Source organism: Schistocerca americana, chromosome X (assembly GCF_021461395.2).
Source record: "Schistocerca americana isolate TAMUIC-IGC-003095 chromosome X, iqSchAmer2.1, whole genome shotgun sequence".
Classification (NCBI taxonomy): domain Eukaryota; kingdom Metazoa; phylum Arthropoda; class Insecta; order Orthoptera; family Acrididae; genus Schistocerca; species Schistocerca americana.
In genome coordinates this window covers 814,808,628-815,096,985 of record NC_060130.1, presented here as the reverse complement: position 1 = coordinate 815,096,985, position 288,358 = coordinate 814,808,628, and the positions used below count along the sequence as shown (strand labels likewise).

The window sequence follows — 288,358 nt, the reverse complement described above, 5'->3', positions numbered from 1 at the left end:
TCCCCCCACTCCAGTACACCTCCTGCTGTATGCCGATGACACCACCTTCCTTGCCCTCATACCTACCCTTCAATGGTCCCAACACCTTCTTCAGAATCACCTTGACCTTTTTCCCACATGGTGTAACCAGTGGCTCCTGAAAATCAATCCTTTCAAGACCCAGGCAATCATTGTAGGTCATACCACTCGCTCCTTCCGGGTCCTTGATTTCTCCCTCACCATCTGCATCTGTCCTGTCTGCCTCTCCCCCACACTCACCTACCTTGGCCTCACCATTGACAGTCACCTCACCTGGATCCCTCATGTTGGCTCTATCCAATCCAAAGCCTACAACTGCCTCCGACTCCTCAAACTCCTCTCTGGCCGGACATGGGGGTTGAACCCCTCTACCATCCTCTACACCTACAAATCCATAATCTATACTATCCTCTGTTACGCCAGTCCCACCTGGATATCCACCCCCCCCCCCTCCCCCCAAGTTCTATAAGTCCGTCCTAATCCATGAGCATCATGCACTCTGCCTCGCCTTCCATATTCGCCTCCTGTCCCCCATGCGGATCCCCTAGGAACTGATTCCTGTCCCCCATCTGCTCCTTTTCCTTGACCATATCCATGTCCTCTACATCTCCCGCCACCTTGATCCCCCTCATCTCCTGGTTGCTCCTCTCCTCTCCAACCCCGCCATCTGCTGCACCTTCACCATTGTGTCCCCCCTACCCTCCACCTCTACACCCTTCATCTCCTTCCCCAAGGTGGCTTCCATCGCCTCCCTCTCCTGGATGATGCCCTCTCTCCCTCCATTTATCCCTTCTATCAACTCTGATCCTCACCTCCCCCTCCCCTCCTCTGTCCTTTTCCCGGGCTCCCTCTCCCCCCCCCCCCCTTCCGTCCTGTTTTTTCCCCACCTACCCTCTCTCTGCCTCCCTTGTCTCCCCAAGTCCGTTTTGCTCTCCCCTCCACTGCCTTTCCCATTGTTTCTTGCGTCCGCCCAGCCCCCCCTTTTTCTATGTCCTCTTCCTCTATTAGCTTCCCCCTTTTTACCTTTCCTCTCCTCCCCCCTTTTTCCCCCTCATCGGTCCAGGTCCTCCCCCCAATCTGCAACTGTGTCTCCTGTACAGTGCTGTTTTAAGAGAGTGTCCAGTGTAGTGCGTCCCCTGTCAGTGTTGTGAACACCCACCATACTGTCGCTAATTGTGGTTTTTTTTTCATCACGTGCGAGCAGAAACCAGACTGTCGCATTGTTTTTTAATTGTGCCTGTCTATTTACTATGTGTTTTAATCAACATTTCCGACCATTTTGTTTTTATATTTTCTTTGTACCTTTTTCTCCATGTTCCAATTTTTAACAGTCACAGTTTTATCATCTGCTTTTGTTTTGTTTTTGATATCTCCTAATGCTGTTTTTTAACTTTTCTGTAGGCTGCAGAGCAGTATATTGTGATGCTGCCAGCCTGCCCCCTCTTTGGGGGGTGGGGGAGGGATAATCGAAATCCAATAAAGAAGAAAAAAAAAGTGGTAACTCATACAATGATTGAAATATCACTGGCAATAAGATAGGTGCTCAAGAGTCCATCACAAAATATGTAAAACCAGTTCTAAAACCAAACACCATTTACATCAAGCAACCATTTTTTTGAATAAAAATGGCTCAGTTTAGGTGCGAAAAATTGGCAAGAGCATCAGATTTCATAAATTAAATATTTTTTAAAAGTTAATACACGTAAGGAGATATAAAACCATTTATAAAACCAAGAGTTAAAATTGTGAAATAAATAGACGTCACCGGGTTCCCGGGTTTGATTCCCGGCGGGGTCAGGGATTTTCTCTGCCTCGTGATGACTGGGTGTTGTGTGACGTCCTTAGGTTAGTTAGGTTTAAGTAGTTCTAAGTTTTAGGGGACTGATGACCATAGATGTTAAGTCCCATAGTGCTCAGAGCCATCTGAATCAAATAGACGTCACTCGATGTAAGGTGACATAAATAATCATCAGGAAGAAAATAACACAACATACTGCATTATGTATTTGTTTATTTATTGTTATTTTAATACCTTTACAATATAGGTAGGCCGGCAGCAGCCTATGTATGCCGCTCTTCAGCCACAGTGAACACATACAGGAAACAGAAAGACAGAAAAACAAACAAACATGGGGACAAAAACAGGAGACAGACATAGTATAATAAATGAAGCCGTTCACGGGCGCACTGTTTGAATAAAAAATGTTCATCACTAAACACAATGGGGAAGAACAAGCTTACACACGTGAACAGAGGAGCACAAAAGGAGAAACACTGAAGCACTGGCACAAAGACACTCATGAGCACTGGCGACGATCTCCGGTGCATGAAGATGCACTGTTCACACACAAAGCTGGGGACCTACCAAAGGGAAGAGGTGCAGGTAGGAGGGAGAGGGGGTGGGGTGGTGGTGATGCCAGTAGGAGTGGAGAAGGGTGGGGGAGGGGAGAGGGTAGGGGGGTTGAAGAAGCCCGGGGGGAGAGTAGGGAGGGAGGAAGAGAGGAGGGAGATAAGGGAGAGTGGGTGCCCTAAAGGAAAAACACAGGGGGAGGAAGGGGAGGATCAAAGTTGGTAGGAGGTGTAGATGGAGGGAAGCAGGGCATCATCAGGAAGGGGGTGTTGGCAGAAGCCACCTTGGGCAAGGGTATGGAGTGGGGAGAGATGGAGAGCGGGAGTACAGGTGCAGCAGTGCACGAGGGTGGGAAAGGATGGGAGAAACAAGCAGGTAAGGGGGATCAAGTTTGTGGGAGGTGTAAAGGATTCATATCCATTCATGGAAAAGGAGGAGGTGTGAGAATGGAATTAAGTCATACAGGATCCGGGTGGGGGAGGGGAGGCGGATGCGATAGGCAAGGCAGAGCCCATGGCGTTCCAGGATTTGAAGGGATTTGTAGGAGGTAGGATGGGTGGCGATCCAGGCGGTATGGGCATAGTAGAGGATAGGGTGGTGAGGGATTTATATGTGTGAAGGACGATGGAGGGGTTCAGACCTAATGTGCAGCCAGAAAGGAGCTTGAGGAGGTGAAGTCAGGAGCAGGCCTTGACTTGGATCGTCCGGAGATGGGGGGTCCAGGAGAGGTGACGGTCAAGGGTGACGCCAAGGTATGTGAGAGTGGGGGTGAGGTTGGTCGGACAGCTGTAGATTGTGAGATAGAAATTGAGGAGACAGAAGGAAAGGGTGGTTTTGCCTACAATGATCACCTGGGTCTTGGAAGGATTGACCTTGAGCAGCCACTGGTTACACCAAGTGGTGAGCCAGTCAAGATGGGATTGGAGAAGATGCTGGGAGTGTTGCAGGGTTGGGGCGAGGGCAAGGAAGGCAATGTCATCAGCGTACTGGAGGTGTACTGAATTATATCATTCTAATGTGAACTAATATGAACCATCTTGTGATCACAGATCATCTGCTCAACGCAGGAAATTTACATTCTAGTGGCCTAAAATATTCGTTGAAACCACGATCAGCTAGGTAAGTTAGCCTGAAAAATATAAAGGTCGCCATATACCAAGTAAGGTGATACTGATAAGGACATGTCAACCATTAGAAAATGGAAAAACAGTAACGACATAATCTGTTAATCTACTGCTTCAGCGAACTAGATTGAACCACTGAGGCCACCTAAAGGGAAAACCATAGTTACTGATGAGCACACCCCATTTCCATAATGGTAGATGGCACTGCAAGGGAATAGAGCTATCAAGTATGGTGTGTTTTTTTTTTACCTAGCTGAATGGATGAAGAGCTATTATTTTTCATTGCTGGTAGAATGGATAAAATTATGGTCAATTACATACACTCAATAAGTGGAAAAACTCCACTATTTATGAAGAAACAGTGAAAAGGAACCCGGGATGTACGGAGTAAGGGTCAAAGTTAAATGGTAAGAGGATGTCATAAATGTCAGGCTGCAGAGCAGCGTACTGTGCTGCTGCTGCTCCCCCTCCCCTTCCCTCCACCCTCCTGATGGGAATCAAAATCCAATTTAAAAAAAAAGTTACTCATGTTGCAAACCAGAAGAAACTTCCCACTCGCCCATCAAGCAAATGTTCAGAGAACAGCTCCCAGCAATGAGCACTCCTCACCATCACCTGCTCATTGAGAAGGCAAACATCAGGCAATCTGTGATGACAAAAAATCTCCATATCCTCAAGAAGATCAAGAAAACTTTCCCTTATGGCTCAATGCAACAACTTCCAGTGTGTTCCACGAGTGGTTGCTACATTATTTATAATTTTATATTCCACAGTTGCTGCACAGAAAGGGAACCTTATGGAGTCCCACATTCAAATGAAATTTATTTTCCAAGACGATGGCTCTATTTCTTTAGGGACTGAGTTGCAGTGAGAAATCCAAATTGTCTCACTGACAACAATACTAGTTTTGCCTTTGAAAGTGCCGATGAAGAAGAAAATAAAGAAGAGAGAGGAGAAGAATCAGGGACATCAGAAGATACAGCTATAGGAGAAATGAGTCACAAGGAATAAGTAGGCTAGAAGAAGTGGATAATTCTGAATTCTGGAAGCATTACTGACTACTTGGGTCAACTGAACTTACCGATACCAGATGTCAGTTTCATCCCATAACATGATGATGATTATGTATGTGTAATATAATGCAAGCACAGCCAGAAAGAGAACATAACACTTCTAATGTTTCTTTTGCATCTTTTTTGTTTTTGGAATGTAGGCTATTTTGACAGACTGACTATAATGTAGCTTGAGGTCTAGGTTATGTTAAAAGGTGACAGTTTGGTTGTAAATTGGTGACAGGGTATTGATAATTTCAATTAATCTGACTATACAGTAGCAAAAAACTTAAAAAGTCTCTAGCATAAGTGTTCAGTAATAAGCAATTTTAGTAAAACAATAAAAAATTGTATGAATTTTATCTGAATCTAATAAAACACACATTGCAGAAATTTTACCTCATCAAAAACCATGGTTATAGAACATTACATTAGAAGCTAGCCATTCTCAATGCACTATTATTTTTGCTCAATGCATTTTTAAAGGTTTTTTTTATTGTGCAGATCTATATTTTGGTTAGAAGCTAGCTGAAATCTACATCTGCACAATTAATAAAAAAAAAAATAAAATAAAAAAAATTAAAAGGATGAGTAATCGCTGCAATCTATAATTTACAAGTCAATAGAACAGTCGCCGAGTGCAACAGCTTTCTGAATGGAAGGTAACCTCATTACACAAGTGCTTTCAAAAGAATTTACCCAGACATTATTGAAACAAAAGCTGACTGTACATAGTTTGACAAGAATGCACTTGAATTGTGGTCATCCATGAGATGCAAAAGACACCACAAAGTCTGGAAACACACCTTGAACAAAGGGCTGAACTGAAACGTTGCCTCCACATACTGAACATTTCTTAAGAAAATATTAATGATAAGCAGAATAACAGGAATAGGTACCAAAAGAAATACAATTAAGATATTTCTGTTGTGGAGACAAAAGAAGAGAGTGACAGTAACAGGCAATGTGTATCAAAAAGCAGTATCTAAAGTATTTACTTGCCCTGAATGAAACAAGACTCTCAGTGGTTCCTGTTCAGATGAACATGTAATATAATTACGATATATTCTGGGATTAAAGAATGACAGAGGAATCATGTTGGTGTAGTGAGTGAGCTGAACATGGCAATGTAGCAAGGATACAGGGCAGTCGCACAAATGCGTGGTCATGGATGTCTCGAGGTTGCCTCGCTACTTCACCTGTAATGTTCCATATCCATAAATATGTTGCCTTACTCTGCAAACCACTGTAATGTGCATGGAAGAGGGTATTTTCTGTTGAACCAGTTATTAGGGGTTCTCTCACTTCCATTCACATCTGGAACAGGGGAAGAATGACTGTTTAAATGCCTCAGAGTGCACTGTAATTAATCTAAATTTGTGCTCACAATCCTTATTGGGGGTTGTAGAATATTCCTAGACTCCTCATTTAAAGCTGGTTCTTGAACCTCTCTAAGCAGGCTTTCTCAGCATAGTTTGAGTCTATCTTCAAGTGTCTGCCAGTACAGCTTCTTCGGCATCTCTGTGACATTCATCCATGAATCAAACAAATCTGTGACCATTTGTACTTCCTTGACTGGAAACATTCTATACCCCCTGTTAGTCCAATTTGGTACGGATCCCACATACTTAAAAGCAATATTCGAGATGGGTCAGACGAGTGCTTTTTAGGCCATCTCCTTTGTAGACTGATTGTATTTTCCCAGTATTCTACCAATGAACTGAAGCCTGCCACCTGCTTTACCTATGACTGAGCCTATGTGACTGTTCAAATGCATATCTCCACATACTGTTACAGGCAGGTATTTGTGTGAGTTGGCTGATTCCAGTTGTGACTTGATACTGTTTTCATAGGCTACTACATATCTTCATTCTGTGATGTGGACAATTTTACATTTCTGAACATTTAAAGCAAGTTGCAATCTTTGTACGACTTTTAAATCTTATCAAGATCCAACTGAATATTATGTGATGGTACCAAATGACATATTCATGGACAATGTCATTTAAAAAAGAGATGTTGCACTTGATGATATGTGAGCAGAATTACGAGTAATTATGCAGTTCATAACCTGCCATATTAAAGTCAAGGAAGTTATAAGAAATGCTGGAAGTGATCCCCTTGAACATGAAGACACAGTTGCACTCGTTTCTGCATGTTCTGGAAGACAACGTGCAGAACATTGGAACTGATGTTTGGAATGTGACGTGTCAGTGCAGCCAGGAGTTCTTGTATGGTGTGTGGATTGCCTTCATAAGTCTTTTCCTTCAATGTACCCAATAGAAAGTAATCCGGTGGAGCCAAGTCAGGTGAACGAGGAAGCCAGAGACTTCGAGAGTTAATGTGATCACCAGAGATGTTCTTTAAAAAGTTCATCACTTTGTAGGCAGTATGCAGTCACCCCATCCTGTTGGAATCAGGCATTCCCAATTTCGTTCTCATTCAGTTCACTCAGGAAGGATCCAGAATGCAGGTGCAGTACCATTCTGCATTTATAGTGTCCTGAAAGAAGGTTTGGCCCAGGGATGCATTTATGAGTCACGCACCAAACACCAACCTTTTGATCATGCGGTGGGAACACCATAAATTCGTGCGGATTCTCTGTAGTCCACTCTGGCTATTCATGTAACTGGAGAGGTGAAACCATGCCTCATCCATGAAAAACATTGTAGCAAGAATTCTCTTGCCATTGTCCTGCAAGAAGGGCAGAAACCAGTTGGAAAAGTTTAAACACACCAGGCGATCAGCGTCTCTCAGTTCATGCAAGACCAACATTTCTTATGGATACATGGACAGTGACTTCCAGAGAATCTTGTGAGCAGAACACACAGACATGTGGGCCTGCTGAGCTAGTCATCTAACTGATTTCTTTGGACTTTGCAGCATCTTGTCTTGCACCTCTGCCACATTCTCTTCAGCTGTGGATGGCCTGCCTGATTTTGGAGCATTGTGAACACTTTCGGTCTTTCAAAACTTGCTGATGATGTTCTGTACCGCATTGTAGTTAGGCAGCTTCACTCCTGGGAACTTTCCTGCAAATGAAGCTCCTACTACTGAGGTAAACTAGTCTCCATTGTGCAACATATGCTTCACAAGAAACACTCTTTGTTTAATCGTCAGCATGATGACCTGGATCACAATGATGTCACACGAGATGATGGTCTTCAAACAAACCGGACCTGCGAACAAATACAAATAACTGGTCAAATATGGTTCATATATGTTAAACACTGGTAAATGTTTTATTAATAATTAATTGACAATCATATCAGTCATTACTTAGCACATCACAACATGGCACTGCATAGTTACTTTCTGAACACCCGGTATAATTGTTAATACACTCCTGGAAATTGAAATAAGAACACCGTGAATTCATTGTCCCAGGAAGGGGAAACTTTATTGACACATTCCTGGGGTCAGATACATCACATGATCACACTGACAGAACCACAGGCAAATAGACACAGGCAACAGAGCATGCACAATGTCGGCACTAGTACAGTGTATATCCACCTTTCGCAGCAATGCAGGCTGCTATTCTCCCATGGAGACGATCGTAGAGATGCTGGATGTAGTCCTGTGGAACGGTTTGCCATGCCATTTCCACCTGGCGCCTCAGTTGGACCAGCGTTCGTGCTGGACGTGCAGACCGCATGAGACGACGCTTCATCCAGTCCCAAACATGCTCAATGGGGGACAGATCCGGAGATCTTGCTGGCCAGGGTAGTTGACTTACACCTTCTAGAGCACGTTGGGTGGCACGGGATACATGCGGACGTGCATTGTCCTGTTGGAACAGCAAGTTCCCTTGCCGGTCTAGGAATGGTAGAACGATGGGTTCGATGACGGTTTGGATGTACCGTGCACTATTCAGTGTCCCCTCGACGATCACCAGTGGTGTACGGCCAGTGTAGGAGACCGCTCCCCACACCATGATGCCGGGTGTTGGCCCTGTGTGCCTCGGTCGTATGCAGTCCTGATTGTGGCGCTCACCTGCACGGCGCCAAACACGCATACGACCATCATTGGCACCAAGGCAGAAGCGACTCTCATCGCTGAAGACGACACGTCTCCATTCGTCCCTCCATTCACGCCTGTCGCAACACCACTGGAGGCGGGCTGCACGATGTTGGGGCGTGAGCGGAAGACGGCCTAACGGTGTGCGGGACCGTAGCCCAGCTTCATGGAGACGGTTGCGAATGGTCCTCGCCGATACCCCAGGAGCAACAGTGTCCCTAATTTGCTGGGAAGTGGCGGTGCGGTCCCCTACGGCACTGCGTAGGATCCTACGGTCTTGGCGTGCATCCGTGCGTCGCTGCGGTCCGGTCCCAGGTCGACGGGCACGTGCACCTTCCGCCGACCACTGGCGACAACATCGATGTACTGTGGAGACCTCACGCCTCACGTGTTGAGCAATTCGGCGGTATGTCCACCCGGCCTCCCGCATGCCCACTATACGCCCTCGCTCAAAGTCCGTCAACTGCACATACGGTTCACGTCCACGCTGTCGCGGGATGCTACCAGTGTTAAAGACTGCGATGGAGCTCCGTATGCCAGGGCAAACTGGCTGACACTGACGGCGGCGGTGCACAAATGCTGCGCAGCTAGCGCCATTCGACGGCCAACACCGCGGTTCCTGGTGTGTCCGCTGTGCCGTGCGTGTGATCATTGCTTGTACAGCCCTCTCGCAGTGTCCGGAGCAAGTATGGTGGGTCTGACACACCGGTGTCAATGTGTTCTTTTTTCCATTTCCAGGAGTGTATATGATACTTGGTATGTCTCAGATTTCATACATTATGTTATAATTGTAACACTCATCTATATCCTAAAAAGAAAAAAATAAAGCTCTAAACACCAGATTTAAATACTTTATTTCCTAAAATTCATCAAGTTTAAATCATTTCCAACCCTCTTACTAAAGGTAGTGATTTACTCTAATTTTGGCATAGATTATTTGTATTTGATACACCAGTGTCTCAAAGATAGCATTTTGTGCATGTCCTAAGGGACTTTGTTGCTTGTGGGTGATTACTGAAGAGCCACTCCATGGTCAAGTGGCCAAGTAGATGAGTATTTACGCAACTAGAGAGTGGAATTACATGCTTGCCGCACCATGAGGTGTTGCTGCCTGATGTGACACAGTGACCGAAGAGATCTGGCTGAGATGCTCGGAATGTGTTAGGTCCTAAATACCCCTGCAAGCCACCCAATTTTCCCCATAATAGAATGCATCAAGTACCTATAATGTAAAGTGTTGGTTGATCCAGACACTATACATCCATAATCAAGCCAGGACAATTCAAAACCAAGTAATCTAGGACAGCAAGCTCTTGTAATGTTGCAGACCAAGAAGCACTGTCGCGAAGTGATTGGTATGAAAACTGATGTACATAATAATCCATAGCTAGTGACTATGACAAATGTTTCATAATTTCTGTTAACTTTGCCTTCTTAATTTTACTGTCACTGTACTTTAAAAAGTATGTTGTTGGCTGCCAAATTATTATTACTATTATTTTGCATAAATCTGCTTGTGTAGAACATATGGAAAACTGGCAGAACATCGGTTCTCATTAATATGAATTTCAAATCATATATTTTGAAAACAGCTGTTGTAAAATGTTAATCATCTACACAGGTTGTCCCAAGAGAAATGGTCAATATTCATGGATATGACAGGAACACTCATTCAAAGCAAAATTGTCTAGTAATATGGGCTCTAAAATGCATACCCAAAGAGCTATGAGCACTTGTTTGTCTTTGCTACTTTGAAACACATCTCTTCTACTGAGCAAGTGCTCATAGCTCTTAACGTATGCATTTTACAGCCAACATTTACAACAATTTCTTACTTCGAATGGTTGTTCCTGTTGTATCCCTGAATATTGTCCTTTCTTCCTGGCACATCCTGTATAAGAATCAGTGAGAAAGTTAGCATTAAATGTGACAAAATAATTAAAATGTAAATTAGAATTTACCTGGTTTAACTGTTTCAGAAATACAGGGTGCGTCAAAAAAACGTATACACACTTTGAACTGTCATAGACAATTTATTTCCCGTTCTACAAGGTTAAATATATGTGAGAAAGTAATGTTATGTTTCTTCAACAGGTGGCAGCAGTGGCAAGGAAGTAACTGCAACATGACGGATGTGTGTTTGAGCTTTGAAGCGCGGAAGCAGATAATTAAGTGGTACTGGATGTTTGAGAATGTAGCTGTGGTTCAAAGACAGTGGAGAGGTGAGTATGGTACAGAACCACCTTCAAGGTTAACAATTACACGTCTACGAGACAAATTCGAAATTCATGGAACAGTGTGTGATGTGCATAAAGGTTGATCAGGGTGACCTCGTTCAGCTACAAGTGATGATTCCACAACTGCGGTCATGGAACTGTTTCAGCGTTCACCTCAAAAATGTTCAAGGCAAGCGGCATGTGAGAGTAATGTAAGTGCTAGTAGTGTGCTACGCATACTGAAGAAAGGCAAGTTTCGTGTGTACATTCCAAGGCTGGTGCAACAGCTAAGTGACGACGATGCAGATCGAAGGTTAGAATTTTGTGAATGGGTTCAGGAGATGGTGAGACATGAACCGGGATTTATGGGTAGCATAATATGGTCAGATGGAGCCCAATTCAAACTCAATGGAACTGTCAATAGGCACAATTGTGCGTACTGGGCTGAAGATAATCCTCACATTACATTTGAAAAGGCTGTGAATTTGCCTGGTGTAAATGTGTGGTGTGGTTTGTCTGCAAGGGGACTCATAGGAGTTTTCTGCTTTGAAGGTTCTGTTACTGGAGAAACATACCTAACAATGCTTGCTGACTCCATATTCCCTGCCATTCATGCATTATACGGTAATGATGAGTTTTATTTCCAACAATATGGCGCCCCACTGCAATATCATAGGGATGTACGACCATACCTGGATCACAATGTGCCAGGCCAATGGATAGGATGCAGGGAACCAATCGAGTTTCCTGCACGCTCTCCAGACCTCACCCCACTGGATATCTTCTTATGGGGCACAGTAAAAGATGAGGTGTACAAACGTAAACCACGTAACTTGGACACACTTTGGAATGAGATTCAGGTGGTGTGCACAGAAATCTCATTGGACACTTTGGTATGATAAGCGAAATCAGTGGTGACTCGTACTCAGAAATGTATTGATGCTGAAGGCCACCAGTTTGAACGTTAATCACATTTGCAAAGTACATTTATTTTTCCAATTGGACTTTAAGCTTTCCATTTCCAGAAATTTGACATTGTAGAACGGGCACTAATTTTCTACGACACTTCAAAATGTGTATACATTTTTTTGATGCACCCTGTATATTTCATTAAATTGTGTACCTATGAATGTCCCCATTAAACATGTCAATACATTTTGAAAAGGATAATTGCATATCTGAAGTGTTGCAGAAATGTAAATGTTAAATGTAAGTCTACTTTCTTAATCATATTGTTAATGACATATGAAAATGTAATATTGTAATTTATAAGTAACTAGGTGCCTGAGCCAATGTGGAGTCAGATTCATTGTCAATGTGTATTTTGTCAGAAGTTAGTCAGTACTCAGTTTCACAAAAGTTAACAATATATTGTCAAAAGTTACGTTTCAGTAGTGTCAAAATGTATATGATTCAGTCTTCCTTGTTTGCTAGACTGCACCAATGAGATTCTACCAGCATGACTAGCCAGTTTATTTTGTCTGTAACAAAGTAATTATGACCATAACACTGACAACAGAAGAACTAGAATTTAAGTATCAGCATCATAACATTCTGATACAGTTTTTACCAGTCACTTTAAAAAGCATCTTGTGTTGTTTGAAGTAAATTACATGTCAATTTTAACATAATTTTTTCCTACCACCAGCAAAGGATTGTTCCACTTGCAACGATACACATATTATTATCTATATCAATTTATCAGAATCCATTTTGTTTCATGCATTGGCAACATGGTGTTGACAGTGTGGACATCCTATCATAAGGGAAACACCAGCAGGGCTATTAGTTGTGTGTAAGCCTACTACATCTAGTGGCAGTACTACACTTTAATGGCGTGTGAGAAATGAAGTGTTACTGAGGTACTACAAGGTGGTGCCACCTAGCACCAATGATGTGAATTAATCTACTGTATGCCTTGTTATATTTTTAAATAATAATTATTGATGAGCTTCTTCAGCTTTTCCCAGTATACTTCATGTTGATGTAGTCATTGGGTGAACTGATAGATATCAGTGTCCAGTGGGTGCAATATTTCAGCAAACTACCACATTGCCATTATCAGGTGCACTGGTGAATTGACTGATGGAGGGATTTTATCTCTTCCCTCTCTCTCTCTCTCTCTCTCTCTCTCTGTTCGGCACCCCATTGATTTTTAAAATGTTAAATATGTAAAGTACATCATACATAAAACAAATTATTAAAGTTGCTGTCAAAAAGCATATGTAAACAGAGAGAGAAAGTAATGCCTAGAAAAAATAGTTAGCATGTCAATTACGGGATTTACTGTGGGACAAAGGATGCAATACAATCCCACCTTTTTATTAGTCTTTCCCTTTAAATCATAGAAAGAAGCTGTTGGTCAGGAGTCTTTCATGAGTCTTTGTGAATGGTTGCTTGTGTGAACATTTGTGAGCACACAAAGTGTGCCTTGGATAAAATGTGTAAATAACACTGAAGCAGACTTCAAAAGCTAAAGTGCCATTTCCATTATTAAGGATTACAGGCACTGTGGTGACTGGTTTAGTGAAAATGTTTACTTTCATTCTGTGTAATGAAATTAAAGTGCATCGTGTTCAGATAAATATTATGTTTCATGTGTTTACAAAACATTGTATTTGTGCATACTATCATTTACCAGACATAAATGTTTCTTACACTTATAATTAAATGTCAACCCCCACTGAACTATCAGCACAATGCAGATCAATTATCCAGGTAATTGTTGAATATTAGTTATTTACGTATCGTTGAGCCGGAAGTATTTTGTATGTTAAAATATTTAGTCATTTTAAATGCAGATAGGTTTCAGTATTTCTGCTAATAAGTTCAATTTGTTACATAATTTAGGACTCTGTATCTCAGAATGAACAAAAATGGACTTGTACCACTGTTGAAATAAGCCCATCATATGAAATTGACCTTCTAATTGTGTTAGCCATTTCTGTGTAAATAATGATTTGTTCAGAACACCAGTGAGTACCCTGCACTTTATCCTGATGTGCAGTAGTGAAGTTCTCAGTGAAATCAATCTGGAGAGTTCCAATTATGCTAACTGAAAAATTTTTAAGCTTTCATCATTTTAAAGAAAACTTTGCTCAGCTTTGGTGAAATGGTAAATAAGAAAATATTGTAATATGTAGTCCAGCATTTGTAAAACATCTACAGAGCCTTTCTGCATCAGTTCAACTACTCTTCCTGACTTGTTATTATTCTATTAATATTAGCTGATAAGTTCATCTGAACAAGAAGACAATGAGTTCAGGAATTCTTCATACTTCTTTAAATTTCCACATTACTGAAATGTGCCAAATACACAAGGTTTTCTAGGTGTGTCACTTTACAAGCTGCCTGCTTTTCCTCAGAAAACTTTTGAAGCTGTTGACTGCGCTGAACAATATAGAAGACTGAAGTTATTGTGATAAGTGCAAATGCAAACATTTGCTAGGATTTCAGAAGAAAGAAATAGTCATGGTCTAAAAGGTACAAACAATGAGAAATCAGTTTTCACATCTGGATGCTCCATTTCAAGTAATTCTTACACTTAAGAAAGTGTCATATAGAAATGTTTCTTTTGTTGTTTCTCTTTATAAAAACCAGGATCACATCAATACAGCGATCATTCACCACAACAGTTGGGACAATGCCTGGAAAGTATCTTTCTACAGAAAGGCTGCAGATCACTTCAAAATCCTAAGATATATGGTTTTAAACAAACTTAAACAAAACACCAAAATACCCAAGGGATGACGCCTGTAGTTAATGGAGATGAGGAGAATGCTTTTGCATTGTATACAGAAATGATGGGTTATTATGGCTTCCCCTTAAATTTTGCTGATCTACATTATGTAGTAAAATCTTATCTGGATAGAATGGGGCATAATGTGAAAGCATTTTCCAACAATATACCAGAGAAAGATTGGACACAAGGTTTCCTTCAATGACTTCCTCAATTGACTGAAAGATTTGCCACCAGCATTAAATGCAGCAGAGCAGCTATTGATGAAACCATGTTTTGTAAGTACATTGGAAATCTATCCAATGTAATGAGAGATGTAGCACCATCACACATCTGGAATCTAGATGAGACAAATCTCACAGACGATCCTGGTAAAAGCAGAGTTATCTGTCGCTGAAGTGCAAAATACCCAGAAAGGATTTGTAACTTTTCTAAATTTAGTCGATCCATTATTATGTGTGGCAGTGCCACCCTATGTTATCTACAAGTGTGGGCAGCTGTGGAACACATGGACAGAGGAAGGTCCAAATGGGTGCAGGTACAATCATTCCACTTCAGGATGGTTTGATGCAGTCACCTTACAGTGAATGGTTTGAGACAATACTGCTCCCCAAGCTGAAGAAACTGGAAGGAAAAATTGTTGTAATTGCTGGTAATGTCTCTTCACATTTGAACATCCAAATTTTCCAGACATGTAGAGAAAATGACATTCATTTCGTATGTCTTCTACCAAACTCGACTCATCTCACTCAGCCTTCAGACATTGCCTTCTTAAATCTCATGAAAGTTGCATGGCAGCTAGTACTGTGTGAGTGGAATCAAACACTTGAAGGAATGAAGTGTGCTGTTCTATCTAAACATCAGTTTCCTGCTCTGCTGAAAAGGGCTCTTGATGTGATGCAGCCAAATGTAAAAAGTAATCTTGAAAGTAGCTTTAGAAAGTGTGGGATATTTCCATGTAATGTTGAGCCATTGCTTGAACGCATCAGACAAAGAGAGGTGCAACAAGATGATCTGAATAATTCATTTCTGTTCATTCTTCAAAGAAAGTCAACTCTCAACTTTCCTGGGGATAAAGTTCACGAAGAGAGGTTCCAATCTCACCTGGAAAAAGTGTCTCTCATGCAACTGGTACCACCAGTAGTAGAATAGTGGAGAATGTGGGTGTTGCAGCAGAAACAGCTTCACAGACACCTAAAGGCTAACATTGTAAAAGAAAGCAAATTTGGCATTCTAGGAGAAGTGAAGATCACTGTAAACAATACTCTTCTGATGAAGAATCCTGGGAGTCTTACAGGAAGAGATGTCTGCTGGAAGTAGAGCATGAAGAAGAAGAAGAGGAAAACTCACATAACTCTCAAGGACCACAAATTAAACCAGTAAAGAGAGAAGTCAGTGCTTTTGTGATCTTTCACTATGAAGATCTTCTGTATATAGGTGTTATTCAAAACTTTAATGAGACTGGGATAACAATATGTGCTGTGACTAAGTCAAAACATCATGGAAATGGCCATCAAAACCAGATGAATGCTTTTATGAATGGAGAGATATTGTAGGAGGCATAGATCCACCAAACATGGTGAATAAAAGGGGCTTTTCACAAATTCCTGAACTGGGTGGTGTTTATTTATTTACTTATTTAGCATCCAATAGATCACACATGTGATATAGGATTTGTCATTTGATTACACGTAACACATAACAACACATACACATAATAAATTGACAAACATATACAAACAGCAAACAAATTACATACACATAGTACATAAGTAGTGTACAAGAACTTATTACCCAAAAAACAAAAGTATGTGCTAATGATAAACAATTTTAGAACATGAACTATGCCTTATACACAAAATGTATTACAGATATACACAAAACGTATTACGTATATTTAACAGATTTTTCCTAAGTACGATAATTACAAAGTTGGAAACATCATTAAATTAGTTTGAATTTTTAAAAAATAAGTACAGGTTTCAATCCACAGTCTGAGACAGGTATTCATTTACACTGTAGTAGCATTTTTCCATCAAGTATTTTTTTACTTCATGCTTGAAATTATTTTTGCCTTTCAATTCTTTAATTTGAGTTGGAAGTGCATTTAAAAGCTTTATTCCTAAGTGGCTAACATGTTTCTGACTTCTAGTTGTTGCTACATAGGGAATGTGGAAGTCTTGTATTGTGATCATGGTAGCTTGAGTTGCTCTGGACTTCGCAGTTATTTTTACTTATCATTTCCAGGCAATTAAAAATATATATTGATGGTATTGTAGGTATCTTTAGTTGTCTGAATAAGGGTCTACAGTGAGTTTGTGGTGGGCTGTGTGTCATGATACGAATAGCTCTTTTTTGCATAATAAAAATGTCCTTTAGTCTTGACCTGGTTTTTCCCCAAAAACTTATGCCATAGCTTGCAACTGATTGGAAATAACTAAAGTATACCGCTCTAATACATTCTTTGCTGCATACCTTGGATATTATTCTTAAGGCAAAACATGCTGAGCTAAGTTTCTGAGTAAGATATACACTGTGTTCACTCCAGTTTAAATCTTGGTCAATTTGCATTCCCAGGAACTTTGTGGTGCCCACTTTTTCTATTTGTTTGCTATCCAGCATAAGGCACATATTTTCCCCTTGACACTTGCTTCCATACTGTATAAAGTTTGTTTTCTTTGTATTTAATGTCAGCTTATTTGAATAAAACCATGACTATGTATGAGAGCATTTTCTCTGCTGTAGTACACAATGATTCTTTTATATCACTAATTATGATACTCGTGTCATCTGTGAATAGTAGAATTTTGGTTGAGCTGTCTGGAGCCTGTATATCATTGATATAAATCAAAAATAACAATGGGCCCAGAATGCTGCCCTGTGGAACACCTATTTCAATTTGTTTTGGTTCAGATATGAGTTTAAAATTGTGAAGATTGTTGGATGACCTCAGCTCAACAACTTGTGATCTGTTGAGTGACAATGCTGAATCGTGTGCTAATTAGGTTATGGTACTAGTATCTAGATTATATAAACATGTTGTATTTTCGGAAAATATTGTATATCCAAGAACATCTAATATTTACTCTTTTATTATAATAATTTTACAATTTTTGCAAAATAAATATTGTATTTTTATATGTGGCTTTTTTTCTGTTTAATAAAAATTAAAATTGAGCTTTACTGTGTGTCTAACGTTGCTGTATACAATTTTTAAATTAGAATTAAATTGGTTTTGAAAGAGGAGCAAAGTAAACCAGCCTTCTGGGAAACTTTGCTCACTTTTAAAAATTGTGTAACTCATTATAAAATTAAAATCCAAATACCTCTTCACTCAGACACTATTCCTTTGTGGTTTGGTTAACTGCTTGGAAAATATCAAATTTATTTGTTAACTTCAACTTAGGTATTTTCAAGCATTGGTACAAAAGTCTAAATATTGGAGCAAAATGTCCATGTTTTATGATACATGAAGACAAAATATATTGTATTTCAAAATTATGCATTTTGGTTTCACTTTTCATGGAATAACACCAAACTATGTTGCCTATTAATTTTGTGAAATGAGGTTAAGAATTTGTGAAACAGAGTACCGGAATTGTAAATAACATGATCATGTAAGTGTGAAATCCATTGTTGAAATTTCCTTTGGCACACATGACAACTAAATAAATCTGCACTATTGAGTGTAATGGTTACTTAAAATCATGACAGGTATGTATTCTGGAATACGTGAAACTAAAAACCTAAATAGACAGCATTTAGACTGACATAAGTACTTCGTGAAGATAATATTACATTAGACAAAGAAAGGCTTTGCGTAATGTTAAGTGTACTGTTTTCACTTTAGTGAGTATGCTTAGAATATGCCTAACCTAAAATACTTTTCATACCATGTTATGATTGAGTAAAGCCGGGTGCACACACATTACAGAAGTGTTGCCACAGCTAGTAGTGGCAGCAAGAGGAATCCAAGGAGACGTCGACATAGAAGCATAGGGAATCAGGGAAGCAGTAAAATTTTTGTCGTAGTTGTAGCATTATACTGTATGTCTATTGAGGTACCAGTGACACGTGTGAGTTGACTACTGTATTTGATGCTTTTCAGGAAGACAGAGAACCATCCACCTCTAAACTTACTTGTGTCTGTGTTAAAGGATAACAGAGAGTAGATGGGTTGATGGATTGAGATGGAGCTGTAACGAGGTACGATTTAATGGTAGACTGATGATGCATTCTAGAGAGGGCGAAGTTGCTGCAGGTCAATTTTTCCACTGTTCTGCCAGGATGCATCAGTCACGTGACATAGCCTGCGCTCAACTCGTGTACAGTCATGTGTTCTGTATGTGATTTAAAGCACTGTCAATTTGTGATTGTTAAGGGTAAACCTGTCAGTCATCAGAGGACTTCCATCTCATGTGTGATGAAGTGTGGCACATTCCTCTAAATGAACTTTGATTTATGTGATGCACTCCATCCCCATGTCGCATCTTGGGTGAAAAATTGAGACTTCAGCTTCATAACTAAGTTAGTGATTGGTGCTTGTGAGGCACTGCAATCCCCGTGTGTACATTTGCCTGACAGATGTGCTGTTTACAGGGTTAGTGGCCAAATGACTTGTAATTTTCACATGTCGGACACTGCTGCTATGCGTTTATCTGTTTCCTTGTAAGAGGTATTCACCGTTACTAATGATAATTTTATATAGGACTGATGCAGGCATAGTATAATTTCTGAGCCATGATTGGATGTGAGCAGTGGACGCTATACATCTCTGGAAAGGTATATTATGCATGTATCACACAGAGCCACTGTTTTAAGGCAGTAGTTTTTTCGTTTTACAGTTTGTTACCATAGTTTATCTTAGAGAAACCTGCAAGAAGGATGTATGCCATCTGCTTGAAATATATTTCTTACACTGGAATATTAACAGTGCTACATTCCATACGACTGATAGGTCGGAAACGCAAGCGATCTAACATTACAGCCCATTTTCAGTGCAGAACGTGTTAGCCTTAGGAGTGCATGCGTTTATGTTCTCTCTTACCTTCCAGGTACTGATCCTAGACTCTAGAACAATACTTTAGAGTTGATAGCTTGGTTTATTTACATAAAAATGCGTCTGGAGCTCCATCGCACATAAAAATCACCCGTTTTTTGTTCTTCTTAACCGTCTGCTATTACATCACAACACTTTCAAATCTGTTACTATACACTGATAAGGGGTGCTAACCTCCTCAACAAGGGTGCACCTCGAGAAATCTTGTGTTGCGAATGCACACAGTTGCTCAGAGGTAGAGAGTAGTTTAGTTGATATGTAGCAAACGAAAATAGAGGAAGTCCTCAAGCACTTTGATTTAAAAAATGTGGAAAGGCAGATGCAGATGTAAAGGTTGATGACACTGTGAATCTAAGTCTAAATGTACTTGCAATTGAACAAAATTACTCTAGCTGGTGACAAATTGAAAAAGATTTATTAGAAGACTCTCATGACGAACCTGTCCAAACTAGAATAGCTCACACTATTATAAAAACTAACATGTCATGAGCAACAGTATGTTGTCTTCTTGATAGTGGCAGCTAATCAAGTACATTTTCCCAAGCATTCTTTGAGTCTATTCCTAATGGGAATATGTTAATTGTCATGGAAGTAAGTGATTTAAGAATAATAGGGGCAACTGGAAAAATTTCTAGACCAGCACAGCACGAAGCTTTGATACCAATTGGTATAGGTAACATAATAATACAACATCCTTGTTTAATTTTCCCTAGCAGTCTTTGAGTCTATTCCTAATGAGAATGTGTTAACTATCAAGGAAATAAGTGGTTTAAGAATAATAGGTGCGACTGGAAAAGTTTCTAGGACAGCACAGCACAAAGCTTTAATACCAACTGAAATAGGTAACATAATAATACATCACCATTGTTTCATGGTGTTTGGGTTAAATGTCAAAATGTTGACTGGTACAGACCTTTTAACTAAAAATCAAGGAAAGACCGACTTTGATCAGAGCCATTCAGTGTTAACTTTACTAGATTCTCGAATGATTATGGAGCCTTTCATTGCAACCTACGTGGGCAGTAATAATGAAGCAAGGGAACTGTGTATTAGAGCAATGAGTAATAAGGGATGTTTGCAGGAAGGTACTGAATTCAGGGATAATGTGCAGGATGCTAATGCGGAATATAACTATATCCTGGAAGAAATAAATGCTAAAGTACAGTCAACAGATCAAATTTATGATTAACAAAGGTTATAATTAAGTGAAGTAGTAACCACTCATCACACTGTAGCCAAAACAAAAGAAAAATCTTAAAAAATTTCAGTGGAAAGAAAGAAGTTTGTGCATGTTTATCAAGGATCATTTAGAATAATAGGTAAGCCTCATGCAGATGCATACCGATTATAATACCCTAAAAGTAAGAGAGAACTAGGTCCACGAAACACTGTAGATCGGAAGCCTCTCAAAATTGACAGTAATTAGATTCTGTAGGGAGTTTGCCACTTTTTGAAAGATACACAATTTGGTGTACTGTGTGGACCCAGTTTCATGGAACTTTATTTCCCTTTCAAGTTTCATTCTCTTCTTCTGTTCTGTTTATAGTACACAAGTAATATACGCCTTCATGTTGTATATATGCTGTTGGTTTGTAAAATCTCCCTAGTAAGTAAGAATAATGCCCGAAAATGACTCTACCTGAATGTCGATTTATAAGAGAAAACGAGAGAGAGTTTGCAATAGCAAATTCTAAATGTTAAAATAACAATGTGTAACTTAAGAGCACCGATGATAGCAGAATTATGGCTAAAGTAAACAAATAACAAACAAGACCAATAAAAAGGATTAGTAACAACAAAATACAGATATTTTGCGTTAAGAGAAATAATTGAGTAGAAATTTTCTAAAATCTGGAAGAATAAACTCTGCATAAATTAATAATATTCATGTTGCAAGTAAGGGTGTCTGTAGGTAAGAGAGAGTAATAATATGGTGCCAATACAGGCAACCCAAAGCGTTTTGATATTAATTAAAGGAGATGTGTGAAAGTGGTGTGAGGATCACACCAAAAATTTGTGTAAATAATGAGGTCAGTTGGATGACGAAGTTAAAAGGGATCAAGACGCATCGAAATATGTTGGTTAAGTGAAATATAGGGATAAATGAAAACAGGGAGAAACTGAAGAAATAAAATCAGGCGGCTGATGTATGAGGGTAATCTCAAAAGTAAGGTCTCCTATTTTTTATAAGTACGTAGTCCTGTTTATTTCTACAATGGTTTACATCAGTTTACATATTCAACATTTAGCAATTTTTCGACATAATCACCATTTCTGTCGATGCATTTTAGTAGACGCTGTGGCAGTTTTTATATGCCCATGTCATACCAGCTCGCTGCCATGCTGTTAAGAAAGTTATGAACCTCTTATTTCACCTCGTCGTCGGAGCTGAATCGCTTTCTGGCCAAATGTCCTTTTAACTTAGGGAACAGGTGATAGTCACTGGGCGCCAAGTCAATACTATAGGGTGGGTGGGTGATTATGTTCCACTGAAACTGTTGCAGGAGAGCAACGGTTTGCCTAGCGATGGGTGGGCGAGCGTTGTCATGGAGAATGTGGACGGCCTTCCTTAACATTCCTCTTCTCCGGTTCTGAATTGCCCGTTTGAGCTTTTGCAGAGTCTCGCACAACCTGCCAGCATTAATTGTGGTCCCAGTGGGCATTAAGTCGACCAACAACACCCCCTTCCGATCTCAAAAAACGGTTGTCATGACTTTACCAGCAGACAGTGTTTGAATTTCTGCGGCTTTGGCGAAGAAGGATGCCGCCTCTAGCGTGATTGTTGCTTGATCGCAGGTGTAAAGTGGTATGCCCAGGTTTCGTCACCCGTGACAATTGAGCCCAGAAAGTTGTCCTGTTCGGCTGCAAGGCGGTGAAGAAATGCGCGGGAAGCATCAACTCAATGCCGCATGTGGTCCTGTCAGCATGCGTGACACCCATCTTGCGCACACCTTCCGGTAGTTCAATGTTTCCGTTAAAATTCTGTGAGCGGAGCTTCGGGAAACCTCAGGAATCAAACGTGCAGAGATCATCCAGGGTGATCCGCCGATCTTCACGCATGCTTTGCTCAACCTTCAACACTGTCTCCTCAGAAATTGACGGACTCACGCTCCTTTCTTCGTCGTGAATTTCGGTCCGACCAGCTGCAAACTCTCTACACCCCCTACGAACATTTTTGACATGCAATCACGACTCACCATACACTTCCGTGAATTGGCGATGGATTTCAATCGGCGCAATGACCTTTGCGTTCAGAAACCGAATAACTGCGCGCAATTCGCACTTGGCGGTAACATTCAACGGGAGCTCCTTTCTCAACGGCTGCCAAGCCAAGACTTGAGCACCTCAGCGCGGCGTGTGCATGTTTAAACACAGCGCGTGAAGCACTCTTCATAACAGTGTGACCAACTGCCACACAAACAGTCCTGTACTTATAAAAAAATAGGAAACCTTCCTTTTGGGATTACCCTCGTATATACAATTCCCTCACATCTCGCAAAAAAAAAGGCTGAGAAACGCGTAATCTTGCTAAAGCAAATCGTCAATGTACAGATAAATGTTAACACAAACAGACAACAATACTGATAAACGAATGTGCTATGAAGTGCAGACTGTAGCATATTGGTATGTAACAATAAAAACTCTTTTTAACATTGTACATTCTCAAAATCATCAAATGAATATGTCAGGAAAAACATACAAACTTAAGAAAAAAATAAGTGGAACTAAATAATAAAAACAGAAAGCTAAAAATTTGTCAGACTATGCGAAAGTATGTCACAGTTAAAAGTTACACGTTTAGGCTAGATCACAGCAATATTTTGGTCAAAATTGGCGTTTTCACGAAAAATTGAAGGCGCGAATTATTAGACTCAGAAATATGAAATTTTGTATGTAGCCCCAGTTTCATATAAAAACATGAACTATGTGACACCGCTAAGCTGCCGCTAGTAGTTTCCAAATTAGATTAAGCGTCATTTGTATTTATAATAGAAATTTCTACTTACAGTGCTTGATTACATTCATGCTATAATACAGAAGTACCAAGTTTCAAGGCTGTACTGAAAATAATTACGGTTACAAAGAATCTTAAAGAGGCAGTACAGATATCATGTTCTACTGTTGGTTCCGTTCTAAAAATTCTAGCTAGCAAAGTTTAGATGCAGTCGTGCAAAAATTTTTTCAGTAACTAAAGCAAACTTACTCCATTTACATGAAGATTGTAAATTCTTGAACGACTCAGCAATTAATTAATGTGTGTGTAAGAAAGGGGCCATTTAGATGCTGCTACCTGGGCCTTGGACGATTGATAGGTGTTCCGGTTGGTGGTCCGCTGCGTCCATATACAGTAGAAAAAGGTCAAAGAGTCATTAAAGAGAGAGACTTACTACTGTGACATCAAACTGTTCGCATCAGTCAAACGTCTGACTGCATTGTGCCTCGGATGACGCCAGAGCTGGGCAGACTGGATTCCGTTTTCGGTAAAGTAGGAAGTAAACTCTATGGAGGTAACTGTCTGCGTGCCGCCTGTATTGTTGACAAAAACCGCGTAGTAAGTGGGGAGATTATTTTCTAATTTTATGCCGAGCAATTAACTTTTGGTGATTGGAAGTCAAGGAGACAGGCCATTTTATTTGTAGCTTCACGTAGAAGCCGCCGCTGAAGTGTTTATAGTGCTGTTTCCGAAAGGGATATTGTTGTTGTTGTTATTATTATTATTATTATTATTATTATTATTACTATTATTAGGGATATTATTATATTTTGTGCTTGTGAACTTTTACAGAATATATCCATCAGTTAGAACCCAAAACTTTTATTTGTAGTTATACTACCTGATTCCGTTGAGTAAATAGCAAGTAGGAACATTTTCTTTCAGTGAGCACAAAGAGTAATGTGGACTTGCCGACTTTAAATTATGGTCAGTACATTCTCGGTAGCTTTCTGGCTAACTGTAAAAATTGTTTTCAGGCTCTTGTAAATGGCGAAGGTAGGTATAAAGCACGCACAGCCTATTGAAGTGTCTTTGTATAACTACATAACAAAACTATCAACCATTTTTATTATTTACCCGCTGCCCCACTGTCTATTGAGTTCCTTGGTTATTGCATGCATCCTTTTGTTTTTCTACTGTATCTATGTAGTTATTATTCGGGGCGTTGACAATTTCTGTCAGTTTGGTAAAAGATCAACTGAATAAGTCGCTTAATAAGTCATTAGGTGAAAACGTTGGTTTATTGAATGCGTCATTGGGTGAAAAAATCGATTCAGCAAACAAGAAGATGGGAACGACATACAAAGAAAATGTAAAACAAGTTCATGGAGGAGTAGATTCTTGAGAAGAACGTGTGGGTAATTATGAAAATAAAGCTGAATACGTAAATACTAAAGTCGAGTCACTGTCAACAGAACAGGAAGCATTTTGTTTAAATATTAATGCGAAAATAGATAGTGAAATAAAAAAGAAATTAGTGAAAGACAAGCGATTGCAATTAACACAATGCAAACAGAACTGAGGGAATCAGTGTCTGCATTAGGTCAGATTGATCAGTGAAATGATAAGAATTTGAAGAGGCAGCAGATGACAAATGATTTAAAAATGTGTCAGTATGGTAATAACCAAAGATGTTGATCACATCTTCATCAAAAAATTGTAACTATGAAAACCACATATGTGGAATAATTTCAGTCAGCAGCTTCTACAATTGCTGAATGTGTTGAAGGATTATTGAGTGTAAAGGCGTTAGTTACCCTTTTTCCATTTGAAGGTGTGTGTCACAAGCAGGTGTGTGCTGAATTGAAAATTTGACTCAAAAGAAACAATTCAGCCTGTAGCTTTTATGAAAGAAATGCAGAAAGTTAATTCCTAAGGAATTATCTGAGAAAGATAGAATTATGATAGCAGAAACAAAGTTTGATTGGATGCTGGGAATTGGGAAGTAAAGCTACAAAAGACTGCCACCATTCTGAGGATTTTTGATCAGCTCTGTGGAGGAATTTTGCTCACAAAGTAAACAGAGTAAAATGTATCAGGAATTTTTAAGTGCACCTTCCTCTAGATCAGACCGAGGAAAAGACTGGAAACCAACTGTGAAAAATTATGTACGAAAGTAGAACATGTAAAGGGACTCATGACATATATAAATTTCTTATATTTGTTACACCATAAATTACCATGTAATGTGCAGGGTTACATTAGTCTAGGGAATTGTTATAGGAGAGCCTTTTTGAGGAGAGTAGGAGAATGTGATGTATGGAACTGCAGATGAGAACAGGTTCCATAATGATCAAAATAGATATGATTACACTAATAATAATAGAAGTGACAGACCAAGAGTATAAAGTCAGAGTTGTTAGAATGGACAAGGGAAGGAGCGGAGGTGGGAGTTTTGGAAGCAGGGGAAATTATAATTCCAGACCGTATTACACTGTAGACAACTCTGAAAATTAAGGGCTGCTACAGTAAAGAGTTGGGTCAGGGCAGACCGAAGAGACAGACCCCAACAACTGAATTAAGCATACCACTATTACTTTCTAGGAATGAAAACTATAATATTAGGTAGAATAATAGGCAAAGAAAAAATTGTTGCTTTAAGACCAGACTGAGGAATACTATGCTTTGTGTGAAAAAGGTATAAATAAGTGGGGAAAAAAGAGAGCTGGACTCTAAGTTAAAGTGGATACACTTATGGGTAACAGATCATACAGTTGTCATGTTAATAACCGGAATATCACTTTTGTGAAACTCTGTATTTATTATGAACACCATATACCATACATCACACATCACATACCAAGTGCTAGAATAAGACTGAGGAACAAACCACAATGGTGGTGCAAGTTTGAAAACTCAAAGATTTTGGTTAGTTCAAAGATAGCATGTGACATCAACACTCAGTTCTGATGGTCCATGACTGCCACAGTGCCACCCCCCCCCCCCCTAGTGCAGAGTATGGGGAGAAGTGGTGATGTAGGTTGGCATGGTGCCCAGTCTGTGGTTGTGTCTAAAGATGCGCTCATGGGAAAGAGGACCTGTGGGTGTAGATTCCATCGATGACAAAGTTGTGTGGCCATGTTGGGTGGAGCAGGCGGCCAAACAAGGAAACAAGGATTGGGCAGGCCAGCAGTGTGGGGTTGTGGTGCACCATGAGTTGCATGCAAACAGAGAAGTGGCTGTCATTGTCAATTGAGGCTGTGACGGCTGTCTCCTCTGTGTCTGGAGGTATCGCAACTGTGTGGAGGAGTATGACCTCGGTGATGGAATCTTCCATTGTGCGTGGAGGGGCGTGCAGGATGAACAGTGTTCTGTCGTGTAGCTGCAGAGAGAGAACCTCGACAGGAAAGGATGACATATCAACACGGAAGATGGCAAAATGGCTCTGAGCACTATGGGACTTAACTGCTACGGTCATCAGTCCCCTAGAACTTAGAACTACTTAAACCTAACTAACCTAAGGACAGCACACAACACCCAGCCATCACGAAGCAGAGAAAATCCCTGACCCCGCTGGGAATCGAACCCGGGAACCCGGGCGTGGGAAGCGAGAACGCTACCGCACGACCACGAGATGCGGGCAGGAAGATGGCAACGCAGGTGTCATCGGAAGGCGTCAGACGGTCAGTGGAATCACTGGCGCATCAGGAAGGTGAGAGGCATACTTCACATGCAACATCACATGCAACCTTCGAGCTGGGTGGAGGACACGAAGCACTAGTGTCACGTGCACCAACACACGCACTGTCAGAGCCGGAAAGAGAGCTCAGCTCATTAGGAGCACTGGGAGTGAGGAATCACATGGAAGCGGGATCGGGGGGCTCGTCCTCCAAATTTGCATCTTCGTTGAGCCACCAAGCTGGTTTCAGATGCAACACGGACACTGTTTGTGTTTCACTGTGTAGCAGAGTGTCAAAGGTCTGCAGTGAGCGGTGTAATACTTTATGTGGGCCCAAGTAGGGTGGATGCAGTGCAGTACGCACCATGTCATCACAACAACATCACGCAGTCACAAGCGTGTAGGTCTTTGTGCATGAAGATGTGAGGGACCATGTGTGCCCTTGGTGGTGGAGGTGGGGGGGGGGGGGGGGTGTAAATGTGTGGCAAAGTGGCAGACACATTCTACTAACGTCAAAAGTTCAGACTGCTTGGGAGGATTGGAGTCCTCAATGAATTGCACTTGTAAATCCTATTTGTAGGTCGTATGGACACCAAACAGGACCCAAGGGAGAGCCTCTGACCAAGACGTGTCATGGCATATAAGCACAGGTTTTAAAGTGCAGTGCCTATGATCAGCCAACCTGTTCCTCTGTGAGTGGTAGGTAGTTTTACATAACTTGTTCGCACTGCACAGGTCACACAGCTTGGAGAAAAAAACAGCCTCAAATTTTCGTCCCTGGTCCATGGTGATCAAAGGCAGGCAGCTGAACCGCATGACCCGGGGGGCACTAAAGCCCTGTGTGACAGAGTCACTTGTTATATCTGTGATTGGAATGGCCTTGACCCTTCGACTAAAGTGGTAGAGATGTATATGAGGGAACCTGCCGTTAGGTAGCCCAATGGTGGGTATGCATGGTGGCCAATCTTGGAGCCTTGGCAGGGTGCTCAAGCACAGGTCAAGTTTCTGCAGTCTGCCCTAAATCCTGTCTACACAAAATGCTGCGTTACTAGGTGTTGGGGGCCCAAATACTAGGATGCATGAGGTTATTGATAATAGCAAATATCTTACAGCACAAGATGTCCAGAACTAGGTGGGCCATGCATGTAGAAACATCGCAGAAGACCAGTAGGTCAGAACCCAGAATTCGGTGAGGCTCAATTGAGAGCAAGGTAGAGTCACTGTGTAGTAACTGCTGTATGTCATCATCTGTTTGTTACTGGGCAGTTAGTTTATCGAAGTCCCAAGAGAATGAGATCGTATCAACTCATGACATGTAGTCAGAAATGATGTTGTTCACACCCTTGATGTAATGTAAAACCGGGGTGAATTGACATATTATGTCCATGTGTCAGAAGCATTGGGGAGGGAGGTCGGCTGTGAGGTTATGCACTGCATAGACCAGCAGTTTGTGGTCCATATATACAATTACTGACCTACTCTTCATGTCCTCACAGAAAGTCAAACTGCTTTGTAAATTGCAAAAATATCTCGGTCGAAAGTGGACCATATACACTGGGAGGTGAAAAACATTTGTGAGGAGAAACAATGTGGTTGGGTGGAACCCTTGACCTGCTGAAGAAGCACGGCACCAATGGCTGTATGACTTGTGTCCACCATGATCGATAGTGGTGCAAAGCGGACCGGGTGATCGAGAGTGACAGCATTCACGAGTTCTGTTTTTAACAAATCAAGCACACACTGCATGTCACTGCACCACTGGATGTGTCTTCGAAAAAATTTATCATGGCTAGGAAATATTATAGATCATGGTAAGTTCAAACAGAGGAAGGTCATGGATAAAGGCGACTTGTTCTGACGTGGGGCAGATCCCTTCCAAGGAGACAGTATAACCTAGGAATGTCATACTAGTAAATCGCAAGTGCAACTTATCATCATTGATAGCAACACACTTTCTGCAACTATATAGTAGATGTTATTTGTGCTTCCCAGAGGTAGTTGAAGAAATAAGAATATCATCTACATACTCGTAACAGTAAGGCAGCTATAATGATATGGAATCGATAAAATGTTGAAAGGTCTATGCAGCATTTTTTTAGGCCATACCACATGCAGCAGCACTCACTGAGTCCAAAAGGGGTCATTATTGCAGTCTTGGGGATGTCGTGCCAATGCATTGGGATGTGGTGGTAGGCTTCCTGACCATCTGCCACACCGGAAATCTGTGCACTGTGGAGCTGTTGATCGACATACTATATTTGCAGTGACAGTTATCCAAGATTTTCAAGGCCTTCAGTTGTCGGTAGTTGCCACACAAATGAAATGAATCATCCTTCTTGGGAATGAAGTTGATCAGTGAGGACAAATTACTGTTTGATGGGCAGACAATACTAGTGCCATAAAGGCATCGAGCCTTGTGGCATACTGAGGAGCCATCTGTGGTGTTCAGTCGCTAACAATACTGTTTGTAATTGTGCCTACAACCAATGGGATTCTCTGAGCAACAACAATGGGAGCACACATAGGGAATTTCACGACACTAGAAGCTGCAATATCACTAACCTTTGGGAGTAGGCATTGCTGTGAAGGTGTATGCGGTATTTGCATCATGGCGGTGTTCACATAGTCATGTCCCTACAGCATGGCTGCCTCCTCTATTGCCTCGAGTGTGCGTGTCAGGTAAGTTGATGCAGCAGAGATAAGCAGTTACAGGTGCGAGTTCTCAGCGTGCAGATCAGTGGTCTCATGGCCCTGAGTTGTTAGGTGAACCAAAGGCACCAGTGAGCTTTGGACTGAGGCAGGTATGTTTGGTTGTAGCATCAGACAGGGCATCACAATGTGTGGCGGGGGGCAGTAGGGTGGTACCAAAGACCCCTGGTATCCGGTTGCATGTAGTTTAGTGCTGGAGGGCTGCTGCTTTGGGGTCCAGTGAGAACCCAAAGTTGTACAAGCAATCCGTGCCAATAATGAGGCAGTCGACATCATGTCGCAAAATGTCTAGATGCAGAGTAAGGCAGACAAGAAATGCAGCTGCAGTTTGGCTGAGCCATGGATGTGACTTGCAGAGTTGTTGGCTGGCCAGAGTGGTACGGAAGATGGCAAGAAAACAGGTGTGCCATCGTATCAAAGAAGTCTGGGGTCAACACTATGGGTAACAGGTCATACAGTTGTCATATTAATAACCTGAACACCACTTATATGAAACTTGGTATTTATTACAAACATAGTATACCATACTACATCTACATCCATACTGCACGAGACACCTGACAGTGTGTGGCGTAGGGTGCCTTGAGTACCTCTATCAGTTCTCCCTTCAATTCCAGTCTCGTATTGTTTGTGGAAAGTGCTGGAATAAGACTGAGGAACAAACTGCAATTGTTGTGAAGTCTGAAAAGTCAAAGAATGGTAAACTGGCTGGAGTGATAGCAAAATCTTTAAGGGGGAAGGGGCACTAAAACTCATGGGAGTACTTTTTTTAGGATAAGATCAGTGTCCAATCAGCCTACATTGATTGAAATTAAGCTTAATGAGAAGTTCAGACAGGCAGGTACTAGAGATGTGAAAATATCACAAGATTCTCATAACGGTAAAGTGAGAAATCATGTTAGTATGTTGCAAGATTCACATAAAAGCACAGTGAAAAATAATGTTAATATATTGCACCAGAATATTGGGGGATTAAAAAACAAAGTAGGTGAGCTTCTTGCTTGTTTAGAAGATTTAGAAACTGAAGGCAGACTAGATGTACTATGCCTGTCTGAACATCACATGGAAATGGTAAATGTAGGTGGATATAAGCTTTCAGCACATTTAAGTAGAGACACTATGGAGAGAGGAGGAGTTGCCATATATCTTAAAATCTCTCATCGTGTGAAAAAATTGGAAACTAAAAAATGTTGTGTAGAGCAACATATAGAAGCATGTGCATGTGATCTCAAACTAAATAATGGCACTTTTATAATTGTAGCCATGTATAGGTTTGGGAAATTTTCAACTATTTTTGAAAAACTTGGATTCTTTGTTGTGCTATCTGTCAGACAGAGGAAAGCAAATTATTGTTTGTGGGGATTTCAATGTAGATTTTCTGAAAGAGTCCAATAGAAAGCTTGACCTTGAAGTATTACTTTGTTCTATCAATTTGACACCTACTTAGGTGGTACAAGAAAGCAGCATACTGATAGATAAAGTATTCATACACCAAGATAAATTTAATCAAATAAAAACTTTTCTGTTATGAGTGGTCTATCTGATCATGATGCAGTTAGTTACAGTATATGATATAGCTCCATACAGTAATGCAAAACAGTCCTCCAAAATAGTGCACTCAATTAACAATTTAACAATTCAAAATTTTAGTGAAAGCTTGCAACAGTTACACTGGGACGAGGGGTACAGGGAACATGATGCTAATTTAAAATTTAACCTATTTCATGATATCTTTGTGAGTATATTTGAAAACAGTTTACATAAGAAAACAGTGAAATATAATTCTAAGAAACCATGTGAAAAGCCATGGTTTACTAAAGGGATAAAAATACCTTGTAAACAGAAAAGGGAAATGTATCTTATAGCTAGGAGGAGTAATGATCCCAAAACAGTGAAACATTATAAAAATTACTGCATTGTATTAAGAAAATTTATTAAAAATCCAGAAGTACGTGCATTATGTCTGAGATTAGCACATCTGATAATAAAATTAAAACAATTTGGAATATTGTTAAAAGGGAAACAGGGCAACCAAGAGCACAGGAAGACTGTATTTCTATCAAACACAATGAAAAGTTTGTTAACAAGATGTCAGAACTAGAAAACATTCTTAATAACCATTTTTAAGTGTTTTAGAGAAAATAGGCTCCACCTATTCATTAGAAAATGCAAGGCAGTATATGGAAGAGGCAGTACCTATGCAATTTGATAAAACTGAAATTCAACCCACCTCTCCTACTGAAATTAGGAAAATAATAAATTCACTCAAAAGTAAAAGCTCACATGGAATTAATGGCATTTCCAACAGAGTACTAAAAGTTTGTTCCCAACAAATAAGGATTCTCAGCCACATATGTAGTAGCTCACTGAAACAGGGCATTTTTCTAGATAGACCGAAACACGCTATTGTTAAAACATTGCATAAAAAAGGGGATAGATCTGATGCTAACAACTACCACCCAATCTCACTTCTGACAGCTTTGTCCAAAATTCTTGAAAAAGTAATGTATTCAAGAGTAGCATCACATATTTATAAAAATGAAGTACTAACAAAATGTCAGTTTGGTTTTCAGGAAGGCTTTTCAACAGAAAATGCTATATATGCTTTCACTGTTCAAATATTAAATACATTGAATAACCAAACATCACTCACTGGGATATTTTGTGATCTCTCAAAGGCTTTTGATTGTGTGAATCATGAAATTCTTCTAGATAAGCTTAAGTATTGTGGGGTGAGTGGGACAGTGCACAAAAGGGTTAGTTCATACTTAACTGGAAGAATGCAGAAGGTTAAAATTAACAGTACAGATAATCTGCAAAAACCAACAGAGTCCTCTAACTGGGGAGATATCAGGGTTCAGTCTTGGGCACCTTATTGTTCTTAATATATATTAACGACTTGCCACTCTATATTCATGAAGATGCAAAGCTAGTCCTTTTTACTGATGATACAAGTATAGTAATCACGCCAAACAAGTAAGAAGCAGCTAAGGAAATTGCAAATAATGTCTTTCAGAAAATTATTAAGTGGTTCTCTGCAAATAGACATAACTAAATTTTGAGAAAACACAGTTATACAATTCTGTACAGTAAATGGCATAACACCATTGGTAAATATAGACCATGAATAGAAGTCTGTTGCTAAGGCAGAATACTCAAAATTTCTGGGCATGTGCATTGATGAGGAATTGAATTGGAAGAAACACACGGATGTTCTGCTGAAACGGTTAGGTTCAGCAACTTATGCTATTAGGGTTATCGCAAATTTAGGGTTATTGCAAATTTTGGTGATAAACGTATCAGTAAATTAGCCTACTATGCCTATTTTCATTCACTGCTTTCATATGGCATCACATTTTGGGGCAATTCATCATTAAGAGAGAAAGTATTCATTGTGCAAAAGCATGTAATCGGAATTATAGCTGGATCCCACCCATTGTCACCTTGCAGACATTTATTTAAGCAACTTGGGATATTCACAGTACCTTCACAATACATATATTCACCTATGAAATTTGTCATTAATAACCCATACCAATTCAAAAATAACAGTGCAGTGCATAGCTACAACACTAGAAGAAAGGATGATGTTCGGTATTCTGGATTAAATCTCACTTTGACACAGAAAGTGGTGAATTATGCTGGCACAAAAATCTTTGGTCATTTGCCAAATGGTATTAAAAGTCTGACAGATAACCAACCAACATTTAAAAGCAAATTAAAAGAATCTCTGAATGACAGCTCCTTCTACTCAATAGATGAATTCTTAGATATGAAGCAGTAACTGTAAGAAAAAGTAATAAATAATAATTATTTTGTGTAAACAAAACTTATGTTAAAGTGAGATATTCCACATCATTACTAAATGTCGTATTCATGATCTACGGAACAAGGATTAATGTATGTATGTATATGTAAGAGTACCCACTGGGATGTCGAATGAGTCAAGATCTATAGTAACAACAAGCAAATTGTAGACATCTGTATTAACATTAAAGTGCCTATCTCTATAACGCACTGTTATATTCATACCTGCAGCAGCTAATTAACTAAAGTAAAAAGAATATTACTACTTTGAAAAAAACTGCTGCATACACTGCTATACCACATACTCGCTGTTTGGCTCCCACTGGTAGCTTAATACTAACTTGATTATACTTGAATTTTTCAAACAAAATAGTTACTTATATCTGCAAAAACTGAGTCTTGCTTGCAGTGCATTACTAGTTAACTTACAGCTTTACAACACACTTGTGTACCTATCAATTAACCAATAGAACTTTTTAATTATTGAATCTAGATCATCTGGTAAAAAAAAGACTGGCTAATTTAATTGTAGTTTTCTTTTGAACTAATAGAAATTGTTGCCAGTAAGAAAAGCCATTAAGGAGTACAGGAATTGGGAGTAAGAATTCCAAGAGCCTTATAAAGCATTCTGCACGATCTGTGATTATCTGCTTTACACAATAATCTTGCTGCTCACTTGCTGCTCACTTCTGGTGAATAGACACTATTTCTTCACATGCCCAAACACTTAAATAAAGTGCCCTGCCCTAGAGGATTCATTTACAGCGGAGTGAAAAATATGCCAACACTATGCAATCCCCCCCCCCCCCCCCCCCCCCAAAAAAAGAAAAAACAACATTTACATACAGCTATGCACACCCTAAACACCTTACACAGTCATTAATCAAGCTAGATACCACTGTATTTGTCTCAATATTTCTTATAGGCTATACTATGTGCATTAAGTTCACAGCTTTTTCTGGCAGCTGGCCAGGGTGGTCGAGCAATTCTAGGCGCTACAGTCTGGAACTGCGCAACCACTATGGTCGCAGGTTCGAATCCTGCCTTGGGCATGGATGTGTGTGATGACCTTAGGTTAGTTAGCTTTAAGTAGTTCTATGTTCTAGGGGACTGATGACCTCAGAAGTTAAGTCCCATAGTACTCAGAGCCATTTGAACCTCCCCCCCCCCCCCCCCCCCCCTGGCAAAGTACCTGGGGGGAGCACATTTTTGATGACAACATTTTCAGTTCCTGCCCTGGTGTCAGTGGAACAGAATTCTAAAGTCAGAAGTTAACACAAAAGAAAAATGAAAGTACTGATTGTAATAATACAAGCACTTAATTTGTCACAGAAAAACAGCTCTAGTGCAAAATGCATATACTTTTACTGTGGAAATTTTTTACTGTATCATTTAAAACAGATCTTTTAGAATCAACTTCATTTAATTCAATTTCTGCTGCAGTGGAAACTCTATATGAGTGGGAAGAAGAAAAAAAATAGTGCAGTCATCTGAAAAATTAAGACAACAGTTCTAAGTCTCGTAAACTTGGAAAATGATATTCTGAATTACACACCAAAGCAAATATAGGTATTAATTTCTCAATTTTCAGCAACAGAGCTTAAGAAAAACACAGATTAGATTTAGTTTTCGTTCCATAGACCCAAAAAATGAGATGATTCTCGTGGGTGTGGAACATGTCAGAAAGTATAACATAAAAAATAAAACACCTAAATATAATCCTTACTACCCTGATCATAGTGCGGTCAAAACTGAAATCTAACAGATATTTTTAGTTAAGCTGGCTTAACAGTCTCTGTTAAAATATTCACCTATCAAGTAGAAGGAGTTGCGTATCAAAAAGTCTTTCAAACTTTGTTTAAACTGTGCTTTATCTAAAACCAAGTATTTAATGGTTGCTGGCAATTTATTGAAAATGTGGTATGCGCTTCCCAACTGAATTTATTATTGAGTTGTAATCCCATGTGCATGTCTTCATATGTTGTACTCATGCTGGGAGGAAATCTCTTACAGGTTCTGAACTGCATATAGTTGGTCTTCTCAAAGTTTAATGACAGCGAATTAGCTGTAAACCACTTATTAAAGTCAGCGAAAATTTGATTAGCAGCTATTCCTAAATCTGTACGTCCCTAAGTTTACACACTACTCAACCTAAGTTATCCTAAGGACAAACACACACACCCATGCCCAAGGGAGGACTCGAACCTCTGCCAGGACCAGCCGCACAGTCCATGACTGCAGCGCTCGGCTAATCCCATGCGGCAGCAATGTAACACATGAGAGGTCGTTAATGTACACAACAAAAGGCAATGGACCCATGGTTTACAGAATGGGACTCAAATTCATAATTTATTTCACCTAAACAAACAAAAAAACTGCAGTTCAGCTGTAGGTGCCACCACATGTATATGTATTTTTTTTTTTTTTTTTCAAAAACTGATTATTAAACATAACCATTTTTGTGTGAACATTTCTAATCAGGGCGAGGTGCAGCTTCTTCATGTGGAGCCTCCACCATGCAGCCTTGTTTTACAATACTCAATTAGTACATTTCAGTTGATGAATCTGATTATCAAGGTGAGGATTGTTTGAAACATGTTTATTCAGATGAAGGAAAACATTATTCCTTATGTCCTGCAAAGCGGAGGTAACTAATTTCTTAAAACGGTTTTTCACACTAAAAATGGACATTTGTCTAATACTTTCTGTCCCACATTGCACAGATAAACATGATCACTGGATGTAATAGCTAAACCGCCTCTGTTGTTTTTTTCTGTTCAAGACACTAATACTAGAAATTTTAGAATACAGCGAAATTTGACAAATGTGTTACTCCAGTTTTTTGTTCAGTTTCCTAGCCAAATACAAAGTGTAAGAAACTGGGTGGGGTACATAATCATAGTCATTATTTATTACAATGGCAGAGCAATCAGTACTAGTAGATGTACCAATCTGAATTTGTAACAAAAATCTCTTGGAAGCAGCTTCATACTGCTGGACTGATATTCTGCTCCTCCTCGACTTATCACTGCATTAAAAAACACTTCCAGCAGGTCTTGAGTGAGTTAATATGCCAGTACAAAAGCCCTTCGTGGTGCAGATCTGCTTCTGACAGCGTCATACAAACTAAAGATGAATGTAGACTTTTAATTATACCTACAATATCGGTTCTTCTATTACTGGAGAGGAAGTCAACTTTACTGTTATCTTGATAGTCAAAACCCTAACTGATAGCGATATTCTGCTAGTAAAACATGGGAGATGAAAGGCCATAAAATGGCGTCCAGTGAAAGCATGCTTTGTGCTAAGTGCGTGAAAAATGTTAAAAATAAGGAATTCAGTGTTTTGTGTGAACTGTGGTATGGAAAATTGTTTCACATGGAATGTGTGGGGCTCACCAACAGCAAAGATCACATTCTAAAGTGCTCAAAAGGTCACTTAAAATACGTTTGTGACAACTGTGAAGTGAGGTTAGCTGTGGAAATCTCAGACAACATTAACAATTAACACAGCAAAACATGAACAAATCTTGTACTCTAAGCAGCAATGCAATGTTGATCTAGTTGCATTAGTGAGTAACCTTATGCAAATTGTGAAAAAACTTACCAGTGATAACAAACATATAAAAGAAAAACTAGACACTGTGATTGCCACAAACTCTAAGTTAGAAACGTTGGTACCACGAAGTGAAGAAGCATCTCAATCATTGAGAAACACAGCAAGACAGTGTGCAGAGGATGTAGAAAACAACATGCCATGTTTTATAGCCGGAAATAAAGAGGTAAACATCGCTAATCTGAGGCAAGGTTGAAATACAGGTCTGGAGTGTGTCAGAGAAGCAGCACTTACCACCATCACCAATCACAACAGCAGCAAAAAGCCTTCAAATTCATCAAGTGGTAATTTTCCAATGAGAAACAACGCTGAAGACCCAAACATAGAGTGGCATCAAGTACAAATGTAAGCAATGAGTGTGTCAGTGAAATTCAACCCCATATTACAAAAAAACCAAATACAGACGTAAACAATCTGATCAGATCAGATCAGATTAGTACTTGTTCCATAGAACATGAGTACGACACTTCGTAATGATGTGGAATGTGTCACGTTAATAAAAGGGGTCTATACAAGATATTACATTACACAAAATATTACATGAAACTTTATATATATTGGGTGAGGGGTGGGGAAATTACCCACTTACTATATCCAAAAATTCATCTAATGAGTAGGAGGAGTTGCCATTCAGTAATTATTTTAATTTCCTTTTAAATTCAATATGGCTATCTGTCAGACTTTTGATGCAATTAGATAAGTGACCAAATACTTTTGTGGCAGCATAATTTACCCCCTTCTGAGTCAAAGTTAGATTTAACTGTGAGTTGTGAAGATCATCCTTTCTCCTAGTGTTGTACCCATGTACACTGCTATTACTTTTGAATTGGTTCGGATTGTTAATAACAAATTTCATAAGCGAATTTATATATTGTGAGGCTACGGTGAAGATCCCTAGTTCATTAAATATGTGTCTGCAGGATGATCTTAGATGAGCTCCAGCAATTATTCTGATTACAAGCTTTTGTGCAATGAACACGCTTTTACTCAATGATGAGTTACCCCAGCATATGATGCCATATGAAAGCAGAGAATGAAAATAGGCATGGTAAGCTAATTTACTGAGATGTATATCACCAAAATTTGCAATGATCCTAATAGCATAAGCAGCTCAACTGAAACATTTCAGCAGATCTTCAGTGTTTTTGTTTCCAGTTCAACCCCTCATCAGTGCATACACTTAGAAAATTTGAATATTCTACATTAGCTACCAATTTCTGATCTAAATCTGTGTTTATTAATGGTGTCATTCCATTTACTGTGTGGAACTGTATATACTGTGTTTTGTTAAAGTTTAATGATACCCCATTTGCAGAGAACCACTTAATGATTTTCTGAAAAACATCATTTACAATTTCATCAGTTAATTCTTGTTTGTTGGGTGTGATAGCTATACTTGTATCATCGGCAAAAAGTTCCAGCTTTGCATCTTCGTGTATATAGAATGGCAAGTCATTAATATATATTAAGAACAGCAGAGGACCCAAGACCGAACCTTGTGGCACCCCATTCTTGATTGTTCCCCAGTTCAAGAAATAACCAGTTTTTTGCATATTATGTGAACTGCTTATTTGAACTTTCTGCACTCTTCAAGTTAGGTATGATTTAAACCATTTGAGTGCTGTTCCATTCATACTACAGTACTTGAGCTTATCTACAAGTATGGATGAAAACTCTTCGGAAGGCACCAATACAGACTGGCAAGAAGTGAAAAACAAGCGAGGAGGCAGAAGAAATTCAACTGTAGCAAAACAAGAAAATGAACTGGCCAAAACCACTGAAGACACAGAAAAAGAAAACAAAACATCTTACAAGACCGTTCTACAAAATGGAAAATCTGGTGAACAGTGTTTGAGGCCCACTATACAAATGTTTGTGAATGCCATTACTAAAAACAGAAATAAAGCCATAATAGGTATTGGCAATGATAAAGGAATGCTGTATGGTGACAAAAAGCCTGGTTTCACCTAAGCAAACTAAGAGGTGGCACCACACCTGAAACTGTAGCCAACTTCTTACAGAACACTTTCCCAAATCACAACAGTTTTACAGTTGAAAAACTGGAAAGAAAGGGAATAAATAATAGCTTCAAAATTGGTGTTGATTTTGATGTAAAAGATAAAATAATGGACAACAGTGTATCACCGAAGAACATTGTGATAAAACGTTTTTTATTCTGGAGGATGCCCAGTGCACCAGTGCGATAAACTCCCAAGACCAAGAACATTCCAGTGAAAAAGGAAATGATATCATTGAAGAAAATGCTGTCTTAGTTATAGCGAGTGTAAATATGCAGTGCCTCAGAACAAAACTTGATACATTATCACTGTTTGTTGACGAAGTGAGACCTGATGTATTATGTATATGTGACCACTCGCTAGCCCAACCAGAAACAAAATACTACAGAAACATTGAATATTTAGAAATGGTGAATGCACGGTGTAGAGAAACTACTATCCATGGTGGTGTGGCTGTGTATGTAAATAGTAAACTCAGTGCCAATAAAATTGACTTAAGTAAAATTTGGGTAGATCTAGACATAGAATTAGCTGCTTTGGGACTGCCGAATGCCAACTTAACTGTTGTTTCTGTGTACCGTTCCCCAGATGGAAATTTTGAAAATTTCCTTAACCAGTTGGAAAGCTGTCTGTGTCACATAGTGCACTTAGGGACAAAAACTGCTATATGTGGAGACTTCAACATTCGTATTGGAGAAGGTAATGATAAAGAAAGAGCTTTCATGAACTTAGTAAGCAGCTATGGGCTATACATAGGAAATTCTCTACCAACAAGAGGAGCTATTTGTCTTGACACAATTGTGACAAACCTAAATAGTTAGGACTACAAAGTAAGTGTTATGGACCCTTTAATAGCAGATCACCATACAGTAATCATAAAGTTATGGACAAACTCAGTAAGTACACAACAAATTCCCAGCTGGCATTCAAATTATGTATTCAGAAATAGAGTTATTACAAAGAAAAGCTTACATGATTTCAAAACTACAGTGTCTTCTATAGATTGGCACCAAATAATTGATGAATTGCCACCAAATTCTGCATTCATTCACATGTTCCAGACCCTTAAAGTAAAATGTGATGAACATTTTCCATTAAAACCCGAGAGATATTCATTTTCTAAAAGAAAATGTAGACAAAAAACTAACAAAGTAAAGAGGTGGTATGCTCCTAGACTAGCCAAAATAAAATGTATTGTCCAAATACTAAATGACAAGGTCAGAGCTGCTAAAGATATACACTCCAGGAAATTGAAATAAGAACACCGTGAATTCATTGTCCCAGGAAGGGGAAACTTTATTGACACATTCCTGGGGTCAGATACATCACATGATCACACTGACAGAACCACAGGCACATAGACACAGGCAACAGAGCATGCACAATGTCGGCACTAGTCCGCCATGGCAATGTGGCTGGTCTTGTGGAAAAAATGGGTGTAATGGCAGAGCGGGGTGTAGATCCATGGCTCACAAAGACAATTCAGTGTTTCTGGAGGTTCCTAATTCTCCTCCATCTCCTCCCCATGGATGCCTACCGAAGTTACTGCCGCTGTCAGAAGACAACTCTGTGTCGTTGTTCACTTTGGTAGAGCACAGTTTCAAGCTACACCATGTTTCCAATGACAACTCCAGTTTCCTGTGCCTCATGACAATCCTTCATGACCACTTGGACCTGATATGTGACCTACTCCACCAGTTCCAAAGTATGACTTTGCCAAGAAGACGATTATCAAGCGCCTCCCCTGTTCCCCCCAGGAGCTCATCCTAAAAATTTTGTATAAAGAACACCTTGAGGCTGGACACTGCCGCAACTCTGGCACCAAGTACAGTTGCTGGCTAACAAGCAAACTATGCTGGATATAATGCTCTGGGTGGTGCGACTGGCTAAACTACGCACTGATCTCCAGATACACCTACTACCACATTCCTTCGAGTCAATTGAATTGCGCTTATGGATCGCCAATCAGTTGTACCCTGTCCTGCACCAGCACCAACCTCCGTGTTCTCTGCCACAGGTTGGTCTGCCTGCACCGTATATTCGTCCATTTGCTGGCAGAGGCAGGGCCCGCTCCGCCGCTCCGTTCTCCATAACACCTAGCAGCCTGCGCACATACTTCCTGCTCTCCAAACATTCCCGGATCATGCACACCCCATACATGCCAGTATACCTACCTGAAGCTAAGTCTCTTGCTACCCTCTTGCTAAGTCTCCACCTCCGCCACATCCAGCTCACCCATTCTGCTGGTATCACATGGTCTTCGGTGACACAGAACAAAGGTGTAGATCACGGTTACAGCACCCAAATTCTGCACTCCATACATTCCCCCATTTTTTCCAATAGCCGATTGTACATAACAGACCTTTCTTTGAAACTCAATTTTTTGGTCAACATGGGTATGGATGTATCTATAATCTCTACTTCAATGATTCCACCCACGTCTTCTCCTTCAACTTTGCTCCTCCAAGCAGTCAGTGCTTCAATCCTAAAAAGTGTGGTCTCAGTGGCAGTTAAAGTTCACCTATCACAATCCTTGTGTTTCCCCTAGACTTTTTACATAGCTGACATAGATGAGCTGATACTAGGGATGGATTTCTTGTCACACCACAAACTTTCTCCAAACATCATTCAGTGCACACTGCACCACCCTATGAACATACAGATACAGTGCACTCACCTTTCGCTTTCCTGCTCATGTGTTTTCATGGTGAACAGTTTGGTGCACAAGTGTTCCGCCCTCGCGGGTGATGTTCTGAGGTGTGTGAACGTTTTAATGTCGGCGTGCGAGTTTGTGATGAAAATCTGTCAGGAGAATGACGAGCTCCAACACCGCATTTTGCTCACCTCCAGCGAGCTCGCCTCTGCCCACATTCAGCTGCAGAACCTGCAAGTCACGACACTAGAGACAGGATAAGTTTCTTGCACTAGCTCCAGCCTAGCCACTTCTCAGGTCAATCCTATGAAACGTTTTGCATGTGACAAACTGGTTTCTGTGGCAGGCAGACCACCCACACTGTGCCTGTCCCTCCCTGTGTCATGTGTACCAGTCAGTGTGTCTGAACGCCAACCCCGCCCTCACACGCACGACATGCCCACCTTCTCCGCGCTGACCGACACACCGCTTCTTGATAAACAATCCCCCTCTCCTGTGCGCTACTCATGTGACTCAGCCAACACTTCTGTTTGGCGTGCTCACCCAGTGCCGCTCACACCTGTGCCGGGTTCTGCACACATTAGTGACAGTCAACGTTCACCACACATTCCTGCTCATCACTCGCTGCGCTCGCTACCAGTCTCTTGACATTCGCACACATCACATGTACAATCCAAACATGTCACTTTTCACTACCATTCCCTACTCGCTTCAATGGTCATATTTTGACCCATGGGCATACTCCCCACACGACAAACATGTTTGTTAACCAGGAACCCTCTCATATGCAGCATTCTCTGTCACAGATGGAACAGTGCATAAGATACACTACTGGCCGTTACAATTGCTACACCAAGAAGAAATGCAGATGATAAACAGGTATTCATTGGACAAATATATTATACTAGAACTGACATGTGATTACATTTTCACGCAATTTGGTTGCATAGATCCTGAGAAATCAGTACCCAGAACAACTACCTCTGGCCGCAATAACGGCTTTGATACACCTGGGCATTGAGTCAAACAGAGCTAGGATGGTGTGTACAGGTACAGCTGCCCGTGCAGCTTCAACACGATACCACAGTTCGTTAAGAGTAGTGACTGGCATATTGTGACGAGCCAGTTGCTCAGCCATCACTGACCAGGCATTTTCAATTGGTGAGAGATCTGGAGAATATGTTGGTCAGGGCAGCAGTTGAACATTTTCTGTATCCAGAAAGGCCCATACAGGACCTGCAACATGCGGTCATGCATTATCCTGTTGAAATGTAGGGTTTCGCAGGGATCAAATGAAGGGTAGAGCCACGGGTCGTAACACATATGAAATGAAACGTCCACTGTTCAAAGTGCCGTCAATGTGAACAAAAGGTGACCGAGATGTGTAACCAATGGCACCCCATACCATCATGCTGGGTGATACGTCAGTATGGCAATGACAAATACACGCTTCCAATGTGCGTTCACGGTGATGTCGCCAAACACGGATGTGACCATCATGATGCTGTAAACAGAGCCTGGATTCATTCGAAAAAATGACGTTTTGGCATTCGTGCACCCAGGTTCGTTGTTGAGTACACCATCGCAGGCACGCCTGTCTGTGATGCAACGTCAAGGGTAATCACAGCCATGGTCTCCGAGCTGATAGTCCAGACTGCAGCAAACGTCGTTGAACTGTTCGTGCAGATGGTTGTTGTCTTACAAATGTCCCCATCTGTTGACTCAGGGATTGAGACGTGGCTGCATGATCCATTACATCCATGCGGATAAGATGCCTGTCATCTCAACTGCTAGTGATATGAGGCCGTTGGGATCCAGCACGTCGTTCTGTATTACCCTCCTGAACCCACTGATTCCATATTCTGCTAACAGTCATTGGATCTCGATCAACGTGAGCAGCAATGTCGCGATACGATAAACTGCAATGGCGATAGGCTACAATCCAACCTTTATCAAATTCGGAAACGTGATGGTAAGCATTTCTCCTCCTTACACAAGGTATCACAACAATGTTTCACCAGGCAACGCCGGTCAACTGCTGTTTGTGTATGAGAAATCGGTTGTAAACTTTCCTCATGTCAGCACATTGTTGGTGTCTCCACCGGCGCCAACCTTGTGTGAATGCCCTGAAAAGCTAATCATTTGCATATCACAGCATCGTCTTTCTGTCGGTTAAATTGTGGTGTAGCAATTTTAATGGTCAGTAGTGTATTTACTATAGCGAAGCCTTGGTCTCTGTCTAAAGTTTTTACCCTCCACTCTTCCCTACATTACCAAACCGATTCTTTCTCAATACCACTGCATCTGCATGTTTCCTTCTTTCAGTCAAGTTGTATGATAAATCTTGGTTATGTTTAATTTACTGCAGAAGCTCTTCATTATTTATCCCATTTACCATCCCCTTTTCAGCATTCAGCTGTAGGACCACATTTTAAAAGCTTCTAAACTCTTCTTGTCTTACTGATTTTCATTCATATTCCATTTCTGTACAAGGTTATGCTTCAGACATATACCTTCAGAACAGATTTCACAACACATTTATATTCAACGTTAACAAATTTATATTTTAGAAAAGGATTTTTTGCTACATCTACATCTACATAAATACTCTGCGAGCAACTGTATGGTGCATGGCAGTGGGTAAACTGCACCATTACTATTCATTTCCTTTCCTATTGCATTCACAAATATGGTGAGGGAAAAACAACTATCTACGTGCCTTCAATTGAGCCCTAATTTCTTGTATCTTATCTTCATGGTCCTTATTCAGAATGTATGTCGGCAGCAGTAGAAATGTTCTGCAGTCAGCTTCAAATGCTGATTCTCTAAAATTTCTCAATAGTGTTCCTTGAAAAGAATGTTGCCTTCCATCCAGGGATCTCCATTTGAGTTCCCAAAGCATCTCTGTAATACCTGCATATTTCTCGAACCTACCAGTGACAAATCTAGCAGCCTGCCTCTGGACTGCTTCAGTCTCTTTCTTTAATCTGACCTGGTGCAGATGTTAAACACTTGAGCCCTACTCAATAATAGGTTGCACTAGTGTCCTTTTCAGATGAACTACAGTTTCCCAAAATTCTCCCAATAAACCAGTGTCAACCATTTGCCTTCTGTAGCACATGGTCATTCCATTTGATATTGTTTTGCAGTGTTACATCCAGATATTTAAATGACATGACTGCATCAAACAGGGCACTACTAATGCTGTATCCAAACATTATGGGTTGATTTTTCCTACTCATCCACAATGACTTACATTTTTTTACATTTAGAACTAGCTGCCATTCATCAGACAAACTAGAAATTTTGTCTAAGCCATCTTGTATCCTACTACAGTCACTAAACTTTGTCACCTTCCCATACAGCACAGCACGTCAGCAAACAACTGCATATTGCTGTCCACAATGTCCGTTTTATGATTTATGTATATAGAAAATAGCAGTGGTCATATTAAAAGGTAAAAATGAGGTTAAAATTGAATCTTCAAAATGTAACACAGGTTGTAGAACTTACATCCACTAATTCTAATCATAAAATATGAGTGGTACCTAATGCAAAGGAAGTCAAAATAGGTGAAGCACACAATGGCATGCTGCGTCCTCTTCTGTTCCTCATTTACACAAATGGAACACAGACACAGCAGTGAAGGTCATACTGTTTGCAGATGACATTAATGCAATAGTGGGTGTTGTAAAGGAGAAGTTCTTAAATCCAAACTTTCTTAGTTTCAGGTCAAAAGATTGACACTTACGTCAACAACACAAATTATATTCAAGAAATAGCACAGTATACGTGGCTGTAAGAAACATGTGTTGACCAAGACTCAAATTCGGAAGACTACAAAATGAAACTTCCCCAGTCTCAAACCAGCATGTTTTGAACTGAGAATATTTCAAACAATTGCACCACTGAGGTGGTAGAACGGCACGTATGTTCAGCCACTTTATCTTAAGGAATAGTATTGTATGGTAAAACTAGCAGCTGTTTCAAAGACATTTTAGATGATATAAATCAGATATTTGAATCATGTCACACAACTCTACAAAGCACACTGCGAATCACTATTTAAAAACTTACGGGTACTTACAGTATCCTCCCTACACGTATACAAATGTCTGTTGGTTATCAGAACTAAGCTTGTAGATCAAAAAACCAACAGTAACTTTCATAGCTATTGCACTCATAACTGTGGGTCACTCCATGTAGGCCAAGCAAGAATTGTAACTGAAAGATATGTGTGCCACATTTGCTTTGATACTTTATAATGCACTGTACCATACATCAAGGGGTGAAAGAGGAAAGGGATTTTAGAATACAGTTACAAACGTTTCCACACTAGAAATGTTTTTACAGCTTAGGTAAATATGTTCTCTGACAGAAATCCTAATCACTTGCTAAATCGCCAGGTATACTTTAAATATGAAAACAGAGGTACTATCTTTACTGTGTTTGTCTTACACAAGGTTGTTTATAGTGCAAGTCTTTTTCTGTTTTCTCCATCCCAGGTGCAGATGTGAATACACCATCATTACAAAGTAAGTCTTATACACACATCAAACAAAAGTTGTGCATCACTGTTGTTCCAAGAGTTCCAGAACTGGTACAGAAAATTGGAATAGAGATCAACATAAACACCCTTTTTATTGCTCATGAAAACCACACCTTCAGAGGTGGTGGTCCAGAGAGCTGTACACACCGGTACCTCTAATACCCAGTAGCACATCCTCTTGCATTGATGCATACCTGTATTTGTTATGGCATACTATCCACAAGTTCATCAAGGCACTGTTGGTCCAGACTGTCCCACTTCTCAATGGGGATTTGGCGTAGATCCCTCAGAGTGGTCGGTGGGTCACGTCGTCCATAAACAGCCCTTTTCAATCTATCCCAGACATGTTTGATAGGGTTCATGTCTGAAGAACATGCTGGCCACTCTAGTCAAGCAATGTCATAATCCTGAAGAAAATCATTCACAAGATGTGCACGATGGGGTGCGAATTGTTGTCCATGAAGACGAATGCCTCGTCAATATGTTGCCGATATGGTTGCACTATCAGTCGGAGGATGACATTCACGTATCATACAGCCATTATGGCACCTTCCATGACCACCAGCAATGTACATCGCCCCCACAAAATGCCACCCCAAAACAGCAGGGAAACTCCCCCTTGCTGCACTCACTGGACAGTGTGTCTAGGCATTCAGCCTAACCATGTTGCCTCCAAATTCATTTCCAACAATTGTCTGGTCGAAGGTATATGCGACACTCATCGATAAAGAGAATGTGATGCCAATCCTGAGTGGTCCATTTGGCATGTTATTGGGCCCATCTGTACCGCACTGCATGGTGTCATGGTTGCAAAGATGGGCCTCGCCATGGACGTCGGGAGTGATGCTGCGCATCATGCAGCCTGTTGTGCATAGTTTGAGTCATAACATGACTTCCTCTGGCTGTATGAAGAGCATTATTCAACATGGTGGCATTGCTGTCAGGGTTCCTCCAAGCAATAACCCGTAGGTAGCGATCTTCCATTGCAGTAGTAGCCCTTGGGCGGCCTGAGCGAGGCATGTATTTGACAGTTCCTGTCTCTCTGTATCTCCTCATGTCCGAACAACATCGCTTTGGTTCACTCCGAGATGCCTGGACACTTCCCTTGTTGAGAGCCCTTCCTGGCACAAAGTAACATATGTGGATGCGATCGAACCGTGGTATTGACCATCTAGGCATGGTTGAATTACAAGGAACATGAGCTGTGTACCTCCTTCTTCCTCGTGGAATGACTGGAACTGGTCACCTGTTGGACTCCCCTCCCCGGTCCACAATCTAATAGGCACTGCTCATGCATGGTTGTTTACATCTTTGGGTGGGTTTAGTGACATCTCTGAACAGTCAAGGGCCTGTGTCTGTGATACAATATCCACAGTCAACATCTATCTTCAGGAGTTCTGGGAACCGGGGTGATGCAAAACTTTTTTTGATATGTGTATAAGAAGAATAACGAAGTATTGGGATTGCAGTATTGGCTAGAGCTAGTGTATTTATGTTTGGAACCACAATATGTCAAAGTTTTCACTTTCAAGTCATGTAATAGTTCATAGTTTTGCGTATGATGTAAGCCATTTACAGTCTCTAGAAATGTGTGGCATCATTGATTTTACAGAGTGAAGTGCATTGGACTCACATTGAGGGGGAGTGAGTTTCAAACACTTATTCAACCATCCAGACTCTGATTTTCTGTGGTTTCCTCAATTTGCTAAGATGAATGCCAAGATGGTTCCATTGAAAAGGATATGAGCAGCTTCCTATCTCACTCTTCTCCAATCCAATTCAAATTTGTACATGTATAAATTTGTCTGTATTTGACATGTTCTGTACTATAACGGTAAATGTTCAAAGGACAAATAAACAAAATCAGTGCTGAACAATGAAAAATCCAGAATGGCACACTCTCTGTCACTTCAGTCTGAAGGAGCCAAGACCTCAGCAGCTGGGCCTCAGTGCCCATTGATGACAGTGGCCATGTGTGAGTGTGTTATGCCTGTCTGAATGTGTGTGTATTTTTCTAAATCTGATAAAAGACTCTGTCAGACAGCTTAGACTACTTTTAAATGTGCTTGTCTGCCACTCAACATCTCCTCCATATGGTGAATAGCAATCTACCCTGATCTGTATTGCTGTTAAAATTAGTGTTGGAATGATATAAACACACACTGAAAGCGAATAAGAAGCTAGTTGTATTCTGGTAAGGCTGACCTGTTAAAACTGCTGGAATCCATAAATACTTTCTCCCAGTTAAATTTCACATGGTCCTACCCCGAATGCCATGCCACTTTCCTTGATATTGACCTCATCCTCACCAAAGGCCAGCTACTCACTTCTGTCCACATTAAACCTACTAACAAACAAGAGTACTTAAATTTTGATAGTTGCCATTCCTTTCTTGTCAAATGTTCCCTCCCATACAGCCTTGGCATTCGAGGCAAACATATCTGCTCAGATGCACACTCTTTACAGTAATTCACCACCATTCTCACCTCAGCCTTCACTGGACAGAATTACCCCACCAGCCTAGTTCAAAAGCACATTTCCTGGGCCATCACATCCAACCCTGGTACCGCTGATCCCTCCAATAAACAACTTCAGAGCACACCACTTATCACTCAGTGTTGTCCTGGTCTTGACTGTATTTACCAGCTACTTCAAAAAGGCCATGACATCCTAAAATCATGGCCTGAAATGAGGTCCATTCTGTCTGAGATTTTGCACACCACACCTAGAATACCTTTTTGTCACTCTCCCAATCTCTTCAATATCCTTGTCAGACCCTATGCTCCTTCTGCACCAATCTTCCTACCCTACGACTCCTACCCCTGTGACCGCTCCACTGCAAGACTTGTCCTATGAACCCTCCTACCTCCACCTACAAGTGGCAAAACATATGCTATCAAAGGGAGAGCCATCTGTGAAATGACATGCCATATACCAGCTGTTATGTAAGCACTTTTCGGCCTTTTTCATCGCTTTTTGGCCTTTTTCATCGGTATGACTACCACCAAGTTATCAGTTAGGATGAATGGGCACAGGCAAAGGGTGTATACCAGTAACACACAATATCCTGTTGCAGATCATGCTCTGCAGCATGACAGTCATGACCTAGATGCCTGTTTCACCACAGGTGCTATCTGTATTCTTCCCCCACATACCAGTTTCTCAGAACTCCACAGTTGGGAACTAGCTCTGCAACATGTCCTTGGCTCTCACCACCACCTGGCATTAAGTTACATTAATTTCTTTTGTTCATCATTTCTTCACAGTAACTACTCCTTTCTGCACTCTGGTTTAGTTTTCTACATCTTTCATTTTCTGACCTGTCTATTTTTCACCGCACCCTCCTACCTCTGCTGTATACAATGCACTTAGCTTTTCACTCTTATTAAGTTGTGCATGACGTTTTAGCAGTAATCTCTGTCTTGCATATTACCCTGTCTTCCACCTTTAATCTCTCAGGTTTTCAAATATTGTCTGGTGCACTCCCCAACAATCAGTCTTTCCTTCTCATCCAGTCCAATAAGTCTCCCCTGTCCCGAGGTTATGGATGACTTTTTTGAACTCTACCCCTTTTCTTAAACCACTCCAGATCATTTTCCTTCACCCCTCTTCCTCCCCCTTCAATTATTCTGCCAGAAGAAGGAGCCACTGACTCCAACAGCTTGCATAAGTAAAACCTTTTTTTTTATATGTGTGTTCTCTTGCTGCTGCTTGGTGAGTAGATTTTTTTTATCTATCCAGTTACGTTGAGACAGACCAGACCCATGTGGTAGTCAACCAATTGCTCCAGCACCTTCCCCACACAGCAAGGGAGGATAACACTGCAACAGCTACTTGAAAATGTTTGGCCCTTAGTGGACGTATGGAAGAGAACAGGTTCCTTCCACAAGTCATGAACTTGTCCCTTCTCCTGAATTAAGTCATACAGCTAGAGTACAATTTCATTTGCAATCCCAGTCATGTAGCAACATGCTGTGAAAGATTTTGTTGTGATCTCATCCCATGACCTTGTGTTTCTTAGACAAGACTGCATCAAGCTCCCACATGAAAAAAGGGCAGCAGTAAACTTCATTACAGGTGGAGTGTAAGTCCCTACATAGGCCCTCTGCAACCAATCAGTAGCAGTGAGGAGCTTGATTCTGCCAGTAATTAGAGAGAAATGCTCTCCAATAATCTGAGCAATGATTCCTTTGATGGCCAGAAGACCCTGATTTCTGATTATTACACTAATATGCTATTTCTGCCTCTTCTTGAAACCTTCCTGATTGATTCCCACACTTGTCTTGATTCCATGTAATGGCTGACAGAATCCAGGAATTATTTTCGTAATAATAGTATTACCACTATTATTGTTTTGAATGGCTCAATAGATGCCACTTCAGTGACTTGGTAATTGTGTGAGTGGAAGGCTGGAATCTGGCCAGCTCTTGAATCTACATAGAACCACTGACAGACTTTATTTGTGAAGTAGCACCCATCAATTCACCATGGAACAAAATATCCTCTTAGTTGGCCTCAAGAATATGGGATGGATGTTTCAGCAGTTTTGTGGGTTATCTAGGTAACATGAGTCACCCCTTGCTGAATGAACCTACAGCCGAAGCTCGAAAGTCACAGCTCTTCTGATAACAAGAGGCCTAATACAACCACCCTAATGGGACAGTTGGTTAAAGAACCCCCTTACAGGCTGTGTGTATTGAAGTCCCCATGTAAGAGGAAAGGGTGTGGAGTTATGTTAACAAGTCAGAGTAAGTCCTTTGTGTCAAGAATTGTGTAATGGCAATGGCAACACACAGTTACCATAAGGGTGCAGAGAGGACTGGGATGAATAATTAACAAAGAAAACAAATTCTACCCTTTATCCATCCCCATAATGAAATTGTTCCTTTTGTTGAGGACATAGTTCCTTAGCAGAGAAGAGTCAAGAGTCTTTGAAATGTCTCTCTTGAAGATGAGGAATAAGCTTATTTCCTATACAAAGTGTCTCAATTTCTCAACACAGAGCCTCAACTAATTTATGGATTGGATTGGATTGATGATATTAAAGGCCATCAGTCTCTCCATCCCACATGCATCAAACCAGCAAGAGTCTTCAAAGAGGAAGTCCACAGAGGACAACTTTTGATGAATTCAATTGTAACCGAGAATCAATCAAACCAAGAGACAGAAGGAACTACAAGTGAGGGAGCAGAACAGGTGTAATGTGGGTGAGATGCTCTGCCAAGAACGCCACTGGAGGCCCCTGGGAAGTGGTATGCTGTGGGAGGTGCACCCTCTGCATCTGGTCAGCATTAGCTTTCCCTCCATTGCCACAAGAAAACTAGGAATGTCGAGAAGTTGATAAAATTTAATGAAAGATAACAATAAATCTACAACTGGTGTAGAAGAATAAGAAGAACTGAAAAGGTGGGAAGAGCAGGGGGTCATGTCAGCACAGAGGAAGGCCAGCCATGGGACCTCTGGTTCAGAGCAGGTGATGGGGTCGTTAGGTGGACAAATAATGGCAGTCCAGTAGAATGTGAGTCATCAGATGGGCACCGCACTGACAATGAGGAGGATCCTCATGTTGTAAGATGTTCTCACGAGTTAGCCAAGTGTGGCCAATGCAAAGGTGACAGAGGACAATAGATTCTCTGCAAGAAACATAAAGAAAAGACTGTGACATTGTTGTGGTCCCCTTTATGGCATGCAGTTTGTTTGCTGAAACCAGGGCACATCAGTCTGTATTCCGTCCCTCAAACAATTGGCACTTTAGACTCAATCAAAGGTCTAGTTCTGTTACCCCCACCTCCAAAGTTGGCATCCTGGTAGTCAACTTGGACAACCAGTCAGCATGTTCATTCCCCGAGATCCCACTGTGACCAGGGGTCCAGACAAAGACCAACTGTCAGACCATCCACCTTCACTGCAGCCAGAAAGGAGAGCCTGGATAGATACATCCAACCGGTGTTGACGGTCACACTGCTCGACAGGTTGATAACAACTCAGGGAGTCACTGCCAATTAAGAGCATCATGCCATAGCAAGAACTAATGTGACTGAGGGCTCAAGCGATGGCCACCAATTCTGCAATGAATACACTGCATCCATTCAACATGGAGCATAGTTCACTGCACTTTGCATGTGTGGAGGCCAAACAGGTTTGTCCATCAACCATCGAGTCATCAGCAAAAATGGCCACAAACAGGTGATGAAAAACCATGGCGTCAACAGAGTCATTTGGTCCAAAGGATAAGTCAAGACAGATCTGAGGATGGGGTACATAATATGGGGGTGTACACGAATGCTCCATGGCAAGAGCTAACATTGGAGGAAGTGAGAGTTTAGAGCAGAGTCACTGTATGCACTGTATCCTGCAATCATGACTCCAGTCCTGGGCCTCTGTTGTGGGAGTGCAATCTCCCTACCAGGGAAAAGGACACTGTACTTTGGATGCTCTTGGGAGCAGTGAATGTGTACCACATAGTTGAGCAGCAGTTGTTGATGATCTGTAGTGTAGGGACCCCAGCCTCTGCCAGTAGGCTGCTCACAGGGTTGGTTTGAAAGGCACCTTTTGCAAGTTGGACCCCACAATTGTGTAGTGGGTCCAGCATCTGCAGTGCTAAAGGTGATGTCAAGCCATATGCCTGATTCTCATAATCAGTATGGGATTGGATCAGAGTTTTGCAAAGCCACAAAGGTGTAGAGCAGATAGCACCCTATCAGGTGGTGCTGAGGCAGTAAAGAGTAGCAAGGTGGGACCAGCATATTCGTCTGTGTTGGAAAATATGGGAAAGCTATGTCAAACAGGCATCAACACCAGTCCCAAAAAGCAATATGACTCGGCCAGAATGAGCAATTGGTCATTGAGGTAGAATTCTGGTGTCTGGTGGGGCATGGACAAACGACAGCAACAGTGGTGAATGACAAATGTCTTGGTGGCTGAAAACCAGAATCCATGTATGACAGCCAGTGTTTGCACCTTTCATATAGTACCCTGCAGTCGGGACTCAGCAACAACAAGAGTGGAGTAATAGTAAATGCACAAATTATCGGCAATACAGGGAAGGTGTAAATGTAGACCCCATAGCTGCAGCTAGACCATTGATAGCCACTAGGAGAAAGGGAACACTCAATACAGAGCCCTGCAGGACCCCATTAACTTGTATACGGGAAGTACTGTAGGAGCAGCAACTTGAACATGGGAAGTATGGTGTGATAAAAAGCTCCAGACAAAAATCGGAAGCAGGCCCTGGAGATCCCACTCACGTAAGGTACTGAGGATGTCATGATGCCACATGGTGTCATAAGTCTTTTGTGGGTCGAAGAAAACAGCAATAAGGTGCTGAGGCTGGGCAAAAGCCCAGACACCAGGCAGACAAAATTGCCAGCAATAGACCTGCCTTAGCAAAAACCACCGTGGGATGGAACCAAAAGACTTCGAGACTCAAGGTACTAACACAACTGCTAGCTCACCATATGTTTAAGCAACTTTACGAGACTAACTGGGCGATAGCTGTCCCTCTCAACGGGGTGTTTATCTGGTTTCAGTATTGGAACAATGATACTTTCTCGCCACTGAGATGGGGACTCACTCTCACCCCAGATATGGTTAAAAATGGCAGTGAGGTGATGTTGGGAATCAACCAACAGTGTTTTGAGCATTTGGCTGTGGATGTGGTATGGCCATGGGGCCGTGTCAGGGCAAAGGGCTAGGGCACTGAGGAATTCCCACTTAATGAATAGGCTATTATAGGGCTTCAGATGACCTGTAGTATAAGGTATATGAATTCGCTCTGCCCATGGGCACAGAACCGTTTAAAAGCAACGACATGGTCCACTGATGGATGTTGCTCATGGCATTGGTGAACCTGTCTGCAATCTCTAATGGTCACAGTGATCTTTAAAGCCCATCAAGGTACTGTCTTCCAATGGAAGGTTCTGAGGAATAGGGGATCACTAAGCCTGCTGCCGACAGAATGGCTGTGTTGTGCTTTGGATAGCTGCATCGATACCTCCATGTAGCAGGGTGCTAAGGGTGACAACAGAGGCAAAGGCATCCCAGTAAGCACTGTTGGAGCCCATGTGGGGGGACACCCAGGCAACTGATGATGAAAGAGGGACAGGGTGACCGAGAAATGTTCACTGCCACACAGGTCATCATAGACTCTGCAATGGATGGAGTGGAGAAGACCAGGGCTGCAAATGGAAAGATCAATGGCTGAGTAACATCCTTGTGCCCCACTGAAGTGTGTGCAGGCACCGATACTCAAGAGACAAAGACTGACATGTTTGAACATAGTTTCAATACTGAAGATGGCGCCGAATGAAACTTTGTTCTGTAACGATGTCTCAGTTTCCTTAAAAAGTGATAGTGACGTGTGTAAAATCTGCGTAAAAAAGGTAAAGAGAGGTATCCTATGCATCCAGTGCAGGTCGTGGTATCACGACAAATGTGTTAAAGTGAATCTAAAATATATAAAAGACGAACATGACTGGACATGCCGTCAGTGCGTTGTGAGTGTCACGAAAAACGAGGTAATGGACACGATAAAATCAAAAGAAAAAATAATAAGTGTGCTTACAGAGGATTTAATGACTATAAATACGAAATATGAAGAACTTCGGCAGAAATATCAAGAACTGGAAACGAAATACAAAGAGATAGAGCAAGATCATCGTCTAGCACAAGACAGTGTTGTTAACCGTCGTTCTGCGCAAAAAACGTGGCGTTTGCCGAAAAAAACAAACAAACAGACAGTGAGTACAGTTCCGGCGATACCGCTAGCAAATAAATTCACAACACTAGACGAAGACTGTGATAAGACAAAGAACAATGACGAACAAAAATCAGTGACGAAACTTCCAATCGAGTGCGCAGCCAAGAAAACATCTAATACGAAAAATAAACCAGTGAACATCAAACGACGAGTTGTTGTACTTGGTGATAGCCACGCCAAGAAAATTGCCGAAAAAATAAATGAGTACAGTACGTTATTCACGGCAACAGGTATGACGAAACCCAGTGCACCTTTGACTGAGATTATTAAGAGCAGCAACTCACTTAATGAGCTATCTAAGAATGATGCCGTCATAATCATGGGTGGAAGTAATGATGTATACAGAAATGAGAGTAAACATGCGACCCAGTGTTTAAAAACTACATTACTTGATCTGAAAGTTCCGAACATCATAGTTACTAGTTTGCCTCACAGATACGACCTGCAAGACAATTCCATCGTAATTCTGGAGCTTGCAAAAGTAAACAGACAATTCTACAAAATATGCAAGTCCCAACAAAATGTAACATTTCTTGATCTTCCAGATGCAAGAGATTTGTTTACAAAACATGGACTACATTATAATAACGCTGGCAAGTCATACGTTGGCAAAATGCTAGCGAAATTAATACAAAAAGACGACGACGTTGCAAGAAAACCAATTGCTGTGCAACCAGTTTCGACCAAGGAAATGGATAAACGAGAAAACAATTTCAAAATCGCAGCCACAGCGCCAGCTCAAACAGGAACATCACGTCCAGAAGATGAGACGGTGCCAGAACCAGCCTCAGAACATACAGCAAAGACTGAAATTATCGTCAAGAAAACTGTACCAACTCATCATCCAGATGCTCACACACAGGGAAACTGACGAAGGGGGCCAGTTCTATCCGAATTTGGCCCAATACAACGAATCCAGAACAAGCAGTCAACACTCAGGTGGACGTTCCGTTACTTTATAGTCAAATTAGTTGTAAATACCCTCTACCTAATAATATATGCAGTAGTAATTTCGTTATGCACTTGAACATAAGAGGTCTGTCTGAAGGAATGATCAGGAAGCTTTACGATATAGAAATTTTGCTAGAAAGTGTGAAACAATCTGTGAAAGTAATATGCCTTAATGAACATTGGCTAAAATCTGAAAATATCAGTCTCCTAAATAAACTTACAGGTTATAAACTGGCTACCAGCTTTTGTAGGACCAATGGGTATGGAGGCTCTTGCATATTAGTTCATTCCACGGTAGACTATGATATCAGACAGAATTTTAGCCATCTGAATGAAGAAGGCACATTTGAAAGTTGTTGTATAGAACTTAAAGAGTATAACACACTAATTATCAGCATATATCGAACCCCTGGGTACCATATAAGCTCTGTATTTTTAGATAAGTTTGATACATTGCTACATAAATTAAAATGTGAGAAACTGTACAAGAAAGTGGTTATATGTGCTGACTTCAACATAGATGTAAAGACTGATGACAAATTTTCTTCACACTTAAAGAACCTGGTAGCCACAAATGGTCTAAATCTCAATTTCGATCAGTATACAAGAATTACAGCAAGCTCTGCAACATGTATTGACAATATTGTAAGTAGTTATAATTATTATGTAAAAGAAAAGTTTCTTCTAGATTTAGGAGTATCAGACCATAAAGCACTATTTGTATCACTACCGAAGCAAAATTCAGTCTGCACAACAAAAAGATGTAGGAATTTCAGTCAAGAAAATGTGGAAGTATTTTGCAAAAAACTAAGCCAAACCAAGTGGACATTCAGCAAACACACTTCCACAAGTGACAATTACAATAACTTTTTAACTGAATTCTTGGGTATATTCAATGAATGCTTCCCTTTTGTAACAGTGAGGACCAGGACCCAAAAAAGTAGATCCTGGGTAACAAAAGGAATTAGAGTGTCTAGTACTACTAAAAGGAAACTGCATATGGAGGCAAAAGTAAATCAAAGCCCTCAATTTCTTAAGTATGTAAGCACATACAAAAAAACACTTGACAAAATAGTTAAACTAGCAAAACGTACTGCAAACAACGACTTCATTTCAAATGCAAAAAACAAACCAAAAGCTGTTTGGTCTGTTATAAGAAGTGAAGTTGGCAGTGAGGCAGAGAGAAAATGCCCTTCTAAAATAGTGATAAATGGTAGAGCTGTTACAGAACCCAGTGCCATTTGTGAATCATTCAATGACTTTTTCATAAACTGTAACAAATTTGGTGACTGTTCACCACCAAATACAAAGCCCAATATGACAGATAGCAATTGCACATGTTTTAAGTTTTCTCATGTTTCCATCTCAGATGTCATCAAAATCATAATGTCCCTAAAAAATTCAAAATCTGCGGGGTGGGATGAGGTCCCCACTGAAATAATAAAAATAGTCCCTCACAGTATTGCATATCCACTCTCTTTCATAATCAACCAATCATTTGATGAGGGATGTTTCCCAGATCGATTAAAATATGCAGAAGTTCGGCCCATACACAAAAAAGGCAAACAAGATGAATTGGGCAACTATAGGCCAATCTCACTGTTACCAATTTTCTCAAAAATATTTGAAAGAGCTGCATGTGATCAGATTGAAAATCACAATTCATCTAACAGCATTATCTTAGGCAATCAATATGGTTTCAGAAAAGGCCGCAGCACAATCCATGCAATAAATGAATTAGTCACAAAAGTCAGCAGATGTCTTGATGATAGAATGTGTGTGTCAGGCATCTTTTGTGACCTGTCCAAAGCCTTCGACACAGTAAATCATGACCTGCTTCTCCAAAAATTGGCACGCTACGGTTTTCAAGGCAAATCTCTTAGCTGGATGTCATCATACTTGGCAAACAGAAAACAAAGAGTACTTATTAACATCAATGGCAAGAAATTTCTCTCTGGCTGGAAAAACACTCAATTAGGTGTTCCACAAGGCTCAATATTAGGGCCACTGCTTTTTCTATATTATATTAATGATATGCCATGTCAGGTCCTGTCTGATACTATCCTCTATGCAGATGACTCAACAGCTGTAGTCTGTTGTAAAAATGAGGTAGACCTAATTTGTCATATTGAACAAACACTTGGGGAAGTGGAGGCATGGGTCAAAAACAATAACTTAACATTAAACTTTACAAAAACAGAAATTGTTCATTTTACCACAAAACAATCTGCACCGTCTATAAGTGAAATAAGGTATATGGACAAAAAATTAGAGCTGCAGACTGTGTCAAATTCCTTGGCGTGTTAGTCAATAAAAACCTGTTATGGAGTCGCCATGTGGACAACATACTGGGTCGACTAAATAGCCTTGTATATATTATGAATATCTTGTATAGTATTACTGATTTAGCTGTAAGAAAAACTGTATATAATGCATATTTTGTTTCAGTCATTAGGTATAGTATAATTTTCTGGGGCTCTGAAAAAACAAGCTTTTAGACTACAAAAAAGAATCATCCGGGCAATGGTGGGAGCAAAACCAAAGCAACACTGCAAACCTTTATTTGTAAAACTGGATCTAATGAGCATTCCAAGCATATACATCTATGAAACTCTCACTTTCACGAAAAGAAACCCACAACTTTTTGAGGGCATCTTCTTCTTGCATCAATATGATACAAGACATAGAACGAGCTACATGTTACCTACCCACCGTTTAAAATCATATGAAAAAACCCCATACTATATGGGCATGAAATTTGTAAATAAAATATGGAAAGATATGGATGACCCAAATGTAAAAGGCACCAAAAGAGACCTGGAAAAATATCTGAAAGATAAATGTTACTATAGTGTAGAAGATTTCATGAATGGTAACAATGCATTATAATTGTAATTCAAATACCTCTTTGAAGATGTTACAACATGTATATTATTAGTTTGTTGTATTTTTAGTATTGTTATATATAGTGTAAAAACTGACAAGTCACCTATGTCACAATCTTTGATTGTATAAGGCATGTTATGTGATAATAAAAATTGAATTGAATTGAATTGAATTACTACAGCCAGCAGTCATAGTTCCACCCCATAAAGGGTTATTGGCATTTAAGTTACCCAAAATGAGGAAGGGTGGGGGGAGCTAATAAATTAGTTCAGAAAACACGTTCTGAGGCACTTCACCATCAGGAGGGAGGTGCACATTACAGACAGTAAAATCCAGAGACGACCTGACACAAACAGCCACAGCCTGACATTAAAATCCAGAGACGTCCTCGCATGAACAGCCACATCCTCCAAAGTCATATCGACTCGCACGTGTTCACTGCAGGCAGACTTCATAACCTACATGCACACTCACCTGATGCTCTGTCATAGTCGGCTAGATTCTTAAAGTAGCCAGATAGATAGGGCCATGGGGAACTCCATCTCGGGACAGAGGTGGAACATGCATGGTCCGGTAGCATGGAGGCCCTTAGTACTTCCACGTTGGAGGTCTTCTTTTAATTCTTCTTCTCCTTGGATGAGTTTGATGGCTGCTAAGGCTTGCCTGCTCTAGTTTCAAGAAGAGAGGAGGATTGTGACGTCCTAAGGCCAGCAATTTGTGGCTCCTTCAGCAAGTAGCTGGAATCGGGTTGCAATCAGCAGATTCCTGTGAGGGAAGCATCCCAACGGACCCATTCCTGGTAAGAGATGCCAGAGGAGGGTGTTGAGGATTGACATTCCTAGTGGATAGGGCATCAACACTCCCAAAGCGGTTGTGGGAGAAACAGTAGGAGCTATCAGGAAGGTGGGCGTAGTCGAGAGGTCCTGAGAGCCTAATGTAGAAGACACAAAGGGCAAAGGTACTGTTGCTAAAGGAGGTGATGTCATCGCAGCTGTATCAAATGCCATCATCGTTTGTACAGGATGCAAATGACAATATTTCTTCTTTGCCACCTGATATGTGAGTTGGTCAAGGGTCTTGTATTTTTGAATTTTCTTGCCTCTTTGGAAAATGGTGTAATCTGGTGAACAAGAGCAATGGTACTCCCCACAGTTCACACAGACAGGGGGGAAGGGAACAAGGAGCATCCATGTGCAACTGACAGCCCAGTACCTACAGACAGGGCTGTCATTACACTGTGAAGTCACATGCCTGAATCTCATACATTTGAAGCATCACATGGGAGGGGAAAGTTACAGTTTCACATCACACTGATACACCATCACCTTGACTTTTTCAGGCAGTGGGTCACCTGCCAAGGCAAAGATGAAGGTCTCAGCACCAACCGTCTTGTTCTTCAATTTCCGATAGACACGATGGACAAAATGCACACACTGTTGCTCAAAACTAGCGAGTAACTCATCATCTGTCTTTAAAAGGAGGTCGCAGTGGAAGATATACTCTGTACCATATTGAGACTCTTATTGGGAATGATAGTTACAGGAGTGTCACCCAGCTTGTCACGGGCGAGCAGCACCCACGAATGAGCGAGGGATTCTGTTTTGATCAGAACTGAACCCCTTTTCACTTTCGGAATCGCTGCTACTTCCCCAATCTTTTCTCAAAGTGTTCATCTGAGAATAATAGCTTTGTGGCCAAAAAACAATCTCTGTTGGTCCTAAAGCAAACGAAGTATGTAGGGAGTCTTTTTTCATTGACTCTTAGCCTTATGTTCCTCCCACAGCATGGGTACGGAAGGAAGCATTGTGCGGTGGTGTCTCTCCAAACTGTAGTAATCCTTCCCTTCAGAGGAGATCGTGGGGGCTGTGCGGTCACCAGTGGAATAAGGTTTGAGCGGCATCATTTGCGAGTCATCTGCCTTGGTGCAAATGGGGCATCTACCCATGGAAATGTGGCTGGTCAACCACTGCCAGGAGTCACCGTGCATTACCCACAACGGGCACATATTCCCTGGCATATGCAGGGAGTTTTCAGCTCAAGCTACAGTCCTGGTACTTGACGACCCCCCCCCCCCCTCCACACACACACACACACACACACACACACACAAACACTTGAAGTATGATTGCTGCCATGTTGAGTTTTTGATGTATTACTTTTGCAGAAAAGAAGGGTCCAAAACAGAAAGGCACAAAAGGTGGAATGTACACCACGCTGGGCAACCTTCCCTGCATGATCTGTACTTCTGTAAAATTTGGAATAAGAGTGATAGGTCAAACCCAAGACAGGTGAACATGTAGTGAAGGTGTATAAAGTGCCGGGAGGGAGGGGGGGGGGGGGGGTGGTAGGAGGGAGAGGGGGGGGGGGGAGAGAGAGAGAGAGAGAGACCAAAATCATGAACCAAATCCAAGCATGATCAGCACCAAGAAGACCATGCATTGGAAAGGCAAAGAGGAAAATGAACAGTAGAACAACAGACTTGCAGCACGGAAAAGGAAGTAGTTTACAAGAGATGGGGCCTCATTGTTGTCAAGCACATACTCACAAAAGAAATGTCAGCCCCCTCAGGGCACTAATTTATGTCCCAATATTTAGCTAAGCTGGAGAACTGCAGCAGTAGGCAGTTTGTGGGAGGTACCTCTTGATTTCCTCATGCTAAAGAAGTCCATAAACTTTCGAAGGGCCCTATTCTAATTCATTGGACAGAACCAATTCGGCACAGTCTCACAATTTTGACCACTCATACGATATCCGTTGCTTTTCTGTAAATCTTTCACTCATGAAGAAAAAGGCCTAATGGTTTGAGCTCAAAACTTTTACTTGCTCAAAACTGACGTTAGCTTTTGCATCCTCTGGCTTCCTGAGGAAGACAACCAACTTTATAAGAAACAAATTTTCGCAGGAAAATGTGCAAATATATTTTTTTATTCCAGCTTTCACTGTTAAAATGTGAATGAATGAGGGTCTGTGTTCACTACTAGTTTGGTCACTGACGTAAATAACTGTGTGAATTCTGATGGCTTTATACATTTTAATTTCCACATTTGTAATCCTCTATACGTTTTTATTTCCTAAACGTTTCTATTCTCATTGAAATCATTAAATTTGAAATTGGTCAGCATGACTTCAAGAGCATAATAATGGCAATGAACAAGGTGTTCCACATTCAAGAGTAGTTTTATCACATGTACCAAAGTTCACATATCCTATTTGTTTATTTATGATTGTTTTGGTACTTAAAATATTTTTTAAAAATGTTCTATGCCATTATATGTCATTCTTAAGATCTATTTTATAAATTTAAGGGTCACAGGGGTGTGAGGCGTAGCAATGTACGCTACACAATAAAAAAGTGAAGGACCTAGAAGAGAGGATGAACTGAAATGACACTTCATGGGTTGAGAGGGTACCTGATGTGATTTCAGTGATAATAAATTCGAGTCAAAATTACAAAGAACTTGAAAGTTTGGGTCCACTTATCAGTATGACGTGGCACATCCACTAGCCTGGATGCATCCGCTGATTTGACTGTGAAACCACTGTACCCTCTCTTGGGGCAAGCTGTCCCACAACTGTTGTAACGAATATTTCCTTTTCTGTGTTCAGTAGGAGGCAATAGTGCCCTGAAATACGCACGGGTCTGGGTCTGTCACGCTAATTCCCTCTCTAAACTCGTGTTCTTTCAAGATGCGCGTCCTAAAATCGTGTATGGATTTGAGACGCAAACTGTTCTTCAGATTAAGGTGGTGCATGGAACGCAGACACCAAGTTCGCGCACTTCTTTCACTACGCTCCTGAGCCAGCCGATGTGGTCGAGTGGTTCTAGGCGCTTCAGTCCGGAACCATGCGGCTGCTACGGTCGCAGGTTCAAATCCTGCCTCGGGCATGTATGTGTGTGATGTCCTTAGGTTATTTAGGTTTAAGTAGTTCTAAGTCTAGGGGACTGATGACCTCAGATATTAAGTCCCATAGTGCTTGGAGCCATTTGAACCATCACGCCGCTCGCGTTTCGTCTGTCAATCACGTTTGTTTTTCATTGTGCCGCGTTTGAGATTACATTTTTAGCGTGTTCTGTCAATCAATACCGAACTTTTGATTGACATACTTGGTGGCATTGTGGACTATTTTGAAACTGTAAAATATGATGGACAGTAGGCTGACCAGTCATCCAACTTTTGCCGGGACAGTCCTGGTTTTCACATAAATATCTCGGTGTCCCGAGAAAATTATTCGAGACACATAATTGACCCGGCTTTTAATCGAGAAACAAAATGCTTGCGCTAATAGTTCTCAATTAATTAAATATTTGTGAGAAAACAAATTTCAACGTTATGGCCCTTGAAACAAGTAAAATCAAATCCAAAAGAGGTATTAAGCAGCATCACTCAAACCATTTCTCCTAACAGAACTTCAGTCATATGGAAATATATTTCCTGAAGAATGTGAATGGTGTGTGTGAGTAGTGAATACTGCTGTTTGGCATGTATGCATTCTTACCCTAATAGTCAGCAGTCAAACAACAGGGCAGCGCATTTTTGGCAGAGTTCACGAACAAAGCTTCAAGTCTACCGGTCTTTGGAACAATTGACAACAATTCAGACTAAGTAGTGAAAGTCGGCGGATGATCAGCTGTGCGGACAAAATTACTACCTAGTAGTCAGTGAATATTATACTCAGAAAGTATGGCGTCTGACGAAGATGCCCAAGCGGAAGTGTTCATTTAATGAAACGTTAGTGAAAGACTTTCCATTTATTGAAGAAAGTGACATAAACGATAATGTTCGGTGTACAGTACGCAGATCGGTGTTTTCAAAAGGCCACAGCGGAAGAAACGACATAAAAGATCACCTCCAAAAGAAGATGCACAAGGAAGCGTAATGGGCATCTACAAGTAGGAAAAAGATGAATTTGGTTTTTTGAGAGGAACACTCCAGAAATTCTCGATTGAAAACTGCCTGCTGAAGAAGGTATGTGTGTGTATCATGCCGTCTATCACGAACACAGCTTTTTATCACATGACTGTAGTACTTCTTTGATCCGTAAGCTTTTTGGCAGCCGCGTAAATATTGTTGTGCTACAACTAAAAGAGAAGCAATTGTTGTTAATGTGTCCCCCTCCCCTGCTCTTACAGTAACAGCCACTGAATTAAAAAAAGTCAAATGTGTTTCTATAATGACTGGTATATCAAATCACAAAGCAGTGAGAATGATTCCAGTAATGGTTCAATATTACATTCCTGGTTTCGGTATAAAAGTAAAATTTTTGGATATTAGCGATGTTCCAAATGAAACAGCTGATACACAAATACAATTTATTGATACAATTTTGACAAAATATGGTTTAATGGACAAAGTAATTGCATTTCCCGCAGACAATGCAAACACCAATATTGAGGGAGCCAACCGTAATGGAACACAGAATGCTTACCTGAAACTTCAAGCAAAATTAAGTAAATCGTTTGTCGGCGTTGGCTGTGGTGCTCATGTTTTGCAAAATACTGTTCAATCAGCATCGACTGCCAGTTGATGTTGAGGTGTTTCTGTTCTTAATTTACAAATATTTTGAAATATCTAATGCTAGAACCCAAGCATTAAAATAATTCTGTGAGTCTAAAGGTGTGGAACACAAGTCCCGTTTTTTTTTTTGTGTCATCAGTCTTCTGAATGGCTTGATGTGGCCCACCACGAATTCTCTGCTGTGCCAACTTCTTCATCTCAGAGTAGCACTTGCAACTAACGTCGTCAATTATCTGCTGGATGTATTCCAATCTCTGTCTTGCTCTACTGATTTTGCCCTCTACAACTCCCTCTAGTACCATGGAAGTCATTCCCTCGTGTCTTAGCAGATGTCCTATCATCCTGTCCCTTCTCCTTATCAGTGTTTTCCACATATTTCTTTCGTCTCCGATTTTGCACAGAACCACCTTACCTTATCAGGCCACCTAATTTTCAACATTCGTCTGTAGCACCACATCTCAAATGCTTCGATTCTCTTCTATTCCGGTTTTCCCACAGTCCCCGTTCTACTACCATACAATGCTGTGCTCCAAATGTATATTCTCAGAAATTTCTTCCTCAAATTAAAGCCTATGTTTGATGCTAGTAGACTTATCTTGGGCAGGAACACCATTTTTGCCAGTGCTAGTCTCCTGTTGATGTCCTCCTTGCTCCGTCCATCATTGGTTATTTTGCTGCCTAGGTAGCAGAATTCATTAACTTTATCTATTTCGTAACCATCAACCTGATGTTAAGTTTCTCGCTGTTCTCATTTCTGTTACTTCTCATTACTTTCGTCTTTCTTCGATTTACGTCCATATTCTGTACTCATTAGACTGTCCATTCAATTTAGCAGTTCATGTACTTCTTCTTCACTTTCATTGAGGATAGTAATGTCATCAGCGAATCTTATCATTGATACCCTTTCACCTTGAATTATAATCCCACTTCTGGAACTTTCTTTTATTTCCATCATTGCTTCTTCAATGTACAGACTGGACAGCAGGGGCCAAAGACTAAATCCCTGTGTTACACCCTTTTCAATCCGAGCACTTCGTTCTTGGTCGTCCACTCTTATTATTCCCTCTTGGTTCTTGTACATATTGTATACTACCTGTCTCTCCCTATAGCTTACTCCTATTTTGCTCAGAATTTCTAACATCTTGTACCATTTTACATTGTTCTGCGCTTTTTCTAAGTCAACAATCCTAAGAATGTGTCTTGATTTTTCTTTAATCTTGCTTCCATTATCAGCCGCAAGGTCAGAATTGCGTTCAAAAATGGCTCTGAGCACTATGGGACTTAACTGCTGAGGTCATCAGTCCCCTAGAACTTAGAACTACTTAAACCTAACTAACCTAAGGACATCACATACATCCCTACCCCAGGCAGGATTCGAACCTGCGACCGTAGCGGTCGCGCGGTTCCAGACTATAGCGCCTAGAACCGCTCTGCCACCCCGGCCGGCCAGAATTGTGTCTCTGGTGCCTTTACCTTACCTAAGGCCAAACTGATCGTCATGTAACACATCCTCAATTTTGTTTTCCATTCTTTTGTATTGTGTGGATGATATTTTTCCGAAAGTCAGACATATACTGCCAGACTTGTACATTCTACACAGTAACGTGAACAGTCGTTTTGTTACCACTTCCCCTAATGATTTTAGAAATTCTGATCGAATGTTATCGATCCCATCTGCCTTATTTGATCTTAAGACCTCCTAAGCTCTCTGAAATTCTGATTCTAATACTCGATCCCCTATCTCTTGTCAGACAAATCTTCCCCCTTATAATGGCCTTCAATGTAGTTTCCACCCATCCACTCTGTCCTCTGCATTTAACAATGGAATTCCGGTTGCACTCTTAATGTTACTACCCTTGCTTTTAATTTCACCGAAGGTTAATTTGACTTTCCTATATGCTGAGTCAGTCCTTCCAACTATCATTTCTTTTTCGGTTCCTTCACATTTTTCATGCAGCCATTCCTCGGCAACTTGTATTTCTGTATTCCTGAAGTTCCCTAAACATTTTTGTACTTCTTTCTTTCATTGATCAGCTAAAGTATTTCTTCTGTTACCTTCTTTGTACCTATGTATTTCTATCCAGCTTCTATGATTGCCCTTTTTAGATGTCCATTCATCTTCAACTGCACTGCCTACTGAAGTATTCTTTATTGATGTATCTACAGCCTTAGAGAACATCGAGTGTATCACATCATTCCTTAGTACTTCCATATCCTACTTCTTTTTGTATTGATTCTTCTGGACTAATCTCTTAAACTTCAGCCCACTCTCCATCACTATACATCGTTATCTGAGTCTTTATCGGCTCCTGAGTACGCCTTACAATCCAGAATCTGATTTCGGAATCTCTGTCTGACCATGATGTAATCTAACTGAAATATTCATGTATCACCTGGCCTTTTCCAAGTATACCTCCTCCTCTTGTGATTCTCTAACAGAGAATTTGCTATTACTAGTTGAAATTTATTACAGAACTCAGTTAGTCTTTCTCCTTTCTCATTCCTTGTTCCAAGCCCATATTCTCCAATAACCTTCTCTTCCACTCCTTCCCCTACTACTGCATTCCAGTCGTCCATGCCTATTAGATTTTCTTCTCCCTTTGCTTACTGTATTACCCTTTCTGCATCCTCATATATTTTCTGTATCTCTTCATCTTCAGCTTCCAACGTCAGCATCTATACCTGAACTATTGTTGTCGGTGTTGGTTTGCTGTCAATTCGAATAAGAATAACCCTATCACTGAACTGTTCACAGTAACACACTTTCTGCCCTACCTTCATATTCATACCGAATCCTACTCCCGTTATACCATTTTCTGCTGCTGTTGATATTACCCTACATTTATCTGACCAGAAATCCTTATATTTTTTCCATTTCACTCCAATGGCCCCTATTTCATCTAAATTGAGCCTTTTTGCATTTCCCTTTTCAGATTTTCTAGCTTCCCTACCACATTCTAGCTCCCTACCACATTCAAGCTTCTGACATACAACAACCTGACTTGTAGAACATTATCCTTTCTTTGATTATTAATCTTTCTCTCATGGTCACCTCCCCCTTGGCAGTCCCCTCCCAGAGATCCGAATGTGGGATTCTTCTGGAAATTTTTGCAAATGGAGAAACCATCATGATATTTTTTTCAATTACAGACCACATGTCCTGTGTGTCTTTAATGCAATGTTTTCCATTGCCTTCTGCATCCTCATACCCTTGATAATTGCTGAATCTTCCACCTTTAGGGGCAGTTTCCAACCCCAAGGGCAAGATAGTGTCCTGAACCTCTTGTCCGCTCCTCCACCCTCTTTAACAAGGAAGTCTTCAGCCACAATTGCTGATTATTAATCAAAATTTAAGCAGTGGCAGGTTTCGAACCTGGAACCAAAGACGTTTTGATTATGTATCAAAGAAGCTACCCCTACTACTGATACTATCAAGAAAATTGAGAATCAAAATATCTCAACCACTGAAACTTCTAATTTGAGTGACAATCTTACACAAATTTTTTGAATGTTCATCCTTTTGACAGGAGGTCTTGGGGATGTCAGCCATTTACTAATGTGAGAAAATGAAACGCCTACAGCAGTCCTTATGATTTTATGTATTTTGTAGCTACCAGTTTCGGCGCTTCAATGCGCCATTTTCAGGCTGTAGTTGATGCTGAAGGGTTGACACGATCCCTGTTGATGGTTGGAGTTCTGACACCAACGTTTTCAGGTGGTTTGCATAAACAGTTACGTTGGCCACTGATTGGTATACATAGGAATCGTGTCATGGCTTCGGCATCAACTACAGCCTAAAGGTGGCACATTGAAGCGCCAAAACTGGTAGCTACAAAATAAATAAAATCATAAGGAGAACTGTAGGCGTTTCATTTTCTCACAGTCTTATACAAAGGATAATTTCTAGAAATGTCAACAGATACATAACAGCAGCAGTTTAAAAAATGCTGAAAATCTTATGGGAGAAGGAATTTTACAGAAAAGGACTACTTCAAATCATTCGAAACATTTTTTGATGACAGGGCGAATTACATAAAAAGTGGACTCATGTCAGTATTCAGTCAGTCAGGATCTTTTTTGGTGTCAGTCTACCTCATTGGACTCATGGTCAGGAGTCTCCTTGGTTTTTGCCTCAATATGTCATTCTTCTGTCTGCTTTCAATGAGATTTTATTATCTGATGAGTCTGAATATGTTAAGAACAGCATATCAAAGGTTGGGTAACAAAGAAAGTGCCTCTTGAAGAACGATGGATTTTGCATTAAATCTGCAAACGTAGAAACATTGCAGTAGAAACGATTTTCAGTTTGATTAACATGTACTGCCACCACGAAAAAGGCCATGCTAGTTTTGACACAGTAACAGCTGTTATTGTTGTGAAAACTCATTTCAGTCTATCTTGCACATAATTTTATAATTATCTGCTAGAATCAATTCTCTCTTCTCATAAATATAGCAAAGATAAATCTTAGGATGAAATGTATAATTTGTATCTGATTACTGATTAGAAATATTACATAGCTTTCAGGATTAACACAATGGATCTATTTAAAATAGTGAGTGACATTGCAGAAAATACATCCAGGCTATTTTAATAAACAAGTATACATCTTTTTTATTTCAAAAGAAAAGGATTTTATTTACGTGTATTGTACCTACATTTTCGTTTCCAATTCACACAATGAAGTCTCAAGTACAAAGTTCAACATAATTCTGTGTGGGGACATTAACATCAACACTAACATCATAAATGAATCCAGCAGCACCTTCATAAACATCCTTCAAAGTTTTGGCATGTCCGTATTGGTCAATAGTGCAACAAGGGTTACCACAACGACTTCATCAGTATTTGATCATGTGGCCACAAATATGGACAGGGAAAAATGTGATGTAGCTGTAAAAGATCTTTGACTATCAGACCATCCTTGTCAAATAACAACAGTAAAGTCAGGCATTGAATCATTCCCTAAGCTACAAGCCTACAAACAACATCTATCAGAAATCAAAATAAAAGATTTTTCAAAAGAACTAGAAAGACAAAGCTGGGATGAAGTGTATAAGGAAACCAATGTGAATATGAAAATCTCTAAATTCTCCACATTGTTTAAATTGAAGTTTGAAAACACATTTCCAAAAGTATGCATGTCTGCATCAACATCTCACAAAAACAGATGGATAGCAGCATGTATTAAGATGTCCTCCCAAACACTTAAACACCTCAGTTCCATGAAAAAGATTCACAATGATCCAGAATTCTTAAATTTCTATCATAGATACAAAAAGATATATAGGAAGGTGCTGATTGCTGCAAAAAAGTCATTTAATGACAAAATATATAATCCAGATAATAAAAGCAAAACAGTCTAGGATGTTATAAAAAAGGAAAAGGGGGAGAGGTAAACAATCGCAGAATAACATACTGCTAAGGGAGGGGGATAAGGTGATAAATGATCCGCTTAGCAAACTATATAAATGAGCATTTTTCAAGTATTGCAGAGAAATTACAGCAAAAATTCCCCAAAACAAATGTAACACCTGTAAATAATGTTGCACTAAATACAATGATGTTATTTCCAACCACAGAGAATTAAGTCAATAAACCTGTTCAAAAAATAAAAAGTCAGTAGGCTTAGATGAAGTACCAATGTGTGTACTGAAACAATGCATAGGGATTATACAAGGCCTCTTAACAAATGTAATAAATGAATCCTTCACATTAGGGACATTTCCAAAGCAGTTAAAATAGGCGAGAGTTGTACCTTTGCTTAAGAAAGGTAATGCAGAAGACATAGAAAATTACCGGCCCATTTCCTTGCTGTCCGCTTTCTCAAAAATAATAAAAGCAATTATGAAAGACAGATTTATGAATTACCTGAATAAATACAATCTTTTAAGCGAATCACAGTTTGGTTTCCGAAGTGGCAAAAATACAGAATCAGCCATAGTAGAATTCACAAAAGTTGTACTTGATGCTCTTGATAAAGATGAGTGTGTCACAGGAATATTTTTGGATCTTTCTGAGGCGTTTGATACAGTCAACCACAAGATTTTTTATTAAATAAATTAAGAGCATCAGGAATAAGAGGGATAGCTAATGACTGGTTTCGATCATACCTAACAGATAGGGTAAAAAAAGAATATAGATGACACACACTTCAAATAGATACAAACATTTAGTAAAAAACTTATGAGAACCAAAATACATTAATATAGGGGTTCCGCAAGGTAGCATATTAGGACCAATACTGTTCCTGATACACATCAATGACTTTCCCAGTATTGTTACTCATGGTGAAAAAATCCTCTTCGCTGATGACAGCAATATTATAGTCACTAAGAAAACAAGAGAACTCCTTGCCGAGAAAGCAAATGAAACTCTCAAGGAAGTTTATGATTGGTCAATAAGTTACAAATTGACATTGAAAATAAAGAAAACTAATGCCATGAATTTCAGTTTGAAGAGGAAAAACGACAATGTTACATTAAATGTAGATGTCTCTCTATAGACTGTGTATAAATGCAAAATTTCTAGGAATGAATACTGATTCTCAGTTGAAATGGTGTGAACACACAAAGGGTACTTGCAAACAGAATGTCATCAGCATGAATCCTATCATCAGTGTTTAACATGCAGTGTCTTTTAGTTACATATTATTCATACATACACTCAATTCTTAGCTATGGCATTCTTTTTTGAGGAAAAAATGCACAAAACATCAACACAATTTTCAAACTCCAGAAAAGAGCCATAAGAATAATAACGAAAAATACAAGTCAAGCTCTTTGTAAAGATCTGTTCAGAACACTGGGGATTTCAACTGCTCCATGTCAATACATTTACCAGTCAGTTGTACACATAAAAAATAACATTGGTAATTACTGAACAAACAGCTCTGTCCATGACCATGCAACAAGAGATAGACTCAACATACATTTAACAAGAAAAAATAAACATAAAACTCAAAACAGCATTTTCTACCAAGGAATAAAACTGTACAGTAAATTACCAAAAGAGATTAAAGAAATTGCAAAAATACACTTATTTAAAAAGGCAGCTAAACAGTACCTGTTATGCAATACATTTTATGCATTGAAGGATTACTTAGCAAAACAGAGTAGGGGTTTGATAAAAATGTTATACAAATAAATAATAATAATAATTGTTATTATTATTATTATTATTATAAAATATCCAACATTCCACATAACACCTTCACTTTATGTTTTTTCTTTCTTTTTTTTCCTCTCTAGAAATACTTACCCCCAATCTATGCATAGCACACTACTAACACCTCTTCCTCTTTCTGAGCTCAACATCTCATTCATTATGGAGGGATGCTGACTCAGTTTTTCAGGATAGCAAATGGGAAGTTGTGGTACAGAAAATGACCCAGAGATCACCTGTGTGTGTGTGTGTGTGAAGTGTTATGAAACAATGTGTGTATAGTGTGTGCAGTGACTGATAGTGAGATATGAGTGAACAATGTGGCATTATATTATTTAATAACTTATTTGTAAAAAAAAAAAAAAGTATTGTATACCAGGAGTAAATCTAATGATTGTCTCTAAGTAGAAGTCTGTAAATATATGTGTATATGAATTAACTTATTTTAAATTGATCTAAATTTTTAATACTTTGACATGTCCTATATCCTTGTAAAAACAGATCTATGGGTGACTAAATCAGCTGCTGCTGCTGCTGCTGCTACCACCACCACCACCACCACCACCACCACTACTACTACAGTGGGTTTTCAGCTGCTGCATCATCAAAGGACTATTATAGATTTCAAATATCACGATAACTGACGAAGGTGTGAGTGTCTCGCGCCAGTAAAATGCCTGGCAACACCAATTTTTTGGACCGGAAATTGACATCACATGACCACACCTACCGGCTTCAGGGCACAGGTGTCTTATTGCACGCTGGTAGCGTCACGCGTGACGTCATTAAGACGTATCCACGCTGTATCGAAGACGACACAGACCATGTATCGTCTTTTGTGATTGTTCGAGACGCTAAACGGCGGTAGCTATTTTTTGCAGACGAATTGAAGGAGCAGTTCATTATATCCTCAATTGGCATAGCCCCGCAATTTTGAAAGCTACTGTTGTGTCTACTGTCCCTGAAAAGTAAACCTGCAAACTTTTGGAAAGAAAGGCGCTCACAATAGGCTTTGTAACTGTTAAACTTGGGAAACCATGTATCATCGTCATAGTGGCACTGCCAGTTAAATGAAGACATGTGGCGAAAGAAGTCCTGTGTTCGAAACTTCAGAGGTTTTTTAAATGTGAAAATTGCCGCCAAGTAGCATCGTGAAACGGAGTCCTCGTTAAACTCGAGTAGGGAATTGCAGTCAGAAATGATTCAGCTGTTAAAATTAAAGACAGAAATGTTTAATGCCAAATTATATTCTCCATACTGTTGACCAGTTACACATACTGTATCAGCAAAATGCAGAGTTTTGTTAACATTACTCATGACAAGCCTAAAAGCTTAGGGCATAACTAATGACAATGTGTTCAAGAAAACTAGTCTGCCTGACACACGATAAACATAGACGCAGAAGGGCATAACATGCGACAGATTATTTGTTTCAGGTAGTTGACAATGTTCATCCCATTTCCTCGAAAATTAAATTGTTCCATCCAGTATTCATCATTATTTGGTAAATGCAATGAAAGTACTCCTGCAAATTTTAAAATGTGTCGAGTGCCAAGTGAGTAATGATAACAAAACTTCGCACTGTACTGATATAAAGAACCATTTGCATATATTGTCACCTCAGTACAGTCACTTCAGACTGGTAGTTGAGAAAAAAGCTCTTTGGTCACCTATTTTCAGGGAAAATGCTATGATTCAATAATCCTTACAAATAAACTAAGAGTACTGCGGCAACTTTAGAGACACTGATGCAGGTCTTCAATGATATTTGTAACTGCTTTGATATATCGAGGATATGCTTTGGCAGGTAGCAGTAGCTGGCCAAGACACCAGCAGCAACAGGGAAGTAACTGATTTTGTGACTTTTACGAGTTCCTAACCATCTGTGTGCTTTAATAGTTTAGTTTCTTGAGTTCCTGGTGTTTATTTAATATCTAATAGCCACAGTTCTCGCGTTTTCGTTTGCGTCGGCAAGTAAACCGATTTTGTGACATATTCCAAGTTCCTAATCAGAGGCTAATTATTTAGTTTCACCTGAGTGCTTCCGTAGTTAGGTTTTTGAATCTCTGCGTATTAATCCAATTTATTAGACACAGTTCCTGAGTTTTTGTCAGGGTCTACTTTAGAGTTGCACAGCACGTGCCAGTAGTCCGTTCATATGCATACTTTAGTTTTCCACAGTCTTTAGTATGAACAGGGACTGCGATTGTTGTGTGCGGGTGCGAGCCGAGTTGGTGACACTTCACTCTCAGTTTCAGTCTGTGATGGCTTTGGTTACACAGCTTGACGCTGCAGTGGATGGGCACCACTGTTGTGGGCCGGCCATGGGGATCCAACGGACGTACAGCACGTCCGAGTCCTCTGATCGGTGGCCAGTCCAGTTACTGCTCGCACTGAGGTTGATCCCTCGCCTGTGGTCGAGTGGGACGTCGCCCCTGGGCGTAGCAGCTGGCGAAAGACTTGCCACGCCACACATAAGGCCTCTCCGGTTTGTCTGATAAACAGGTTCCAGGTGCTGTCTGTGGCTCCTGTCGCTGAGCCAGATGCTGTCGCCTGTCCTGTTTCAGAGGAAACCCCTCAGCCTGCAAGATCCGGACAATCACAGGGGGTGGGATTGTTGATAGCCAACATTAGGCACGTTATGGGGCCCCTTAGGGACATGGCTGCCAAGAAGGGAAAGAAAACCAATGTGCACTCCGATCCAGATGTGGAACGAGTCGTCCTGGATGCCATGAAGAGCACAGGGTGCAACCAACTGCAGGTGGTTGCTCACATCGGTACCAATGATGTGTACCATTTTGGATCAGAAGAGATTCTCTCTTGATGCAATTCTGTCATATGATGACAAGCGGCTAACAGAAGTTGTAAAGGCTGCCAGTCTTGCTCACAAGATGAAAGCAAAGCTCACCATTTGCAGTATAGTCTACAGGACCGATTGCGGACCTCTGGTACAGAGCCAAGTGGAGCGTCTGAATCAGAGACTCAGATGGTTCTGCGACCGTGTAGGCTGCAGATTCCCCGACTTGCGCCGAAGGGTGGTTGGGTTTCGGGTTCCACTGAATAGGTCAGGTGTCCACTATACGCAGGAGGCGGCAATACGGGTAGCAGGGGCTGTGTGGCGTGTAGTGGGCGGTGTTTTAGGTTAGAGGGTGTCGGGAAAACACAAGAAGGGCTTCTGTCACAAAGGGTGCAGGCCAAACACAGGAAAAACATAGATACAGGAACCATCGGTATGACAGTTGTAAATTGTCGTGGCTGTATTTGGAAAGTACCAGAGCTCCAAGCGCTAATAGAAAGCACTGATGCTCAAATCGTTATATGCAATGAAAGCTGACTAAAGCCGGAGATAAGCTCAGCTGAAATTTTTACGAAGAACGTAACGGTGTTCCGAAAGGATAGGCTAAACACGGTTGGCGGTGGCGTGTTTGTTGCTGTTAGTAGTAGTTTAACTTGTCGCGAAATTGAAGTAGATATTTCCTGTGGGTTAGTACGGGCAGAGGTCATTGTTGTAAACCGGAATAAAATAATAATTCGATCCTTGTACTGACCCCCCAATTCAGATGATACAGTTGCTTAAAGGTTCAAAGAAAACTTGAGTTTGATTTCAAACACATAGCCGACTCATATGATTATAGTTGGTGGTGACTTTAATTTACCCTCGATAAGTTGGCGATAATATATGTTTAATTCCGGAGGTACGCTTAAAACATCATCATAAATTGTGCTAAACACATTCTCTGAAAATTATTTCGAGCAGTTAGTTCATACGCCCAAGCGAATAGTAAAGGGTTGTGAAAACACACTTGATCTCTTAGCCACAAAAAAACGCTGAGTTAATAACGAGCATCAAGACGAATACAGGGATTAATGAACACAGGGTTGTCGTAGCGAGATTGAACATTGTGACCCCCCAAATTGTCCAAAAATAAGCGAAAAATATACCTATTCAAAAAAGCAGATAAAAATTCAATTGACGCCTTCCTGAGAGACAATCTCCACTCCTTCCAAATTAATAATATAAGTGTAGACCAGATGTGGCTTGAATTCAAAGAAATAGTATCGGCAGAAATTGAGAGATTTCTACCAAATAAATTAACAAACGCCGGAGCCTATCCTCCTTGGTACACAAAACGGGTCACAACACTGTTGCAGAGACAACAAAACAAACTTGCCAGATTTAAACAGACGTAAAATCCCCAAGATTGGCGATCTTTTGCAGAAGCTCGAAATTTAGCGCGGACTTCATTGCGAGATGCTTATAACAGTTTCCACAACGAAACTTCGTCTCGAAACCTGGCAGAAAATCCAAAGAGATTCTGGTCGTATGTGAAGTATGTTAGCGGCCAGAACCAATCAATGCCTTCTCTGCGCGATAGCAATGAAGATACTACAGAAGACAGTGCTGCCAAAGCAGAGTTACTAAAAACAGCCTTCCGAAATGCCTTCACAAAAGACGACGAAGTAAATATTCCACAATTCGAATCAAGAACAGCTGCAAACATGAGTGACGTAGAAGTATATATCCTCGGGCAGTGAAGCAACTTACATCACTTAATACAATGAAGTCTTCTGGTCCAGACTGTATATAAATTGGGTTCCTTTCAGAGTATGCTGATGCATTAGCTCCATACTTAACAATCATATACAACCGTTCTCTCGACGAAAGATCCTTACCCACAGACTGGAAAGTTGCACAGGTCACACCAATATTTAAGAAAAGTAGTGGGAGTAATCCACTTAATTACAGGCCCATAACATTAACGTCGATATGCAGCAGGATTTTGGAACATATATTGTGTTCGAACATAATGAATTTCCTCGAAGAAAACAGTCTATTGACACACAGTCAGCATGGGTTTAGAAAACATCGTTCCTGTGAAACACAACTAGCTCTTTATTCGCATGAAGTGTTGAACGCTATTGTCACGGGATTTCAGATCGACTCCATATTTCTGGATTTCCGGAAGGCTTTTGACACAGTACCATACAAGCGGCTTGTAGTAAAATTGCGTGCTTATGGAATATCGTCTCAGTTATGTGATTGGATTTGTGATTTCCTGTCAGAGAGGTCACAGTTCGTAGTAATTGGCGGAAAGTCATCGAGTAAAACAGAAGTGATTTCTGGCATTCCCCAATGTAGTATTATAGGCCCTTTGCCGTTCCTTATCTATATAAACGATTTGGGAGACAATATGAGCATCCGTCTTAGGTTGTTTGCAGCGGATGCTGTCGTTTATCGTTTAGTAAAGTCATCAGAAGATTAAAACAAATCACAAAACTATTTAGAAAAGATATCTGAATGGTGCGAAAACTGGCAGTTCACCCTAAATAACGAGAAGAGTGAGATCGTCAACATGAGTGCTAAAAGGAATTCGTTAAACTTCGGTTACACGATAAATCAGTCAAATCTAAAGGCCGTAAATTCAACTAAATACCTAGGAATTACAATTACGAACAACTTAAATTGGAAGGAACGCAAAGAGAATGTTGTGGGTAAGGCTACCCAAAGACTGCGTTTTATTGGCAGGACACTTAGAAAATGTAACAGATCTATTACGGAGACTGCCTACACTACGTTTGTCCGTCCTCTTTTAGAATACTGGTGCGCGGTCTTGGGCCCTTACCAGACAGGACTGACGGAGTAAATCGAAAAAGCTCAAAGAAGGGGAGCACGTTTTGCATTATCGCAAAATATTGGAGAGAGTGTCACTGAAATGATACAGGATTTGGGCTGGACATCATTTAAAAAAAAAAAAAAGGCGGTTTTCGTTGCGACGAATTCTTCTCACGAAATTCCAATCACCAACTTTCTCCTCCGAATGCGAAAATATTTTGTTGACACCGACCTACATAGAGAGAAACGATCACCACCATAAAATAAGGGAAATCAGAGCTCGTACGGAAAGATATAGGTGTTCGCCTTTTCCGCGTGCTATACGATACTCGAGTAGCAGAGAATTGTGAAGGTTGTTCGATGATCCCTCTATCAGGGACTTAAATGTGATTTGCAGAGTATCCATATAGATGTAGATTAGACCTTTCAATCTTTAGTTGTGAAAACTGAATCATTTCTGAGGTTAGTTCCTACTTGCCTCGAGTTAACGTGGACGCCAAACCACACTGCACTCTGCTACTCGGAGGCGATTTTCGCATTTAAAAAACGTAGATCCCAAGTAGTTTTGAACATGGAACTTCTATCACCGCAAAACTATGGGTAACTGACCTGGCCATTGTGACGGTGGTAGAATTAGCCCCCAATTTACTATTTACATAGCATATTGTGAGCTTTTTTCCAGAAGTTTGCAGGTTCATATTTTCAAAGAAAATAAACATATGAATAGCTTCCAAAATTGGAGTGAATACAGCAGTTGAGGATATAATGGGCTGCTGCTTTAATTCGTCTGCAAAAATGGCTACCACAGTTTAGCATCTCGATCGATCACAAAGTCGATGCGCGGCCTCTGTTGTCTTCGTTACAGTCACGGCCGACTAGACATACATAATAGGCCGTCCTTTACTGCGCGTACACGTTACAATGACATCGCGCGTGACCCTACCAGCGTGCGGTAAGACTCACCTTCGGGGAACACTTGGCTGATGTCTGTGCGTGTTCCGCCATTCCGAAAGTACCTGTGAGACGTTGACTACTCTCACATCAATTGCTTTCTTTGTTTTTTGTTTCTATTATTTTGTATTTGCTGCTGGAATTTACTTACTTCTTACATAGTTTATGCTATTAAAGAGATGAATGTAGAAAGCAGATTCAAAAGTATGTAGGTCGCTGTAATTATTCAGAGATGATGAGGCTTGCACGGGACAGAGTAGTGTGGAGGGCTGCATCTCTGGACTGAAGATTGTAAGAACAACATTGTTATGGTGACGATTGTGACTGTTAAGCAGTCTGCTATTCTTTGCCCACTACCGAAAAAAGTCTCCATAACGTAAATACAGGATAAAGGTAGAATACCTAGATTCTCAAACAGGGGCTTACAGGATTTCCTACGCTTACATCCTGTATGATTGTAACAGACTTTTTCGTATTCTGAGAATTTGCTTAGCTGCTTCCGAATTACCGCAGAATATATGGTCACATACTAAGGCTGGGAAAGAAAGTAGGCACAACAGGTACGCGTAATTGTTGTGGGAAAGTGATCATGACATTACTAAAGACGACAGACAATCAGTTATGAGGAAATTCCGAACTGTACAATGCAAGAAGCCAAAGTCAGTATGCCTGATTTATTAAATGAGGAGAAAGTGGAGAAAAAGAAAAAGTTTGAAAAAATATAACACATTTGTGTGAACGGCATGAGGGGTAAGTGCTTCGCATATTGCACAAGTATCTCAACACATGGGAACAGCACTTACGGTGAATCCTCAATACTAATTTTTAAAAACGTAGTACTGAAACTATGTAAAGTTTTTAATACTTTTGCGTTGGTGGACTTTATCGCGAAGTCCTCTCAAGCATACCAGAAGAAAAAGTAAATTCTGCTTTCCAATGGGAGAGCGAGAAATCTTACGTTAGCATAGGAAAAATTTTGCCAAGCAAGTAGCAATATGAAAGATACTGTACACGTGGATGACAATCTTTAGTCAAGGAGAAGACACATCTGTACATTCTTTAATGGCAATGTGTGATTGTCCAAACTGAGTTGGGGACCGATTCTGTAAAGATCTCTGTGCTGTACTTATCACACCATTATATTTAAGCGATTCTGCTAGATACGCCCTGGGTGATCAATTTTTCAGCATCATTCTTCTAATATACTATGGGTGAGTCAAGTGAAAATAAGGGAAGCAGCCAAACTGATTCTATTATACCAAATGAAGTACCGGAAACATTTAAACCTACAATAAATCGTGAAGAAAGCAGCATAACTATTAGTAAAGAAAACTTTGATTATGCTGTTCGAAATATTAAAATCCAGTGAAAACGAATTACTGATATCTTGGAAAATAATTCAAATACTTAACATACAAAAATTCTCACCAAGTTTGATTCTGATTTGTCGAAGCTACAGAGTCCATCAAGTATTGTATCGTTTACTGTTGAAAAAAATATCCAGTGCAGAATTCGAAAAGTTAATGAACAACCTACATCGATCGATCGCCCAAAGAAAGGGTTCTTCCGTGCGGCAGCGGAAAGATTCAGTTAGGACGACCAGCCAAGTCTGAACTGATGAAACGAAAACGTGTTTAAAAAAATTGCATCAAATATTGATGACAATGAGCCTCTTGCTAAAAAAACACTGATTTTATATAAATACATTATCATATTTTTATATGTGTACCTAATTATGTTTATTGCCTTAATTATTATGGACAATTTTGAACACAGTTTTACTTCCATGTTATATAACAAAAAATACTTAAAGACTGCCCATTCACCACACACAAACATACCCCAATACAAACACAGACTTGTAGCGCTCAGTCAGTGCACATGGTAATTTTAAACCCGTGCACGACCGGAGGACGCATGCGCCTTGAATTGAACGTGAGTTTAGAAAGGGAATTAGCTTTGCAAACCCGAGAGGGTTTCAAGGCACTGCTGTTTCCTATAGTAAACAGGAAAGGAAATACGCATCTTCGATACTGGCACTAGGATGGAGTTGACATCCAAATTGTTTCCACACATGTCCAATCAGGGAGAGAACTGAGGATCTTGCTGGCCACAGCAGTACCACAACACCATGCAGGCAATTCACAGACATGTGGCACGTGCTAGACTCCGACCGATGGCGCGGGATGACAGAGAGTGTTGCAGGGAATCTATTACTTGTTCTTGGAAGGGAGGTGCAGATGTGAAATGGTTACAATGTGCTCGGTGCACAATGCAGTGGTCCTCCCTCGTAGTGGTCAGATTTGATTGGCCAGAATATTGACAACGAGTATGGCTACCCTCATGTTCCCACACAATCCAATGTCAAGTTACTGTCACATACGGATGTCCCACAAATCTGACTATTGCACGATTCACCAACTGCCTAAATGGGGACCCCCACAATCACGCCCTTTTCGAACTCTGTCAGGAACTGATAACGCTGTCTAACACAAGTACACCTCATCTCCGTCTCATTTACTGTCATCACTCAATATCTGATGATGTTCACGCCCCTTTTTTCCCCAACCTGGCCTGGTAACAATAAGAACACCACTAATTCACTTTTGTGGCCTCGCTACCTCTTGCAGAGAATTGCAACTCGACTCATTTAAATATCCAACGAAGTTGTGCATGTGTACAAATTTGAACTGGCATCTAACCATTTCTTCTGGGAGCTACACTTTTAATTTCAGTCAATGTACATCACTGTTAGGGAATCTGTCCAAACCTTTCATAGCACATGCAGCGACTCACTGCCCTAGAGAATGCCAGTTTGTCAAGTGAGCTGCACGAGGGTACTTCACAGAGAGTAAATATTATTTACATCCATACGATTTATTAAGGGAATTTGTAACACTTCATTTAGTACAAAACTTTGTGTAGTATTCTGCAATGAGAAAAGTTAACAGCCGAATCAATTTGACTTTAATATCTAAAATAATTTCGGAAATACAAAAAAATGACCTGAAATACAGATCTTGACTTTCCATGACATAAACTTGTTGTTGTTGTTGTTGTTGTTGTTGTTGGTTTGGGGGATTGAAGGGACCACACTACTAGGGCCATCGGTCCCCTTTTCCACGAACTTGAAACACTCAGAAAGAATAAGATGGAGATGACAAGAGACGATACAGGACAAGAAAGACACAAACAAAGAGCAGAAAAAAAGGAATTAAAATCACACCGAGTGTGACAGTGGTTGGCCGACCATAGAAACAAGAAAGGAAAAGCCAACCGCCAAGAAATGCACTAAAAACCCGGTCTAAAATCGTAGGCCAAAGGCCAGACTCAACACACAAAAAAGAACAAACACTTAGATCAAGCGATGAAAACGCCCTGTACGAATAAAACTCAAAACTAAATCTGCATCGCAACTTCATCTGATAAAAGGGCAGGAAGTCTATCAGGCAGCGCTAACGTCTGCCTGAGCAGAGTTAAAAGCGGGCAGTCCAACAAAATGTGGACCACCGTCAAAGCTGACCCGTTGCGACATAAATGTGGGTCCTCGCGGCGCAATAAATAGCTGTGTGTTATCCAGGTGTGGCCAATGCACAGCCGGCAGAGGACATTAGAGTCCTTGCGAGAGACCTGCAAGAAGGAGTGCCACGCACCGGTAGCCTCCTTGATGGCCTGAAGTCTGTTGGGTGAAGGATTGGTGCGCCATTCATCACCCCAGGTGTGAAGTACGTCCTGCCGCAAAACTGATCTAAGGTCACTCCTCGAAAGGCCAATTTCCAAGGCTGGTGCACCGAGAGCCTGTTTGGCCAGCGTGTCAACACGTTCATTTTCCGGGATGCCGACATGACCCGGAGTCCACACAAAGACCACAGAGCTGCCGCAATGGGCAAGAGTATGGAGGGACTCCTGGATAGCCACCACCAGACGAGAGTGAGGGAAACACTGGTCGATAGCTTGTAAACCGCTCTTGATGCGTGGGATTAGCCGAGCGGTCTAAGGCACTGCAGCCATGGACTGTGTGGCTGGGCCCGGCGGAGGTTCGAGTCCTCCCTTAGGCATGGGGGTGTGTGTGTGTGTGTGTGTGTTTGTCCTTAGGATAATTTACGTTAAGTAGTGTGTAAGCTTAGGGACTGATGACCTTAGCAGTTAAGTCCCATAAGATTTCGCACACATCTGAACATTCGTAAACCGCTCAGGGAGGCACTACAGACAATGAAGGACTCACCTTAGCGGGAGCGGATATACTCTAGGGCGTGAGAGATGGCGACCAGCTCCGCAATGAAAACACTGCAGCCAGCCGGCAATAAGTGTTGTTCATAATGATCCCCTAGAGTAAGAGCATAACCGACACGAATAGCAACCATCGAACCGTCAGTATAGACGTCAGAGCCTTGAAACGCGGCAAGGATTGAAAGAAAGTGGCGGGGGAGGGCCTCAGGAGGGACTGAGTCCTTCGGGCCCTGTGCCAAATCGAGCCAAAGGCATGGGCGGGGTACACACTGTGGTGCTATATGCAGAGGGGCCTGGAAAAGAAGTGGAAGAGGGAAAACCTCAAGCCCAGAGAGAAGAGCTCTGATGCAAACTGCAATTGTACGCCCTGACCGAGACCGAAGTTCCGGAAGATGGACGACCGACTGAGGGAACTTGAGGCAATAATTGGGATGCCCGGGCAAGCTACAAACGTGTGTAGCATAGGCGGCCAGTAATCATTGGCGCCGGAACTGCAATCGAGGGACACCTGCCTCCACAAGTATGCTGTTGACAGGGCTTGTCCGGAAAGCTCCAGTAACAAGTCAGATCCCACTGTGAAGGATGGGGTCAAGCAACTGCAATGCGGCAGGTGATGCTGAACTGTAAGCCAGGCTCCCATAATCTAGATGGAACTGAATTAATGCTTGGTACAGCCGTAGAAGAATAGACCAATTGGCAACCCAGCTGGTGTGACTCTAGCAAAAAAGAGTGTTAAGATGCCACCAGCACGTCTGTTTAAGCTGCCGAATATGAGGGAGCCAAGTCAACCAGGTATCCAAAACCAATCCCAAAAACCGATGCATCTCCACCACAGCAAGAGGTTCGCCGTCGAGATATAGCCGTGGCTCAGGGTGAACAGTGCGTTGCCGGCAGAAATGCATAACGCAGGTCTTGGCAGCCGAAAACTGGAAGCCTTGCACTACAGCCCAAGGCTGCGCCTTGCAGGTAGTGCCCTGCAGCAGCTGCAATGCCAGTGGAGCTAAAGTATGGGCAGAAGTTGTCAGCATACAAGGAAGCTGAGACAGATGTTCCCACCACCACAGTGAGCCCATTAATTGCAATTAAAGAGAGGCAGACACTTAAGACAGATCCTTGCGGTACCCCATTCTCCTGAACTCGGGAGGAACTATGGGAGGCTGCAACTTGGATGCAGAAGGAACGAAGCGACGGAAAACTCTGTATGAAAATCGGGAGTGGACCCTGAAGACCCCAACCATGAAGCATAAAGAGGATGTAATGTCGATGTCGTATCGTATGCCTTCTGCATGTCAAAAAAGATTGCGACCAGATGCTGACGGCGGGCAAAGGCCGTACGGATGGCAGACTCCAGGCACACCAGATTATCGGCAGCAGAGCAGCCCTTACGGAACGCACCCTGAGACGGAGCCAGAAAGTCCTGAGATTCAATTAGCCAACTCAACCTCTGGCTCACCATGTGTTCGAGCAACTTGCAAAGAACGTTGGTGAGGCTAATGGGGCGGTAGCTGTCCACCTCCAGTGGGTTCTTGCCAGGTTTCAACACTGAGATTACGATGCTTTCCTGCCATTGCGATGGGAACTCACCCTCAACCCAGATATAGTTGAAAAGGTCTAGGAGGCGTCGGTGGCAGTCCACAGAGAGATGTTTGAGCATCTGACAATGGATGCAATCTGGCCCGGGAGTTGTATTAGGAATTCCCACTCACTGAACGGAGCATTGTACGATTCAGGGTGGCGCGTGTGAAATGAAAGGCTCCGACGTTCCAACTGCTCTTTCAGGGAACGAAAGGCCAGTGGGTAATTTACAGAAGCGGAACTCTGAGCAAAATGCTCCACTAAGCGGTTTGCAATTGTGTAAGAGTCAGTACAGACTGCTCCATTCAGTGAAAGCGCAGGTACACTGACGGGGGTCCGACAGCCAATAGAGTCACCTAATCTTGGCCCAAACCCACAATGGAGTGGTATGGAGGTCAATGGTGGAGACATACCTTTCCCAGCACTCCTGCTTGTGTTGGCGAATGAGACAGTGGCCTCTCGCATGGAGCTGTTTAAAGGCGATGAGGTGTGCAAATGAGGGATGTTGCTTGTGACACTGGAGTGCCCGCCTGCAATGTTTGATCGCCTCAGCGATCTTGGGGCGACCACCAAGGTACAGTCCTCCACTGAGGGGACCCATAAGAACAGGGAATGGCAGATTCTGCGGCAGCAGCGATGCCGGTGATTACCGAGTGAACAACCTCATCAATGGCATCATTGGAAAGAGGCTCAATAGTGGCAATGGAGGTGAACTAGTCCCAGCCAGCCTTATTCATAGCCCATCTGAAGGGGCACCCAGAAGAGTGACGCTGTGGCAATGACAAAGATCGGGAAGTGGTCACTACCATACAAGTTGTCATGACACTCCATTGGACAGATGGTAATAGGCTAGGGCTGCAGATAGAAAGATCGATGTGCCACACTGAAATGCGTGAAGGCACCAGTATTTATAAGAGAAAGGTCAAGCTGTGCCAATACTTGATCAATGATGCTGCCTCGGCCTGTTGCCACTGATCCACTCCACAGAGAGTTATGGGCATTGAAGTCGCCCAGTAACAAAAAGGTGGCAGCAACTGGGCTATCAGTGCAGTCAGGACATGCTGCGGGATATCACCATCCGGTGGAAGAGAGACTGCAGACAGTAACAGCTTGAGGCATCCACACCCGAACAGCGACAGCCTCTAATGGTATTTGTAGAGGGGCAGACTCGCTGTAAAGAGAGGGAGGGACATAGATGCCCTCTCATAAGCTGCCCGGTTCTTATGATAAGCCTGATAGCCATGGAGGGCGGGGGTTCGCATCGCCGGAAACCAAGTTTCCTGAAGAGCAATGCAGAGGAAAGAGTGAATGCTGAGAAGTTGTCGGAGCTCAGCATGATGGTGGAAAAGACCGTTGCAGTTCCACTGGAGGATGACACTGTCCATGGCAGAGAAAGGCGTGAAGGGACCGAGGAGGCAGATTACGTCACTGGGCCACCTGCTGCCACTGATAGAATACCGACGGGAGCGACATCCATCATGTCTGAGGGACCAGCGAGATCTAGGTCCTCAGCGGACGCCAGAATCTCCACCGCATCCTCAGACGCAGAGCTTGTAGGTAGTGGTGGAGTGGGTGCCACTGCAATTTCCTTGGTCTTAGGGGGTCTTAGATTTCGATTTCTCATGCTGTTCCTTTGGTTGCCCTTGCTGGGAGGGCTTCTTTGATTCAGTCTCCGGGACTGAAGAGGACTGGGAAGCCCTGCAACCAGCTACCTGGGGATTCTTCAGCCTCTGGCAGGTATCTGGTTTGCCATTGGTAGGAACCTGGGAAGGGAGTGACCCAATGGATCCCTTCCTAGCGAGAGAGGCCGAGGAAGACTTACCCCTCTCCGGCTTAGAAGTGGGGACAGGTGTCCCCCATGGTTGGGGAGGTGCTGCTCCCAAGGTAGGTGGTGCGGGAGCAACCAGGAGGGAAGTGCCCCCCCACCGTCAAGGGGGCAGATGTGGTCCTTCGGCTCCAAGAGCTGACTGTAAGTGGTGCAACGGATGGAGCTGTAACAGGGGTCACAGTGGCGGCATAAGAAGACGTCATGCGCACAGGATGAAGCTGTTCAAATTTCCATTTAGCCTCAGTGTAGGTCAGTCGGTCCAGGGTCTTGTATTCCATTATTTTCCATTCCTTCTGTAGAATCTTACAGTCCGGCGAGCAAGGGGGATGGTGCTCTCCGTAGTTGACACAGATGGGAGGCAGGGCACATGGAGTAATGGGATGGGATGGACGACCACAATCGCGACATATGAGGCTGGAAGCACAGCGGGACCACATATGACCGAACTTCCAACACTTGAAGCACCACATTGGGGGAGGAATATATGGCTTGACATCACATTGGTACACCATCACCTTCACCTCCTCGAGTAATGTGTCGCCCTCGAAGGCTAAGATGAAGGCACTGGGGGTAACCTGATTATCCCTCGGACCCCAGTGGATGTGCCGGACGAAATGGACACCTCGTCACTCTAAGTTGGTGCGCAGCTTGTCATCGGACTGTAAAAGAAGGTCCCTGTTGAAGATAATGCCCTGGACCATATTTAAGCTTTTATGGGGCGTCATGGTAACAGAAACATCTCCCAGCTTCTTACAAGCGAGTAATGCACGTGGCTGGGCATAGGATGCTGGTTTTATCAAGACTGACCTGGACCGCATTTTTGACAAGCCCTCCACCTCCCAAAACTTGCCCTCTAAATGCTCTACAAAGAACTGAGGCTTCATGGACACAAAGGATTCCCCACCATCTGTTGTACAGACTAGATACCAGGGCGAATAGGTCTCGCTGTCATTCATAGCCTTTCGTTCCTCCCATGGTGTGGCCAGGAAGGGGAACAATTTGGGGTCATACTTGTTTGCATTAAAGTGGGCCCTCCAATGCTTAGAGACTACTGGTGGTTGGCCACCAGCAAGAGAAGATGTGCCACGCTTCATTGCGTGTCATCCACCCTGATGCCACCTACTCTGACCAAGGGCCCTCCCCACAGGCGCCATGCAACCACAGCAAGGGCCACCTGGCAGGATGGCCATTGCTGGCAGTCCCGATGCCCCAGGGAGATAGGCATCTACTCCTTGGCATACGTGGGGAGTTAACGGCGCAGGCATCAGTAGAGCGATCCCTGTGTTGTCAGGGGGCTACAACCAACAGGTTACAAGGCGACTCCACCACAACTGACTGGCTACTGTGCTGAATATTAGCTGGCAAGTGGTCCGTGGTCCACGGTCGTAGTCAGTGCAGAAAGCGACACTGCAGAGTGCATGGTGGAAATCGCACCCAGGAATGTATCCTCAGCCAAGAGATGGAGAGTGAGTGGGACTCCAATGCAACGATGAATAAGCTCGCTAAAGGTCTCAATGCATGATGGACACAATGCACCAAGTAAGGCGCCCTTCGCCAATTGGCTCGCTCTTTGGAATAATTTTGAAATATGGTGGTCAAACCCAAGAGCGGACCATCACATAAGGGCCGAAACGTTTGAGACTCCTTTTAGTCACCTCTTACGACAGGCAGGAATACCGGGGGCCTATTGTTACCCCCAAACCCGCAGGGGGTCTTCATAACATTCTAACACATTTTATATAAAAGTCTTTGAAGAACTTCATCTACATACTTCATCAATAAATTATTAAGTAAACAACAGTTTGGTTAAAAAGCTAAACTTTATGTAACATTATCTCTTTCAAACAGCCACTACAGCTGTTGAATGACATTATTTTCCTTTGTTGAGGGAGGGAGGGAGGGGGAGAAAGGGGGGGAGGGAGGGAGGGAGGGAGAGAGAGAGAGAGGGAGGGAGAGAGAGAGAGAGAGAGAGAGAGAGAGAGAGAGAGAGATGTAAGTGTGAAAGAATTAGTACGAATTGTGATTACTTTTGTACTTTCATTTGTGGAACTGTCTGCTACAACAGACATGATAGCAGAGTTTGTGTACTCTAACTGATAAACAGATCACATATTTCATTCAAGAATATATGTACATTTCAAACAATGGAAAATCCAGGATGGAATGTAACAATATTATGAAAAGAAAAGTTGCTAGTCACCATATAGCAGAGATGCTGGGTCTGGGTCACATATAGGCACAACAAAAAGACTGTCACAATTTAAGCTTTCGGTCATTAAGGCCTTCATAAATCCCCCCCACCCACACACACTTCCACAAATGCAACTCACACACATGCAACTGTTATAGTCTCAGGTAACTGAAACCACACTCAGTTTGCGCACGTGTGTGTGTGTGTGTGTGTGTGTGTGTGTGTGTGTGTGTGTGTATTCTTGACGAAGGCTTTAATAGCCAAAAGCTTTAATTCTAACAGTCTTTTTGTTGTGCCTACCTGCGACTCAGCATTTCTGCTATATGGTATCTGCTTTCCTTTTCATATTGTTACATATATCTACATTTAATAGTCACAGCCAAACCTAATGAAATGCACACACTTTACACAGATAAGACAGTCAACTCCCTTGACCCTGTTGATGTGTAGTGCAGCTAGAAAGCTCATTTGCTGTTTGGCCCTACTTCTCGTCAGTAATTAATGTTGGTGACAGCGTTTTGTTGGTTGTCTCATCTCTCATCGAGAACATTGGTTTTGCTGATTTTGGTTTCCATGAGTCCAACTGTTATTTCTTGCAGAATTGTGCTCATTTGCTGTGTTTGCCAGCCACTTTGCTTCTGTGTGCTAATGTTATTGTGTGTTTCAGAACATTCACCCTACATCCAACAGCATTTATTGTGCTATTTAAGAGGGTGCTTTATATAGTGACTTAATTGGCAGTTTCCTCCAGCATAGATCAGTGGTTTCGCTCTATTTGTGTGCAAGTGTCCTTTGTGTGTGTGTGCGTGTGTGTGTGTGTGTGTGTGTGTGTGTTTTTATCATGGCCAGAGCTCAACAAGAATTGTAATTAACTCAGATTATTCAACTGCAGGCTCAGCATATGCAACAACAGCACATGGACTCCATAAACAGACTGCTACCAAAGAGAGCAAATGCCGAGGTGCTGCCCCCAGCATCTGCAGCACAGTCAAAGCAAGCCACACCTGTTTCTATGTTAACATTCCATGCATTTGTTTCTCAACAAGAGGAGGGATTCAAGTACTGCGCACAGTTTGACTTGCACTTCCAGGTGCATCACACTGAAGGTAGGGACAGGCTACCATATTTTCTTGTAACTGTTGGTGTTTCAGTGTACCAATTAGCCTGCAAATTGTTCCTCATGACCACCCTGAAATTGTTGCGTATGATGAGCTAATTGTTTCACTAGACAAGTACTATAAGCAGATTAAGGAGGCAGCTGCACTTTACAAATACTTTCACTTGTATAGGCAACCCGATCAGACACGTAAGCAGTGGCTGGTTGACTTACAAGGACTTGCATATTTCAGTGTGAGTGTGGACATTACTATAGTGATGCCAAGATTTGGAGGGACACCATTACTCACAACACATCAGATCCTTGCACATGTCAACAGATTCTTAAGTATCCTGATGCGAGCTTGAAACACAATTTGGAATTAGTGGAGCATCAGGACTCATAGGCAGCAGGGTAGTGGGTTTAAATCCTGCCCCAGTGTTTCACGGCATGTAAGTGGCAGGCATGCCCCTCTTGTGAAGCCAGGTGCTACCATTGTGCAAGCACGGACACATATTTCAGTGTGAGTGTGGACATTACTATAGTGATGCCAAGATTTGGAGGGACACCATTACTCACAACACATCAGATCCTTGCACATGTCAACAGATTCTTAAGTATCCTGATGCGAGCTTGAAACACAATTTGGAATTAGTGGAGCATCAGGACTCATATGCAGAAGCATGCAAAGTCTCAGCCAGGGCAGCATTTTGAACACCACCAGTGTGCTAGGCAGCAGGGTAGTGGGTTTAAATCCGGCCCCAGTGTTTCACGGCATGTAAGTGGCAGGCATGCCCCTCTTGTGAAGCCAGGTGCTACCATTGTGCAAGCACGGACACATTCAATCTGTCTGGCTGCAGAAATTCAAGTCTGTCATGCCCTCTGCACTTTCTCCAATGTATCGGTCAATGGATGTAAATACAACATTTTCAAAGCCAAGCAGTGTTCCTTGTATTCTCGTGGGAGTCAAGTGCCACAGAAAAGAAGTCACAGATTACTTCTATCCAGTGTAATACTAATAAATTATTTGTTATGTTGCAGACTGCCAAAAACAATATTCATATGCAACTGGACTCTGGTGCATCCATGACACTTTTGAAGAGCACATACAAACTGTTAGCCAATTCCAAGCTACTGGATGTGACATTAATGTACTCCAGTACAAGGTATATGCAGCCTGCCTGCCACATTTAATGAAGCTACAAAATAGTCTCGTTCACAGTTTTGTGCTCACATAAAAGCGAAAATATTTTTGGTGTTGATTCTTTTGATGTTTGGTTTGCACATTGAAGACAATGTTATCTCTGTGCACTCCTCTGTGCCTACAGACAACAGGGTAGCTGGACTTTTGGCTGAATTCAGTGACTTTTCCAAGATGGTCTAGGAAAAGATAATAATATCAAGGCTCATATAAGCATGAAAGACAATGCACTACCACAGTTTTTCCAAGAGTGGCCTGCCCCTCAAGCTATCAGAGATCAAGTGGCACAGGAACTCTCATCTTGGCAGGGCAATGTAGTAGCCAGTCAGTGGGCACCTCCCTTTGGTGATTATTAAGAAACCACCAGGAAAATAATGCTTATGTGCAGATCACTAGGCAATGGTAACTTCACAAACTACGATTGTCTCTCTTCCTTTGCCACAGCCTGAGGAACTCACGTACAAGCTTCGAGCACTTGCTCCTTTTCCATGATCGATTTTCCTCGTGCTTATTTGGAGCTACCCTTGGATGAATAGTCCCAACGTGTTTTTGTGATCAACACCCATATGGCGTTATTTAAGTTTTTGTGTGTTGCCCTTTGGCAGCATGTCCACACCTGCAATGCTTCAATGTTATTTAGAACAGTTGACTGCTACAGTTCCTTCCCATACAAACTATTTGGATGATATCCTAGTTTTGGCCCATACTCCCAAAGAACATCTTTCCACTCTCAGAAAATTGTTTCAAGTGCTCTCACATACTGGGTTAAAGTATAATAAACCCAAGTGCTCCTTCATCCAGACTGAGACTGAATTTTTGGTGACACGTTAACAATAGTCAGGCTATTCACCGTTCGCAGTCACATTTAACTGCCATTTGGAACATTCAAGCTCCTTGGAACGTCGGTGAGCTCATGGCCGTGAGGGGTAACCTTACTTTTACATTTGGTTCATTCAACTAGCTGCACATATTGTAGAACCAGTGCATCATCTTCGATGAAAGAATGTTCCATTTAAGTGAGCTAGGGAGCATCAAGTTGCATTTCACAAACTGAAGAATGTTTTATTTAGCAATCGCTGTTTGGTATATTTTGATACCGCCAAGCCGGTTGTGATGGTCGTTGACACATCCTCTTATGGGATTGGTGTTGTCCTCTCACAGAGAGTAGGATCACTGGACAGGCCAATTACCTTCGGGTCCAAACTCTTAAAGCTTCATGCAACTATTCACTGATTGATAAGGAAGCTCTTGTTATCATATATGGCATGACTAAATTTCATCAGTACTTGTATGGCAGGAAATTCTACTTGATAACAGACCATAGCCTTGCACCTCATTTTTCAGCACTTCAAAACTAGTCCCACAATGCATAATGCAAAAGCTGCTGCACCATCAGTCTCTGCTCCTCTCCAATTAACAGTATGAACTTGTGTACATATCAATGGCTAAGCAGTCTAATGCAGTCACACTTTCTTGCCTTCCAGTCAGCACTTATTTATTGTCTGATACCTCAGAAGATTCTTGCTGTCATATTGATGTCAAGGACATTGGAAAGCTTGATGTTTTTCTGATCAACCACTGACAGATTGCTCAAGCAATGCCTGTGGATCCCAGTCTCAAGATTCTGTTGCAGTACCACCACACCTGTTGGGCATGTACGGTTAGGGAGATTAGTGATCCAGTCGTACACTGTTATTTTGGTCTTCTGAATGGTACATCAGTCAGCAGAGTGTCATTTTCTTACGTAAATGTAATGATCAGTCCCACGTGGTTGTGCTACGGTTGCATCACAAGGAAGTTCTTTGCTTCTTCATCAAGGCCACTAAGGCATTGCACGTACTTTGCAGGTTGCTTGACAGCATTGCCCATGGTTCAGCACTGATGCTCAAATAGAACAATTAACCTCAATGCTCAAATAGAACAATTAACCTCACAAAGTTTGGCAGATAACTCCCATTGGCTTCTTGTTGTGGACATATTTAGCAAATTTCTGTTCATGGTGCCCGTGCACTCCAGCACAACAGCTAGCAATATCAAGACTCTGACGTCAACCTTTTGCCTCGAAGGTGTACAAGAAGTGCTAGATTCAGTTAATGGGCCTCAATTCATATTGGCAGAATTTCAGCTTAATGCCATCAAGCATGTGAGGACCACACCATTTCCCCTTCAATCTAATTGTACAGCGGACCACTTTGTCAGAATTTTCAAACAACACATGAACAAGTTACACGCTCCTATACATAGGAGCAAGCTTTAGTGCTCTCCCCCTCATCCTACCATTCCCAGCCACGTGACAACAAATCGCTGGTGGTGCTCTTGTGTGGGCATCGACACAGGACACTACTGAAGCAGTCCATCCTCTGCAGTGGTCAGCTCTTCTTCTACAGCACTCTAAGTTAAATGTGCATGATTTGGTCCTTTCCAGCGTTTTTGACAGTCACAAGCACTGGAAACAGCGCATTATTACCTGAGTCTTGGACAGCTCACTCTATGTTGTACAGGACACCACCAGAATGCAAGAGAGACCTCAAAATCAACCTAGTTTTTGTGGACTGTGTGATGCACCCACAGATTTTTTGTTTGCAGAGTCAGTACCCATGGGGACCTTGCAGCCTACGCCACCTTTAGCTCTTGGATCCTGTGCTGAGGGATTGTGTTGTTCATTGATGTGGATTTGTTCAAAAATGGTTCAAATGGCTCTGAGCACTATGGGACTTAACATCTGTGGTCATCAGTCCCCTAGAACTGAGAACTACTTAAACCTAACTAACCTAAGGACATCACAAACATCCATGCCCGAGGCAGGATTCGAACCTGCGACCATAGCAGTTGCGCGGGATGTGGATTTGTTACAGGTAACAGAGTTAAGTAGAAGTTCATCAAACACTACATGTGAATTTCATTCTTCTGCTCTCTATTATAGAACCCACCAACTCCTTGGCATCCACCAAGGGACAACAGAACAGCAACATCAACAACAAAAAATTGAGGAACAGGCTGGTAACATCAGTACTTTGACTAGTGAACACAAACTACAGTCTGGTATGAGCAATAAATAGTGTGGTGTCACCGCCAGACACCACACTTGCTAGGTGGTAGCCTTTTAAATCGGCCGCGGTCCGCTAGTATACGACGGACCCGCGTGTCGCCACCATCAGTGAATCCAGACCGAGCGCCGCCACACGGCAGGTCTAGAGAGACATAGTGGCACTCGCCCCAGTTGTACAGCCGACGTTCATAGCTACAGTTCACTGACAATTACGCTCTCATTTGCCGAGACGATAGTTAGCATAGCCTTCAGCTACAATTGCTACGACCTAGCAAGGCGCCATAATCCTTTGCTATATATATTGTGGTTATAGCATGTATCATCAAGAGCGATGTTCTACAAATGTGGATTAAAGTTAAGTATCCCATCCTCGTCTCCAAAAATGTTGTGGACTGACAAGACAGCCAGTCCACAGTGACGGGTAACCGAAAGGCACGCGTTTAAACTCACGCAGGCTGGCGTGAGGTCTGAAACAGGATACGTAATGAATGCTATAAAGAAAAGTACATAGCTTCTGGAATACTTAACTTTAATCCACATTTGTAGAACATCGCTCTTGATGATACATGTTATAACCACAATATATATAGCAAAGGATTATGGCGCCTTGCTAGGTCGTAGCAATTGTAGCTGAAGGCTATGCTAACTATCGTCTCGGCAAATGAGAGCGTAATTGTCAGTGAACTGTAGCTATGAACATCGGCTGTACAACTGGGGCGAGTGCCAGTACGTCTCTCTAGACCTGCCGTGTGGCGGCGCTCGGTCTGGATTCACTGACAGTGGCGACACGCGGGTCCGTCGTATACTAGCGGACCGCGGCCGATTTAAAAGGCTACCACCTAGCAAGTGTGGTGTCTGGCGGTGACACCACAAATAGGCTAGTGATCTCAAACAATAAAATTGGTCATCAGTCTGGTAACATCTATATCTACATCCATACTCAGCAAGCGACCTGACAGTGTGTGTCGGAGGGTACCCTGAGTACCTCTAACGGTTCTCCCTTCTATTCCAGTCTCGTATTGTTCGTGGAAAGAAGGATTGTCGGTATGCTTCCGTGTGGGCTCTAATCTCTCTGATTTTATCCTCATGGTCTCTTCGCAAGATATACGTAGGAGGGATCAATATACTGCTTGACTCTTCGGTGAAGGTATGTTCTCGAAACTTCAACAAAAGCCTATACCGAGCTACTGAGCGTCTCTCCCGCAGAGTCTTCCACTGGAGTTTATCTATCATCTCCGTAACGCTTTTGCGATTACTAAATGATCCTGTAACGAAGCGCCCTGCTCTCCATTGGATCTTCTCTATCTCTTCTATCAACCCTATCTGGTACGGATCCCACACTGCTGAGCAGTATTCAAGCAGTGGGCGAACAAGTGTACTGTAACCTACTTCCTTTGTTTTCAGATTGCATTTCCTTAGGATTCTTCCAATGAATCTCAGTCTGGCATCTGCTTTACTGACAATCAACTTTATATGAGCATTCCATTTTAAATCACTCCTAATGCGTACTCCCAGATAATTTATGGAATTAACTGCTTCCAGTTGCTGACCCGCTATTTTGTAGCTAAATGATAAGGGAACTACCTTTCTATGTATTCGCAGCACATTACACTTGTCTACATTGAGATTCAATTGCCATTCCCAGCACCATGCGTCAATTCGCTGCAGATCTTCCTGCATTTCAGTACAATTTTCCATTGCTACAACCTCTCGATACACCACAGCATCATCTGCAAAAAGCCTCAGTGAACTTCCGATGTCATCCACAAGGTCATTAATGTATATTGTGAATAGCAACGGTCCTATGACCCTCCCCTGTGGCACACCTGAAGTCACTCTTACTTCGGAAGACTTCTCTCCACTGAGAATGACATGCTGTGTTCTGTTACCTAGGAACTCTTCAATCCAATCACACAATTGGTCTGATAGTCCATATGCTCTTACTTTGTTCATTAAACGACTGTGGGGAACTGTATCGAACGCCTTGCGGAAGTCAAGAAACACGGCATCTACCTGGAAACCCACGTCTATGGCTCTCCGAGTCTCGTGGACGAATAGCGCGAGCTGGGTTTCACACGACCGTCTTTTTCGAAACCCATGCTGATTCCTACAGAGTAGATTTCTAGTCTCCAGAAAAGTCATTATACTCGAACATAATATGTGTTCCAAAATTCTACAACTGATCGACGTTAGAGATATAGGTCTATAGTTCTGCACATCTGTTCGACATCCCTTCTTGAAAACGGTGATGACCTGTGCCCTTTTCCAATCCTTTGGAACGCTACGCTCCTCTAGAGACCTACGGTACACCGCTGTAAGGAGGGGGGCAAGTTCCTTCGCGTACTCTGTGTAAAATCGAACTGGTATCCCATCAGGTCCAGCGGCCTTTCCTCTTTTGAGCGATTTTAATTGTTTCTCTATCCCTCAGTCGTCTATTTCGATATCTACCAATTTGTCATCTGTGCGACAATCTAGAGAAGGAACTACAGTGCAGTCTTCCTCTGTGAAACAGTTTTGGAAAAAGACATTTAGTATTTCAGCCTTTAGTCTGTCATCCTCATAGTACCATTTTGGTCACAGAGTGTCTGGACATTTTGTTTTGATCCACCTACCGCTTTGACAAATGACCAAAATTTCTTAGGATTTTCTGCCAAGTCAGTACATAGAACTTTACTTTCGAATTCATTGAATGCCTCTCGCATAGCCCCCCCTCACACTACATTTCGCTTTGCGTAATTTTTGTTTGTTTGCAAGGCTTTGGCTATGTTTATGTTTGATGTGAAATTCCCTTTGCTTCCGCAGCAGTTTCGTAAGTCAGTTGTTGTACCATAGTGGCTCTTTTTCATCTCTTACGATCTTGCTTGACACATACTCATCTAACGCATATTGTACGATGGTTTTGAACTTTGTCCACTGATCCTCAACACTATCTGTACTTGAGACAAAACTTTTGTGTTGAGCCATCAGGTACTCTGTAATCTGCTTTTTGTCACTTTTGCTAAACAGAAAAATCTTCCTACCTTTTTTAATATTTCTGTTTACAGCTGAAATCATTGATGCAGTAAACGCTTTATGATTGCTGATTCCCTGCTCTGCGTGGTTTGGCTCTTGAGCTCAAACAACTTTCTGGTAATGTAAGTAATTTGGCAAGTGAATTTAAAAGTTTTAAATCTGAAATTAATGCCAAAATAGAACAACAGTGTGGGGAAAAGACTTACACCTGTTTGACACTAAGGTTGAGGGAAAAATTTCTAAAGTTGAGATAACACATAAAAATTCCTCAGGCAATGTAGAAAATGAATTAACAAAGGCAAGTAGAACGTTAGCTCATGAAAGCAGATGAACTGAATCAGAATCTAAAAAAAGTAGAATATGAGGTCACTGCTATAGAATCAGCTCATAAAAGTGAAGCTGTGGAGTGTAAAATACCTGCTTAGAGTGAAAAATATGTACAGTTTGAGATGACTTTGCTCGTGTGGATGCGGCGAAAACTAATGTAGATCAGCTGATTAGTTAATTTGATGCTGTAGAACATAGTTCACATGAGCATGATTGTAGAATGGTTAAATAATATTAAAATAAGCACTAACCATGTTGGAAATAACTTTTCAACTGAGTCATCTAAAGTTGCTTATATTACTAAGAGATGCCGCTGGTATCATCCATACAAGGGGGGGGTGGGTGGGGGCAGCTATTTTGAAACTGAGTTACATAGATTATAAAGTGACTGACAAAAGATTGGTTTCATTACCTTAATTTTTGTTTTGTTTTGAAAGGAATAACGACGTAACGGCATGAGGGATAACTACAACTGAACAGTGTGAGACTTCGGAAAAATTTTATGAAGCATTTTTTACGACACGATGAATCACAAGTCAGATGTAGGAAGTCAATGAGATTGTCATTTGTATTTCACTATGCTTCATAAGTGATACTGGTTGGTATTGTTTTCTATTAGGTTAGAATTTAATCACATCATCAGAATTCTTGGCAAAATCAGAAATAAGACCAACAAGTATGTTATTGCCACGACAAATGTATATCCTGGACTACGCTACACTACAATCTACTATGACAATCATTGTTTCCTGTTGAGATTCATTGGCCTTGCCAACACAGAAGTAAATTATCATATCCCAACCAAAACCTACACCTCAGGCTAAACAACAAATCAGTCTGTCTCCGCAACATGGTTTTTTTCATTGGCTTCACCAACTCACAACTAAATTTTACATTCCAACCTAACCTAGGCCTCAGGCTTCGCTACAGGTCAATCTCTTTGCAAATTTAGTCTTTTCAGCAACTAGAGAAATACAAAAATCAGTCACCAGAACAATGGAGTAATTCTGGAAAACTCCATATGAAAAACAAATGTTATCAATCTGTATCTTTTGCCAAAAGAATGCAATAGATTCAACGATACTCAGTGACTACATTATACTACCATCTGATTGGCTGTGAACAACGATAACAAATTGCCAACAGCAGCATGCAACAGAAAAGCCATGGTACACTGCAAGTGCACTTTAGCCAGGGATAGTATTCCTATGAGGTACTGTAGAATACATGGGTTTATTAAAGAGTACAACAAATCTGGGGAGCAAATGTGTGTGGATTCAGGAATTGGAAGCTATCCAAAATAATATAGGGGAAAAGATGATAGAGATTCATGGATTAGATAAAAGCTAGGGTTAACACCCTATTACACTTTCATTCTTTGCATTGCTAGGTGACTGATGATCACTAGGTACCCGAGTTACTGGCAACACTACTTCACTTGCATTTTGTGTTTGTGTCTTCCTCTTCAGTAAGTAAGAACAACAATATCTTCACCATTAGAAGGTAATAAATATTATCAGCACAGAATGCTTCAGGGTGATTGTCAGGAACCACTTACGAGTAAAGCAGTGCAGTAGTAAAGAGATGGAAAGCTGAGAAGAAAGAGAGATGCAAAAAGTGAGAAAGACTATAAGGAATATGAAGAGAAGGTGTTAGAAAATGGTCTTTGTGTGATAATATGCAGCCGAGGATAACATGAGCACAGTTGTCCTGGAATACTTGAGGAATGTAAAGGTGAATGAAAGTTTAAAATTTGGGAAAATAGTTCGCAGTTGAGGATAGTATTGGTATTGTTGCATTAAAGTATGTGACGATTCTCAAAGTTGACGTATAAAAGGAACTGAGCACATGCGTTTTAGAGAAAGTTTTTGTGATGTTGGTATTGTTGTGGAGCAATTGGAAATATGGTCACACAGACTTTTAAGAGAGAAATTCGATTGAGTAATACAAGAGTTTTGGGTGAAATTGTTCAATTAGTAGCTTGTAATGAATTGAGATTCCAGGAGAAGCAGAAAGATGTTTGTTGTAGCCACAACATTCTCATTCTCATAGGAGTGAAGGAGTTGAATGAAAAGTGTAAGAGATTTTTACACACACACACACACACACACACACACACACACACACACGCACACACACACACACACACACACAGTATTTGTTAATAATGTTAAGAACATAATGATGTATGTGAGACAAAATGGGCTTTCCAGTAAATACATGTACATGAAAAGTTGTAACTATGTTAGTTGTTACGTTTATTTATGTATGAATTTGAAGAAAATTTTTGTGGTCAGTTCAGTTTCTTCTTTTTGGTAGTGTAATTGAGTTAAGCTAATTACAAACTGTTTTTGAATTTGTATATGCCAGACATGTTTTCAGTAGCAATCTTAATGTTTTTTGTTATGAAAGTCTTATAATTTTCAACTTGCAGAGTCAGTTTTTTAAGAAAATTAAAATTTGTGCGTCAATATCTCTACCAAATTACTGAAGACTGTTAATTCACTTTCTTTACATATAAAAGTTAAATTTTTTCAAAGATGTGACAAATAACAAGAATTAAGAATAAAATTTGTATTAACATTTTACCTTTTTGGAAGGTAAAACTAGAAGGGAATCTTACAGGGTGGTGTTTGCAGGACAAAACATGTAACAGAAGCATAGCCTGTGTTGAATGAGGAACTGAAGTGTTATCTGTACAGAGTTTTGTAAGAATTTTCTGAAGTTCATTACGTCTTGTTTAGTGTGTAGAGATGCAGAGACTACAGGATAGAAATTTTGTGTTTCCCATCATTCATGATGTTTATGTAATGAAATTTATTAGAATGTAGGAACTCTGCAACCACTCACAAGGTTTTTGATGTGATTTTAATGTTCTGTTACTAGTTTCGGGCCTGAGACCACCACCAGATGGTAGGTTTTGTATGTCCATCCTTTTGACTGGAAGTCTGGGGGACTACGGCCATTCACTATTGTAAGAAAATTGAACACCTATAGCCATCCTCATGATGTCATTTATTGTGTAGCTACCAGTTCTGGTACTTCAGTGCTCCAGCTTCAGGCCTTAGTTGATGCTGAAGGGGTTATCACAATCCATATATATGTGATGCATCATTGGCCAACATAATCGGTTTATTGTCCTAAAATACAACAATGTTTTTGTGATTGCATAGGTTACACAAGGTTTTACATTAAAACCTTATGTAAGTTATGCACTTGAAAAAACTTTGTTATATTTTAGGACACAAAAGTAAAACTATCAAAAAAAGTCAACACTACCATCTGACGATGAGCTCAAGCCCAAAACTAGTAACAGTACGATGAAGCCGGGTTCACACATGCAACAAAAGTGTCACCACAGCTAGTGGCGTACAGCACTTACATTGTGGTTGCATGTGTGAACTCCCAGTTTTTAGTGGCACAACTTAAAAGACACAGCTTTGTCACATCACAATAAGTTCAAAGTTCAGCTTGGTTGTACTCTGTTGCGCCACTTTCCAACCAACACTACTACCTAGCGGTAGTATTGCAAAACATGAGTACTCTGTCACTGTTATCGTGCAGTAACTGCTGCTGTACTCCATTGAATTTCAGTATGTTTAATTATGTGTGAAATTAAACTAGCTGAGGAGAAGTGGGATAGAATCTACCATGTGGAAGGATCAGGTAACAAATGCGATGAGTTTCAAAACATCTTATTGAGACACTTAGGTTTTTGTTGTCTCATTAAAGAAATGCAGATGGTCAGAGTGGAAGATAAAACAGACTGACTCCCAGTCAGCCTTGTTAACATCAGGCAAAATATTCATGACCTACAAGACCTGTACAAATCAAAAAGACTGCACATTTTCAAACAAAAATATACCACAGCTAAGAAAACCTTTAAACTGTAACTTCCAAACCATAGAAAACAAGTCCACAATCTACAAATGTAAGCAAGGTGCCTTAGAAACAGATCAATATGTATCAAAAAACGTCCACAACTAGAGACAGCAAACCCTTATGCATTATACAGGATGGTAATATTATCAAAAAACCAAAAGCATCATGTAACCTTTTTAATAAACATTTCATTCATTAGCAGGAAATCCAACACACACTTTAGAAATGTGCCACGATATACCAAATCACACCCCTCAAGCAATGAGTTTAGAATTTGATGAGGTTAAAGAAAATGACATAAGCAAGATAATCATCACATTAAAGAACAAATACTCAGCTGGATGGGATGGTATTTCAAGAGTAGTCGTCAAAAAATGCATAAAAGAAATAGTTAAACCACTATGTACCTCATAACTGTAGTATTAGAGAAAGCACTTATCCCAGTAGTCTAAAAGTAAGCATTGCTAAATGAGTGCATTAGAAGGGAGTACAACAAAGGCTTCAAACTACCACCCAACGTCACTGATCCCCATGTTTAGTAAGATAATAGGAATGGTTATATTTTCTCAACTCTCTGCTTATTTTACAAAGACCAGAAACATGGCATGCCTTTAGGAAAGATCAGTGCACAGCTAGTGCAGTTGCTGAATTTCTCCGTAATGTGTTCACCCTTTTAGACCAAGGTATGAAGACAGCAGGCATATTCTTAGATCTTTCGAAAGCCTTTGACTCAGTCAACTATGGGTTGCTCATTAAGAAATTGAAGGCTTGCAACATCAGGGACTCATCCATGCAATAATTGACCACACACTTGACAAATTGCAAACAGTGTACTAAATTTTCATATAAAATTGATAATAAGGTAGTAGAGTTCCAGTCTTCTAGAGAGACAGTAATCCAGAGGGTACCACAGGGGTCAATTCTTGATCCCTTTCTCTTCTTGGTTTATGTCAATGAAATGAAACAACCCTTAAACTCACATATAGTAACCTATGCCGATGACACCTCCCTCTTATCTTATGAACAGGACTTTTCGACATTACACTCAGCTGCAACTAAGAGTGTGAAGGGAATAATCACATATTTTCTACACCAGCGTCTAATCACCAATATCAGTAAATCCCAGCAACTAACATTTAAAACAACGGGTTCTCATGAGGCTGAAATAAACAATATTTGTGCTTGAATGGGAAACAGATAACATTAAATTTCTTGATATCCACCTGGACAAAAATCTCCATTGGGTAAACCACATCACTTCTGTAGGTGAGAAAATTGGCAGTAGTTAGTATCTGATAAATCAGCTGGCAAAAGTAGTCCCAAGTCAAACACTAAAAATTGTTTCCTATGGAACAGTTTACCCATTTCTTAATTATGATACTGAACTGTGCAACAGACTTGCACCTGAACAGAGTTTTAGTATTAAGAAAAGCACCAATAGCTTAATGCATGGGCTGAACTCCAGAGAGTTGTGTCATGAAACCTTCATCCAACATAAATATTTAACAGTATATTCCTCACATGTGTATAAACTTATATTTTTTCTGGATAGTAAAACCAGAGTATGTATGTTCAGTGATACACATAATTATGATACTAGATGTAACTACCTCAGGCAGAGGAAAAAATAAAAAATAACTGACAATAGTCCCTATATTAATGGGCAGACATGGTTCAACAAGCTCCCACAGGCTTTGAAAAGTTGTTAACCAAGGTTGTTCCACAGGGAGTTAAAAGCCTTCACAGTAAATAAATGTTTATATTCACCCACTGAATTCTAATCTACTTGCCCTCTGTTGTAACACATAATATAATTAGAATACTAAGATGAGTTTATGTACCACTACTGTAAGTGTTCTCTATATTAATCTACTCAACTTACGTGACCTATCCCATGAAAGAATAAACAAACAAACTTAATATATGTAACCAAAAAAGCGAGTAGTTAAACTTTGTATTCTGTGAGGCCAAGAATTGTATAAATTGTGGATTGTATGCAGGAAATAGCTCCACAGTGTGACGTGGTAGCTGTTACACTAAAAATTAGTTATTCAACATGCCTGTATCAATGAATACAATAAGATTTTAAAACCTTGAATGAGTGGCGTGACTGCAGATATTTACATTGTTGGTTAGTTTGCCATCGCCACTGCTGACAGCATTTTTGCCTCCGAGTGTTATTTATTTAATAAATGTGTTTATTTCCCTTGATTTACCTCTGTGCGTAATCAATTTTTGGATATAGCATTTGGGTTTCGTCTTGACAGCATTGCCCTTGGTTCAGCATTGATGCTCAAATAGAACAATTAACCTCAATGGTCAAATAGAACAATTAATCTCTCATTGGCTTCTTGTTGTGGACACATTTAGCAAATTTCTGTTCATGGTGCCCGTGCACTCCAGCACAACAGCTAGCAATATCAAGACTGTGACGTCAACCTTTTGCCTCGAAGGTGCACCAGAAGTGCTAGTTTCAGTTAATGGGCCTCAATTCATATCGGCAAAATTTCGGCTTAATGCCATCAATTGTGTCTGGGTGCAGTATTTCCTATTGTGTAATTTACGAAAAACACTTGTTTCCTCTACCCAAAATGGATACAATAATGTAACTAAATTAATTTTTTGTTTTTTATGTGATTTTATGAAATTCTTAAGATTTATTGTAAAATTCAAGAATCACAGGGGATGTAAAGCATAACAATATACTCTGTCAGTAAGGAATGTGTCAGCTTTAAAGCCACACTGGCAGTACCTAAGGGGTGTGTGTGTGTGTGTGTGTGTGTGTGTGTGTGTGTGTGTGTGTGCGCGCGCGCGCTTTATGGAGAGTAAATATTACTTAGGTCCCTATGAGTTACTAAAGAAATTTCTACCTACCAATCTGGTATGAAACTTTCATCTACATGTACATGGATACTCTCTCATTCACATTTAAGTGCCTGGCAGAGGGTTAATCGAACCATCTTCGCAATAATTCTCTATAATTGCAGTCGCGAACAGCGCAGGGAAAAAACAAACACACATCTTTCTGTGCGAGCTCTGATTTCCATTATTTTATGATGATGATCATTTCTGTCTGTGTAGATCGATGTCAACAAAATATTTTCGCATTTGGAGGAGAAAGTTGGTGACTGAAATTTCATGAGAAGATTCTGTCACAACAAAAACCGCCAAATCCTGTATCAAGTTAGTGACACACTCTCCCCTATTTCGCGATAATACAAAATGTGCTGCTCCTCTATCAACTTTTTCAATGTACTCCGTTAATCATATCTGGTTAGAATTCCAAAATGTGCAGCAGTATTCCAAAAGAAGACGGACAAACGTAGTGTAGGCAGTCTCTCTAGTAGGTATGTTGCATCTTTTAAGTGTTCTGCCAATAAATCTCAGTCTTTTGTTCACTTTCCCACAATTTTTTTGTGGGTTTTTTCCAATTTAAGTTGTTCGTAATTGTAATTCCTAGGTATTTAGCTGAATTTACGACCTTTAGATTTGACTGATCTATCATGTAACCGAAGTTTAACGGATTCCTTTTAGCACTCATGTGGATGAACTCACACCTTTCGTTATTTAAGGGACCATTGCCAATTTTCACACCATACAGATATCTTTTCTAAATCGTTTTGTGATTTGTTTTAATCTTCTGATGAGTTTACTAAACGATAAACAACAGAATCAGCTGCAAACAACCTAAGACGGCTACTCAGATTGTCTCCTAAATCGTTTATATAGATAACAAACAGCAGATGGCCTGTTTTACCCGATGACTTTCTATCAGTTACTAGGAACTGTGATTGAGACGGTATTCCATAAACATAAAATTTAATTACAAGTAATTCGTGAAATACAACATCAAAAGCTTTCTGGAATTCTAGAAATAAGGCATGAAGTTTGAAATCCCTTGTAGACAGCACTCAACACTTCATGTGTTTATAGTTGTGTGTCACAAGACCGATCTTTTTTAAATCCACGCTGACTGTGTGTCAATATACCATTTTTTTAAAGTAATTCATAATGTTCGAACGCAATATATGTTAAAAAATCCTGCTGCATACTGACAATGATATGGACCTGTAATATAGTGACATTTAGTAGCATTTTGTAATGAAATGATCGTACGGCATAACTGGCTGGGAGACCGTGTCTGGAATTGTTTATCCGCCTGGTGCAAGTATTTCTGTTTTATATGACTTTGGTAACTTGTGCATCTTTGTGATGAAGATGAAATGAAATGATTAGGACAACACAGATACCCATCCCCAAGTGAATAAATTCTCCAACCCGGCCGGGAATCAAACCCGGGACCCTAAAACATAGAGGCAGCATCACTAACCACGAGCTGTGGACATTTTGTGATACGAATAGTTAACAAAAGTGTCAGTTTAATATACAATAAAATCATTTCTGAAATACACAAGATCACCTAAAACACAGAAATTATGATTCTCTGCGGTATATAACTCCCTGACACACTAATACATCAGCTGGCGGAAGGAACTTGCGTTTATTGTAGCAGATATGGATTTTGGTCACTGAGTGACAATTGTCAGTGCTAAAGGTAATACAAGCACCAATTAATATACAATCACATACACATTAACACCAAAACCACATCTGTATAAAATTCACACATAAGTGGATGGTACATACTAGCAGATAAAGTTAACACATTTCTGGCATAGCCCCTCCTGGATTATACACTTTAAGAGTTCAAACTGCATTGAGGCTTCTGTTAACACTTATTTCACAGTTGGCCTCAATTTACGTTACACATGACTATACTGCTTTTCATACATATGTCATGTTACAGTAATATACACATATATGCAGCAAAAATGGCCATTTTATGGTTAATACATATTTTTATCAATATAAGTGGAGCAAGTACAATGTTGCGTCCTGTTGAAACAGTAAAAATTCTATACAATCAAAGTGGGAGTACTGTGAACTACTTCGTGTAGGTGGTTATTGATATGTACGTAATTACTATCCGTATTGAATCCAAGACGTACATCATGTATAAAAGTACCTAGAAACATAATGCATCCATTGGTTTCTATAAAATTTAACCACAGCAGTTAAAAGACGGTTACCGTATTTACTCGAATCTAAGCCGCACTCAAATCTAAGCCGCACCTGAAAAATGAGACTCGAAATCGAGGAAAAAAAATTTTCCCGAATCTAAGCCGCACCTGAAATTTGAGACTCGAAATTCAAGGGGGAGACAAAAGTTTTAGGCCACATCTCCAAATCGAAACAAAGTTGGTCCATTGTAATATGAGACACAATTTAGATCGAATGAATGACGATACAGCTACAGTAGTTTGGTTCGAGTCGTAAGCTTAGCAGTTACGCTTTGCCAGGTAGCCATTGCTATGCGTCAGGCGCTCCGTCCTTATTTATACGGGTACGATCCCTTTTTCACGTGCTTTGTCTGGTTTGAATTGATTGCTTATTTTTCTTTGATCTGATAAGCGCCGTTTTCTTTGTTATAGGTGTTTACGTCACTCTAAGCTGAAAATGCATTACTGTACTGTGTCATGCATTGTTTGTTGCATTCTGATAGTGCGTGTTTACGGCCTGTCGCCGCTCGCGGCATGGCTTCCTTTTGTGTGCGCTACCATCGCTTATAATTACCAAAAAAAAAAAAAAAAAAAAAAAAAAAAAAAAGAGGAATCGTCTCATTAGCGAAACAATGGCAAGAGACTGGTATTTGTTGTTACTTACACTGCTGTTTTCTTTGCTAATGATTAACAAGAACCAAATAATAGACTGCGTATGATAGATGTTCTGAACGACAGTTTAGCGAAAATTTTTCTCCGTTTGAAAGTCTTTGCAGGCGCCTCTTTAGTACGTTATATTCTGCACAGAAATTAGAGTGATCTTAAATTTAAAAATGTAGTCAATTGCCATGCTTCATTTCTGACTGTATCACTACTAGGCATAAGAATAATATGAATATAAAGATGGCATGATATGTATATTCTTCCGCGTTTGCTGTTGTCTCACTCTAGTTTCGTAGTTTATTAGGCAGACAGGATTTAAATGAGATAGCAGCAAACACGAAACAATACGTGGTAAAATGTTTATATTCGTATTATTCTTATGGTGAAGAGAATACTGCATGTGATTCACAATTCATAAAAGTTCCTATTAGTAACCATCTCTTCTCACAAGTAGGAAAAAATCCAGAATGGAGTTGGCCATATTGACAAACATCCCAAACAGTCTTGCCAGTCGGATTTTCGTAGTACATTGAAATCCTGCTGCTACATTCGAAGATGAACAATACGGAATTTGTATTTACTTCGTTGGATAATGTACGAAAATGCAGTGGTCGAAACTCGGGGCGGAGAAAAAAGCTCGTCTTCCACTTTTTTTTTTTTTTTTTTTTTTTTTTTTTTTTTTTTTTTAATGACGCAGCGGTTTTGGTGCCAGTATTCATCTTTGTGCCTACAAAGCATGCCTACGTAGCGCTACATATATTCGACGGCAGAAGTTGGTTGTGGCGGCACCCACCAACATTTTTCAGAACTTCCGCTTGCTTTGCACTTGATTCTAAGCCGCAGGCGGTTTTTTGGATTACAAAAACTGGAAAAAAAGTGCGGCTTAGATTCGAGTAAATACGGTATATTAAAGTCACAATTTTAAATACACTGTTACATAACCAAGTTGTGCTTACATGAACTAAACACCCAGTTAGTTATTGTAATTTCCATAATTATACATCACTACTAGTACTAAAACAAACATAAGATACAAAATGATCCTGATTTAAAGTACATTATCTCCAGTTTAATAATAATGGAACAAAATTCAACTTAGGCTGATTAGTGAGCCTAGTGACAGCTAATTGCTGAGCAATTCACGAGATTATGTATATGATAAGGTGTCCTCACATCTGAACTAATAAAAGGGGACATGTTGTTACGGTACTAACTGATGTTAAAGATAGTAGACTATTAGATAAACTGCTTAAATGCACGTGAATTCAGTTATACATGTCACAGAGCAGAAGCACTCATAAATAGTGTTGGAAGTGGATAGTTATAAATATGTCACTAATGGCGAATACACGAGCATTTGGTGCTTGACATTTTTGGTCTACCGCCACAGTACTTCCAATGTCTTTAAAAAATGGGAAGCTCTCATAGTCACCTATTGAGCAGCGTCCCATCACAAGATACTTGATGGTGAAAAATCTCAATATCCTCCAATAACAGCAGCGCTGTTAAAGAGGTGACTACAGTATATTCTATAATTTATATATGTGTGATGATGCTGGTGCCAATTTTGTGTTTAGCATTTGACCCATCCACTATGGCTCCAGTACATTAGGACTTGTTTTTTATAAAACAGATCTGAAGATGATCTACTGACCAAAATCAGTAGTCTGAGGATCTACAAGTTTGTGACCATAGATGTGAAACAAAAGAAATTTATCCTCCAACAAATACATATGCCTGCTCTTCTCACATGGACACAACACACTCATGTGTGAAGACATCATTGGCACATCATGATCACTTGAAACCAGATGAGTGGTGACATTTGACTTTTCAGGCACAGCACTCTGCTCTAGAGCAAAATGCTCACCAAATGTAACCTCTGATCATCTGCTAGTCTGTCCCATATACCATGCGTCACAGTCTGGGCATCCAATCTTGGATACACCCCATCCCTCATAGACATTTCTTTTTCCAACACTACTCCCCAAGATTAAGCCTAGATTATCTGTGATTAAAAATGCCACGTTTGGACAAGGTAAGCAGCAGTCTGCAGCTGTTTGCTGATGATGCTGTGGTGTATGCAAATATGTCATCATTGAGTGACTGTAGGAGGATATAACATGGCTTAGCTAGAATTTCTAGTTGGTGTGATGAGTGCCAGCTAGCTCTAAATGTACAATAATGTAAGTTAATGCAGATGAGTAAGAAAAACAGACCCATAATGTTCAAATAGTGTCAGTAGTGTGCTGCTCAATGCAGTTACATCGATTAAATTTCTAGGATAATGTTGCTAAGCAATACGAAATGGAATGAGCATATACGGACTGTAGTAGGGGAGGTGAATAATGGCTGACTTTGGGTTATTGGGAGAATTTTAGTAAAGTGTGGTTCATCTGTAAAGGAGACCAAATATATAACACTAGTGTGGCCCATTTTGAGTACTTTTCGAGTGTTTGGGATCTGCATCAGATTGGATTTAAGGAAGACACCGAAGCAATTCAGAGGCAGGCTGCTCGATTTGTTACTGGTAGATTCAAATAACACACAAGAATTACGGAGATGCTCCGGAACTCAGATCAGAATCAGTGGAAGAAAGATGCTGGTCTTTTCATGGAGCACTATTGAGAAAATTTAGAGAACAGCATTTCAGGCTGACTGCAGAACAATTCTACTGCCACCAACAAACGCTTTGCATAAGGACCATGAAAATGAGATTAGGGCTCGTATGGAGGCATACAGGCAGTCATTTTTCCCTTGTTCGAGTGTAACACAAAAGGAGTTGAATAGTAGTGATATAGGCTACTCTCCACCATGCACCATACAGTGGCTTGTTGAGTATGAATATAGATGTATTACATTTTTTTTTTTTAAAAAAAACTGTAGTGATTCTGCCACCAGTAGGGTAGACAAATACATTTATTGGCACTGATGTCATCAGTGTTCAAGACACTTTCCACTTTACTTTTATGAACTATATTACTGTAGGTGATGTTGATACAACTGTGTGAGAGTAACTGTTGACTCTCCTAATACGGTTGATTATGTTCAGTTCAGATTCGTATTCCATATTAACAGGCAGGGTTTTAATTAATTGGTTAAAAGCAAAATGGAAAAACGCCTTCTTATGTTGGCTCAGATGGTTAGACATGTAGCTGATAATGCTATCTGTACATGTATCTTTCCTGTATATAACAGAGTCATGTTTATCACTAGAAATGCTGACAGTTAAGTCTAGGAAATTTATGTATTTATAATATGAAATGGATGAATTGCTACTCACCATACAGTGGAGATGGGGAGCTGCAGACAGGCACAACAGAAAGTGTTTTTGTTGTACCTATCTGTGGCTCAACATCTCAGCTATATGGTGAGTAACGTTGTCAGTATTCTAGCATGGATTTTCCATTGTTCAAATTTATGTATCTCATTGACTCCATTTCAAGCGTGAATACAATTTTCTTATGTAGGTCATTAAACCTGTTGACAATCATTTTCATTTCACTATCATCACCTATTACTAAGGACACACATATCTAACGTGATGTACAAGTACATTTGTCACTTCTGGACTATCTTGAAACAATTTATTTTTCCAATGAAAAGATAAAAATATTTGCTAGGAAATCTGATAACAGGCTACCCATGCATAAACCATTTTTTTGTAAGAATACTTCACCAGTGAATTCAAAATAATTGTAATCTAAAATAAGTGTAATCACCTCAGGAAATCCTCAGAATGTCCATGTTTATGTCTAGTGAGATCAACGTCATGTCATTAGAAACTGTTACTCCCCTTCCCCCCTTCCAATCAACTCTGAGCTATTGTTCATGGAATATTGTTGGTTGAATAGTTGAAAGTGCTTTTTTTTTTTTCAAAAAACCAAGGCATTTACTAGCTACTTTATGAAAAGGTCCACCTCTATTGGACACTACAGGCTAACTGTCATGTTCTTTTTACTTCTCCTTTTCCGCTACCGCGCCCCCCCCCTTCGCCACCTCTCCCCTGTCCTCTGTCTAACCTCCCAACTGCACCTAGCTGTCCTATCCTCTCTACCTCATTCCTGTACACTCTCCAGCAGCACTTCACTGCCCCTCGCCCCTACCCTGCTGTCCCTTTCCCTCCCCACTTCAGTCTCTCTCTCTCTCTTATCCCCATCGAGTCGTCGCTCCCATAATGCACTGCTGCTCCTACACGGAGTGTGGTTTCAGCCACCAGAGACTGTAGTCGTGTGTGTGTGTGTGTGTGTGTGTGTGTGTGGGCTCGCGCGCACGTTAGAAGGCTAAAAACTACATATTTTCAGTTTTTTATACAGTATCTGTTAGATGACATTATTTTCATTTGTTGTGTTGTCTGAGTGAATGGAGTAGTGACTGTAGCATGTATGTAAAGTATATATCATTGAAATAGTTCATAACTATGTGTGAGCGAACATGGAAATTATGTTATGCAACCTTGATGTGTGAGACAAATGAGAATATGATGATTATTAAGTAGTGAATTTTCAGGATTTTACCACTGTAATATTTACTTTGATCCTTAAAATGAGTAAAAATGGGGTTATATTTATTGCTTTTTGAAATTTATTAGTTTGGATTTTTGTGTAAATTGATTTTGGAACTAGGATCGGTAAAACAGACGGAGATAACTGGGTTGTGAGAGTTGAAATAGGAAGTGAACTGCATATTATATTATTCAGCTAATCACAGAAGAGATGTTTTGTGAGCTTTGGTAGTGGGACATGATTACATGGGTTTTTCTTTGGAGTCCATGGACAGCTCAGCTTGAGCTCTACTCATTCTTATTAAGAATTTCCAATAGTCATTTCACAAAGCATTGTAAAGGTTTGTGAAGTTATAGATGACGTCTACAGAATTTTGAATTTTGTTAGTGTAAACTGAGACTCTTTTTTGAAATGTATAATTTCCACTTTCCACATGTTGTGGTGTGCAGTCATAAACATGAACTTTCAGAGTGTTAAAACGTGATGAACTGTAAAGTATTTGAGCAACTACTGAAAACTGTTAAATAGTTTATGTTCTTCAAACTGCTTGTTAACTGCTGAAACCTGCAGTTCTTTGAATAATAGGTTGGGAGTTCAGTCTTAAGGTGGCTAACAGATGCACAAGTGCGCATACAAAAGAGGGTGGGAGGGAGGGAGGGAGGGAGGGAGGGAGGGAGAGAGAGAGAGAGAGAGAGAGAGAGAGAGAGAGAGAAGTGTGTAAGGATTCGTACTTTTTTTTTTTTTTTTTTTTGTACTTTCATTTGTGGAACTGTGCGCTACGACGAACAAGGTAGCAACATTTGTGTACCCGAATGTGATAATACAGATGATATATTTTGTTCAAGAATATATCTACATTTAGTAGTTACAACCCGACTTAGAGAAATGAACACACTTTGCAAGGATAAATCAGATAACTCCAACAATCCTGTTGACACATGAAGTGCAGCTAGTTTTTTACAGTCTTTTTCTGCAGAAGAGCATTATACATTGCTTAAAGACAGGCTATGCCCCTAAAGAATTCACTAAGGTGAGCAATTTTGATATTAGTGGAAAAAATGGATGACGTGCCACTGCCATTCATTGGTATCCCATGAATAGTTAAGAAATTAACAGTTGAACCAGATAATTGCTCACAGCATGTGGTCAAGCCTAAGACAACTTCCCAGTGATCACAGTTTCACTGTTAACAGCCACCCGCTCCACTGACACATAATACACCTTGAATGATTCTTTACAGTGGCTTATAAAACCTTCGCAATCCATGTGGTTAATTCTTCTTTACTATCTCACATTTTATACCACTCTTGTATCACACACATGGTAGTTACTCAAGCATGTCCAGTGTGATAATGCATGCATATATACAACGCTGTGCAAAAGTTAAATCATAGATTGTATAAGACATGACTTCACAGGTGGCATTGCCTCTGACAATGTAGGCAATGCCTGTGTCAGGACTGGGATACAATATGCTGCCTGGGTGCACATGACAGGTGTACGACTGTGATATGACCCATGTGGCAATGAGTTGGAGCAGATGTGGCATAAGGAAGAACTAGGATATTTCACAGATTAGAATTAGGAGGGGGAGAGGGGCACATTACTACTTTGAAACATGGGGGAATTATGTTCACTTTAGTGCATATGATAGTCATAACTCTCTTGAGGTGGTTGTACATTTGTTCCTGTCTGGAGTAATATTGGGTAATGAGGGGAGGTTCGCCTTCAAAGCAGATTGCCTACTGTGGTAAAAAATTACTAGTAAGTGTGGATATGGTACAGAAAATTTCTTTTCAGACTAAGTCTGGAAGGTAGTGTCAATATTTGAAGACCTTCAGTGTGCTGAACAAGGGATTGCTCATCAAGGCAGATGTGCTGTCCACTGGTCACTGGACTCTACAGGAGGCTTTTCAGTGTAGATAGAATGTGAGTTACCGAAGTGAGGATACGGTCGATGGGTGGTGAGCTTTATATGGATGAACGTTTTCAAATGGCAATGCTAAGTGCTGGTAAGTGTTTAGGAAGTAAGTGTTTAGGAAGATGGCTTATTGGACTGAGGAGGATCTGGTGAAATGGATAGGACAGAGTGTGTTGAGGCTGCAGAAAATGACAATAAGTGTGTGTCAGCCCAGGATTCATGTCATTAAGGTGTCGTCGATGAAGCTGAATAAGAAAACTTACTAGGTACTCAAAATATTAAGCATCATGCCTGGTTCAGATTCGCTGATGACACATTCACTACCAGAAGACACATTCACTACCAGAACCTTGTGCTAAGATAAGCTAGCCTCATTCCTCATACAAAATCAGAGCTATTTACTGTGGCCAGATTATACGGTATTGCATCAGTAAATAAAATGATGGATCACAGAGTTGAAAAAATTAAAATTAAAAAGGAAAAATTAACATCAAGTCACAAAATATGGTAGACAGAAAAACCTTATATTCTTGTGAACTAGTTGATATCGCATGAGTAGACGAAGTTAGGAAGTGACAATGGTTTGAAAGATGAATTGCTAACAAACTTTGTAGAAGATTTCCAGAATATAATATTTACTTATTTTGATGGGGAGTCAAGATACTGTATTAAAAAGCAGCACACTACTGGAACTGAAACATTAAGCAGGAACAATATCAGATGTACTGGCAACAAGATTACGCAGAACAAGCCCATATGATGATGATGATGATGTACTGTTACAATTCGTCTTTTAAGGTGTAAAGAAAATTTCTACTAACATTAAGCAAAACACAGAAGTTTCAAGTATGGTTGTTTAAAATGGGGACGAAAAGTTTTCATGTGGGGACCAAAAGTTTTAAAGTATGGATCAAAATTTTCAAGTATGGGCATGGACTTTTCAAGTACTGCGAGAAGTTTACAGATTTTAAAAATGACCTTTATCACAAACATGTAAAAGTGTTAATTTTTGCTGTAATAAGGTAGACCAAAATGTAGAAAAGCTGGAGAAAGACTTCACTGATAGGTTTTAAGCAACTGGGACACAAAGCTAAGAGCAGTCCACACAAATTAAATATTGTCTATAAAATCAATCAATTCAGGTGCAGGTGGAATGTATAGCAGCGTGCGAAGGTCTTGAAGCCAAATAAACTGAAGCAAGATATGAGAAATATAGAACAATGTTCGAATAGTGAACACCCATATCGAGTGCTGGTAAAAGACAGTCCTCCAAAAAGTGTTCTGGTTAAATGTGAAAATTTTTGCAAGTTCAATTTGGCACAATTAATTAATACCAGAGAATGACGAAAAGCTCTGGTTTCAACTACACAGTAGCTCTAGGATACCAGGACATTTTGCAAGTGTTATAATCACCTTAGCCTAACAATAGAAGGTGGTGAAAAATAAAATTAAAGTCAGGGATAGTAAGAAGGCTTTCTGTCAGACATGAATCCACAAAATAAAGCATTTGGATATTAAAAAAAGAATTATGTGGTTGGAATATAAGCTATAATGACATTTTAGACAACTACTAGTGGCAGCACCCACAGACAATGTAGATAAGTTCCTGGCTTCAGATTGAATTTTTCACTCTGTACTGTTTTGAAACTTCCAGGGAGACTACGATGTGTGCTGGACTGGGTCTTGGAACCTGGAACCTTGCCTTTCGAGGGTAAGATCCAGACATGACTCACAGCTTTATTTCTACCAGTACCTCTCTCCTAACTTGGTGTACAATTAGCATAATTAGCCCACAAGGTAGGAAGATTGGGGTTTCATGCCCTGTTGACATAGAGGTCATACAAACGGAGCACAAGCTCAGGCTGTTTCAAGGATGGGGAAGGAAATCAGTCATGTCCTTTGAAATGAACCGTTCCAGCATTTGCCTGAAATGATTCAGAGAAATCATATAAAACCTAAATCAGGATGGCCAGATGTGGATTTGAACAATCATCCTACAACCTCTGTGTCACTGGTGATTAGCAAACAGGAGAACTTCTGGGAAGTTTGGAAGGTAGAAGAGATGTACTGGCAGAATTAAAGCTGAGGCGGTGGGTCATGAGTCACGTCTCAGTTGGTAAGAGCACTGTCCACGAAAGGCCAGGTTTCTATGTTTGTTATGGAGTAAACACAGCAAGGTTGAACAATGCCAGAAATTGGAAGGCGAGGTAATGCAAGTAGCCAGTATACGAATCATGACAGTAACAATTGCATAATGACCAGTTGCAATCATAAATCGTGATGTGCCTCAGTTGGGGTACAAGCTGAGGTGAATATAAATGGAAGGCCAGAAAGAAGTTAACACAAGAATGTGAAAAGTATTAGGCCATGGAGGAAATATGAAGATTAGCTGTACGCAACTTTGTTTACAGGTGGAAAACCAAAACAGTAGAAGCAGTAAAGATGAATATGTGAGAGGGGAGGTATTAAGTCGATTTTATGGTATATCACCGGGAGGGGGGGTGAAGGAAAACAGCAACCTATTGTGACAAAGTTGGACCAGTCCTAGTAAAGAGCAGGCGCGAATATGACCATATATATGGGAGGACAAATTATTCAGAATTACTATCTGAAGTAACTCCAGTTGGTATTGACTCTGAAGTAAGTGGTAAACAATGTGAGCTTCCCTTGGCAACGAGAGTGAAGTGTGTGACATTTCACTGGAGATATACGAAGACATAAATGTGAATGCACTCACTGTGTCACTGAGTGAGTGCTAGGAAGTTGGTAGAAACCACAAGAAGACCCGATAAGACTAAGACCCTTTAGCATGCAAAGTCAAACCAAGGAACTTCAGTTTTTTGTGAGTCCTGGGCTACCAGTTGATCTGTTATTAATGACAGATTAGTTGAATGAGGTAAAGAGGGAAAAATTAACTTTTCACCTATATGATACTGCATCTGAAGCTGGAGAATGTAAAGAGTGAGATACAAATGTGATGGCTGCTAACCAGCTCTTGCAGGTCACCGCTGACGACTTTATAACTGCCCATTCAGCAGCCAGTGATGTTACTGTCAGCAGCCAGTGATGTTACTGAAATCTGAGACATCACTTCAGCATTAAAACAGGGTGATTGTAATACCTAGAGTGTCCGTACATCATCACAATGGGTCAAAGGATGAATAAATAGCCCCTGCCTAACTAGTAATGGGAATGAAGTTGGTGACCAGTGTAGAGTATGCTACTGACGGGATTCTGCCAGCAGGACATCAGGAGGCCAGAGTTCACTCCCCAGGTAAAACTGTCTTTGCCGAATGAGACTGCCAGATGGTGCAAACGGCCACAGCAGGACAGGCTAGAGGAGAAATGCATAGCTGCAGAAGCATGCATGACTACAAGATGCCAACAACAGGAAAATTAATGAGACATTTGGAGGTAAGAGAAACATCCGTATGAATATCAGGAGCTCATATTGGAAAGCCAGTACTAAGCACAGAAGAGAGGTTGCAAAATGGAAGGAATGTATAGGAGGACTAGACAGAAGAAGCGAACACAAAGAAAATATTATGGAAAGAGAAATGGGAAAAAAAAGAAAGATGAGATGGGAGAAGAATCTGACAGAAAACCGGAAGACCGAAGTTACAACAGCATGTGAAGCAGATGACATTCCCTTAGAGTTATTGATATCCTTGGAAGAACCAGCATAACAAAACTATTCCACCTGGTGTGCAATGTAATTAAGACAGGTAAAATACCCTCACACACTTCAAGAAGAAAATGTTACAATTTCTATTCCAAAGAAAGATACACTGAAGAAGGGTAAATCTATGTTTATAGCATTTGTAAAGTTAGAGAACGATTTTGACAATATTCAATCTATACACTCTATGAAATTCTGAAGTTAGCAGGGAGTAAAAGGTTATTCACAACTTGTAAAGAAATCAAACTGTAGTTATAAGAATCAAAGGAAATGAATGGCTGGTAGTAGTTGAGAAGGGAGTGAGACAGATCTGTAGCCTGTCCACCATGTTATGCAAATGCTGAGCAATCAGTAATGGAAACCAAAGAAAAATTTGGAAAGGGAATTAAAGTTTAGGGAGGAGAAATAAAAACTTTCAGATTTGTCAATGACAATGTAATTCTGTCCAGATCAGTTGAACATGATGGATAGTGTCTTGAGAAAGAGGTTATAAGATGAACATCAACAAATGTAAAACAACTGCAATTGAATGTAGTAAAATTTCCAAGTTACGCTGAGAAAATTAGATTAAGAAATGATACAATAAAAACTGTAGCTTAACATCTAACATATATGTTAAGTGGTTTTTCCTGACAGTGCGTGTCTGCAGCATAGCTTTGTATGAAAATGAAACATGGGCAATAAGAGGTCTACACAACAAAAGAATCAGGTTCTGAAATGTGGTTCAAGTTTAGATGGGTAGATCCGATAGCTAATGAGGAGGTACTGAACAAAAGTGGAGAGAAAAGGAATTTATAGCACAACTTGAATTACAGATTGATTGATAGAACACTTTCCGAGGTATCACGAATCATCAATTTGGAAAGAAGGGAAGCATGGGTAGTAGAAATTGTAGAGGAAGAATTAGGCTTAACTACAAGAAACAAGTTACAGTGGATTTAAGTTGCAACAGTTATGCAGAGATGGAACAGCTCTTTTATGTAATGCCACCATAATTTTTTGGTGTTACCACAGAAACTAGGAGCTTGGCCACAGCAGTGGAAGGCAGTTGGGGGGCCACTTAATGTGCCAGCATGCTGACTGCAGTATTAGGGGATTTTTAGACAGCACAGGGTAGATTAGGCAAGACACCACAATATTGCAATCATAGCGATGAAACGGGACTGTTGCGGTATGAGGAAGCCGATACCACATTCCCAGGCTACTGATTTGTTGTACCGAGTGTGGCTGGTAACAACACATTGGCACAAGCGGGTTGCTACTGGGTACAAATAATCATTAATTTGAGCACAGGGATCAGCAGTCTACCGACGCCTACATGGATGAGGGGGCCATGCCAGATGACTGGAAGACATGGGGCAGCGTCAGTCACTACAAGTTCGTGTTCCATTGCTGCATCTTCCAGTAATGCCAAGTCATCGTAACTGGGCTCGGTACTCCTCTGCCAGCAAACGGCCGCCCAGCCAACTTCAGCAACTACCAGATTTCTGACCTGGAGAGCAGTGGAACGAGACCCAGGCAGTACAGCTGGACATCTTTCCACACTGGTGTGAGTGCCTGTGGACTACATGAAGTCACTCACTGGGATGAGTTCCACCACTACAGGTAGAGATCCTCCACAAATATCTTGGCAGTTTCCAGTGCCGCTGGCTCGAACCATGTAAATCCTCTTTATGAGGCAGTACGCTGCTGCTGCACAAGCTACTGGAGTCAGCCGGGGATTACCCATCTGTGGTTGAAGAAGATGGTGGTGGTGGTGGTGGTTAGTGTTTAACGTCCCGTCGACAACGAGGTCATTAGAGACGGAGCGCAAGCTCGGGTTAGGGAAGGATTGGGAAGGAAATCGGCCGTGCCCTTTCAAAGGAACCATCCCGGCATTTGCCTGAAACGATTTAGGGAAATCACGGAAAACCTAAATCAGGATGGCCGGAGACGGGATTGAACCGTCGTCCTCCCGAATGCGAGTCCAGTGTGCTAACCACTGCGCCACCTCGCTCGGTTTGAAGAAGATGACTCGGCTATGTAGGGTTACAGTTTCATTGATGTGCATCGAGTGCAGTCTTTTTGCTTAGTCTTTGTTTCTTTTTTTAAATTGCAAGTATCCTGGAGAATCAATAAGTCGTTTGCCAACCAAGGGTGTAATTGCATTGATAGTTCAGTATGTATCAGTCAGTCAAAGAGAGTTCTATGGGTGAGGGGGGAAAACACCTCCATAATCAAGCCCAGAAGACCAGCTAATGCCAAATGACTGCCATGTCATCCTTTGTAATGGGGCATCATGTGGATGCAGTATGGAGGGGCATGGGGTCAACACACCACTCTTCCAACTGTTTTCAATGTTTAGACCTTGGCACAACTACCTCTTAATTGTGTAGCTCCTCAACTGTCATCACAAGACTGAATGCATACTGTTGTCATCCCACCAAAGAAAAGTCCTTGATGGTACCAGAAACTGAAGCCAGGTCCCCCGCATGGAAACCATCTCCACCGACCACTCAGCTACAGAGAGAGAGAAATTACATTGTTTCCAGTGTGCTACGTAATAATTATGTGTAACTGCTCAGGTGGAATAGTTCTACATCTACATTTATACTCCGCAACCCACCCAACGGTGTGTGGCGGAGGGCACTTTACGTGCCACTGTCATTACCTCCCTTTCCTGTTCCAGTCGCATATGGTTCGCGGGAAGAACGACTGTCTGAAAGCCTCCGTGCGCGCTCTAATCTCTCTAATTTTACATTCGTGATCTCCTCGGGAGGTATAAGTAGGGGGAAGCAATATATTCGATACCTCATCCAGAAACGCACCCTCTCGAAACCTGGCGAGCAAGCTACACCGCGATGCAGAGCGCCTCTCTTGCAGAGTCTGCCACTTCAGTTTATTAAACATCTCCGTAACGCTATCACAGTTACCAAATAACCCGGTGACGAAACGCGCCGCTCTTCTTTGGATCTTCTCTATCTCCTCCGTCAAACCGATCTGGTACAGATCCCACACTGATGAGCAATACTCAAGTATAGGTCGAACGAGTGTTTTGTAAGCCACCTCCTTTGTTGATGGACTACATTTTCTAAGCACTCTCCCAATGAATCTCAACCTGGTACCTGCCTTACCAACAATTAATTTTGTATGATCATTCCACTTCAAATCATTCCGCACGCATACTACCAGATATTTTACAGAAGTAACTGCTACCAGTGTTTGTTCCACTATCATATAATCATACAATAAAGGATCCCTCTTTCTATGTATTCGCAATACATTACATTTGTCTATGTTAAGGGTCAGTTGCCACTCCCTGCACCAAGTGCCTATCCGCTGCAGATCTTCTTGCATTTCGCTACAATTTTCTAATGCTGCAACTTCTCTGTATACTACAGCATCATCCGCGAAAAGCCGCATGGAACTTCCGACACTATCTACTAAGTCATTTATATATATTGTGAAAAGCAATGGTCCCGTAACACTCCCCTGTGGCAAGCCAGAGGTTACTTTAACGTCTGTAGACGTCTCTCCATTGATAACAACATGCTGTGTTCTGTTTGCTAAAAACTCTTCAATCCAGCCACACAGCTGGTCTGATATTCCGTAGGCTCTTACTTTGTTTATCAGGCGACAGTGCGGAACTGTATCGAACGCCTTCCGGAAGTCAAGAAAAATAGCATCTACCTGGGAGCCTGTATCTAATATTTTCTGGGTCTCATGAACAAATAAAGCGAGTTGGGTCTCACACGATCGCTGTTTCTGGAATCCATGTTGATTCCCACATAGTAGATTCTGGGTTTCCAAAAACGACATGATACTCGAGCAAAAAACATGTTCTAAAAATTCTACAACAGATCGACGTCAGAGATATAGGTCTATAGTTTTGCGCATCTGCTCGATGACCCTTCTTGAAAACTGGGACTACCTGTGCTCTTTTCCAATCATTTGGAACCCTCCGTTCCTCTAGAGACTTGCGGTACACGGCTGTTAGAAGGGGGGCAAGTTCTTTCGCGTACTCTGTGTAGAATCGAATTGGTATCCCGTCAGGTCCAGTGGACTTTCCTCTATTGAGTGATTCCAGTTGCTTTTCTATTCCTTGGACACTTATTTCGATGTCAGCCATTTTTTCGTTTGTGCGAGGATATAGAGAAGGAACTGCAGTGCGGTCTTCCTCTGTGAAACAGCTTTGGAAAAAGGTGTTTAGTATTTCAGCTTTACGCATGTCATCCTCTGTTTCAATGCCATCATCATCATCATCATCATCATCATCATCATCCCGGAGTGTCTGGATATGCTGTTTCGAGCCACTTACTGATTTAACATAAGACCAGAACTTCCTAGGATTTTCTGTGAAGTCGGTACATAGAATTTTACTTTCGAATTCACTGAACGCTTCACGCATAGCCCTCCTTAAGCTAACTTTGACATCGTTTAGCTTCTGTTTGTCTGAGAGGTTTTGGCTGCGTTTAAACTTGTGAGTGAAGCTCTCTTTACTTTCGCAGTAGTTTCATAACTTTGTTGTTGTACCACGGTGGGTTTTTCCCGTCCCTCACAGTTTTACTCAGCACGTACCTGTCTAAAACACATTTTACAATTGCCTTGAACTTTTTCCATAAACACTCAACATTGTCAGTGTCGGAACAGAAATTTTCGTTTTGATCTGTTAGGTAGTCTGAAATCTGCCTTCTATTACTCTTGCTAAACAGATAAACCTTCCTCCCTTTTTTTATATTCCTATTAACTTCCATATTCAGGGATGCTGCAACGGCCTTATGATCACTGATTCCCTGTTCTGAACTTAAAGAGTCGAAAAGTTCAGGTCTGTTTGTTATCAGTAGGTCCAAGATGTTATCTCCACGAGTCGGTTCTCTGTTTAACTGCTCGAGGTAATTTTCGGATAGTGCACTCAGTATAATGTCACTCGATGCTCTGTCCCTACCACCCGTCCTAAACATCTGAGTGTCCCAGTCTATATCTGGTAAATTGAAATCTCCACCTAAGACTATAACATGCTGAGAAAATTTATGTGAAATGTATTCCAAATTTTCTCTCAGTTGTTCTGCCACTAATGCTGCTGAGTCGGGAGGTCGGTAAAAGGAGCCAATTATTAACCTAGCTCGGTTGTTGAGTGTAACCTCCACCCATAATAATTCACAGGAACTATCCACTTCTACTTCACTACAGGATAAACTACCTCTTACAGTAAGAGGTATTAAACAGTGTTATGGTTGTGTGTTCTTCTCATGATCTGATTTTGTTTTGCTGTTTCGTTGTATTTACTGATCAGATGCCAGAGCCTGAGAGTTTTAGTAAATTGTGTTAGTATGCGCTGTTTGGATTGGAAAATGGTGTTGAGCCAGGGATGTGGCTCGGTAAGTAAGCACATGAAGTGGTGAAAAATTTTGGGATAGTAGTATGTTTAAGTGTTTTTGTCATTTGTGTTTGTGTAACTGATAAAGAGGTAATAATGTCATGGTCAGTACCACTGGGAGCAGGTTTTTCAAGATGGCAAGTGGCTATCAGAGAGGAGGTATTGGAAAGTAAAAGTACATAAGCTATGAGCTGACAATATAAAATTGTCTAAGAAATTAGGAACAGATCAGATGAAGGAGGAGGAGCTGGATGGAGATTTTTTGCAATAGAGTTACTCCAGAGTATACAGAGGAGAGGCAGAAAGGATTTGGTAACAGGTGGATTGAAAACATGTCTCAGGAGATGAGGAACAGAAAGATTTTGGAGAGGATGGGAAGGAGGGAAAGATAATGGACAGAGGAGAGAATTGAGAAGGGATTACAAGCTGCTGAAGGGGAGAGACCTGTGTCTAGTTTAACTGTCCCTGCAGTAGATCTTACAACCACTTAAGTAGTTAAGCCTGTCATTCCTGTGGGGAATAGGGCAGAATTTGATGCCTGGTGGGACAAGCTCATGAGTGGGAACATGAAGATAATTAATGAAGAGGGTAATGATGATGTGCATGGTTGAAGAGTAACATAAAAGTATCAGCTTTGCTATATGGAATTGTGGAGTCTGAAGTAGCTGTAGTGCGAGACAGAATGAGTGTAAAGTGATGAAGTATCTAGCCCACTGGACCCTGGGCCAGCTGTACAGGGAACTGCCACTGAATTTTTGTGTTGTGGAACTGCTGATGATCATGATATACAAACTACCAGGAATGCAAAGGAAGCTTTTGATGCTGATAGTAGTATTGCAGATGTTGTGGAAGAAACAATACGGATGCACATATTTCTTCAGAAGCAGGGTGAGTGAAGGAAAGGAAAGAGGAGACGGGTTCGTGAAGTTATTGATTGGGCTGACAAGGCGAAATCTGTTGAGGAGTTTAATCCTAAGTTAGAAATGTAACAGTAGTGCAAGTACTAGGTCACAGCCTTGCAGACCAAGCTGTTGACATGTGCTGTGATTTGTTTACAATGCAGCCGCAGACTGATGTGTGCAAGGACGTTAAAAGAGGTGAAGCATATGAGGCAAACTCAATCATCACCAGTTCATTGCAGTTGCAAGCTTCATCCACCTTAAGAGACAAACTGTTCTACAGAACTGTGAACAAAACTGCTAAGGCTTAATTCATATGATATAGTGCCACTAGGCACCAGGAAGGTGCTTCTGGTGAGCAGTGGTACAGGAAGCCAAGCATTTCAAGGAGAATGCAGTCTGTAATTAGCATTACAGTGAGACAGATGAAGGGGACTACCTCTGTAAAGCAGGATAGGCAGCAGTCTGTGGCAGATCTAATAACATAGTACAATACTGATGTTTCAAAGTGCACCATTCAGCCCACACTGATGTATATGGGGGTTCACAATTGATCACCTCTACTTGATCTCATATTTCCAAATGGCACCATTAATTATGGTTGCAGTAGGTATGAGATCATAGACTGGAGGATGGATCAATCAAAATGTGATGCCTGGTGGGATGAATCCCGTTTCTTGTTACACCAGGCCAATGATCATCCTTGGATAAACCTTCATACTGAAGAGGCAGTATTATGCCATCAGGGATATTCTCCTGGGCTCCCAAGGACCTGGTAGTAATCAAAGGCATCAAGACAGCTGTGGACCATATGAGAATTATTGCACCACTTGCATTGCTTCATGCTTGATGTCTTTCTCAACAGCAATGACATCTTCCAGCAGGACCTCCCTCACAATGCCAGAAACATGCTACAGTGGTTCGAAGAGCATGACAGTGAATTTCCATTGATGTCTTGACCACTAAATTCATATGATCTGAAGCTGATGGAACGTGTATGGGACACCATCAGAAAGCACCTCTGTGCCCAACACTCACCATTCTATAATTTATAGGAATTGTGTCACCTGCAGTAGAAATCTGGTGCCACATACTTGCTATGTACTGCATTCCAGAGGCAGACCAACATGCACGTGGTCATATGTTTTTGCTACTCATTGAATGTATGTATGTATGTACAGGGCTATTACAAATGATTGAAGCGATTTCATAAATTCACTGTAGCTCCATTCATTGACATATGGCCACGACACACTACAGATACGTAGAAAAACTCATAAAGTTTTGTTCGGCTGAAGCCGCACTTCAGGTTTCTGCCGCCAGAGCACTCGAGAGCGCAGTGAGACAAAATGGCGACAGGAACCGAGAAAGCGTATGTCGTGCTTCAAATGCGCTCACATCAGTCAGTCATAACAGTGCAACGACACTTCAGGACGAAGTTCAACAAAGATCCACCAACTGCTAACTCCATTCGGCGATGGAAATCAACGGGTCGGCCTGCAGTGAGCGAAGAAACGGTTGAACGCGTGCGGGCAAGTCTCACACGTAGCCCGCGGAAGTCGACGAATAAAGCAAGCAGGGAGCTAAACATACCACAGCCGACGGTTTGGAAAATCTTACGGAAAAGGCTAAAGCAGAAGCCTTAACCTTTACAATTGCTACAAGCCCTGACAAAGTCAAACGCTTTGAATTTTCGGCGCGGTTGCAACAGCTCATGGAAGAGGATGCGTTCAGTGCGAAACTTGTTTTCAGTGATGAAGCAACATTTTTTCTTAATGGTGAAATGAACAGACACAATGTGCGAATCTGGGCGGTAGAGAATCCTCACGCATTCATGCAGCAAATTCGCAATTCACCAAAAGTTAACGTGTTTTGTGCAATCTCACAGTTGAAAGTTTACGGCCCCTTTTTCTTCTGCGAAAAAAACGTTACAGGACACGTGTATCTGGACATGTTGGAAAATTGACTCATGCCACAACTGGAGACCAACAGCGCCGATTTCATCTTTCAACAGGATGGTGCTCCACCGCACTTCCATCATGATGTTCGGCATTTCTTAAACAGGAGATTGGAAAACCGATGGATCGGTCGTGGTGGAGATCATGATCAGCAATTCATGTCATGGCCTCCACGCTCTCCCGACTTAAACCCCATGCGATTTCTTTCTGTGGGGTTATGTGAAAGATTCAGTGTTTAAACCTCCTCTACCAAGAAACGTGCCAGAACTGCGAGCTCGCATCAACGATGCTTTTGAACTCATTGATGGGGACATGCTGCGCCGAGTGTGGGGGGAACTTGATTATCGGCTTGATGTCTGCCGAATAACTAAAGGGGCACATATCGAACATTTGTGAATGCCTAAAAAAACTTTGAGGTTTTGTATGTGTGCGCAAAGCATTGTGAAAATATTTCAAATAATAAAGTTATTGTAGAGCTGTGAAATCGCTTCAATCATTTGTAATAACCCTGTATGTATGTACATATACTGGGGTGACAGTCTTCGGATAGTGATATGTACATATATAGATAGCAGTTCTGTCCTGTACACAAGGCATAAAAGAGCAGTGCACTGACAGAGCTGTCATTTGTACTCACGTGATTCATTTGAATAGGTTTCCGACATGATATGGCTGCACAAAGGGAATTAATAGACTGAACATGGAATGGTAGTTGCAGCTAGATGCATGGGAAATTCCATTTCATAAGTCATTAGGGAATTCAGTATTCAAAGGTCCACTATGTCAGGAGTGTGCCAAGAACACCAAATTCCATGCATTACCTCTCAACGTGTACAATGCAGTAATTGACGGCCTTCACTTAACAACTGAGACCAGTGGTGTTTGGGTAGTGTTGTCAGGGCTAACAGACAAGTAACATTGCATGAAATAACTACAGAAACCAATGTGGGATGTACAACAAACATAGTTGTTAAGACAGTGTGGCAAATTCTGGCATTAATGCGCTACAGCAGCAAGCAACAGATGTGAGTGCCTTTGCTAACAGCACATCACATGCAGCGTCTCTTCTGGGCTGATGACCATATTGCCGGCCGGTGTGGCCGTGCGGTTCTAGGCGCTTCAGTTTGGAGACTGAAAATCTCCACTATAAAAATCAACAGATTCCACAAACAGAGATCGTGTGAAACTCAGCTCACTCTGTTCCTCCACGACAGAAGACAACTGCGTTCAGGGTGACCCCATGTTCCTCGACTTCAGGAAGCCTTTTTACACTGACACACACTGCCATTTAGTGAAAAAAAAAAATGAGCTTACCAAGTAACAGAGCAGATTTGTGACTGGATTCTAGACTTCCATGCAGATGAAACTCAACACGTCACTGTAAATGGAACAAAATCAATAGATGTAAAGGTAATTTCCAAAGTACTCCAAGGAAGAATGATATGACCTTTACTGTTTACAATTTATATAATGACCTAACAGAAAGCATTAGAAGCTCTGTAGGACTGCTCACAGATGATGGGGTTGTCTGTAAGAAAGTAGCAACAGCAAAAGACAGTATAAATTTACAGATTGACCTACAGAGGACTGATGAATGGTGCTGCAATACCTAGGAAAAGAAATCCGCTACTGTACAACTATGATATTGATGACAAATTGCTGGAAACAGTATATACTGTAAGATATCTAGGAGTAACTATCCAGAGGGACATTAAGTGGAATGACCACATGAACAAACAGTGGGAAAAGCAGATGCCAGAGGTTCATAGGAAGAATCTTAAGGAAATGTAACTCATCCATGAAGGAAGTGGCTTACAAGGTGCTTGTTCAACCAATTCCTCAGTCCTGCTCATCAACCTGAGATCATTACAGGATAGGACTGATAGAAGAGGAAGAGAAGAACTGACAAAGGGTGTTGTATGGTCAGCGGGAGTGTTTTAGAGATACTCAACAGGCTACAGTGACAGATGTTACAAGGGACACTTTGTGCATTGTGGAGAGGTTTACTATTGAAATTTTGAGAGAGCAATTTCTGAGAAGAGTTGGACAAGATATTACTCCCTCCCACACACACTGCGAAATGGCAATGACATGAAAATTTGAATTAGTACAGAGGCATACCGACAAGCATTCTTCCCACACTCCATTCATGACTGGGACAGGGAAAAGGGGGACACACAATGACATCAGTCAGTGTTACCAAAGGTACCCTCCGCTGCACACGGTTAGGTGGCTCTTTGGGTATGCTGTTTCTGTAGATGGCGATGAATGTTTCCTTAACATGAGAGCCATTACAGAGGAGACAAGATTTGACAAAGTAAGCAGCCTCATATGTCCCACTGCTAGTTATAAAACAATAAAGTGATTTTGTTACAGGTGTTGCATTGCCTAATCCTGAAGCTATCTGTGATGAGACAGCATTATACTTGCAGAACATTCACATGTAAAGTCCGAAATCTGGGTTCAAGTCCCAGTCTGCCTCAAATTTTCAACTGTCACAACAACTTCACTATGCTGTAGATTCACAATTATGTCAAGTGTGGAGAGCAGCATCATGTAATAAGGCAGAATGTGTACACATCCATTCAAGGAATAAGCTGACAGCTAAGAAGATACCAAAATAAACAACAAAAATGTTTTCCTGTGTTTCAACAGGAATGCTACTTAATTGAAGACAAATCTGTATTATGTATGATTCACTGATGTGAAATCACAAATTTCCCATTCAGTCAGGCACTACAACTATACGGACGCTAACATCAGTCTGTATTCGCACCACCAGGACCGTAAGCAGAGAATGGAAAGATGCATTAAAGCTGTCCACTTTGAGACATTGTGCCACTCCAACTTATTTGTAGATATTTTCTTCATTTGATTACTTTTGTTTTTTTATTGTAAGAAAACCAGCAATTTAAGTTGAAACTTCCTGGCAAATAAAATTATGCACCACACCAGGAGTCGAACACACAACCTTGCTTTCTGTTAACAATGGTCTGACTATAGCACTATCCAGACACAATCCATGACCTTCCTCTAATAGCTCAGTTCAAACACGTTTTTCACTGTAGATATTACTTGGTCTATTACTTGTATGGAATATCTATGACTAATTTTTTTTACATAAACTCAGAATTTGGTTGCAATTATTAATAATGTTAATTAATCTGTGAATTAATCATTCCAGCATTAACCAAGTTATAAAATCCTGTACATTCCACTCCATGGCCCCTCGCACCCACTCCACCCGACACAAAGGCACAGTTTCAGTCTCCAGTTCCACCTAGAATTTGTGTGTCATGGTTAAAGAGGACTGGCTTGGAATCTTTGAGTTTACCAAATTCCTGCCTGGCAAAGACTGGGGAATATACAGCTACTTTTGCAGTCAGATACACAGAACCAAAACACTAACATAAGGTGACAGAAGTTACAATCTTCGCTCTTTCTTATACAGTTAAAGTGAGAAACTGTGCTTCATTTGTGATCAAGCACAACAGTAACTTAGTTGCAGGTAATATAACTGAATGCAACAGAAATTGAAATAGAGTGAATTTTCACTCTGCAGAAGAGTACGAAACTTCCTGGGAGATTACAACTGTGTGCCGGACCAGGACACAAACCAGGGATCTTTGCCTTTTGCAGGCAAGCGGTCTCCTAACTGAGATACCCAAGCACGACTCATGACACTTCCTCACAGTCTAACTTCCACCAGGAGTGCAAGTCCAACAAGTTACGCACAAAAACTTCTGTAAAGTTCGGAACGTAGGAGATGAGGTACTGGTAAAAGTTACACTGTGAGGATGGGTCACGAATCGTCCTTTGGTGGCTCAACTGGTAGAGCACCTGTTGCAAAAGTCTAAGGACCCAAATTTGAGTCCTTGTCTAGCACACAGTTCTAATCTGCCAGGAAGTTTTGAAATGTAAATAGTTGATGAAATTCCGAGTGGTGTTACACGTTCCACTGAATTTTTTAATTGTGCTCATACAGCAGAAACTGAAAAACTGGTTATACAGGGTGATTCACAAAGATATACAAATATTTTAATATGTTATTTTAAAAAGTAAAACTCAAGAAAAAAGTTCATATAAATGTTTGGTTACAGAATTATGGCTAATAAAAGATTTTGCCTGAAATTTAGCGTCTTCACTAATATGAAGCCATCGCAAAACTGTATAAGTTTAAAGTAAAGCACGATTTCTATTTATTTTGTTGTTATTATCTGGTGAATCTAATAAAACATGTCCCAGACGTGTATCTGCAATACTTTTCCAGAACATCCAGATAAGCTAAAAAGTAATTTCATAAGATTTTTAATTTATTAACTACTTGGCCCAATTTGTTTTTTAAATTCCAGACAATTGCACAAAGTTTTCAATAGATGTTGTAGAGAATTTAATTTTTGAAAAATGATGATAATAACGTTAACTGTATGGATGTGTCAGATAAACTGCTTTTATTAATACGTGAATTCATGTTGAATAGGAAAAAACAAAGCCCAGTGTTAAGGAAGTTATTCAGTGCACATACAATTTCACAATACATTCACAATAAATGTTCAAAAATGTCTCCACTGAGTTCAATGCATTGAGCTGCACGTGTATGAACAGATTTTGTTGCTCGTTTCAGTTTTGCAGGGTTGTTCTTAATTTTTCTATTGCATTCATAATGCATCTTATGTTTATTGACTTTGTCCTCCTCTGGATGTTCTGGAAAAGTACTGCAGATACACGTTTGGGGCATGTTTTATTAGATTCACCTAACAACAAAATAAATGGAGATCGCACTTTAGTTTAACCTCTTACAGTTTTGTTAGAGGTGCTAAATTTCAGGCAAAATCTTTTATTAGCTGTAACTCCGTAACTAAACATTTGTGGACCTATGTTTACATGAACTTTTTTCTTTAGTTTTACTTGTAGAATAACATACTAAAATATTTGCATATCTTCGTGAATCACCCTGTATATGCCTATGTAAATTCACGGAGTATGTATAATTATTTCACATGGTTACCATAACTATTCAGTAAGTTTCAGCATGGATGAGGAACAATTTAGCATGTGGAATTAATCAAGTCATTTTTAAATGTTTGTCAGTATTTTCGATTTGTGAGATGAGACACAAACATTCTCTTTGTAAATGTTACTGCACACCGATAACCATACACCACACAAACTGCATAACAAAAAAATCTTTACTTAAACTATGAGACTTGCATTGCCTGTAGTTACCCATTGTCCCTTCAGTCCTACAATTAAACTTTTCTTATACTGTGTAGTAACACATAATATGGATTTTCTGTTCTGGATTGTTGACATTTATCCAAAATTTAAACTCTCTACAATTATACCTTACCAACGAAATACTCACTTTTTTCTTAATTGATGTCAACTTTTCTTCAAAATATTAAAGTACAGTGACGTCCGTGATGAATTCAGTTCAGAATTTGCCACTACTGTAAGTAAAGATGGGGATAAAGGAGGGAATTTACAAGATGGGACATTGTAAAATGGATGTCACCACAAATTAAGGCGATACATATTTGAAAGTCTTCGATGCCCTGAAAATCTGCATAACTTAAACCAAGGAACGCACATTTAACATTCAAGGATTTTCATGCAATTTACAACACATGCAGTAGCGTAACATACAAGATTTGTTTCCTACATTGTCTGTTACACTTAAAAAAATTACACACAAATTACATTCAGAAAATTCTGGGCTATATTTACCATTCATAGTTGAGTTCAAAGCTGCAGGAATCAATCTAAGTGTGATGTGGGATATCCAATGGAAATTCTGCACCACTAGCAAAAAGTTGAGTAGTGGGCAGTTGTCATCAGCTGTGCAGTAGCATAAGGACATCCAATTATGTCAGTTCCTACAGAAATTACGGTCTAACATTTCAGACACTGACAGGAGGCCACATAATTGAGCTAATTAAAAAAAAAAATTACAAATGTGAGTAGGACAAGAAGTTTTGCAAAAGTACTGTAAATTACCTACCCCAATCCACTCCCCCCCCCCCCCCCCCCCCCCGACCCAAATCCACTAGAAGCAAACCTGAGTGTCCACCTCCAACCACCAACAATGAAAAGATTATGCACTCTTTATCTTCAAGACAGACAGGCAATAAATTTTCAGTAACACTGCCTCTCTGATTCCTCATACAGAACTTCTAAATTTGGAAGACTGGCTTGGAAACAACTACTGTTGTTGCAAAAAATGCCAATGCACATTAATATCACCTACTTAAAATTATTCAATAAGAATAGTATTACTACACTGGAACAATTAACTCAATTTTGACGAAACTGATATTGGAGTGTCAAGATTTAGGAAATCCTAAGGGTCTGATGGAAAATACAAAATTGTGACTGTGACAAAGTTCTGGGCAAGGATATCATGAGAGTTTCAAATACTGATAGGAATGTTAGTATATTTGGAAATGTACAGGCATGCTGAAACTACACATGGACTGTCATCTCTCTCTCAGATGCCTCAAGTACTAGCCTGCCAGTTTCTACCTATATACTTAAATTTCTCTAGTTACGGTTGTCAAAACCCTGTCGGACTGCCTACTCGACACACACTAAATTTAAAAATGGCTCACAGGAGTAAAAAAAAAGGTATAAGGTAATTGCTAAATGACAACACCTGTTAATTCAAATAAATATAACAAAAGTGAACTGCAAAATGCTTTAATCAATCAGTCTCCACAAAAGAACATCTCATTCCATCTGACATTGCAAATACTGGAATGGAGTTTAACTAACACAAACTGAAAACATTTTTTTTAACATTAAACATGACTAACAACTTTCCATCAGCAAAGTGAAAAACTTACATTAAATAATTTAATTAACTTGTTTGGAGCATGTATTATTGTATAATAGAATAAATATTCTCTTTTGAACAAGGCCTGACACTGAAAATTCAGTCATCTAAATTCTGCGAAAGCAAGAAATTTGCTGCCAAATTTTCATTCTTCTCACAGGCAAAATATGCCTGTATAACAAGATGCTCAGGAAATCCCAGGGCTTTCAACTGAAACAAATTGCAATTGTAATTTCAACTAGACAGTCCAGGATCAAAAAATTAAATGCACCATTAATGTGTGTCCAAACTGCATAGGGCAAAATGTAATTTTGGGCTCTAAAGCTGTATCAATGAAATTTACATTCAATAACGTGCAATTTAAGTTTGCATAAACACTGAAACAATTATAAAAATACAAGAACACTAGCATTATTCATTTAAGAAATCCTTTACATCCTGCAATGCATGCTATAAAGAAGGCCATAATGATGTGGATTAAAGAAGAGGTCTTTTTACAACTGATGATTCCTGTAATGAAGAATTTCAGTGAAGTAAATATTAAACACCACACACACACACACACACACACACACACACACACAGATAGAAATACAGAGATAGATAGATAGATAGAGAGATAGATAGATAGATAGATAGATAGATAGATAGAGAGAGAGAGAGAGAGAGAGAGAGAGAGAGAGAGAGAGGGGGGGGGGGGGGGGGGGAGCAGGGCATAGGAGTGAACTGTAGCCGGGGTAGATGATATGGATTGCAGGTGGGGTGGTAGCAGTAAGGAAGAGGACATGGATTGCAGGTGGGGTGGGTATAGTAAGGAAGAGGAACATGGGTTGGGGATGGGTTGATGCAGCAGGGTAGAGGACATGGATTGGGGAGGCAGACGACTGTGGAAGAGGAAGTAGAATGCTAGGACAGGGAGTGGGAGGTAGACATGGGAGGAGATACACACCGGCAGAAGCAGATGGCGAGGGGGAATTAGAGAGACAGGGGCAGATTGACAGCTGCAGGGGGAGAGGCAGAAGGCAGGGTGGAGGAGGCGGAAGACATTCCACCTGGAATGGGGCAAGGAGAGGTCATGGACTGGGGAGCAAGGTGGAGGGCATGGAAAGGGGGGGCCAAGGTGGAGGGCACAGAAAGGGGAGGCAGAGAGCAGGGTGGAGGATGCAGAGGGAGGGGCAGGGTGAGATGGAGATAGAGCTTGGGGGAAAGTAGAGAAAGAGCGGGCATAAGTGGAAGGGTGAGGTATAGAATGGGACGATCAAGAAAGGGGGAGGGGGGGGGCACGGAAATGGGGGGCGGCCAAGGTGGACGGCGCGGAAAAGGGGGGGGGGGCCCCAAGGTGGACGGCACGGAAAGGGGGGGGGGAGGCAAGGTGGACGGCACGGAAAGGGAGGGGGGCATGGTGGACGGCACGGAAAGGGGGGGGGGCATGGTGGAGGGCATGGAAAAGGGGGGGCCATAGTAGAGGGTGTGTGTGTGGGGGGGGGGGGGGGGGGGGGGCTGGTAATGTAGAGGACTTGGAGGGGCTACGCAGAGGATTGTGGGGGAGAGGAAAGGTAGAAGATTTTTGGGGGAAGGGGGGTGAGCAACATTTAGGATGGGGGCCCACTGCAGGGGCTGGGGCACAAGGCAGAAAGTGTGAGCTCTAGCTAGAGAATCGTGGGTGGGGGTGAAGGTAGAGTGTATGGCGGACAAGGTAGAGGAAATTAGGCACCTAGTCCTTTCCAGAGTGTCCTTTTATTGGTAGTCAGCCATCTGATTGGTCTGATGTAGCCATTCACAACCTACTACCCTGCGTCACCTCTTCATTTTGGAGTAGCACCTACACCTGACATCTTCAGTTATTTGTTGCATATATTCCAATCTCTGTCTTCCTGTTCAGTTTTTACCATCTTCCGCTCCCAACTCCCTCTAGAACCATTGATGTTAACAGATGATCTCAGTCAGCAATTCTGATGTTACGTTTTTTTGCTAATCTCATTTCTGTTGCTCCTATTTTACTTTAGTTTTCTTCAGTTTACTCTCCATCCATATTCTGTCCTCATTAGGCTGTTCACCAGGTCCTGTAATTCATCTTCACTTTCACTGAGATGCAATGTGATAAGTATATCTTACCAACCATATCTTTTCACCCTGACTCTAATCCCACTTCTGAACTTTTCTTTTAGTTCAGTCATTGCTTCTTTGATGTACAGACTCCACAGTAGTGGCTGAAGACTGCATCCCTGTCCAACACAGACTCCACAGTAGTGGCTGAAGACTGCATCCCTGTCCAACACCATTTTTAAACTCAGCACTTCATTTACAATTTTCCATTCTTATTATTCCCTCTTGGTTTTAGTGCATCCTGTATATTACACATCCCTCCCCATTTTGAACACCTTGCACCATTTTTCGTTGTCAAATGATTTTTCTAGGTCCACAAATCCTATAAACATGTCTCAATTTTTCTTACGTCTTGCCTGCATTATCAAATGCAATGCCAGAACTTCCTCTCTTGTGCCTTTACATTTCTTAAAGCCAGACTGACTGTCACCCAAGAGATCCTCAATTTTCTTTTCCATTCTACTGTACATATTTCTTGTCAGTAACTTTGAAGCACAAGCTGTTAAGCTGATTGTGCAATAGTTTCCACACTCACCTGTTATTGCTATCTTTGCGATTGTGCAGATGATATTTTTCTGTAAGTCTGATAGTATATCTCCTATCACATAGTGTCTACAAACCACCTTTAATTACTAAGGAATGTTACCAATGCCTTCCATTTTAACTTATCTGAAGTCTTCCAAAGCTCTTTTCAATTCTAATTCAAATACTGGATCCCCAATGTCTTCCATATTGAGTCCTGTTTTCTCTTTCATCACATCATCATCTTCCTCTCGTAGAGATCTTCAAATGCACTCTTTACATCAAACTGCTCTTTCCTTTTTAACAATGTAATTCCTCTAACACTTTAATGTTAACACCCTTGCTGTTAAAACTTACTTTTGACTTTTCTATGTGCTGAATTTGTCACACCGATGACTCTTTTTTTTTTATTTCTTCACATTTTTTTCTGCAACATTTCGCTTTAGCTCCCCTGCACATCCTATCTATTTCTTTCCTAAGTTACTCATGTAGCTTTATTCCTATTTTTCTCTCAATGTTTGTACTTCCTTCTTTTATTGATTAGTTGAAGTATTTTTTCTGTTACAACAAGTTTCTTGCTTCATGTCTCAACTAGATTTTACTGTAACTAACAAAAGACAGTAAAGAACACTGAAAACTACAGACAGTAAATAATCCACAACAATATAGATTGGGTGCAAGGGGTGGGGTGAGACAGGGATCAGAACTGACCTTCCATGAAAGAGAGCAGGAAAATTTCTATTTGCTTTAATCCGATACCAAACAAAGTAATTTTACAAAAGTGTGTTATAAACAGCAAAAACTACTCAAAGATGCAACAGAGGTGAATCTTGAATTGGCAAGGCGAAAACATTGCAAAACATTGGGAAATGCTCAAGAAATGTAGAAGCAGTGCATTCTATCATTAAGTCACATTTATAAAATAAAAAGCAGGACAAGTATCTTAAGAACAGGAGAAATGGACAGTTTCATGATACTGTATCAGACGACCAACAGTAATGGAGTAGCAAAGAAGAGAAACAACCAGAGCAATTTAACACAGTACTATCCTTAACTACTTCATCTTGATCATTATGTTCTTCTTCTTCTTCTTCACTATCTGAGCCTACTGATTATCACAGGGCTCGTATCTGCTCCTTGATAAAGTTTTCTTCTTTTCTTCTTTCAGTACTCCTACACTTTTTGTTTGTGAACCAGCTCTCCCCACCCAGCCCCCAAAACTTGGTCCCTTTGGTTTTCATTCTGGTGAAGGGTTTTGGGCAATCTTCATCAGTTGGGTTGCCAGAACCACATTTGGTCCTGAGTTTTCTACAATAGGTTCTCCAGTCGTTCCAGATCAGATTTTACCAATCCAATTCACTTGCTCTTGGAGACTTTCCCTCTACTGCTCACTGTGAAGACCCTTGTGGTGAGCCTTTCAGGATTCATGAGGGTCAAGCGTCCACAGAAGGCCAGTTGCCTTTTCTATACACATGATTGTGCCATCCTTGTGTTTAAACAACTCACAATGCCAGATTCTGTAGGTGTCTTCCCCTTCTCTTACAGGTCCTAGTATCCTCCTCAAGATCTTCCTCTTCTTGAACTCCAAGGTTCTTGGAGACACACATGGATAAGTAGATACTGCGGCAGGAGTGGTAAGCCCTATGAAATTTGGTACATCTGGTCTCTAGGGCTAGGTTTTCATTCTGGTTTGCAGAAATCCACTCTCTTAGGTACTTGACTGCAAGTACATTTCATATGGTGTTGTCTTCTCTTGGAATTCTAGAAGGGGATTCCTTGAAGTCAATCATGAATTCAGTATTCTGGATGTTGATTTTTCAGCCGGTCTTAACAGCTACATTGTAAAAACTCTGTAGGTTGCAAGTAGCCGCCTCCAATCTTGTTTGCTAGTAAGATGAGGTCAACCTCAAAAGCTACACATGGTACATGACTTATCTTCCTTGTACCCAAGCTTTAGTCTAGCATTGTGTTCTCTGGTAATATTCTCTAGGGCATACTTGAAGAGAATGCAGGGGAGACCACCATCACCTGGTCTGACTCCTGTTCTGATGAGGAAGCCTCTCGGATAGCCCACCTCTGAACTTGAACTTGGATCTTGTATTCTTCAGGTTGGATTGACTACTCTGAGGGTCTTCTTATCAAGACTAACTTTCCACAGTGTGGAGAAAAGAGCTGCTTATCCCTTCTAAAAGTCTACTAGTCTAACTTGGCTCTCGTAGCTGAAGTTGGTATAGTGAAACCCCTATACAACATTTTTCAAGGGACCACAAATTCTGAACACTGTATAGAGGAAAACACTATAAAGAGGGAGGCTTCCAAATAATAATTATAGGGCATTACTGAAGATTGGGATACCACTAATCAGCTTTTACAAATGATGCCATAGATGACATTTTAAATTTTCACAACACCGTAATATGATATTCATTGCAAATGATCAATGTATCAAATGATTAGTTTTTTGTAATTAAGACATAGGGCCCAGTAGGTGGATGGGTGAAAGTAAATGGATCAGTTTGTACTGTAAAAAGTTATAACAGATTCTTAATATATACCATCATCGTCCAAAGCTGACGGGTGGTATCCCGTTCTTCAGTTGACCCAATAACAGAATATGAGCCAAATTTTGTTTATGATATACTGCACATATTATATAAGAACACAGTAAGTGGTACGGATTATAAAGAACTAGTTACAAAAAAATTACTTTAAAAATTAAATTATGAAATTGAACTTAAATTTGCACAAAACTCTAGGAACCTATGCAATCTGAAAATCACATGCCTATGATTTTTTTTAAATATTCAAGTAAGCATGTTTGTTTTCTATTTCTCCTGGACTCTATGAGAATCATTTCTTGCTCGTTCTGTCCTCAAGTCTATGGGCCATCACATATCTCCTGAATGTTTCAAAGGCTTCAGCTGCCTTAGTATATGAGGGCACAGGGTCATCTTCCTTGTCACTGTCACTTTCACTACCACTACTATTCTCCAAGCTTCTCTCTGCAGTCAGCTCCTCGATACTTTGTACTCCTGTGGTTGCCATGTTATCATCCACAGCCACAAAGTCCTCAAAAGTGTCAGAATCACTCCCTATTAATTCCTGAAACTCTTGCAAATCACTTGCAACATCTTCCACAGGAGCTGCCATCTCATTCTAACAGAATCCACTTTTGTGCAACAGTTTTTAATAGTTTCAGCACCGACTTCCCTCCACGAGTACATAATTAAATTTATTGCCTGTAAAATATTCAGCTTCAGTTGTGAGCTCTGCTGGCTACCCAGTTTTCTTTGGTCCATCAAATTCAAGGCGTTATTTTACAAGGGCTGTACTATATTTAACCTTAAGGGTGTGTATTATTCCCAAGTCCATAGGTTGCAGGTGGCTGGTGCAGTTGGGTGGCAGGAAAATTACTTTCACATTTCTCAGAAAGGATACATCTGGTGCATGTGTCACACATCTATCCACAAACAGCAGCACTCCTCATTTTGGCGTCAAATTCTCTGAGAAAACGTAAAAATATATCACTCGTCATCCATGCCTTGGCATTGTTTGTATATTTGCACAGAAATGTGGAAATGTTTTTGAAGCACCTCTGATTTTTTGGCTTCCTGATAACCAAAGGTTTCAGTTTTTCACTGCCATCGGCGTTTGTACACAACAAAGTGATAAGATGTTCCTTGCTCTTCTTACCGCCATGGCAATTTTCCCCATGAAAAGTAAATGTCTTATCCAACATTAAATTGAAGAACATGCCGGTTTCGTCAGCTTTATAAATGTCACGCAGTTTGTAGCCATGTATCAGATTAGGGAGAGTCTGCATCCCCTGAGTTACAGTTGGTTCGTCCACACTTTTACTTTCTCCACATTCTGCTTTGTATACAATACCTCGACGCTGTCAAAATTTATCAATCCATCCATTGGACGCCTTAAAATTTTCCATTCCTAACTGCAGTGATATTTGAAGCTCCTTCTCCTTCAGAATAGTTCAGTTTATAGGAATGTTTGCAGCACATGCTTGTTGAAACCAAGTTAATAAAACTTCCTCCATTTCGTCGTAAGTCGATGGTTTTAAACGCATACGTTTCGAATTTCCACAATTCTCAAACCCTTCCATTATTGACAATCTGTTTTTCATAGTAGTGTTGAGTGTTGAGGGGGCCAATTCAAATTGCTTTGCTAGCTCCACGCGACATAACAAACCTTCTCTTCCAGAGAAATGTTCTTCCGCTTTTCACTCATGTCCACTGATGAAATCTTTTTTAAAAAAAAAAGTTATATCGAAGAAACACTCTCATGAGACACACAAACTGTTTGCTGCTCAGCTCACATAACACGCTATGAATACAAATCATTAACTGAAATGGCGCCAAAAAGATTGCAAGCAGAATGTGCGTCACATGTCATGTGACAGGGTTCTGCCATTGACATATGAAACATCTACATCTACATCTACATCTATACTCCGCGAGCCACCTTACGGTGTGTGGCGGAGGGTACTTATTGTACCACTATCTGATCCCCCCTTCCCTGTTCCATTCACGAATTGTGCGTGGGAAGAACGACTGCTTGTAAGTCTCCGTATTTGCTCTAATTTCTCGGATCTTTCCGTTGTGATCATTACGCGAGATATATGTGGGCGGTAGTAATATGTTGCCCATCTCTTCCCGGAATGTGCTCTCTCGTAATTTCGATAATAAACCTCTCCGTATTGCGTAACGCCTTTCTTGAAGTGTCCGCCACTGGGGCTTGTTCAGCATCTCCGTAACGCTCTCGCGCTGACTAAATGTCCCCATGACGAATCGCGCTGCTTTTCGCTGGATCATGTCTATCTCTTCTATTAATCCAACCTGGTAAGGGTCCCATACTGATGAGCAATACTCAAGAATCGGACGAACAAGCGTTTTGTAAGCTACTTCTTTCGTCGATGAGTCACATTTTCTTAGAATTCTTCCTATGAATCTCAACCTGGCGCCTGCTTTTCCCACTATTTGTTTTATGTGATCATTCCACTTCAGATCGCTCCGGATAGTAACTCCTAAGTATTTTACGGTCGTTACCGCTTCCAATGATTTACCACCTATGGCATAATCGTACTGGAATGGATTTCTGCCCCTATGTATGCGCATTATATTACATTTATCTACGTTTAGGGAAAGCTGCCAGCTGTCGCACCATGCATTAATCCTCTGCAGGTCCTCCTGGAGTACGTACGAGTCTTCTGATGTTGCTACTTTCTTGTAGACAACCGTGTCATCTGCAAATAGCCTCACGGAGCTACCGATGTTGTCAACTAAGTCATTTATGTATATTGTAAACAGTAAAGGTCCTATCACGCTTCCCTGCGGTACTCCCGAAATTACCTCTACATCTGCAGATTTTGAACCGTTAAGAATGACATGTTGTGTTCTTTCTTCTAGGAAATCCTGAATCCAATCACAAACCTGGTCCGATATTCCGTAAGCTCGTATTTTTTTCACTAAACGTAAGTGCGGAACCGTATCAAATGCCTTTCTGAAGTCAAGGAATACGGCATCAATCTGCTCGCCAGTGTCTACGGCACTGTGAATTTCTTGGGCAAATAGGGCGAGCTGAGTTTCACATGATCTCTGTTTGCGGAATCCATGTTGGTTATGATGAAGGAGATTTGTATTATCTAAGAACGTCATAATACGAGAACACAAAACATGTTCCATTATTCTACAACAGATTGACGTAAGCGAAATAGGCCTATAATTATTCGCATCTGATTTATGACCCTTCTTGAAAATGGGAACGACCTGCGCTTTCTTCCAGTCGCTAGGTACTTTACGTTCTTCCAGCGATCTACGATAAATTGCTGATAGAAAGGGGGCAAGTTCTTTAGCATAATCACTGTAGAATCTTAAGGATATCTCGTCTGGTCCGGATGCTTTTCCGCTACTAAGTGATAGCAGTTGTTTTTCAATTCCGATATTGTTTATTTCAATATTTTCCATTTTGGCGTCCGTGCGACGGCTGAAGTCAGGGACCGTGTTACGATTTTCCGTAGTGAAACAGTTTCGGAACACTGAATTCAGTATTTCTGCCTTTCTTCGGTCGTCCTCTGTTTCGGTTCCATCGTGGTCAACGAGTGACTGAATAGGGGATTTAGATCCGCTTACCGATTTTACATATGACCAAAACTTTTTAGGGTTCTTGTTTAGATTGTTTGCCAATGTTTTATGTTCGAATTCGTTGAATGCTTCTCTCATTGCTCTCTTTACGCTCTTTTTCGCTGAGCGCGGGCTTTAAGAGCCGGTGCAAACTGTGAATCCACAGAATGGAAAATGATGTGTCTACATCCAGTCACTTAAACGTTATAAAGAGGTAAATAACTGGCCAGGGTTCCAAAAATATGAGCGTTACATGGAGGAAATTGTAATATAGAGGAAACGCAGTCAAGAGGAAAATTTAACATTGTTTATATGGGCTTTTAGACGGGACCTAAAAAAACGGACGTAATATAGAGGAAAACATTATATGGAGGAACGTTATAAAGAGGTTTCACTGTATTAAAATTTTATATCTTTTCTGCACAGGATCCCTTGATGCAGAAGCTAGCCTACTATTCACCTATTGTTGGTCTAACTGGGTGGTGATCCTAGTTAGCAGGGCTGTAGAGAGGGTCTTGTGTGTGACCTGTAATAAGGCACACTTCTGTAATTCTTAAGGTTTGTCTTGCTTCCATTCTTGTGCAGTGGGTTAAACACAGCAGTCATCCATCCTTCTAGTAAAGTCTCTGTCGTCCCATGTCCTGTATTATTGGACATTCTACATGACTGTTCATTTGAGTGTTTCCACATCTCTGATACTACGCAATCTTCGCCTGAGGCCTTGTTGCTCTTGAAACTCCTCGTGATATCCTCTGTTTGTGCATTTGTGGTGGTTGAAAATCAGGGTTCCTAGTGTAAGGGTCAGGAAAGATTAAGTTTCTCTTTAGCTTATCCTGTGCAGAGAAGCTTCTGGAAACTGTCTGCAAGGATGTTGGTGCAGTCCCTGTTGTTCAGCTGCAGCATTCAATGTGGCCCATGGAGAAATATGGCAGGAGCTGTATACTGGGTTGTCTGCTTCTTGGGTTCCTTGTGCAGGTCTCCTGAGTTGTTTCTCTGCAAGTTTTCTTCTGCCGGTTGTGTAGTAATTTCTCTTCGCTGTGCAGATAGTGTCGTTCTTTGCTTGGTGAGGGCCTCGGGATTGGATTTATTCTTACAGTGGTTCCACCTGACTCAGGCTTCAAACATTTCTTCTACAGCCTGATCATACCTTTGTTGAATAAAGTGGGGATAGTTTCTTAGACAACATCTAGTAGAGCCTTTTGTAAGGAAGGCCATTCTTCTTCCAAAGCATTTTTCCTCAGTGTACTGTGAAAATCACAATCTTCATTGTGAAGTCACAGTGTTGAACCTGGGAATCTTAAGCTACTTTGAGGATTTGGTGCTCTCGTTAAGGGTTGCAGGTTTGTCTTGACCAGTGAGAGTCAAAGAGTCTACAAAGTCTATATTGGTTCCTCTCAATACCTGAACATTCTATAACTACATGATACGGTGTTCCTCAACAGAGGTTTGACAACTGTTGGCTCTGAGCACTATGGGACTCAACTGCTGAGGTCATTAGTCCCCTAGAACTTAGAACTAATTAAACCTAACTAACCTAAGGACATCACAAACATCCATGCCCGAGGCAGGATTCGAACCTGCGACCGTAGCGGTCTTGCGGTTCCAGACTGCAGCGCCTTTAACCGCACGGCCACTTCGGCCGGCTGACAACTGTTGATTTTAGGACCAAGGTGTACTTGTTACAGAGATCTATGAGACCTTCTCCACCTGATCTCACACACACACACACACACACACACACACACACACACACACACACACACACACACAGAGAGAGAGAGAGAGAGAGAGAGAGAGAGAGAGAGAGAGAGAGAGAGAGAGATCTTACCCTATCAATTGCCTCACGATCCTGCTGGGTGATTTGTATTGGGCCAGGTGAAAACAAGCCTCCCTCATCGGAAGCAGCACGAGCAGAAGATTCACGGGTACTATCAGTTCCAGGAGTTGATACTGGTCCTAAGAACAGCATACATTTCACATAATTACTCACAACACAATACAAAGGTGTGAAGTTTAGTGTATGTTTCCACACAACATCCTCTAAATTATAATTAATGTAGTTAAATTACTGAAATAATTTAGTTCAAAACTTGAAAAATCTTCAATCTTTAAAGTATTAGATCTAGAAAAAGTTTTTGTTTCAAATCTATCCTTAAAAGTTTACACACAGTCAACATTATAGAGATCATAGTGTCTGCAAGGCCATTATTTACTCAATCATTGACTTGTATGTGACATTGTAATTGCTATTAACAGTTTGCTGTATCATTTTTAAACTGCAAGCACACAAACCTACATCTTGGATATTCTTCACAGTGATATCTAATTCCAAATAAAATCAAGTTACTACCAGCCTTAGAGTGTAATTTTATATCGTACTACATACCAACACCTTGTAAATAACACTTGTTGACTTAAATGAAAAATTCTTTCAAATTCACAGTGATAAGGTGGTACTTTTATTAATGCACAATGGTACTTTATTCCACTATTTAAATTTTACAACGAACTACATATCAAAAGTATGTTGTGCTCCCAAGAATTAGGAAACAAAGGGAAAGAACTACAAAATCCTGGAGTTTTCATACTTGCAGATTTTATCAAAATCTTAATGTGTGTCCTGAAACCATACTTGTTAGGATGATGAATGCAAAGAGACTACTTGCTATTCAAACCACATATTATGAGCAAGAAGAATGTACAGTGGTAGTTTTACTGTCAAATAACAATGTGTCACAAACACCAATGTGTTTCAATAATGAATATTAACAAAACTGATGAAGCAATTATTTAGTCACCACCACAGCTATTACCACAACAAAACACGTTACCCTGGCCTAGTTACAACACTAATGAAGAGACTCAATTTCCTTATGGTGTCGACATTGTTCTCTTTGTAAACTGTGTCACCACATAAGAAATACAATTTAAAATTTAGACTAATATAGTCTACCGATTTCCTTTTCCTTTATTTTCACATTAGGGAATTAACTACTTTCGCAGCTCTGCATGCCAATACAGGAACTGTTTAGTCATTCAACAATAGCATTAACAGGGCACTGAAACTCTCATCAGCTAGTTGAGAATAAACTTAATACACTAAAATGACCACGTGAAGTACTACACACAATTTTCATGAAATCCAGGACACAACGACAAACTTCTAATCCAAACCATTCATTAGTATCTTTTAAATGAGATCAGAACCTAATATAGGTGGTAACTAGGTAATACGTCCTTAGCGATGTTTTGCAAAAAGGAAGAACAGTCTCAGGAAACAGACTCAGAAATCAGCACGAGACGGCTTTAAAAACAATTGAAAGTTTATCCCTTAACCTCTGTCGGAACCAACACACTTTTTAACTTTTAATATTTTGCACACCAAGATGGCATTGAAACTTAAAATGTCATAGAAAGTTTACAATTATGTCAGAACGCTGAAATAAGCAGTGTGCTTTATTGCTGTGCCAAGGTGAAGTAACACAAAAATTTTCTGTTTGGATCCCACCAGCACATAACATATCCTTTTTTCTGCCCCTATCACTTTTTTCACTAAGTTTTGTTCAATTCACACTATATTTTTTGCAACAGTTACTACTGGTTTCTGCCTTACTAGAGAATCTGACAGAAGGAAATAATGTTTTACAGCAATACGGCTTCACGAAAATGGTACAAGTTGCTTGCAGATGCTGTACTCGGTTCCCAATGATACATACATCTGCAATTCAGGCGATGAAACTGATTCAAACTAAGCAATTTCTTCTGACATGACGACGAATCTGAGGCATGTGTGTTTTCACATGGAATTCCTGAAGATAATGAAGTCACAGATCCAGACCCAATGCGATTTTTACTTTGGAAAAAATCCTTATTGGACAGGGTGTAAAATACAAGGCGTGGCTATAAAATAATGTGACTGTTGCTGTAAAACATTTTATCACGAACATGAATACTTAGTTACTCTGACCCTCAATATATTCCCCTCTTCTATACATATAGCACTCCATGCAGATTTTTCACTGATGGACACTGACACAAATCTTCCCCTGTGAGGTCCTCCCTCTTCCACTGCTTCAACAGACAGAAATCTTGTTCCTTTTAATGTATATTTGCCCTGGGGGACTAGATAATATGGACATGGTGCTAGGCCAGGCGAATAAGGTGAGTGGTCTAACACTGAGATGCTGTACTTTATTAGAAACCTCTTAACAGACAATGTGCTATGAGCTGGTGCATTGTCTTTGATGCAGAACCCATGACTTGTTCTTTGACAATTTGGGTAGTTTTTTCTATTTTATCACGGAATTGAGCAAGAACCTCACGGAAGTAATTCTGATTACATACGATGTGTCGGTTCTTATCGACATTCCCAAATAAACAGACACTGTTTTGATATTGCGGCCAATGATCACTTCAGAGCAGCTGCTCACCATGCTTTAACTCATGGGAATTGGCTAAATGCTGTAAGTAGTGAGGATAATGGGCGAGGGCACTATGTCAGTAGTGTGTGGTTAAGTTGAGAATTTTGGAGTGCTAGTGTAGTCTGTGCACTTCCATATCCGGATGGTGCAGTGTTCAGTGCCTCTGTCTAGTAAGCAGGAGACCCGAGTTCGAATCCCGGTCTAGCACAAATTTTCAACTTTCCCAATTGATTTATCAATGCCCAGTGGCAGCTAATGTCAATAATTCCTTTATGTCTTAACTTTGATTAACAGTTTTACCTTCAAGAAACGAGCAAAGATACACAATTCCACAAATATGATTCGTATAATACAGCCAATCAGTTACCAAAAGATTTTACTTAATCTGGTTTCAATACTAACTATGGGTGTCTTCACAAGAAAACCCAAAAACTATTACCTATAAATGATTACAAAACTGTTAGTACAGATTAGAACCAAGAATAGAGGGTTATAATACCAAACAAATTTACGAGGTTGGCTATACTCGTGTTTTATGAGGAAAATGCCTTCATGATATAAAATACGTTAAAAATCACATTTAAAACCATACACAAATTACAAGCATTGGAACTGACATAACAGTGGCACTTGTCAGTAAACATTATAGCTACATGACATAGCACACTGTGCAACGCTGAAGGTTGTTGGAGGAAACAGGCACTGGAGATGACATCAGTCTAAGAGGCTCACAGGTCGAAGTTGCCGCAGTGTGTACACGAAACAAGTCGTGCCACCTATTAACAGTTGAAGAAATCAAGTGCTTACATTAAGAACAATATTTGAAACAGCATATAAGGGTTCATCTCTCACATCAACATCCAGTATTACAATTTTTTAATTTTTTTTTTATTTTTTTACTACAGGACAATATCATACCAAATATTCTATACATTTTGTATGAAAACAAATTACAAAGTAATAATGAAAAGAAAAGAGGAAGACGAGATTTTAGAGGCTACTCAGAGGAAAATGAGGTGTCAATTTTAAGCATTTCAAAGTAAGGGCTTTGTACCATTAAAGAAATCTTTATTACGTATGACAACTGGTCATTCAGAATGAAACTGGCTTTAAGAGAAAGGTGTTTGAATGTTTCTAATTCTTCAAAGATATTATATCTGAAGCCTTTCTTTTCTTGTGTAGTAGACTGAAATCATAAACTTCTTTAGGCTTGTGGCCTGTAATTAATAAATCATCAGTAAAGGTGAGTCATATTTGTACCTTTTCTTCCCAAGAGATATTCTTGAAATCTAACAATTATTGCTCATTCTGTCTGTCCCATGCAATGGCTGGACGTGTGTCACAGCTAATTTTGTAGAAACCTGAGCCTTGTAAGCGAGAATGCACTAGTTTCAGAATACAAATAAGATTATTTTTAAAACTATTTTATAGAAAATATACTCTGCAATCATATTTGTTTTGGAGGAGAAGCTCGATCCTTTAAGATACAGGTGCTTCATTCCGTCTGTTATTTTTAAAAATATTGTCCACTATGGTTGGTTCCTAGCCATTTTGACTGTGAGACTTCTAATCAAATTAACTCAGCATTGGGATTTTCATCAGATACAGGAGTGGAAACAGCTCTATGGATGGCAGAATGAAGAAAGACTTCTTTGTGAAAATGAGGGTATGTTGAACAGGACAGTACTATTTGATCGGTGCAGGTTTCTTTAGGAAAAATATTGAAAGAAATTCTGTTATCAACTATCGTTAATATTAGATCAAAATAATAACTGATATAATTAATTTTTGAGCACATATGTGAAAGTAAATTTTTTGTGAAGTTCATTAAAGATTTAGAAGAGATGATCAGTGTCTTTATTAGGCCCTCTGTAAATAACCAAAATGTCATCTACATATCTGGTGTACAAAAGAATACCTACAGTCGCTGCTGAAAAATTCTTACAAAATTTTTCTTCTAAGGAATTTATGAATGTTTGCAAGAATACCAGCAAATGGAATACCCAATGTATGACCATTGGATTGCTGATACAATTGTCTGTTGAATTCAAAATAGTTATATTTCACCACAATTTGAATTAAATTCATGAAGTCAGTAATCTGCTCATCAGAAATCTCTTTTTTCTGAAGACTTAAATTTTTCCCTACTATAGCTTAAGTGTATTTTCACAGGTATGTTCATGTAAAGATTTTTAAAACAGAATGTTAACAGCTGGGCATTTTGATCAAAGTGTAAGCATTTTATTTTCTTAATGCGATTTTGACTGTTGGAAATTGAATGGTAAGTTTGATGATCATTTTGTGGACTTTAAACTGAGAACATAACTTTGTAGGTTGAAAGTTCATGTTAATCAGGTACCTTTTATGAAATAGTCTGAGTAGAAATTTTTTGCATAATTAATAACAGATCTAATTTCTCTTTGCAAAACTGGAGTGGGGTCCTCATGCAGCTTGAAAATAATGTTTTCCTCAAAAAACTGTTAAGTTTTTGTTACATACTCCTATTTCCATATTGGAAAGGTTGAAAGTATAATGAAGGCCTCATTTATCTGATTAAAATGTTATATAAAATTTGACTGTAGGGGAAAAAAAAAAACTGGTCTCAAGAACATAAAAATGGAAAGGTCTTTCCAGACCAGTAAAGCTCATAATGTGTGCAATATTGTAAGCAAACATTTAGCCAATTTTCAAAGTACAGTTAATTGTGATAAAAAATTAAGAACATTAGCATTATGCTTAAAGAGAATCATGCATTAATAAGGAAATCTGATAAAGACAATTGTTGCAGGCAAAGACGAGTATGTAATGAATCCCGACCCCCCCCCCCCTCTTTTTGAGAAAAACAATACTTATTTAGCTACATGAGGACTCACTCAAGTTGGGCAAAGAGAAATTAGGTCCACAATTAATGATGCTAAATTTCTACTGAGACTGTTTCATAAAAGACAGCTGATTAACATGAATCCTGAACTTCCAAAGTTACGTTCTCAGTTTAAAGTCCACAAAAAGGGTAATAAGATTCATCCAATTTCTAATAGTATAAATGAAATGACACAATTTTAGAGACTTTACTAGTCTCTACATACATAAAAAGTATGAATATGATTTTCACAATCTAGCAAAGTTTCTTCATGACAAAATAAAAAAGATCTTATGCCTTTCAAAATAGTTATTCAATTTTCAACAGTCAAAATCGCATCAGTAAAATAATAATATACTTACATTGTGATCAAAATATGATGATTTTATTGTTCAATTTTAAAAATCTAAACTTTAACTACAGTAGAAAAAATTTACATCTTCATAAAAAAAGAGATTTATAATAAGCAGATTACTGGCTTCACAAACTTAATTCAAACTGTAGTCAAACACAATTATTCTGATTCCAACGGACAGTTCTATCAGCAATCCTACAGTCTTGCAAAGGGCAATCCATTAGTTGGTATTCTTGCAAATACAGTCATAAAGTAATTAGAAGAAATTTGTTTAAAAACTTTTCAGCCACCACTCTATGTATTCTTTCATATTCCAGGTATGTTGATGACATTTTGATTATTCACAGAGGGCCTAATAATGGCACTGATCATCTCTTCAGAATCTCTAACGAACTGCACGAAAAAGTTACTTTCACATATGAGCTCAAAAATGAATTCAGACAGTTAAATTATTTGCATCTAATGTTAACAACAGTTGATAACAAAATTTCTTTCATTTTTTCTCACAAAGAAACCTGCACTGATAGAACAGTACCATCATGTTCAACATACCTTCACTTTGACATAAAAAGTCTTTCTCCATGCTTCCTTCCATAGAGCTGTTTCCACTCCTTTATCTGACGAAAATCTCGATGATGACATTATTTTGATTGAAACTATCAGTCAGTAATGGATACGAACCAACCATAGTGGACAATACTTTCAGAAATAAAACCAATAACAAAACCATCACTCTTGGTGGACGGAATGAATAAAACAAAAAAAATTTCTATGCAATTTTCAGGGCCTATATCTTACCGAATTCATCTTCTCCCCCAAATCAAATATGATTGTAAAGTATATTTTCTATTAAATAGTTCCAAAAATAATCTTATTCATAAATTGAAACTAGTGCATTCTCCTTTACAAAACTCATATTTTCACAAAATTAGCTGCGACACATGTTCAGCCTATTGCACAGGACAGACAAGACGTGCATTTTTCAAGAGCATCTCTTAAGGGAAAAAGGTAAAAATATATAGAACTTGGCTTTGCTGATCATTTATTAATTACAGGCCCTAAGCCTAATGCTACATAATAAACATGTCTTTAATGTTATAAAGCCTAAAGTTGACTCCTCTCTTTCCTCAGTGTAGACTATAAAATCTCGTCTACCTCTCTCCTTTTCATTTATTACACTGTAATTTGTTTTCACACAAGATGTATGGAATATTTGCTATTGCATTGTCCTGTAAAATTGTTTTTGTGTAATAGTGGCCATTCACTTGCATAATGAACACTTACGCGCTATTTTAATATTTTTTTAATGTAATCAGTTGATTTCTTTAACTGTTAATAGATGACACGACTTGTTTCATTGCCTACATTGTGGCAACATTGGCCTGTTAGCCTCTTTGTCTGATGTCACCTCCAGTGCCTGTTTTCTGGTTCAAATCGCTCTGAGCACTATAGGACTTAACATCTGAGGTCATCATTCCCCTAGAACTTGAGAACTACTAACCTAACTAACCTAAGGACATCACACACATCCATGCCTGAGGCAGGATTCGAACCTGCGACCGTAGCGGTCGTGCGGTTCCAGACTGAAGTGCCTAGAAACGCTCGGCCACATCGGCCGGCGCCTGTTTTCTCTAACAGCCCTTAGTGGTGTACAGTTTGCTACACTATGTATCTACAGTTTTTACTATCAAGTACTATTGTTATGTCACTTGCAATACCTGTCATTTTTTAAGGTTTTAAATGTGATTTTACCAAATCATCTTTTATGATGAGAGCATTTGGCTCATAAATCTGTTTCTATCTGTCATTACCCAAGTATAGTCACCTCATACGTTTGTTCAGTATAATAGCCATCTATTCTTGGTTTTATTCCCTGCTAATGGTTTTGTAATGATGAAGACACCGACAGTCGGTGTTGAAATCATGCCAAATTAAATCTTGTTGCAACCGGTTGGCTGTACTACACAAAACATATTCTACATCTACATCCATACTCCGCAAGCCACCTGACGGTGTGTAGCGGAGGGTACCCTGAGTACCTCTATTGGTTCTCCCTTCTATTCCAGTCTCGTATTGTTCGTGGAAAGAAGGATTGTCCGTATGCTTCTGCGTGGGCTCTTAATCTCTCTGATTTTATCCTCATGGTCTCTTCGTGAGATATATGTAGGAGGGAGCAATATACTGCTTGACTCTTGGGTGAAGGTATGTTCTCGAAACTTCAACAAAAGCCCGTACCGAGCTACTGAGCGTCTCTCCCGCAGAGTCTTCCACTGGAGTTTATCTATCATCTCCGTAACGCTTTCGCGGTTACTAAATGATCCTGTAACGAAGCGCCCTGCTCTCCGTTGGATCTTCTCTATCTCTTCTATCAACCCTATCTGGTACGGATCCCACACTGCTGAGCAGTATTCAAGCAGTGGGCGAACAAGTGTACTGTAACCTACTTCCTTTGTTTTCGGATTGCATTTTCTTAGGATTCTTCCAATGAATCTCAGTCTGGCATCTGCTTTACCGACGATCAACTTTATATGATCATTCCATTTTAAATCACTCCTAATGCGTACTCCCAGATAATTTATGGAATTAACTGCTTCCAGTTGCTGACTTGCTATTTTGTAGCTAAATGATAAGGGATCTATCTTTCTATGTATTCGCAGCACATTACACTTGTCTACATTGAGATTGGATTGCCAATCCCTGCACCATGCGTCAATTCGCCGCAGATCATCCTGCATTTCAGTACAATTTTCCATTGTTACAACCTCTCGATACACCACAGCATCATCTGCAAAAAGCCTCAGTGAACTTCCGATGCCATCCACAAGGTCATTAATGAATATTGTGAATAGCAACGGTCCTATGACACTCCCCTGCGGCACACCTGAAATCACTCTTACTTCGGATGACTTCTCTCCACTGAGAATGACATGCTGCGTCCTGTTATCTAGGAACTCTTCAATCCAATCACACAATTGGTCTGATAGTCCATATACTCTTACTTTGTTCATTAAATGACTGTGTGGAACTGTATCGAACGCCTTGCGGAAGTCAAGAAACACGGCATCTACCTGTGAACCCGTGTCTATGGCCCTCTGAGTCTCATGGACGAATAGCGCGAGCTGGTTTTCACACGACCATCTTTTTCGAAACCCATGCTGATTCCTACAGAGTAGATTTCTAGTCTCCAGAAAAGTCATTATATTTGAACATAACACGTGTTCCAAAATTCTACAACTGATCGACGTTAAAGATATATGTCTATAGTTCTGCACATCTGTTCGACGTCCCTTCTTGAAAACGGGGATGACCTGTGCCCTTTTCCAATCCTTTGGAACGCTATGCTCTTCTAGAGACCTACGGTACACCGCTGCAAGAAGGGGGGCAAGTTCCTTCGCGTACTCTGTGTAAAATCTAACTGGTATCCCATCAGGTCCAGCGGCCTTTCCTCTTTTGAGCGATTTTAATTGTTTCTCTATCCCTCAGTCGTCTATTTCGATATCTACCATTTTTTCATCTGTGCGACAATCTAGAGAAGGAACTACAGTGCAGTCTTCCTCTGTGAAACAGCTTTGGAAAAAGACATTTAGTATTTCGGCCTTTAGTCTGTCATCCTCTGTTTCATTACCATTTTGGTCACAGAGTGCCTGGACATTTTGTTTTGTTCCACCTACCGCTTTGACATAAGACCAAAATTTCTTAGGATTTTCTGCCAAGTCAGTACATAGAACTTTACTTTCGAATTCATTGAATGCCTCTCGCATAGCCCTCCTCACACTACATTTCGCTTCGCGTAGTTTTTGTTTGTCTGCAATGGCTCTTTTCCATCTCTTACGATCTTTCTTGGCACATACTCATCTAACGCATATTGTATGATGGTTTCGAACTTTGTCCACTGATCCTCAACACTATCTGCACTTGAGACAAAACTTTTGTGTTGAGCCATCAGGTACTCTGTAATCTGCTTTTTGCCACTTTTGCTAAACAGAAAAATCTTCCTACCTTTTTTAATATTTCTATTTATGGCTGAAATCATTGATGCCGTAACGGCTTTATGATCACTGATTCCCTGTTCTGCGTTAACTGTTTCAAATAGTTCGGGTCTGTTTGTCACCAGAAGGTCTAATATGTTATCGCCACGAATCGGTTCTCTGTTTAACTGCTGAAGGTAGTTTTCAGATAAAGCACTTAAAAAAATTTCACTGGATTCTTTGTCCCTGCCACCCGTTATGAACGTTTGAGTCTCGCAGTCTATATCCATCAAATTAAAATCTCCACCCAGAACTATAAAATGGTGGGGAAATCTACTCGAAATATTTTCTAAATTATCCTTCAGGTGCTCAGCCACAACAGCTGCTGACCCAGGGGGCCTATAGACACATCCAATTACCATGTCTGAGCCTGCTTTAACCGTGACCTTCACCCAAATTATTTCACATTTCGGATCTCCGTCAATTTCCTTCGATACTATTGCACTTCTTATCGCTATAAACACGCCCCCCCCTTCACTGTCCAGCCTGTCTCTGTGGTATACATTCCAATCTGAGTTTAGGATTTCATTACTGTTTACGTCTGGTTTCAGCCAACTTTGTCCCAGTATTATATGGGCGTTGTGACCATTTATTAATGAGAGCAGTTCTGGGACCTTTCTATAGACGCTCCTGCAGTTTACTATTAGCACATTAATATTGTTATTCCCTGTTGCATTTTGCCTACTCCTACCTTGCCGCGTTTCAGGAGGCATCTTGTCGGGCCTAGGGAAGGAATTCTCTAACCTAAAAAACCCCCATGTGCACTCCACACGTACTCCGCTACCCTTGTAGCCGCTTCTGGCGTGTAGTGCACGCCTGACCTATTCAGGGGGACCCTACATTTCTCCACCCATTAGCGGAGGTCGAGAAATTTGCACCCCAGATCTCCGCAGAATCGTCTGAGCCTCTGGTTTAAGCCTTCCACTCGGCTCCAAACCAGAGGACCGCGATCGGTTCTGGGAACGATACTACAAATATTTAGCTCTTATTCCACCCCGTGAGCGAGGCTCTCCGCCTTCACCAATTCCGCCAACCGCCTGTACGAACTGAGGATGACCTCTGAACCCAGACGGCACGAGTCACTGGTGCCGACATGAGCAACAATTTGCAGTCGGGTGCACCCAGTGCTCTCTATCGCCGCTGGCAGGGCCTACTCCACTTCTCGGATGAGACCCCCCGGCAAGCAGACAGAGTGAACACTGGCCTTCTTCCCTGACCTTTCCGCTATTTTCCTAAGGGGCTCCATCATGCGCCTAACGTTGGAGCTCCCAATAACTAATAAACCCCTCCCCCCATGTGGCTGCTCGGACCTTGCTGAAAGAGCAGCCACATGTCCACTCACAGGCAGAGCGGGCGTATGGTTGTTGGTTCACACCTACGTTTAAAATTGTGATTCAATGAGTACTGAAAATCTATCATAATATTTGAAAATCTATCATCATTTTGAATCCTCATTCGCTCATTCAAGCTTTTTCTGCTCTCAGTGAAGTTGGGCCTTCCAATGCATTGACTGGCTGTTAGTTTCTGGATTGTAAGTGAAAACCAAGATTTGCCACATGTTATCACTCTTTCCAAGAAATTAGGATAGTTTTTAGTGGTATCAAGTGTCAGCACAAACAATTTCACAAGTTTCTTTTTCTTCAATCGTGAGAATTTTCGGCACCTGTTTCCCAGACAGTTTTCTCATGTTAAGTTGGTTATGTAAAATTTGCCTTACGCATTCTTGATCAATTCCTACAGTTTCAGCAACTGATAAAATACTCTACCAATCGTCAGACTGAATCACATCAGCTACTTTTTCAATATTTTCATTCGTTTTCTATGTTCACGGGCATCCCAGGTGTGAGACATAAATCGTCTTTGCCATACACTTATTTCAGTACAGATATGTTTCAGTCGTTGCTTTTCACGTTTCTTGTGAAACTTCACAACAATTTTTGTGGAAAAAAAAAGGCTCTTACACAAATGAAAGCCACAGCCACACTGATTTGTCTACAGACACCAGAGACAGTGACAGATTTAGCAACAAGATGAGTAAGCCGGAGCCTAGGTCGGCAGATTTTACAGGCGGCAAATTTAGGGCCAATTTTTTATTTTGTCTGTCAGAGATTTAAGAGATTCATATTTATATACCTAAATGTTATTAGGCCCACACAAACAATTCAACATGTAATATGTTTCACCACTTAGATAAATTTTTCTAGAATTTGCATAGTTGCATTTGGTTGCGGCGCAGGAACGAGTGAGACGAGCGTTCGCTAAGTGTCTGACAAATTTGACAGCACAAGTGCGGCACAGCCACTGCAGAAGGAGCCGAAGCAGGGTCGTGATGCTATAGACATATGCCGTGTGGTGGCATATAGTTCCAGAGAGATGAGTATAGAGCAGCTGATACAAGCGGGGAAGTCCCGTATTGTATTTACTTGGGGGGGGGGGTCAGGCGTCGGGGGGGGGGGGGGGGGGGGGGGACACAACCTCAGTTGATTGCATCCTGCAATTTATAATACTGTGTGGCCACGATAACGTGATGATTCACGTGTTGACCACTGGGAATGGCCTTGCTACCACATTAATGCTGTTGAGGGGACAGGAGTGGTAAGGGGAAGGCAATGTCTGCTGCTTGCAGCCGTGCTAGCGCCATTACTCTTAACAACATATACAGTATATATGCAGCTTAAAATTGGCAGTGCTTGGAGACAAATGAGCATCTTCCAACTAGTGCCAATTTTCTCTGCTTGTGGGAGCAGAAGTGCAATCATCAAGTTATCGTGGCCTAATAATACTTATGAATATTTCTCTGGCACATTTTACAGGTTGTGGGCTAAAATTATTCAAAGTGATTTGTGGATTGCACAAATAATTTCATAACATAATATTATAGTAGGTACGAAATCATCATATACTACAATAAATCACCTGTAACAAATCAGTAAGACTTAATTTCATTTGATAAATAGCCGTTTCAGAAGCTACGCAAAGAAATTTCAATTTTTTTGTTACATCATGCTTAAATAAATTTCTTGTACTTATGTTAGGTCATTATTCAATGCCTGAAGTCTGAACAAAAGCTACTGCTAATTACGTATGGGAAATGAAACTCCCAATGTAATCGTTTTTATTTCAGTTCTTGGATAAAAATTGTTAGAATGAATGATAGGAGAAAATGACTTAGTGGAGCTGAGTATAAAAAGAAGACCAAAATGAAAAAAAAAAACGGATAATACATCTTCCCAATGAGTACCTTCCAAAGAAGAATGATAATGAGATGAATGATCGAAACTGGCTGGTTTATTCTGAAAGTAAAAGATCTGTATATTGCGGGTCTTGTTTGGCATTCAGTCCACTGGAGAATAAGAATAAGTTTGAGAATGAAGGATTCAATGACTGGTAAAATGCACAACACTGAGTAGTTCAGGATGAAAACTTTGCGTGTCATAAATCTAATTTCCTTAGTGTGGAAGTTAGAAGTGAGACTGATGGCTGACTCAACAATTTACTCTATGTGCAAATTGTTGAAGAAATTACTTATTGGAGAAACATTCTGGTTGGTTGGTTGATTTGGTGGGAGGAGACCAAACAGCGAGGTGATCGGTCCCACCGGGTGAGGGAAGGAAGTTGGTAGTGCCCTTTCATAGGAACCATCCAGGCATTTGCCTGGAGTGATTTAGGGAAAACACGGAAAACCTAAATCAAGATGGCCAGATGCAGATTTGAACTGTTGTCCTCCCGAATGCGAGTCAAGTGTGTGAACCACTGCGCCACCTCGCTCGGTGAAAAACGTTCTGAAGAGTGTTGTTGCCATAGTGAAGCGACTGTGTCAAAGAGGCCTCTCTTTCAGAGGAAAAAGTGAAAAGTTTGGTGATCCGTGTAATGGAAATTACTGTATGATTTGGGAACCATTTGGAAGTACCAGTTACTTATCAAAGACCATTTGTGATGAGTTTATTTTCTTGATAGGTTATAATGTCTTAAAACAGATTGGAGATAAGAAGAACAAAATATTTTTCCCTAATCATCGATTCAACACCAGATACAGTACATGTGGACCAACTTACCCTCCTCATTAACTATTTTTTGGAAACAGGTGAACAGATAAAAGATTTCTCAAATTTTTGCCCTCAGTGGGACATAAAGCCAAAGAAATGTTTTCTGCCATTATTTCAGAACTCAAAACACTGGGCATAAATACCGAAGACTGTTGTAGACAATCATATGATAATGCCGCGAACATATCTGGCGTGTACAATGGATTACAGACAAAAATTCATAGGCAAGCACATTTTGCTTTTTTTTGTCCCTGCTCTTTGCACTCGTTAAATTTTGTGACAACTACAGTTGCTGAATCTTGTACAGAAGCTTGTTGTTTCTTCATGTTGCTTCAAAGTTTGACACAATGCTGGCCAAAATTAATGACTGAAATAGAGAAAGGGGAAATCTTAAAGAGAGTAAATCCGACATGTTGGTCAGCTATAGAGGACACTTGCACAAGTTTGAGAGATTCTTGGCATGGAGTCCTTAAACCTTTGGAATCAATATAGAATAATTGTACCGATAAGCCTGGATCATGAAACGAAATGACAAGAAAAGTACTGAATTTAGAAGAATAGGAAACTATATTAATGGTTGCTGTGTGAAATGTTTTTCTGGAAAGGGTGAACAAACTGAATGTCCAAATTCAGGCTTATGTAGCAGATTTGATCACTGTTAACACTTTACAAATCTCTTTGCAAGTTTTTTGAAGATGAATAAGAAAATTTTAAGTATTTTGAAGAAAAGGTGATGGAACTGAACGTGTCAAAGCAGTATACAGAAGACATGAGAAAAAGACAACTGAAAAGCACAGAAATTTATGAGAAAATGCCCAATAAAGAAATGAGAATGACTGTGAGTGGTACTTTTAGGGTTAGTACATTTCTTGTCCTCGTTGGTACTCTCTTATCTGAAATTTAAAAAGATGGCAGGAGGCTCACAACAGGTTCAATGAAAAGTTTTCATTTCTGACCAAACTGAATCATTAACCCTCGTGAAAAAAGCCCTTTTCTTCAAAGAAATGTATCCTAATGATTTAGAGACTGACTTAGTTCAAGAATGCATACATTTTCAATGCCACTTTTTTTCTGAATTTTTTTTGTTAAAACCAGATTCTGGATAATTGAAAAGTCTATCTTTGTCCCTGCGAAAACAGAATTTGCAAAATGTTTATCCTAACTTGGATACAATAGTTTGCATGGCTCTATGTATACCAATGACAAATTGTTTGGATGAGAGATATCTTTCTTGCTTTAAACAGGTGACAAATTATGCTCTTTTGTGCATATAGTCACAACCAATGTACAAGATTCCATACGATTATATAATTGATGATCTTGCAAAAAGAAAATCGCATGAAGAGGTACTGTAGAACTTTCATAACTTAATTGAATTTCATTATGATCAGCTAGATTGTTACCAGATAACTGAATACATTGTTTTTAAACTGTAAGTGCAATAATGCCCACCCGGCTAGCCGCATGGTCTGACACGCTGCTTCCCAAGCAGGTAGGCGTTCCGGTCCCTGGCATGAATCCGCCCGGTGGATTAGTGCCAGCCTGTGGATGGTTTTTAGGACGGTTTTCCATCTGCCTCGGTGAATGAGGGCTGGTTCCCCTTATTCTGCCTCAGTTACAGTATGTCAGTGATTGCTGCACAAACACTGTCTCCATGTACATGCACACCATAATTACTCTACCATGATGCAAACATTTGAGGTTACACTCATCTGGTATGAGATGTTCCTGGGGGGGGGGGGGGGGGGGGGGGGGGGTCCACTGGGGTCCGAACCACACAATAACCCTGGGTTCAGTGTGGGGCGGCGGTGGGGTGGGTGCACTACTGTTAGGTTGTGAACCACTGAGGGCTGCAGCTGGACGAAGCCTCTCCACCGTTTCTAGGTCCCCGGTTTAATACACAAGTACAATAAAAATTATTTAAGTATGTTTACAGAAGGCACATTGTTGTTTAAGTAATACTGAGGCATACCTTACACCCCCTTATTAGTAGTACATGATTGAGCTTTAAAAACAATTTCTTGTGCAATCTTAACTAAATTATTGGGTTGTAAAAATAATCTAGGAACTGACACATTGCTCCCATAATTCACAATCATACTAATTACAGGAAAAGGTGGTGTAATTAGGACAACTGCACAAATCATAAAGTTACAATTTCACTGACAAAAAATTATAACTAATTTGGTTGTGAAGTAGGGCATCAAATTGTAGAGGTCAGTGGGGGCGACAAAATTTTAATAGCCTACTGGTGACAAATGTGTAAATCCATCACAGCGCATTCAACTGAGAAGGCTTCACCTTCACAACTACTGGTTGTTCATTTTTGGTGTATGCACATTTACTCTGTGACAGGATCAGTACCATTATTTTATAGCCGCACTCTGTATGTACACCACATACCCAAACGCAAGCTGAAAATATTTTTGATCTCTTTCCAACACAGAAAATGTCATAAGAAACAGTGGACCTGGAAATATAATAGGAGCCAGGTATTTGTTTGCAAATTCTGTCTATTATATTTTCATATAGAAATGACAAAATAAGAACAAGCAGAGGAAAGTTCAAGAAACCCTAGCAATCTTGAGCCTGACACTACTGAATAAAAGGCTTTTATTTGACTACTATATTTTTCAGAATTTATGAAGTCAGGTCATGAAGCTGATTCAATTGTCTGCTTTATACAGGACTGGTAGATAGACTTTTAGTACAATGGTAAGTCATAGATTTTTTTCCATTTTAGTCTACTCTGATACTGATAATTTGACAGAATACTCATATGTTTCTACAAAAACTGTGAATTTGTATTGATACCTACAATGCAACATGATCCTGAAATGAGCACAGAAAATGGAAAGTCAGATGTGACAAATGACTGCAACAGTGCTAAGGGCGAGACTGATGACCTGGATCAACTTTGCAATAATTATACAGTATGCATGTAACCACAAATTGCCCTATGGTAATATTTTCTACTGTCTTGAACACTGATGGGGTAAACAGAGTCAATATTCTGCGGTCACAAAAAAAAAAAAAAAAAAAAAAAAAAAGAGAGATCTGACTCACCAACATATGAAGTTCTTAGATAGGTCTCAGACTCCTCACAACTTGCAAGGAATCATATACACATTTTAGTGATGGGTAAGCATCAACACACTTTCAATCAAAAAGCACAAATAAAATCAAGGTGTGAGATGTGATGTGTGCCCAAGACATACAGGACACACACACACACACACACACACACACACACACACACGTGACAAAAGTCATGTGATACCTTCTAATATATTGTTAGACCACATTTTGCCTGGTGTAGTGCAGCAACTCGAAGCGGCATGGACTCAAAAAGTCGCTGGAAGTGCCCTGCAGTTACATTGAGCTATGCTGTGAAAGTGTTGCAGGATTTTGTACACAAACTGACTTCTCCATTACATCCCATAATGTTCGATAGAATTAATGATTAATGTTGCGCAATATGGGTGTCCCAAATCACTCGCTCGAATTGTCCACAATGTTCTTCAAACCAATCGCAAACAATTGTGGTCTGGTGACATGGTGCCTTGTCATCCACAAAAATTCCATCGTTGTTTGGGAACACATAGTCTATGAGTGGCTGCAGATGGTCTCCAAGTAGCCAAACATAACCATTTCCAGTCAATGATTGGTTTAGTTGGTCCACAAAGGAACCACTACATTCCAAACAAACACAGCCCACACCATTATGGAGCCACCACCAGCTTGCACAGTGCCTTCTTGACACTGTGGGCACACTGCTTTCTAAGGTCTGTGCCATACTCGAACCTGACTATCAGCTGTTACCAACTGAAATCAGGACTCATTTGACCAGGCCACATGTTTCCAGTCATCTAGGGTCCCACAGATATGGTCACGAGCCCAGGAGATGCGCTGCAGATGATGTGCTTGTTTGCAAAGGCCCTCACTCCGGTCATCTGCTGCCATAGCTCATTAACACCAAATTTCGCCACACTGTCCTAACAGATATGTTCAGTGTACATCCCACATCAATTTATGAACTTATTTCATGCAGTGTTGCTTGTCTGTTAGCACTGACAACTCTACACAAATGCCGCTACTCTCAGTTAAGTTAAGGCTGTCGGCCACTGCGTTGTCCATGGTGAGAGGGAATGCCTGAAATTTGGTATTCTTGGCACACTCTTGACACTGTGAATCTTGGAATATTGAATTCCCAAACAATTTCCTAAATGGAATGTCCCATGCCTCTAGCTCCAACTACCATTTGGTGTTCAAAGTCTATTAATTCTTTTTGTGGCAACTGTTATCATGGAGGAAACCTTTCCACATTAATCACCTAAGTCCAAATGACAGGTCAGGCAATGCACTGCCATTTTATGCCCTTGTGTATGTGATACTGCTGCTATCTGCATACGTACACATCATTGTCCCATGACTTTTGTCACCTCAGAGAGAGAGAGAGAGTGTGTGTGTGTGTGTGTGTGTGTGTGTGTGTGTGTGTGTGTGTGTACAAAATGTGCTATACTTTGATAATCTTGTCTTCTTACTATGCGTGTAATATGCCCATTTTGTGCACTAAAAATGCAAGTAGTTAAACTATGTCAGAAAGAATTTTGTATATTTTTACAAATTTCTTTGAATAAATAACTTTTTCGTATTTGTCAACTTTACATCGAACCTTCATTTTTGAGGTCTGCGTGGCTCAACATGAAGTCAGTGGGGTTTTCATACACCAGCACAGTTAAGGGTTAGACAAAATAAAAGCTTACGTATTACACATTGCCAGATGCAAGTAAAAAACAAGACAACCTTTGTATTGCAGAATGAGATTTCCACTCTACAGCGGAGTGTGCGCTGATATGAAACTTCCTGGCAGATTAAAACTGTGTGCCCGACCAAGACTCAAACTCGGGACCTTTGCCTTTCGCGGGCAACTGCTCTACCATCTGAGCTACCGAAGCACGACTCACGCCCGGTACTCACAGCTTTACTTCTGCCAGTATCTCGTTTCCTACCTTCCAAACTTTACAGAAGCTCTCCTGCAAACCTTGCAGAACTAGCACTCCTGAAAGAAAGGATATTGCGGAGACATGGCTTAGCCACAGCCTGGGGGATGTTTCCAGAATGAGATTTTCACTCTGCGGCGGAGTGTGCGCTGATATGAAACTTCCTGGCAGATTAAAACTGTGTGCCCGACTGAGACTCGAACTCGGAACCTTAAAGTTTGGAAGGTAGGAGACAAGATACTGGCAGAAGTAAAGCTGTGAGTACCGGGCGTGAGTCGTGCTTCGGTAGCTCAGATGGTAGAGCACTTGCCCGCGAAAGGCAAAGGTCCCGAGTTCGAGTCTCGGTCGGGCACACAGTTTTAATCTGCCAGGAAGTTTCATATCAGCGCACACTCCGCAGCAGAGTGAAAATCTCATTCTGGAAACACCCCCCAGGCTGTGGCTAAGCCATGTCTCCGCAATATCCTTTCTTTCAGGAGTGCTAGTTCTGCAAGGTTCGCAGGAGAGCTTCTGTAAAGTTTGGAAGGTAGGAGACGAGATACTGGCAGAAGTAAAGCTGTGAGTACCAGGCGTGAGTCGTGCTTTGGTAGCTCAGATGGTAGAGCACTTGCCCGCGAAAGGCAAAGGTCCTGAGTGCGAGTCTCGGTCGGGCACACAGTTTTAATCTGCCAGGAAGTTTCATATCAGCGCACACTCCGCTGCAGAGTGAAAATCTCATTCTGAGAAGTCAGAAACTTTCAGGCTATGTAAATACTTATTTATGTACCTTTGCTTAAAGAAGTGAGGGAGAAATGAAAACCTCAATTTCATCACATAACATTACTTTCGTCAAGCCACATCTTGACCGTTTAGTAAAATTATCTTTTCAACATAATGACAAACTTATACTTCTAAACTAGTGCATTTTCTCTGGTGTTTCAGAATATATTTTTATTTCATTCTTGCAATGTGTTGGTGTTTGCCTGTACAAACATGTTCCTCATATTAGAAATTTATATGCGGGTCTAATTGGGTGATCTCAAGTTAGTCCAATGGGATATTTAGTTTCACGATAAGTGTTAACAGGGACACTATAACACAAAGTTCAACCATTACTCAAGCAGCTACTGAGAAGCACTGGCAGATGGCATGTGGAATAAGCCAAGTCATGAAGGAATTTGTGGTGGACAGATGCTAGAAGTTTAAGGAGCTGGCAGTCTTCTTTAACCCCAAAGCATGGTAGAAAACATTACACATTACCATGTTAAGAGTATGGAAACTGAAACACCCCACCATTTTGTGAAAATGCACTGAATGTGATATGGCTCTGGGCTGCATTAGAACTGCAGCCTGGCTTTGGCCAGACTTTAATGATTTTCAGAATGACACATTGAAATATCTGTAAACAACTGTTCACCATGTCTGACTGTCCTAGTGTTCTGTGCTACAACAATGCAGTAGTGCTACTAAGCCACAGCTAGAATACTAGTTAATCTGTGTTTACACAAAGATAGCCAATTAAATTGTTTTCTGTTGGCACTCAACATTTCACAAAATATATGATACGTAGTAATGATTTGAACTGACTTCATCTACAGATGGCAAAAACCAAATTGCAAATATCTGCTGAAACACTGGAGAAAATGCACTAGGTTATCCTTGGGAGAGAGATACCGTGTGTGTGTGTGTGTGTGTGTGTGTTTGTGTTTTTCAGCACAAAGAGTCAACATGGTATACTTCAGGTGAATGCTGGGGAGGTTTCCCAAACCAGGCCACTACCAAATCCATTAACACATTTAATTATGGTTACATCTCAAATGATCTAGCCAATGGGAGGGTTTTAGATGAAGAGACAATGAACTCTTAAAAATGAAAGTGAACTGGTTGTGTGTCCCAACCAACACAGTGAAGTCAACAGACATTAAGAAAGTTTATGAATCAATTCTATGAAGTTAGTTCAAATAGGGCTATTTAACGAAAGACTTACAGTTCATGTGAAGGAACAACCTTCTGGCTCATCTATCTACATAAGATTTGATATCCAAGCAAGGCAGTGATAGAAAACAAGGGTAGGTGGGAGGCGACAGGAATGCAGCCAGGTTGGTTAGGTGGAGCTTGAAGAGGGGATGGTAGAGGAGAGGGGATGACAGGAGGGGAGGAAGGTAAGATGGGATGGTGGAGGAGAGGGGATGACAGGAGGGGAGAAAGGTAAGGGGGGGGGGGCGGTAATAGGAGGAGGGCAGGGCCAACAGGAGGAGTGTTAACTAAACTGACAAAATTGGAATGTTATTACAGTAAAACTACAATCATCGTGTAAAGAAGTTAAAATTGTGGCCCGGTATACATACTTTCTAACTATCATGTTCAAGAACAACTATACAAATACGTTTTACTGTTCAGTCAGATTAAAAAATGAAGAATAAATGTGGAGGATGGGGGGTGGAAGCATTATGCCTTTTACTAATTCCAATGATTTACCATCAACAGTGTGACTGAATATCTGATCTTTCTGCCTATTTATGCTCAACAGATTACATTTATTCACATTTCATGAATTATCTGTAGGTCTTCACGGATGACTTAACTTTCCTACATGCAACAGTATCACCCATTCACATCCTCGTTAAGAGCTTCTGGTGTCATCAACTGTATCATTTATACACACTGTCAAGAGTAACAGATTTTTAACAATTACTGGCAGTATTCTGAAGTAACTTTTAGGTATGATAATTTTAGCCAGTTAAGAAGAACCACTGAGTACTGGCTGCCGTGAATCCAGAGTTCTGAAAGCTTGTATTTTGTGCACTAAGTAACAATGTGGAGCAGTGCCCTGTCTTCTGGAAGTCAAGGATCATGTCAATAGTCTATGTTAAGTTACGTACAGTTCTCTGATCACAAGCACAAGGGGCAAAGCAGAGAGAGAGAGAGAGAGAGAGAGAGAGAGAGAGAGAGAGAGAAGGGGGTGGGGGAAGAGAGGTGAGTTTAAAAAGTTTTCATTTGTAGAATATGTATTGGTTTCTAGAGAGGAGATTTTTGTTCTTCAAAAAGACTGCATATTAAAGTGTTTCATCATTCTGCAAATAACTGATGTCGGTGTTGTTGCTGTCACCATCAATCCAAAGAATGATTTGATTCCGTTCTCGAACCTAGTCTATCTTGCCTAAGTACTTTCATGTCTACAGAACTGTTGGAACTATATACGATCAAAGTTGGTTCTGTGTTCAAGTCTTGGTCTTCCTCTACAATTTATACCCTCAAACTTCACTACATTACAAATTAACTATTTCTTTCTGTCTCACGATGTATCCTACATACGCCTATGACTATGTGCATCTGTCTAATAGGCCTTCTACAAAATGGCACAGACCTGTATCTTTTTTAAAATCATTTGGTATCCTTCATTGCCCCAGTGACCTACAATGAATAGCTGCTAGAAGTGGGAGCACGTTATTTTGTACAATGTGTGTAGAATTGTATCATCTCATCAGACCCAGCCGTCTTTTCTCTCTCAAAAGGGCTTCTTTGACCCTCTTTTCTGGAATTACCACATTAGATTTTCTTTTCTTCTTTCAATATCTGCCTCTTCCGCAATCATGCTGGTCTGAAAGGAGGTAACTTATTATTATAATCATGAGGTACCCTTCACCACACACCATAAGGTGACTTGTGCAAAAATATTACACTTTTTTGTCCATCACTGCTGTTATACTGCATTTTTATAGCCAACCATCTTCTACAGTGCTGTTACTACAGAAATATTCATTTTCCATATCCTTTTCTAATGATGGTACTTATTTTACTTCTAATTTGCTACTCACTGCTCCTACATGCCCTTCAGATCTCCTCTTCTTCCTGTGACAACTCACAGAACACATTGCATTCACTCTATTTGTGAGCATTCATTTCTGAAAGTCTTCACTCATGTAAATCTTTTAAAATTATTACAAAATACCACCAATTTGCAAGTGCACTTCTACATATCATACAGCTGTGGCAGAGTGGTCCATGTGGGTGTTAGACTTATGATATTAACAACTTAATAATTCGGGTGCACTGCACAGACTGAAAGCACAAGTAATTTTCTGGAACTGGAAATGAGACAGCTACTACTGCACAGCAATTTCTTTAACCAAGTAAGTCAATAAAAATGTAATATGGCAATGATTTACAATATAGGTACAATGCATCACAAAATTTCAGTGACTGAGAAACATTTATAATCACATACTGAAATTCCACCCAATATGTGGGAAAACCAAGACTAATTGTGGTTTTGCATGAAATCTAACATGACTCCATGTGAGCTAGAGAGTACATAGAAATGAATGAACATTATAAAAACTGGAAACACAGTCTCACATTTTAAATTGAGGAGGAAGAGAGAACGAAGACAGTGAACAGAGATGAAGAAAGATGTAAATGTAATTTACAAAACTCAAAATTGTGAATGTAGGGAACAAGGCACAGTAATGTTTTCAACACCGGATGGTGCCCAGCAAAGTATCAGTTCCCACCTGTGCCTACAAAGACATCTCTTTTCTCCTACCTGATATGTGCATTTGCTAAGCTGCTTGCAAAGCACAATACGAGTCAAAGCAAATGAGAGTACTCTAGTCATTGTGAAATCTCACTGGAGCCTTCAGGAATAGTCCACTACTCAGCAAAAAAGGTGGACAATTCAGTTTTTAGGTTGTTGTTTTATTAGGGAAGGCAGTTCCATAGCATACACTGTCCACAAGCCGAAGGTAGTCTGCAGTAAAGTATCTAATTTATTATTAAATACCGCTTTAAAAACAAGAGTGCATTCACTGAGCCGAGTAAAACTCTGGGGCAGCCAAATTAATCACAGAAGATTTTTATTGTTGTCAGGCCCAGCTGTTGCCCGATAAACATCTCCAGAGGGCAAGTTACATATTTAGCTGTTCCTGTGTTTTCCTAGTACTGTGTGTCTTAAATTTTGTGCCTGTTTTTCTATTTAAAAGGTTAAATCTCACATTTTTAACTGTTAGCACAAATTTGAGCAGTCTGTAGTGCAGGTTTCATTTCTTCTGAACAGCCAGCTACATAGCTCATTAAAACATCAGCTGCCATTGGTGACACATCAAGAGGGTAGCAAATTGCATTCTACGTTTCTGTCTATTTTTATAGTTTACTTCTTGAGTTGGTCTTGCTAGCATGGTTGGATGCGTGCACGCCATGTACAGATGCAAAAGGAGCTGGCCACAGTTCCGAGAATAGCTGGATGCACTTTTGGTTACAGCCAGTCACCTTCAGGCTGTTTCCTCGGTGTGTAGTGTGGCATAGAATCTTACGTGTTGCATGGGACACCACAGGTGTAGCTTGTTTTGCCCACAGGCTCTGCTGCTGAGACATTTTTGTGTACCTGATGTGGTGGATACACCCTCACAACAGTGTGAGTAGTGGGTGGTAATGTGTTTGTGTCATTGCGGTGGAGTGCCAATGTGGAGGCTGGTCACCTGGCCTTACCTGTTTGCCCTGTGAGTGAACAGGTGGCCATTTATTCAGCACAGTTTGAGCAAGCACATGTGGATACAGGTTTGCTATCGGGAGCTCACCTGTTAGATGTGTTATAGAGCCCATTGAGAAGACAGCATTCAAGGACCTCACCTGAGATGTGAAGGCAGTCTTCCTGCTGCTATCAAGCATGCAGGGTACAGTTGTCTGCAAGTTTCAGCTCACGCTGGCACCAACGATGCCTGTCGCACAGGTCCTGAGACAGTCCCCAGTTCATACAGGTGGCTGGCAGGAGGGTGAAGGTTGCCAGCAAGAGTGCGGGATGCAGGCAGAGCTCACAATTTGCAGCATTGTTCCCAGAGCTGATTGGGGTCCTTTGGTTTGGAGCCAAGTTCAGGGTCTCGACCAAAGGCTTTGTCGACGCTGTGATGGTCTCGGGTGCAGATTTCTGGACCTAGATTATCAGTAGGGGATTTATAGGACTTCCCTTGACAAGCCAGCAGTGCACTACACAAAGGAAGCAGCGACTCAAGAAGCAGAGTACCTGTGAAGTACACGTTCCTTACACTAGGTGGTAGTTTGTGGTTCTCTGATGAACACTCGCAAGTTAATATATTGAAAGGGATGTCAGACCACATTCAAAGTAAAGATATTTTGACTGTCAAAATTTCATCCATAAATTTTCACAGTATTCGTAACAAAGTTCCCAAATTTACGGCCCTCTGGGAAAGTTGTCACATTCAAATTATTCTTGGGACTAAGAGCTGGCTAAAACCCAAAGTGGGAATCGCTGAGATATTTTGCGAGTCACAGAACATTTATCAGGAAGTCAGATTAGATGTAATAGCAAGGGGAGTGTTCATTGCAGTTGACAAAAATATTGTCTCTATTGCTGTCTCTGAATGTAGAAAAATATAAGTTAATGTGGATGAGTAGGAAAAACAAAACTGTAATGTTCATACACAGAATTAGTAGTATCCTGCCTGACACAGTCACATCGTTTAAATATGGGGTGTAATGTTGCAAAGTGATACAGATGGAATGAGCAGGTGAGAATTGTGGGGGAGAAGGTGAATGGTCGACTTAGGTTTATTGCGAAAGTTTTGGGAAAGTGCAGTTTATTTGCAAAGGAGACAGTGCATGGGTTGCTAGTGCGACAGTTTCTCGAGTATTTGGGACCTGTACCAGGTAAGATTAAAGGAAAACATTGAAGCAATTCAAATGCAGGCTGCTAGATTTGTTACCGGAACATTTGAATAACGTACTAGTGTTACGGAGATGCTTTGGGATCTCAAATAGGAGTATCTGTAGGGAAGGTGAAATTCTTTTTGAAGAGCACTACTGTGAAAATTTACAGAACCGGTATTTGAAGCTGATCACAGAACGATTCTACTGCTGCCAACATACATTTCGCCCAAGTTTCATGAAGATAAGATGCGGGGGATTAAGGCTCGTATGGAGGCATATAAACAGTCATTTCTTCCACACACTATGCACAAGTGGAACAGCAAAGGAAATGACTAGCAGTGGTACAGGGTACCCTTTGGCAAGTACTGTATGGTGGCTTGCAGAGTATTTATGTAGGTGTAGCTGTAGAATCCTTATAAGAATGTATCTAGCATACTCACTTTCAGTAACACTTTCTTTTATCAAATTTGCAATAGTCTTACTGCTCATCAAATGGGACATTATGCTGAAATGTTGCTCCAAGAAACAGACTGCAATGTGGTCTGCAGCAGCTGTAGTTCCGTCAGCACGTCATCTCCCTCATAATAGCACAGCGCATTACCTGATTCTTACAAAATGACTGACATGTAATCATGTTGTTTCACAACTGGAAACAGTTAAAGATCTACTTATATCCTGTCCAGAGCTTATCTTCCCATGTGTGAACTCCAGTGAGCTGAGCCCAGCAGGAACCTCACAGTAGCAAGCACCAGTCGCACACCTTAGCCATGGAGTGAGAGCTGTGCTAAAGGAGAAGACACTGTGTTAATGGTGTGATGTCTTTGGCAGTTTCATATGTTTTGGAGTATGTACTTTGTCCACAGTTTCATTTCACAATTAAAATAGCTCACAAACAATGTTTTCAGGAAAACATAAACATTTCACAATTGTTCGCACAAAACCTGTGACTAGTTCTGACGTAGAGAGATGCTTCTCGACTCTGAATAGGATCGGTACATATTTAGGAAGCACGATGACTTGAGACTAGGTTGAGCACATCAGCAATGTTCTCCACTCAAAAGGACACAAATCAAATTATACTAATTCTGATGAACCAGTTATTAACTTTACTGTTCCAAAGAAAGACAGAAGAATGATCTTCATATAGACCAACTGCGCATTGGTATGCTTCTCTGCCATTTGCAGATGATATACATTATCTTAGACCAAATTATTTCAGTTGAAATTATATTTCAGAGTAGAACTGTATGTGGTTGATATGAACTTTATTATAATTTTCATATGCATAAACTATTTTACATTCACCTGTGAACCCCCAGTTGTACATGTGCCATAAGAAATTTTATCATGAAGTATCAAATACCTTTGTGATGTGAAAAATTCCAGCAACAAGAAAGTTTCTATACAAAAAATTTTCATAATTAACCACACTATTGCAAATCATACTGAAGCTGACAGATACATCTTTTGTCGCTTTAACAGAAAAGCCCATTGTTAACGAGATCAAACAAAAATGGTGGCTCGCCATCCCTTCAGTGATGAACATTTTTAAACTAACTGTTAAAGTCAAATCCCTTTCCAGCTTCACAAAGGAACCATCTTCAAATTTTAAGTAAATTTCGTTGTTAACAAAAAGTAGTTTGTTGTAAAGGTAAGGGTGGACTTATCTCAAAACAGTCCATAACAGGGAAAAACAGTAATATTCTTGTGAGCTATAGTGTTAAATAGCAAAAGAACATTATTGATATTTATCAGAAGGGATACTTAGATACTAAGTATCCGAGTACAACAGATCACACCATAAACACTGCCTTCATATTCTGTGTCTGAATTACATTAATTAAAATAACGTGGAAACAATGTTTTCACAAAAAGATAAACATTTCACAATTGTTTGCACAATACCTGTGATGATTGCTGACGCAACAGATGCTTCTCAACACTGAAGAGGATCGATACATATCTAACAAGCACAATGACCGATTCATCATATTATTTCTGAAGATTTTCCAGCTAGACCATCACAGATTTTAATGAAATTTTATGTGAACATTTGCACGTGACCCCAATGAACATTGGGAAGTTTAATGATTGTCGAGGCCCTACTGGCTGAGGCACAGTCTCATTTGACTCCATGTGTGACCTTGCTCGCAGCAAGCGTGAATTTCTGGTGACTCTTGACAGTTATATCTCAAGCTATATTTTGTTGAAATAAATAAATTAAGCTATCTTGTAAAACTTCATGCAGCCTTTTAAAGATAAGTACAAAAAGAACTTAACAGGACATTCAGACAGAAAATTTTATCCAAAATCACAAAAAGGGGGAGGGGGGGGGGGGGGGGGGGGACCTGATAAAACGATGAACATGGAACTTGAAACATCTCAAATATAAAGCATTATTTATGCAACATTTTCTAATACTGACTAAATTAAGTGAAAAGTTGAAGATTTTGTAAAAAGGTAAAAATGGGCTATCTTCAACCTGATTTTGTGCAAAAACTGTTCCATAAAACTTTCCAAACTTGGCTCATTACGAATACCAGTTTTAACCACAAAAAATACTGTATTTGATTATCCAACACTGAGTAATGCTAGATAATTTGAATCAAAGTTGGGAACAAAACAAATGTAAACTTTGGATTCTTATATCTCGAAGAGTAAACACATGCTGATCATGAAACTGAACTTCATATGCAATAGCTTGGTAGCACAAGGACGTGGAATACAGAATTTCATTCATCTATCATTTTCCAGTAGTCTAAAAATATGTCAGTAAGGTGATTTTTGTGAAAAGGTGAAAACAGGGTATATTCGAAGCTCCTTCTACAAATACCATATTCCGTTAAAAGTTAAAAATCAGTCTCATTCAAAACAATGTGTTTTAAGGCCCCCCACCCAGAACAGGGTGTTTATAATTTTCAACATAGGCTAAAAATGCTACACAAATTGAGGCAAAGCAGCCAGAAAAATTTGACTTCTTATATCTCTTTGATTAAAGGTATAATGAATATGAAACATTGGACACAACAATTTAGTAACATAAGTTAATTAGTTAGTTTCATGATCCACGGATCATTTTGCATAACATACATACATATGTGTATTAGTAATTCCTACCGATCACATTCTGCATATTGCAATAACAGAATTTTTTCTACAGAATAGAAGTAATTGTCTGGAAGAAAGACTTACAGTTTGTTTTCAAATTTTACATTGCTGTGTCAGGTATTTTATATCCCTGGGTAGGTGATCTTTACCAGCATTGTGCATCCCTTTTTGTGCTAAAGTCAACCTTAATGTGAAGTAATGATGGTAATTTCTCCTTCTCCTTCTAATCCCCAAATAACACTGAAAATTTCTTGCATTTCGCTAGGTATGATTTCTGTAATGTCAAAAACGGGTTAACCTTCCACTACTCTCTAGCTTCCCTCTAGCGGAAAGAAGCCGAACAGCTGAGCAGCAGGATAGCCAACAGTGTACCAAATGAGAAACAGACAACAGTTAATTAACTGAAATTGGAAAAGGTCTGGGAGCAGAAGTAGATTATATTGGAATTAATAAAAGTGTAAACATGAAACATAAGCCTTGTCTAATATGTAATAGTAATCACTTTAGGAACCAAGTTTAGAATGTTTGAAGTGCTCAGTTGGCACATTCAGAAGAAAATACAAATAGTGAACACGGAGGATGTACAAATGGAAAACATGGACTAAAGTGTAAAAATTAGTGGAAATTATTGAAAGAGAAAGCCTAATGCACAGAATCGGTGCAAAGCAATTGAAAAGAAGTGAAAAAGTGGTAAAGAGTACAGTAATTATACGGGTGTAGTGAAAAGGGCAAAATCACAAGGTTCAGATTGTGCCTAGAAAATGCTTCAATAATGTACATGGGAAAAGCTGTTTTGTGATTTCTGGAATCTTAAGTTACAACAGTCTTCAAAATTCTTATATATTTGGATGTGCGAATATGAATCCTGTCAAGCGGAGGTCTACTGATGCTCCAGAGAGGAGAAGATGGTAGACAACCAACATCTATACGGTTATTGTAGGTGAGGGAGATATTCAGATATGTAAGAAAGCTTTTCTAACAATCTTTGGCATAAAACAAAAAAAGAAAACATCTGGAACTCCTGTGCTACGATTTTGTGCTTCATTACACAACAAAACACTAGATGTACATTCAAAATGATAGTTTTGTGTGTGACATGACATTAACAACTAAACAGTTTATTTAAGGTGAGAGATGCAACAAGTGCCCAAATAAATGCAGTAAGGAGGAGCAGGAATTTGCAGGGGGCTCATATAAATAGTTTTCCTACACAGTCAAGTCCTACTTCACAAAAAAGAATCCCAACATGACGTATTTGTGTGTGGGTTAGCCTGTTTTTCTATGCACGTCTTCATATGTGAGTAACAATAGTGGACCTAAGATTGAGCCTTAGGTAATCGCATACTTGATTTCTCCCCAGTCAAAATTATGTCCCGGGACTATATTGGTTGGATTACTAACAAGGGAACCTCCCCATCGCACCCCCCTTCAGATTTAGTTATAAGTTGGCACAGTGGATAGGCCTTGAAAAACTGAACACAGATCAATCGAGAAAACAGGAAGAAGTTGTGTGGAACTATGAAAAAAAATAAGCAAAATATACAAACTAAGTAGTCCATGCGTAAGATAAGCAACATCAAGGATAGTGAGAGGTCAGGAGCGTCGTGGTCCCGTGGTTAGCATGAGCAGCTGCGGAACGAGAGGTACTTGGTTCAAGTCTCCCCTCGAGTGAAAAATTTAATTTTTTTATTTTCAGACCATTGTCAAAGTTCAGGCACTCACACATAATCAACTTCGCTCTCCAAAATTCCAGGACATGTTCAGATTTGCTTGAACATATGCAGGATTTGACGGTCTGCACACGGAAAAATTTGAAAACGTTAAAAACATATGTTTTGACAGAGCACAGGAAAAACTGCGCGACTGTGAAACTGTTGCTTTCATTTGTTGCAGTTTATGTGACAAACTCATAAGTTTTCATCACGTTTTTGGGAGTGATTATCACATCCACAAGAAAACCTAAATCGGGCAAGATAGAAGAATCTTTTTACCCATTCGCCAAGTGTACAAGTTAGGTGTGTCGACAACATATTCCTGTCATGTGACGCACATGCCGTCACTAGTGTCGTATAGAATATATCAAACATGCTTTCCTGTGGAGGAATCAGTTGACCTTTGACCTTGCGATCAAATGTTTTCGGTTCCCATTGGAGACGCACGTCCTTTTGTCTACTAATCGCATGGTTTTGCGGTGCGGTCGCAAAACACAGACACTAAACTTCTTACATTGAACAGAGATTTAAATGAACGAACAGACAGATCATAACTTTGCGAAAACAAAGAAAGTAAACTTTTCACTCGAGGGAAGACTTGAGCCAAGGACCTCTCGCTCCACAGCTGCTCACACTAACCAGGGGACCACGGCGCTCCTGAGCTCACATTGTCCTTGTTGTTGCCTATCTTGCGCATGGACTACTCAGTTTGTATATTTTGCTTATTTTTTTCATAGTTCCATACAACTTCTTCCTGTTTTCTCAATTGATCTGTGTTCAATTTTTCAAGGCCTACCCACTGTGCCAACTTATAACTAAATCTGAGGGGAGTGCAATGGGGAGGTTCCCTTGTAAGTACGGATATCTACATCATTTTGGTTAGATATGACAATCACAAAACTTCAATTTATCTAGGAGAATACTGTGATTCATACAGTCAAATGCCTTAGAGGGGTCACAGAAAATACCAGAGCTATTTTATTATTTAATGCTTATAAAATTTGGCGAGTGAAGATATAAATGGCATTCACAGTAGCACAACTCTTCTGAAGACCAAACTGTGATTTGCTGCTAAGGTGAGAGAATACATAACCACCCTAAAAATTTTGGAAAATGTCAGCACTGAAACAGGTTGGTAGTTACTGACATCTCTCTTATCACCTTTCTTAAAAAGGGGTTTGAAAATGGCATATTGCAGTCTCTCTAAAAAAAAATGTCTTGTTCATGAGACATTACATGTTTTGGGTACGACTGGGCTTATTATAAGGGAGGAACAAATCTTAAGCACTCTATTGGAATCATCGTCAGAACCAGTTGAGCTTTTATTTTTGAATGAATGTATAATTTTCATAATTTCAGAAGGAGAAGCTGGTGATATATGACTGAATTTTATGAGAATTTCTTTTTCGACATAATGCTGTGATTTTTCTTTTGAACTGTTTGTCCCTATACTTTCTACTACATTTAGGAAATGATTATTAATTATATCTGCTACCTGTGAGTCATCATTTATAGCCATACCACTCAGTTCAATAGTGATGTTATAATGTTCTGTGACTGATTGTCCTGTCTGTTGTTTCACTCCATTCCATATAGTCCTAAATCTGCTGTCAGTATTTCTGATTTCTAACATTACGTGCATGTTCCTTGACTTTTCAATAATGTTTCTTGGTTAAATTTTCCAGTATAAAATACCATTCTCAAACTGCTTTCCAAATCAGTCCAAACTGATTTGTAAAAAATACATAAATAGATCACATTTTATCTGCTTTTAGAATATCTGTTTCCCATAACTGATTTCAAACTAATCACAGGTGGAAAGATCATGTTTACAGGCACTCACAAATCATGTTCGATTTTACAATGTGTGCTAAAAATACCCAAAAATGATGGACAAATTTGAGAGAATGTACCATGGCAACAGGTACATCACAGCCACCTGCTGTCCATGTTTCACTGCATGTTTTTATTTTTAAATTTACAAGTACTATCTCACTATATTGTGTTGATTCAAGTGATATTGCTTAGAGTTTACACTATTTGTTTTATTGGGCCGAAAGACAGGGTGTTTGTTGGGTACCAGAAAAACATTATTTCCACGCTTTCTGTGCTTGCAATCATCACAGTATCAATTTCCGCAAAATGAACTGCAGAAAGTGGCTCAAAAATTTCAAATATGTAAGCTGGAATGTTGAGAAGTTTACAATCAAAATTGATATTACTTTTTGCTTGTAATCTATGTGAGATACTCTTACAGATTTGAGAACTGCAAATAAAGTATTTAGCAAATGATTTTGTAAGCAGACAGCTATCACCACTAAGATTTTGGAACCTAAATTAAGAAACCACATTAAAAGATTGCAAACTTACATGAAGAGACTCACCCATGGCTGATAGTGCACAGCCATTGGGTGTGACCTCTATGGCAATGGGGTTGTCGGTTTATGTTCTTGAACTGATAGTGACAATGTCACATGAGCCAACACAATGTAGTGAGATATTACTTTTCAACTTAAAAACAAAAATCACATGCAACAAAACACAGACAGCAGGTGACTGCTATGTAGTCTGTAGCCATGGTACATTCCCTCAAATCTGTTCATCATTTTCAGGTATTTTTGGGGCACATTGGAAACTTGAACAAGATTTTCTGAATGACTGAGAACATGCTCTTTCGAACTGTAGTTAGTTCAAACTCAATTATAGAACACACAATTTTTTTTTAAAGTAATTGAATGTGATCTATTTTTGTAATTTTCACAAAAATCAATTTTGAACTGATTTCGCAGAAATTTGGAAAGCACTAACATGAATGATATTGTTTACTGCAAAGCCGTATGTTATTAAGAAGTTGTGTCCAAAGTTTCATGTTTATCACGCCTTCAATCGACGAGATATAAGAAGCCAAAGTTAAAACTTTATTCACAGAATGATTTTTCTCATTGCTTTGCCTTAAATTATGTAGCATTGTCAACAACCCGTGTTTGAAATTAAACACAGTGTTTTGGGCAGAGAGGCTTGAAACACGTCATTTCAAATGAGACTGATTTTGAAGCTTTAACAGAAAACAGTATTCGTAAAAGACGGGTCGAATATACCCAATTTTCATTTTCACACAAAAGTCATCATCCTATCAACAAATTTGTAGTCTATTAGAAAATACTAGGTGAATAAAATTAAAATTTAGTATTCCACATCCTTGTGCACCTGAGCTATTGTGTATTAAGTTTCATGTTCAGCATGTGTACTCTACCAGATAAAAGAATCAGAAGTTCACATTTTTTTCATGTTGCGATTTTCGTATCCAACTTTGATTAAAATTATCTAGTTGTGGCCCGCATTGGACAATCGAACAAACTATTTTTGTGGTTAAAACCATGGTCTTTCGAATGAGCCCAGTTTCTAAAGTTTTATAAAACAGATTTCTGCAAAATCACATCTAAGTTACCACATTTTTTTGCCTTTTCACAAAATCTTCAACTCTGCACTTAATTTATTCAGACTGGAAATGGTATACAAATGATACTTTACATATACGAACTGTGGGTTGTTATGTGACTACATGCCAAATTTCATGTTTATCATACCTCTGGTCTTCAAGATACAAGCAACCAAACTTTGAAATTGTTTTGGGTGCTGAAATTTTAATGAAATCCATGATGGTAAGACAGGGAGGCCTAGGTGGATTGACATGGAATGCCACTAATCACAATGCTACTGCTTGTAATAATATTCTGGAAAGAGAGGTGGTGGGGTGGTGGGGGAGCTATAATGTAGCTCTGTATTCAAAGTCTATCTGTTCGGCCTGTTTGATTTCAAGGTTTAATCTGTACAACAACAATGGTGCTCCATTGTCATCTCTCTGCAAATCCTACAGTACATTTGCATCCTTATCTGTTTAAAAACAGCCAACAGGTTTGTCAATTTGCCTCCTTCACTACTGATAAGTCTTTGAATTGCAGCACTGAACAAACCACACAGCTAGTGAGATTTGAGCCCCGACACAGACTTAGTAACAACTGTTCTCCTCGTGGGGTATGCGTAACTGGGACAGGCAAGGATGGTGGTGGGAGGGTGGGGGGGAGGGGAGGGGGGGATAAGTTACCAAGACCCACAGCCACACACCATATGATGGCTACAGATTAGAGACATAGATAAGCATTTCTGAACAGACTGGCCTCGCATAGCATTTTTTTATCTCCAAAAGGGAATGTACTTTCTTATTTTGCTTACTTCATTTTGCAATGAAGAAAAGAAAACAAGCATTAGCAAATACTGACTGAGAATTTTGTACTTAAGTTGCAGATACCTTGTGTTATGAACTTCTTAGTAGACATTCACTGTGTGTTAAGGGGGGCAGTGTTAATGAGCAGTAGGGGAGGGGGACGCATTTACTTGTTCAGCATGTAATAAAAGCAGAAAAATAAGCAAATCAAAACAACAGTTGATAACAAATAAATTACCAACTCTGCAAGGGAAATAGCAGGATCAAAAAATTTCTTAAAACTTATTCAAATCGAACTACTTCTCATGGTTTTTGAAAGAAAATTATGTCGCCCACAGGAATGCATTTCTGATGTATTACAATTTTTCATGTGTTAAATGTGACTTCTCACTCACAGATGAATAATGTTAGTTGCCAATCACGACACTGTATAACTACAAATTATTGAGCAAATAAATGTTCAGTGGTCTGCTAACAAATTAACAAATACGAAAGTATGTGATGTACATTACTTCACTACTAGCTATGTAAAAATCAGTAAACAACAATGAATGTGACCTACAGCCTTTAAAATCCCAACATGAATTAAGAGCCACTGACAAAATATTCTAGTTGGGGTCTAATTATTCGCATATAAAGTGAAGTAAATAACTGCTTTCAATTTGAATTTTAGTACCATAATTCTCTTTGCTACACATATTTACACATAAAAATGTTAATTTGTCTGATTTTTGACTAATTCAAAGAAATGACTAGCGCTGCCTTGGAAGTTGTCTGGCTCCACAAAACTACTAATTGCCTTGAATATGTTCAAAATAAGCTGTCTGAAGAGTCAAAATGCTTGTTTATACTATTAGAGCAAAGTGTTCACAGTAGGAAAAAAAAATCATTTGCAGTCACAAATATTGTAACTGTTAAAATACTTTTATCACCGGAGAAACTGTAAACTGTATTTGATGTATTAAGACAAGGAGGTTTACTGCAAGATAGTCCCTATATAACAGAAATCTTAAAACTAAGTTCTGATCTGACATTTCATCTGCCTTTTATGAGTAGCATTCTTCCAATTATAAAGCCATTGGCACACGGACCATGCTGTCGAATGTCAATGTTGAGCGTGTTGAGTTCAATGTGTTGCTGAACGTTAAAAAACGATGTTACTTTGCCTTCTGTACATGGGCCCCAATGTGGTATACATGATCTCAACATGCTGCAGTAGCTGTTGTTGGCTGTATCTGGCTCGTAAATCACACTGTTTCCAAAGGGACGGATATAAAATTCCTACATCAGCTTTATTAAAACATACTTTTCTCCCTTGTTTATATGCTAGCCAGGTTGTTTTGCTGTAGTGTACATAAATAAAATTTTCAGTATATGTGAAAATATTATAAAGCAAACTGGAAAGTACCATGTCCAATTAGTAAGGACTCTGGCTTATAGAAGTTCCATTACGAATAGTGCAACACAAATTTACAATGGTTCTCCTTATAAGATAAAAATTGTTTCATCATTCTCAAGTTTTAGTAATACCCTAAGGTTATTCTTACTTGATCACTGTTCCTACTCAGCAGCAGAATCTCTACATGTGAATTACAAACTTAAAAAAAACAACAACAAAAAAAGGGGGGCAAAATAACTTACTGCAAATAGTGCAAGGCATCCTGTAAATTAAGCCCATCAAATAAACTCACCCTTCAAACAGAGCGTACTTATATTTACATAACATCAAATACTGTAGTATATATTCATATCAAATTAATAATGAAGTATCAGAACTTATTAAAAACACGAAGGTTACGATACAAAAATAAATAAATAAATTGGGTGTAGAGGGACATGATCCACTACACTCCAAAATTTCGCTACAAATCTGGAACGCTACTCATTGTGCTAAAACAACCTTGAACGTTGTATGACCATATTTAGGCTGTTACCATTTCCTGAAAGCTGCAATTGCAGCTATATTACTAACTGAAATTTAATTATAATAAACAGTGCCAAGAACAATGCATTTTCTTGTGACTCCTCAACATGCTGCTGCTTGCAAATGGCATACTCTCATCATGTTACAACAATTCTTTTACCACAAATATGACGTTTATCATTTTATTACAACAAATCATAAAATTAACAGCAGGTTTTCAAGAGCTCCCCATATTGCTGGTGCTCAGAAACAGCATATGCACACACAGTCCAACTGGAAGTCAATATGACACCTCACAACTCTGCACTGAACGGAGATGGCATGCATATTACGTAGGTGGCATTCTGTCGTCTCACCACTCAACGTTCAAATGCACATTCAGAATATCTGACATTCTAGATATGGCTCTGCACAGTCAGAAAGACTCCCCAACACGCTATTCCATGCTATGACATCAGGAACTCGACATGCTCAACTCTCAATGTTTGGATGCGCTGTTCAGTCCGTGTGCTGATGGCTTAAGCATGCTTTGCTTAACAAGTTGAAGATTAAACTTTTTGTTGGACACTCAAGACTCCCCCAAAAGGTAAGAAGTCATTTCACACGAGTAATCACACTGAAGCTAAAAAAAAAAAGTCAGTTCCTCTAGGAGAATATTTCCACAGTACAGTAGAAAAGCGTCCAAGGCAGTTGGTAGTATGTTGCCGAAATAAACTGTTTCATTCATTGCTTGAGGAACTGAGAGGACTTAGGAGGTAGGTGAAGCGGAGTTAGTCTACAAATGCATGGTCAGACTGTTCAATTGGATGGGCAATCTCTATAAAAGGTAAATATCCAAGTCTGAGTGACAGTCTGGCACATTGTTTTAATTTGCCACAAGCATTCAATATGATGAATTCTATAGCAAATAGTAACAATTCCATTTCACTGTATCAACATCTAAAGGTCTAAAATGGGGTAAAAAAGCATATCGTAAAATGCTCTGTCTCTTATGTGTAGCTTTTACAACTAAAGCTTTTTACTTATCACAAGAAGGTCCTTATACAGATTTAACTAAACAACAGTTAAGTACCAGTATATGTTACTGTTTATATCATGAGGTAACTATAATGCTTAATACTAATTCATGAAAAAATACACATTACCTCACCCACAAATTACATTTGTATGGAAATTCCATGCATGGATAATCACTATTTACAATAAAAATGGATTTTAACTTACCTTCACCAACTGGCTTCCATTTTATCTGATGTACTTTCAATGTTAACAAACAAATTCCAGTGCTCTATCTGGTATGGTGGATAGCAGATGAAGATTTGCTAGAGATGCATTTCTTTGAAACCATGCATGCAATTGCTAAAATCACACCAAAGCAAAAAGCAGTTTGAAATGCTTCAATGCCACATTACCCAGAAAGGAAAAAGCTTAATAGTAGCTACTGCATAAGCCAGGATGCTGTGCTCTGAACACAAAAAACACACCCACACACAAACACACACACACACACTCACACCCACACACAGAGAGAGAGAGAGAGAGAGAGAGAGAGAGAGAGAGAGAGAGACTGACTTTGTGATTGCAGTTAACTGCTGTTGTTATTTTTGTTATTATTGTTGCAGAGACTGTTAGTGGTTAGTGGTGTGTGTGTGTGTGTGTGTGTGTGTGCGTGTGTGTGTGTGTGTGTGTGTGTGTGTGTGTGTGTTTCCAGTTAGCTGTTGAAAGGTTTATCCATTTTGTATTATAGGCCTATTTTGGCATTAGTGCCATTTTCTAGTACAATCTGCAACTAACAAGAACAGAAAAGATATTGTCTACTTGGTGGTAGTTTCAGCAAAAGCTGTTTGACAAGTTTACTTACATCCAGGTTTTCTTCACATTCATACATACGTATTGCATCTTTGTGTGATTGTTGACTGGTGTCTATCTACTGCAAAAAAGATGCAATATGTAGAAAGTCAAGAAAATCTAGATGTAAGTCTGTCAAACATCTTTTACTAAAACTACTACCAAGTAGAAGATATCTAGACTGTTCATATTAATTGCAGATTGTGTTAGAAAATGGCACTAATGCCAATATAGTCCTATAGTACAGAATCAATACACTTTTCAGCATCTAACTGAAATTAATTTTTATATGAAATTGTAAGAGAATTGTTGCTGTTATAGTTAGACTATTGGGACTTTAATAATCATCACACACAATACAACTGTGTTGTGCCATAAAATATAAAATTGTTTTAGGGGTTGAACTTGACTTTGCATTTGTTCTAGTCACACTTATTTCTCTAGGAAAGCTTTATTCCACACAGTGTAGCTCTCTGTCCAACACTGTCAAAACTGCATTTTCCTTTCATTTGTATGGATACACCTCAGTATGCTATCTAACAGTGCAGTTAACCTTTAACAATTTCATTGCAGTGACGAAAGACAGAAAATTTGATCCATCAGTAGATTATAAGCATGTGTGCTATGACATAGTGTTTCCAGCATTTACAGGTGAACCATGGTGAAGTATATTTGCTCCATGGCCAGTTTCATTACGGAATTGAAATGTACAGGGTACTATGGCATCACATTTTCACCATCATACAATACCATAAAAACTGCTTTACGTATAACCTTAGAATATTTTTACATCTCATACTAACTGTTTATATGTATCATACTGAGAGGATATCTAAGCACTATTATCTATTCTTATGGCTTAACATCTCAGTGTGTGTGGAAGGGGTTCATTACAGTAAAGACCCCTGTCTGAATTCTCTGACAGAATTGAGAAGGTAATGCTCATTGCCTTGACCAAGAAACTATTCTAGCATTCATTCAGAGCAACTTAAATTAACCACAGGAAACTATGAAGTTTGATAGAACCACTCTGGTTACCGTTCTGAGTTTTTTCCACCACTTTCATTCTCCTGAAAACTGATGTTACTGTTTCCCTTAATTACTGTCTTAGGTAATGGCCTCTAACCAGTAATGATTTCTGAGATTTCCACACATGATTAAAGTATCACAAACACATTACATAAGCAACATGTACACACACGATACTTATGCAGAGTCTGTGTTACCTATCACACAGCTGACAAATTGGAAGGAAAGCAAGAAAGAATGAGGAACATCAATCTTCAGATAATGCACTCAGTGCTGTCTGAGTGAATTCACCTGTAGCAGTAATCTGTGGCACAGAAGAAATCTGTGCTACTGCATCAACACAGATCTAAGTGTAAAATGGTTAGATAGAAAATTATGCTTTGAAGTTGGAGGACGCATATGTCAATCATTATACAAGCTGATAACTTAATGGTATTTTATTCAGAAAAAGAAAAGTCTGAATGTTTTTGCAACACAACCTCCAGTCACTTGGAACTGGTATTACTGTTTACTTCAATTACTCCCAATAAATGCAACAATATAAAGCAAACAGAAATTGTTGATTCAAGTTTGCTTAAAATCTGTTACCTTTTCTCCCAAATTGCTAGTAGTAGTAGTAAGCAATGTCAAGTATGCCATAAAAAATACTACAGCTGCTTTACACAACAGGTGATTAAATCACACACTGAATTCAAAGCAGAGAAAGCAAGGTGCTTCCAAAACTGAGACTAACATGTTTAAGAATACAGGACTAGTACCAGTAGCTTTGTGTTCTATTTAGCACTTCATTACAGAATGTGTATGTAAGTAACTTGTACTACAAGCTTTTTGCTTTCCATATTTTCGGAGGAATTAGTATGGACCAGAACAAGAAAAATTTGCAAGTAAACATGGGCTCTAAAATTAATACCTTAACAGCTATGGATACTTGCTTAACAGAAGAGATGAGTTTGACAGTAATCAAAGATGAAGACGTGTTCGCAGCTCTTAATGTGTGCATTTTAGAGCCCATGTTTAGTAGACTTTTTTGTGTTTTCAATGATCGTTCCTGTCATATACCTCCTGAATACTTGCCATTCCTCCTGGGACACTCTGTATACAGGGGGGATGGACAAAAACATTTTGAAATTGAATAAACTGGAAATGTGGCTAACCTGTACCACCAGTTCGGTACCTGCCAAATTACATAAGAAAAATTACTGCTCAAATGTAATTTTGGATAATTTGTACTACAAACTAAAACTTGGTTACCAGATTACAATTCCATACCTATGTGTAAACCAAGAAGTATGTACATATGAGCACTGCGGTATTTTCCATTATGCATCTTCTATATTTTTCTCAATTATGCACTGTATTCAAATTTTACAATAGTAACCCAATCACTTGCTTGCTGCAAATGTACTACTTGTACACTGTAAGATGCAAAGGTGGGGGAATAAGAGGGGATGGTCAGAAGACTGTACACAGCGTGTGACACATAATAATCTAGAGTGCTCTCTGTTTGTGAATAGTGAATGTGTTTTTTCCCTTAATTCCATCACTTGCAATATGCTGCAGAAACTGATATGAGAATGCTATGATGCTAAAACAAAAGCAACAAATTCTATATATGGTCGACAGTGAAAAGAAGACTAAAACATTGGTTGCAGAACACTTTCAGATCACGAAGTCTACTCTCTCATTGATATGTTCAAGACAGAAAATAGAGACAAGTCTGCCAATCTGTTCATTCAATGGCAGCAGCAACTGTATGAGACCAGCCACACATGAACTGGAGGATTCGCTGTTTGAATGATTAGAACATACGTGCTCACAGCAAATTCTGTTGTCTGACCTCATGTGTTGAGAAAAGGTTCCAGAAATCACTTAGAAAAAGGAATTTTTGGGTTTGCGTGTTCTGAGGACTTGCTGTCGGTAGGGAGGCACATAGAATAAATGAAGAAGAGTTTGGCGCAGGAATATCAACTCAAGCTCTCTCATTTGTATCATCCAAGAAATGTGTGTAATATGAAGCCGGTATTTTCTATAATTTGATGCCTGAAAAACACTACATGTCCGGCAGCAAAAACTGTCATGGAGGAAAACGTAGCAAGGAGAGATGCTCTTGTGTTGCATCTCAGATGATTGTAGAAGCTCATACCATTAGTGATCAGAAAACACAAAAACACACATTGTTCTTAAAAGATCTACCTATTCAGTCTGTCATGCCACTACGAGAATAACAATAAAGCTTGGATGATCAAATCTCTCTTCTGAAGCTGGCTCTTGAAGATTCGAGAACAAATGGCTGCAAGGAAGAAAAATGTTGCAACCATTGGATCAACGAACAATCATCCCAATGAAGCATAGTTACAGATGTCAATTTGTTAAAGTTAGGAGTAGTGCAATTGAACTACCAAGAAACAGATTCACACTTGATTGTAGTGCAAGCTATCAGCAACATACTTGTTGCTTGGGATGAAGTTACAACAGATACAATAGCTAACTGTTTTAGGAAGGCTTGGACATCAACTGATAGTGGCACAGAAACTGAAGAGAAAATCAATGATCCAACATCTGCACTTACAATACAGATATGATTTTGGATTCTGGCACTGCTCTTCTACAGCCTTATACCTGGTTGATGCCCTCTTGAACCGTCCCATATGGATGAATGGATGCAGGCAGACTAAAATTACTGTGCTGCTGAAGAACCAGCCATCAGTTCTGCTGATGATGCAGAAGAGTGTGATAATGTTTCACTGTAATCTTATGAGGAGGAACATGACCACTACACGCTGAAGACGTAACCACAATTGCTGTTCTTGAGGGATTTGCTGCCACTTCTGAAGACTCCATGGCATTTCAGGCTGCTCTGGATGTGGTATATTCTAAGACAGCCATAATATTATAACCAACATTCTGAACAACAAAAATTAATTTTTTTCCATATTAATGTACAAAAATCAAATGTGTTTTGATCAAAACTTAGTGTGTTAAAGAACAATAAGTTACAGTGCTGCTTAAGATTATTATGTTATGTTACATGATGCAATAAATGCAGTCATTTAATGGGGTTAATACTGTAAATTTTTTTTTTTTTTTTTAAACCTAAGACGAAGAACATCTGACAATACTGTCTCAAACAAATGACAGAAATACTACATATACAGTGTAGCTATTTTTATTTTTTCTTCGAGAGGTCGTGAAAATAGAGCACCTTCATTCACTGCTACCAATATCCAGAGAAAAGGTGAAAACAGTCAAATTTTTTACAAAAAAAAACTCATTAAATCAAACTTTATTAAACTGAAAAGACTTTTTCAGTCCCTTGAAATATGGTTAAATGAGGGTCTACTGTATCCACACAGAATACACAGTAGGAACACCCTTGGCATTCAAAATAGCTTGCAGTCATCTCGGAATGGACAAATACAGGTCTTGGTACAGTTTTCAAGGGAATTTTATACCATTCTTTGTTTTGTATACCATTCTTCCTGCAAAATAGTGGCAAGTTCAGGTAACTATGATGGAGATGGATAGCAATCACACATCTCTCTCTCCAAAGTAGACCATTAAGGTTCAATAATATTGAGATCTCATTACTGGAATGGCCAGGGGAAATGTGACAGTTCATCCTTGTACTCACAAAACCAGTCCTGGACGATGTGAGCTGTGTGAACAGGGATCCTCTCATCTTGGAACACATCATCACCATTGGGGACCAGCATTGTACCATGGGATACGTGATCAGCTAAAATGGCTAAATAAAGCTTGGCAGTAATGAGACCTTGCAGAATAATCTTGGGGCCCATGGGATACCACAATATTGGTGCCCAAATCACCACCAAACCTCCATCCTCCTGCCATTTCCTGCTTATGGGGATCTCTTTGTGTTGTTTTAGTGCTAAAAGGGTTAGCGAGTGTGACATGCAATGACTTCTGCTGCTGTCGTCTTCATATTTTCTGTCACAATCCTCTTCAAAGACCATCTGCCATGATCACGTAACACGTACTTCTGTCCACACACTGACTTAGCAGATACTCTGTGATTATGATGCATCACAGCTGTCAAATCTGTTAATAGATGTTATATACAAGAAATGGTTCCTCCTTAAAACTGAAGTGAAAGAGTAGTTGACACAATTTATAAACTAACAAGTACTTAACATGCAGATGAATAATAAATGGGTGTCCAATTCAGAAATGAAGAGTTACTCTTACTCCATGATGAAACAATTCTAACAGAGATGTGCTCCATGTTTTCCCATGAACATTACTGTGATCACTGGTCAGGTGGATCTGTGTTACTACAACACTTTTAGTCACTCAAATTTATTACTTTTACACGGATTACTAACCTAGGATAAATAAGTCTCTGATGAGAGAGACAAAGTCAAGAATTTTCTCAATCAAGATGGATGTTTAATCTTACACTGACAAGGAGGGGGTCTCAGTGTTGCGATCAACTTTTTGAAACCATCTACAGTACAATGAGGTGACTAAAGTCACAGGATAGCGATATGCATGTATACAAACAGTGGTAGTATCATGTACACGAACACAAGGGCAGTGAATTGGTAGAGCTGTCATCTGTACTCAGGTGATCCATGTGGAAAGGCTTCCAACATGACTGTGGCCACATGACAGAAATTAACATACTTCGAATGCAGAATTATAGTCAAATGGGACATTCCACTTAGGAACTCATTAGGGAATTCAAAATTCTGAGATCCACAGTGTCAAAAGCGTGCCAAGAGTATCATCGCATTCCAGGCATTACCTCTCACCACGTGCAATGCAGAGGCCGACAGCCTTCACTTAATGACCAAGAGCAGCAGCATTTGCTTAGAGTTATCAGTGCTGACAGATAAGCAACTCCGCATGAAATAACCACAGAAATCAATGTGGGAAGTACAACATACATACCCTTTAGGTCAGTGCAGCGAAATTTGATGGGCCATGGCAGCCAAAAGACGATTTAGGAGAGGAGCTGCAGGTAATGTCGTGATGTTATAGCTGCCATGTATGACATCGCTTGCAGTGCCTCTCCTAGGCTCATGACCATATTGGTTGGACCCTAGATCTACATCTACATCTACATTGATACTCCGCAAGCCACCCAACGGTGTGTGGCGGAGGGCACTTTACGTGCCACTGTCATTACCTCCCTTTCCTGTTCCAGTCGCGTATGGTTCGCGGGAAGAACGACTGTCTGAAAGCCTCCGTGCGCGCTTGAATCTCTCTAATTTTACATTCGTGATCTCCTCGGGAGGTATAAGTAGGGGGAAGCAATATATTCGATACCTCATCCAGAAACGCACCCTCTCGAAACCTGGCGAGCAAGTTACACCGCGATGCAGAGCGCCTCTCTTGCAGAGTCTGCCACTTGAGTTTATTAAACATCTCCGTAACTCTATCACGGTTACCAAATAACCCGGTGACGAAACGCGCCGCTCTTCTTTGGATCTTCTCTATCTCCTCCGTCAACCCGACCTGGTACGGATCCCACACTGACGAGCAATACTCAAGTATAGGTCGAACGAGTGTTTTGTAAGCCACCTCCTTTGTTGATGGACTACATTTTCTAAGCACTCTCCCAATGAATCTCAACCTGGTACCCGCCTTACCAACAATTAATTTTATATGATCATTCCACTTCAAATCGTTCCGCACGCATACTCCCAGATATTTTACAGACGTTACTGATACCAGTGTTTGTTCCGCTATCATATAATCATACAATAAAGGATCCCTCTTTCTATGTATTCGCAATACATTACATTTGTCTATGTTAAGGGTCAGTTGCCACTCCCTGCACCAAGTGCCTATCCGCTGCAGATCTTCCTGCATTTCGCTACAATTTTCTAATGCTGCAACTTCTCTGTATACTACAGCATCATCCGCGAAAAGCCGCATGGAACTTCCGACACTATCTACTAAGTCATTTATATATATTGTGAAAAGCAATGGTCCCGTAACACTCCCCTGTGGCACGCCAGAGGTTACTTTAACGTCTGTAGACGTCTCTCCATTGATAACAACATGCTGTGTTCTGTTTGCTAAAAACTCTTCAATCCAGCCACACAGCTGGTCTGATATTCCGTAGGCTCTTACTTTGTTTATCAGGCGACAGTGCGGAACTGTATCGAACGCCTTCCGGAAGTCAAGAAAAATAGCATCTACCTGGGAGCCTGTATCTAATATTTTCTGGGTCTCATGAACAAATAAGGCGAGTTGGGTCTCACACGATCGCTGTTTCCGGAATCCATGTTGATTCCTACATAGTAGATTCTGGGTTTCCAGAAATTACATGATACGCGAGCAAAAAACATGTTCTAAAATTCTACAAGAGATCGACGTAAGAGATATAGGTCTATAGTTTTGCGCATCTGCTCGACGACCCTTCTTGAAGACTGGGACTATTTGTGCTCTTTTCCAATCATTTGGAACCCTCCGTTCCTCTAGAGACTTGCGGTACACGGCTGTTAGAAGGGGGGCAAGTTCTTTCGCGTACTCTGTGTAGAATCGAATTGGTATCCCGTCAGGTCCAGTGAACTTTCCTCTATTGAGTGATTCCAGTTGCTTTTCTATTCCTTGGACACTTATTTCGATGTCAGCCATTTTTTCGTTTGTGCGAGGATTTAGAGAAGGAACTGCAATGCGGTCTTCCTCTGCGAAGGCCGCGCGCAGGTTCAGACGTGCCAGACCGGTTAGGACATGTTCCAGACGGTTGCCACACTGGCAGCAGGGGTCGGTATAAAAGACGCGGCGATGTCTTTCTGCTTACAGTTGATTCCAGTTCTGTTGGCGGTAAACAGCATTTCATTAACACTGTGTTGGCGATTTGGAACGTTGTGGAGTATTGTGTGTCGGAAGAGCTGTTCGCTAAAGGTAACAGTACCCATGTTCATGCATATTTGAAGTTAGCTGAAAGTAAATTGTTGTCCGAAGTACGGACAGGTTTGGAGTTTATGTTCGGATCTATTAATGGTGTATTTGATGTTCAAAAATGTAGAAGTCGAAGGAATGCGTTGATTTACATTACAAAATCAGATGCACAACCTATATCAAATTGTAACGAATCGGCATTATCGTTTAATGTTAGGTTACGTCGCTGGGCCGAACGTACCGAATTCATTGATTATACCGACCCGTTTCTTGTTAATAATTGGTCCCGTGTACGTTTTATAGAGAAGTATTTTGAATCTTTTCAGAGCAAGAAGTGCGTTGCACGTTGTTTAACGGAGTGCCATCTTACGTATAATGGTTGGGCGGGCCGCGTTGTCCGCTGGTATAATGAGGCCTTTCGGTCCAAAATGGTACGTAAAAAACAGTTGTACCTTTACGGAGACACAAATATAGATAACCGTTGGCTGCTCAATGAGTCCCAATTTCAGTCACTAAGAGCTGATGGTAGTGTTTGAGTGTGGTGCAGACCTCATGAAGCCATGGACCCAAGTTGTCAAAAAGACACTGTGCAAGATGGTGGTGGCTCCGTAAAGGTGTGGGCTATGTTTACATGGAACCCTCTGGTCAAACTGACCCAATCATTAACTGGAAATGGTTATGTTTGACTACTTTGAGACATTTGCAGCCATTCACGCATTTCATCTTCCCAAACAACAATGTAATTTTTACGGATGATAATGCACCATGTCACAATTGTTCGTTATTTGTTTGAAGAACATTCTGGAAGTTCAAGCGACTGATTTGGTCACCCAGATCACATGACATTAATCCCATCAAACATTTACAAGAAATAATTGAGAGGCCAATTCATGCACAAAATCCTGCACTGACAACACTTTTGCAATTATAGACTGCTACAGAGACAGCACACCTCAATATTGCTACCGGGCAGTTCCCATGACTTGTTGAGTCCATCCCACATTGAGCTGCTGTACTATGCCAAGCAAAAGGAGGTCCGACATGATATTAGGACATTTCCCATTACTTTTGTCACCTAATGGTGTTGGTTAGGGTCTCAGGTATCACACCTTAAACACATTCATCACAGCAGACCCTTGTTTGCAAGTAATTGCCGAAATTGAATTTTACATTTTGCTCTAGAGGCTTATAATTAACAAAATCGTTTCGAGCAGTAGCATACTGTAGTGGTCAAGGTACATACTACACTGAAGGTGGCGGGTTCCAATCCAGTCAGATGCATTTAAATTTTTATTTTTAAATCTTTAACAAAATAACTCTGAACATTTTTTTATTGAATTAATGAAAACGTTTTTATTTCTAACCCTCTGCCATGTCATTTTCAACATCACATTAACTTATTTGCTCTCATTTTTTCTTCCTATCATTCTTCTTTTCATTTAGCAACAAAAGGGAAAATGATATACCAGTACCTACACTGGTTGTACAATAGTGAAACAAATCCATTTTTCAATGCGAGATGTACAGTTTTTAAGTGATAATCTCCATACAGCATTTAAAAGATAAATTACTCTCACACCATGGACAAAATATAAACACCACCTTTCTACATTCACATTGTTCTTCAACAAATTCAGAGGGAAATAAACTTCTTAAACATTACAAAAATTATTTTTTTATTACCTAACTTCAATCCACACCATCCTTATCATTTCACATTACTGAATGCTGGTGCATGCAGAATCCCATGAACAACTGAATGTATTTTGATTACATCTTCGTGTTTAGCAATTCTGTGTGTATCTTGAAGTAATTCTGTTATACTCTGAAGTTTTATTATTTTCTCATGTTTTACACCTGATGTTTTAAAATGGTGGGGGGAAGGGAGGGGGGCACATGGCTGACAAGACGATAGCGATTGCAATAACAGACAAAAATATAAAATGGAAGAAACTAGATCTAAGGTAATACATAAAAATAGTTATAATCATAAACAGGAAGGTTCCAAATGACAAAAGAATGACAGGAAGAATAAATGAGAGCAAAGTTAAAATGATAATGAAAGGATGTGGCAAAGAATTGTAAATAAAACACATTTGAAACAAATAATTAAATAAAAATAATAATTATAGACATTTCAATCAAAGACATTTCAATAATGATTTAGAGAGAAAAATTTAAAAGCATCTGACCGGATTTGAAACCACCACCTCCAGTGTATCATCTGTGTCCCTTAACCAATATTCTAAATGGCCATGCAAAATAGCACTGTAAATTACAAGGCACTAGAGCAATGCAAAAATATTTTTCATCTATTACTTGTAGTTGAGGGCTCACTGTGATGAATGCCTGGGGTCCTAACCTACCCCACCATGGAGTGTGTTTCAAAATGTCAATCCCACCTCTGGTGACCTCTCCTTGCAGGTATTTTACCTTTGCAGTTAATCAGAGGAAACCACATAGAATGAACATCAGGATGATTGATATAAAACTAGCACATCCAACACAACAACAAGAACAACAAAAAATTACAACAGAACTATGTGAAAGAGATTTACAACTTTAGTGAGAATGGACTGTCATGTAAGATGACATGGGTTTTCAGTGCAAGTAAACTCCTGATCCATGCAAAGAATATTAAAGTAAAAACAATCTCTGACAGAGTTCAGTGAATAGTCCTGTAACAGTAACGTAGATGAACTATGAACTACAGTTACCTTACTGTCCTTCAAAATAGTCACCTCCCATAACCACACACTGCTGAGTCCTCTGACACATGACCTGGAAACTTTGCACAAACTCTTCCTTTGGAATGGTGGTCAAAAGCCGCATCACATTTCATTGGATGTCAGGAATATTGTCAAATCTCTTTCCTTTCAAAGCGAGTTTGAGTCGAGGAAATAGGAAGAAGCCTGGAGGATTGAAATCTGTTAAAAGTATGGTGGATGTTCAAATTGCACCACCCCCTTTTTTTTGCCAGGAACTATTTGATGAAACAGGCTGTGTGTGTCGACAAGCGTTGCCGTGAACAAAAAACCGGAAACCTTGCTGTGCGTACTGGGATTGTACCCTGCATAGACGTTGCATGAAACAGGTCGTAATTTCAACATACCATGCAGCATTCAACGTAATTCCCTCAGGTAGAAATTCCTTGTGGATAATGACTTGTCTATCGAAAAATGTGATGATCATCGTTTTGCTGCATGATTTTTCTGGCTCTGACCTTTTTCCTGGTGAGGTCACGTTGGAGAATGCCATTCCATGTTTTGCCATTTCGTTTCGGGGTCGTACCAGACACACCAGGTTTCATCCTAGGTTACACTATGGTTCAAGAAATTGGGTGTTGCACACACAGTTTCGACAAAATCCTGTGAAGCCTCTAAACAAGCCTGCTTGTGACCTTCAGTCAACTGATGTGGCACAAGTCGACAACACGTTTTCCTCTTCCGTAACTTCTGTTAACGATTTGTCGCACAGATTCAGGGTTCATCTGCAGTTCATCCACTATCATGCACATAGGTAATCGACGGTCATTCAAGATTAATGTCCTCACTTTCTCCTCAATATTTCCATCACTGACAGCAGTCGCCGGTCGCCTGCTATGGGGATCATCACAAACACTTTCCTGGCCTCCTTGAAAATGGGCGAACCACTTGTACACACACTTCATGAACAGTGATTTATTCCCATACACAAGAACCAACATTGCATGCATTTCTTTCAGTGCCTTGCCAAGCTTAAAACAAAACTTTAAATAGATCGTTTGCTCATCCATTGTCCCGTTCTCAGTTCAGAACCAATGCACAAAACAAGCACTTCGTCCAACATGTCCGACACGGAACACACACGACGATTAACTGAAGTACTGTGGAGGCAGGTTGTCAACACTCACCACTACACAGGTGCAGTGTTGTGAGTCATCAGCGTTGCCCAATCGACTGTTCTGACTTCATTCATCAAACCTTATTGTCAGAGGTCATATAAATATAGTGTACTGGACAGTACTGGGCAGAATATTAATAGAGGAAGGAATAAATGTAACTGTGCATAGAAACGTTAAGGCTCTGAGCAATCTATAAGCATACAAATGAGGACAATGTCCAATTGTTCAGCAACTTTTTCAGTCTAGTCTATGGGCCTACTGCCAACTCAATGCCTCAACTATACCATGTTTGCTTACCTTTACTATCACATACATGGAATAGAGGAAGACACACTATACTATGTTCTCAAGAAGAAAAAACGGCCCATACACTTAGCTACATAAAGCTGTGAAGGACAGCAAGTTCAAAGCTGATAACCATATGGTTACAACCAAAAAACATTGAACACTGGACAATATGAAGAACACATATTGTGCACGACAAAGGAAAATGACAAGAATGAGCACTCCATTACAGATACACATCCTACAATCAATTACCACACAAAATTTGATACAGGGCACTGCAAAACACCGACTACAATTTATTAATACACTAGCTTCCCCTAAGAATGTAACTTTAACTGATTTATTTGCTTTGGAGATGAAACTAATGCGACTTTCAGTTTAACTGGGAAGTACAGCAATGGCCCAACAAATACATGCACTCTAAACTCTTCCAAGATATGCACTCAACAGCTTATATAGAAATATACCTGTATGATAAATACAACAAATTACGGGATGGCCCTCAGCATCAACGTGATTCTAATGGCTGTGACATTAATTATGCAAGAGCCATTACAGGCAAAACCTATTACAAGTGAAATGAGAGGGCAACACCATCGAATCGAAACAGATACAGAAGAATATTGATAAAAACAAGACAGTGTGTGATAAATGCATACAAGATTTTTGGAGATAAACTTAGCTTCTGTAAGGTAGACATATTAGAGAAGTGTATAATGCTGAAAAAAAAATTGAAATCACTACTGTCACATCCATAGCAGTAAATATTTTGCAAGCTTATTTTTCATATCACACATTTGTTGCCTGTGTAGTGCCGCGAGTGTTTTCTGGCACTACCGAGTAAAACAGCAATGATGCCATGTCTGTTGCAAAGGGCCACAGGAGTGGGCAAGCGTGAAGTGGAACAAAATACTATTATGTCAGATGCAGCAACACCACCAGCCAATTTCCACATGGTGGGTCAAGCCAGGACCAGTAACGCAATAACTCTGATACAGCAGAAAGGTAGGGCAAGAGCATCATCAGCAGACCGGTTACTACAGCTCCAAACTACAGCCACGTTTTGGCACACATGGTTGGAAGCAGTGCTTTGGCAAAAGAAACAGGTGCTGAGCCAGTATAAATATCCATCATTTTTAAACAAACACATCACAGTCTGACAGCAGCATCTACGGGAGGAGATCTACACTGTTCGATGTGGTGACACGGTCCTGCAAGAGGCTACCATGAGATTTGGCATCCACCAACTGCAGGCTTACTGCAGGCACCAAGTCCACTGCTCACTTCTGTCACTCACAGCTAGCCTTCCGCTCAAGAGGGGGAGGGGCAGCTGTTCGAGACCTCAACATGCGGCCTCTCAGCTACCTACGCTGGGGTGGGCATACTGACACATTACGTATCCAGTCTCCAATGTGGTCACCTTCCTCTGCAAGAATCACAGAGGGTTTCTGCACCTAGCCGTGCGCCCCACTTTCATCTGCGGATCTCCACATTCCAGCATTTATTCCCAGCCGCTGGCACTGTAACAAGCCACTGGCCACCTGTCGTGTCAGTGCCGCCGCATTTGCAGTCTTCGACACACGCCCAGTGGAATGCTGCTAGCGCAGATTGTCACTATAAGTGTTGTTGTTTGTTGTTTGCTACATTGTCTGACTAATAATGATGTTTCTATAAGAAACCATCAGTCACCATTCTGAAACAGCCCATTATCTGAACTCAACTCTGCCACTACAGAGGTCATCCACCCCAAGCTTCTACATCTAGCTTTGGCTGCCAATATGAATTACGAGTCCTTATGTGTCAATGCACTAAAAGTACATATTCACCAACACACAATATCTAATTAATAAAAAACAATGTGCCTGATGAGGCCTATGACTGAATTTTGTATCCTATATTTTCGCTACACTGATAAATGGTTATGACAAAAGTGCAAATTACTTTAGTTGCACATCCTCCAAAAACAGGCACGACCAATGGTGTTCTGTTTAGTACCTACTCATTAGGGAACTATGTAAGTGACACAAGAAGACAAGAATTCATGTTAACTCAGTTAATCAGGCCACCTAACATAAATGTGTTATACTGCTAACACACTGTGCTATATAGGATATTACAATTTCATATGGTCAACGTTACCCGTGAAGGAAAAAAGGGGATAGAGTAATCACAAGGCTTCTAAATAATTGCAAATTTATTACATTACAGGGATATATCTTCCAAATTACATTTTTTTTTTTAGTAACTGTTCCTTCCACCTGATAAGCTGACCATACTGTATAATTACAAAACCAGTAAAAATTTGTGCGCTGCTGAAATTTCTGATGAAGTTATTAGAGCCTTGAAGTAGTTGCCAATGTGATACAAAAGAGTACGTAGAAAGCCATCCAGTCCAAGCATGCACTGTCACCAAACCTTTCCCTTTCTATACATATATGAATCTAAAGAATGCACTTTCTTCAAACTGAGTACAGCAGAAAAAAACCACAAAAATAGTTTACATGCAACTGTTGTGAATAAAGGGATGTGTGTAAGGCAAAAGCTACATTCTGAAGAACACTCACTCACGCCACATCTAATGAACTCCACCTAACAACTTTAGAAAATTTGGAGTTATGTAACACTCAATTCTCCATATACTTATCTCTTTTGAAAATCCAACATGGTACAAGAAACAACAAGTCTTGTGTTACATTAGTGAAACACAATGGAACACTCAAATGACAAAGAAGAAGAAAAATAAGTTTTGAGCAACAGAATATTTTTTCTTTTTTCCAAGCAGGTGCACAAACAACTAAGTACCATTGTTTCAACAGAACTGCCTTATAACAACCAACTGCTTCACTTTATCTTTCTGTTAAGTTTGTGATTTTACAAAAACTTTATGCAAGGTGACAAGCCAATCACAATTATAGCCCATAAATATAAAATGAAAGTGGTGAAACAACACTCATAGGTATTTTGATACATAACTAAGACAGGACAGAATCAATAGTAGTGTGAAACTGTTGTGTACCATTTTTGACCTTTCAAAGCTGTATGTTCCTTTCTTGGAAACTAAAGGTAAAACAGGAGTGAGGTAGATGTGGCATTATGACAGACTTAACATTCAGAAGTTTCAAGTAGCCTAATCTTCCATTCTTTTATATGGCCTTCCTTTCACTCCTGTTTATCATCAGCTCCCAATGAACTGATCTACAGCCAGGAAATTTTAATGACTGTCTTCAACTGTTTCACATAGCTGTCTGTCCCGCCTGAGTTTCTACTGCTGTCAAGTAAGTGTCTCTTCTAAACTTATGTGAGCATCTTTTATAATCTGTAGCATATATACAAACATGTTCATTTTTATGTTAGTATCCTTTCATCTACTCAAAAGTCAGTAAACAACAACACTATAGTCTGGTTGTATAATTCTGTTCCAACAATGATGACTGAAGTTTTCATGCAACAATGCTTGAATTAAATCCATTATGAAGTTATATCGTACCTGGAGGCTCATTCAACATACGTACAAATGCCTCTTGATTCTGAGAAATAAGCTGTAAAAGTGCTGGATTTGTCTGCCCAATCTGCTGAAAGACAGCGTTTAATAGCTGAGGATTTTGTTGAATAACCTGTCTCATTTGTTGAAACTGAGGCTGATTTCTCAGAAAAGCTAGAGGATCATCTGCAACATACAACAACATTAGGTAATGCAAACTGAGACAATAAAAAAATGTAGTGACTAGAGAAGTTTCCAACAGCAGCACTATTAGTTGTAGCAGTAATAACAGTAATAGTAACAGAAATACAACCACTCACTGGAACAAGAAATTAGTTTAATCTCCTGCAAACTTATGCAGAAGTGAACTGCTTGATTTTTACCTTCAGGGCATGCACACATATTAAAACATTACAATATGAATTTGGTCTCCACATCATGTACGATACACAGAGTTCCTGCAGCAGAACTTTCAACTCTGTAAATCTAATCCTTTGCAGAGCTGTCAGTGGGTAAAAAGAAAGAAAAAAAAAAGAAAAAAAAAATTCGAATCATTAAATATGCATAAAGCTGTTATCAGACAGAATATGAAAAAGTCTAAACACTGTCACTCTTTTAAATAAATTTACAGAAAACTTTCTTGTAATTAGCCAATACCCCCACGTGGAGAGGGAGAGGGGTTAGAGAGAGAGAGAGAGAGAGAGAGAGAGAGAGAGAGAGAGAGAGGCAAAGGGGGGGAGGAGTGTTTTCTATAACAAAGTAGTATAACTAAAAGAAATCCTGAGAAGAGTTATTATGCCATTTACTTACACAGCAGTGTTGTCCATTGAACAAGGTGTTTTAGCAATTTTCTCGAAATTCCATTAGCTTCCTTCAAATGCCAACTCCAGCTGTGACAACTGATATCCCTGATCACCTTTCAGTATCACACTGAAAACATTTGAGCCCCACACACTAATACCACAGATGTCTTTATGTTACTATACTGCACACTTGAAAAGCTTTGCGTAGCTTCCTACCAGAGGAGTCATTGTATGAGGTACATTTGGTCTCACATGTCGAAAGAATAGGCACATGTTACAGAAGTGACAAACTGACCCTTTGTCACTACTGCAAAACATTCAACAAAACTGGACATCCTTTCTAAGTGCCAATTACAAATCATGAACATTAGTAGAAAAGCAACAACTGCTTTGTTAATGACAGGTAATATGTCATTTGTTAATGAATTAGATACTTTTTGGCAACATTCTTTCAACAGAGTGGTTTGAAGATAGTGACACTGTGGCTCGTTGTAAACGAAGACGTTGCAAAGCCTTGACTTACAAAGTAGTTAATCATCGTTAGAAACATATTTTTAATTATGTGATTTTTGAGAATGAGATTGCAAAAGGACAGGGAGCATAAAACGTTCTGAAGATGGGACATGCAGGGACAGTGCAGCAGGCACCCTGAGGAGGATGGGAAAAGAAATGAGAGAACAAAACATGGCCAAGAGTAAGGGGCAACAAGAAAGAGAGGACAAGGGGAAGCAAAGCAGGAAAAAAGGGTGAGAGGGCACAAGGTTGGTTTGTGGGGTGCTCAACATTGTGGTCATCAGTGCCCGGTTACACAGATTAAAAGAATAAATGAGGCTGGAGGCGAAGTGTGGTGGGTGGTAATAGAATAAAGGACGTTTGGGTAAGTGTGGTGGGGACAGCAAAGGAATGAAAACTGGTGGGGCTGTTGTAGGCTCGTGGTGGGTGGTGGGGTGGCAATTGTAGCAGTTTCGAGCAAGGGCAGCAGATGGGGGCGAAGGGTGGTGGCTGGGGGCGAAACAATCACGGCAGGTGAGGGGTAAAGGGTGGTGGGATGAAACAATGAAGGCAGATGGGAATTGAAGGGTCTGAGAGTGAAAGAATAGAATAAAAGGAAAGGGAGGGGAAGGAAGGTGTAAGGAATACAGGGAAGGAAAGTGTAAAGAAAATGGGAGGGAGCATAAATAAGAGGGGGAGGGGCTACAAGGAGGAAGGGGGAGCATATGGACAGGGAGGAAGTAAGAGAGGCTTAGAGGGGAGCATAGGGACAAGGAGAGAGGGATGGACGGGAGTGGACGGACAGGGACAGAGGGGAGTGTACGGACTGGGATAGCTGGAAGGATGGAGGGGAGTGTAGGGACAGGAATGGAGGGGAGCGATGGACAGGGAGCGAAGGAGGGAAGGAAGGAAGGAAGGATATGGCAGGGAACAAAGGAGAAATGTGAGTGTATATACAGAGTGGGAGAGAGGGAGGGAGGGGCGAGTATGGCAGGACGCTGAGGACAAGAGGGGGGAGGTGGGAGGGACGGAGGGGCATAGTGGAACAAGAGAGGGGTGCAGCAGAATGGTGAGTGAGGGCATGGCAGATCTGGGGAGTAGGGGTATGGTAGAGGGTGGTGGAACAGGGGGCACCGGAAGAGGGAGAGGGTGTGCACTGGAAGGGAGGGAGGGAGGGAGGGAGGGAAGCTGTGGTAGAGGGAGGGAGGGGAGGGTGGGAGGGAGGGGGCAAAAGGAGGGGGGGGGCAAAAGGAGGAAAGGAACAGAGGCAGATGGAGAAAGCAAGCAAAAGAGGACAAAATAGCAAGGAAGGAGAAAATGAAGAGGGAAGGAGGAGAAACATAAGGTGTGAGGTGAAATGCATCCAGTGGCACGAAAGTCAAAACACTGTCAGTCTGGTATAATTTGAATAATGAGGGCTGGAGGGAAGTAATGAATGACTTATCACACACACGCACACACTTTTCTGATGCTCGTAGGCAGCTTATATGTAACTTATGTAAAACATGCATTATCAATTAGCACGTTCTAAAGAAGCAAAAAGCTATCAGCAAAGTAAGTATAAAAAAGCTATCAATGTAATAATATAGTACACGATGCATATACACTGGGGAGTACTTTATCAGATGCAATACATTTACACATGCACAAGCTATGTAGGCAGAATTACTACTCTGAACACCAACTTGAAAACATTTATGCAGATTCTCACTAAATCATCAAGACAACAGCATACATTTAAAATACCTGAAAATTTGAGGACTGTAACAAACATGATTACCTGGAAAATGTAGTAACGACTATTTTGGATATGTTCAACTTGTGGAAGTCCATTGTTCTTGCGGATGTGGGACAGCGGCTGATGATATAAATACTGAAAACAAACCACCACTGCCATATCATCAAAGAAATTTATTTCCAACGAGCAGTTTCAGTGCTACACTTACACAATCATTAGGTCCACTAGAAAACAAAAGACTACTTTCATTTCTTGGCTCATGAATCGTAGAACCCAAATAATACTAGTTGTCACAGATTGCATACATCAGGAGTCTATACTCTATGATATTTCATCACCACCGTGACCCAATGGACATAATTATATCCGTGTGGTCACAGTGGTGACAAACCATTATAGAGTATACACTCCTGATGTATGCAATCCATGACAACTTGTATTATATGAGTTCTAGGAATGAAAGAACTCTTTTGGTTTATAGTGGACCTGAAGATGATGTAAACGTTGTGCCGAAATTAGTCATTTGAAATAAATTTATTCTATGACATGGCTGTGGTGGTTTGTTTTCTTTATTTATTTTGTACAGGTTTCAATATTTTAACCAAACTTGACTTACACCTTCAAATTAATTTTTAATTGTACACTTAACTCTACAGGGGGGAAAAAAAAAAAACATATTTCTGTACTGAAATATCAAATTCACGGTATATGAATAAATCATAACACAACAGCTTTTGATTAAGAACATGAGCCACAAAATTAACCATAGTAATTACTATTCCCCACTATTGCCCTTCTGTTTATCTTATGAGAAAACATAAGCTAGTAACTAAACCTACTACTATACGCAGTAGCACAAACCAAAGGAATGAAAGTTAGTGTTTGACATACCATCGACGAAGGTACTACGTAATGGGCACTAGCTTGGAAAAGGCAACAATGGGGAAGAAAATTGGGCACGTTCTTTTCAAAAGAATCATACTGGCACTCGCCTTACTTTATTTAAAGGAATCCATGGAAGACCTAAATCAGAACTGCAGAATGACAATTAGAAACTTGCCTGTAGCTAATGTGAATTTGCTAATCACTGCGCCCTGTCTCACAGCAGACCACGTTAAGTCCTGTTTCTGTGTTGTTCTCACACACAAGACATCATCACACTTTCCTTAGATATGAAAGAAATGTTTAAAAATTTTCCCAGAATAGAGCTGGAATGACTATCATAACTACTTAATTTTAGAATACCGTTTTAGAATTCTGAGTGACTCACGTGAATCTTCAATAATGAACAGCCTCTCACACTGTCCCTATGAGAATACTTTCTCATTTTCACATAGTTAAAAACATTTCTGCAATTAGTCCATTAAAAATTTCAGAGAATTGTGCACCGCCAGAAATACTGAGGTTTCATAACAAAAATAAATGACAACTATTTTAATTTGTAAAGCATGGCAGAGTACATGCTGTCAAAACCCCGTGCTAATATACAAAGAGCAATCAGTCTTCTTCAAAATTAAATAAAGATGGCAAGGAAGTACATTATCCCTTCCTTTCAACCACATTTCTGAAGATAATCACCAAAATGGTACAAAGCTCTGAATACTGACAATCAGAGAAAGGTAATAGAGAAGCTGAAGTCTAATTCTCTCACCATCTCTCTGAATGTCTTCAATATTTCTACGAAGTTCAGTTATCTGCAAGAACTATTATGTTATTGATATGAGCCTAATGAAAATGCATCTTTCATAAAGAAGTACAAAACTGTTATACACAGAAAAGTCAGTCTTACATCACAGACATGAGGCAAGGAACAATAAAAGTGAATCTACACAGATAAAATAAACATTGGATGTGTGAGGATGATGCAAGATGTCTCAAATGACATTTTGTGATGCACATTGAAGTACAAACAATACTGGAATAGGGCACATAGTTTCTTACATTGAAGAGTTTGCTGTTATCACTCAATAGCATTAGTGTCTTAAAAATGGACTCCAGCCCATGGACTGTGGAATAAAACTGTACAAAGCAATGAGCAATGTGAGTCACTTACTTTCTGGACCATGCACAGTTTGCTCCTCAAATTTCATCTAAACTTTAGGCATAACCCATGTACTGCTTCATGAATTTATTGAAAGCAAGCCAAAACCATAAAGAACTCTTAACTAACATTGTTTTCTGCAGACAATTATGAGCATCAAAAATACATAAAACAACAATTTTAAGTGAATGGTTTTCAGTAGCAGTGATCTGTGCCAATGTCTTTGCTATTAACACCTCATATTCTTAAAATATGATTAAAACTCCTTTGGTAAACAAAGTATCCCCTGTATAAAGTTTTGTAAGCTAAAAAGTGTTTCAATATTTACAGAAACAACTCAACTGAAATCTTCCAACAAAGGTCTATTATCAAACTGATAATGTTTGGATACAGCATTAGTAGTGTCGTACTTGACACAGTCACATAGTTTAAATATCTGGGTGTTAGCACTACAAGGTGATATGAAATGGAATGAGCATGTGAGGTTTATGGTAGGGAAGGCAAATGGTCGACTTCAGTTAATTGGGACAGTTTTAGGAAAGTGTGGTTCATCTGTACAGGAGACGGCATGTAGGACCCTAGTGCAACCTCTTCTTGAGTACTGCTCCAATGTTTGAGATCCGCACCAGGTTGAATTAGACAGACATCGAAACTACTCAGAGGTGAGCAGATAAATCTGTTGCTGGTAGGTTTCAAAAACATGCATGTATCACAGACACACTTCAGGAACTCAATTGTAATTCCCTGGAGTGAAGATGTTCTTTTTGAGGAATAATACTAAGAAAATTTATAGAATTTGAAGCTGACTGTAGAACGAGTCTTCTGCTGCCAACATACATTTCACACAAGGTCCACGAATATAAGATACGAAAAATTAGGGAGGCATACAGACAGTCTTCTTTTCCTCAGTCTATTTATGAGTGGAAAAGGAAAGGAAATAACTACTAGCTGTAGAGGGTACCCACCACCACCCACTACGTGGTGGTTTGTGGAGTATGTACATAGATGCAGATAGTCTAATCACAAATATTTTGTTATTATGGACCACCTAAATTATATACTGGATGATGTACCAGTCACATGTATGCACAATAGCCAAAATTTACACTTAAAGTGACACTAACTTACCACCAGCACTTCCAACATTCAAACCCACAGCCCTGCACTACAAAATGATGAGAACAAATAAGGAAAACTGTCACTGTTTTCTTTGTTCTGAATCACACACAGAAAGATGAGTTTCTTAACTGTTATTGCAGAACACTGCAGAAGAACAGTGCTTATAAATGATCAAAGAGTATCATATTAACAAATTATTGAGCACAATATGAACTTGAGATCCAGGAAGAGACACATTAATCAATAGAAAAGAGACCTTACCAGGCGCTCTCCGTTGTCGGTCAGATCTGGGAGCTATAGTACCTATTTGTACTCTATCGGCTAGCTGGTCTGGAATACCACTCAACAAGTATTCCACTGCCCTGTCCGGGTTGTTATAACTAGCTCTTAATGCAGTTTCTACCTGAAAGAAAAATGCAACCATACATCAACTTAAAACAATTCTCAGATATTGCAATAAGAAATTACCACCACCACCACCACCACCACCACCACCACCACCACCACCTTAAGAAGCTACCTTTTTTTATGTGAAGTTGAGTAACTGCAATAAGAAGTATCACGGAGGTTCTAAATATTTCATACCATGATGCTACCCAACAATCATGTAAGAGAGCACATGCAACACAGTTAATTGGTGGTCTTCAATTTGAATGATCTGAAAATCCTGTGAGCTGTCTGGTGATCAATTGTGGTATTAACCATTGTGGCGGAGGTTGCTCTGTTCAAAATGGAAATGTCATCTACCTAGAAGCGCAATAACTGAATAATTATTTTGAACAAGTTCATAACAATATTTGACATTAGAATGCCATGAGCCAACATTTATCATCTCCACACGATTACAACACTGAAGTCCTCTGAATGTTTGTCACAAGGTAGAACTATGTACAAGATTTGAGCTTTTAACTGGATTTCTGCTTTTTGCAAGTAAGGTTACTTCATGTAACATTCCTAAGCCACAGATGAGAGAAATATTGAACATACCAGTGCCAACTGTCTGCTGTAACCCATAAATTCATCAAAATGGTGGACACACACCAAAATCCAATATGTATAATATGTGTGCCACAACAAGAATTATAGTTACTACAACACCACAAGACGTCCAGTGTCAGAGGGCCGAAGGGCCCGGGTAAGAAGTGCCCAATGAGCACATGCAAAATGAGTAGTGAAGTTCTTGCAACAAACATCGTCAGTGCTCGCTGTTACCGTAGTATGAGAGACAATGTCACTACATCAGTGCCAGCTGACATGCCTACAAGCTGTTTTGACCTTCACTTCCTACATCTGAAGGGAAACAATGCTGCAACAATCCATACCCAATTGGTCAAAGTATACAGTAAAAATGCACTATCATACTATACAACGGTTACATGGCACAGATACTTCCAGCATAATCAAACATGTCCAAATCACCAAGCAGCAGCCCATTTCTCTGTGAAGAACTAGGAATCTCAAGAGAAGCAGTGGCCCTGGTGGACAAAAATAAGCTTATCACAATCAGGACTACAGTGGGGGCAAAAAATCAAAATCAGTCATGGATCAGTTTCAACATCTTGCAGGACATTCTGAAGATGACAAGAGATCACCGACTGCCGGGTTCCGAGACTACTCATACCCACTTCAAAATCCCGCCAAACTGAGGCAGCAGTGGAAATTTTGCAGCAGTCTCAGGCCAATCCAGATGACATCTTTAGCAATTTCATCATGAATGAGTGGTGGTTTAATCACTATGACCTCGACACGAAGGAGCAAAGCACGCAGTGACAAGGTAAGGATTCACTGGTGCCGAAAATGGCAAAAACCTGGGGTGACCACTGGGCAAAGTGCTGCCATTGTATGGAGCTAGCATAATACTCCCATAATGAGCAATCCGTCACTGGAGCAAACTATAGCTGTCAGCTGATGACTTTGTGGGAATCTGTCAAGAGGAAGCATCACAGGAAGCTGCTGAACAAAGCCCCACCTCAATCTGCACATGACAGTCACACATGCCCTTCTTTGGACTATAAACATGCCCTCCCGTCCAGTACTATGAGAAAGCACTCACTGACTTTTTCCTCTTTCCTCGGGTGGGGGGGTCATTGTATGGCAGTCATTTATAGAATGATAACTAGGTGATTTTTGAGACATAATGTTTCCTAAATGACCAAAATGCAGATTTCTAAACCCAACGTCTACATGAAATCTTCAATCATTGGGAGAAATGTGTGTCACTGAAAAGCAAATATGTACATAAGAACTAACATAGTGCCATGTTTCACAGTCACATCTCGCTTTTTTTCGAGTAGGTAATTAGATACCTCTTAAATCCTCTATTAACCACTGTACAGCGGGTACAACGCACCAATACAATTAATTTCCTGTCTTCTTCCATTCACATACTGAGTGAAGGAAACATGATTGTCTATATGCCCCTGTATGTGAACTAATCTCACTTATTCTATTCACATGATTCTTACGTGAGACATATAATGGTGGCAGCATAATGGCTACACAATTTTCTTTGAATACAGTTTTGTGATGAGCATTATTGCTGCATCTTCATACATCACAATCTACATTCCAAAAAATAATATATGAGCAAAGTAAATACTGGTTTTCTGCCTATCTGTGTTTGTGCACATATGGTGTCATCCACATCATCATTATGTTGTATGTTCCAGTCAAAAACTTGTATCAACTGACTCTAATCAAGGTACACTCTTCATCAAATTATTGACATCCAGGAAAGGAAATCCTCCATGATTGGCAGGAGAGAAGAACCTCCTGGACTCAATAAATGAATTAAAGAGAAACATCACATTAAGTGTATCTACAACAGATCTGCTGAGTGCTACCTTAGAATGTATACAAGTGATCACAACAAAAATTTTACAAAATTAATTTCTCAATTCTCAATGTATGGAATGCCAGTGAGAGCCTAATTTTATGAATAAAAAGTTAATTTGTAAATGACTCATTCTAAATATTATTGAATTCAAAAATTTAGATCCATTTTCAAGTATGTTTACAGGCATTCCTCCCAATCTATAGCTTTTTCCCACCTCTCCTAATGTTATATAGAACTGTAGTGTGTGTGTGTGTGTGTGTGTGTGTGTGTGTGTGTGTGTGTGTGTGTCCTTCGCCATATTGCTACAACGGATAAAAAGTAAAATGCGGTCAACAGCTCGCGCATCATACTCTAAAACAGCTGATAACTCAGATGGCAAACATACGTGAGAAGTGGTTAAGAAAAGTGCATTTGGTCAAGAAATGACCCACCGTCACAGGCTGACAACAATCAGCACAAAGTGAGGGAGGATCACCACTTAGCAAGTGGTTCGTGAAGGGATGACCAGCAGTGATGCCAAAGTGACACCACCTGCCAACAGATGGCGATATGGAGATCATCCGAAGGAATGGAACAGCTAGAAGACGGAAGTAGGAGTGTTGCGGCCTCGGCAGCAGTGTCAGTAGCCTCATTTCCCATCAGATGGACGTGATCAGAAACCCACATGAACATTACAGTGGCTCCCTCAACAGTGAGCAAATGGCAGCTTCTTTGGACCCACTGCACTTAGGGATGGACTAGACAGCACATAGAGGCTCTGAAGGGCACTGAGAGAATCAGAGCATATGACAATTAAAAAGCCTGTGTCGCTGGGTGTTCTGGGTGGCCTAATAGAGGGCGAAGAGCTCAGTTGCAAATATTGAGCAGTGTTCTGGAAGCTGATACCGAATATGGTAGATGCCACTGACGAACGCACACCTGGTACCAAAAACAGCCTTACAGCAATCTGCGTACATGAAGCTGCTGTCACTAAGTTGTGTGCCAAGGTAGAGAAATTTATTGTGATTGGTCGAATCCAGAGTAGTTTCCTTAGGAAGCAAATAAAGTCCAAGATGCACATGGACCACCACACGAAACCAAGGTGGTGAAGGATTCACACCTATAGGGAAAGTGACTGGTAGCGAGAAGTGAAGCTGCTGGTGTAGGAGCTGAAAGCGAACTCTGGGAGGTAACAGAGAAGAGGGATGCACCCCGTACTGGCGGTCAAGTGAGTCACTGAAAAAGGAGGCGTAGGATAGATGGCTAGGCAAGGCAGACAAATGGCATGCATATCTGTTGAGGAGAACATCACGCCGATATGACAGTGGTAGTTCAGCAACTTCTGCATAGACTCTCAACCGTGCCTAGTATAAGAGTGCCTACGACCAAATGAATTCCATGATGGTGGACTGTATTAAGACAGTGTTAGATGGATGGACGTGCAGGTGAATAAACAAAACACCCACAGCCTAGTTTTGAATGGACAAGGGACCGGTACAAACAAAGGAGGGTGGTCTGATCTGCTCCCCAGGAAGTACCACGTAGGATACTGAGAGACCAGGTACAGTCTGTGACCAGGTAAGACATGTGGGAGCCCCAGGAATTTTATAGTTTTAGCAAACCGAAGAGCAACAGGGCAAAGATGTGAAGATGGCGGAAGAAACCAATTCCAGCACCAGAAATTCATACAAATGGTTTTTTACAGTGGAAAAGTGAAAGCTATTATCAATACTTCACGAATAAAGACTATCGAGACATTGCTGAAGACACCACTCATGGAGACAAGTGCATGGAGAACTGTAATAGATTGCATAGTTGTCAACAAAAAGGGAGCCAGAAATGCCTGGCGGGACACAGGACATAATTGTGTTAATGGCTACAGTAAAGATAATGATGCTCAGGACATACCCTTGAGGCAACCATTTCTCCTGGATGAAAACTCTGTCTTCGAAAAATTTCTGAAGGAAATGGGGCAGGTGGCCTCGGAAGCCCTTGTGTGTATACAGTAAAGAGGATATCAGTCCTCCACCAGGTGTCGTAGGGTTTCTGCACAGCCAGAGTCTGGTATTTCCACAAAAAAATATTCATTACGTAGGTTGGAAGAGTGACGAGATAGCAGATGCAGAACGGTGCCCTCCACATCATATCCATTTTATGTAGTAGTTAGTAGATTGTGAGATTCGAGCCACCATACCAATCGGCCGTGATTCATACATTCCATCACCTTGGAAACACAGCTGGTGACAAATGGTGCGGTAGCTAGAAGGAAGGTGTTTGTCCTTACAAGGTTTACTTGTGGGTACAAGAGTGGCTTCACAGCAGCATCTGCGAAACATGGTATCTGTCCAAATGCAATTGTACATATGAAGGAGAAAGTGCTTGCCTGTGAGAGAAAGGTGCTGCAACATCTTAACATCTTAATGTGAAAATCATCTGGCTCTGAGGCAGAAGATAGAAATGAAGTGAGAGCATGATCTAGCTTCCTCAGTTCACGATTCTGAAGGGAGAAGGATATCGCCTGAGCCACCTTCACTCTCCACAAAATAGCAACCCAAGGTGTTGGAGATAAGTATAGGGTCCACAATGACATTACGTGCTACGGTCAGGCCGGAAATAGGGGAATGGACCTTGGTCTCAGAGTGCCGACATAGGTTGCCCCACACAATGGAAGAGAGCTAGTAAAGGAAATCCAGCTGGCTTTTTTGCTATCCTGAAGAACGCGATGGCACTGTGCAAGCAACTGTTTATAACAAATACAGTTCCTCATCGTAGGATGATGGTTAAAAATGCGGAGAACATGTCTCCACACACGAATCACGTTGTGGCATGCTTCAGTCCACCAGGGGACTCGGACATGGTGCAGTAAAGATGGAGTGCGAGGTATGGAACATTCAGAAGCGGCAAGGTTAACATTCATGAGGCACTCTGCCTGGTCATGGTAACTGAAGAAATGTTGTTTGTCAAAGATCACTAGGTAGGAATAAAGCCTCCAGTCAGCCTTAGAAAGCTGCCAATTGGGTTTACATGTAGGTGGGGTAGGAGTCAGCAAATAGATAGCACATGGGAAATTGTCATTCGAGTACTTGTCATAGACAACGGACCGTCCAAGATGACGCACAAGCTGGGCAGTGCAGAACGTGAGGTCCAAATGGGAATAGGTGTGTGTGGAGTCTGAAAGGAACGTGGGTGCTCCAGTGTTAAATGAGGTCGAGTTGGTTGAGAAGGTCAGTCAAGAGGGCACATGGTGGTTGTTGGGATGTTTAAGGGGGACTAAACAGCTAAGGTCATCAGTCCCCCATTCCAAAAACAGGCGAGACATAAATGCACGAAGCAGGTAAAACCCCAAGGGGAAGGAGACTCCCCCCCCCCCCCCCAGGCCCTAAAAGAACACAAATGCGGTAACGAACACTACAGACACGAAGAGTACAGATGAACACCAGACAAAAGGAAACAGAAGAAAAGAAGATGGCCGGAGACTGGTTGACTGACCACGACAACAAAAAAGGGAAAGAGTCAACCAACCGACTACACACTAAAATCTGCAACCAAATATGAGAGACTCGAGGACAAGAGACACACAAAGGGAAAGGAGCAGGACCTCCCTAAATGGAACCATAAAAAGGACTACCACGGATAAAATTTAAAACGTCATCAGCCATGGAGGCATTGTCACTTAAAACCAAAGGCAAAGTGCCCGGGAGATTAAAAGACTGCCGGAGGGTGCGCAGTCGGGGACACTCCAATAAAATGTGGGCGACCGTCAGCCGGGACCCACACCGACACAGAGGGGGATCCTCCTGACGCAAAAGATGGCCGTGCGTCAGGTATGTATGGCCGATGCGGAGCCGACACAGGATAACAGAGTCCCTGCGAGAAGGCCGCAGGGAGGACCGCCACATATCGGTCGTCTCCTTAACAGCCCGCAGTTTATTCGGGGATGTCATGCCACGCCACTCAGCAGTCCACATCCCAAGCACCTTACGGCGCAACACCAGCTGCTGATCACGAGCCGTGAGGCCGATTTCCAAATCTGGGGCGTTGATCGCCCCTTTGGCCAGCCTGTCGACACGTTCGTTCCCCGGGATGCCAACGTGACCTGGCGTCCAAATAAAGACCACCGAACGAACAGAGCGGGTAATGGCGGAAACAGACTCCCGAATAGTGGACACCAGAGGAGAAGAGGTATAGCAGCGGTCGATGGCCTGGAGGCTGCTCAGGGAGTCACTGCAGATGACGATGGACGTATCTGAGCAGGAACGCATATGCTCAAGAGCGCGCAATATGGCCACCAGCTCTGCAGTAAAAATACTGCAGCCAGCCGGCAAGGAGCGCTGTTCAACATGGGCAGCGTGAGCAAAAGCATAGGCAGTGCGACCATCAACCAGGGAACCATCAGTGTAGACAGTCTCACAGCCCGAAAATGAGGCGAGGAGCGCAAGAAAACGGCGACGGAGGGTCACAGGCGGAACTGAGTCCTTGGGTCCCTGTGCCAAGTCCAGACGGACGGACGGACGGGGCAAACACCAGGGAGGCGTAGGTGCACGGACCCGGAAGGGAGGCAGAAGAGGGAATGACCCCAGTTCGGACAGCAGGGACTGGACGCGGACAGCTATGGAAAGCCCAAACCTAGGTCGCCGTTTGGGCAGATGGAGGACCACGGCAGGGAAAAGCAGGCGATGATTGGGATGGCCGGGCGAGCAATGCACTTGGACAGCATAGTCGGCGAGCAGTCGATGGCGGCGAATCCGCAGCGGGGGAACCCCGGCCTCCACCAGTAGACTATCCACGGGGCTCGTACGGAAAGCGCCAGTTGCAAGCCGAACCCCACAGTGGTGTATGGGGTCTAACAACTTCAACACTGAGGGTGATGCAGACCCATAGGCCAGGCTCCCATAATCAAGCTGGGACGGCACAAGGGCTCCGTACAATCGCAGCAGCGTGCAGCGATCTGCACCCCAAGATGTGTGGCTAAGGTAGCGGAGGGCATTGAGGTGCTGCCAGCATTTTTGCTTCAGCTGAGTAAGATGAGGAACCCACGTAAGCTGGGCATCAAACACGAGTCCTAAGAAGCAGCAAGTCTCCACCACTTCAAGCAGGTGGCCGTCGAGGTAAAGTTCAGGATGAGGGTGGACCGTCCGACGCCTGCAGAAGTGCATAACTCGAGTCTTGGCTGCAGAGAACTGAAAACCGTGAGTCAGAGCCCATGATGCTGCCTAGCGAACGGCTACTTGCAGCCTGCGTTCGGCGACTCCTGTAGTCGTGGAGCTAAAGGAGATGCAGAAGTTGTCGGCATACAAAGAAGGAGACACCGACGACCCCACGGCTGCAGCCAGACCATTAATGGCCACGAGAAATAAGGAGACGCTCAACACTGAGCCCTGCGGGACCCCATTTTCCTGCATATAAGATGAACTAGAGGCGGCACCCACTTGCACCCGGAAAGAGCGGCGCAATAAAAAGGTTTGAAGAAAAGCCGGGAGCTGACCACAAAGACCCCAGTCATGTAACGTAGCAAGGATGTGATGCCTCCATGTGGTGTCATACGCCTTCCGCAGATCAAAAAATACAGCAACGAGATGCTGACGTCGGGCAAAGGCCGTACGGACAGCAGATTCCAGCCGCACCAAATTGTCCGCTGCAGACCGGCCCCAACGGCAGCCACCCTGGGATGGAGCGAGGAGACCGCGCGACTCAAGGACCCAACACAAACGCCGCCCCACCATACGTTCGAGCAATTTGCACAAAATGTTGGTGAGGGTAATGGGACGATAGCTGTCCACCGCCAGTGGGTCCGCACCGGGCTTCAAGATGGGGACAATAACACCCTCTCGCCATGGCGACAGGAACACGCCTTCGCTCCAAATGCGGTTAAATATCGCGAGAATGTGTTTTTGGCAGTCCCTGGAGAGATGCTTCAGCATCTGCGCGTGGATGCAGTCTGGTAATGGTGCTGTATCAGGGCAATCGGCGATGGCAGCGAGGAATTCCCTCTCGCTGAAAGGAGCATTGTATTTTTCAGAATGACGCCTGTGGAATGAGAAAGGCGTCCGCTCGGCTCGCTCCTTTAGAGAGCGAAAGGCAGGGGGATAAGATGCAGTCGCAGAGCTCTTAGCAAAGTGCGCGGCAAGCAGTTCAGCAATGGCGGCAGCGTCCGTGCAGACAGCGCCGTCCAAGGAGAGCCCAGGTACACCCATAGGGGTCTGGTATCCATAAATCCACCGGATCCGGGACCACACGAGCGAGGGGGAGACATGGGAGCCCAGGGATGAGACGTACCTCTCCCAGCACTCCTGCTTACGCCGTGCAATAAGACGACGGGCCAAGGCACGGAGCCTCTTAAAGGCGATGAGGGTCTCCAGAGACGGGTGCCGCCTATGACGCTGGAGAGCCCGCCTACGGTCGCGAATAGCCTCAGCAATCTCCGGCGACCACCAGCGTACAGCCTTCCTCCGAGGGAGTCCAGAAGAGCGGGGGATGGCAGCCTCGGCCGCCGAAATGATGGATGTGGTTAAGACACGGACCACCTCGTCAATGTCACCCTGTGGGGGAGACTCAATGGTTGCAGCAGAAGTAAAAGCCGGCCAGTCAGCCCTGTGGAAAGCCCAGCGGGGCAGGCGCCCAGAAGAATGACACTGGGGCAGTAATAAATAGATGGGAAAATGGTCACTACCACACAGGTCAGGATGCACTCTCCAGTGGAGGGATGGGACAAGCCCGGGGCTGCAAAGAGAGAGATCGATGGCCGAGAAAGAGCCATGGGCCACACTGAAATGCGTGGGAGCACCGGTATTCAAGAGGCTAAGGTCGAGCTGAGCCAACACATGCTCCACGGCCCGACCGCGGTCATCGGAGACAGTCCCACCCCATAGAGGGTTGTGGGCATTGAAATCGCCCAGAAGCAGCAAAGGTGGCGGGAATTGAGCCAGCAGCGCAGCCAAGACATGGCAGGGGAGCTCCCCATCCGGAGGAATGTAAACAGAGCAAACAGTAATAGCCGGCGAGAGCTCAACCCTGGCAGCGACTGCCTCTAAAGGCGTCAGAAGGGGTACTGGCGAGCTACAGACAGAGTGGTGAACAAAAAGGCAAACCCCACCTGACGCTCGTTGACAGGCAGCGCGGTTCTTATGGTATCCCCGATAACCGCGAAGGGCGGGGGTCCGCATTGCCGGAAACCAAGTTTCCTGCAGAGCAATGCAGAGAACAGGGGAAACACTCAGAAGCATCTGGAGCTCAGGCAGGTGGCGGAAATAACCGCCGCAGTTCCACTGGAGAATGGAAGCAGGAAGGGACTGGGAGGGCGTGAATGCGACTAAGAGGCAGACGGCGCCTCAGAGCCAACTGCCGCCACCGGGGGAGAGTCAGCTGAGTCCATAGGAAAGGCCCCCAAGGGTTCCATGAGGGCGAGATCCGCAGCAGAGGCGAGGATCTCCACCTCATCCCCGGAGCCAGGACTATGTACAGCAGGCGGTACTGAAACCGCCGGAACGTCCTTCTTCTTGGACACATTCCGTTCCTTCTTCTCACGTTGGCCAAGAGGGCACATGTCTGACATGTTCTGGAAGAGCCTCAAAGGGGATGGTGTGCATTAAAATCATTGAGCAGCAAAAAGGGGTGATGGAGTTGATCAATAAGCTGGAGGAAGTATGCCCCGGTGACACTGAATGACACAGGGGTGTAGACGTTGCAAAGAGAAAAGGGGAAGAGAGGAAGGATAATGCAGACTGCACCAGCCTGCTGACGAGTGTTCAGTGAGATGATATGGCTACGAACATCATCCTGGAGGAGCAGCACAACTCCCCCATGAAATGTAACGCTGTCCTCAGGAGGAAGGTCAAAGCGGACTGGAACGAAATGCGAGAGGTCAAAGCGGTGATGATGATGCAATTTTGTTTCTTGGAGGCAACAAACAACCATACGCTGTGATTCCAAGAGCTGCCGTAATTCCTCTTTGTTGGATCTAATGCCGTGAATATTGGAGATGAGTTGTAATTGGGAAGGGGGAGGAAGGAACAAATGAAGGGAAGTCACCTTGGCGGCTGCCGAGTGCCAGCCTTTGAAGACTCATTACTACAGAGCACAGAGGCCGGAAGACCATGTTCAATAAAATCTAGAGGTGTCGACATTCTCACTGGGTTGGCCTGCGGATTCCAGAGCAGAAAAACAGCAGGCAGTGCGCACCAGCGAAATGGAGGTCAGCCGGGTGAGGGTAGCACGCGGCGACACTGTTGAAAAGGATCTCCGGGTCGGGGAGGTAGAAGACCTGCCTTTGATTCCCTAGAGCCTTAGTGGTTGACAGATGAAGACTCGGACATTTGTTGGCTGGAGGGATGTAAAAAGACTTCATGAGAGTACTCCTTTTGTCCTTTCTGGCCTGCCAGTTGTGTGGCAGGTGATTTCACCACCAGAGGCAAAGATTTGGTGGCTTGTTGTACAGCTGGAGGAGATGGAGACAGCACTGCCATCATGAAACCGGGCAATTTTACAACTGCAGTACTGAATTTGACATTGCAAGTCTACATGGCCATGTCTTTCGTGAAGTGAGGTACAGCAAAAACAGTATGGTAAGTGCCAGATGGTAAAATGCTGGGCTTTTGACTAGCCAAAAACTTGCAAGTGATAGGAAAAAGGCAGTTTTTCCTTCACCCGGATCTCCTTGACAGCCTGCTCATCAAGATACACGGGACATTCTAAGAATGAGGCTGCATGGTCACCACTGAAGTTGATACAGCAGGGAGAAAGAGGCAGGCAATCATCCTCGTGAGCATCCTTACTAGTAACACATTTGGCCGTGTTTTGACAGGACATGCGAGTGTGGTTGTAACATTGACACAGGTAGCAGCGCATCAAGTTTGGAATGTGCGGTCAGATCATGACAACTTCATAGCCTGCATTGATCTTTGATAGAAGGACTACTCTATCAAACGTGAGAAAAAGAGTGTGTGTAAGCACTAAGGTTGCATCGATCTTTTTCATTACCCGATGAACATCAATGGTACCCTGATCAGAGAGGTAAGTTTGGATTTCTCCCTGAGTCAGGCCATCGAGCAACCTAGAGTAAATAACACCATGCAATGAATTCAGCGTTCGATGGGCATCGACACGAACAGGAGAGCCATGGGGGAGTGAAACTGCAAGCAGTTGTTGGACTTGAAAATCGTAACTGGTCTCCAAAAGCAAAGTTTCATTATGTACACGAGAGCAGGATATCACAGGGCCTGCAATTGCATCAACACCCTTCTGAATAATAAATGGATTAACCGTAGGAAAAGACTAACCTTCAGTACATGATACCACGAGGAACCGTGGTGCAGGAAATTCTTGGAATCTTTAGTCTTATTCCGTTTTGGTAGACATAAACTGAAATGGTGATTGGCTCACTGCAAGAAAATCCCCCGTGACTGCCTCCCCATCAGAGGGGGCTCACCCACCTTAGGTGATTGTTCACACCTCAGGTCACACCACCTGAACTGTCAGGGGGACCAACTGACGATTTGGGAAGGTAACAGCTCAGACAATCACCCCTCCCTGGGCCTGGCCTGTACCACAGGGTATGTGCGAACTCTACTTTTCGACCTGGGGCTGGGAATTACATGTTACCCAGTCATTTGTTACGTGTCAAACGTGTGGGCTGGCCTTCAGGAGTGCACAGGGAGGAAGAAGAAACAAGAAGCTCAAATGCCGAAGCAGAGGAAAGATAGGAAATATAGAATGATGAAAGGAATAAACAATTGAGGGACTGTTCTGATGTCAAGCTACTAAACCTTCAGAGCACATTCCCAAAAATATCCAAGACATGTTCCCCAGGGAGGGGAAAAAAGAATAGCAGGAGGATAGACATGCAGCACGAAAAGGGGAAAGGTGCTGCAAAGGATGGGGCCCCGTGGTAGCCAACCACGAATTTGCCACAATGCGGTGAGCCCCCGTGTGTGTGTGTGTGTGTGTGTGTGTGTGTGTGTGTGTGTGTGTGTGTGTGTGTTGGGGGGGGGGGGCACAGGAGGTAATGATTTTGAAGATCTTTTCGACCAATACATTTGTTTCCAACAGCATGGTACAAACACGGCATTGCCCCTGAAGTTATTACTCAAGTACCAAGTTATTACTCAAGTAACAAGTTCTTTCTTAATGAAGAATAGTGTATGGTGTTGAGTGAATAAACAAAGATATTCTGTATTATTATTTCAGAAATATCCACACAAAAAGTTTCAACTGCATCTATACTCTGCGAAACACTATGTGCATGGCGGGGTGTACTTCCCACTGTAACAGTGATTGGGGATTCTTTCCATATGGAAATGCACCTGTGTGTGGTGCAATTCATCGAACCTTATCACAATTCCTATGGCAGCAATATGTACACGGTTGTAGTATATTCATAGGGTCTTCATTTACAGCTGGTTCCTGAAATTTGTAAGTAGGCTTTCTTGGGATAGTTTACCGCTATTTTCAATAATCTTCTAGTTCAGTTCTTTGAACATCTCTCTGAGATTCTTGAGAGAGTCAAACAAAACTGGAACCATTCATGCTGCCCTTCTCTGTATATAGCCGATATCCCAAGTTGGTTCTGTCTGGTAAGGGTCCCACACACTTGAGCAATATTCTGGGATATGTCACACAAGTGATTTGAAAGCAATACAGCATGTATATGCAAACAAGGAAAAAAATTCCCAGATTTCCCAGTTGAAAATACACTTTCTTCCAGGTGGAAATAAACTTCTTCCGTGCTAAGTGACAGCATACTTTTCCTCTGAACTGTAAAGCTTATCAATCCTTTGATTGGTCATGGTTGTATACGCCAGCATAGAATTTTCTGACACTTAAGAAAACGAAACTCAGGGGAAAAAAACACTCACATTTTTGTATTACAAAAGAATAAATTCAAATTCCAACAAACACCACATGTTACTTTCCGAAGCATTGAAATCGAGATTGCAATGCGCTTTTGTAAGCCAGTCATAGCTCATGTCACGTGATATCGCCAGGCGATGACAGCGGAAATTCAAAGCACAGGACAAGTAATGTTGTCAACCAATAGCAACATCACTGTTAACTAGTGCGAACACACAAATACTAAAAGTTAACGGTTTAAATTAATATACACAGTGTTGCTACAAGAAAAGAAAAGCTTTCACATAAAATATTGTTCTCTAAGATTAATAAGCTGCAAAAGAAGCTAAGCTTTAACATATAATGTTGAACTTTTTTTGCACGTTACACTTTAAGATACATCACACAAATGTGCTAGTAAAATTTTTAACGATATAAACGTCTGATCTTTTGGGATCGAAATTCTTCTAAATGGCTGTCCTCAAAGAGTTGATTTTTAAATGAGAGTCAAACACACTGCGATTTAAGAAATTCATCACACATTCTCGCACATAGTTCATCTAGCGGGAAAGGAAATTTACTTTGAAAGTAACACTTTTCAAACAACCATTCGCAATATTTTCCGTGACCTCTTAGAAATAGGTTCGTTTCAGGAGCTGCCAGAGAGTGCCACATAAAAGATGTCACCACGCTTGTGCAGCTACAATGATGCAGGAAGCCTGTATGTTCATAAGTGTCAAACATTAAAAGATCTTACATTAGAGGATACTCCAAGAGCATCAGAATTTCATGAACCATACAAAAATGCACAATTTGGCTTAAAGTGCACATTCATAGGTCCACATTTTGATGTAAATTTTCTTGGAGTACCAGTACTGTATTATTTCATGTTTGGTTCTTTATTACAGCATAATGCCATACATGCTAGAAGATGAAATGTGCACTTGAAGTGCAGAGAACAGTTGAAACTAGCCAATAGTGTGGAATTAAACACATCGTTTCAAATAAATTTACTGTCTCAGTGGAAAAGGTTAATAAAAGCCAAATTTCTTTAGCAAACCAACAAAAATAACTTCATTTTTCTGCAAGGTGATTAATGCTTGACTGTCAGAAAGGTGGAAATAAAATAAAATCTGAAACTAATAACATATTTTAGCCTTCCATAATTATGTGAATGTATTTTAATTCACTTGATAGGTCCTGGCCACAGATATCCATTTTGTTTTCATTTGACGTGAGAGCAATAAACGAAGAGGAAACAGCAAAATCACAACACATAAACGCGGATCACATCGAGAACACCCACCTCCCCACCTCCCCACTACAACTCAGACTGCTCTGTGCATCAGCCCCAGACCTACGATATTTCCGAAGTGGGGTAATACTAGATATTGGTGACACGACCTCCCCCCCCCCCCCCCAAAAAAAAAAAAAACCTCCCTCCCTCGAGCATGTAAGGTAGGACACAGGAAAATTAAAAAAAAATCTGCTTTTCAAAAATATGTTCATTTTGCAGTGCACATCTTTCTGAAGATGTCTGATACATAAAATATATGTTTTTGAGGAAATGTAAGACGTTATTTGGTCTCAAGTGTGTCAAAGTGCAGCACCACACCTCTTCACACAGCATTCTTCTTCACAGTATTTCACTCTGTGGAATTCAAATGTGTAATATTTTGTAATGGATGCCATCAAACTATATTCAGGACAATGGAAATTAAAATGTCCTGTGGTTCCTCTCCTGCTCTGTTGGACAATTTGACATTCTGCCCTTTTTTTAAACCCCCCCCCCCCCCCCACACACACCACACACACACACACACACACACACACACACACACACACACACACACACACACAAAACCTCACAATTAATACTGGATGAGACTATTTGTAACCCCGAGAACAAGAACTCTTCAGAAAATTTGCACTCTTTATTGTCTATTAGCTAATAACTTGCTGTTTTTTGTGTGACATAAAATTAAATATAGGATACAAAAAACAAGTAAAGACAAGAGATAAGCAAGACAGTACACATTTCTTCAATCCGTTAGTCCTAGCATTTTTTTCTCTCTAATCTTGCTACAGCTGTACATGGCCCTTTTCCTTTCTGGGAAAATCTATTACCTCATCAAAGTTTGTCAAACGTACTCCTACATGAAAAAATGAAATGTCGTCGTCTAATACTGAGAAAGCTGTTAATACAAATAGTACCCAAAACTAGTGTGGTCTCTTGATCTGATTATGTGTATTTTGTCACAGTCTGCTAAATAAAACAAAATAGGCCTGCCTAATATTGCAGCAATTGTAATACACACCGAACAAACGATACTGTTTTGGCACAAAAGGTCATTTTTATAACACGACAGAATATAATTAATGAAATACCAATATCAAATGCCCATTAGGCCTACTACAAGCAAAGAGTTTTATGTTAGTAAATACTTTCACATTTCATTCATATGCTCCAGCTTCTGAAGTAGGAGATCGAAAATTAGTAGTACAAAATTCTCATATAAATTTGGAATCACCATATTCTTCCATAATTTGTGTGATTTCCCCGTTTCTTCTCCTTCCTCATTCTAACAAACCATCCTGTCATCACTAAGTCTGTAACTATTCCTGAAAGTGTCAAAACTTATTCTTCTGTTAACCTCACTAATCCTGTCACAACCACTGGTTTAGTTATCCCATGTTTATTTTCCGGTCAGGCATTATCACGTGTTCGTACAACACGTTTTCCGTGCTACTCCCAGAATAGTACTTAAGTGGCTGTTAGCTGGGGACTGTACAACTGACTCTTGCTAGTGTAGCGGTCTGGCCAAAAATTTTCTGTCAAAATTTTATTTTCTTGGATACACCGAGAAGATACTATGTAAGCTTTCTTACCAGTTATTCTTGTTAGTCATTTATTTCCACTCTGGTAGTAGTCTGAATCTACAGATTTCGCTAGTAATTATAACACTAATCATTCACAAACCCAGTAAACCACATAAACAGCGACTGACATTCACCCATTTGGCTTTATTCTGCTCAGCTCGTATAGCTCCATCCCCTTTTGTCTGCAGGAAAGTTTATTTCTATATGTGAGAGGGATTCCCCTGGCAGAGATATTACATACACTATGCACGCATTCAAAAATCAACTTATGATTCATTCAGAAACCAACTTAGAATATGTTCAAAAATGCTCAAAAACCAACAGGGATGTGTTTCAAAATAATATGAATAATCGATAGACCAATGTGCGAGCTGGATGATAGGCACTTTGTGAAACAATGTCCCCCCCCCCCCCCCCCCCCAAAATTGCGGCCTGGGGCAGATACCCTAATTTGCCCCTTGCCCCCTAGATCTGTGCCTGTTGCGCATGCGTGAATCTGGCAGCTTAGGCGCACAAGTAAAATTTTTCCAGGTAGCATCTGGCTGCTTGCTGCTATTGCTTATACAGCTAACTGCCAAACTTCCATAGCCAGAAGTGGGAGGAATTACTACTCATACATGACCCAACTGCGCATGCGCAGGAGCTTGCTGCTCAAACTAATCTAATGTGAGCAGTTGTGATATCACACTTATTGGAGGCAATTTGTTGTTATGAAGCACTGCATAGTCTTCCTAAAGCCTTTGACACATTTTGCTGTTGACAGATGCTTCTGTGAGCACTGTGTTTTGTCGTCGTGTATGGTGCATTTCTTTTGCAACTTAGTTTTATTTTTTTTTCCTCATTCATGTTTTATTGATGCAGTATTATTCTGAGTAGGGAGATACAGTAATATCCTTTGTTAGAGCATTGGTTCTTACCAGTAAAAGTTACAAAAAGTTAAATGGAAACTAAAACAATGAAAAATTCCCAGAATTCTAAAAATTTCCCAGGTTTTTCCCAGTTTTCTCCCAGATGAAAAATTTACAGGGTTTTTTCCTGGATTTCCCGGGTCATATTTACCCTGTACTATTCTTTGTAGGCTGACTGCATTTCCCTGGTAACCTACCAATAAATCAAAGTCTGCTACTTGATTTACCCACAACTGAGCAAATGTGGTTATTCTACTTCATGTCCCTACATGTTATACCCAGATATTTGTATGAGTTTAGCGATTCCAATCGTGACTCCCTGATATTATATTCACAGGATATTATTTTTCTTTGTTTTGTGAAGCACACAATTTTACATTTTTGAACATTAAAGGAAGTTGCCAATGGTTGCACCACTTCGAAAAGTTATCAAGGTCTGACGGAATATTTGTAGAGCTTCCTTCATGCTGCACTTCCCTGCAAGTAATCATCTGCGAAAGGTCTGAGGTTACAATTAACACCGCCGTCTGGCGCGCACAAAATAGCGGTCAACGGCCAGCGACACTACACAGGTGTCGTGCGCATAGTATCGCTCAGTGGCCGGCAACAACACTTTAGTATCTTTTTCATTCTGTCGGTGTTTTGTTTAGGTAATAATAAGTTACACACGTCAACAAGTTTTTTGTTTTTACAAGTACTTGTGCACTTTCATCATGGCAGACGAAAGAGACGATACAATTATTTATGATGAATGCGGGGACGTCTTGTCTGATGTTCCAAATGACTTGGCCGATTGGGAAGAAGGCATTGGTTATCAAAAAAATGAAAGTGAAGCAGAATCGTCAGAAGATACAGTTGCCAACTGATTCGGATGAATCAGACGAAGAAGACAAACTTACTTTTAAATTTGCCAGTGTACAACAGCAAGTTAGCCATGCCTATGACTGTCTTGTCATGGAAACTGACAGGTTTAGTTACTACATTTGTTGGAAAGGTTCTAGAAAAGTACAGAGCATACGCAAAGGAAACTGCATACGACACAGTAGTGCAAACAATTCTAGACTACTGTTCCAGCACTTGGGGTCCTAATCAAGGAGGGTTAGAAGGAGACAGGACACATCCAGAAACATACTATAATTATAGCTGGTTGGTATGAAACAGTACACTCACAGAACTTAACTGGGAATCCCAGAATAAGGGTGATGACATTTGCATAAAACCCAATCAAGTAAATTTAGAAAACTGGTATTTGCAGAAGACTGTGTGGCAATTCCGCTGCCACCGGCAAGTACCTTCTATAGGGATCATAAGACTAAGATCATATAGTTTAGAGCATGTTGTAATGACTGAATTATGAAAGACAAAAACAAACAACATCCAAATACAAATATCAAATGTAAGTCTTGTAACTTGTAAGGTGCACAGTGCAAGCAGCTTTCATCACCTCATTAAGAGTTAATATGCATTGAGAAATTGCTGACTTCATGTGCACCGATTGTGAATTGCAGGTAAAAAGCAACACAGTCACGCATCATCAATAAGCAAACAGCCTGAAATGCCACACAAGTCAGAGTTCAATAGATCAAGCAACATCCCCCTCAATCTGTGAAGAAGCAATAAAAAGGAGACCAGGAAGTCAATCCATAGTCTCCTTTTCCCTATCATCTCTGTATCTACCTCCTTGGCCTAACTTCGAAGTCATTCTGTACTGTCTCCAACCATGTTATGACAATGCCCAGAAGAATATAGACAGTTGTATTTCTCTCACTTGATATGCAAATGGAATAAGGCAGAAAGCTGCTATTATTTGTGCACAGAACCCTCCACCACACACTTCAAAATGGCTTCCTAAGTTTATATGCAAATTTGGAAGTGGACTAAAGACAAAGGTGGAGCTCTCTGGATTCTTTTATTAACATTTGTCATAGCCATTTTATACTGTCACACACTTGTGATCTCAGTCAGCTTTTAATGAAAAAGTCCCTCTTCACTTTGTTTCATTTACTACTTCAACACGAGAAAGTAAATACATTCCAATGCGCATAATGTCAAAGATCAGAAACTCTCATCAAATTAAATTAGCTTCTGTGAAATATTCTTTTAAAAATACAAAAATTATATAACTGGCAACTATACCGCACCTTCTACAAAGCACTGATTTACTGATCTGAGAAATCATGACTTAACTCTCAAGAATAATACAGGATAATAATTAAGTCCGTGAAACATTTCAGACAATTAGCAGAGGTATATAGCCAAGAACAATGGAACAAATCATACAATATGTGAAAGACAAACTCTCAAAGTTCTTTTACACTATTTATAAAGTTGTGTGTTCATTCTTTACCACAAATCTAACTGGTATTCAAATTCTGCCCACTCCCAATCCATTGTATCGGGAGTGGCAGTAAAGACAGCTGCTGTGACAAAATGGAATCCCACAAGAACATTGCTGGTTGCCACGTCTGGAGTCTGTGGAGGTCGCTCGGGTAGTGTCAAGTCAGCCGTCGCAACATGGCCTATCCAGTGATGTGATGTCATCTTGTGTAAGCAATCATATACAGAATTATGGAAATGGGGAGTGGTTTCGCCTTGTTAAAAAATGAAATTCATGCTATCAGTTTCAAGTTGTGGCATGAGTCAAAATTGCACCATGTTGGGACATGTGATACCACTGACAGCTCTATTGTTTGTGGTGCCCCTGCCAGTGGCTTTCCAAACTAACTTACTGGCACCAATGTTTTTAAGAAATAAAACGAAAGAACAAAGAAAGAAGGGTTGAAAGTTCATCTTTCACGTACCATATAAATTGTTACATTGTGTTTAGCCATTTACTTATGACAATATTTTAAAATTTTTCATGGACTACTATAAAAGTAACATTTTTTAATAATGTTGTGAAAATCATTGTTTAGTCCTCCACTATTAATAAGATAAGGCTATATGAACAAATTAGTTTAAGTCTTATACACCGACACAAATATTTAACCAATTCCACTATACAACCTACACCCCACAATGGACACTGATTAAACATGCGTCATTTACACAAACTGTTGAAAAACAGATTCTAAATGGCAACAGCAAGGATTGCCATTGGTAAAAAAACTCACCTGTTCACGACTATACCCAAGATCCATTATATTACGGACATAGTCCCTGAATTCATCTTCAGACACCAATGTTGCTTCTAAGTCACCCATTTCCTCGTGTAAAAACTCAGGAGGTATGTTGATTGGAGAATTTGAAGAGGAACCACTCCTGTCACAGAAATTTCACATAGTGAAAGATGACTTTTTTACATCAAAAACCCAGCAATATTAAAATCCTTTCATTGTATTAAATATCCTTAATTTACATCATAATATGTTTAAGATTTTAAATGCAGGATTTGCTATCTAGCACATAGAGCTTTTAAAGTCCTGATGAGTAAACAGGATAGAGGAAATGCTGACTATTACAAGCCAGCTAACCAATGCTAATGGATTCCATGAAAACATACAGAACAAATTAATACCTAAGAAACAGCACACAAATCTACATGGGAACGCAACACAGAATGTTAAAGGAGTCATGACTCCTTATTTTGGTAATTTATCACAAAAGCTAGCTAACATTCTTAAACTGTTTAAAATCAAAATCACATTTAAAATCAACAACTACTTAAAATTTAAACTAGAAAATAATTTAAAACACAAAGTTAGTAAATATGATAAAGCTGGCATCTACAGAATTTATCATAATAGTTTTAATGCAAACTAGACTGGTCAGGCTGATGGGTCCGTCAAGTTGTGGTACAAGGAATACAGGGACACTTTTTAGCTTAACAATTTTGAAGTCAGCCACAGCCATACATATCCAATAAAATGACCACCCTTTGCTGGGAATTGAAGACTCACAATTCTGTACATACAGGATAGTGGTAGGAAACAGGATCTACTGGAACTGTTAGAGGTTATGACACACATTACAAAAAATGAACACACATTACATGAATAGATTACAGGAGAGACAACTTTAAAAAAAATTGTAGCTCTATGGTAATAACAAAATTTTTGGTTAGCTACTTTATAGCCACACTGTCAGTATTCAGTGCATGGTGTAATTCAAACTCCCACAAAACTCCGTAGGAGTGTGAATTATCTTTGATGATTGATGAATGTCAGATTCCTTGATTACTGTTACGCTACATGTGTGTGTGTATCCAAATGTGTCTTTCAGTCGAGATATTGACTGTACATGCAAATAGATGTTGCTGTGACAATGCTCACATTCACAAACTGCATATGCCATCTTATTTTATTTTGCTGAGTGGACAAATGATGTTAAAGCACATGTTACGAAGACACTGTTACAAGGGAAGGGACCATGATTTTTTAGTATTTATAACTATACTTTTATCACAAAGAGCAATTCTGGTTATGAATGCTCGCCACTTCCAAACATGTCAATTCTAGTGTTTCTGCATTTTTAAAGGTGGTTTAGCCTCCATTTTAACACTTAACAACTGTGACCTCACATAAATCATGGGTAAATTCAAAGTCCAAATAAATATTTCAATTTATTTCTCTCCTGACCACAATTTTTGTGAATATCATTTATCAGTACGTAAATATAAGTAGGAAAGAAGAGTAAAGATTGGTTGGTTGGGTGGAGAAGGGATCAAATGACGCAGTCATCAGTCCCTGCGACCTTAGATTAACTAAAACTGATAAAATCCTACATTAAAAGAGGGAACTAAAATATCCATAAAATGATAAACTATTGACAGGGAATGAAGGAAAAGGACAGAAAAAGAGGTGAGGGAAAGAAAATGACTAATGACAGGGGCGTGAAGGAAGAAGCTCAGGAGACAAGAGAGATGCACAAGACATAACAGACCCCATAAGGAAAGGAGTGGGAAGGCAGAGGGCCAGAGTGAACCACCAAGCCCAGTTGAAGCCAATCCAGTCGGGGCAAAGGGGGGAGCAAGAGGGCCTGCCATCCCCTCCACTCACCGATAAGGTGGAAGTTCCCTCCCTTAAATAAATCAATAAAAACCCCCATCATGAATAAAACGTAAAATGAGATACGCTGTTGAGGCATTGTCAGCCAACAACAGGGGTAGCGAGTCTGGAAAGCTAAAAGCCCGTCGCAGGGTGGCTAATTTCGGGCAGTCCAATACGATGTGAGCCACAGCCAACATCGATCCACAACAACAGAGAGGGAGAGTCCTCACGATGGAGGAGATAACCGTGAGTCAACCAAGTATGGCTGATGCAGAGCCGACATAGGACAACAGAAGCCTTACGAGAGGCCCAGAAGGAGGACCGCCACGGAGTTGTAGAATCCTTAATGGCCCTGAGCTTGTTCGGCAAAGAAAGTGTGTGCCATTCTGCATCCCAAAGGCTCAAAACTTAACAACGTAATGACGAGCGAAGGTCTGTTTCCGGAATGCCTATAGCAAGAGATGGCCTGGTAGTAGCTAACTTAGCCAGTCGATCGGCAAGTTCATTGCCAGGAACCCCAACACGGCCTGGAGTCCAAATGAAAACCACCGAACATCCACATTGAGCAAGGAGAGAAAGAGTCCTGGATAGAGATGACCAACAGGTGGTGAGGGAAGCACTGACCAATAGCGTGCAAACCGCTCAATGAGTCACTAAAGATAGTGAAGGATAGTCCTGAGCAGGAGCAGATATGGTCCAGTGTGGGGAAGATGGTTGCCAATTCTGCAGTAAAAACACTACAGCCATCGGGCAAGGAACGAAGTTCTGTGTGTCATGTATAGGTGTAAGCAAAACCAGTGCAGCCAAAAACCATGGAGCCATTAGTATAAATCACTTCTGAACCCTGTAATGTACTGAGGAGACAGTACAATTTGTGGCGAAGAGCCATTGGAGGGACAGAATCCTTTGAATCGATTGAGAGATCAAGACAGAGCTGTAACCGAGACACGCGCCAAGGAAGGGTACATGCATGAGAAAAGAAGAGAGGCGGTAAACGGAATTGCTGCAGTTCAGAAAAGAGCGACTGAATGCGGACAGCCACGGTAAGCCCACATCGTGGCCGCCACTGTGGCAGGGTGATCTCCGTGTCTGGATAAAGGAGACCATAATTAGGGTGCTTTGGGGTGCAGCGAATGTGGAGCGCATAAGATATCAGCTGTTGTTGGTGCAAAACTCGCAGTGGTGGAAACCCTGCCTCTGCGAGAAAGCTAAGTATGGGGCTAGTCCGGAAAGCACCAGTCGCAAGTCGGACCCCACAGTGGTGGATGAGATATAGGATCCGCAGCGTCGAAGGCGATGCAGAATCATAGACAGGACTTCCATAGTCTAAATGAGACTGGACCAATGCTTTATACAATCGCAAGAGAACAGAGTGGTCTGCACCCCAGGCAGTATTGCACAGACACCTAAGAACACTGAGATGGGACCAGCATGTCCTCTTCAGCTGGTGAAGATGAGGGAGCCATGTCAACCGGGCATCGAAGACCAGACCCAAGAAGTGATGGGTGTCCACTACCTTGAGGGGTTGGCCATAGAGGAACAGTTCCGGATGGGAATGGACTGTACAGTGACAGCAGAAATGCACGAGACATGTCTTGGACACCGAAAACTGAAAGCCATGAGAGAGAGCCCATGAGTGGACCCGGCAGACTGCCCCCTGTAGACAGCGTTCTGCAGCACCCATTACGGAGGAAGCGAGGTACATACGAGCTTGACCCTCCTCCCAGGGGGTGGCCAGGGAGGGGAAAGCCGAAGGATCAGAAAAAGGAGTGTCACGTCTGCTACCACTCTTAGAGACTGCCACAGAAAGGCCAGGTTGGTGAAGCTTTTGTCGCGTCATGCACAAGGCGTCCGCCCTAGTACCACCCACTCTGATCAGGGGCTCACCCCAGCCACAGCAAGGGTCGTCTGGCATGGGGCCATTGCTGGGAGTTCTGATGCCCCAAAGTGATGAGCATCAAATCCTGGGCATACACGAGGCGTTAACAGCTCAGGTACTAGCAGTGTGATCCCTGTGGTTTCAGGGGTCTCAGCCAAGTGGGTACTTAACAGCCCCACCACATGGTCTGGCTACCGTGCTGGTGACCTAGCAGGAGGGGGGCCAGGGTGCAAAGGGAAAGGGAAAGGGAAAGGGAAAGGGAGGGGGAGGGGAACCTGCACGATGGAAGCTAGGTAGGGAGTTCATCACAAAATGGCTCACACTGAACGGAAAATTTTGTGAATGGAGGTCAAACCCCAAGGGGACCAAAAACACCGAAACACTAAACAATAGCACAGACAAAAACATAGCCAGGAGGATAGCCAGGTCGACATAAAGAAGTCCACCAAGAGGGAAAAGAGGGGGCAGGGACAAAGGAGTAAGGATAGGGAGGGAGAGGAACAGGGACAGTAATGTAGCCTGGAAAGGAAAGGAGACTGCAATAGCTCAGGGACCCATGTGTGCCACGTACCCACAAAAGGACTGTGGGCCCCCTGGTGGGAAATAAGAGTGAAAGGTAAAGTTGTACCGCACTGCGGACTAGGCTAAATAGAGGGGCAGGTCCTAATTGGTCCTAACCAGCCAGGTATTTCTGATGAAAATTTTTTTCACCTCTAGGATTCTAAACTGTCCGCAGAGTCAAGCCCCACTGCACAGGATTGCACAAGTGATCTCGGCTACTAATGCGCATTTTGAATCTGACTGTACAGCATTACTCAATTTCTGTATTACTAATATTTTTTGTTACTGAAAATATCACTTGACCTGGAGATTGACACTTTAATTCTTTATGGGCAGCCTACACTTACAAATGATGATGGCTCAAGAAATGAACATGTTAGCCTGAACAGACTACACAGGACAGCACACTGCACTGCCATATTGAATGTTGTTTAAAACATTGGGTAAGTTTGAGGTATATCATTCTTTAGACCAATGTCATATTTCTTACAATGAGGAGCAGGATCTACGATCTATATTAATAATATATTTAAATACAGTATAATGTTTGAAATCTTCAGAGTTTCTTTGTTCTTTCCATGTTCTACCTTCTTTATTTCTACTTCATAGTTTAACTGCTTATTAAACTCTCTTTCATTAACATAATACTACTTTTAATTAAACCAATAGTTATTCAGAACTTCTATACAAGAATTAGAAACACCAACTGTCCTCCTGTACCTCCACATCCAATGCTCAAACAAAACTTTTTCCAATCAATTCAAGATTACAGATTTTCAGCAGTACACCAACTGAAAGATCTGCCTTTACTTTTGACAAGATAACATCATCGTAAGATTTTTTTGTCAGCATCTCTAAACAGAGTTTTTTAATCAAGTTATTTGTCTTTGGAAAAAACTTGCAAAAATGGAACACCCTCCTAACCAACTGAGCTGACTTCGATGTATTAATACCTTGTTGATGATACCTATGCTTACAAACCTGTGAAAATTTTCAGGGTAAACAATGCTTTATGGCTACTTATGAGTACCACATGAATATAATTTTTTGTGTATTTGCGTGCATGCAATTTTAAAGATAGAGATATTACCTTTAGCACAGTAAACAGGCACATATACTTTTCTTTGGGTATTAAAACTACAAGGTATTGACTTTTATGTTGGTAGACAGATTCTAATGTGCACAAATTAGAAAGTCTTATCACTCTTACCTCTTACAATAAACTTATTCACTGAAGGAGTTCTATAAAGTCTGGGATTATCACAAACAATTAATTAATGTGGAGTTCTTGCACTTTGAAGTTCAATGTCAGTTGGCAACAGGGAGAAGGTTAGATGGTTGGGTTGTTTGGGGGAAGAGACCAAACAGTGAGGTCATTGGTCTCATCGGATTACGGAAGGATGGGGAAGGAAGTCAGCCATGTCTTCTCAAAGGAACCATACCGGCATTTGCCTGGAGTGATTTAGGAAAATCACAGAAAACCTAAATCACGATGGCCGGACATGGGATTGAACCATCATCCTCCCAAATGCGAGTCCATTGTGCTAACCACTGCGTCACCTCGCTCTGTGAGACGGTTAGATTTAGTATCAATGTCACTTGGAAACAGAGACAAGGTTAGATTTAGTATAACTGACAATGAAACCAATTAACATTGAGCACAAGCTCAGATAGAGGAAGAATGGGAAGGAAATTACAGATGTGCGTTTCGAAGGAACCATGACACAATTTAGGGAAATGACATAATCCGGATGGGCAGACGGGGGTCTGAACCCTGGTCCTTCTGAATCTGAGTCGAGTATTCCAATTACTGTGCCATCTTACTCAATGCAATTTGGGATAGCCAGAATAGTTACAATAAAGGATATTAAGGGAGCACAATAAAAGCCGCAGGTGAAGAGTGGCATTGAAGCCTAACAACGTACATTTGGAAATGGATCAAATTGAGACTTACAGAAGTTGTACTTTCAGATTTTGGAGAAGTTAATAACCATGAAAAACATAAAATTTTAAACTGTATTAAACTTTATATTAAACTCACAGTACACTGCTCTGCAAAACTTCAACATGAGCTAAATAAAGCAACATAACACATTAACTACTCAGTGGAAATCAATGAAAGTGCAAGAGCATGCTGCCAGAAGAATGAAGAGTCATGCACAAGAAGTTGTACATCACACGGCATTAGGTTGGAGTGACTACAGTGCCAAATGGGGGTGCCCCACAAACATGAGGCAGTTGAGGGAAAGGAAGGAGATAGTGTGTGTCAATCAGCAAGCAGTCAGTGGATTGTGGCAGTGGTTTTCACTACTAAATGGCCTGGAGACAACATCTGAATGACCTCACACAGAAAGTAGAACGAAAACTGACTAGTATAGACCAGGAGTTTGGAATTGCTCAGAGCATTTTCTCACATGCACGGGGAGCATTCCAAACCACAGGCTGAAGAAGAGGATGTGGTCAACCACGGTCAACTATGGAAGCAGATGACCACTATCTTCTGCAACAGGCAAGAAGGGATCCACATCAACCAGTGAGTGCAATTGCAACCACATTTCCCAAGGCTGCAATCTCACAGCAACTGCATGAGTGTGGTCTCTCTGCCCAATGATCGGTATTGGCGGCACCATTTGTGATGGTGCCAAGAATATAGGGACTGGATCAACAAGGAGCGGGGTTGCATGCTCTTCAGAGATGATGGCAGATTTTGTTGGGTTAGTGATTCTCGACGTGGTGGGAATACGTAACACAGCCAGGAACATTGGCGAACATGATGGTTTTGGTGGACCAGGTGTTATGGTGTCGGGAGGCATAATTTTACATGGGAGTCATGACTTCCAAATCTTCGGACACGGTACACTCACTGGTCAACATTATTTTGACAACGTACTTCTTGCCCACATTTATATCTTTTCAGGGGTACAATTAGCCCTGATTTCATTTTTACGGATGGTAACGCACAATTGCAGCGAATAGAGCATTTAGAGGAGCTCTCTGAATGAGACAATATTTGGCAAATGACTGGCCTGCCCGTCTTTGAACTTAAACCCCACTGAGCACTTGTGGCATGCATTGGGGGAGAATATTACAGCACATCCACATGCAGCAATGACCCATCCCACAGCAGTCAACCCTTCTGGTGAAAGAACGCAATGCCCTACCACAAGAACTTCTTAGCAACCTTGTGGCCAGTACAGGAGTACACTGCAGAGTATGTTTTGCTATCTGTGGAGAACACACACCCAATTGAGAACCATGTCTTACCTTTTGTAATGTCCAGGGAACGATCATAAATGGGCGTGACTTCAGGGTAATTACTGCCTTTGAATAAAAGTCATTCTTGTTTGTTTGGGTGTTTCTTTCAGTTACCTTTGTACTATACTGTAGCAATTCTTTCCATTTATGGTCCAAGTTTCATCAAGCTATGTCACTTGGCAGTGACACATCACGCAAAAGTTGTTTTCGTAAGTTTTGCATACCAGTATAATTATGGGTCAAGAAAAACTGATACTAAGGCTAATTCAGTTACTGTAAAGCTTTGTTTCAAGTTGTGCTGTCCTTTTATAAACAGCATTAACTTATACTAAGTGGGGTATATGTAAGAAGGTGACAGCATGACGTGTTCTGCACAGAAAGAGATACAGAGAATACTTTGTGGCAACGTCAGTGCAGCGTGCAATGCCACATCACACGCTCCAGCCACTGCCAGTAACTGGCAATGCAGGGGTGAGCGCTACATCAGGATAACTGTGTCTGCTTCCGACACTGCCGAGCAGAATTCATGTGGTCAGTAAATCAGCACCATTCTTCTTAACAAAATACTTGTTGTGTTTGCTTTATGCCACCCGTAATGAACACTACAGTCGCTAAGTACCATCACCGTACCTCAATTAACACGAAAATCGATGCTCCATGTTCTACAATATATTTTGGGTAAATGTCAGCATCAGCAGTAAAGATTGAAATCCTTTATTTCACAGATCGATTATATGTTGGAGCGGCAATTGCTGAGGTCACAAGATAGGCTCATCAGTAATTTCAAAATTGTTATATGCAGTAGAAGTGAAGATATCTGTTAGAAGTAATCGTCACATTACATGTTACACCTTATAGAAAATATTGTGTTGTTATGATATAGGCCTTCAAGGTTTGAATAGTTAGCAGTGAAGATGGTCTTACAGTGAGCAAAATCGATCTGGAAAATAAAGGATTTCAATCTTTATGACTGATGCTGCCATTTATTCAAAATATAGTGACAATAATACAGCCGTGGTGCACATGGTTCCCAATGGAATTATACATCAAAATGTTCTACATGCACCCAGCTGCACGTGCTACAGGCAGAAACAGCAGAATGATAGTATCAGCTGGAGTGTCACATGATACTCTGTTCCATGCCACTACGCATTGACCCCCCCCCCCCCCCCGCCTTCTTATGTGCGCACCACTACAGTGAAAATAGCGAAAAATAGAAATACAACGCTATAAAAATAAGACAGTCTCTCCATGCATAGATAAAGCATTTAGTAGCAAACAGGCACTTCAGCATTGGGTACAGTGTTCACATTTTATTATGGCCCTCATCCACAACAAAATGCTGAGGTAAACAAAGTATGAATTCAAAAAAATATACTAGTTGGAAAGGAAAACTACCTATAGGCATATACAGCACATCATTAACAATTTGCATACAGAGAAAGCAACAAAATGTGGCCAAAGGTCGAAGCAAAAATACTTGAAAACCTAAGTGAGGGAAAACTTTTAATTAAACTGTGTAACCAAAAATTAAATGAAATTAATATGAGACTGAGGAAGAAAGAACACAATGGATAATATGTGGAAAAGATGGCTCAGTTGGGATGAGGATGGGGCAACCAAGGATGAATAAACTTGAATGGACTGGAAAGTGGAATTAGTGAAAAGAAACAAAATATGGGGAGAAAGAGAAGGTGTATTTTAATTCCCACATATGCTAATATCTTATGAGGACATAAACCTCAGAAGCAGTGAAATTTTTTCATTCCTTTAGCACAATGGAGCACTGCATCAACAGTAACGAACAGATCTGGGAAAACAATTCTGAAGCCAGAAGTGTTATGATCAGATTCACAGTGAAAGTTACCAAAAGAATTAATAATGGTAAGTATTCTATTGGGGACATTCAATCTTGTACTTATACAAATTTGTAGACAATTAGCATTAATTACACCTAATTACAACCATTTCCAAAATTAGTCTTGCTAGGAGTTGCTGAAATCACTCACTGATGATACAGTCATTCTACTGGCTGCTGAGCAGTCATATGGAATGTAGAAAAGAAAAGGTCACATATTACACAATAAATATGATAATAGCCTGCTTTCAGTAGAGACTAGGTCACTTCCGGTATGCAGCATTATTTTTAGATATCAGGGACAGAGCTACTTGAGCCCTACATGGATATTTCATATCAACTGTAACAATCATGACCACCAACAGTTTACAGCCACCGTCCAGGTCTGTTATGTGTCCTCTGCATTTTCACCTATCCTGCCACTTTGGCACCAACCTGTTCCAGTCCTTTCCTCCAAATTCTCTCCTTCATTCCTTTCAGTGTATTCTTGATCTTTTGCTTGGATTCTCAATTAATGCACTCTGTACCCTCGTTCTCTTTACCTGTCTTTACAACTTAAGCCTGGTTGATTCTGCTGCCCCTGTAAAAAGTACTGTTTTACTATATCCCTGATCATTTCTTATTCTGTTCGCCTTGCTACACCCACTCAAAATCCATAAAATTATATTTCACACATCTGTATCTTCCTTTAATTCATTTTCTTCACAGTCCACATTTCAGAAGCGTAGGTCAAGTTAACCCAAAGTAGAAACAATATATTATTCCTCTGTTCTTTGCAGGACAACTAGATACGATATTTCTTCTTTATAACCACCACAAAAATTTTATTATTATTACCATTAGCTACAACTGATCTTCCACACTTGAAGGAAATTTCGATGAACTGGAAGTGTGTCCTTAACTGTAAACAGATAACTTGCTAAACGTGACCAGGTGTAAGAACATGCTTTACATATCTTAACTAAGGTGGGCCATTTTGTATTAAATATGCAGAAAAAAAAAAAAAAAAATTAAACCACAGATCTTAAATTAAACAACCTTGCAGCCCCTCAACTTTCACTGCACTAAACTGTTCACACACCATGTTATAAATTCAGACATTTTACTTCATATTTACTATGTGATATCACAAACCTGTGATCCATACACCATAATAGACTATAGTATGTTCGAAAGTACTTTAGGAATGGCAGCTACGGTGGAAGTAGTAGAGGGCAAGCCTATTCTGCCAATCCCGTGACCCCTGTAACTGCAACGAGCACCCAAAGTTGCCAAACCTCTACACGTACCACATGATACTTCTTCCTTGCACTACACTTGAGTTTCAGACAGGTTGCTGTCCTCTGTGATTTCTACAACCTGTGAGTTTGTTTGCTTGCATTTTACTGTTACAGGAGTTATTATTATATTTGTTACTGCTCTTAGCTGTGTATTACTGACCTATGTCGGAAGCAAGTGTGTCAAAAGACGAGTAAAAAATTTTTGACATTCGCTTGGCCAGGGGACTGCCATTTGAGATCAGTTGAGAGAAATGGCTTGCTAATTATGTAAATACTTTTGGAGACTGAAAAATGTAATGGTGGCCTGCTGTTCTCCATTACCAAGGTGGTTGGTACACTGCTGCAGCTTTAAATACAAACAAAAACACTTGTGAATAATAGCAAGGAAATATTGGAGAAAGAAAAGGAAGTTGCAAAAACATATTTAGTATCCCTGCCAACAGACACTGCGACAGAAGCAGATGAGCTGGCATGATCAGTGCCACAGAATAGTGGAGAAACCGGCCATGGTGGGTGCACGTGACATGTCGTACAGGCAGATCCGCCGACGGAGGTGTTTACCTACAGGCAGCAGTCAGCCTAGTATGACAGCGCTTATGCCGAATTGAACTACTGCAGACCTTGTCTCACGCACTGTGTTGAGCGTTGTTGCCAAGTGCTCAGTTGACAGCTGCCCACACCAGCTACAGCCAGTTTACCCCTGTGCACACCTCTATGAGGTTTTGGACACACTGCTGCTCGCAGACAGACTCGAATGGCGAGATCCCCTGCCCCTTCATCTCACAGCGTTCTGTTCCCTGACTATTATTGAACCACCATCAGGCCATGAAGTACCCAGCCCAACTGTGTAGTGTAGCGGCATCATCATGCCAGTGCCGAGACTAAAATATCAAAGCTTGAAACTCCAGAGGAGAAAAAATGTGTGGATAAGTACATTACTAATATAAATTCATTTGCTGACAATGCAATTTGTGACCACATTTATGATTATTACTGCAGAAAGGAACATCCAATAATCAGCAAGTGACTGGCCACTAAAACGAAATCAAGTCTTTTTCAAGGTAATGGTACAACATTTTTCACACTTTTGCACAACACAGGATTTCATTATACTGTTTCTGTTTGTGGAAAGGGAGGACAACTTCTAGTTTTAACAACTCATCCATGTTGCATTTCCTACCATTCTGCAATTTCTACATTTTCAAATGTACAACATTTTGGTTATCAAATTCCTGTAACTCAATGTTAGCGCTCTGAAATTTGGATCTCATATTTGTTTCTCTCAACGTAAGTCCAGATTTGATGTGCAGAGCAAATTTTGCAGCTCTTCAATACACCTCTTATCTTCTTACACCAACTCTGTATCTGTCCCTTTCTACTGGCACTGGAGACAAAGTGCTCAAAGTTGGCATCATTTATTTTTCAGTTTTTTAGTTTGTAAAATCTTTCACAAGTTGTTCTTGTTTCACTAACTGTTAATAGCTTCTCCTCTTCTGTAGTATCCAGTATTAAACTTCAATTCTCATTTCCATAATATGAATTGTATATTGTTAATTTCACATTCATCATTTGTAATTAATATTTTTTAATCATTTTTGTTAGGTGACTTAACAGCCATCCTGTCATTCATAAAATGTATATCTGACCATCAACTGTTTTGTTGAAAACTTTAAGCACGAGGTGGTTTCAATCTTAGATCACGATCAGCAGATATCTATCCAAAGTTACAAACACAGATAAATGTAGTTCGTGGAAATATGTAAAGAAATTATAAAGTAGTACAAAATGAACATGAATACTTACAAGGTTAAAAATAGTTCAACTAAATACACCTCTCTTGTCATTATTTGACAGTGGATACAACTCAGGTGTTATAATATGTAATATTTCCAGTATATTAAGTTCTACACAGGGCACTTAGAGTGCACTTGGTATTGACATCAGTTAATAGGACAGTCTACACACAATGAGAAGGCTAGAGAAGTAAATACTGCCAACCTACAAACTCTGAAGAGTTGGTTAAAGACCTTCACTAAACCTTTTCATCATTTGATACAAAGTTTGTCAATTATGAGTTAACTGCTGATTGCACGAGACTAGATTATCTTTGGTGAACATCTCTGGTAGTTTCTCGCGTAAACAAAAAGTGAAAAATGAAGTTTCCATTACAAAAACAGACAAACACTTATCCCACAGCAAGAAGGTACCAAGCTCTGCAATATCTACATGCTAAACAGTTGGATAATTATTACATAATAATCTCTGAGGTGTAAAAAAAAAATCATCACAACATAAATGTAATGTACATGGTTGGTCATAAAAAGTTCTTAAAATAGGTACAAATTGTCAGCTACCATTCATTTACACCCTTGGTGCATTAATCAATCATTATGATAAGGTAACAATTAAGTATGAAGGATCACATCATATACAACTGTTGTATCAGTTAAACTGGTTATTCAGTAATGTTTTTAAAATTTTACAGTGTGATACAACAATTACATATGATGTAATCCTTCACACTTAATCATTACCTTATGGTAATGGTTGATTAATGTACTTATGGTGTAAATGAATGGCAGCTGACAATTTGTACTGATTTTTAAGAACTCTGTGTTTTTTGTCTTTTAGTCAATTCTATATTATGACCAACCGTGTGCATTACGTTTTTGTTGTGACTGGTTTGTTTTTATACACCTCGGGATTATTATGCAATAATACACTACTTTTTAGCATCTAAATATTGCAAAGCTTTGTGCCTTCTTGCTGTGGGATAAATGTTTTTCTATTTTTGTAATGGCCACATCGTTTTTCACTTTCTGTTTATATGAGAAATCACCAAAGTAGTTCACCACAGATAATCTAGTCTCCTGTCATCAGTAGTTAACTTGTGGTCAACATACTTTGTATTGCAGGATGAAAAGGTTAAGTGAAGGTATCTGATGAACTCTTTCAGAGTGTTTACTATTGCAGAACTTGCTTATCTAGCCAGCTCATTAGTGTATATACTGTCCTGTTAACTGATATCACTACTGAGTGCACCCTGAATGTCCTATGTAGAACTTAATATACTGAAATTTATTACATACACCACCACCTAAGCGGTATCCACTGTCAAATGATGACAAGAGAGCTGTATTTACATGAACTATTTTTAGCCTTGTAAGTATTCACATTGTATTGTACCTCTTTATAATTTCTTAACGTATTTCTGTGCACCTTATACATCTGTGTTTGTATCTTTGGACAGCTATCTGCTGATGATGGCCTACACACGAAACTGGTTGATGTTTAAGATTTTCAATAAAACGGCTAACAGTCAAATATGCATTTCATGTAATATTTTTGTACTTTTAATGATGAAATGACCATATATGGCAATAGCACAATCTTTGGTTCAGCATATATTACCCAAAGATTATAGGGCAGTGATCTTTAATTAGTATGGACCAGAGAAATTCACATTTCATGATAAACATGAATTCTGACTCAAAATATGAAAGAGCGAAATTAATTAACAGATGCTGTTTCATAGCAAATTGTGTCCAGATTAACTATTTTGTTAGAGATAGTATGAAACAACTTTATCTACTGCATATAAATATCAAAAATGTTCCTATTTTTGGTTACTGGTGAATCATCTGGCGAAGCCCAACTGGGGAAGATAATATGCGTAAGAACATGTTAGCAACACAAAAAAATGCACGAATGCGATGACATACCAGTGCGCTCGACGCTCTGGCGCCATTCCATCATTCACACTGGAGAATCATACAAACACAATGTCATTTGACCATCAGACTCCTGTATGGACGGCATAGTAATAAGCATCCCTGGCACAGAGAAACAACTGAAAGATTTGAAAGCAAATAACTCACCAGATCTGGATGGAATCACAATTCAGTTTTCAGAGAATACTCCATGGCATTGGCCCCTTACCTAGCTTTCATTAATCGCATATCTCTCACCCTGAATGAAGTCCCAAATGATTGGAAAATAGCGCAGGTGACTGTGTATAAGAAGGGTAAAAGAACGGACTAACACAATTGCAGACCAATATCCCTAACTTCGGTTTGCTGCAGAATGCTTGAACATATTCTCAGTTTGAATATAATAAATTTTCTTGAGACTGAGCATAGCCCACAATGCACTGCTTGTGCAATACTCAGCTTGGCCTTTTCTCACAATATCATGGGAACTACAGACGAAGGGCAACAGGTAGATTGCACATTTCTAGATTTCCGGAATACATTTGACACTGTGCCACATTGCAAGCTGTTAACGAAGGTACTAGTATATGGAATAAGTTGACAGATATGTGAGTGGCTCGAAGTCTTCTTAAGTAACAAAACCTAACATGTTGTGATCAATGGCAAGTGCTCATCAGAGACAAGGGTATTGTCAAGAGTGCCCCAGGGAAGTGTGATAGGACCACTGTTGTTCTGCTGATAATGCTGTGGTATACAGTAAGATGTTGACATTGAGTAAATGTAGGAAGGTACAATATGACTTAGACAAGATTTCGGGTCAGTGTGATGAATGGCAGCTAGCTCTCAATGCAGAAAAATGTAAGTTAATGTGGATGAGTATGAAAAACAAACCTGTAATGTTTAGATACAGCATTATTAGTGTACTGCTTGACATAGTCATGTTGTTTAAATATCTGGGAGTAATGTTGCAAAGCATTATGAAATGGAACGAGCACATGAGTACTGTGGTAGGAAAGATGAATGGTCGACTTCAGTTTATTGGGAGAATTTTGGGAAAGTGTAGCTCATCTGTAAAGGAGAAACCATACCGGACGATGGGGCGACCTATTCTTGAATACTGCTCGAGTGTTTGGGATGCGTACCAGGTTAGATTGGAGGAGGACAATTCAGAGGTGGGCTGCTATATTTGTAAACAGTGGGTTCTAACAACACTTCATTGTTACTGAGATGCTTTGGGAACTCAAATGAGAAGCCCTAGGGGGAAGGCGACATCCATTTTAAAAGACACTATGGAGGAAATTTAGAGAACCAGCATTTGAAGGTGACTGCCAAATTATTCTACTGCAATCAACATACACTGTGTGTAAGGACCACAAAGATAAGATACGAGAAATTAGGGCTCATATGGAGGCCTCGCCCTATTTGCGAGTGGAACGGGAAAGGAAATGACTAGTAGTGGTACAGGGTACGCTCTGCCAAGCACAACATGGTGACTTGCAGAAAAGTTACATGGATGTAGATGTAGATGCCAACTGTGGGCACTGAATGGTCTCTTACGAGATACATGCCATGTAATGCAACACAGTAATCAGTTGTGGAATACAGTATCTTAGAACAAAGAAACGCGTACACAATATTCGAAAGTTGGCATAATGTGGACACTTCTACAATGACAGTTTTTGTGGGTGGGTATTGTGAACCACGGTTGAGTCGAATACCACTAGAGGTCAGGCCCTTTGCTAACTGTTAAGCATACTCTGCCAGTCTCGACAAGCAACTGCACGGTAACCGTGCCCAAATGGCTCCTGTTGTGCATTGTTTGATGTTTTCTTTAATCATTTTGAAATGAATGAAGATACTAATCCTGGTCCATCACAGATTTTGATTAGGACCCTCACAACAGCAGAAAGGATCAGTCGGCGCTGTGAGAACGTTTCAGTTCTGCTTTTGGATTACACAGGTGCAGGCTTTTGCACTTGGAGATGGAGGCAGGGCTCATTTGTCCACACTGTTCCTCTCCCCTCTGGCGGCCAAAAATCCAGTCTGTTTACACTCACCGCTACATCTACAACCATACCCCGCAAGCTACCTGACGGTGTGTGGCGGAGGGTACCTTGAGTACCGCTATCGGTTCTCCCTTCTATTCCAGTCTCATATTGTTCGTGGAAAGAAGGATTGTCAGTATGCCTCTGTGCGGGCTCTAATCTCTCTGATTTTATCCTCATGGTCTCTTTGCGAGATATATGTAGGAGGGGGCAATATACTGCTTGACTCTTCGGTGAAGGTATGTTTTCGAAACTTCAACAAAATTCCGTACCAAGCTACTGAGCGTCTCTCCTGCAGAGTCTTCCACTGGAGTTCATCTATCATCTGCATAACACTTTCGCAATTACTAAATGATCCTGTAACGAAGCGCCCTGCTCTCCGTTCGATCTTCTCTATCTCTTCTATCAACCCTATCTGGTATGGATCCCACAATGCTGAGCAGTATTCAAGCAGCGGGCGAACAAGCATACTGTAACCTACTTCCTTTGCTTTCGGATTGCATTGCCTTAGGATTCTTCCAATGAATCTCAGTCTGGCATCTGCTTTACCTACAACTTTATATGATCATTCCATTTTAAATCACTCCTAATGCGTACTCCCAAATAATTTATGGAATTAACTGCTTCCAGTTGCTGACCTGCTATTTTGTAGCTAAATGATAAGGGATCATTCTTTCTAGGTATTCGCTGCACATTACACTTGTCTACATTGAGATTCAATTGCCATTCCCTGCACCATGCGTCAATCCGCTGCAGATCCTCCTGCATTTCAGTACAATTTTCCATTGTTACAACCTCTTGATATACCACAGCATCATCCGCAAAAAGCCTCAGTGAACTTCCAATGTCATCCACAAGGTCATTTATGTATATTGTGAATAGCAACGGTCCTACGACACACCCCTGGGGCACACCTGAAATCACTCTTACTTCGGAAGACTTCTCTCCATTGAGAATGACATGCTGCGTTCTGTTATCTAGGAACTCTTCAATCCAATCACACAATTGGTCTGATAGTCCATACGCTCTTACTTTGTTCATTAAATGACTGTGGGGAACTGTATCGAACGCCTTGCGGAAGTCAAGAAACACGGCATCTACCTGTGAACCCGTGTCTATGGCCCTCTGAGTCTCATGGACTAATAGCGCGAGCTGGGTTTCACACGACCGTCTTTTTCGAAACCCATGCTGATTCCTACAGAGTAGATTTCTAGTCTCCAGAAAAGTCATTATAATCGAACATAATACATGTTCCAAAATTCTACAACTGATCGACGTTAGAGATATAGGTCTATAGTTCTGCACATCTGTCCGATGTCCCTTCTTGCAAACGGGGATGACCTGTGCCCTTTTCCAATCCTTTGGAACGCTACGCTCTTCTAGAGACCTACGGTACACCGCTGCAAAAAGAGGGGCAAGTTCCTTCGCGTACTCTGTGTAAAATCTAACTGGTATCCCATCAGGTCCAGCGGCCTTTCCTCTTTTGAGCGATTTTAATCGTTTCTCTATCCCTCTGTCGTCTATTTCAATATCTACCATTTTGTCATCTGTGCGACAATCTAGAGAAGGAACTACAGTGCAGTCTTCCTCTGTGAAACAGTTTTGGAAAAAGACATTTAGTATTTCGGCCTTTAGTCTGTCATCCTCTGTTTCAGTACCATTTTGGTCACAGAGTGACTGGACCTACCGCTTTGACATAAGACCAAAATTTCTTAGGATTTTCTGCCAAGTCAGTACATAGAACTTTACTTTCAAATTCACTGAATGCCTCTCGCATAGCCCTCCTCACACTACATTTCGTTTCGCGTAATTTTTATTTGTCTGCAAGGCTTTGGCTATGTTTATGTTTGCTGTGAAGTTCCCTTTGCTTCCACAGCAGTTTTCTAACTCAGTTGTTGTACCACGGTGGCTCTTTTCCATCTCTTACGATCTTGCTTGGCACATACTCTGCAAGAACATAATGTCTGCACTCTGCACTACAGCGATCAGCAAACTAAACCTGTCTCGTATTTAGACTGCCTCAAAATTCTTCCCCTAACGTTGGAATAGTTATTTATGGTTCTCCTTCTGCACCACGTACCTCGTCGGTTCTGTCTGTAACATTGTCAAGTACGGTTGCCCGCCTACGAATGCCCAAAAAAGATCAAAATTAATATTTTGTAGATTCTGTAATTCACCTATAGCAGAAGACATTATTGGAAGCTATCAATGCAGGCTCTGACTAGGCAAGTCAATTGTAAACCGGATATTTACTTTCTGAGAAATAGTAGAAAAGACCAATGAATTCAATGTTGGTGGGCACCATCTTTTCATTGACTTTAAATCTGCATATGACACAATAAACTGGGCCGAACTTTATGAGGCAATGCGGGAATTTAAGTGCCTGGATTGGAGCATTTAATAGAGGTCACCCTAAAATACCCCCAGTGTACAGTGTGAGTGCAGTCCAGGCTATCACCTCAGTTTCCCACTCGAACTGTGCTAAGGAAAGGATATGGGCTTTCCTGACTACTTTTCAACCTGACATTTGAAAAACTGGTGCATGAATCAGGTACTCAGACAAGAGACACTATCTGCCATAAGTTTGAATAATTGCTGGGATATGCAGGTGACTTGGATTTAATGAGCAGAACACTTGGAGATCTACAAAGCGCATTTTCAACTCTAAAACTGAGTGCAGAGAAGATGGGCCTGAGAATTAATGAAAGAAAGACAAAGTATATGTATACTGGCACTAACCAACACTTACAGCCCACAATAACCTTTGATGGAATGACATTACAGTGAGTGGAATGTTTCACCTATCTGGGCTCAAAGATAGAAGCAAATGGCACTAGCTTTACTGATATGACTCACATAAGTGCTTCTAACCGATGCTGCTTTGGAATGTTGCAACATATTAAATCCAAGCTTATATCACGACGGACTAAGTGCTGACTTTACAAAATGCTTATACGCCCAGTACTTACTTATGGCTCACAAACATGGACAATTACAAATCAGGATAAAAACAAACTGAGATCACATGAAAGAAGTATATTGAGGAGGATTTTTGGACCTGTATATGAAAATGGTACCTAGAGAATGCTAAGAAATGACAAAGTTTATGACTGCTGTAAGGAGGAGGATGTGATCAAGTTCATAAAGCTGTGTAGACTGAGATGGGCTGGACATGAAATGCAACTAAATGAGAGAGATCCCACAAGGAAAGCCTGCTGCAGTGAACCTGGAGGAAGAAGAGCAAGGGGATGGCCTAGGCTGAGATGGAGCAATGAGGTCAAGTCGGTTGCCGTAACTGGAGGTCCACAGTGAAATCCAGAAAGGAATGGCAGAAAATTATTGAGGCTAAGTCCCACCTTGGGGTGTAGTGCCAATTGAAGAGAAGAAGAAGCAGGTTTTGTCATCATCAAATTGGGCAGGCAAAGAAATATAATATTGAGAAACGCCTTAAATCAGATATGCATTTAGTTCATGGCGGCAAATGCGGTTGCTTCTCAACAGTACAATCATTTGTTGAAAAACTGAATACAGCCAAAGGGAAAAAACAAAGGCCATTTCAAGGAGATGGGGGTGGGGAGACATTGACGTTTTTTGTAAAAGCAAATATTCCAGACAAAATGTTCACCAACCACCACTTTAACAGTCAGTTTCAAAGCACTATGGCTATTTTCCTCAGTCAAGTAGCATAGCAACCTTTTACATTGTGCGTCTACCCGTATTTACCAAAATAAATGTGAATATCAACAAAAATAGACACCACATTTTTCAGTCCCTAGTAATTAGCAGAAGTACAATGCATGTGGAGCTTATTCCACAAGCACTCTACAGCAATGAGTTTGATTATTTACATTCACAGCTCTGCAGTATTTTAGAAATGACAACACGTTTCCTGCTAATCGTATTAACCCCTAGACTGAGCTGTTCCTTGTGCCGCTATCTGTTCCCGCCCGTGTAATTAATCCCCTGCTTCGCAGTGCCTCTTGTAGTGTGCCATAATCTGACACATTTCAGGGCACTTTTCTCAAATTGAGTGATTGTTGCGACTGGTAGGTTGTCAACAACTGAAGGGCTGAAAGACAGATTGTGCCACATCATTTTCATGTTTTTAGAGCTGGGGTCAAATACAGGGAGCAAAAGGATAGTTACAATTTGTACAAGAACCAGATGGCAGTTATAAGAATCCAGGGGCATGAAAGGGAAGCAGCGGTTGGGAAGGGAGTGAGACAAGGTTGTAGCCCATCCCGGCTGTTATTCAATATGTATATTGAGCAAGCAATAAAGGAAACAAAAGAAAAATTTGGAGTAGGAATTAAAATCCATGGAGAAGAAATAAAAACTTTTCGGTTTGCCGATGACATTGTAATTCTGTCAGAGACAGCAAAGGACCTGGATGAGCCGTTGAATGGATTGGACAGTGTCTTGAATGGCGGATATAAGACAAACATCAACAAAAGCAAAACGAGGATATGGAATGTAGTATAATTAAATAAGGCGATGCTGAGGGAATTAGATTAGGAAATGAGACACTTAAAGAAGTAGATCAGCTCTGGTATTTGGGGGAGCAAAATAACTGATGTTTGTCAAAGTAGAGAGGATATAAAATGTAGACTAGCCATGACAAGAAAACCGTTTCTGAAGAAGAGAAATTTGTTAACATCGAGTATAGATTTAAGTGTCAGGAAGTTGTTTCTGAAAGTATTTGTATGGAGTGTAGCCATGTATGGAAGTGAAATGTGGACAATAAATAGTTTAGACAAGAAAAGAATAGAAGCTTTAGAAATGTGGTGCTACAGAAGAATGCTGAAGATTAGATGGGTAGGTCACATAATTAATGAGGTGGTACTGAACAGAAGTGGGGAGAAGAGAAATTTGTGGCACAACTTGACTAGACGAAGGGATCGGTTAGTAGGACATGTTCTGCAACAACAACGGATCACCAACTTGGTGATGGAGAGAAGCGTGGAGGGTAAAAATCGTAGAGGGAGACCAAGAGACGAATACACTAAGCAGATTCAGAAGGATGTAGGTTGCAGTAGTTACTAGGAGATGAAGAAGCTTGCACAGGATAGAGTAGCATGGAGAGCTGCATCAAACCAGTCTCTGGACTGAGGACCACCACCACCACCACCACCACCACCACCACAACCAACAACAACAACAACAACAACAACAACACAGTGGACACCATCTGTTGATTGTTTGCTTAGCTGAGTGCTTCACAAAATCATTGTTGTGGTCCAAATCCCTCATAATACAATATAACAACAGGGTAACTAAAACTCACTCTAAGAAATCACAGTTCCCTTTAGAACCATAGTGGGCCATATCCGAGCAGCTGGTCAGAACAAATGACGTACCATGTGATGTAAACATTCAAGATGGCTGACATAATACAAGTTTTAAAAAAAGGGGGGGGGGGGGAGGAGGAGGAAACGTGTGAAATTGTGATCAGTGAATGAAAAATACTAGCAAAAGGAAAATAAAAATGGGTTAGTGCAGGACACTGACTTTATCGTCTGTATAATTGGTTCAAATGATGTGGCCAAAAAATGTAGCAGAGGCTTGCGTGTAAATGCTGCAGAATTTTTTACAAGCTAACAAATGCAGAAACACAGTAGTTGCCACACTGCCTCATAGGCAAGATCTAATTTACAGATCATGTGTAAACAAAGAAATTTGGAAAACAAATATTAAAATAAGGAAACTGTGTTCTCAATACGCTAAGTATGTTGTACTGGATGTAAGCGAGCTTCATCGAAATCTACACAAACCATGGAATGCATTTGAACTATGAAGAGAAAAGGTTTGATTGTAATCATGTTAGTGAAATAATTAAAGAAAAACTTCTAAGGAATAGAACAATCTATCAGATTCCTGTACATCCTTCCAACAACAGCAATGGGATACAACCTGGTAGAACAAGACAACCACCATCAAGAAGTGAGGATATTTACTAGTCACAGGTGAAGAAAGCACCTCCATAGTTCATCCTAGAAGTGTTCTTCAGATTAAAATGAAAGGAAGGCAGAGACAAATCAGATATGCCAAGTGGAAACCCCAAGTTTATAACTGTCCATCAAAATGTGCAGTCATTGTGAAACAAAATAAATGAGCTTGAAGTATTACTGTCAGATCAATTAGAAGAAGTGTCTGTAATGTGTTTTAGTGAACATTGGCTAACTGTTGAGGTGTTAGCAATCACAAGTACACAGGGTTATGTTACAACACCTCGCTTCTGTAGGAAAATATCTACACATGGAGGAACATGTATATTTATGAAAGACAATATCAGCTATTTCTGCCTAAAATTTCTCAAAAAGTTGGGAAAAGAAAGTGATTTTGAAATTTCTGCTGCAGAACTAACCTCAATAAAAACACAAAAATATTCTTTACCCAACTTGAAGGTAATCTTGACAGTATCAGGGACCTAAACAAAACAATTATACTATGTGGAGATTTTAACACCGACTTTAAAAAAGTTTCAAAAGATAGAGATGATCTTGTGGCTATTTGTGCAACATACAACCTGCTCCCAATTATAAATTCCCCTACCAGAGTTACAAGTGTATCCAGCACCACAATTGATATGATACTGATAAACAAGGAAAGCCATGAATATGCAGCTAGAAACTTCAACACAGGTTTCAGTGACCACTATGCACAGCTTCTTGACATATCTTCAATGCTGAACTTAATTAAACAAACAGAAACAATAAAAATAGGGAGAAACTTCAGCCATCAAAACATTGGATACTTTAGGAATTTACTGAAGAAGGAAACCTGCACTGAAATGTACAGATACGAAAACACAAATGAGAAGTTCAACATATTTATGGATATATTTACACTTATTTTAACATGTCATTTCCATCTAAAAATCAGACAATCAAGAGTAGTAGGCTTAACAGAAAAAACTGCTGGTTGACAACAGGTATAAAAAAAGTCGTGCTGAAAAACGAAGATTACATGAGATCTCCAAGTCTTCCATAGTATCCAATGAATTCCTTAAATATTTCAAGAATTATAAAATGATACTTAAAAAGTTATCAAAGAAGATAAAGTAATAGCAAATGACTGCTATATAAATAACTCCAATAACAAAATGAAAGCTGTATGGAGTACAGTGAAACAGCAAACTAACAATGTTTCTCCTCAAAATTCCAATATTAAATTGAATTGTAACAGTACAGACATTAATTATCATAAAGAAATAGCAAATGTGTTCAATACTTATTTTAGCAATATAAGTGAGCAATTAATCACTGAAATCAAACTTTGGAATACAAACGGGACTGTATCATCTGTAAATAGCAACACAAATCCTACCTGACTGTTTCTGTTTCCAAAAACCCAGAATGAAGTCCTGTCAGTTATCAGAACTTTAAAAGTGAATCATTTCACTGGAATAGATGGCATCCCAGACAGCCTTATTAAAAAAAAATGTGGAGATCTCGTTATTGAACCATTGTTCTTCTTCCTCCTCCTACATGGTCTGGCCCAGTGATCTTTTAGTTTCTCCACATGGCACCTTTCAAATCTTTTTAACTTAGGTCCCGTTCTTCCTTTACACTGTACGTTTAAAAGGCCTCTGACCAGGAAATGATCACTCCCACCTTCGACACCCCGTGCTGTCTTAACGTCTACAACCCATCTCTTGGTTCTTAAATCAATGGCAACATGGTCTATTTGATTTATAGTTCTCCCATCTGGTGACACCCAGGTGCCCTTATGTATGGTTTTCTGCTGGAAGTTTGTGGTGGAGATGAACAACCCTGATGATGTAGTGAAGCTAATGAACCTCGCCCCCATTATCATTGCTTAGGTCATATAGACTGTGCTTTCCTGTTGTGTCTTGAAATATTTGTTCTTTCCCAACCTTGGCATATATCACCAAGGAGGATCCTCAGGTGTCCATTTGGTATAGCATCCATCACTGCCTCTAGCTGTGCACAGAACTCATCTTTCACTTCACTTTTGCTCTCCTCCATGGGAGCATGACAGTTCACAAAAGCCGCCTTAATCTGCTTTACATCCACTGTTAGAGCAGATATTCTTGGGTTGACAGACACAAACTCTGAAACATTAGTGGCCAATGTCTTACTGACGCAGAAACCAGTGCCTAACAGATGACCTCGTTCACAGGCTCCACACAAAATAGTACAGTTTTCAACATCCATCCTTTCAAACCAGAATTTTCCCATCAAGCCTAAAAACAGCTAAGCTCAAACCACTATTCAAAATACGTAAAACGAATTAAATGGCTAACTACAAGCCCGTCGCTCTACTTATCTGTATTCTCAAAAATCATAGAAATTTTTTTTTCAAAGACGAGTAACAGATTTTCTGAATGAGCATGAAGTACTATCCACAGTGCAACAATGGTTCCAAAAAGGTCAATCGACTGATACAGCAACTTTTGAACTATTAAGGGAAGTATTTCAGAAACTAGGTAATGGCGAAAATGTCATTGGCATATGTGTAGATCTCTCTAAGGCTTCTGATATCATAGATCACACAAAACTATTGCCTAAGCTTGACAACATGGGGATTAGAGGGATATCTAACAATTGGATAAAGTCATACTTAAGCGGTTGAAAACAAGTGGTTGAAGTGCAACATCAAAATTTCATCAAACTCACTCAACACTATTCAAACAATGAAACCATTAAATATGAAGTGCCACAAGGTTCAGTTCTGTGACCTCTTCTATTACTTTTATATGTGAACGAACAAATTCTGCGAGATCATCATCTAGTTTGCTGACAATACAAGTGTGCTAGTGAGTGGGAAAGACATGGAAATGCTTCAGAAGTCTACAACAGAGACACTGAACAATATTGAAAATTGGTTTAGTCACAACAAATTGGTAACAAATGCAAGTAAGATGGTGGCACTAAATTTCTATAACGTGAAAAAAGGTGAGCAAACTGTTCAGAGTCAGATTTCTGACATAGACCTTCAGAATATAGACAACATTAAGTTCTTGGAAGATAATCTTAAATGTGGAACTTATATTGAAAAAGTCTGTAAGAAATTAAACACTATATGCTACTTAATGAGAATATTAGAGGGATGCTGCAACAAAGATTCTCTGAAAACTGCGTATTATGCCTTTATATACTCACAACTGAAATATGGAATTATTTGCTGTGGTAACTCTTCTCTTAGCCAAAAGCTCTTTAGACTACAAAAAAGAATTATACTGCAAGAATAATGGTAGGTTGTAAAATTGAACAAAACCTGTAGACCTTTTAAAAAACTAGATATCCTCCCACTTCCCTGTACATATGTGTATGAGATAACTGCGTTTGTAAAAAATATTCAATGGAAAAGCCCACTCTCTTCCAGAAAAATGAAAATATCCACTCCTGAAACACCAGGCAAAAAGGAAACTTTCATTTAGAACCCACCAACACCACCCTGAATACAAAAGGAACCCTGTATTATGGGAAAGTTATTTATAATAAACTTACCCCACAAATTAAAACAATAAATGATCTGGCAAATTTGAAGTCAACTGCTAAGGCATATTTGACACATCACTGCTTCTATAGCCTCCACGAGTTTCAGGAAGTTCACTAGTGATTTGTGTCTTTGCCTTAGTGATGTGTCATATAAATGTGACTACAAATTTAATAATCTACCATGTAAATTGTGCTGTAATACAAATATTAACCTGCTGGTACAGTACATGCTGTTCCTGCTTTAAAATATCTAGTCAATTTTTTGTACAATATTTGCTCTGTATATTGTAACTCAGTGACCATTTAATGTAGAAATAATGAAATTAATGCAAATTTAATATAATATTTTGTTATACATTGACTCGTCAAACGTCAGAATGTACTCTTTGAGTATACATGATTGGCAGGACCAATAAAACTCAACTCTACTCTAGAGTATGTTAATTCAAGTGGGAAACATGCATCTGCAGAAACATACCCAGACAAAGACTGTAAATGTGGCTTACGACGTTTTGAACATTTGGGCGATATGAAATACGGGGCACATATGCATGATATGTTCTGGTCCACTGATGATTTTGACCAGCAAAATGGACAAATTTCAGGGACAGTTCATGAAATGAAAATCAAGAAATAATGTGGAAATACTAATTCAGAAGACAGGCATAAACAACATTCACGTTTTTATTACACCAAATTGAAGGTATGTACTGAAACGTTACAGCTAGGACCTTTCTTCTTCTTTGAAGTTTCTTACCACCAGATTGTCACCCACATTAATTAACTGAAAAGCTAATAACATGTGAACATAAAGGCTAAGCATATGAAAATATGGACAACATAAGTAATGCTACACTTTTGGAACTGTTATGGTGAAATAAAGCTGTAAAAAGTATTCCTTATGCCTCAAGTTTGAAAACACGCTATTTACTTATAATCAGTAAAATACAGTTATGATCATAGTCTATGACACATATCTGAAATATGATGTTATTCACGAGTGTGTGTGTGTGTGTGTGTGTGTGTGTGTGTGTGTGTGTGTGTGTGTCGCTGTGGGCCTGTCTTGCCCATCACAGTCATTTTAAGATAATAGATCAAAACTTTCTAGAATCAGGTCATTCTTTTCTCCCAAATGAAAGAGACTTCAGTAGTACTGAATCTGCTAAACACATAGCCAAACCTCTATTTTCAGTAGACAATTATGTGGATCTCATAAAACACTGCAGGAGATAGAAACCTTTTACAGTAAAAAAAATGAATCAATACAATGTGTTAATTTTCAACGTGCAAGGAAACTGTAGATGGTGAAAAGGCACAATGACTGAAAATTAAATGCACGAAATTTGACGCATCTCAACCATGTCGCTACTGACTAAATGAAATACAAAGTTGGAAAATTACTGACATTTCACCAGTGAAAAGAGGTAGAAACACTATGAAGGTCAAATCTGCTGTTCCTTCTAACTGGTTTCTGACACTAGCTTATCAAGAAGCAGTTAAAATAACTAACTAAATATGAGCACCTAATGTCTTTGTTATCTTATATTCCACGAATTTCACATAAATTTTTCCAGAATTTGGAGGTGGAAAATTTTGCAGCAAGAGGGGGTTTGGATACGGCCCACATATGATTTTTCTAGTTTGACCATAAAAACTTAGAGCCATAGTGGGCCATCTACAAGAGTATGAAATATGTACTACTGTGTACCATTATTTTTAGGACAAGATATTTGTTTTTTAATTTCATGTTGCAAGTATACTTTCACCAATGTCTACTTTACATAATAATGTTAACAGTTCAAGTAATATGCATTCAACGAAGTATGTGAGGTACTAAACTTTATGTCCATTTTTCTCAGTTTCAAGGAAGTGGCATTTGGCCCACTCAGGCTATGAGCTCCACAATTTGAAGCTTTCAGCAGCAGAGATGTGTACTATGAAAATAAGCATGTTACAATAGATTTATTTTGGCAGTCTTATGAAGGTTTTTGGTGCAGAAGTAAATGCATACAGAATACTTTTGGAAAATAGATGTTACAAGAATTTCATCCTTCGAGTAAAACATTTCAAAATCATGTTTCTAAACTATACCTTATAGGAATAACACTGCGAACAAAGAACAGAAATCTCAGTAGTTGGTTAGTAACCATCTGTGAAAATGCAATCGTCATTTCATTGTACCCACATTTGAACTTACAAACTGTTCAGCATTTGCTCGGCTCATTAATTATTATGGTTAACAACCTATTGTCAAAAACGAATGTTAAAATACCAAGTGAACCCTTTCAGCTGGTGTAAAACTCTTAACTTTGTAAAGCCTCCTGAATGTTGCCAACTGTGGGACCAAGCACTGTTTATCGAGCATGTAGTGCAGCACTGCCACTGCCAGGCAGGCTGAAATCAGTTCATCGAGCACGGTCGAGGGGTTAAATTTATTTACGAATGCAATTGTGGTTGTTGTGAGATTCTAAAGCTGAGTGTGTAATGGTCTTTTCAATTGCCTGTCTGCAACTCGATGTGCTATCTTTTCACTACGCAGCAAAAATAATTCCTACCTAACTCATGTAAACACTACACTCTATTAATCACTGTGCAGGCATTTGTGTTATTTCTCATAATATTAAGTTCACAGATCCAAATATCTGACCATTGGATTTCCTGCCACCAAAGAGGTCAAAGTTCCTAGTAACCATTATGCCCAAGGATAGTAACCCCAGTGGACTCTAAAAATTATACCCTGGCAGCTCCCGGAAGGCGAACTGCCTGTGTCAATAACCAGTAGACTGCCAGTTAGTGGGAAATGCTGCGAGTTATGGAAAACACGGAAGCTATAGTGGAATGACCGAGTGCCCAAGTCTGCAAGCGAAGCATAATACATTGTGGAAGTGAGAGATACTGTCATACTAGTGACAAAGTTTGGTTGGTTGATTTGGGGGGGAATGGGAGAAAACAGCAAGGTCATCGGTTCCATCAAATTATGGAAGGATGAGGAAGTTGGCTATGCCCTTTCAAAGGAACCATCCCAGCATTTACCTGAAGCGATTTAGGGAAATAATCGAAAACTCAAATCTGGATGGCCGGACGCGGTTTGAACTGTCGTCCTCCCAATTGTAAGTCCAGTGTGCTAATCACTGTGCCACCTCACTCGGTATATATGAGGGTGGTTTGAAAATGTCGCAGAACAGAATAGAAAGAAAGTACTTACATCACTGAAACTTTTTTTTTCAACGCAGTCACCTTGTAGATTAATGCACTTAACCCAATGATATTCCAGTGCCTTGATCCCATCTCAAACATGAGTTTCCTCCAGGCCTGTAATTCTTCGTTTGAAGTGAATCTTCATCCACCAAGAAAAATTTTCAGTTTTGGGAAGAGATGGAAGTCTGACGGATTCATATCTGGTGAATAAGGTGGGTGTGGCAACAATTCATACCCTAGTTCATGTTATTTTGCCATGGCGATGGCATGTGTGTGGGCGTGCAATGTGTTGTTGGAAGATGACTTTCTTCATTGCTAAACCTGGCCTTTTTTCGAATATCTTTTGTTACAATTTGTCCAGGAGGTTACCATAGTACTCTCCACTAATTGTTTGTCCAGTGGGGACAGTATAATGAAGGGCATTCAATATGGATTTCTTGAACAAATGCCTTACAGATGATATGCCACACTGAACTGAACTACAAGGGACATTTGTTAACATTATAGCAATGGTTTTTTAATCATCAACTCCAGAAGTACGAGGGGTCAGGTAGAACGACAAAGGTGAAGACGTGATGAACATGAAGTTCAAGATTTACATAAAGTGCGGAACCATGTGAATGGATAAGAATACAGGTGACTCTCACTTATAAGATGAGCAAAAGAATGGATGCACAGAACAACAGACCAATATCACTTACATCCATCAGCTGGAAAACCCCAGAAATAAAGCTCTAAAAAGAGCATGACCTACTGAAAAGAGCCTTCTTTTGAAGAACTGGAATGGATGCAAGAAACCGTACTTGTCTGGAGGTAATCAAATACTTCAACATAATAGACACAGATTCCATCTTCTTTGTTTATAAAATAGTGTTCTAACACTACGAAACTGTCAACACATAACCAAAATAAGACCGGAGACATTCATGAATATACATTTGGTTTGAAGAGTTTCACATGTAAAACATAAAACTGTATACGGGATGGCACATATTAGTGACAGTAACACCATGTGTGTAATATCAATTACAACCAACAGCATACTACGTTTATTCACAGATGATGTCTACAAAAAAGTATTACCCCTGGGTGATAGTAAGGCAATGCAGAACACTAGGCAGTATTTCACTATGTTCACTGAGTGGCAGCTCTGTTTAAATGTGGATAAATTAAAGACTGCCACAAAATACATGAAATAATGCAATCTTAGATTAGTGGTAGAAGTCTGGCACCTGTCGTCTTTGTAGTAACATGAAACTGAACCAGTATTTGAAACCAGTAGCAGAGAAGCAAAATGCGAGTACTGAGGGGATCCTTGGTGCATCTGATAAGGAAACAGTGTGATGCAATGGAGTGAAATCCTGATCAGATGCTGTGTCAATTTGATGATGAGTGTGACAGCTAGTGGCCACAAGGTGGTTTGCTTATTTAGGAGGAGTAAATCAGCATGCATCGAGCAGCAAGCAGCTTGCTGTCAGGCACACGTTCTTCAGGAAGAGGTGCTCTACATCACCCCAGAAGACGAGCTGTCAGCGGATGGGAGTGGGAAAAACCTTGTTATTGTGAACCGTGTGAACTGTGAAAATGCTAAGAAATAGTGACTCCCAGAGAGACTGGAAAATAGTGTGGGACTATTTTGTGTTGTTCACATTAGTCATGATATTTCACAAATGAATAAAGATATTCCTCAGGGAGAAATGACAAATTAACAAAGTTGAGATGGAATTACTGACCTCTGAGCTATCTAACGTGATCAGCAGTTGAAGAGTGACAACTAATCGAGAAACATTTCACTACCACATCTTGAAATTATTGAACTCTGTTTAATAATACTGATATAACACTCAGTCAAGTGTCAACAGACAGAACTCTGCGACAGCTATCTACATATAGACTAAATTGCATTATTTACATGTTTGCTTAACTAGCAAGAGACCATCACTAACTACTTTTGAGAAGCTATGCAATTAACAGAATGTCACACACACCAGCATGCATTAGCATTAAGACCTAGATATTAGAAGAAATATAAATGTCTTCATTTTTATGCAAATTAAGATAAAAACTTAGATGATGTGTAACACGTATCATTAATATCATCAACTGCGTGTGAACTGGAAGTGCTACATCAATTCTGAGTCCATAATTGGAAAGAGGGGGCTCTTTCAAATAGGAAAAATGTCCTACTTTTTGTGCCAGAGTAAAATTGGGATGTATTTTGACTGTTCAAATTCAAAGATTTGTACTTTATGCAAATGCTACAAATAACAAATAACTCATGAGGTATTTCAGTTATATACATAGTGTTGAGTCATAAATTGTGTATGACATGGTACACTTATAATGTAAATATCATGTGTTGTTCAAAAGACCTGAACTTTTCAAATCTCAAATCACACAGTGTCGGGTGTGGGCCAACAGTGAGGTAATTGGTGGAAATTACAAGACGTGTGTGTGTGTGTGTGTGTGTGTGTGTGTGGGGGGGGGGGGGGGGGGGGGGCGTGAAGACTACATACAAGATGCATTTGTGCAAAGTAGCTGTCTCTGTCTGGATGGCAGTTTAACAGCACTGATAAAGTATTTGTTGTGAGAAATGTTAATTTCAAGGCTTAATTTTTGGAGGAACTCCTTGTTTGGCATGTGATGACCAAATAAGACGTGTTAACTATTGAAGGGACTTAGTGCTGGGGTGAAGCTAGGCTCCAGACACTAAAAGTTGTTGGTACAGAGGATACTCAATCAGTGCTTTGATGGGAATTGGTATAACATAACTGTAGTGAGCCAGTTAAGCTCAGCTGGTCCAATGATTAACAACTCTCTGCACACATGTCTAAGGATAATAAACAATTAATTGAACTTTAATTCTCACATGTGTTGACAACCAAAATTTGAAGCCAGCCCTACATAACAATTATTTAGGAATATTTACAGACTTTTTGATGAACAATACTTCCAGGAGCAGAATGCGATGGTGCAAAAAATCCCTGTGACACAGAGGAGCACAAAAACATTAAATAGTTATCCGTTACATCAAGTTCCACTGTCAGGCTAAATGTGTCAACATTAAGAAAAGCAATCTTTATTTTAAAACCCCAGGTATGAGCAGAATTGTCACAACCACACACAAATGTTCTATCCTACAATACTGTTTCAGCATCTGATGTCCTTATGAACTGATTCTGGAAGTATACATAAGAAATCAAGAAATATGCTGCTAAGATCAGAACATGCTTGTAAGGTCGATATGACATACAGGTACAGTTTATTACTGATACTTTATGCAGATGTACAACAATGCTGCCTACACCATATTTCTCACCCAGAGACTCAGAAAATAATCAAGGTAAAGGTTCATACAGACACGACTTATGCATTTCCCCTGCTCATGTGGGAGTTACATAGGGCAGGACAACAACACAATTTTGGTATGAAGTGACTTCTGCCATGCACTGTAGGGCAGATGGTGGGGTACGCATGTAGATATAGGTATTTTCCTGATATCTTAATATCTGTATGAAACTTATGCAAGTGCTTTCATGGCATTTGTAGCCATTGACAATTACCACACTTTTCATTTTGAAGCAGAACAACTTACCCACTGTGCTCTTCTGTAGATGCACTCCTTTCACATTCAGTATCAGCAGGGGCACTTTGAGCAGAAGCTTCATTTCCACCACCGGAAGTCTGTTCCCTCTCCTCGCGTCCGGTCTGGTTTGGATTGGGAAGTACGTGGGGGCCATCATCTCCTCCAGGATGAGAGTCATCGCTTCCCGCAATCGGCACTGGCACACGAGGAGTTTCTCCAGCACTGGTTCTTGAGGCAGCTGTAGCTGGTAACGTTGATGATGATTCACTCTGAGCAGTGCTGGACAGAGGCTGACTCGATGAAGCTGATGACTTATTAGTTGCAGGTACAGTTGAGACAGTGGGAGATCTCATAGCAGTGGTAGTTGCAGCACTTGTGGGAGCTGCAGATGCTGATGTAGTAGTAGCTGGTGTGCTTGTGCCAGCTGTGGTAGTCGTGGTTGAAGGCAGTGAAGTAGCAGTCTGAGAACTAGAAGTGGCTGTGGAGTTTTCTGTAGACGGTGTTACTGTTGCCACGGTACTTTTTTCACCATTTTCGACAACTGGCAGCTTTGGTTTGCTTACCATAACAACAATGAATTTTTTCTCATCTATATTGTATTTGGACACGGGATCCTCGTCATTTAGTAGTTTCCCTGGAAAAAAAATTAACAGACTCAATAACTTGCATGAATTTCATTATCAATCACATGGACTCAAATGCATACACTATTCCACAAAAACTTGAACTTTGTGTAAAAATGTTACTCCAGCAAAAAACTGCGTCACTTTTTTTTTAATAATCAACAGGCTAATCAATGACTGAAAAAAAGTTTTCAAACATTTGCAACCTGATCAATATCTTCATGAATATGTTATGATCTTTGTGTGTGTGTGTGTGTGTGTGTGTGTGTGTGTGTGTGTGTGTGTGTGTGTCCCACAAAAAAGCATCTAATTTTGTCTATCAATGAAAGGGAATTAACAATCAGCTAGAATTACAATTATATTTGATGCACGAGATGAAAGGAATGTGCTCTGCAATTAATTAAATATCATCAAAATTAAATTTCATCCCTATCTAGCACATAATTTTAAGCTATCTGATACTTTCAAGAACACTGTGATCTCTCATTCAATGTGTGGCGGAGGCCAGTTCTTCTCATTGGCAACTGGGAGAGGACGCTAAAAACACCAGCACATCTCATGGTGTGTGTATGCTCACAATATGAAGAATTGTTCTTGGAACTGACCACTGAAGCTCTCATTTCTTTAAACCACATCTCTGAGACTTGTGTAACTACTGGGATCATATTAGTTCTTAGTCTTGCACTGTGAAGGTAAATGCTGCAGTGTTCCCCCATATAACTCACAAGTTTGAGAAATACATGATGTGCTATCAGTGTAGCTTGGTGTGTAGAACACAAAAAAGTGACAGAGGTTGAAGCACTTCTGGAATGTAACGGGTCTCACATAATACTTGGTACTGAAAGTTGGCTGAACGAGTGAAACACGGATCTTTGGGACAAACCCAATGTCCACTTCCGTTTATTAGTCCCAAGAGGTGAGTAGATTACCCATATTCATTGTGGAGAATGTAAGTCTACACACAAAAGGGAAGATAACAGATTAACACCTCATTGACCAAGAAGTCATCAGTGACTAGCACAGGCTCAGAGTGAGTAAGTACGGAGCAGAAAACAGATTGAGTTATTTTAAAAGGAAAAATTCCAGCATTCACGTTATTGATGGAAAACCTGAATCTGGACAGCTGGAGAGTGATTTCAGCCCCACTCCTCCCAAGCTCTGAGTTCAGTACCACAACCACTGTGCCATCTAGCTTGTTGTACATCAGCCAGACAAAATGTAAACATGATGAACATTCAAGGGAAGATCCCAGAATTACTCTCACTTGTTAACACCATTAATGTTCACCCAGTGCTTGGAACGGAGAACTAGGAGTAGCCAACAATAAAATATTGGGAAAGATAGATTGATACTTAATGCGCAGATGACAAATTAAGTTGCAGACAGGCACAATTGAAAGACACTTACACAAAGCTTTCAGCCAGTCTTCGTCAGCTAAGGAAAAGAGAGAAATGTACACCATTCATGCACACCAAGCAACAACACCTCAAACGCACAAGACTGCTAAGCCCGGCAACTCGGGCCAGAATGCCTCGCTCAGCTGCGTGGTCGTGTGTGCGCGAGATGTGCTTTCTTGATCAAAAATGCCCAGAAATAGAAGATGATCCAAAGAAATCCAATACATTAAATTCCAGTGTTGTGTCACTGAAGACTGCAATGATTCTTTTCATTATTTGATAGACACAAAAAGGATGGAAGTAGGTGATTATGTGGGGTAAAAACGAATGAAATTGGTCAGAACGACAATTTCATGGCCAGTTGGCACAATACTCCCTGCAAAATAATTCTCAAACATTTCTCGGAAAACGTATTACGACAGAATTTGGAAACAAATCCATGACAGAAGTAAATTAAATCTGTTGGCAATAAACAGTCTTAACAAATTTGAGGATTACCAGAGGCTGAGATAAGCATTTATGAAACAGTTCCGCAGTAACAATAAAAGTAAAAATAACAACAAAACAGAAGAGTTAGCCCAGTTATTAAACAAGTTTAGAAAGAAGGCACCCTTTTTTCAAAATGGAGCAAGAATTTTTTAATTCAAGAAACTGTTTCAAGTCAAAGCTGTTGTGAGAAGGGGAGGTTTCTGTAGTTAATCAGTGGAGTATAGCAAGTGGGTGTAGGGCCACACATGGTCTAATGCAGTTGTTATGTGTTGAGGACTAGGCATTTTTTGGGTAAACCATGACAAGAGGCTCTCTTCCTTTAAAAGGGTCTAAACCAGTTTACAAAATACTTCAAGTGTACATGGAAGATAGAATGTACCATACTGGAGTGCACAAAGGCCACAGAAATTAGCTTATAATTATCTATTCACCATCAAAATGTGCAGCCAGTTAAAAATGAAGTTCACCAGCTTGAAGCTGAATTATAGTCTTCGAATAGTACAAAGCATTGGTGTAGAGTGACTGAAATACAGCAATAGTGCTTTCATCATATGAATGTGGAAGCTGCTACAGTAGAGCTACCTTAAAGGATAGGGGATCGCGTATTTATGCCACAGGTGGCATACATTTTATAGCTAGAGAAGATCTGATCACAATCAGTGTAGATGAGCATTTTGAATTGGTATTCAGTGAACAAACAATACTACACATCTGTAACAAGTTAATCATTTCAGTGCATGTAGTGCTCACAGAGCAGTAATGTAGGCACTTTCTTCGACAAATTGACTGAAGTCTAACAAAGAATCTCACCCCCAAAATGTTAATACATGGAGACATGAATATTAACTCTCAAGTGAGCATGCCTATGTATGACATACAGCAATCTCAAATAACACTGTTTTGTACTGTTCCAGTGTTGTTTTATAACTGCGAGCCCGTTCCTGTTCATTATTGCTTTAGCTAACACAGTGATAAGCTGCACAGTACATGGCAACAGGGTGGTACGGCGAAAGTTTTTTTTTTTATTATTGTTTAATTCAACGATCATTTAGCCCATATAATGCAAGTTTATTTTATCCTTGTGTAATTAAACTGCGATTTTGCTCATACATATTTACCTTGGTAACAAAGACAGGTAGCCTTCACATATGTGTAAAGTACCCCGTGAGCCCGCTCATGTTATAAAAATTGGCGTACCTGCTTGAGAGTTAACAGTTAACAGAGTGTTAAGGGTGAAGCTACTAATAATTGCCTACATATTTTTAATATTGTTGGCATGGCACAAAAGATAAATGCTGCAACTATGACATCAATAATGATACTGAAAGGGAAAATTTTAAAATCTTTATAGAGATCTTGGCCTCTTTGATCATTACTGTCAGATAATAGAGCTAAACACAGGCCCGGTAAAACCCACAAAACTGCTGAATTCTCACAAATTTGCAGATTTGATAAATGATTATTTCTCTGGTATTGCTGCAAAGTTTCAATAAAATCTTCCTAAAACACATGTAGCACCCACAACTAATTACACAGAAAGATAATAACAACATATACACAATAACTGAGATGAAGGGTTGTGTCAGGTGGATTGTGCCAGGAGGGAAAGGAAGCAGAGGAGCTGGAGGGTGGTTTGGGGAAAGGTTGCTGACATCTCAGTGGAAGGCAGTAGGTGTAAAGGATAGACCTCTAGATCTATAGGCATACTCCGCAAGCCACCATATGGTGCACGGTGGAGGGTACCCTTCACCATTACTAGTCATTTCCTTTCCTGTTCGACTTGAAAATGGAGAGACGGATAAACAACTGTTTATATTTCTCCATACAAGTGCTGATTTCTCTTATCTTTCCTTTGTGGCCCTCACACAAAATGTACACTGGTAGCAAATACTGGTTTTCTAAATTTCTTAAATAGTGTTTTGCGAAAACAATGCAATCTTCTTCCAGATATTCTAAATTCAATGAGCATTTCTCTAATAGTTGGGGTTGACTGACAGCAGTAACATATCTGGCAGCATGCCTCTGAAATGCTTTGCTGTCTTCCGTAATCCGACCTGGTGAGGATTCCAAACACCCACAGGTGTTCTTTATGACGACTCCTTTACATATGAGCTACATTTTCCTAATATTCTCCCTATACACTGAAGTCGACCATTCGCCTTCTCTACAACCATCCTTGCATGCTCATTCAGTTTCATACTGCTTTGCAATGTTTTGTCTACATACTTAACCCACGTGACTCGAGCAGCACACCATTAATACTGTATTCAAACATTATAAGATTGCTTTTCTTACACATCTGCATTAACATATATTTTTCTACATTTAGAGCATCACACCAAGTACAAATTTTATCTAAGTCATCCCAGTCCTTCTGCAGGCACTCAATGACAATACCGTCCTGTATATCACAGTGTAGTCTGCAGTTGCAGATTGCTGCTTACCATTCCCATCAGATCATTTACGTACATAGAGGATAACAGCAATCTTATCACCTTTCCCTGGGGCACTTAAAATGACACCATCGTCTATGATGAACACTTGCCATGAAGGACAAGAAACTCAGTTCTATGACTTAAAAATTCTTCAAGCCACTCACATACGTGGGAAAATACTGTGTGTGCTCATACCTTTGTTAACAGCCTGCAGTGGCGCATGGTGTCAAATGCTTTCCATAAATCTAGGAATATGGACTCTACCTGTTACCATCCACGGTTTGAGGGATATAGTGTAGGAAAAGGACAGGCCGAATTACACACAAGCACTGCTTTCTAATTCCGTGCAGATATGTAACTAGAAGCTTTCATGTCTCATGTAAAATTATTATATTCAGAATATGCTCAAGAACAGGCTATTTTCCTTTGTTAAAAATATGGATTGGATTGTTGTTATTCTGATTGATTATAACATTTTAATAGCATTTACGGTCAATTTTCTCCCAAAATATCTTATTTTTATGTAATTAAATCTTAAAAATCATTAAATATCAAGATCTGGTTTCGTGATCGAAGATGCTCTGTTACTGGCTGATGCTCTGGTGAGTAAGATAAAGCTATACATTTATTAATGGAGCATTAGCTGAAGTTACGAAGTTTTTATGCACTTTTTCCATAAACAATTGCTATTTAGTGATGGAAAACATAATTACAATTTTCAAGTAACAATATAAAGGAATTTTGTGTGTGCTGGTAGTGGAAGCCCTGTGAAAGTTGATGTATTTATGCTCCACCCATTGAGAGCAGCAATATTTGCAACAACAGATATTCTTTTCCCTGCTCCCTGCAACATCATTTAACTCGCTCAATGCCAAGGAACTGTAGAACTTTTGAGACTGGATCCATATATTATAACTAGATGTTGACTATCAGTCATGAGCTACAACCCAAAGTGCAATAAAATTATTCTTGGCAAAACTTTGTGTGGATTTGTGCTGTAGAGGATACTCAGCAGAGATGCTGCATCCAGTAGATGTTCGGTGGCGCAGCGGATACTGTGTGAGACTCCAGATAAATAACACATGTTCGAGTCCTTGAAAGGTTATATATTTTAAACGTTTTACACAAAATACAAAAATTGCATTAGCAAGGACTGATTTTAGCAGTTGTTTCAATTGTGGGATGTGCTATGTATAGCTTGGACATTGACTTAAATGATTGAGTATGTTGTTTTATGTTCCTACCATGCCTTTTTTCCTTTTGAATTTCAGTATTCTTTTATAAAAACGGAAAATGAATTCAAATAATTTGAATGCCCACTAACACATTCCATTTGAGTAATGTGATGCCTGTGATGTCACTGGCTAGCTCGCTGCTTCTGCTGTCGGAGTGTTAATGTATGCTATGTATAGCTATGTATAGCTTCACATTAGTCTTAATCTGAGAAATGGAAAACAGAGGATAAATGCATTTACTTTGCGAACAAATAATTCACTTTTTTGGAATGCATTGCTTGTAGTGAAGATATCACCATATGCCTACAGAACACTGAAGTGGAGGACGTTGAGGTTATACGGAGAGATACAAAGTGTGCACAACATACAGGTGACACAAACGTAAGGGCTGTGAAGTTTGCGAATTTAAACTAAGGTTAACTTCTGAAGCAGACTCACTTCATTTTTACGTAAGATGATGAAACTGGAAAATTTTAAACAATACGGATCCTAGCTGGACAGTACAAATATAAAAACATTGTTTCTAATCAAGTAAAAAGTGTATGGTCACATTAACTAGGAAGTATCATTTTGAACATGACATGCATGAGCAGAGACTGCAATTGTAAGTGCACGTAAGCAGCAAGGAAAAAACAATAATATTCTGTTTGTGATTGGTGTGTTGCAGTTTTGTAATTGTGATTAAGTTTTCATATGAGAGGACTTTCATGTCGTTTTAAAAATACGTTAAAATGTTCTTACAGGTTAGAATCGAATCAGTGATCTATGGGGGCCATCTTATAAAATTCGATGGTCTACCGCTCAACAACTGAGGTACCAAATAACTGAGATGTAGCTGGGTAAAACAACAGTTTTCACTAGGAGTTAAATTTCATTGAATGACGCTATCCTTTCATGTAACAGTGGGACAGCATATCTCTGATGTAAGTTAATGTTAACTTCACAGTGCAACACATTTTTAATTAAGTTAGTGAACTTGTGCATCAATGTGGTGGCAATTTGCCGGTACAGTGCAACCATATTTTATGCATCTTCCCATTCTCTGGAATACTCAAAAACAACTTTTCAGAAGTTTTTATATATGTATTTGTACAGTGTGGTACCACGCATCATTCGTAACCCATTTTCGACAAAGTAAATTTAAAAGAAGACATCACTGTGAATTAACACTCCGACAGCAGCAGCAGCGAGCTAGCCAGTGACACCACAGGCATCACATTACTCAAATGGAATGTATTAGTGGCATTCAAATTATTTGAATTCCATTTCCGTTTTTATAAAAAAATACTGAAATTCAAAAGGAAAAAAGGCATGGTAGGAGCATAAAACGACATACTCAATCATTTAAGTCAATGTCCAGAAAACTGTCAAATACCCTATTCTGCAGCAAACCAACATTCAGGAAACTGGTCTTATTTTGCAGATCAATTCTTTCACCCTTCTTATATATAAAAGCTATCTGAGCTTTATTTCAAGTAGCATGGGACTTTACAGTCAGTGAGAGATTTGCAATAAATGCAAGTCACACTATCTGTAAAATCGAACTGGGATTCTGCCTGGACCTGACAACTTATTTGTTTTCAACCCTTTCAGTTGCTTCCCTACACCAGCAGTGTTTATTACTATTCCTGCGTGACGTCAAACAACGGTATGTCTCTACAATCCTCTTGCACGAATAATTCCTTGAATGCAAAATGTAGAACTTCATCTTTCCTTTTGCTGTATTCTATTGCCACAACATACAGGCAACAAGCAATCTGATTAATCCGCTTACTAATTTTACACAGAACCAGAATCTTCTTCGGTTCTCAGAAAGGTCTCTCACTAAGGTACAATACCTGAAGTTGTACGCTTCACACATTGATTTGATTATAAAAATACTAATTTCTACGAACTTTTGTCTGTCATCATTTCCTATGTTATTTTGTGAACAGTGTGTGCTACAATAACAGCAACCTCAGCATTTTCAGAATTATGTTTTTAAACCACAGTGGGTCTTCTCCGTGCTCCACGATCTGATTTCACTTTCCGTCCACTAACAGTAGAAGTGTGAATAAACAGATGCATAGCACTACTGAAGAAACTCTGTTGGATATACACTATTTGCTCAATATGTTGTTGTCTTTAATCTGGAGATTGGTTTGATGCAGTGCTCCATGCTACTCTATTCTATGCAAGCCTCTTCATCTCTGCATAACTATCACAACCTACATCCATTTGACCCTGCTTACTGTATTCCACCCTTTGTCTTCCTCTACAATTTTTATCCCCACATTTCCCCCTATAACAACTGACAATTCCTTGCTGCCTCAGGGTGTGTCCCATCCACCAATCATTTTTTTTAGTGAAGTTGTGTCACAAATTTGTTTCTTCCACAGTTCAAGGAAATACCACCTCAATTTTTATTTGATATACCCACCTAATCTTCAGCATTCTTCTACAGCACCACATGTCAAAGCTTCTATTCTCTTCTTGCCTGACTTGCTTATCATCTACATTTCACTCCCATACAAGGTTTGACCCAAAATACACAGACACATAAGTTACCACATCTGATATGCTCTCACTATCATGATCCAAAATGGATGAGGCTGTTACAACAACACAATGCATCAGTTACCTACATACCATTCCCTATGCTCTTAGACCAGTATAAAATAAAGAAAGCACTCGGCTGTGATCAAATCTGAGCAAATGTTTTGTGAGCATTATACTGGCCAAACAGAAGATGTGATATGGAGGCTCAGTGAGTTACTGGCAATAGCAACTTTAACAAACTGAGGTAACGCCGCAGATGTGTCAGGCATCATATCAAATGCTTCTTTTATCCCCACATTTCCCCCTATAACAACGCTGACAATTCCTTGCTGCCTCAGGGTGTGTCCCATCAACTATATTCCAGTGATATCTCCCATAGTGACATGAAGCCCACAAAAAACTTTCAACACAAACAGAAAAAACTTCTTAATTTGCTTACTCATTTTCCAAATAGACACGTAGCATAAGACAGTTTGCAAACTGTCCTCCACAAAAACAAAATAACTCCCCGTCATTAAATATGAGGATACACTTCATGTGTCTCAAAGTTCTCAGTACCAACCATAATTTGTCAAGTTACTATCTCTTTCTGTACTTAGTAAATAAAAATGGTAATTAAGATTGAAAAGTACGATTTTATCTTATCAGCCATCTGTAAAGTGGGTGAAATGGTTTCTGGCAAAACCAAAACGAACACTGAATGTTGTAGATCACTGTGTTTATGGCTGCACTGACCTCCATTTGCAACAAGTATAGAGCTCCAAATGCTTTTTACAATATGGAGGCAGTCAGACAAGAGCATACAACAGCCAACAAATCAAAGTAAGAAAAAGATTCAGCAACAGGGTATAACACTGGTAATTTCAAGCATGCCTACCACCATCCTACTGAGCAAAAAAAGAACTGTACTTATCATGCAAAAAGAACTACTGATCTTTGTGAGAGAGAACCCATTCACTTTTCATTTAATCTGTGCAAATCTTGAACTTTTACAAGATCAATATTACAAAAGGCTGGAGTTTTGTATAAAAACCATCCACAAAACAATCACGGACTTGTCTTTATGATGTTTGCAAAGCTATAAATAATTAGTGAAAGACAATAATATTGAAATACCTTTGAATTGTTTGTTATTACCTAAATGTTCCTGTACCACTATATTGCCTTGTGAGGGTGTTTGTAATATACAGTTTTAAGAATAAAAAGAAATACACAAAAAATGCAACACTACTGAAATAGCTTTTGGTGTACATACAATACTGATAAGAAAGAATGGATCTTGTACAGAGACTACCTTAGCAGCAAAACACTAAATATGAGTCTGAACTGCCCTGAAACAGACAGCAAAGGCAAATGTAAGAGAACATAGGCTTCAGGCTATGTTACAGATCATTGCCACCAGAGCCCACATTCCAAAAACTAATACAAACAAAAAAGAAATACTGTCAACTTCCCGGTTTCTTCCTGTTTGCGTACGTGTGATGTCATATGCCACATCGTAATTATGTTATGGGGTAAAACCAACCTCTGGAATCAGTATGGTCCTCTGACTCGAATTTTTACTTACAAATTCAAGTCAACTCTTTGCCTGAAAGGTTACACTTTATACCTTTTCAAACACTTTTTCCTACACTATAATATCATTTACATGAGTAACAAAGAATTCTCTTAGATTGAGGTAGAGTTTGATGTATAATAAATAAAAATGACTAAGCATCTTCTGCAGCAATGGAACAACAATGAATTAAGAAAAAGCTAAAAACCAAAACAGACACATAATGCAGGCAAATGAAAACCTTAACAACAAATGGCAACAACACAACAGGTACTGCATTTCATTTCCAACTATGTGGTGATTCACAATATGGTGTCTTTGAAGTGTATAATTATGTAAAAATATGGACAAAACTGAAGATGATGTACCACCCATCAGTTTTGATCTATGACATCATCAAAATGGTGGACACCCCTATTTCAGCCTTATACAATGTGGCGCCTGTGATGTCACTCATTACACATACAAATAGTCAAAAATAACATGAAAAAAATTTGACATCAGAGATATACTGCTAGAATAACGCATTTTTGAGAAAGGGCAAGCTAAACATATGACAATCCTAATAATGAAGACATAGCAAAACAAATGCTACCACAAAAATCAAGCAAAAAATTCTCAGTAGTAACGAACTCACAATAAAAATTGGTATCGGAAATCTCAAACAAAGGCCAAGTACCGCAAAATCAAAATTCATCCATATAACTCAAACTCCACAATAGTTACCAATCACACTGCAACATAATTACCAACAGCTAACAACACAACACAACACAAAAAACTCATTAAAAATGGTGTTAACACAATTTCTATGTACAAGAAAAGCACACTTATGCACATAAATACACACAACATACATGCCACAATAAAAAAATAAAACCAAAAAAATATACTTAACAACCAAAGTCAGCCAATACATAAATGAAGCCATAGCAAAAATAACAACGTAACACAATATCTCATATGGCCAGTCTAGACTTCTCAAACCAGGAACCCTTCCAGACAGAACACACAAACTACGCTCATGCTCATACATTAAGGATAATGCTGATACATGACGAAACAATGCTCTGGTGGGAAGTTTGCATGTTTAAATCACCTCTGAGTATGACCATGCGGTGCATTTGACCTGCGGTCGTCGCACAGTGGTGCTTGCAGCAGTCCACATATGCAGAGGTGCGTTGGTGCATGTCAGAGTACGGTGCAGCGAGTAAGTGTGCAGACATTTTCAGACATGCTAATGGTGCCTGTGTGTTGAAAATGGTTCAAAGAACACATATTGATGACATTATGAGGGGTAGAATTCTAGGGTGACTGGAGGCTGGTCAAACACAGCAGGTCGTAGCAGAGGCCTTCCGTGTGCCACAAAGTGTGATCTCAAGATTACGGCAACATTTCCAGCAGACTGGAAACGTGTCCAGGCACTATAGTGCGGAACGTCCACAGTGTACAAACCAACAAGAAGACGGATATCTCCCATCAGTGCCCGCAGACGGCCACGGAGTACTGCAGGTAGCCTTGCTTGGGAACTTACTGCAGCCACTGGAACAGATGTCTCCAGATGATTGAACAGACATGATCTATTCACCCGTAGACCTGCAAGGTGCATTCCACTGACCCCTGGTCACAGGAGAGCCCGTAAAGCCTGGTGTCAAGAACACAGTACATGGTCATTGGAACATTGGTCCCAGGTTATATTCACGGACGAGTCCAGGTACAGTCTGAACAGTGTTTCTCGCTGGATTTTCATCTGGCGTGAACCAGGAACCAACCCCTTAATGTTCTTGAAAGGGACCTGTATGGAGGTCGTAGTTTGATGGTGTGGGGTGAGATTATGATTGGTGCACGTACACCCCTGAATGTCTTTGACAGAGGAACTGTAACAGATCAGGTGCATAAGGAGGTCATTTTGCACCAGTATGTCCGGCTTTTCAGGGGTGCAATGGGTCCCACCTTCCTCCTAATGGATGATAACGTATGGCCCCACCGAGTTGCCATCGTGGAGGAGTACCTTGAAACAGAAGATATCAGGCAAATGGAGTGACTTGCCTTTTCTCCAGACCTAAACCCTATTGAGCACGTCTTGGATGCTCTCAGTCGATGTATCGCTGCATGTCTTCAAACCCCTAGAACACTTCAGGAGCTCCGACAGGCACTGGTGCAAGAATGGGAGGCTACACCGCAGCAGCTGCTCGATCACCTGATCCAGAGTATGTCAACCCATTGTGCGGCCTGTGTACGTCTGCGTGGCGATCATATCCCATGCTGATGTCAGGGTACATGCGCAGAAAACAGTAGCGTTTTGTAGCACATGTGTTTTGGGACTGTTTTCACAACTTATCACCAATACCGTGGGCTTGCAGATCTGTGTAGTGTGTGTTCCCTATGTGCCTATGCTATTAGTGACAGTTTCGTGTAGTGCCGCATGGTGTGGCACTACATTCTGCAATTATCCTTAATTTATGAGCATGAGTGTAGTCCCTGGTCTGAGGTGCAGCAACTTTGGTCAATCTCATACCTCCTCCATAAACGTAACATTGCAAATATTGTGCAATCAAACTGAATAACTGTAGGAAATACATCATCCCGATTGCAGCTTGCGGGACCTACTCATGAACTAGATCTCCAACCATAAACAAGACACCCCACCCAGAAACGAATCCATGCCCACAACTGCCACCCTCAAAACAACTCACCAAAGAAACCATAATGAACTCTTCCAATATTATTCTCACAAACAGCACTCAGGAAGTGCAAATTAATCACTAACGGCACTCTCAAACTATTTATAAACAAATATCCCACAAAAGAGCATTCCACTGCCTATTCCAACAAGACCTCTGTAAACACAAACCATTTCATATACACTGTGGCACCATGACATCACACGACAAAACACAGTAATACTCAGTCTGTCGGTAAACTAGTAAGCAAACAGACAAGTTCCCACTCTGCTACCCAGCATGTCAAAAGGTTATGTTGTGACTTTGAAAGGTATTAGTCAAGTTAGTCCAAATGGGCACACAAACATTTCATTTTGCCGTCGACAAGTTAGGTGGTGCAGTGGTGGCCATTTTTTATTTTATGTTTGCCATGATTTGATTACCCAAGGTGCAGAATCATACTAATTTTTAATGTGCTGTTACAACCAAAAAGAATTTCACAGTGCTTGCCTCTTATACAAATGTAAGTTATTGTTAAGTATATGGTATTTACTGGTACACCTAGTTTTTGTTCTATCCGTATCTTATATGAGCATAGGCTGAGAATGACTGCACTGACAACAGAAGCTAGTCTAACCATATTTTAATTTTTTATATATGTATGTGATCTATGCAGTTAGAAGATTTTTGAATTTTTTTTACACATTTTAACACATTATGTAAGTTTGCTTTCTCCTTCCCTTAAAAATCCAGTATTACTACTTATGTATATATTCTGATAGGATTTTCAACACAATACAGTGCAATTATTCTGTAATTAAAGGCTTACTCCCTCATTGTGTTTCCGCTAAGAGGTCTTCTTTGACGGGCTGAACCGAAATCAATTCTTACTATAGGAGAGGTGCTCAATAAGTAAGGGGGAAATGGTTATTTCGCTTCTCGAATTAGTCCGATTCGCACAACTTTTTTGTCACTCTTGGTACATATATCCAAAAATTATCTTCAAAATGTTTGACATATTGGCTATTTAGTCTATTGTCAACTGTCAAAACGCTTATATGTGCTTTGGCAGTATCAGCGATTATTTATTTTGTATAAAAATGGAACAGGGAATGTGTGTTAAATTTTACAATAAGAAGGGAATAAAATGTAAAAGTTTTAGAAATGTTAAATATTGTTTTTGGTGAGTCTGTTGCAAGGTTGTCATAAATACACTGAAGATAACGACTGCCTTGGCCACCTCAGTACATCAACTGATAAAAATATGAAAAAAATTACTACGAATGATCACCAAACTACAATCAGAGATGTAGCTGTTGATGTTAGCATATCAACTGGCTCATGTCATGAAGCTGTTTTGGGTAAAATTGTTCCAACATTATCGAATTTCAAACAAAAACAGAGTGGCAAATGCGAGTCACTCAGGAGTTGCTAGATGAGGTCAACAACAATGCAGAACTACTGAAATGGGTCATAACAGGTGAAACATGTGATGACATATGATGTTGAAACTGGTGTGGAAACATTTTGTATTGCCAAGACTGGAAGGATAAGTCCATGGAAATTCAATGCAGCACTCAATCTGACCCAGTCAGATTGCTTTCAAATTTAGTACATTTAATGATGCAGATAAGAGGTGGAAAACAACAAATATGCAGAGAGGTATATGACAATTGTGAAGAAAGTTTCAGGTCTGCAAGGTTTTGAAACTGTGAAATTTACATGCATATGTCCAACATAAATGATTATAATTCTTGTTCTAATCCAGATACAGCAATGAAACTTGTATTATTGAAAAGCTTTACATTGATATGCAACATGGTGGGTTTCTATGAATGTTCACATTCAAGGTCACTGGCCTTAACATTTGACCTTGAATATCTCAAAACACCACACCTTCAACTTTTTTGGAAAAAATATATTGTATTGCCCAAACAGCCTACCACAGGCATGATAAATATGAAGATACAAGGCATCATGACCAAAAATTTATTTCATCTACATCACTACACTAGCAAAATGCAGTGAGCAGCTATTTACACAGGTTTTTTCCAGAACAGTAGACAATAGCAGTCATTACTATACTGACAAATTGATGAAAATTTCTTGCTGTGAACAGCCAATCAGAAAGACTTTTACTTTAATCAATCATCAATAACTTGTTACATGGGTGTGGCATACTTACTGTATCTGCAGTCTTCATGTCCTGCGAGAACTATTTAGTAGTAGTTTGTGAAATATGGATTTCAAGTCAAAATCATACTATTGCAATCCATTTAAAGATGCAGATCATGCAAGAGCACAGAAGAATTTGAGGAATGTTCAGGAGTGGATGTTAAACAAGTATCCTAAGGTATCGCTAGGTGGAAAAATTTGCACCAAAAGGTAAAACGCAAATATCACAAAACACATCAACCACAGCAGGTGTTTTATCAGGTGTGGTAGGTACTCCCAGAGATGATGTTAAGTGAAGCTGAAATTGCTTCGGATCTGACACTGGATTCTTTAAAAACTAGCCTTCAGCATGAGCCAAAGTGCCCAAAGCAAAAATTTAAAAAGGTTACCTCAGTGAGGGAGCATAACTATGTGACAACTGGAACAAGAAGAGTGTGGAAAAAAGGGAGAAAGAGAAATCATAAACCCAGCTGAAAAGTTAGTTTCACAATACAGGACGTGTGTGTGACAAAATAAAATTTTGACAATACTTCCAAAGAGCTGGAGTACAAAGAAAACTATGGAATTATTTTCCGCTTCAGATTATAATGGTACCAAGAGCAAAACAGTCAATAACAGAACACGGTATATTAATGTCTCCAAATCCAAAGCCAGGTACGACATGTTGTCAGAAAGCTATTCAACACGTAAATAATTTTTACTGTGAAAATAACATGAGATGTGTGGGACTGTCTCTGCGAAAGAAAATGGAATTAGAGTACTTAAGCAGAAGCCACTAGGGTTACACAATATCAAGGAATTGTATGCATATTTCAAAGATACATACAGATATGTAAATACTGGATTCTCAAAATTTAGTGAGTTGCAGCCAAAGCACAGTGCTCTTGCCTCTGCCAGTGGGACCCATGCTGTTTGTGTGTCTCAATCAGAATTTTAAGTTAATGGTTGAAGGGTGTAAATTGAAAGAACTAATGAAGTGTGAAGAACACACACTGCCATCATAAAAGCACTGGTAGCATTTGTTACCTGCAGTTCTGCGCTTCCAGCATGTTTCTTAGGTGCATGTCCCTATTGCCCACATTTGACAAGACTGACTGATAATCTGTTTATAATGTTTGGTGGAAATTGCATTGATGAAATTACCTACAAATGTTGATTAACCAAAGGCAGGGTAGTTCTAGAGCCTGTACTAAAATCAACAGGTGATTTCATTGAGGTGTTTGCATCGAGTTCGTGACAACTCCTATCACACTCGTGTATTACACAGCAGCAGGCATAGATCTTTGAAATCATTAAAGAAGAAATGATAGTACATGAATATCTTGCTGTCTATGATTTTGTACAGAATTACTCCTTCACTATTCAGGATGAAGTACAAGGAATTCACCAATTTGCAGGTTACTACCAGGCACAAATACTTATGAAACACACCATGCATGCACTCTTTCCAGCACAATCTCATCAGTTGCTTAAACAGTCCCTTTCCAACTCCAAAACACATTTACTACTGTTTGGAAGGATGTACTGTCCAGTACAAAAACAGCAAGAATTTCATGAATCTGTCTCAGGAAGATTAGCTGCACTTACCAGCCACAAGTGACCTCATGAAAACTGTATTTTGACATTACAATTGAATCAATGGTGCAAAGAAAATATTCCTTTGTGTGTTTTCAATTATACATCCATTTCCCATCACGATTAAGATCTTGGCAAGTTGAAGCAATGTTTCAAGAATATGATTCCAGGTACCCATACACTTCATTGTACAATACCTACTGACAAAAGCATAGTAGAAACAAAGACATATTCTGCTTCTTTAGTGAGCAGAGAAGAATCCGTGATGGCTATGTGGAAAGAAATGATGTTTTTAACGTGTGTGGATTTGTTGCCTGGCTGTATGACAATCATTGGTGGGCTGTATATGTCTTACAAACTTATGAAGAAACAGATGAGGTACACGCCAGCTTCTTGCGTCCACATAGACAGTCTCCACCATATATGTTTTCTACCAAACCTGACACTTGTTTCATCAGAAGATGTGACATTGTCACAATAATGGAGCCAGTGACACCAACTGGAAGGACATACACTCTCCCTGCATCCAATCCGATGAACATTAACAATTTAACTGGAGATTTATGAAATGAGAGGTAACTACTCTTTATTGCCTTTTTATTGAAGCTACATTGTAAATCATTCATAATACCACTACAATAATATAAACCATATTTTTGGACGTTACCTATGAATTGTAACTTTCAACAAACTGTCTTTCATATTTATGTGCTATGTTCTGCATTTTGGTAGTGCACTGATGCTGGCAAAATAAATTTTTGGATATGATGCCTTTGGTGTGGCATCTAGATATTTACCATGTTTATAGCAGAAATCCACAATGTTGCATATGATTAGATTAGATTCAGTTTTCATTCCATAGACCCAAAAAATGAGATGATTCTCATGGGTGTGGAACATGTTAGAAAGCATGGCATAAAAACATAAAACATTTTAATATAATACATACTACCCTGATCATTTGTCAGGAGATAGTTGAAAATAAGTTAATACAATGCAGTAAACTGGGACAGCTAATATTTACAGAATTAACACATTGTCAGAATGAAACACTCTTATGCACTATTAATAAATTTATCATACGCAAAATACCTAATCTTGACTGTTGTGACCAAGTGTTGTCAAAACTGAAATCTAACACATATTTTTACTTAAGCTGACTTAACAGTCTCTGTTAAGATGTTCATCTATGGAGTAGATGGAGTTGCATATCAAAGAGTCTTTCAAACTCTGTTTAAACCGTGCTTTATCTGAAACCAAGTTTTTAATGGTTGCTGGCAATTTACTAAAAATAAGTGTTCTTGAATATTGGACTCCTTTTTGGACCAAAGTAAGTGATTTTAGGCCTTTATGTAGATTGTTCTTATTCCTAGTATTGATACTGTGTACTGAGCTATTGGTTGGAAATATAGATGTATTACTTGCAACAAATTTCATTAAGGAATAAATATACTGAGAAGCAGTGGTTAGAATACAAAGTTCCTTGAACAGTTTTCTACAAGATGTTCTCGAATTTACACCACAAATGATTCTTATCACACGCTTTTGCACCCTAAAAACTTTTGCTCGGTTTGACGAGTTGCCCCAGAATATGATCCCATACGACATAATAGAATGAAAGTAAGCAAAGTATGCAATTTTTCTTATATTTATATCTCCTACATGTGAAATCATTCTCACGGCAAATACAGACTTGTTTAGGCGCTTAAGCAATTCTGTGGTATGCCCTTCCCTATTGAATTTGTTATCGAGTTGTAATCCCAGAAATTTAACATGGTCAGCCTCTTCGATCTGCATGTCTTCATACCTTATATTCATGCTGGAAGGAAATCGCTTACAGGTACTGAACTGCATATACTAGGTCTTCTCAAAGTTTAATGACAAAGAATTACTTTTAAATCACTTATTAAAGTCAGTGAAAATTTGACTAGCAGCTATTTCTAAATCTGTACTTGACTTGCTACTTATTGCAATGTTTGTATCATCAGCAAACAAAACTTAGCATCTGGCAACGTAACAGGTGAGAGGTCATTAATATACACAAGGAAAAGCAATGGGCCCAAAATGGAACCTTGAGGAACACCACATGTAATTAATTCCCAGTCAGACGAAGACTGACTGCTTACTGCACAGGTATTTCACAATGACACCCTTTGTTTCCTGTTAGATAGATAAGACTCACACCATTTCACAGCATTGCCAGTGACACCATAATACTCTAATTTACTTAGGAGAATGCTGTGGTTCACACAGTCAAAGGCTTCTGACAGGTCACAGAAAATGCCAGTAGCCTGTAATTTATTATCTGATGAATTAAGTACATTCTCACTGTAAGTGTAAATAGCTTCTCCATATCAGAACCCTTCAGAAATCCAAACTGTGACTTGGACAATATATTATTTGCAGTCAGATGCTTAAGGAGACACTTGAACACAATCTTTTCAAAGAGAAAGCCGTCAAAAGTGAAATTGGTTGATAGTTTGATGGTACCTCTTTATCCCTCTTCTTGTAAAGAGGCTTAACTCCAGCATATTTTAGACAGTCTGGAAATGTTCCACTGATAAAGAGATTAATTACACAAATAACTTAAGATAGAACTTAACTCGCATGAGCGCTCTTTGATTAACTTTGTTGATATGTTATCATACCCAATGGAATACTTAGATTTTAAGGGGATGCTACTTCTTTGGGAGATGTGAGTTTCATTTCCATTTTACTGAAGTTATTTTTAAAGACTTGTCTCAGATACTCCATTGCACTGTTCACTGAACCTGATAACCCCGAGCTGTCAGTAACAGAAATGAAATAGTTGTTTAAGAGGTTTGCAACACTAACTGTACTTGTTACCAAAGTTTCATTTATTTTTAGAGCTATCTGTTCCTCTTCCTTTTTGGCCACACCTGTCTCTGTCTTAACAATATCCCATACAGTTTTTATTTTATTACCTGATGTAATTATCTTTTTCTCATAATTAAGCTGTTTCGATTTCTGGATTACTTGCTTCAATATTTTGCAGTATTCTTTGTAATGCATTACAATTCTAACCTGAGAGCTATACCTAGATAGTAGATAGTGTCTCCTTTTTGTTGGTTGGTTGGTTGGTTTTGGGGAAGGAGACCAGACAGCGTGGTCATCGGTCTCATCGGATTAGGGAAGGATGGAGAAGGAAGTCGGCCGTGCCCTTTCAGAGGAACCATCCCGGCATTTGCCTGGAGCGATTTAGGGAAATCACGGAAAACCTAAATCAGGATGGCCGGACGCGGGATTGAACCGTCGTCCTCCCGAATGCGAGTCCAGTGTCTAACCACTGCGCCACCCCGCTCGGTCTCTCCTTTTTGTCCCACATGATATTTTTATTCCTTGTGTAATCCACGGTTTATTTTTTGGCTTGTGTGTGAGTTGAGTTACCTTTAGGGGAAAACAGTTCTCAAAAGTGGAGGCAACTTTATTAATGAATGCTTTGTATTTTCCATTTGAGTCAGATGTATTGTAAACAACTATGCAGTCCATGTCTTTGAGCAATTTCCTGAATTTCTCAATTTTTGAATTTTTTATTATCCTCCTGTACTCAGATTTAATAGATTTTTAATCCTGACAAGTTTCAACATTTAACACAAGATGCTGCACATCATGATCAGATGGTTTTGTGATATGAGTTTTTTCCCTAGATTTGTCTACAAAGATATTATCAATAGCAGTCTCAGAGCATTTTTACATATCCTAGTAGCAAAGTTCACAGCACGAAAAAAATTGAATGATAATGTTACTGACTGCAACAATTGTTCACTGACAGAGCTTTTCAACAAATCCACATTAAAATCCCCAGAAACCACATTTCCTTGTTTTTTTGCCATAAGATGGGACAGCAGAGCTTCCAGGTTTTTTTTATGAAAAGGTTAAAATTTCCTGAAGGAGATCTGTATATACCTACTATTATAAAGGACTTATTATGAAATACTACTTCTGTTGCACAAACTTCTAAGTGCTGCTCTGAGCAAAATGTATTAATATCAATATTCTTGAAATCAAAACAGTTTCTGGCAAATATAGGAACTACTCCTTTCTCCATATTTCCTCTACAGAAATAAGAAGCTAACTTGAATCCTGTAACATTTAACATATATATATATATATATATATATATATATATATATATATATATATACACACACACCAGTGGTCACATGATGTTCAGAGGCAAATTATATCAACTGGTTTGCTCAACTCTAATTCTTCAACACAAATAAGCAACCCCTTAGTCCTCGGATATTCTGATGCAATAGTGATAGCTGATTTTGTGCACTGGCTGAATTATGACTGGATGAACCTAATTTTCCTGCCAATTCTAATTTTTGAGTATCTTTAGTTTCAATCAGAGGTTGTCTGCGTGAACTGTGTACATTACAATTTGCTTTCTGGCTGCCTGTTTTATGAATGTGAATGTCATTTTCAGCTTGTCTCTGTCCACGTTTTGTTTCTGCTATCCCTATCCTGCAAAAACTGCTGATCTGTAGCCACTGGTACTTTACCACTTGCGACAGTGCCCCCCCCTCCCAAGTTATTTTCTATTAACCCAAACAGTTTTCCCTTCCCTTTCCCGTTGAGGTGAAGGCCGTGCCTAGTATAATCCCACCTGCTGATAGAGTCAACAGGAACCACACCGCTATGAGACCCCATACCCGATCCAAGCAGCCATTCCACCTCTAAATTAACTCTCGTAACAGAAGAGTTTAAATGAGACCAGTCATGGCGACTCAGAACAGACACAAGCCCAACACCAGTATATCTGACTGCTGAAGCTATCTTTACCAGGTCACTCTCAATTGAATAATTTCAGTTCCTATCTATGCTCTTGCCCGCCCCACCCACTGTTACCACGGTGTCTTCCTTTGTGAAGTCTTTACAAAGTCATCCTACATCCTCTATCACCTGACCCAGACTTGCACTAGGTTTAAAAAAGCTTGTGACCTGGTAACCCGACCCTAGTTCATCCTGTAACAGTTGGCCAACACTTCTACCATGTTAACTACCAAACAAAACCTTCTTCTTCACAGCTTTTTCTGACTTCTTACTTTTCAAACACTTTTTGAAAGTTTGTCGTGTCCTGTCTCCTCCTACATCTATTTGTGGCTCATCAGTTTCCAACTGTGACAACAGATCAAACCTATTTTCCACATTCACAACCACACTGTTTGAAAACGTCCTATTTCTTCTACAACCTGTTGTCACTTCCTACCTCTCTTTTCCCTTCTCCCCCCTTAACCTTTCCAGATCTAGTTTCGCTTTATCTAGTTCCGCCTGAAGGGCAGCAATCTTCTCCTCTTGTCCCAGTATCTTCCTATCTATACAGCAAATCCTGCACAACCAATGAGCCTTGTTTATTTCCCCAATTCCCACAACACTACAGTCATCAAAGTAAAAGAAACTGCAACAACCCTCACACCACACACTGGAACTAACACTCCTACGGCAAGTCATACACTTCACACTCATGGCAAACAAATAGTAGCTTTAGTCCAAGTTAAAACAAGAATAACTTCGCAAATTACTCAATCAATATATTAAATTTCTTAGAAAGTTTAGGCCTAAAGTTTGGATACTAATTCAAAACTTCTGAAGAAATGTATTGTTTACGCGATGAAACAAAAGTAAACAAAGAACTGAGCCTACACTGTATAAAGTTTCAACTTATTTCGGCACAGCACAACTTTACTTTATTGAAATAATCACAGACCTTACAGTATATCACAATGTAAACAAATCCTAGTCCAAAACTCGCGCCTATGAAATGTTTTCTTTTTTCCAAAAATACGCAAAAAATGTGAACCCTTCAATTGATAGCTTACACTAGGTATTAATTTACTAATTATGATGTAATATTGGCTTAATTAATTGTTATTACACAATTAAACACTTCTCTTTACGAGAGCTGTGAATGTGCACCACCCACCAACCAAAGATCTTTTCTATATTGTATTTTCTTGAATGTGTACCTCTACTTATTAGCTTTTCAATTATGTATATTTAATTGCTGCATATGGATTATGTTGAGACAGATGTGTAAATTTCACACAATATCCAAAGTTTGCAGACCTGTAGCATTCTTCACAACTGTCACATACCTCTGCAAATTGGTAGTTTTCCATCTCTTATCTGGATCATTGAATATAGTAAATTTGAAAGAAATATGAGGTGGTCAGACTGAAAAAGTTACTTTTCTGCACAGAACTGACATGCCCAAAGAGCTAGAAAAGTTTGGTCAAATGTGAAGGTTAAGCTCACTGTGTTCTTTAGGACATAACAGAGGCCAATGCAATTATAATAAACTTTTTTACTTTGATAGCAGATCTTTATAGATTTTTATGAGCTGAATCCAAATCTAGCCTTAATTTTTTTTATATCACCCATAGCTTTCGAGCAACATGCTTTTTATCATATAGTATAAAAATCATATGCTACGCGATAAATGGGGAAATTAATGAAACGCTTTGGTACAACATAAGCATGGGTTGTATTTACAGTAAGCTACTTAAAACAATGATGTGTGTTAATAGTGGTTTCACTTGTCAGCTGGAATTGGCTTGAATTTTCTTTCTCTTTTTTTCTTTGAAGCTTCTTGTGTAGCTTTTTCTACGATGAGTCGCTTGCTGAACTTCTCGGTGAAGTGACCCACAGTAGTCCCCCATCATTTTGGTTTTCCAGCAGCCTTGGTAGTGTTTTTTCCATCACTTTAATGTGCTGGTGAAAATGATATCCTTGCTCCTCACTAACATCTCCCATATTGTCCGGCAAGTAATAAAGGTGACTGTTCAAAAAGTTAACTTTAAGGCTCATTGAACATCCCACCGTTTTAAACTTCTTTAACATTGTAGCTATAATTAAAACATATTCTGAGTCTTTTTCATGTCCTAAGAACTTTGTTACGACTGGCTTGCATGATACCTATGCTTCTTTCTCATTTAAGGTCATTGTGGATTCAAAGTTAACATCAAACATCAGTTTTCTAATGTCAGGTCCGACAAAGACACCTTCCTTTAGTTTAGCTTCTGAAACATGTGGAAACTTTTGACAGAGATACTTAAAACATGGTCCATCTTTACGCAAAGCCTTTACAAACTGTTTCAATACGCCTAACTTTATATGTACAGGTGGTAGGAGTATGTTTTTTTGGATCTACAAGGTTTTTGCATAGAATGTTCTTTTCACCAGGTTTTAAAGACTCCCTCACAGGCCAGTTCTTTCTGCACCAGTGTTGATCCCTAGCCCTATTGTCCCATTCACACACGAAACATGGAAATTTGATAATGCCACCTTGCTGACCAAGGAGCATGCATCTTACTTTTAGATCATCACATATCATCCAACCATGAGCAGAATAGCCTATTTTACTCAGCACTATTTCTAGGTTTTCACAGCTTTCTTTCATATGTACAGAATGTTCAACAGGTATAGATGCATACATGTTACCACTGTGTAATAAAACCGCCTTTAAACTAGTTTTGGATGAATCAATAAACAGCCTCCAGTCTTCCTTTTTGTATTCAATACCAAACTCATTCATCAGACCAGGAATGTCTGAGCAGTACACTTAATCATCTTCTTGTTGAAAAAACTTGGAAAATTTCTGCTCTTTCTTTCTACACATGTATGTGCTGGTTCCAACTGCCAATAAATTTTCTTTTAGTGTAGAGCCAAGCAATCCAGCTTTTTCTTTCATTAAGCCCAGATCCCTAACCAAATTGTTAAGCTCAGTCTGAGTAAACAAATTGGGCTCTAGACTTTCTGTATTACAATGGAATTCATCATCTGGTTCACCTAAATCACACTGTACATCACAAAATACTTCAACTGAATCATCTGGTGATTAATGAACCGGCAAATCTACACCATGCCCTACTGGTTGGATGGCAGGCGGAAGGTTAGGGTAACTTATTAACTTCTTGTTTTTCAAATTATGACCAGTAATATCAACACTGCAAAAGTAGCAATCATCAGAGTGATTTCTTGACTCCCTCCATATCATAGGAACAGCAAATCTAAAGGTTTTTTTTCTCAATTTTGGACAATTTTATCCGATCTTCAACACACACATAACATACCCTATGCGGTGCCCAAGATTTATCTTGATCAAGTTTAGATCCAAAGTATGATAGATAAACATTTTCACAAAGTCTGTAAGGTTTCTTTCATGTCTTTTAATCACAAATTCACCACAAATATAACAAAATTCACAACAAATATAACAAAAACTTGTCAACAGAATTTTTACAACAACGATTACACACTGTACTGAGTACATGTACAGGAAACGGGAAAGTTAGGTTAGGTTGACAGTGAACAAAACACCATCTGTTAACACAAAAACAGAATCAACCTTCTTTGCCTGCAAATGTTTTTCAGCAGTGCTACCAATGTCATCTATATTCATTACACCTCCTTTTTAAATTATTTTAACTATATAAAAGCTATTAAAGTCTTTAAAAAATTGCTTAATTTAATAAATTTAATTGCAAAATGTGAAGAAATGGTGGGTGATACAGTTTTTTAAGTATCATATTTGGATTCCCCACCCTACAAAACATAAGAATAAGGTATTTTCAGCAAAAAAGTTTTTCCATCGTTGGCCTGTGTAATTTGTGTAATGACACCATTATTTCTTGAATTACATAAAGTCCTCCAGTGTTTGTTGAATCATTGATCTTGTAAAGGTGTGTATAACCAGGGGTTTCCTCCCAAAATTCTTGGAGAGCCCAGTTAACTGTGTTGTTTATTTTAGGATTCCTTTCTAATGTGTCACACTGTGGCAAGGCTGACTTCTGTATAAATTGCAGTCCTTAGAGTGGGCTGGCAATATTCTCCAACAGTTCTTTTTGTGTTGACTTTTCAATACTAACTGTAATAACATTTGAGATGACCAAACACTATTTACTCTGCAAATACTACTTCTTCATATTGTGCACATTTTCTTGTGATGTAGTACATTTATCGATTAATTCTGAATAAGTATATCTCTGAATATACGAACCAAACTGACTGAGGGCAGTAGTTAAAATCACACGAAAAGAATTGGCACAAATCATTGCACAGTGCACTACACTGCTAGAGAGGAAATTGATGTCTGATTTTTGGTGTGCCTGTACAGCAATTCCACAGTTCTTCTGTGGAATTCCAATTCCCCCACCAAAAGCTCTGCTCCCTCACAAGTTTACCAGAAGACTATAGGTCACAGACCAAAGCAGACAGGTGCTGCAACAAACTTTGGTTATCCAAAATAAATGGGTGATCTCTCTCTTAGGGTTTCTCTGTACCCTGGTTACAAAAGCATTCCATTCAATAGCCTTTTAATTATGCTATTAGAGCTGCTACCAACTTTGTACAAACCAGATACAGATTTCTCTCTGCTTGATCTGATGAGGTAACAGTAATACTGAAGAGACCTCAGTCAACAGTCAACTGTAAGCCCCTGTGACTGGCTGGGTATATTAGTTCAAAACTGTTAGGAAATAAGGGCATACCACACCAGTAAATGTCTAGACCATGGCCTACAGGGTACTGCATTTCTAACAACTTCGTGCAGCAATGATGTCCGCATTTACCTCACGGTACAATGGAAAACGGGGGAGGGAGGTAGTGTCCACTGCCAGTTCTACGAAACCGATGAGAAAGCAAGAGACGAGGAAACTTTGTTGCAATTTCACATCACTAGACCACAAACTCATAAATCTTAACACATTTAGATGAAACAGTCCAATGCTCGTGACAATCCATATAACAAATTTTGTTGCTGCTCGTTTCAGTCACAGCAATTTAAACTCTACTGTTAGGTCCTAACTTAACTAAAATCTCTTAATTTGTGGCATATTTGTAAAAAAATTCAAATTTTTGTGACAACACAACAGAGAAGTGACTTTACCACTGTATTGGGTATGTGAAACAGACACATCGTCAACTTACAAGAACACAGAAACACTGACATGAGGGGCACTGGCCCTGATCTAGACACTAGCCTACCACATCAAAAAAGACAATGCCTGAAAGTAACTTATTTAAATGCAGTAGCAACAATAAGGCCCACCCTTGTGGGTAGTGACGTGGGCCGGGCAAATGCCCAGTGGGCAGGACATTTATAAATGGGCATTTACTCAAAGCAGTTTTAATGTCCACAAATCAGGGCATTTATATAAAAAAGTACTTTTTAAAGTTTTTACTGCTAGAATGTATAACTTACCACTTAAAATAACAGATGGGACAATACTCTCGATATCAGAAGTTAGTAAATGTTTACATTTTAACATACATATGTCATTCATTGCTTTTAAAGGGCATGTGTTACTGAGAGCTGCATCCGTGAATGCGTGCATCCCCCCCCCCCCCCCCACACACACACAACATTGAACAGCTGTGTAGTGATAAGCCAGTAAAAAAGTTAACCTTACATCATCGCTTTGTAATGTAACACACTTTACAATTCGTGTCAAATCTACTGAAGGATGATTATTGATAACAAACCTCTTACTGGAAGTAATAAACAGTTGGCATGCATTTTTTGTTAACAAATGTACTCGTTAATGTTAAACTTTTTTTGGGAGGGGGGGAAGGGGGAGGGGGGGGGGGGCGCAACAATGCTTTATTGTCAGTCAGATGTAGTGACATTTGAGACAGACTATAGTTTTGTATTCTGCTCCTTTCTTTATTTACTTTCATATAGCTGTACTGCTGTGAAGACAAAATGAGAACATTACTATAAAAAAGATTTTATAACAAAGAATCAATGTCTAAGGCTCCAGAATAGTTCCATTCTGATACTAGTCGATTCCTACAGACTCAGCAATTCTCGGACTTGTGGAATCGGCACTTGATTCATCCCCAATTAAAATCATTATGGGTAAACTTTTTTTACTCTAATTTTTTTCTGTAGTATAAGTAAAAATACTACCTATAGGGTACCTACTTAATATAAACTGTACTTTATTTCACAAATTTCTTTTAAACTTGAGTTTTGTTTTCTTTTTTATTATTTACTACCTAAGAACTAACCTCATTAAAAAATATAGTTATGTTTACAGTCCAATTTATCTCCCCTAATAACTTTTCCCTAACTCTCAAGCAGCTTTTTAAACTCTGTTAACCAACCACTACAGAAGCAGTGTTGCAAAACACCTTTTACAATACAAAATATCAGTTTAAAATTATTTTTTTATAAGTGCCACTTATCAGTCAGTCTTTAAAACACATAAATGCACAGGTATTTATGCATTTTGGGCATTTGCCCCAACTTATAAATCCCCAAGCATTTTACATTGCTACCTGTGAGTATTTCCAGCACACGTCAGCCTTGTTGTAACAAAACTATGCAATCTTGAAACCAGTTAAATCTTTATGGCTTACAGCTGCACATCTATCATTTAATTTTTCCACCTGATCTTAAAAACTGGTGCTCTATACATTAAAGGAACTGTCTGTAGAAGTGTGGGTGTACATTCTGCCTTATAACTTATTATGTTTAGACAACATTGCAAAAAAAAAAAAATTACTGCCTCTAAGTTTACCCATTATACCATGAGAGACATTTCATTTCTGAAGGCATTATATTCTCTAAACGTGATGCCTATTAGCAATTCTTGCACACTGTAGTTTCTGAGAAAGATATTCATCTCACCAATCGTGCTCCCTATGCTGAGCCTTAAAAGATTTTAAATACCATAATGTAATCAAAGTAGACAACAAGTAAAGCCAAAGTTGCTACTAACCTGTTGATGTATATGTCCATTGTAAAATGACCACCACATGGCGAATAGACAAAGGTTATACACTTTGCTATTTCCATTCAAATACTGGTTTCATTTCTCATAAAACAAACCGTCTAATGAAACATGTAACAGTATAGCAGGCATAAAACTGAAACCTGTAGCATTATGACATTTTCAACTGATTTATTACCTCACGTACTAGGTAGTGCATAAGTTTGCATAGCATTTTTGTTTTGAATGTTCGTTTTCTGGCTGCTATGGATTTATTTATCAACTGTCAATTTTTATTTTTAATTCACTATTGCTGTTTGAGTTAACATATTGTAATTTTGAGATAGTGAGTGGAGCTGCGGACACTGAAATATGGACTGCAAAGTGGAAAAATCTGAACACATCCAATTTATTCTTCTGTTGGAGTTCTACAGGTGGGTGACACTGGCAGTGGCAGCCAGAAACATTTGCACCTTGTATGAGGATAATACCAATGGACAGAGCATGGCATAAAAATGGTTCTCTCATTTTAAGGAATCTCGACACCGTTGATAAATAAAGAGCTCGTCAGAGCTGGGTACAGCGATGAGACAACTGAACTGGAAGAAACACATTGATGATCTACTGAAACATTTGAGTTCAGCTACTTATGCTATTAGGGTCATTGCAAATTTAGGTGGTGGACATATCACTAAATTAGTCTACTGTGTGAATTTCCATTCACTGATTTCGTATGGCATCAAATTTTAGGCCAGTTCATCATTAAGGAAAAAAAATTCACTGCACGAAAGCATTTAATCAGAACTCAGAATACCAGTGAAGCCCACCCGCAGACATTTATTTAAGGACCTACGGATAGCCACAGTAGCTTACATATACATACATATCCACAATCAAATTTGTTAATAAGAACCCATCCAAATTCAAAAGCAATGGCAATGTGCATAGCTACAACACTAGGAGAACGGTTGGACTTCTATAGTCTTAATTATGCTGCCACAAAAATATTTTGTCAATTACCAAATAGTATCAAAAGCCAAACGGATAGCCAACCAGCATTTAAAAATAAATTAAAAGAATTTCTGATTGACAAACCCTTCTACTCAATAGAATTTTTAGATATAAATGAGTAATCATGCAATCATTATTTTAAAAATTGAATTATGGGAAATAAGAAAATTTTGTTAAACTGACACATTACACATCATCATGAAGTGTCATATTCATGATATATGGGACAAGTATTAATCTAATCTAGGAGGATCATTTTAACATCAGTGAGTCTTCATGTTCAGGAAGACCTTCAGGGGTTGATGATCATTTAAACGTATTAATACACAATGACCCACTTCAGCGTACTCGAGAACTGGCATATGTGATGAACTGTGATCATTCAACCATTGTGTAACATTTGCATGCAATGGGGAAGGTTCAGAAATCTGGTGTATGGATACTGCTTGCTTTAAGCAAAAACCACAAAAATCAATGGGTGGCCATACGTGCCTCTCTGCTTTCTCGTCTCCTGAACAACACCGACTATTCATATACTGTATCGATACTGGTAACGAGAAATGGTGTTATTATGGTAGCATACGGGAAAGAAAGGAATGGTTGAGCCCAAATGAAGCAGCAACACCCCATACAAAGAACCGTGCCCACACAAAAGATAATGCTATGAATATCATGGAACAGCGACAATGTGGTGTACTACTAATTGCTTCCCTGAGGTGTAACCATCAAAGCTGACATTTACTGTCAACAACTGAAACGTCTTGCAGTTGCAATCCGAGAACAATGACCACGAAGGCTATGCGAAGTGACGCTACCCCACGACAACAACCACCCGCATTCTGCTAAACTGACCAAAAACACTACACGAGTTTGGTTGGGAAGTCATTCTGTTTCCACCTTATTCAGCCGATCTTGCAGCCTCAGGTATTAATATTTTCTGCTGTCTATCAAACAACCTCCAGAGAATTAGTTTTCCAGGTGAAAATGTGCTCCAAACATGGTTCCACAAGTTCCTCACGTCAACACCAAGTGACTGCCAGTCATGGAATCTAAAGGTTATGGCAGTGTTGGCAGATTGCTGTAAATAATGAAAGACAATATACTTCTGATGACTGAAGTCTCTATTATGCGTATCTGTTGCGTTTATTAAACTTCTGGAAAAATGTTGTGAACCTAAGTGCCAACCTAACAGATTAAATTCATTCAAAACATACCATACTGGATACGCTTTCAGCAAACATGCTATTTTTACACAGTTACATTGTTCAGTGCCTGGAACTGACAAACTTTATCAGTGTGTCGCATTTAGGAACGTACAATTATAAAGCGAGCACACCAGCTTTGGCCTTTGCAGTCAATTTGGGTGTGGGCCTCAGGTAGTTTTCCACACAAATATTTCCAAATGCTTTTTTGTTCTGTTGTATCCAAATTACAGACAGTGTGCGAATTATATCGAACGAAAGGGAAGACGTCAATACCTTATGCACATACGTAAATAAAAAAAGTATTTACTTCATTACTAGCTCAGGTAGCCTGCATACACAGACAGAAGCGAGAGCAAGTCCTTTTCATTGTTTACTACCATGTTTTAACACGTACTCCGACGTCTAAAAATGAAAAATGTGGATCTTACTTAAACACAACGTCTTAAAATAAGACTCAAGTATCTAAAAATGCGAAATGACACGACATCTGATCTCTACATGACGACGTATATTGTTCACATTTGAAGCTGACTACACAGCGAGCGAGACATACAACAGCAGCAATTCAGGTAACACACAGAATGATTCAATACAAAATTGATAAACCCGTCCAATCACTGCAATCCATATTTTACAGAACCAACAACGTACTCCAACGATGCTGAAGTAACATACAGAACACTGAATGACAGCACCATAACATATATAGAAAATACTTACCAGCATAGATAAGCTTCTGGTTTTCAACTGGGTAATCTGCCCCCTTCTCGGCTCGTATTTTTTCTTTCAGTTCCTTCACCTAATGATGATAATGATACACATTGTAATATCCACAAAATACTGCTATAAACTACAATGGGTACAAGAAAACGGCGAACGCCAAATATTTAGAGAGCACTGGAGATCCGAATGTGTTAAATTGTAAATGACTTCCAAGTCATCTCCTGGATACAAAAGTTCAAGTAAAACATCACATTTTACAAGAAATATATGATTCTTAGACACTTTTATTTTTAAAAAAATTCAATGCCATGTAGTTTTAAGAATATCAAAAATGGTGAAACTGGAGCAAATAACGTGCAATCATATAAGTCACTACAAAACACAAAACGAAAATTTACTTACTGTAAGATTTATGTCAAAATCTATGACGAATGTTTTCTTTTGTAATGTTTTGAATGTGATAAGCATCTTGGCGCTAATTTATGTAATTACAAACAGTGGTAGCAAAGAAACAAGTTAATCCTTGATAACTCTTCCCCTACGCTCGCTCCGTCACTCGGCATATGCGCCACAGACAATCACGTGATCCAAAGATGTTCGACTAAGCAACAACAAACGTGAGATTACACTTTATGTGGTTTGTAAAAGGTAAACATTTCAACATGAACAAACGAAAGAAGACAAGTAGTCCCTTTGTACGTCTCAATCGTTAAAAACCAGAAAACGAATCGAAGAAGAAATAATATAGTAGGGAAAAAAATGTAGAAAACGCAAAAATAATCAACTATTTTTAATCCAAAGATATTCATGAGCACAAACAGACTAGTGGCCACAGTCTATGTTAGACTGTGCTAGTGGCCCAATCCATTGAGGCTAGAGCTCCACATGTACGTAAAGTGGCGCCACTTCAATGAAGTCTTTGAAACTACATGTGAGAGCATCCATGTAAGGTGGCATGCAGGGTAGAGAGCATTTTGCAGTACCCCAAACGATAAACCCATTGTACGACGCCACAAGTCTTTCTATTAAGTGTTAAACCGTAAATGACTTTCAAGGTACTTGTTGAATATAAAAGCTCAAGTAACACAACCTATTTTAACAGAAATATATCTTTCTCTGGCATTCCATAGCTTGTAATATTAGAGTATTAGTACTGCATTGGTATCAGTAGTATTCAAATTGGTGAAAATGGTGGAAACCATGTAGTAGCGTAAAAGTGACACATAAAACGAAAATAAAATTTTACTTACGGTAAGAGTAGCGTCAGTACGTACAACGAATGTTTTCTTTCGTAACGTTTGGATTGTGATAAGCATCTTGGAAGTAGTTTATGTAATTACAGTGAAAGCATGAACACATTCCATCTTCTCTGCTCACGCTAACGCCGGGTTGAATAGTAAGTGAAACAGAAATAG

The 288,358-nt window shown here is 40.2% G+C and overlaps 1 protein-coding gene across 2 annotated transcripts; it reads right to left on the bottom strand.

The window, feature by feature from the left end:
* Positions 1 to 131,473: 131,473 nt before the first annotated feature.
* On the bottom strand, positions 131,474 to 287,530 carry LOC124556767 (UV excision repair protein RAD23 homolog B-like). 2 transcript variants are annotated; one of them, XM_047130775.1, is made up of 8 exons: positions 287,346 to 287,528; positions 286,941 to 287,019; positions 255,588 to 256,212; positions 222,868 to 223,015; positions 202,589 to 202,730; positions 196,141 to 196,320; positions 142,237 to 142,364; positions 131,474 to 131,856 (listed from the first exon to the last, which is right to left on the bottom strand). In XM_047130775.1, exons 1-8 carry the CDS (start codon positions 287,409 to 287,411, stop codon positions 131,746 to 131,748), a joined length of 1,479 nt encoding a protein of 492 aa, XP_046986731.1. In that variant the 5' UTR covers positions 287,412 to 287,528; the 3' UTR covers positions 131,474 to 131,745. The 2 variants fall into 2 exon arrangements, with proteins under 2 accessions (XP_046986731.1, XP_046986732.1); XM_047130776.1 differs by lacking the exon at positions 196,141 to 196,320 and having other exon boundaries at positions 287,346 to 287,530.
* Between the last annotated feature and the right edge of the window lie 828 nt (positions 287,531 to 288,358).

Excerpts from the sequence above, each read along its gene's own strand:
- LOC124556767 (XM_047130775.1), bottom strand. The coding sequence starts at position 287,411 with ATGCTTATCACATTCAAAACATTACAAAAGAAAACATTCGTCATAGAT. Across the intron at positions 196,321-202,588 it reads CCGACAACGGAGAGCGCCTG|ATGATCCTCTAGCTTTTCTG; the intron begins GTAAGGTCTCTT and ends TGTATGTTGCAG. Across the intron at positions 131,857-142,236 it reads ATCGTGAGGCAATTGATAGG|TTGAAAGCCCTGGGATTTCC; the intron begins GTAAGATCTCTC and ends AATTTGTTTCAG.